The sequence below is a fragment of the Microtus oregoni genome, unplaced genomic scaffold (genome assembly GCF_018167655.1).
Source record: "Microtus oregoni isolate MIOR12 unplaced genomic scaffold, Mior012 000001F_ref0000356, whole genome shotgun sequence".
In the NCBI taxonomy this organism is placed as follows: domain Eukaryota; kingdom Metazoa; phylum Chordata; class Mammalia; order Rodentia; family Cricetidae; genus Microtus; species Microtus oregoni.
The window spans coordinates 36,538,806-36,827,163 of record NW_024543060.1 but is presented as its reverse complement, the minus strand read 5'-3'; the positions used below and the strand labels follow the sequence as shown (position 1 = coordinate 36,827,163).

General features: G+C 37.1%; 1 protein-coding gene and 1 non-coding gene across 14 annotated transcripts; both read left to right on the top strand.

Moving 5' to 3' along the window:
• The first annotated feature begins 58,999 nt into the window (after positions 1 to 58,999).
• Positions 59,000 to 285,394, top strand: Mycbp2 (MYC binding protein 2). Of its 13 annotated transcripts, none has more exons than XM_041674420.1 (86): positions 59,000 to 59,452; positions 77,986 to 78,061; positions 93,255 to 93,470; positions 99,961 to 100,114; positions 104,639 to 104,835; positions 106,944 to 107,186; positions 107,401 to 107,472; positions 109,134 to 109,230; positions 113,108 to 113,181; positions 113,306 to 113,444; positions 114,626 to 114,702; positions 115,537 to 115,741; positions 116,950 to 117,114; positions 119,303 to 119,461; positions 120,643 to 120,847; positions 125,099 to 125,244; positions 125,533 to 125,634; positions 132,188 to 132,295; positions 138,387 to 138,506; positions 141,134 to 141,215; positions 147,712 to 147,829; positions 151,826 to 152,030; positions 152,505 to 152,658; positions 153,280 to 153,452; positions 155,123 to 155,248; positions 155,332 to 155,459; positions 157,878 to 157,969; positions 159,757 to 159,891; positions 161,320 to 161,403; positions 164,015 to 164,111; positions 165,248 to 165,440; positions 165,820 to 166,094; positions 169,712 to 169,933; positions 173,489 to 173,680; positions 175,746 to 175,952; positions 177,415 to 177,546; positions 180,878 to 181,056; positions 182,665 to 182,807; positions 184,272 to 184,372; positions 184,986 to 185,204; positions 187,592 to 187,817; positions 188,773 to 188,891; positions 189,443 to 189,530; positions 191,348 to 191,397; positions 194,338 to 194,510; positions 195,020 to 195,164; positions 197,653 to 197,868; positions 198,417 to 198,472; positions 201,886 to 202,001; positions 205,134 to 205,231; positions 205,904 to 206,020; positions 208,023 to 208,163; positions 213,285 to 213,359; positions 215,540 to 215,656; positions 216,623 to 216,755; positions 217,786 to 217,908; positions 220,526 to 220,705; positions 229,639 to 229,740; positions 234,517 to 236,160; positions 236,999 to 237,168; positions 237,789 to 238,033; positions 240,416 to 240,583; positions 244,018 to 244,175; positions 246,453 to 246,652; positions 247,430 to 247,579; positions 249,069 to 249,229; positions 250,600 to 250,756; positions 250,910 to 251,134; positions 253,511 to 253,576; positions 254,830 to 255,069; positions 255,424 to 255,522; positions 257,310 to 257,390; positions 258,570 to 258,836; positions 259,465 to 259,748; positions 262,330 to 262,426; positions 264,127 to 264,246; positions 267,057 to 267,158; positions 267,834 to 267,962; positions 268,307 to 268,439; positions 270,280 to 270,383; positions 271,507 to 271,695; positions 272,438 to 272,545; positions 273,951 to 274,160; positions 277,310 to 277,417; positions 278,274 to 278,439; positions 282,533 to 285,394. In XM_041674420.1, the coding sequence occupies exons 1-86, from the start codon at positions 59,151 to 59,153 to the stop codon at positions 282,646 to 282,648; spliced, it is 14,286 nt and encodes a 4,761-aa protein (XP_041530354.1). In that variant the 5' UTR covers positions 59,000 to 59,150; the 3' UTR covers positions 282,649 to 285,394. The 13 variants fall into 13 exon arrangements, with proteins under 13 accessions (XP_041530354.1, XP_041530317.1, XP_041530299.1 ...); XM_041674383.1 differs by having other exon boundaries at positions 215,540 to 215,764; positions 220,550 to 220,705; XM_041674365.1 differs by having other exon boundaries at positions 215,540 to 215,764; positions 246,456 to 246,652.
• LOC121464908 lies at positions 106,628 to 106,734 on the top strand. Its single transcript, XR_005976584.1, has one exon. It is a non-coding gene; the product is annotated as a U6 spliceosomal RNA (small nuclear RNA).
• Positions 285,395 to 288,358: the final 2,964 nt, after the last annotated feature.

Sequence of the window (288,358 nt, the reverse complement as noted above, 5' to 3'; positions counted from 1 at the left end):
TTAAGACTGCAAAAATCATGGAAAGCTTCACACACCCACAGCCTCACACCCACACACCCACACACCCACACATACAGTCTTCTGCCATAAAAACATACAAAGGCATCTGAATAAATCTGAAGCCCTTAAAATGTGCTATGTACATGAAAAGTCCCCAGAACTGTTTTTAAACAGCTACTGTGACCTGTAAATCTGAGCGAACAGGCACATTTGCCACTCTGCATCACAGGGAAGAGGAGCAAATTATTCTCTGTTTCTTCCTTTACGAGCTGTGCAACCACAGGGAGCCACCTAACTTCCCAGAACTTCAGTTTCCTCCCCTGGAAAAAAAAATTTATTAAATTAAGAGATTACATAAATTGCTTTCCACTCAGTCAGGAATTTTAATTTTATAGTCTCAATATTCACACAGTAAACCCCTATTATGAGACATTTGAAACAAACCATATAATTTATATTCAAAACAAAATGTTAGGAAGAAGCCAGTGTTAGGATTGATATACTATCCTCTTAAAGCCTAAAGACGAAGCTGCCAAAGAGAGAAATGACATGAAAAGAAAATAAAAGATCCTACTATCGTTAAAGTCTCTCTTCCTACCTGCTCCTGTCTGTATAATTCTCCTGTGGTAGCTTCTCTGAAACTCTGGTTGGATTTTCCAGAAGCTGGTGAAGTCCTAGCAAAATGAGAAGAATAGCAGTTGCCTGACCTCCTTCACAGAAGAATTCAAGAACTGTATACAGGTGTGATCTTATATCAGAATTGTAAAGAACACACAGGCAAGCTTTTTAATGTCTACCATGACAAAGAATTTTTTAAAAGCATTCAGACTAGAGGTACTGCAGAGGATCGTGGACCAACAGGAAGCAGAGGGACAACTCGGTTGCAGCAAGTCCTTTTCTATCAGAATCTCTTGTCAATACATGTTTAACTTTAAAGTATCTCTTTCTTGGTTTGGAACATACCTGGCCTGCTCACCTTTGCTGATTACCCCACCACCAACCAGCTGCACAGGAAGAAAAATCAGGCATGTTTGCAGAGAACAGATAGGTGTATATGTGTGTAGGCAATTTTGTCTTCCCAGAATTACCAGCCTGTTCTAGCAGTCAGGTTTAGGGAATGGAATGATGGAACCACTTTGTTCAGACGAAGCAAAACATCACCATTTCTCTTGCTTGTGCAAGTGGAAGCAAAATGGATGTCCAAGAAGATGTACCAGGGCTGTTGATTACAAACAGTGAAAGACAGTGTCTACGGTTGTCCTGGGACTGCTTAGGACATGTTCCATTAGATTTCATACATGGTAGCGTGGACTGAAGCAAAAGGAAACCTCTAACCTTTCTAAAAAGAAAAAAATTATTTAAATTAAACCAAATTTGTGAAGGGGTGCAACAAAGAGTCTTTTAAAACCAAAATATCATCTAAATGGCTGAAGTTTGACTATCAGGAAGACAATGGTTTTAGAGACAAAACAAAGTTTAAAAGATTCACTAATTATTTTTATCGTAGGTATACTCTGAGCTGCTTAGACCACCAATGGGTTCTTTTTCTTTTTCTTTCAAAATCAAATATAGGAAGTGAAGAATCGCAGTACTTTTCTTTAGAGCATGCTAGGAAGAATGCAGTGTTTCAGAAAAAAATCACGTTCTCCAGTGGAGTTTAAATAAGAAAATGTCTTCTTTCTGTAGCTTGTTATTCTGCATCTCTCCCTAGCCCTTGGAGACAAGCTTGGCATATTTCCATTTCCTAATGGATGGCTACCCTTGAGACCTGGTGTGCCGTTATAAAAGAGTGTGGAGAAGGTGAAACCCAAAATCGTAGAGAATCAGTCCTGAGTTCTCCTCCTCGGTATTGACTTAAGAAGCAGATAGACAGGCAGATACCATGTTGCCCAAACTTTTCAAGCTCTGCAGTATCATAAAGCGTTAGATGTGGGGCTTAGGTAGTCTTTGTAACTCCCGCGCGTGATGCCGTGAGAGCGCATGCGTGGGGCCCAGGATGACGCTCTCCACACTGAAGCTTGCCCCAGTGTAAGGCTGCTGTATTCATACCCATGGATATCAAACATTCATATGCATCACTATTACTCCTTTAGACTTCCTCTGGGAATATTAAATATTCATATTGGTTGAAATTGTTCTTCTGTGTGTGGTTTCTGAAAAATAATTGAATAGCTTTAAGCTTAAGCTTCGGGGCAGGAAAAGCCTGTCTAGACGATGTATGTATCTGTCTAATGACAAATCAGTAAGCTCTGAAATCAACTGTAAGTGATGTTGGCCACTCTAGGCACACTGAAAGGACATGGCCACTGGCTATCTGCACAAAAGAAGCAATAAGGACGCGTGAACATCACCCTTCAAACAACAAGTGAAGCATTGGGTGGTAGTTTCTTTATGACAGATTTAGAAGTCTCTTTGGTTTAATTCTGGTTCTCTATGTGTGTGTGTCTCTCTCTCTGTGTCTCTGCCTCTGTCTCTCTCTCTCTCTCTCTCTCTCTCTCTCTCTCTCTCTCTCTCTCTGTGTGTGTGTGTGTGTGTGTGTGTGTGTGTGTGTGTGTGAGCTTACATGTGCATGTGGCAAGGTAACTGGGCAAACCAAGACCAGAAAAGTTAACAGATTGAACTGATTGTAGTTTCTTCACTCCCAAAGTGCCCTGCAAGATGCATAAGCAACTAAACAATTTAGTTAAAACCCTATCAAGCCACTAACTGAATTCCCATCAGCCCCTGCTAAAAACAAAACAAACTGCCATTTCAATTATGTACAAAGGGACACAAGTCTGAGGCTGCGATTTCAAAATTCCTTCTCCAGATAAGCCATTTGGCCACAGACTCTAGCAATTATTTCCTGCTAAAAGACAGAATTATATTTTCTCCCAAGTGACAATAGACAGAAATCACTCAAACTCTAAATAGGACATGTCTGGGCTGTAACCAGATTATCTTAATTGTATAAGTCAAATGTTTTTATATTATATTATAGAAGCAAGCAGCAGGACTTCAGCTTTTGTGTGTGCATACAGCCATATGCAGTCCCTCAAAAATGTCAATGTGGGCATGTAAAAGCTTTAAAAGCAGGGAGGTTGTCCATTTTTTAAAAATTAGATAAATAGGGGTGAATTTTGATTGTATCTTCTCTACCTCACCAATACAGCTCTCAAATATAGTTATAATTTTTCAGTTAATTTTCATAAAAAAATCTGCTTTATTTTTAGCCTTCTATATCAAAGATCCACACAATAAAAAAGGATTCAAGGTCATAGTATGTAATGAACTTTAAAAATTCAAATAGCCAAAAATATTTCCTATTAAATGTGTTTAAGCTATTGTTGACATTTTATTTTCTGTCTTAGAGACGTTATAAAAAGCAATTTTACAGAACTCCTTTCTCCAAATACAATTTGCCTATACTTTGGTAAATATTGGTTTTCCTGGTAATGTGGCTGGAAGGAAAGATTCAATCTGCTGGGGGAAGATCACAGTACTTAAGCAGATGTTTAAACATCTGTTTCTTAGTAAACAAATAAAACGAGCGGTCCCTCGTGAAATGAGTATCTACTGTGTGACATTGCTTAGCTTGTGTTGAGCAGTTGGTTATACAAATTAGAGGATAAAGCCAGGGACTTGGAAGGAGTCCAGAGATGAAACAATGATGCTCCCAGTGACTGCTTTTGGGCAATGACGACACTGGGTTTAGAGCTGACTTGATGTGTGTGTGTTCAGACTCAAGTTTATATAAATCATAGTGAAAACAGAAACCAAAGATTTCCAGAAGGACCTTGCAGACTGCAGGCAATTGCTTTGCTTAAGCCTGTGAAGGAAGGCATTCTGGCTTCTGTGGAAACAGCCAGAGAGCTGCGTGCCATTCCCCAAGGAGGAGGCTGATGTAATGGTGCCATCGCCTGTAGGTTACCAAGCTGCAGAGAAAAAAAGCCCACGGGGCTGTTAGCAGAGCTGATACTGCTTTTACCGGGTCTCCTGTGGAAACACGTTAAGTGTGGAATCAGAGCTGAAACTGCTGCCTGCAGAGATAGACAGCACGGGCAGAGGCGTTCTGCGGGTGCTCACACCGAATTCCACCCCAGGAGAGTCTCCTTGTGGAGCATGAGATGAGATAAGGATCCCTCATTTTGCCCAGCTCAGGGACCAACCTGCAGAAGAGCGCTGGACTCAAATTCCAGGCTCCAAACTCAAACTGATCATCAGGCTTCTTTCTGAGATCTGCCTCCTGGTCTCCCATCCGTCCCTCCTTCCATCCCTCTGTCTCCTCAGTGGGTTTAGCTGTCAACGCCTTTCTCAAGCACTTAAAGTCCCCTAAATTGCCTCTCTTCAAGTTTCCAGCCCATCCTTCGAGAATAATCTGTTCAAGGTCACATTTGCTCTTCAAATACAAAAGTAATGCATGTCTGCAGGAAAGATGTTAAATAGAAAAAGGCAAAAGGTTTAAACTAGATCGCCTCCTCTTTTTAATGTAGGAAATCCCCTTCTTGTCCTGAGGTCAGCTCCATCTGTAGCCGTCATCAACATACAGGAACATACATTGCTACTATTGTTTCCTCACATGAAAATAGAATCAGGCTATGACTAGGCTTTTACAATCTGCTTCTTGTTTCATTTGCTTCAAATTTCTACATACAAATTTGCTTTCTATCTGCTCTAGAAATGACCTTTAATGAATAGTCTGTATCCGACTCTCCTATTTTCCTGCGGAGAGTTCTCCACCGTTTTTTCTATCCACAGATAGGAAATAACATCTCTGTAACAAGGACACATCATGATCAACGAGATTATCTTGAAGAAATTCTGATTTACTTACTTTGCAATGATGAAACTCACAAGCACACATAGAATCATTTTGATTAATTCTTCTAAATTATTGTAAATATGAAGCATACATTAATGTGCAAAAACAGTAAGAAAGTACTCCTTCTTACAGATCATCCCATAATGTGGTTGATAGAGAAATCTGTCATCTCTGTAAGCCAAGAGGAAACTATAGCTTCCACATTTTTCAGAGCATGTCATGATGCAACTCCAATTAAGAAACAATTTATTTTGTCCAAAGAGACAAAGTAAATGGCTCACAGTAGCAATCATTTTGCAACCATCAGAGTTTTAATCCAACAGAAATATTTTTTTCACAGATGGGTAACTCCCAAGAGACCTAATCTCTGCAATTGGCCCTTAGAAAATCTGCATTTAGAAAATATTTGTTGCAACACAGAAAAATATTTTATATTAAGCCATATTCTAACACCAAAGTATAGAAGCAATCTTTAAAAATACAGATTATTCAACAACCCAGAGTGAGCATAGGGGTGTAACACTGTAGGCATAGCTGCTAATGAAAAGCACTTCTTCCAGCAAATGTTCTCTGCTGCTGAAACTGCAGAAATTCTAGAAAGAGAATACATATATTGAGAGAGGGTGTGAAGGAGATAGTTCAAGATTATAACCCTAACCCAAAACTCATGCCTTCTGAGCCCCTCCAGCCTGCACCATCTGCATGCGGTGCAGACAATTTTGTGGAAGCCATGAATGGGAATGTATACAAATCACTGCATTATTAATGTCCTTCACACTGGGAAGCTAAATGATGAAATGCTTCCCAAATTAGCTTGACATGAAGATGTGGATTTTGTAATCCACTAGGCTGTCATCATAACCGCTGAAGTCCATTCAAGCAGAGGTCCTACATAACTGAAGAGAGTATGAAAGGGGTCTGCCAAGCGATTCGTAATGAAGCTGATGTCAGCAGAAATCAGTGGGCATCACCACGACACACAGATCAAGTGTTCCCAAAGGACTGCCAGCATCTGCCTGCACACCTGAGTCTCTGCTCCTTCTAATGACAAAGGCAATTAAGCCGGGCATATTAAAACTGCCTTCTCGCCCTTTAATGGCTGTACATGTTCCTATGTTCTGTGCTTACATCTATGTACAATTATCATGCTCTCTCCACAGAACCATGCTTTCCTCATTGTCTAACACATCACTGCAGCTTTTACAGTATGTAGTACAGTTTCTTGTACTACGTGTCCAGTAAACATAATATAAACAGTATGCACTCGCGAGTCACAATAGGAAAACTATGTTAAGCATAAAATATTATCTTGAATAATATCACATAGGTAGTTAGAACAAAATATTCTTTAAAATATTCAGTACTCATGTGAAGATGGTATACTTATGGTAAAGTACATCTAAGACGTGGTCATTAGTAATTTTTAAACCACTACACAGAAAAAAACAGCTTGAAGAGTTTGCATAAACTGATAATTGGTCTTCTCACATTCCTTTGCATAATTATAGTTCTTACATTAGATAAAAATTACTGCTGAGAAAAAGGGGGCAGGGCAGAACAATATGCACAAAATAATGAAACTTGTGTAAAATGTGATGTATTTATTTGCATATATTATTATACAGCTATACATGAAGCTTATCTCTGAAAGAATAAGTAAAAAAATCAGTAAGTAGCTATTAAACCATATATGTCCTTGTGAATGTTTTTAATATGTCCTTCAGAGCTAAGCAGAAAATAAAATATGAAACATCCCCCCTGGGGGGGGCAAAGTCCAGATCAGTTGACCTGGTTATGGGTTCCTCAGATGCTCTTACTTAGAATAAGAGTCATATCAATCTCATGGTTCTGAAATGTCCAATTTGTTCGTATTGGGTTTTATAAAGAATTCTCAAAAAAGAAGTTGATAAGATTAAGGCAGAGTATGGGAGCCTTTAAATTTCATTTGCTTATATGTGTATCTTTGCTGTTAAGTCATTGATAAGTAAACTAGAGTCTATATAATCACAGAGGTTAGGTAGAGAGTAAGGGACTAGAGGTTGAGGAATAGCTCTCCCTAGAAAGGGGAAAGAGAATAGACAGTTTTGGATGGTTGAGTGTGAGGTGAAGGACAGAAACAGAAGGATCAAACAGAGAGGGGGAGAAAAGAGGAAGTGATAAAAAGAATACAATGAGGGACAGTTAAACCAAGGGTCATTTGAGGGATTGTATGGATCCCTAGTATAATAGAACCTTCCTGATATATATATATATATATATATTAATATATATATATATATATATAACATATACATATTAAGACAATCAAATTGAAATCACCAAATAACAAGAGAGACAGAGCCCTAACTGGACACCTCTTGTCACCAAATGAAGCTTAGAGTACTAGGGACGGGTTACATCTAATTGTGTTGGTGGCCAAAGGGGTCTAATGGGAATCTCCAAACAATCCAGGCTATTGTCAAGGCTATTGGTAGCTCTCCACAAACTGACAGTGAGGCCACATTGCTGAAAACAGCACCTACACAACTCACTGAACATGGAGAAGTCAAGCTGGTGCCTACATAGATTCTTCACTCGTATTGACTAGCATTCATGGTACAGGAATGCACTCTGCACCCTACCAAAGGAGAAAGGTAAAATGAACCCAGATACAAACCTTCAATCTATAATCCCACCAAGAAACACTGGTGCAATAGTGGCGCAATGCTTATGGGAGCAATCAACCAATATCTGATTTAATTTAAGGCCCATTCTAAGAAATAGAACCCATTCCCAGCATTGCTTGGGTGACCAAGAACCTGAGACTAGACAAGACAAGGACCTAAGGGAAAATCCAATGTTCTGGTAAAAGAATGTAGCAATAAAATGATTCCTAAGGACATTCTGCTATACTCATAGATCAGTGCCTTGCTCAGTCATTATCAGAGAAATTTCCTCCTGCAGCAGATGGGAAAAAATCCAGACACCAACAGCCAGGCAGTATGCAGAGAGTGAGTGACTTCATGGCTTAGGGAACTCTGTGGAAGAGAATGGAGAAAGAATACAAGATCCAAGGGGGATGAAGGACACTAAGAAATCAAGGCATTCTAAACACAACAGTGCAGGCAAACATATGAACTCATGCACAGATCTGCAAGTTCTAGAGCCAAAAGGAAAAGTGGGGTCATGCCCCATCCCTAGCCCTGAATTTATCTCTAATTGATAGTCTCACTGGTGAAGCAAACCATTCTTAAGAGCAAGACCCCTGTCCTCTAGTAAAGGCCAACAAAGAACAAACTCAGCAGCATCTTTGAGAAAAAAGCAATTAGGAATCAAAAAATAGCTTCATGATACAATACTCTAAGCCAAGATCAGTAGCATTGTCCAAGACACTGAGGAAAGCAAAGACAGCAGGGAGCGTATGCAAGACAACCCAGAACAGCAAAACTAGATCCAGGACCCAAATGGAGAAAACATCCACACATGGGTTTAGAATGACCACACCTTCCTTCTCAAAATGCAAAGATACAAGAAAGGCAATGGTCGATGAAGGTTATCTTCAGAAAGATCTAATAACCTAAGTTCATGAAATAGAAAATAGAAAGGCAGTGCAGGGTGACAAATGGCACCCAAAAATCAGATACAGTAGCCTTTTACTAGCCCAAGAAACTTAGTTAAACCTACAACTTAAAAGAATCTACTTCCAAAACATCTTTGAGAACATTTAGAAAGCTCCCCTTAAAACTTGCTGCTTACCACCCTAATCGATAACATACTATCATCTCTAACCAGAACGCACCACACAGACTGTGTCACGTGCCCAGACATGGCTTCTCCCTTCCTCTCCATACACATACCGTTCGCTATGCCCACTGCCAACACTACCCTGTGTTATACTTTCATTTCCCTAAGCATCCTCGATTCAGTAAGACAAATTCAAATTGCACATCTCTCGTCAGGGCCTTTTCAGTCATCCCCACTTAAAATGATTTCCTACTCAACTGAGCTCTCTGCTTTCTCATTTGACCCCCTACACTGACTTGTATTAATTATATTTCATGTTCCTATGATTAGTTGAATTGCTAACTCTTTGAGGAGATAGCGGTTGTACTCAATCACTTTTTATCCCGACTGTTCATTAAACTATTACAGGATTTATTGAATGAACTTAAACTTGGAGTTGTCATCTTATCTCTGTGTCTCCCTAATTTCAGAATATGTCCCACTGTAAATTAGCCATAAAAATGATACTTAGAATCCAGATTCATAAAATATAACCACTTGTGCATTTTTTTAAATTTTGTCAATGTACTTGTCATCCTTTTCAAGGAAGTATTGCATTGCTAGAATTTAAAAGTTCTGTAATGGCTGAGAGTGGTTGGCACACACCCTTAATCCCAACACCTGGGAGGCAGAGGCAGGTGGATCTCTGTGAGTCTGAGAGCAGTCTGGTCTACATAAGAGGTTCCAAGACATCTAGGATTATATAGTGAGACTCTGTATCAAAAGAAAAAAAAGCAATTTTCTAATAAATGTAATTAGATCAAAACTACAAGCTACAGGGGTAAAAGCACAAACAACTTTTTGGTGGTATCATGTTCTGATTTCCAAAATCACATAATTATAGATAAATCAGAAATAAAAAAACACAAATCGTATATCATTTTAAACATTACTTATAAGTTTACCACTCAGAGATAACTACTAATAGTTTTTAGAACATATTATTGCTTCCCTAGAGTTACTCTGTTCCACCTGTTTCCACAGGCCTTTTCTAAATGAAACGAGCCTCCTGGCAGCTTTCTCTTACATGACACTAACTACCCCTCCCCACCACCCCATCTGTAGATACGTCTGCCTAATGGAACTCATCACCAGGATGTCCAGAAGCAAACACAGATCAATAAAATTAACCAAGCAACTACTCTAATAATTTAAACCCGAAAAATAACCCTGCGGTTGACAACCAGCAGGCTAGGAATTGGAAGAGGTGCAGTGTGCCCCCGGCACATCAGACGTCCTCGAGGCTGGAACTCTTGAGCATGCCGGTAAAAAGCGGGACAGAATCTGGAGAGCTCCGAGTTTGGTGGCACATCCTATCGCAGCCAGTAGAAGCTGAAGCAGGAAAACCACAAGTCCCAGACAAACCTGGGCTATGTGGTGGGATTCAGGCCATATCGGGATAAATAGCGAACCGCGGTCGCTGAATGTATAAATCGGATGTAGTGGGGCTACTGAGCCTCACAAATCCGGTGCCCTGGAGGCTCCTGAAAACCAGGAGTACCTCCAGCTCCGGACTTTATGACATCAGAGGCATAATGGTTTCCACTGCCGGGGTTCCCAAGGGATTTTCCCCTTTAAGCATTCTTCTGGGATCCATCAATCCACTACTGAGCTCTTTCCAAACATTTTCTATACAATATATGTATTTCAAAATATCTACCCTATTTAGAATCTTACATCATTTGAGATCAGTATGCCATTATGAGATATTAGGGGTTAATGTGCTTTTTCAGTGAAACAAATTTGAAATATTCTATCAAATCTATTTAATATATCATACTCTCTATTACTGAACATATAGTTGTGTCTAGTTCTATTCTACTTATAAATTATTCCTTAGTTGCTACTTTAGGCATATATTGTCTTTTCCACCTACTTTTTCATGATAAGAATATACTCTTGTCATAGAATTGATTTAATGAGGTCACTGAAATTCTATACTTTAAGTTTTATGCTGAAAATATTGATTAAAATCAGCAAGCTAGAGTTTGGGAGCAAAAGTGCTGTTGATTGTACTCCATAAGCACAACCTAGGTTACTCAGAACACAGATGCCTGATGTGGGCGTCCAAGGGTACACTTCGTAGGACCCATGGACCTCCTAAATTTATATGCAAACATTTGTGTTTATGTATATATTTGCATATTTTCCTATTCAACTCCATAATCCAAAGCGGTTAAATATGTCTGACATGGCAACTTAGTCTATGAACCCAAATCATAATATAGAATGCATATAATGCACTTAGCATTATGCCTAACATGTGAAATTTGAAATAAAGTTAGTTAGCAATAACTGCATACACCAGATTTTTATTGCATTTACTATTAAAGTATACCCGCAGAAATGATAATTTCTTAATGGCGAAATATTTAAAAAAAAACTTGTAGATCGATGTCTAGACTCCTATTGTATAACTGTAGATTTATTTTTTTGGTTACTTATATAAAAAGAGAGTATATTTTCTGCTTGATAAGGTAGGTGATGGTGGGTTAAGAAAACAATTGGTGTGAATAATTCTGATTAGGAAATTAACCACTGTATTATTTTCTCTTTAGCAACTTGCTAAAATTATGCTTAATCTTTATTGGTTTGATTGTGGTCATTTAATCTTTCTTGTGAGACAAGGAATTTTATCAAAAAATCACCTATGAAAACTTACATTTTATATATCCTAAGCTAAAAAACATTTAAAATGTTTACCAATGCATTACACATCATATTTTCAAACTTATCTATTCATTTTCATGTGCCTGAATGTTTCACCTACATGTATATATGTGTACCACGTGTGTATCTGGTGCCTATGAGGGCCAGAAGAGGATATCAGAGTCCTTGGAACTGGAATTTACAGATAGTTGTGAGTTTTTATGTGGGTGCTGGAAATCCAATATGGGTCCACTGAAGAGCCGTGTAGGAAGCAAATGGTTATGGTCCATGTTCAGTATGAGCTGCTCTTATGGTTCATTGGAGTTACAGACAAGCAGGGCTGCTAGGCCACTCTCTCCCCTAGGTGGCTGCTGGAGCCTTATTGAGTTTGTGAATTATAGGTCATCTGTTATGTCACTAAGCCCAGAGTCACAAAAGCAGAGGCCATTGTAAGTCCCAAATTGTTTATTGGTCCTAGGTCAATGAGATGGGGAGTTTGGGAGGTGCAAATCTCAGCCCAGAGAAGAAGAGGACAGAAACTTCTCAGGTTTGAGCAGTTTTTAAAACCACCCTCTGATACTAAATCAGCATGTTGGCTATTGTTTTTCTGTGCTGGTTTCCCTTTCTGCAGAGTTGCACATTAAAAACTGCTTCATTTTCACTAGTGTCGCGAATTTATTATCTTATTTCCAAGAGCAGCAAGTGTTCTTAACTACTGAGTTATCTTTCCAGCTCCATGTACTGTATTTTTAATGATGGGATTGCAGTAACATTTCTTGAAATTGTCTTAGGGTCTCTATTCAAAACACAATTTGATTGTTTTCACCAGAAACATTCTTGACTGTCTTTGTTAATGTGTGGCCCACAATCTGATTCAGTATTATTAACATAGACATAAATAACCAGTTTACATATAAAGCACAATTATTTCTTGAAGCCCTAGGGCTATCTTATTTCCTATACTAATATACTCCTAAGAAATGCTGTGGAAGTGTCTGGAATGTCTATTGATCATGAGGAAGAAGGACCATATATCAACTATGTTCTCTTCTCAATATGTAAATCCTAAGGCTGAGCTCAGCTCCTGCATCTGTAAAATGAAATTAACACCTGTTTCACTGATTTAAGAATGAAACGAAGTGCATACATAAAGTCAGTGTAAGCAGAGACTGCTCATTTGTTTCTCGGCTGCCCAGACCCAAATAATCACACTGAAACTTTATTAATTACAACACTGTTTGGCCAATAGCTTAGGTGTATTCCTAGATAGCTCTTAAATCTTAAATCAACCCATCTCTATTAATCATGTATTACCTCATGTATTACCATGAGGCTGTGACCTACTGGTAAGGTTCCAGCGTCCTTCTCCTATGAAAGCTACATGGTTTTTCCTTAACTCCACCTACTTTCTCCATATATCTCTGTTCAGATTTCCTGCCTGCCTTTCCTATGTTATGCCATTGCCTGAAACAGCTTTATTCATCAACCAATAAAAAGCAATAACACCAATAAAAGCAACACATATGCAGAAGGACATGCCACATCAGCTCAGTATATGACAGCTCAGTATAAATGCTTGATAGGTATGTATTATGTTTGAATATAAATTGGGCATCCTTAGGGAATGTAGTATAGCTCATATACCAGACTAAAGTCTAAAATAACCTCCCAAGAATTTGTGACAGATTTTCTGGAAATAGTTCTATTGGTAAAATCCTCAAAGAAAATATGGAGAGATAGCAAATTCTCAGTATGGGGAGAGATAACAGATTTTACAGAAATAGTTCTGTTTGTAAAATTCTCCCAAAAAGAAAATGGGAGTGGTAACAAAGTCAAATGAGCTGCTTTCTCAATGCCACACACAGACATGAAGATGTTAGACAGAAAGAGGCCCTCAGATTGTTCGATTTGTTTTCTTTATAACGGGCTAAATTTGGACAAAATGTATCAGATTGATCTAAGTAAACCAGATGGCATTAAGAAATAAATAAGTTATAAGAATATATGCAGTCCTTACAAAAGAAGAAAAAGGGGTCTTAAAATGAGTTAGTAGAACATAAGAACTCCGGTACAGAAGGCACTTGGCTTAGAAGATGAGATTGATCCCTGGGCAGGCGGGAGAGTATTAGCAGTGGTTACTGAAGCTGGCTCAGGCTAGACGCAGGTGGAGTAAACCCTAAGATCCATCACAATGCTTTTCTGTTTTTAATTGTTTGTGGGGGCGGGGAAGGGGTCGTAGGACAACTTTCAGGAATCCTTCCACCATGGAAGCAGAGTTTTCCTGCTTCCGTAGTGCAATATACGCTAGGCTTGCTGGCCCACGAGCTTTTAAATGACTCTCTTATCTCATCCTCCGTAGGAGTACTGGGATGTACTGGTGGATACATGGATCCCACCACACCTGCCTTTTTATGTAAGTTCTCCCAGGTTTACACAGCATGCACGTTTACCTGTGTAGCAATTCCTTAACTCCATCACAATTCTTGATAATCTTCTTTTCTGAAAACAACCAAAATCTAAAACTTTAGTATCAATAGTAAAATGAAGAGGGACAAATTTTTTGTACTTTTACCTGCTGAGCCATTTTTCTGATCCTATCACAATTTTTGGATTTTTTTTTCTTAAAAAAAAATAAAAAAGAAAAACAAACTAACATTATTATATAATCTACAATGAAATGAAAGTGTTCATTTTTTAAAATTTACTTTCAACATGGCAACTTTTCCAAAAAGTGATTTTAACTAACATTATTAGTTTATTTAAAAAAATATCCCAACAACAATAACAGAACATTTATTAGTTGCTAAATCATCAGTATATCCTTAAACATTTCCCTGTCTTTCAGAAACTTCAAATGACCTCAATTCCCTTTTGGAATTCAATTCTCTTTTATTTCTTTTCTGTGGCTCAATTATAAGTCTACTGTCAAAAGAGACGTGATAAAGGTGATACAACAAACAGCCTAAAAAGCAAAGGGCTGAGGTCAGTGGTTAAGAATGTTTGCTGCTCTTCCAGAAGATCAGAGTTAGGTTCCCAGCACCTATGTTCAGTGGAACCACTGACCTAGGGCACCCAGTGGGTAGAAAAGCAATGTAGGGAGGGACAAGCTGCAGGACTGCTTCAGGAGAGCAGAGAGTAGGCGCTCAGTGGGAGAGCGAGAGTAGTCAGCCTTGGTTAATTGGGAACTAGCTGTCGTTTGACATCTGGGGGAGAAGAGAAGTAGTTAGTGGCTTTCCTGACAGACAGAAACCCATTGTGATGGCTAGTCTTTGTTGTCAACTTGCCTACATAAATTACCACATTTTAGGAATTACTAAAACCTAAGTAAGGGATTTTTTTTTTCTTAATTAAATCATTAGACTAGGAAGACCCACTTTTAATTTGGATCTTTGAGGTAGGAAGATCCACCTTTAATCTGGGTCACACCTGCTGGGAGCCTATTTGAATGGATGGAAGAAGGAAAGCTTACTCTCTTTGCCTGCTTGCCCTCATTCACTTTCACTTGCTATTTCATTCCTTTACTGACAGTAGAACCTATTTCTTTGGGATTTTTGCAGATACTGAAGAGCAGCTGAGACAGCCAGTCTCCTGGACTGAATAGCTACTGGATTCTTGGACCTTCTGTAGTAGACAATTATTGTTGAACTAGCTGGATTACAGTCTGTAAGTCATTCTAATAAATGTCCTTTACATATACGTGTGTGTGTGTGTGTGTGTGTGTGTGTATTCATTCTATAAGTTCTGTTCTTCTAGAGAACCCCAACTGATAACTAGTAACCCATCCAGTGAGATTTTTGAGGAATTGCTGAGCTTAGATTTCTGTTTTCCTGGTAAGACCTGGAACTGGATTCGCCCAGGTCATCATCTTAGGACATTAACAGCAGCTCTGCCATTTTGGGATCAGTTTTGTGACTTAATAGTTATGTCCCCTCTGTGACCTAACAGTAATGCCAGCTTTGGGACCTGACAGTAATGTCCCTTTGTGACATCATTAGTAATGTCCCTCTGTGACATCACATTCTCCTTTGTGACCTAACAGTAACGGCTTTGTGACATCATAGTAATGTCCACTTTGTGATAGAACAGATATGTCCCTTTGTGACCTAACAGTAATGTCCCTTTGTGACCTAACATTGAGACATAACAGTTATGTCCCTTTGTGACTTAACAGTAATGTCTCATGCATGAAGAGTCTCAGAAAGCTTCACTTCTATACATTTGTTTTTATTATTATTTTGAAATAGTCCGCTATCCATCTGAGGAATATATGTGTTCTCAAAGAAGAAGAAAGGTCATTATATATAGACTGCTGTCATTATGCTGGCCTGCCCTGTCGCCTGGGTACCCTGTACCTTTAAGAAACAAGCTCGGCTCACTCCCAATCACCCCCTTCCCAAGGAGACAAGCTGATATCAGCCTCCTTTGTCCTCCTTTTCTCTCTCTGTCTGGTCTTCTTCTAAAGAGGCAGCTTCTGCCTCCTCCTCCTCTGCCGCCCGCTTTTCTTTTCCCTCTCTTTTTCTGTACCTCTCTCTCTCTTTCTCTCTCCCCTCCCTCCATAACCCCGCTACCCTTACACCCTCCCAATACCCACTAAATAAAACTCTCCATACCCACGCTCTCTCTGCATGACATGTAGGTCACCGGCACCATAAATCATAACAGAGGCGATCCCAACATCTGAAGTTTGTGGACTCCTCACCAACTTGAGGATTTCTCTCTCTCTCTCTCTCTCTCTCTCTCTCTCTCTCTCTCTCACACACACACACACACACACACACACACACACACACACCTTAATTAGGGCAGACTCTAAGCAATAGATAGCACCATGAGAATTGTCACTGGGAAGTATTGGCTGATCTAGATGACACATTCCTGGAGCAAACAGTGTCATTAAGATTTATGTCAATTTAAATCTCACTTACACACAAAGAAATTGATATTACTGGGCGTGAGAACAGATCACAAGATACACAACAAAACCCACTTTAAGAGTTTTATTAACAGAGCAAAGAGTGTGGAAGGGAAAGAGGATAGTGCACAGGCCTGTCTGAAAACAGCATGGTCAGAGAGTGGAGCGGGCATGTCTGCTTTTAAAGGCCGGCTAGCGCATGAGCACAGGGGCTTAGATAGGTCACCCATAGATTATGAGACCACTCTGCCTGTTGATTATGTAGCGTTTAAGGTCTTGGGGTGGTCAGGCAGTTTGCCTGAACACTGATGGTGCATTCGTGGCCCTGGGTCCCGGAAGCACTAAGCCTGGGGTGGTTAAGCATTTTGCTTAAATGCTGACAGCTGGTGGGAGCTCTCTGGTTGTGATGGAAATAATAGTAGAAACAGATACAGCATTTACAAGTCCCTTGCTCCCCATAGGAGACTCTTGTCATTAAAACTCACACCATTAAAGGTGAAACTTCAACTCTGGAGAAACTTCAATGTGCTGAAAGCATGCTGTGCTGTCCAAAAAAAGAGACCGTTCTTCCTTCTTTGCTTTGTGCCTGGAGACCAAAATAGCGATTCTTAGTGTCCCCATATCTTCAAGAGATGAGAAAATCTGTGGACACTTCATCCTCCGCTGTGAGACCTGGGACAGAAGTGAAGAGCTAACAGGGCACTAGGAAAAAAAAATCGATGCTCCCATTCTTGTCTGGAGCATCTGTTAGGCCAAGCTCTCTGGCCTGACTCTCTTCCTAAGTGAGAGTGGCTTCCCAAGAGTCTTCCTTTCGTCATGCCAATTGACCTCTGGCCGCCCAGCCTGCAGCCAGCCAGTCATATTTGCATCTGGGCAGAAGATGCAGCTTTGATTCCAAGAGGGTTCTCAACTATGCTAAAACACACACACAGACACATACACCAACAAACAAAAACAAACAAAAAAAACATACTGTGGAAGCCAGTTATCCTTGAATACAATTACATACTTAGGGGACTAAAAGATTCAAATAAAGAGCAGAAACAAGGGGTATTTTAGACAATAGTCCACAGAGTGATCAGGAGGTGAGGATGAACATATGGATGGATAGTACAGAATAGAGATTCCAAAAGTGAGCACCTGCATAGAGAATACCTGACACTTTTTTTAAAATGTGTCCTAACATATATTTTGGTCATATTCTTTCCCTTCCCCCAGCCTCCCAGATCTTCCTTACCCCCTACTCACCTAATTATTTAGTGAGTGTTCTCCACCCCCCAAAAAACAAAACAAAACAAGAAAGACAACACCAAACATTAAAAAAAAGCACACACACACAAAAACACCATTAAGTCTGTTTTGTGAGACCCGTTCTGAATGTGGATGATATACCCAGTGTCACGACACTGGAGATAACTGATTTTCCATCTCCCAGCAGTTATCTGTCGCAAATATCTTCTTGGCCTCTGTTTTCACTTCCCCTTCTCCTTCTCCATGGGGATGCTTGGCTAGAATCTGTGCAGGTCTTGGGCATACTGTCAGATCTCTGTGACAAATATGTGCTATCTGGAAAATTAGCTTTATGCTGGAAGTGGAAGGTTTATATTAAATGAAGGGATTTTTTTTTTGCATAGGTTTCACTAAATCCCCCAAAACCTCATGATGTATGTCACAATATTAAAAAAAATTAATGCCAAATCCCAAAACATCTGGTCCCAAACATTCAATATAAACTCCATTTGACCTACAAAGAGATTCTAGTACAGGAGTCTGTTATGCCCAATTCCACGCAGTCTCCCCAAAAGCCAACAAGGAGACCGAGTTCCGTATGTAAAAACAAAGAGCTTTTATTTTAATCAAATTTGCAAACTTGGTCTCTCTGCATGTCCAACATATTGGAATAAATGGAGAGCCCCGAGCTCAGTTAGAATTGGGTTTTTATAATAGTAAAGGTGGGGGTGAGGGTTTTTTGAGATTTAAGACCCCTGATTGGCTGACATTTGTCTAGGGGTGTCCTGGTGAGTGTGTATTGGCAGGTGATCCTATCTACAGCAGTTGGAATGTTAGGCATTCCTTTGGATGGTCTGTTTTTGGGTGGTGCTAGGTAATCTCAGTTTGTGATTCTTTCTACAACCAGGTATTGCCTCAGAGTAAACTACTGAGACTTGGGTCTCTTATTAAATTTATCGATGGCCAAGTTTTACTCTGGCAGGTGATAATGGTTGGAAGTGAAGAACTTCCTTCGGGTGACCTGCCCATACTTAGTTTATCATGGCTGGCCCCTACAGAGTGCACTCTGAAATCTTATCAGAAAAGTGTAGAACACAACGTAAAACAGCAGGATGTTCTAGCCATGCCAACTTCTGAAGGCACTAAACAGATGTAAGGTGCCTAGCGCTCTAACCTTTGGCATGTCCAAAGGTCCATTGCCTTTAGGATAAGATGGAACACTTTAATCTCACCAATATGGGTTATTGTCTCTTCCCATGCCAGGCTTTCTAGGTATGCTGGATATTAAAAAGTCATTAAGGTCTCGGGATGTAGCTCATTTGGCAGAATGCTTGCCTAGCATGCATGAAGCCCTTAGGATATAGCCCCAGCATGCCATAAAACCAGTGGCAGAGTGTGCTTGTCAGTGAGGGCAGATCAAGGTCATTCTCGGGTACACAGCAAGTTCAAATTCAGCCTTGAATACATGTTATCCTATCTCACAAACAAAAAATCTGTATGTTCTCTGCCTTGAGAAACTCAGTTTAGTATTATCTTCATGTCAACACGTTGCTAATCATATCGTAGATATGACTCAGCAAGCATTGATGATTATATTTATAATGTAATTGTTTCATGAATGATGTTCAGTTGGAACCTCCAGCCCTGCATGACCCAGGAATCCCCACTTCTGTCTCTCTCTCCAAACCCCATCTAGTCAGAGAGTCTCCGAACAAAGCAAAGGCACCAAGAAGTCCAGTTCCACTATCTTGGCAGCTACTGCAGCTTCCTCCCCTGAAATCTTCAGTCACCCAAGTCCCCATCTAATGTGGTCAGCTTTGACTACACTTGGGCACAAACCCAGCTGTGGTAGACACACCAGCATGTCTTGCCTGCAACCTATAAAGTCTCCCTGCTTTCATTCGTGGGCACGACTTCCCCGGCCTCCATCTCTGGGAGTACAGAACCCTCCCAGGAGTTGCTTTGCTCAAATAAACCTATTGTTAAACTTTTTAAATTAAACTTAATCTGGCTTACTGTATTTGGTGGAGAAACCTAGTGGGGGGAGGGGATGAAAACATATCATCTTGTGCCAAAACCCTGGATTCATGTCATTTGTAAGAGCCAGCGGCTGACTGTTTTGCTTTTCGGACCTTCGGGTTAGACCCCAATTTCTGACCCTGGGCTTTTATTAATCACGCTTCAGGATAGAGCACTATTTACTATTCAGTCACAAACACAAGAATTTAAATTTCCTTTGGTTGTATTCTAAGTATAGCCATTAAGGTGTGTTTCATTGAGTTAAAACCAGGCTCTCTAGATATATAAAAAATATTTATGCTTTTTAACCCAAAGCCATAGCCTTGCTATGACACCAAGGTGTAAATCTATTCCAGCTGTTTTACAGACACCTGCATGTTCCTGGGGAAAGAATGCTGCTGCTGCATCAATGAATCTGGCCTGGTGGAAACTAATATTGAGTCACTCCACAAACTGTCTGAAGAGCTTTGCCAACACAACCAGGACACACCTCTGTTTCGTTCTTTCTGGCAGTCTTGGTTATTCCCACGGCTAGCCCCATTCATAGGGCCAATAGTAATAATCAATAATCTGTCTATTTTTTTCTCCTAACAACTTGTCTTCTCCACTTCCTCCAGGAATACATTCGTGAGGTCTCCAGGATGGCAGTTAATCAAATGCTTCTTCACCCATACCTTGCTCTGAGCCTGAGCCCACTGATGCCCAGTTTCTACTCCTCACATCATCCCATGCCAACATGAAGTAAGCAGATCTGAACTGGCACTCACATACCCCCCAAAAAACATAACTTAGAGGACATTGCTGCAATTCTGTTTTTGCAGAAATAATAATTCTGAACATCATAAGAAGTACTGTGTTATACCCAGGGAAGAAGTTTACTTTGAGACCATGTGGTTTTGATTTGTGGACATTATGGGAATTCTGACCTAAAAGAGATCAAGCATAAAATGTGCACAGTGCAAACTAAGGAGGAAATACAATACCACGTGGCAACTTACCTCACTAGACCTGTATTAGTTAGTTCTTTATAAATCATCTGATACAAGGTGCTTATGAGAAAAAGGCTTATTTATTTAGCCTATGGTTTAAGAATTGGAAATCTAAATAGCTTAGACTCTGGGCCAAGCCTTTGGCTGCAGGTCGGCTGCACTACATGGTGGAAGCATGTGTCAGTCAACAGTTATATCTCTATCCCTAAAGGAGAGGATAAGAGAACGGTCATGCTTGCAAGAACCAAAGGGTTCACATAAGAACTACCTCAATGTTCGCCATGTTCATAGAGTCCGGTTTTATCCCATGCTTTTTCAGTCACAGTCCGGACCTTGGACTTTCCACAGGGCAGGGAACCCTGACTGCTCTTTGGAATGGAGAGGGAGGAGGAGAGGAGTGGGGGGAGGGGGAGGAGGGTGGGAGGAGGGGGAGGGAAATGGGAGGCTGGGAGGAGGTGGATACTTTTTTTTTTCCTTTTCTCAATTAAAAAAAAAAAAGAACTACCTCAAGCCCCCAATGACCTAAGGACTTCTCATTAAATTGACCCCACCTCTTAAAAACCCAATACCTTCCAATACTAAGACCTTGGAATGTAGTCTTTTAGTCATATAAATATTTGAAGGACCACAATTAATGTATACCCCAAACCATGCTAAGGCCCATCCTATTTCTCATTTTAGTTTAATTTTTGCCAAATATGAAGGCTGGATTTACACGTAGACTTTTTTTGTGCCTCTGCAAGCTGGTTTTCAGGTTGACTCATTCCCTTGGTGACAGACTATTTAAAATCCTATTTCTAGGCTGTCTGTGCAAAGCTCAGGACCAAGATGATTTGCTGGTGCATTCATTTCTCAGACAAATGTGTATCACTCACCTAGATGAGCCCTAGATTACGACCAGGGCTTTTAAGTAGACAAAACATCTAATGAGGACCGTCCAAGCGCAGTGAGTGTGCTTCGGGAGGGCCTTCTCTCTAATGATTTTTGATCTTTTACAATAGCCCTCGCTCCTGTTAACATACTGTTATGTTTCTGTACTTAACCCTGTTTGAGATTGTGGTTTAAATCCTAAATGCTTTGTCTGCGTCTGTTCAACACAGAGCAAAATGTACACCTGGGCAAATGAAGCTGGATTCTAAAAATCTACATTATGCAAATATATAATTCTGACCTGTGAAAGCTAAATACCCAGCCCTGAATTTGTCCTCTAGTGAAAGTAAGGAACTTGTTTAGGCTGACGACAGAAACTAAAAATAACTACACGTTATATCCCTGATTCTTATGCTCAGACTCAACTAAGAGGACTCTGGAGAAGGGCATGAGGCATTTTGACTCATTCTACAGCTTCACCTTTTCCACAAAATATGTGAAAATAAAACATAGTAGCAAAATTCACAGGAAGGAGAGCAAACATGAGCAAAGCATGACACACATATGACTCATGTATAAAGACACCATAATGAAATCCATTGCTTTGTATGTCAGCCCTCCAAAAAGTGAAAAACCAAAATTATATTCTGAGCTTAATAAAGGGAGACAACCTATTATTTTGCAAAGCAGTATTGGTTGGACAAGCAATTAGGAGACGATGCTAATAGAGCTTGTTTTTCTCCTTAGTCAAGAGCAATCACAACAAGTCCAGTGATGCTGTAAAGATGTATTTCAGCCATCAAAAATCAGCGTTAAGTTGGCTCCTATTGATTTAGCTTCCATTTAGCATACTTTTAGTATAAACAGATAGCAATGTGTCTACTCTTTTCTGATATTCCCAAAGGCTAGTGAGTGACTGAGAATAATGCCATATTGTTTTTTATGAATGATTGTAATGTCATATAATTTAACAGAACATTTTAATAATGAAGTAACCAGTGAGAATAAGAGAAATATTACCTTTCTTTGGTAATCTGTAGAATGTGTGCTCTAGCATCAGCAAGAGAAATGAAGGTAAAACAGTTTTCATGATTCCATTCTCTTTTTAGGCATTCCTTCACTAAGAATGTTCCTACACATACTAGTTTTTATGTACTCGAAGATAAAATACTATCAACAGGGACTGACATGTGCAGGGTTGTTTAGAGAATTATAAATAATTCTTTCTCCTCCAGTGCTATCTGTCCCATAACTACATACTTGAATTGCACTAACATTATGTCTCTTGGGAATTTCCATTAAGTGATCAATCAGTCCATTAAGATCTTTCCCCTCCCTTCATATTAAGCTCCTACTCTCATTTCTATTTTTTCTTCTATTAGTGCTAACTAGATACCATTGACTCAAGGAGAACAATGCTGTTCTGTCTTGGTGTCACCTCACAGTACTGAACACACGATGCTCAACTTTATCTATTATGCATTGGATACTTATGTTTTGTTCTGAAGAATTCTGTATGACATTGTAACTTTCAGCTTGTCTTTCTTTGAAAATCCTTAAACTATCCTATCTTTCCAAAGCTGAAGAAATGTGTGTATATATATATATATATTACACAAATATGCTGACTTTTTAATTGTTACTGTCTTGAAGCCAGGACATGTGGGTGTCATGTTAAAGGAGCCTTTGGCCTTCTCCCCTCCTTTTTGGTTTGGGGTATATAAGCATATGGAAAATAAATGCGGGTAGACTCAGTATTCAGTATTCATTGGATATCCCTCCAGTTCTATCTATTGTTTCTGTATTTCTTTCATATCTCTGTTCCGCCTACCTAATTTTTCTAATCCACACACCCCTACCCTGGAATGCGTGGACCCTGCAGAGGCAGTACACTGATAGATGTTGCCTGGATGCTTGATGTTATGCTGTATGAACTGTACATGGAGGACCCACAGAAATGACTGCTGAACTTACCTAAAGGTGAGATGGGTCCTTCCTGCTTCTTGGAAGAGTCTGCCAGACATTCTGCGGGACATACCTCCACCTCAGCCCGAAATGGTGATCCTGCCTCCAAGAATCTCAGAATGAGACTCTGTGTAAGAGCTGTCTCTCAATTAAGGGCTATATATAATACTATAGCATTTATTTTCATGCACAAAAAAAGCCACTTGCCAAAACTGATGAAGTATGGATCATAAATCAAGTCTCAATGAATTTCAACCCATTAAGACTGTTAATCTTGGGAAATTAGGCAAGAACTCAATAACAGAAGTAACTAGGATAGGCCCAAATGTTTGGCTGGAAGAAATACACATCTACACAAGCCATTGATCAAAGAATCCCTCCCCAAAAGAATCTGGGCCCCAGAATGACAGCAATGTGACATTTCAGGACATGTGCGATGCAGTTACGTCTGTCCTTAATCAACTGGCTTTCTGAATGGAACGGAAGCAGTCTCTGTAGGAAGGAGTTCATGACAGGTACTAGGGACCTGACCAAATACCCACAGCTGAAAGGTTACAATCACTAGAGTTGAACCTGCTTGCCTTTGGTACTGCTCTATTGCTGTGAAGAAAGGCCATGACCTTTATAAAAGGAAGCCTTTAACTGGGGGCTTGCTTACAGTTTCAGAAGGTTAGCCAGTGATTGCCACGGCCAGGAGCGCTGGGGCAGGCAGGCGCGGGAATGGGTCATGAAACAGAACCGGAAAGTCATGAAAGTGGGATGGGGGCTGGGTAGGAGTCAGGAGGAGAGGACTTAATGGACTCGGGGAAGGATAAAAGAGGAAAAGGGCTGAGTATGACCGAAGTGTACTATATACATATATGAAATTGTCAAAGAATTGTTTTCAACATAGAAATTTTGAAAAGAATAAACATAGGTAGCGCGAAACGTGGAGCCTGGAATGTCAAGACCAGAGAAACGAAATAAAGGGCTGAGATTCAGTGGTAAGTGTCCACCTCAGTAAATGAGCTTACACTTTCAGTTCTCAGTGTTTTCAACTTCTTAAAAAACTAGGAAAACAAGCTCCTCCAGATCCAGTCTCAGGCTCTACAGTACTGCGTGAATCTCCATGTCTCTGAGTGTCCCTCACAAACTGGAGCTAACTTTCACGCTGTCTGAATAGTGCCTTTGCGTTTCTACGCGCACCCTAATCCCCAAGAGGCTTTTGTTGGCGTTTTCTCTGATGTGTTTTTTATCCTATAGTCGGATTATGCTTCTCAGAGCCATTCTGTGACAGAAAGTGACACCCTGGCTGACTCAGACTCACCCTTCCAGAGGCAGGCAGGCACAAGCCTCCAGGCCAACAGACAAAACCAGTCACCCTGCTGGTTTCCAGGTCGCCACACCCAAGCAGCTGGAAATGTCTGTTCGGTCCCTGCACTGCCGCTCTGGCCTCAAGACAGGATTGGTTAAGAACAAAATTACATAAGCAATACCTTTACGAGGTTTTTATAAAACTTGAAGGTTGCACGCTTCAGATCATGGAGCAAGTAGTTCATTGTTGCCATCTACTGTAATAAGCCTTAGTCAGGAGATGAACAGTTTGAGGAAACTGTGCATTCAATATTTAGTTTGAGCGTGTGTATATTAGTATAAAGTATTCAAAGTCCTTCCCCACATGTATTGAATTGAATTATCTGTGAGTACTAGCTAGAAACGATTTATCTGGAAACAGTAGTATCCATATGATAGAAATCCTCAACCACATCAATCATCAAGAGCCTTGAAATTCTCTTGCTTTCTTTTATAACACTTAGCGTGATAGTGGTCCATGTATATGGCTTCATTAAAGGAAATAGAAATTGCTCTACTGAAAACATTAATTCATTTAGAATATCCTACTTACAGAGTATTGAGTACTGAGACCAATACTCTTGAGAATCTAGAAGCCAGATGTCCTCCATCGACGGTAATCAATCAATTTCCTTAAGGACAGCAGAGGAAAGAAACCTTATCCCACGGGGTACCTAGGTTTCTATGGGAGCAGGTAACTTTGATAGCCAATAAAATCAGCTCTCCTCTAGTGAGGAAAGGAAAATCAGAAAACAAAACAAATCAAATAGACAAAAAGAAAAAGAAAACAAACACTAACCATTTTAAGTACTTTTAAAGCTAGGTGGTAGTGCACAGCACAACTCTTTAATCCCAGAGGCAGAGGCAGGTGGATCTCTGAGTTGGAAACCAGCATGGTCTGCAGAGTTCCAGGGCCGTCGGGGCTACAGAGAGAAAGCCTGGCACACATACACATGCACACACACACACGCACATGGAAACATACACACAAACACACAAAAACTAGGTCAGTATAATAAATATTTTATTTACTTAGGATTTTTGAGACAAGGTCTCACTATATACCACTGGCTGGTCTGGAATGCGCCATGCAGACCAGGATGGCCTCAAACTTATAGTAATCCTCCTGCTGCTGCCTCCTGAGTGCTAGAATTATAGGGATTGTATTACCACAACTGACTAGTAAATAACTTTAAGTTACAGAAGAAGTTGTATCTCCCCCTCTTACGAGTTTGCTAACTAGTGAACATTATCATAAAATGATTTTAAAGGGTGCTAAATAGGTTTGGACCAACGGCTGTGTATTCTTTTAATAAACCTGGATGTTTTTCTTTAAAAAAAAAAAGTTTTGGAAGGAAGGCATGTACTCAGCAGAAGTTTGCAACAGCTTGCCAAGCAAGAAGGGTGTCTGCAGAGAAGCTGGAACAGATACAAAGTCCAATTAACTGGGAACTGCCAACTGAACAGAATAGCCATGCGCCTTTTGCAATGTAAGTGTATCAGGCGCCACCCTTTGTTGAAAGCTTGTGAACATCTTCCAGATCGCTCTTCACCCTTATCTGTTTCCCCATTCTCATCTCCCGCACAAACACAACAGTCGCTCTGCTGTTGCTTTATCACTGGTTTTGGCTTGCTATTCTCTATGTAAAATCTTCCTATATTGTGCCAACTGCCACTGGAAATTACTAATACTCTATCCAGATCAAAGCTAAAATATTTAAGGTAATTATCTTTCAAAACAAATATAACTTATTTCGGTTATTTGAATTGTAGAGTCAAATAATTGACATATAACCACAGCCCTTAAGTGCAGAGAAAAAAACCCAAGAGCTTTTCATGTATTAGGGTATTATCTAAAATAGTCTTAAATGACATTTTATCACTTTCCTCATGTACTTGTCATTTTTTATCAAATTCTAGTACCATGGTAACCATTCTCATGAAAAAAATGTATTTCAGAAGGAAAATAAAATACCTTTTTCCACCAAAAGCTAGACAAATAGCAACTCAGATAATATTTAATGTTGGATATCATTCTGGTCCCTCACTATTTTGAGAAGCTGCCTGAATTTCATGTCTCAGATTTTACCTAAGGGTTGCAAGGCATTTCAGCACCAGAACCAGACAAGCCATCAGGCTAATACAGCATTATAGTCCCTTCTCTGTAATTATCTTTTCGGGCATCCACAGACACTCACACACTCCTAGCAACAATTTATCACTATAGATACTATCTGTGAGGTATTAAGAAGCGTATTTCATGTTGGGGACATCTTTAAAACAGAAATAAAGATGTCAAGCATAAATCACCAGAAGGAGAATAGAAACTAAAACCATGTCTCCCCAAGAGATGCACATAGCTTGTTGTAATCATGACCCAGAATCTGCTTTTGGCCTGAACACTCAGACTCTCAGAATATAGGCCTATGTGCAAGGCAGAGTAATTTTGTCTTCCTTCACCCAGAAGGCTTGAACTCTGTTTCCAAGTAACAATACAGGAATTCTAATGAAGCTAAGCTAGCCTAGGGAGGGGCCGAAAGATGACTAAGGGAACCACCCATAGCTAGGTGTGGTAGCACACACCTGTAATCCCAGCACTCAGGAAGCTAAGACAGAAAGATGAGTTTAAGACCAAGCTACATAATAAGAGTTGCTTCATTATTGGAGCTGGTCTACCATAGCAGAGAACTATATGTTTATTTAAGATACTGATAGGTGTGTGTGTGTGTGTGTGTGTGTGTGTGTGCGCGCGTGCGCGCACACACACACACACACACACATTGCTTTTATAAGATGCTTCAATGGCTTTCCAGCAAAATAACGAAATTTTCAAAGGTTACTTATTTATTTACCAATAGAGCTAAATTACAAGAGCAGAGAAGACTCTCTAATATAACCTCCAAATAATATGGAAGGGAGAAGAATGAGAGGGAGGGAGGGGGGAGGGAGAGGGAAGGGAGGAAGGAAGGGGGGAGGGAGAAAGGGAGGGGGAGGGAAGGAGGGAAGAACTTACTCCTGACTCTACCCAAGAATTTCTGGTGCTTTCTGGCACTTCGGTTGTATAATACATTTGAACATTTCTGAATTTCTAAATTTAGCTTTTAGCCTCATTCTTGATTATATTCTTCCTCAGATTGACTCATGAGCTTTTAAAATGCCACTGTCTGGTGGAACCCTACAAGTCAGGGCACTTGTATCCTCCAGCCAAACGGGCAACCTAAATATTATCATTCTTGACTCTAATTGCTGTTAAAGCCATAGTCATTACCAGGCATACATAGTCTTACCCAATCCCATAACAAACTAGATTATAATTTAGGAGTTATTAGTAGCTGCTTCACATCTGCTTTGCTTTGTTCAAATAGGCTGGCCTGCCACTGTTTGGTGCTTTGTTTCTCATGAGTTCTCCTACCTACTCTGTGACTGAATAATATCTCAACCAATATTTGTTTTTCCCTTGTCTCTTTTCCACCAAACTAAACTTTTTCTTGCTTTCTTGGACTTCAAGTCAGGTAGTCCACCCATTAAGAAGCTGTACTTGAAACATAATGTATCTCCAAATGCAACTCTATCTCATTCTGCCTGCTTCTCTTGGATTTTCCTGTAGCTCTATACTTCAGTCTCCATGCCTGTTTCTGAACTTTATTTATAATGGATAACCATGCCCCCTCTTAAGGACCTGTGTTTTGTTGGTGTTCTTTATTTTTGATTTATCCTCACTCTAATTTTCCCCTTTTAATCCAAATTTAACTTTCAGAACTATAGTACTCCCCATTACAGATAAGAAGAAACAAATTAAAGGGCAACCTGTCACATTATACATTTCTAAGATAACCTGTTCCTAAATGTTCTCATTAAAAGTATTGCTTTGAGAATCCTGGCAATAACACTGAATAGAATAGCTGATTTAGAAGGACATAATGAATCCATGAAAAATGAACAGTCAGAAATAACCAGTGAGTGTACTCTACAAACCTTCATATGACCATATCGTGACCACGATGTTTCTTGGTATGTCCATTTTTCTAAGTCTATTTTGTGTATAAAGCAGGAACTACCAATGGTTTGGCTTCCCAGCTTAGATGGAGTGCTGCTATTTAATCACATTCTCTTGAGAAAGCACACAGCCAACACTTTCAAATTCCTAAGGGTCCCATGACTGTTTACACCAAGAAAATACAATGACATTCTTTTGCAAATTCCTGCTATATAAGCCACTGCCAACTTCCGTTTTCCTCATTATGAATTCTTAAGACCCAAAGTATTGTATCTTCTTTACCCCATCCTCATTCCCAAGGGTCACTGGACCAGGAAAAAAAACCTATTCTGTAGTCTAGATAGCCAGACATCAAGAACCAAGAAAATAAAAAAAGGAGTGTCTGGGCTCAGCTAATCCTCCCCATAAGGCAAAGAGGCTCGCTTTCTTAAACCTTGGTTTTTGAAGAGGCTGGTAGCCCATCAAGGACTTGGCACCTTAGTTGTCCTCTTCGCTAAGGGAAGTAGACCAAATTTCCGGGGAGAAAATGGGATCTTGGGGCGGGGGTGGGATGGGGGTAAGGGGAGATGGGGAGAGAAAAGGTAGAAGGGAAGGAGGGGGGACCTGGGAAACGGGAGAATTGGGATAAAGGAAAGGTGGATAGGGGAGCACGGAACCACAATTCTTAGTTAAGGGAGCCACTTTAGGGTGGGCAAGCGACTTGACCCTAGAGGGGCTCCCAAGTGCCCAAGATGAGGTTCCCAGTTAGTTCCTTGGGCAGCTGAGGATTGGGAACCTGAAATGACCCTATCCTAGAGCAATACTGACGAATATCTTGCATATCATCATAGAATCTTCATCTGGTGATGGATAGAGATCGAGACAGTGACCCACACAGGAGCACTGGACTGAGCTCCCAAGGTCCCAAGGAGGAGCAGAAGGAGGGAGAACATGAGCAAAGAATTCGGGACCACGAGGCGTGCATCCACCCACTGAGACAGAGGAGCTGATCTACGGGGAGCTCACCAAGGCCAGCTGGACTGTGACCGAAAAAGCATGGGATAAAACCGGACTCTCTGAACATGGCGAACAATGAGGGCTGATGAGACACCAAGGACAATGGCAGGGGGTTTTGATCCTACTGAATGTGCTGGCTTTGTGGGAGCCTAGCCAGTTTGGATGTTCACCTTCCTAGATATGGACGGAGAGGACCTAGGACTTAACACAGGGCAGGGAACCCGGACGGCTCTGTGGACTGGAGAGGGAGGGGGAGAGGAGTGGGGGGAGGGGGAGAAGGGTGGGAGGAGGAGGAGAAGGGTGGGAGGAGGGGAAGGGAAATGGGAGGCTGGGAGGAGGTGGAAACTTGTTTTTTGTTTATGTTTTTTTTTCTTCTTTTCGCAATAAAAAAAAAAAAAAGGACTTGGCACCTTAATAAAAGTGCCCAGCAATGACCTAAAGGTCAATCTTAAAAGAAAGAAGAAAGTTGGTTTGTATGAGAAGCCACCTAGTAGAGGGAAGAAGTCAAGGATTACTGTCTACACATCTGTTTCTGGGATATGAGCCATCCTGATTACTGATGTCGATCCATTTATTCATAACTGGTTACTTTGAACTTAGCGTGGGTAGCTGATCATAGCAGATCAGCTCTGGGCCCCTGATAATATCTCTTATTTGCCTCAGGCTAGTACTGTCTTTTTCTTCAGTTTCCACCTGGTTCACAAAGGCCATGCAGCAGTGACCCACATTAGAGGTCCTGAGTACAGACAAGCCTGAGAACACTCCAAAGAAACCTTGAAAAACTTGGATATCTTACCTAGGCTTGCAAACCGACAATTTAGCTTGTTATAATGTCTTGGATACTGAAAAATGACGTGCAATTCCTGGGTCAGAGACAAAACTTTTATTACCCACGACACACCCAGCATCCTGAACTGCGTGTGCATGTCAGTTCCGCTGTCCCCTAGAATCCTAGAGGGGTTACATGGAGCAGCTTACTTTGATGCTGCTCATGCAATGGTCTTGAGCTGAGAAGTCCTAAGTTTAGAGCAGCTTAGAAGTTTATTAGAAAAGACTGGACTGCAAAAAAGATCTTGTCAAAACTATGTTCCAGAGAGAAGCATTGCTTTCATTGTATAGACAACAAGGAGCCCTACTCCAGAGTTTCATAGTCAGAGGGAAAAGCTGTCTTCTGTTTAGTATCAAAATTGCTGTAAAAAAATGGTTCAGGAAAAGGAACCTTCATTATTTTTGCTCACAGAAACCTATGGAAATATTCTCTCAACAGTTAGGTTTAAAGAGTGAGTTACAAGAAGAAACGGCGGAATGTATGGGCATCTCAGAACAATTAAGCAATGAGCACTTGGCACAAATAGCCCATCTACTCCCTCTTCCTCTAAAGAACTTGACAAAGTTAATCGATCTGTTTATACTCAAGATGATTCTCATGTACCTATTAATGCAAATACCAAGTATAATTAATTTCTTTCAAACTTTGACTTGTGTCGTTACCAGGAAGAAACTGTACAAAGAACAACTCAGTCTACTAGTCGCTGATATGTATTGGTCTTCTGTTCTAAGCCAAACATAGGTGCTGGAGATACAGCAACAGACAGGATGGGTCTAGTTCCTGCTCTCATAGAGCGTTTACATCTAGTTGTGACTAAAATAATAAAAAGTGAAGTTTTGATTAGTTATCATCTCTGAACTAAAAAAAAAGCATTAGTTACAAAGGGAATAAAAACATACATAGTAAAATGTTTGTTCATTTATCTAAGACATTATATTTTACTGTCTATTTTTGATCTTTCTATTGATTCAAAGCTTCAAAATAAAAGTTGGGGGGAAAGTTTAACAATAAATAAGTTACTTTCTTAAGAAATTCACTGTTGTTCTAAAATCTGATTGTATAAACTGTCTCCACGACACATGACGCTCCATGGAATGGCTACGAGGAAGGATTTTATTGTAGACGTGAGAGAGAAAACAGCCAGAGGCATCTGAAAGAGACCAAAGCAAAAGGAGAAAGTAGACAGAACATGTCCAGTAGACTGGACCTGCTCTGAAGAAAAACAACAGGAGCAGAGCTGAGAGAGGAACCTAAAGGAAGAGCGAGACAAGGAGAAAGCACACCTCTCCAAGGGCGTGGACTTGAAATGCAGAATGTGTACCTGTGTTACTAAGGAGCCCGGAGCCCAGCGTGTGCTGTGGAATGCTGCTGGGCACCACGTCTGTCTGCGATATGGGAAATGACTTCTTTAGGTAGTGGGGAACCAGCTTTACCAATACCTGAGGAATGCTGGCTTTTATCTTATCACCAGAAACTTTCCTAATCCAGAACTGCCTGTTGGAGCCTTTGGACCTGACACTAATGCCCTCTTTCATAATTATGATATTTCCATGATAGTAGCATGGCTTTTGGTTCTATTGTTTTTGTATCCGCACCCCCTAGGCAGAAATCAAATCATTACCATGATGGATAAAAGCAATCATGGACTATATGTTGCCTCCCACAGAATGTCCTGCTGTAAGTGGACACTGTGTCAGCATTTGTTAGGAAGTTCTGTTCAATATTCTATAAATTATATCAGCACATTTAGTTTGTGGCTAAGAACATAAGGAGAAACATGGAAATCTAGATATGGAATTTGTTACCATTCATTCAGCGTTCCTTAAGCCACTCTCCAAGTCAAGAGTATATTTAATGATTTGGTAATAATCTGTAGTTACTAAACTCAGTGGATTTGCTATCTACATGCTAAGACATACAAAGTAGAATCTCTTCACCTTACTAGTGGAGAGACAGAATTAATAGCACCTGAAATGTATCCAAACAATGGGAAGTGAGGAAAAACTGTATTTTTCCAGTATCCTTAGTTTGAAGCTTACCAAATAGAATTCATCATTATTTGCATTTTGCTTTCTTACCATTTTCAAGTTGCCAGACGCATCTGTGTCTCTAATATGTGATGAATCTTCTTGTTCAGGAAGGAATATTGGCAGGAAGAAATACAAGGTTTACGTGATGAAAAGGAAAAGAAAGCAAGGAAGAATTCCATGAGGAAACAGATACGAAACTAAAGGAGCTGCTATACCTCTTTCTCCAAAATGGAAACGCTGGCTAATGACTGTGAGATATCCCCTTCCACTCCCCCGCTCAAAAAGTTCACTGCGTGCCCACCATATGCAAGACATGGAAGGCAGTGATTATAAAAGAATACATCATACCTATAAAAAATTTTTACTAAATTCAAATAAGAATATAGGTGTGAGACTAAAACAGGAACATTATACCTTGTAAGTTAAGGGTTCTGTTTGCAGTTCAGACTGTTAAGTTCCTGTTTGTCCTGTGCAGGTTAAAGTTCCTGTTTGTAGTTAAAGAACAAGTTCCTGTTTGTCCTCTGTTAAATCCTTGCCTAGTTAAAGAATAAGTTCCTGTTGATCTATGTTAAATGCTTGCCATAGCTAAAGACTATGTCCCTGTTTGTCCCGTGCTAAATCCCTGGGAGTTAAAAGTTGCTATTATAATTAAGTTCCTGTTTGTTAGATCTGTTGTGAACTGTAAAACATGTTCTTCACCCTCCACTAGTCTTGCAACCCCTTCCACATGATGGATCTCTTTACCTTGTTCCTTACCTTCCGTTGTGTTTTTCTAACAATGTGTAACAGCTGCCTCTCTTGCCCCTATGGACACCTTATCTCTCCTATGAAAATGACCTCAAGAAGCTGGCAGGTACAGCTCCCTCAAATCCTGACTTAGGGAGAAATAGCTTGCCGGCCAGTCCTGCATACACCCCAAAATTCAGTTTACTTTAGCTGGACAATCATGGATTTGGTCCTTTCTCCTCTCAATTCTCAGGTTTAACAAAGAGTCCAGCACACATAGTAGTAAAGATATGGTAGGAAATAGCAATGTGGATCAGGAAATCAGAGCCAATTAAATCTCTGTCATTTAAAACCATTACATGAACCAATTCAGCACATCTCTTTGCTGGCATTAACTCATCTGCTAGGACTTACATGTTAAATGACACATAGGCCCCCATGTGAGAGCTCTCGGTCCCTAAGCTCTCTGTACTATTTTGGGAAGTCGTAGGTCCCTCAGAGTGGGAGGTATTACTGCCGGGGAGAGTCACAGAGGGTGGCCCTTTCAGGGTCTCATCCTGCCCACCTTCCGGCCTGAACTCCCTGTTTGCTGATCCACCGTGGTGTCAATGACCCACAGTGTATGTTCCCACTTAGATAAAGGGAAAGGCCTTAGTCTGTACTCCTACCGTGATCATGGCTGTACCCTCTAAAGCTATGAAACAAAATAGACCTCTCTCCCTGACATTTCTCTGAGATGTATCACCACAGAGATGTACTATCCATAAAATACTAAATAGACTTTCATATTAGTTGGGAGGTAAGATGAACACACATGAAATAAATAAGAGATTAATATACGACAGGTATGGAACACAGTAAGGAACTGGTGTGAGGTTGGACCAAGTGTCCCTCTCTGACAGCTTATAGAAGGTCTTTGGTTTAAGGCACAGTATTTGAATTTCTTTTTTTTTTCTTTTTTTTTTTTTTTTTTTTTTTGGTTTTTTTCGAGACAGGGTTTCTCTGTAGCTTTGGAGCCTGTCCTGGAACTCCCTTTGTAGACCAGGCTGGCCTCGAACTCACAGAGATCTGCCTGCCTCTGCCTCCCGAGTGCTGGGACCGAGTGAATTTCTTTAGATAATGCCAGGAAAGGAAATGGAGAGACAGGAGCCTTAGAAGCATTCCAGTAGCAGCCTAGAAATCTGAGCAGTCTGGTTTGCGGGTCAACCTACTCGAGGAATGAGGGTAGATGTTCCTTACTCTTTTATTTTTTCTTTACATTTCCACGATGAGCAACAATCAGCCTTCCTAACATCTGCTTTCAACATTGTAAGGCGATCACATAAATCAACTGGCAGAGGATAGCTTCTCTACTTGAAGTGTTTCAGTACTTCCTCAACTCACCGATTTCCATTAGCTTTTCAAGACTCCACTTGAAGAGTGGAAGAGCTGGCCCTGTCCCCCACCAGCTGCAACACTCAGGAGAGTGCACCTCACCTGGACAGAACAATAGAGTCAGTTCCCATTGGTGGAGGTGTGGGTGAGCCAGCTCTGAGGTTGTGAGAATGGGAGGCTGTCCCCTCTACCTGTCTGTCATGTGGAGACAAGGGTGGGGGAAAGATTCCCTCCTCCTCTGCCCATCTGAGGCAGGTGGGAGATCTGACCCTGAGGCCATAAGAGGAAGAGCTGACCCTGCCCCTCATCAGGTGCACCACATCTGGGCCACACGGTAGAGCTGACTCTGAATGTGTAGGTGTATGCAAAGGGACGTGGAAGTGAATGGAATGGAGATGCATGATGTGAAAGATGAGAATAAATAAAAAGAAAACTATTCCACTTATGCACGAGTGGTGTGTTAATGAATATTCCAACTAAACCAGACCTTCCAGTGAGCTCCCAAAAGATTTAAAAGGGTTACTTTACAATTTATATTGGTTCATACATTTACTTTTGAGAAATTTATGGTATTGATTTACTTCTTCATTCCAACATAAAATTTCATTATGTGTGTGTATGAGTGAGTGTGTGTGTGTGTGTGTGTACATGTGTGTGTGTGTATCATTCACTTCATTAAGGATCAAATGAATTGTCTAGTGATACAGCTTCATGCTATGCTAATGAAGTTCTGTACCTTTTGAGACAACAGCTGTACATTTAAACATATGGAAACTCTAAAACCAGCCTTGATAAATAAAAATCCAGATCCTATTATATATCTCATCCTTCGTTGAATAAAAAACTAGTATTCAGCTAGCACTCGTTTATATTTTATGTTTTTTTTCACAAAGCAATAATTAAGGTTGTAATTTTTTATTTCCTAAGCATTCTTATGGGAACTAAATCACTATTGAGCCTGGGTAATTCTGAGTGAATGATCAGAATCACCTGTGGATAGATGCTCGGTAAATTACTGGTTTTTTTTCAAAACATAATAATGATGAAACTGAGGAAAATACATCCATTAAGCAAATACTGTAGGAAGCAAAATTCCTAGCTGGAATCAATAGCTGTATAAAGTAGATGTACAAGTGGAGAAGTTACAATTTTCACCTCAGATATCTAGAAAATATGACCATCTGGGATGCAAGGAAGAGTCCAAGTGAGAAAAGGTGAGACTGCTGCAATCTCATCAAAACTTCCCCTTAACTCGGGCATCTGTCTGGTTTGAGACTCACTTAAATCAAGTAAGCCCATAAACTTCCAAATCAATTTGGAACAAAATCAAAACTACTCATTCACTTATGAAATAAGGTTTTGTGCTGCCGCCTTGCTTGTGTACTTTAAGAGGACATGGAGGACACAAAGCACCATAAATGTCACGTGTAACATGCTAAGAGGCAAAGAGGTGAAATTTACATTGCACAGAGCATCCCATTTGGCCTTCATAGTGACCCTCTCGTCACAGGATTATTCAGTCAGTACTACAAATAGGAATATAGGTAAAAGCACTCAGTGAGACTATGGTTATCCGACTAGTGACTGATGGCACTCCAATATTCATTCTCTTTCTTTCACTACACAAAAAGTTTTTGTACAACAAACAAGCCAAAAACAAACAAACAAAAACCCCAAACCAACCAACCAACCAACCAACCAAACAAACAAACAAACAAAAAACCAATATGGCATTGTTCATCATACAAAAAAGTTTTCCATGAAAATCCTGTTTATTTTCCTGCAGGGAAAAAGAAATATTTTTCACCCATCACTAGGTTCATGGATGAATCGACGACGGTCTTACAACAGAAGACAGGTTAGTGAGTGAAGAGCGCAGACTGACATAATATAAATGTTAAGTGACAGTAGAACCTTCGAACACTAAGGAATCAGAGGAACCTCCATATTTTGTTTAGGTTTGATGAAGAGTCAACAGTTGGGGAGAAATATAGTAAGACAAATGGTATAAAATAACACAGTGAACTGGGGGCTCAAAAGGACTCCAGCTTGTTCTCTACATCCTCACAGACATAAGGAACCCTTACCCCCACGCTGTAGGGAACAGGTGCTTCTGAAATGAGAGCCTCAAGGGAAAGGTGAGGAATCCTATGTGGCCAGCCTTAGGAGAGAGGGTGAGAAGGACTTCCCTGTGTCTGTTGTTTTCTGAAAGACCAGTTTGATGGTAATTCTTGATTGTCAGTCTGATGGGGCTTTTAAAAATAGTATTTAATTAATTGAGAATTTCATACAATATATTTTAATCGTGGTCACAACCTCCCCGAATTCTTCCTATATCCATCCCAATGTTCTTACCACCCAATTACTTTAATGTGTCTCTCTGTGTGTCTCTCTTTCTTCTCTCTCTCTGTCTGTCTGTCTCTAACTTATTGAGTTCTATTTGTGTTGCCCCCAAACCCTTGGGGTACAGATCCTGCCTTGAAGCATAATGGACCGACAAGGGTCCATACTTAAAGAGTATTAAGTATTAAGTAAGGGTCCATACTTAAAGGCTCTTCTTCTCCTGGTAGTTCACAAATGCCAATATCTCTTCAGTTAGGGTTGGGACTTTGTGCCCACCTTTTCCCCTCTGTGCTGGGACTTTGTCTCTCCTGAGTTTGTCTGTCTTTTGTGCATCTCTCACAATTACTGTAAATTCATATGTGCAACCACCCTGCTGTGTTCAGAAAATACTGCTTTCTGACGGTCTCCCGCTTCATCTTGCTCTTATAATCTTTCTGACTCCTTTTCCATGAGCATTCCTGAGCCTAAGAAAGAGGGCCATCATATAGATGCCCACTTAGAGAAGAGCACTCTTGTCTTAGTAACTTTTAAATTGCTAAGATGGCTAATTTGAGCAATGGTGAAAAGACCTATTTCTGTGATGAATGAATACCAAAAAGTGGCAGATAATGTCATAGAGTCACACTAAAATTTGAAGAGGCCTTTTTAGCCATGTTGGCTAGGAACATGGTAGCATGTTATGCATTCAAATTTAGATTTAAAAAGTAATAGGGAAATTACCAAAAATTAAGATTAAAACATGCATATGTCCCATAGACACTTTACTTTAGAGAAAATCCAAATGCTAAGCATTTCTAGGGCCAATAGAGTTGTTATGTAAATTGATGTTTATTTTTCTGTCAAATTGGCTTCTTTCTCAGTGAAAATGGAGAATATTTTTATATTTAAAAACAGAAATTAAACCAATTAAAAATATACAAGGACATGCAACAAAATTGCAAAGTGTGTTTTCCTATAATTAATATTTCTCAATGACCCTTGTCTTCTGTATTGTCAGAATGCACTGTTCCCACAATTTGAATTATTTGCTTTGCCATTCACTAGTATTCAGAAATTTTGTCTTTCAAGAATAGCAAATACCTCATCATTGGTTAAAATGTGTGCAGAAAAAGCAAACAAAAGTCCATATGCAAGATTTGTATGCATTTACTACTTGTGAGAATTCCCGCCAGCAGAATGTAGGACTGAGACTGACATTTATTTCGCAGCTAATTTAAACTTTGGGAATCTCTATGAATGAAAACTTCTTGTTTACTGAAGTTCCTGAAAAGAGGCTGTACCTATACCAAACATTCTACAAAGGTGATCAGCTGATTGAGGAGATGTGGAAGGTTGCAGATCCAGAGCCAAATTCTGTCGGGCTACTTCACCCCTTCAGTAGCCATTCATTGCCTCCTCCTTTGGTGACCCCATATCCTAACTAGTAGGATAAAGCCTTTGGAATGTGTAGAAAAGTGTGCGTGTGAGTTCAGTGCCTGCGGAGGCCAGAGGATCAGATTCCTTGGAGCTGGATTACAGTTGTGAACTTCTTGTCCTGTGTGGGGACAACCAAAGACTAGAACTGTCACCTGATCTCATCTGAGGCCTATAGTAGCCATTTCCTCACTTGGCTGCAACCAAGATAGCTAATGTACTCACCAAGATATTTGAAAAATGTTTTGATTTATAACTTTCTTTGCTCTGTTACTATAAAATTTTATGATACTATTACCTTGCTTGGACATTATCTGGGACAACTTAATGTGTTCCCAGGCAACGATCTCTGCTATTTGGCCCCAGAATAAACCATCTCTCATTCTCTTTGAGGTGAGACCTGTGTTTTTGATTGACATGCTCAACATTATCAGTTTGTTCGGGTGACTGGTCTTCAGTTTTGATTGTAAAACAAAGAGAGACCCTCACAGTGACAAGAGCCCACTGATCTTTATGTATTGAATCCATAACCTGTTACTAACCAAAAACTCTCTTATTCTTTGTCAACAAGCATGGAATGTACCTCTTCCCCATGTCCTTATGTTATCCTAATAGTAAAAACAAAATCCAATCACATACAGGGTGCCATGATGTCTCCAAGGACAAACTGGCCGCCCATCTGTATTTTACATGGAAAATCCTCAAGCCATAAGGAAGACATTTCTTGAAAATGCCATCCTCGTGACTAACAAAACTTGCAGACTTTAGATCACTTCAACAACCAGATAAAATGCCTGTTATTTTCTTTGTCAGGTGGGCAGCCTAAAGGTCTCACCATCAGTGCTGTTCACTTTTCCATTCAATCAAAGTTTTAGTCTGAGAGGTCAGCCAATATCTCTATGACCATGGTGTTGTTTCCTTGTATTCAGTATCAGTGGGACACTGGGATGTCCATTGGGAACCAGGGAACATACAGGCAAACCCTCTCCTGCTAGAGCCAGGGCCTTACCAGTCTTACTCATCCCTCCACATAAGAAACTGAAGTACTTGAAGATTCTGTTGCACACACAGTCTTTAAAACCATTATGATATAACTAGCCAGAATACTTGAATGTCCCAGTGTCAAGATAATACTACCATTATAGGCAAGAACTGGGCTCCAGATGGTGTCTATTGATATTTGCATGTTCTTGTGTTTCATCACAAGGAATTAGTCCACAGATAGGCAAGTAGAGGCAGAAAAAGACAGTTTTTCTTTTAATGGAAGAAAAGTATCTCTGAGGTTGGAAGTTGGCCAGGGCTACAGGAAGATCAGTGGCTGAATGGTGTCTAAGCCAAACAGATTAAGGCGTTCATAGTGTGCTTTTTCCGACATGCTTTGTTGCATGCCAACTTTGGTGGGGGTTCCAGTGTTTCTTCCCACTGGCTCCTTTCATACATAAGTCTTGATACTTCTGTCTTACTTTCTTGCTGCTCTAGTGTTACACTCGGAAGAAAGATTACCTACCCCTCCGTCCTCTCATTTCCTACCACCCTCCATTTGATTTCCTTCTCTCTGTATGGAAGTTGCCCAGAGATTTCAGCAAGTCACATAGATTACTCACTGAGCATCATACCCTTAACAGAAGTTGGAAAATGTAGGGATCTGCTTTATGCTGATAATGTTAGGCAGCTAACACAATGACATAATGTGAGTGCATTTCCTTCACCCCAAAAGCAAACCTACTGTGCTAGATGTTTAATAGTTACTATGCATCACTGTTCTCTCAATCTCTGGCAATCACCAAGACCTCCATCTTTATAGATTTTCTTATTCTAGAAGTTGCATATAAATAGAACCACACCATATGGCCTTTATAGTTAACTTCTTTCACTCAGCATGATGTTTTCAGAGTTTATCCATTTATCACATGAATCAAGTGGTACTTCTTTAATCTTATGAGTGAATTTTATAATGGAGGAGATATCAAACTACTTTGAAATCATTAACTCTATTGGGAGTATTGATTACCTTATAATGAAGAAAAATTCTTGTCTTTACAAGTGGAATATTAACTGTTTAGCAGTTACATTTCAAATGACTTTCAATTATTCCTTCAAAAATGAATACATGCCTGTACATAGAAATATTTTTTTTAATTTGGCAATGGGCTAATAATTGTTGAACTTAGTGGATACAGCAAGGAATGCTACTGTGTCATTCAACTTTACATTTAAAAGAGTAAGTTTTAAAACTGTGAGTTTAAGGGACTGGAGAGATGAATCAGTGGTTAAGAGCATGTATAGGATGAGAAGTTCACAACAGTAATCCAGCTCTAAGGAATCTGACACCTCTGGTCCTGCAGGTACTAAATTCACATGCACACCTTTCCTACAGATACAGATATATACACATATAATTAAGTTTTATCTTAAAATGAATTTAATATTCTCATTTAACTACAAATAAGTCTAAATAATAGAACAAAAATGCTAGTTCCAGACATAGTATAACAAATACCAATGAAACCCAACAAGAACAAGAAAATGACTATATTTACATTTATGCTCTTCACCCTATTCTCCATCTCCTCTTCGTCTTGATACTTTAAAAATTTACTACAGAATTTCTGAGCATGTCAGTGTAGTGATTAGTTTCTTGTCAATTTGACACAGCTAGGTTCATTTAAGAACCTCAATTGAGAAAAAGCATCCATCATACTGGCCTGCAGGCAAGTCTGCAAGGTGAAATATACCCTTCCTCCCCAAGTTGCTTTTGGTCATGAGGTTTATCACAAGCAATAGAAACATCACGAGGACATGCACAGTGCCCTACTCAAAGCTGTGCAGCTCTGTTCTAGAATATCAGAGACTATACATAGAGAATTCTTTGATTTATAAAGTCAGTAAAGCCTCTGGAATACATTTATCAAGAACCCCCTGTAAAAAAAGACTCCCTCAGAGCTATTTAGCCCACCATGACGTCATGTCGGATGTGCAAATCCCAAACACAAATCTTAAACTTTCTGTGGATGCACAGTCCTTTCAGTAAGAGTCAGTTCTAAAAGAGCAGTGTTGTTTTGTACATGTTTCTTTTTACATAAAAGCAAATTGATATTTCATAAAAAACAGAGACTATGGCTTGTAACTGGTACCTCCTGAAAGACTCACTGTGATACCCCATCCAGTTCATCCATGGCTGATGTGAAAATTGTTTGAAACACAGAAGTGAAAGTTACCTTTCTGTCCTAAGAAGCAGTTAAATGGAAAGCAAGTACACCACCAAAATACACAGAGATTCTAGCAGTAATTAGTATGGTAGCAAAGAGCCAAAGATGAAGAAGAATTTCTGGTTAATAAAGAAATAAACTGAAAAGCACAATGAATGATTGAGGAAAATGAACAAGGAAGGAAAAAGGAGAGAAGGGAACGGGGAAGGGGGGAGAGACAGCAGAAGAAGGGAGAGAGGGAGGGGGGAAAAAGAGAAAGAGTGTGTTGAGTCACTGTGTAGAGAGTATGGCTAAAGAGGAAATGAGAAGAGGAAGTGGTTTACAGAATAAGGGGTTTTATATATTAACTCAAGATGATTTTAGCCTATATTGGCAGAAAACATAACGATCACTATAAAAAGAAAAGTAATACGTTATTAGAAGAAACTGTTAAAGCCATAAAATAATTATGTTTTCATGTGGATCACATTTCTGCTATGACTCTATTTGATGTCTTGTGTTTTGGCTATAGAGTAATAGAATAGCATATGTTTAATATGCACTAGAGTTCCTCACTCTTGTTTAGTTTTCACACACACAGATGCACATGCATGCGCGCGCACACACACACAGAGGCATGCACATACATGCAGAGGCATACATGCACATACACATGCAGGCACACATGCACAAGCCCTTTAAGATTAGAATAATCCTCTGTTTTATAGCTGAGTTCATTAGGGCTCAGGGAAGTATGAATACAGATTGCAGAACTAGTAAGGGTTAAAAATGAGCTTGAACTAAAGTGTCTCTAGTTACCATATAAGGCCTTTTATCTCTAGCCTAGAAAACTAATAGCCTAAATAAATTCGGAAGTTGAACTAAACTTCATAAGACATGAGGTCTCTGAGATCTTAAATGCAAGACTAGACAAGTTAAATATGAATATGAATGGCTCCCCAAAACGGTACTTACTAGAATGAGCTTTTAAAACCTGACAGTAAAGAGCCCATGAGAGGAAGATGGAAAGAGGCCTTGAGGAGAGTAGGGGACATCAGGATACATGTGATTTGAAGCTGTGACATGGAATGTCGAAGGAGGAGAGTGTGGAGAGGGTGGTATCCAACATTTTTAAAAACAAGTTTATGGAAATTCATTGCTTCATAAATTAATTTAAAATTATAATTTAAACAAGAGCATTTGCATGGAGGTACCCTGCACGAGTGGATAACACTGTTTTCAAAAAAAACATATTATTAAATAAAAACCTTATGAAAAGAATTAGTAACTCCTTTAAGAGCTGGTTTCTGAGGTCCTAGAGGCCACCCAAACAATACAGCTTATTGCCACTGCTCTTGATTGTCACCAGAAATAGATGGTAAGATGAAGACACCATACATTTTGGTCATAGGGCATGCAGAATTGGAATTGAGCTGGAAGCTTCCTCCCTTCTGGCTACCTTTCACAGTGCTAAGGTTCTATGTATGGTAGACTCTGTGTGCTGCAATACTGACTTTCCAGGCAAGGTGTGTCCACTGGTGTAATAGTGGCATGCTAGTCATGAAGGTTGCTAACCACTTTTTGATAGGATTGATGCCTGTTCCATAGGAGGAAATCCACGCTTGCTACTGTAAATCTTATCAAAAGCCCATGACTAAGAAGGTAGTAGGTCCCTGGTTGCTTTGCTAAATGGATACGTGAAACCATTTTCTAAATATTTATGTTTATACTCATAGACCTTATAGGAGGAAGTGTGTCACGGAGCATGGGGTTTGAGGTTTCAGAAGCTCAAGCCAGGCCCAGTGTCACTCTTTCTTCTTACTGCCTTTGGATTCAGCCATGGAACTCTTCAATGTTATGTCTTCCTGCATGTCAACATGTTGATAATGGACTAAACTTTGAACCGTAAGCCAGCCCCAGCTAAATGTTTTCCTTCGTGAGAGTTGCCATAGTCATGATATCTATTCACAGCAATAAAAATCTAACTAAGAGACCTCACATACATGAAGTCTGCCAAAAAAAGAAATAAAATTTAGAATATGGTTTCTTAGCTAGACAAACACAAACAAACAAAAAACCCTGGGAGTCTTTGGGGATAGGGATGTAACTCAATAGTGAAGTGCATGCCAAACAAGCACTACCTAATATGCATGAGATTCTGGGTTTAATCTGGGGAAGAGGGAACTAGTGCTAGAAAAGGAAAGAGCAGTTGCAACGGCGAGGCACAAACACACATGTGAGTGCATACACATACACACCATATGTGTGTGGGATACACACACACACACACACAGAGAGAGAGAGAGAGAGAGAGAGAGAGAGAGAGAGAGAGAGAGGGGATCCATCTGTTTTGTATTTAACTTTGGCTAATTTATTTTAATAGTGGCGAGAGTACTTTGACACAGATGCTTCCGTAATTATTTTTGAGATTTAAAATAGAAGTCATCTTTCTTGGGCAATGTACAGTATGTTATAGTCTTAAAAAGAAGATTTGTTTACTTAGTATTCCTACTTCCAGGAATGTAGCTCACCACAAATAAAATTGGGGGGCATGACAAGACCTTATGGAGAATAATTTACCTCCTCACACTATTTAGAAGAGTAGAAGATGGGAACAAGTGAGCAACGAAAGAGGAGTTGTTGAATAAAATGTATTTTCATATGTTACTTATTACATTCGCTAACTTTTTCAAATCATTATATAAAATAATATGTTACTTATTACATTCACTAACTTTTTCAAATCATTATATAAAAATTACTACGAAATTACTTTTTGAGTTGGGAAGATACAAATGTTAGTAGACAGTATAATCCTGAAATATCTTTAGAAACATATGCATGCAAAAGAAGGAATAGTAAATAAAAATGGACAGAATATTAACAGGTGTTATTTCTGGGTTGTGGGGCTGCAGATGAGATTTGTATAGTACTTTTCCAAGCTTTTCTATACATGAGCACATAGTGTTTATAATAAAAGGGCTATAAAAATAACTTTAAGTGCCATGGTCTAGTCACCTTTTAGTGATGAAAATGGCATAATGATGATAATAATATTTATGAAAGAGCAGTGTCAATCCTTGAATTCATTTATTTTTCACATTTGTTTGCATCTCTTCTGGTTCTGAATGAGTATCATATTCCTTAAATCCTACTGATGAACAAAATGAACCAACCGTATATTTCACTATGTCCAGGGTCATCATGGGACATGACTATGCTCAGCAGCATCATATGAGATGGCTTGTTTTCTTCAGTCAGCCAGACTGTTGACAGCATGCTCAGTGGGTTCCAGGTTCCAGGTCCACCCACTTTTCCTTTGCTCTTTCTTCCTCCTCCCCTCAGTTTAGCTCTGCTTGGTAAACAGTCTAAGACTGGAAGACACTGCAGTCGCTCTCTCTTCTCTCCTTCCTTTCCCTTCAGGGCTTAATGAACAGCGCTGTTAAGGGAAATTGCATCCAGGCGTTGGTCCTCTCCGTAAGAGATTGGAGTCTCTGGGCACCATAGGCCACAGGCATTTAAAACACCGACTTTCACTTGAGGGTCTGTATGAGTTCTTTCGGTTTCTGAACTACAGAGCCTCTAACCTAGGTAAGCTGGCTCCAGATGACTCTCTTGTACTCTCGCTACTCACATGTTCCCTGCCATCTGTGGAACACCCACAGCCTCCAGCTATGGCAGAATTCTCTTCTGGCAGGAAGTGGTCCTAAGCAGCATCCCATCCTACTCATTGGACCCAGAGAAAATCAGTGCTATTGAAGCACAATTGGAACAGTTGACTGTCCTACTGCATTCCATACCCTAGTGCTTTGTCCTGCTGTATCCATACCCTTTAATATAACTTTGCATAGTTTCACTAAAATCATTATATTTATTTCCTTATTCTCCCAGTTAGGACTTGTCATGGGATTTTTTCCCCTCAAATATATTTATTTCCTTTCTTCAGTGCTATTTTAGGTTGAGAGATTATTTCATATGGTGGATTATTAACAAACACGTCATAGGTAGTAACTTGGAAATAATTTACTTGGACTTGCATTGTCTTGTTCACGCTAATAGGAAGATGCATTTTTTTTTATTAGCTCACTGACTCAGACTCAACCAACGTAACTAAGCTATTCTAGCTGAGAACATATAAGGTAAGAACTTCCAGAAAAAAAAAATAAGTAAATCCATTCTAAATCATACTCTTAGTTTTGAAATGCATGCTCAGAATCTCATTGTTGTTATGTTATATTATTTTGACCAAAGACAACTATGTTCCCAGTCCATTGGTGGTCTGAAAAGTCGGCACTCAAGTTCTTCTTTCTACACACAATCTTTCTGGTTCCCTGTTCGATGCTCAGATAATCACCAAAGAGGAACATTGCATCCACCTCTCAAGCAAATTCTTGGAAACTATAAAGGATGTGAAACTTTACCTTAATTGCAACAAGTTAGCCTGCCATAGTCTCAAGGATATTGGTAGGATGCACACAATTGTTGACTCAGGAAACAGTTTATTCTACCAATAAGCCAGGAGCCAGAGTATTAATTGTGTGCTGGTTCCCACAAGTAGTGGACCAGAGGGCACCTGTATAAAAGTGGGTTGCATATCAAGGCAGAAACTTTGAACCTGGCATGGCAGTTAACATCTGTAATCACAGAACTTGGGAAATAGAAACATAACGTTTTTTTTTTCCAAATTCGAGGCCATCCTGGACTATACAGAGAGTCCTCCATCAGGCTGAACAGGAAGATTATAAGTTGCAAGCAATTTGCCTACATAGTAGACCCTATTTCAAAGCTCAGGTAACTTGAATATTTTAAGATCAGCCCCTGGTGAACTTAATCTTTGCTTCAAAGGGAGATATTTGCATTTTGCTATAATATATCCATTTCTGTTCCCATAACAAAATACTAGAGGCTAGATATTCTACCTTGAAATAAAGAGGCTTATTTAGCTCACAGTTTTGGAGGCTGAAAGTCTAAACAGCCTGTCAGTCCAAACAAGAGTCAGATGTCAGTTCTGTCAATGGCCCTTCCCAGCGGCCTGGAATAACATGGTGGATAGATTGCATCATGACTAAGACATATGTGGGAGGGAGAGATTGCATGGCAAGACAGGAAGCCAGAGAACAAGAAGGGACCAGGATTGTTTACTTCTAACAACCTATTCACAAAACTAACTGAGGTTTCAGAACTACTTGGTTCCTTCCAAGGTTAGTATCCCCAATACCTACCACTGGGTTTACTTCTTAAAGATCCCGCAAACTCTCAACATCACTACACTGGGGATCAGGCTTCTACCACAGGAGCCCTTGCAGTACAAACCACATCCAAACCACAGCAAGACTGGTACTCTTAACTTTCAAGGGCAGGAAGGTTGTAGAACAAAAAATTGTGGATCGCACATCACTTGAAAGACACACGGGTGTGGGAGAGAATGCAGAAAGAATTTTCTCATATTACAGATGTCTCCCAAGAAACAGAATGGCAGCCTTTTCTTCTAGTCAGTTATCTGTAATTTTTAGAAGAAACTGATTCATTCCGTTCCCTTTCCTTCTCCATCCAACAGGTTGACAACTTCTGATTATCTTGTCTTCTCTCGACCCTCAGGCATCTAATGTAAACTGAAAGATGGTGGTAGCATCTCAAAGACACTTCTGTGGTCTCTAAGGAATCTTAGGTCCAGTTTAGGTAATAGGAAAGTTCCTATCCCATCACAAATGGACTGAGGTACTTGATAAGTATGTGATATATTCTCCCCAAAGAAATAATACAACTGTACCACAGAGAAACCTGCACATCCATATTTACTGCCACACTACATATAATAGTCAAGTAGAGACACCCCAGATACCCATCAACAGATCAACAGAAAAAGGAAATCACATACACAATGGACTTCATCTATAAAGAATTAAATTGTGATGCTGCTGGTGGTGCTGCACACCTGTAATCCCAGAACTGGGAGAAACCCTGTCTCAAAGCAAACAAGCAAACTGCCAACAAAAAGAACTAAATTATGTCATATGCAGGAAAATAGACAGAACTGGAAGTAATAATGCTAAGTGAGAGAAGCCAGATTGGGAAAGGCAAATACTTCATGTTTCTCTCATATGAAGAATATACATAAATGCATACATGCACCTATGCTTATATTGGGGCAGAGAGAGGTACAAAAAATGAATGCATAAATGGGACTGTAAAGAGGGAGAGGTCCCTCAAGGGAAGCAGGAGCAGAGAGACAGTAGTGGCGGGGGAGAAAGAAACCCTTACTTAGTTTCATCTGTGGACACTGTTTAAATCTGCACACATATGTCTACATGTGTGTTACATGAAAACAAAGCAGAGCTATTTGTGAGAAGAAAAGGGATATCACACACACACACACAAACACATACTTGAAATATCATCATGAGACTCATATTTTATATGCTGACTCTCATTCTGTTCCTAGTACCCACATCCAGTAGTTCAGAGATATCTGAAGTCCAGCTCCAGGGGATCTAACTTTCTCTGGACTCTGTGTATATATGCACTCATGTGTACATACCTCTCTCCCATGTATGCATATAATTTAAAAAACTAAAAAAATGAATCTTTAAAAAGTAATACAACTAGGAAGCCTAAATTTAGTAACAATGAAGAGACATAGAAATTTCTATGTGTAGCATACATACGTCCTACTAGAAATTGACAGCTAGGTGCCACATAAACAAGTCTTGCAACAATTTCAAATAGGGGTCATTTTAGAACAGAGCACAGTCTGCATAAAGTGTAACTTAAAAGACAACGACAACTCAGAATTGAATTTAGCAAACAAGAGGGACTCTTTGTAAATGACATTGTGATGGTTAGCATTAATTAATGGACAAGTTGACAAACTTTAGAATTCTCTGGAAGAAGGGCTTCTGAGCATGCCCGTGGGGGACTACCCTGACTAAATTACAGTGTGAAGATCCACCCGTTGTGAGCAGTGCCTATTCCTGGTGCTGGGATCCTGAAATTTGGGGAATGGAGACAAGAAACTAGGCTCTAGCAAGCTTACACATATTCATCTTTCTCTGTGTATGGACTGTGGAAGTAGTGTAACGGGCTGCTTCAAGCTCCTGATGCTTTAACTTACCTGCTATGGTGACTGTACTTTGAACTGTGAGTTAAGCTCTTTCTCCTTAAGTTGTGGTGTCAGGTAATTTCATGGAAGCAACAGGAAGAGAGGCCCGGGATGCTCCATTTGCAGGCTTTGCTTTGGCCTTTTCTTTGAGTGATCCAGGTTCTCTTCATTGTCTTCAAGGTCCAATCATTCTCTCTTCTCTACTATTGTTAGGCCTTCCTTGGAGGGTTTTTTCCTTGATTTGTCATTTTATGCTTTCACCTCTTTTTAAAATTCTATTTTTGTATTTTAGATTGCTTATTTATTTCACTTAGCTGAATTTTTGCCATCTTCAGACACTGTTCATATTTTGAATTCTTTATCATATTCATTCTTTTAAAAGCATTGTCTTATAAGTTATCTAAGTCACTTGCTCTGGGAACATTATTATAGCAGTTTTAATTTTTTTGTAGAGATTTATTGTCTTGGTTATTCATGATTACTGATTTATTCATTTTTTTTTTTGATGTGGCTTAAACATCTGGAGTTAGGTCACTGGTGGTGTTTCTCACTATGGGAATCTTGTCCTTCCTTTGTTGTGTGGGTGTTTGAAACTCAGTTGTCTGTTACCCCAACTTGTCATGTGTGGAGCTTAGGGTCAGTCTTGTGGGAGAGAGGTTGATGTTGCAACAGAGTAATCACAAGTAGTCCCAGTTCAGCTCAAGCTAAGTGAATTTCTAAAGTCAGGTAGGGAGGTTCTCAGGACTGCTCAGGCAGCGAGAGTCACTAAGTTGTCCATGCAAGTCTAAGATCCCTACCTAAGGAGATGGGGGCAAAGGGGAAACCACAAGACAGACAGGTTTTCAGGCAGGTTATATGCTAGCACTGATGTGTTCGTGTGTGTGTTTGTGTGTGTGTGTAATTGTTGGTGTGGTCCATACCTAGAGCGGAGTGGTTTGAGTAACAGGTATGGGTGGAGTTAGCAGTGTGAGTCCAGTGTCCCTGCCTAGAAATGGGGGCCAAAGGGCCAAAGGCATGCTGTGGGGATGGTTGGAATTGGCAATCATGTCTGGGAGCCTTGCCTAAAGAAGAGGAATTGGTGGGGTGGAGAGTCACTTGCCAATCACATGGTCTTCAGGTAGATCACTGGGTGAAGTTAGCAGTGTGAACTTAGGCTCTTTATTTCAAGGGAGGAGGCTGGAGTTTGGGAAAAGGGTCCAGTAGGGCTGGCAGCATGAGTCCTACCTGAGGATGGGTGTAGAGAGCAGCTGGAAGGCAAACATGGCACAAATGGTCCTCAGGCCAATCACAGTGGGAGGTGGAGTGGTGGTTTGGGTCTAGGGCCCCTGCCTAGAGACCAGGAACCCAGCCTCTTTTGTTGACTTTATGTGTGAGTAAAGAGAAGTTTTAGGGTGATCTTTGTCTGTGATAAATGACTAGACCATGGATTATTAGGGGGAAATAGCATATGTGCAAAGAACATGCAAACACTTAGAAGCAATGCTTCCATTCAAAAATACTTTCCTTTGTAAAATCTTTTAAAAATTTATTTATTTTTATTTTATGTGAATGGGTGCTTTGTCTTCATGCATATCTGTGTACCATGTGTGTGAAGTGTCTGCAGAGGACAGAAGAGGGGATAGGATCCCCCAGGAGCCTAAGGTGTTACAATGGTTTGTGAGCTACCATGTTGGCGCTAGAAACCAACCAGGGTCCTCTGGAAGAGCAGCTAGTGCTCTTAGCCCCCGGGACATTGCCCCAGCCCTGCAAAATTTTCTCTTGAATTCTACAGGTATCTTTAGGAAATGCCGGTGTTCACTTTTTAGAAGTCTTATGTGGATTTTAAATAAGATCTAAAAAGTTTCCTATATCATAAGTAATATCGATGGGCTGACTTCTAGATTTACTACTATTTCATTTTCTTATTATGTCCTTCTTCATACAAAACAAAAATCCAAACTGTAACAGTCTTCAATATTGTATGCGACCAGAATTTTAAATATTAACAATTGCTTTAGTATTTGCTTCCATACAAAAAACAACTTTTCTTCAGACTTCCTAGAAACGAGGCGGACATAGCTGGCCATACTAAAGCCGTTGGCTTATTTAGGAATTTTTCTCTGTGAATTCCTACAGCGGTGATCAGTTTTATAAATCATCTAGATAAAATCTGATGTAAAAATGGACTCCTTGTGACCTCTGTGAAGTAGGTTAAGAAAGGCACTAGATAGCTAGCATTTACCTGAGTCTACCGTAGCAACAGTAACTAAGTAATTATGGCTTGCATTCTTTCTTTAATACACTTCATGCCTTACACCAGTGGTACCTAGCAGAGAACCATTTACTATCTCCTGAGTTAATGCTGAAGACTGATTTAAAGGGTGGCTTTAGCTTCAGATATTGCCTTCCTATCGCTCCACCAGGGAAGCATCTACCTAACCCCAATGGAAGGGCAGCATCTGTCCATTAGACCAAGAAAATATAATCTATCTAGTGTGCAAAGAGCATAGTGTCTAGTGTGCAAGGAGCTAGTGCCTTCCAAAGCAGGAGGATAGCATATGCTGTCCAGACCGGGAAGACACACCTATCCAAAATAACCAAATGCCAACAACTGTCACCAGCTGGAAGGTAGCTTTCATCTGCTAGAAATGGGGGGTGGGATGGGCTGTAACTTTTTAATGGAGCCTACAATAAAAGACATTAAGTGAATGTATTTTATTTCTGGATTTGTATACTTGCTTTATGGTATTTAATTATCAAAGATCCATTTATGTATAGTGGTATGAAAGATAAATACTTAAAAGAACCTCCTGAATAAATCACACAGAAATAGATTATGAGTAGTTCTAGCTGCGCAGAGCATAAAGCACTGAGGAAAGCGATGAGATAAACATATCTGTATACCAGAATGGTAATGATTAAAAGGGTTAATAGTTGTTTTTTGTAAGAATAACAATATCAGGTGAAACAGTTTGGAATGAGAGAAATCTAAAATAGTAATTCAAATATTAAATAGTGCATATAACAAAATACTCATATTAAGATATACAATCAAAATGTAAGTGTTAATGCCTATATAAATCTTGCTAGTAACTTGTTCAAACTAAAAATAAGAATTTCAGTGGGAGAAAAGATAAATATTATATATCTCATAAAATTATATGTTTTAATAATTAGAAAAACACTGAAGAAGCATCTGTTTGTTTGTTTGCTTGTTTATATTTTTCATGTTGCTGCTCGGAAGCTTGAGTTAATTTGGGCACAGAGGACATATTTTGAGGCAATAAAATATAAACCAATGTAGAAGATTAAAATAAAAAAGAAGACAATAAATTTAGAAACAAAACAGAAGTGCCTGAGTATCAATTGTCACTTTCCAGTCTCCCTGCTACCGGGGGTCCTGTGACAGCTTCCAGCCCTGAATTTGGGGGGAGGTAAAGCATCCAAACTTGGCTCTTAGCATTTCATGCAAACTCTCAGCACACTGTGCTGCTCCTTCATGTTGGAGACTACATATTCCAGACGCTAACATTCCAAGAATAAAGAATGCTGTCTGAACCTGTATCAGACTATAAAATGTGTGAAGAGGAAACCTGCATTAATCACTGAGATATGAGATATTTCAACTAAATTCTGTCAGGAAACAAGTTGTGGCAGACAAACCAAATTAATAGCTTTGAATAAAAGAACTCTCAGCCGTGTTCAGGGAGAGAAGAAGCATGGGGACAGGAAACTGTCACCACCTCTAGAACTAAATGGACAACAAGGAATGAGCTCTGACTTGTGCCCTGGAGGAGATGCCAGGCAGGAACCCTAGTGAGAAACTGACTCAGCCTTTGCGATAGGTGCTGACAAAGCGGGGAATCTGGGACACATACCTTGGCATGCCTCTTCTCCACTATTGTGTCTCCAGAGAAAGCATCCTCATTAGTTAACCCCAGCTTGGGGCCTCAAAGGGGTGCATCTGAGGCAGTGCATAGAAGCCAGCCTCCTGGGGCACAAGGAAGTTCAGCGAAGGGACAGCAAGTAGATCTGGGAGGAACTGCCAGGGTTTATCTGCTGTGGCAACTAGATTTAATCACTCTAATAATAATTTTAAGCAGACTTTTAAAGTAAGTTTCTTCTTTTCAGTGCTGGACTTTAAGCCCAGCATCTCATGCTTACTAAGGAAGTGTTCTGCCCCTGAGCCACACCCGGCTACTCGAGTAACATTTCATCACACGCAGCATGCTTTCAAAAACATCATAAGGGTATACAAAAAAGGCTGAAGTGAGCCAGACTCAGAGGCAGCGGCATGTGTGTAAGTGGAGAAACGACTATACTCTCTGAGGGTATTTTCTTAAGGTCTTTTCAAATAAGGGAACAAGCTAGGGACCATAAACATCAGCCAGTATGAAAATTCCTTAAAAAAAAAAAAAAAACAAATTTTCGGACGATCCAGCAATCCCATTGCAGAGTATATCCAAATGTGAAAAGAAAGGAAAAAAGAAGGAAGGAAGGAAGGAAGGAAGGAAGGAAGGAAGGAAGAAAGCATTAGCTTCTGGACTTTGGGGTGGTTTTTACAGATGTCCCCAAATCAATGTAAGACAGCTAGACCCCTACCACGATTCTCTTCAGCTACCTGGAGTGTACTGCCCTTTGATATCACCATTGGCCAGGCAGCAACCATCAACTATGACTGCCATTAGCCAACACTTCTGTTAGCTGGCAGATAAGAGATTCAGTTCTGAAGAAAGAAGGATCAGGTAAAGCAGGCAGTATCACTGAGTCTGCTCTTAATATTGCTCAGTTCCAGTCTCTCTTATAGAGTGTCTACTACCTAGTCGGGGATTCGTATGAGGTTCTGTTTCCACTGTAGAAGTCGGTCACAGCTGGAACCCCAAATGCTCTTTTCCCCCACCTGCACAGGAATGCCATTACCCTTGATTGTAAAAGCTAGAAGCCTCTTGGTAGCCCCGAGAGCTGAGCCTTTGCTGGCCTCCTTTAGCCATGCAGATCACACTTGATTTAACATTACAACTAAGTCGCAGGCACCAAGAAAATCAACTTGTATGTTACATGTGCTCTCTGCTCCTGTGTGTACCTGCAGAGCCATTTATTTTTGAAAAGACAGGTCAGTTACTTTTGCCAAGAGAGAGATTCCCCTTTTTACTGGTCTCTTGAATTAAGACATGAATTAAATTGAGTATAATTTAATATTCCAGTGGGGCTCTTATGGGTCAGTCGGTGAAAACATGACACTGTTGAGATTCAGGTCCCTGAGCAGGGCATAGTAAACAAATACTTTAAGGGGTCTTGGGGATCTGGGCAACTATTTTTCCACTCTTTTTCTAAACACTTGTTCTATTTGAGAAAAAGCATTTTGGTGCTATACACAAATTCCAGCGGTCCTTTAGCGTGTAAGTATTTACAGTTGAAAGTGTCTAATGTTAGTAATAAAAACCAAAACTAAATATTATTTATAATGATAGTGAAGATTTGGGGTTTTCTTTCTTTTGTGTTGTTGAGGAAAAAAGGTCTCATTCTTATTGGCCAGGCTGTCCTAAAATTCATCGCGTAGTCTAAACTATCTTCAGACTTGTAGCTGTGCTCCGGCCTCAGCTTTCTGAGTGCTGTGACCGCAAGGGTAAGCCCCTACACTTGGCTTCACAGGGAATTGTTCAAAGTTGAAACACTGTGGTTTAAATTCTCTCTCTAGCAGGGTTACACCTCATGTGACTTTCTATGTTGGTCAAGAAAGCATACGCTGGTGGAAATACAGTATAAACATGATTTTTCAAAAAGTTGTGATTTGTATCCACATATATCGTAGAATTCACAGACCTGAAGTAATATTTGAAATTGATTTTTAAGGAACAAAGATGTCCAAATGTAAGTCAGTCCTCTTAGAACCCAAGTGTGTTATCTGTGGGAATATCTGGAATGTTTAAAAACTAATATAGAAACACTAGTTATATACCAAAGCCCCCGAGAGCATTTGCATACCATTTATATTTAACCTGATGTGGTGGCTTCCTATAGTTCCAGCTGCACAGAGGATGGCTGGAGGCCAGGTGTCTGGAGCTAGCTTGGGTAACAGTGAGACACTGTTCAATGAACACTGAAGAATTCCAACTACCTTAGTAATTTGTATCTTCAGCTCGGTGCTAGTAATGCTATCCGAAATACTCTAAATTGAAATGTCATCATAGCTGCTAAGAAGGCAGAATTCTACGACCCTTAAGATTGTGGAGGTCACTGAAGAGGGACACATTGCTTCACTTTCCCTCACCCCCCACTTGTTCTCAGCTACCAAGCTTGCCTTAGAAATGCTTTCAGGTGCCAATCTTGGTTTCAAATGCGTTCGTTTGTTATTGTACACACAGGCTTGTGACCCCACATTTCCAACCTCTTTTGTCTTTGCTAGTATACATGCTTCCTGTGCTGGAAGCTGGTCACTGCTATTTAATTAAAAATATTTTTGTTATTTCAGAGACAGAATCTCGCTGGACTTATGGATATCTTCCTGCCATAACTCAGCCTCCTGGTGCCAGGACTACAGGTGTGCATCAGTATGCTCCGTAGTACATTGATCATTTAAATAGAATTCGGCTTGTTTTCTTATTTTACATACACACGATGGCTCCTGCCTCGTAATTTACTATACTAGCAAAGGTAGCTTTCTTTAAAAAACGTATTTTTTTTAAAGATACAGAAAAGCACACATGTTAATGGGATAAAAATTTTAAAAAAAATTATAGCCCCGATTTACAATGTCAAGTTGAAAAGAATGGCAAAAAAAAAAATGTACTCCTAAAAGTGGAAGATGAAGCCATGGTCTCATTACAGGACGACAGAATAATCTTTTGAGAAATGAGCCTATTAACCACAAAGACAGAAAAATACGCCCACAATAAAACCGTCAAATGCGGATCTGCCTTAGTTGTAACGCTGTTCTTTGAAGGCAAATGCGTCATGCACTGGGGTCGGCTCCAGATGACACCTTGCCATCCCAGGATGGCCCCCTTGCTTGCACCCTGGGGAACACAGTGTACAGGGCGGTAGCACAGCTGCAGCTAAAGCTAAGATGGCAGCGCCCAAAGGACTAGAGCTGCGGTCACACGGGATGAAAAAATAAATTCCAAATCCTCTCTATTCTTTCTTTTTGCATAGTGTGGTGTGGAGCAAAAGATCCCCCTCCCCCCAGTACTCAGACTGCACAGGTCATTTAGGATCTTAGATTCTCCCTTGGCTTCCTTGTTGGAAGCAAAGCAAGCAAGGATCCGCAGGGATGGCTAACGTGGTGGTCATCATGACCTGACTTGGAGACCCCCACCCCCTCCTCTTAGTTCCCTTGTCAGTGGAAGGGTGACTCCAAACACCCTCGCCTTTCTGGTTATGTGCCCTGTTCCCTGCCATCCCAGGGAAGCCTTCCAAGGTAGCTAGAGCTGCCAAGGCAGTAGCTGTGGCAGTTGCAGGAACCAAGAAAAAACAGTGCAGTGCAGAGGAAGGAAGAGGAGGAGGGAACTCCCCCCTACCCCCCCATCACCCGCGCTGCATTGGCTATCAATTTAGAGTAGGGCGGCCGCTGCCGCTGCCGCTGCCGTGGAAGGAAACGCTGCCAACCGCAACAGAACGCCACTCTCAGATACCTCAGTGAGCTTGTGTGGGGCTCTGCGCACGCCTAGTGGTGCAGCCCAGTGGCAGCGGATTTCGGGGGGGAAATCCAGATGCCCCGTTTTGTCAGTACCCCGAAGTACTAGGAAGGGGCTAGTCTAGTACTCTAAAGGACAGTAAAGGCCTTAAGCAAAATTTAGGAAGAGGTGGGTGGAACCGGGAGACCAGAACAGAGTCTGCATCCACCAGAAACTCTAATTGGGTAACGAGGGCTATGCCACCACCTACGTCCTCACTAGAAAAGTTTCTCTGTGAACGAAAAAGAAAGGGGTGGGGGGTGGGGGGGGGGGGGAGAGGACGGACATCATACCTGCTTCTAGGTATGATGGAGGAGAAAGTTTATTATAGATATGAGGAAGAGCATAGCCAGAAGCAGGGACATCTGGGAGAGTCCAGAGTGAACAGAACCATGAGCCAGGCCATATAAGGAGAACAAGGAGGGGAGACCCCAAGAGGCCAGGAAGGTACAGGTATATAGAAAAATGGGAGGGGGGGGCAGGTAACCGAAAATGGCTAGATTATATAGGCAAAGGCAACGGAGGAACGGCAGGCAGCCCAGTCCCTGGGCTGGGGAAGCTTAGGGTAGAGGGCAGGGTGTGCCATCCATACCCTGTAACAGGTAGGGGCTGAGGAATGGTGTGAGAACCTGGCAACCAGGTCCACTTTGACATGTTATATAAGTACAGCAGTTAGCCATTTGCCCTGGGTTTGAGAGCTAACATTCTGAGCAGACATTCATTTGCTTAACCGATATCTGTCTCCCAATGTGCCCTCAGTGGGTTGCTCAGAGACCATTCCCACCCTGAGCAAAAGCCTAGTTGTAGATTTTGTCCAAAGTGTATTGCCGGGCGATGGTGGCGCACGCCTTTAATCCCAGCACTCGGGAGGCAGAGGCAGGAGGATCTCTGTGAGTTCGAGACCAGCCTGGTCTACAGAGCTAGTTCCAGGACAGGCTCCAAAGCCACAGAGAAACCCTGTCTCGAAAAATAAAAATTAAAAAAAAGAAAAAAGTGTATTGATTGCGATTCCAGGAATAAATTGCAATGTGACAAGATGGATATCTTGGATGCTTTAAGGCCCCCTCAGCTTTTCGAGACAAGCATTGTTTTGGCCACTAGTTAAAGAAGGAGCCTTATTCAAAAACATACAAGTATAAAGAAGCCAAGTCAGGATCCCAAACCAAAGTCACCTGACTTCAAATCCGTTTAGGTAGCCTATTCTGACTCCCACAACATAGCACCCCGTTGTAACTCCCACTTGTCCAAATTTTTAGGGGCCTGCAGCCTCTACCTGATTCCAGAGCAATGGTGCGATAGAATGCATCCTGTTCAATACCGAAGTTTGTAATTTTCTACTCGGACACATCAGGATAGGAACCTAACTTAACACCGGCTACAGGCTTCCTATGTGCAAACTTCCAGACTAGCAATTAAGGAAGACACAAAAATAAATAAGAATTTATGAGTGAATTTACAATGTAGGTGAAGAAACAAAATAAACGAGAAGCGTGCTTAATTGGCATTAAAATACCAATTCCTCATATCTTTGTTTCTGTGTTTTCATTATTCCATGTCTAGAGAGTTTTTAAATTTATTACTCTAAATGATATAAGCCCATCATTTAAATTAAAATTCAATCTTATCAGCATCCTTATCCATCCCATTAATGTACTTCCCTAGTCCTTGTTTGTATTTTCAAATACTAAGGTGGAACTTTCATTAAGATAAATTCATTTAAGATATAAGACCAAAGAGTTGCTACATTTTGTAGAGACCAATGGTAAGATCATTGCTAGGCTTGGCACAGATAGTATAATCTTAATCACGCCGGTAGTTTCAAGTCCTATTCAAGACTCATCTTTGGTAATTTAACTCTGGGCAGAAAAAGGTAAGTGGCTATGGTCAATATAAAAATTCAGCTTTAAGTTAAATAAGGAGCTACTAAGAGAATATTTGAGAAAAATAATTGCACGAAGATTTATTTCTGATAGGAATGCCGACAAGAATTTGGGAATAACTCTGGCTTGCTAATAACCTCATTATATTTTCACAGTGGGGGAACTGGGTGTTTGGATTACTACCTTTCCTAGTCAAAGCTGTCTGCGTTTGTATTTTGTTTTTTTAAGATCGGTTCTCACTTCACAGCCCAGGCCAGGAACTGGACAGAACTCACTACATAGTCCAGGGTGACCTCGAACTTGTAGACAATCCTCCTGCCTTGGAGGCTCAAGTGCTGAAATTCCAGGAGCTAGCCACGGTGACTCCTGCTTCTCAAAGCTATTTTTAAGAGACTTAAATATAATGCTTCCCTCCCCCATTTCCAATTAAAATTGCCAAAGGGCTAATGCGTCCTGGCCAGCACTGGGCACAGTTCATCTTCACGTTGGCAGCACGGTCCTGGGAGCAGGCAGCAGGCCCTTAGACCGACTGGCACCTCTTTCAGTCAGGTTCGGGTTCTCTCACCAGGAGCGAACCACATTACCTGAAGAAGAACGCGGCCACTGACAGCTTCCCCGGCACAGCCCAGGCTTTTCCTCGTGCTGTTAGTAAAACCCGGAGCCGCGGATTCGGTGCGGCTTCGGAACCACTCGGCACCCGCAGCGCCGTCGCTGGCGGAGGGGGTGGGGCTGGCTAGGGCGCCAGGCTCGATCACTGAGCATGTGCGAGATGGTGCGCATGCTCTGTGAGGCCGGCCGCCTCCCATTGCGGGCAGCTCCGGCGGTGGCAGCGGCGGCGGCGGCGGCGGCACCGCCTCCTCCTCACACTCCGCGGGTGGCGGGGTTAGATGAGCGGCCCCAACAGCGGCGAGGGCGGCGCGGGGAGGAGGAGGAGAAGGCGGCGGCGGCGGAGGAGGTCGCAGTCTTTGTAGTGTCCCTGCTGCGGGCGCCCGAGGCCGCTGCTCCAGCCGTCGTCGTTGGCGGAGGCTGTGAGGGCGCGCGCCTGCCTGCCCGCCCGCCCGGCCCGCGGGGACGAGGCGGCGGCGGTGGCGAGGATGATGATGTGCGCGGCGACTGCCTCCCCCGCCGCCGCCTCCTCCGGGCCCGGCGGCGACGGATTCTTCGCAGCCGCCACCTTCTCTTCCTCCCCGGCGCCGGGGGCGCTGTTCATGTCGGTTCCCGATGGCTCGGTGGCCACCGCTGCGCTGGGACTGGGGCTGTCCGCCACGGACTCTCGGGGTCACTATCAGCTGCTGCTGTCAGGCCGCGCCTTGGCCGACCGCTACCGGAGGATTTACACCACTGCGCTCAGTGACAGGGACCAGGCCTGCAGCAGCACTGGACACCCGGCCTCCAGGTGAGTCTCGCGGACGCCCTTCCTCGCGCCGCATGCATGTGCATCTCTGTCTCTCTCTCTGTCTCTCTCTCTGTCTCTGTCTCTCTCTCTGTCTCTCTCTCTGTCTCTCTGTCTCTCTCTCTCTCTCTCTCTCGTGTGTGTGTGTGTGTGTGTGTGTGTGTACACGCCCGCGCATGTGTCCACCTACTTAGCACCGGGCTTGCAATCAGCGCTGGATGCTGATGGGAGAAGCACTTTGGTGATAGCAAGAGGGTGTGGTGGTCACAAGTGTGCGTGCGTGTGCGTGTGTGTGTGTGTGTGTGTGTGTCTTTTGGAGGGGAAGGCAGGGAGGATGGGTGCGTGTGGGTAACGCTAGAGAGGGTGATGGTGCAGGTCCGTCATGACACGTGTGTGTATTGTTGAGAAAGGAGGCATGGTAGAGAGGGATGAGACCCTAATGCATCAGGAGAGTTTGCGAGAGTCCTCAGGGGAGGTGCTGACGTTTCTGTCTGAGCTGCGGTGGTATTTGCACGACCTCTCCCCATTGCCTGCCTTCCTATAGCTGCCCTCCATAAAGGCTGCCTTTCAGTACTGGGAGCAATGGTGTAGGTTAAAGACAGTGATGTTTGTAGGGTGTCTTAGATACCGAGCAAGGCGGAGAGTTATGAATAAAGGATATAGATGGAGATTTGTGCAGATGTGAGAAGTGGTCGATCGGGATTTTGAGGAGAGTAGTTTGGTTCTGGGGCCTTTGGCCTTGATTGTGCTCGCAGCTCCTGCCTTGTTCTGAGGTGCCATCCGGCCTTTTCCCTTCATCTGATGTTCTGTTTCCTGTTACTGACAGGTTTGAGAGAGCACAGGGAGTTTTGTAGGGAAAATGGGAAAACATCTGAAGAATTTAAAAATATGACAACTGGTTAGGGTTTACCTGCTGTCTTAGTAGCTTGCTCACCTCTTTCAGTTAGACTGGCTACACTGTCAACTTCCTAGATAGAGATGCCGGATCGCTTTCATTTTCTTTTCCTTAAAATATGGGTACCTTTTTAAGCTAAGGGCTCTCTCCTGCTGTTTCCCTTTCACGCTGTCACTTGTCACATGCCCTGAAGGAGCGTGGTCGTTGGGAATCACCTTTGTTTCTTCCCACAGTCTCTTACAGAACACTCAGAAAAGCACAGTAGGATTTTTAAAAGTGAGTTTGGTGAAGCCGAGTTTTTGTTTTTGTTTTGTTTCCCTTGCCTTTGCCCTAAGTCAGTGTGGCTTATGATGGCCACGTGGCCATCTTTTTCTCCCATTAGGAGAGGTCTAGTCTGTCAGTCTAGCTAGGGTACCCGTCTGTATTAAGGCTGATCTGTTGGAGAATTGTAAAGATGGAACTTCCTCCACACTTTTTTCTGGATAAACCACTTGTATCTATTTGTTGGCAGGATTGTGTGCATCAGTAGTTAAGCCGTGGATTTAAATGTGTGTAGTAACTACACTTTGCTATTTAGAACGAAGGTAAGAATGTCACAAGTGTGTTTCTTGCTAATGGTTTTTGGAAAGCAGCACAAATCACATTAGAGAATTTACCTTGAGAATTAGGTCTAAGCTTGAGCTAGTGTCTCTGAATTATTGCACTGTTCTACACCTGCACAAATCCTTCTTAAAGATTTAAAATTATTTTTTATATTATTTCTAAACTTGTGCAATAATCTATGTTGCATATTCTTGCTTTGACTTTCTACTGTTTTTTTAATAATGTCCTTTTTTTTTTAATCCAGAACTGTACTAGCAGTAGTAGACAAAATTAAATGTAGGTTAACTTACTTAAAATTGGTGATTTTTAGATTGATCATTATCTGCAAGTTATCAATAAAACATGAGGAATTGATTGAATTAGCTCAAGAAATACTCATGGAGACCAACATTACTTTGATAATGCTGTCCGGTGCTTGTTTACAATATGATTGTGTATTATAGTTCACCTGCAACTGTTCTTTATTGTGAATTGGATTAAATTCAGTCACTTGAAAAATTAAGGATGCTAGGGAAGAAGAGTTGGGGTTTAGTGTTCTTTTTATATGGCACTGAGTTGGAGGAGATAGATGAGAACAGGGCTGAAATTCTAGAGAGCATCATGGTTAAAGGTTTGAGAAAAGGGGAACAATAGAAGAAACAGAGAAGAGTTAGAAAACTAAAAAACGGACCAGGCAGTAGCACCTCAGGTTCTAATAAAGAAAAACAAAACAAACAAACAAACAAACAAAAAATGCTTTCAGAAGTGCTAGATATCGAATAAGTGAGAACACCTTCCCAGTCACTGGTACCTTTGGAGCCAAGTAGTCATAACTGGAATAAGTTTAATGTGTGTGTGGGATGGGGTGGGGGATGGAAAGTGTTTACACCACCTGGGAGGAAATGCAGGAAGGTCATTCAAGTATTGGAGGGCAGGTGGGATGGTCAACTATGGGAACTTAAGTAGAGAGGAGGATATTAAAGAATTGAAGGAGGGGATGATTGATAGCAGTCAGTGAAGACGGGTTTATGATGATAGGGTTGATTTTCTTTACTATAGAAAAGGAAGTATTTCTAAATATACAGACCGATAATTTCTTGAAGATGGTATCGTATCTGTGCTTTCTGGTGATCTGAAGAGGAAGCATCATGTTTTGGCATCTATTCTCTAAATAACTGTCCACGGTATATACTGTTGTAGGTACTGAAGGCAGAGTAGTAAGTACAAGACAAAATCCTTAATGTTTTTGAATGTGCACTTGGGTGGTGCTAACAACTGGTCATTTCTTGTGATAAGTAATGATAAAGGAGATGCAGCCATTTTCACCATTGAGCATTGAATATTTATAGTTGAACTACTCTAGGTGATAGGGTCAGCAAAGTTCTCCTTGGAAGTTGGCATTGAAGTTGACATGCCTTGAGGAAGGAGATTTAGAAGTGCATATGAGGAAATTAGAAAGATTTTAAGAGAAGAACAAACTTGTGGTTCAGGGAACAAAAATGTAAGTGAATTATCAGGGTATGTTGAACAAATTCGGTATTTTCGATTGTTTTAGGTATAAGATTCAAACCCAAGGTAGTGTCTAGGATTTTGAAGGTATTTTAACAAAGTGGCTAAGAGTTTGGACTCTGGACACTAGAGTGGCTTTAAGTCCTGATTGTCATCTGTTGTTTGCTAGTTGTGTAACCATGAACGTTACATAGCTTTCATTCCTTAGTTTTCTTATAAATATAGGTGATAACAATGTGGGCTGTTTTGTAGATTAGATGGACAAATATGTGTAAGTACTTGGCACATTATATATTACTAAATATTAGGGGTTTGTTTTCTTTGCTGAAAGAATTTGAGCATATGGATAGAAGCAATAGTCTTGCCTGTTACTATTGGTTTGGGGATCAGTGATTTTGAATGTAGGAATAATAGCTTTTATGTATTCAATGGGTGAATATGTATGCTTTTTTTTATTTTTTTCGTTTTTCAAGACAGGGTTTCTCTTTAGCTTTGGAGCCTATCCTAGCACTAGCTCTTGTGCTAGTTGACCTAGAACTCACAGAAATCTGCCTGCCTCTGCCTCCCAAGTGCTGGGATTAAAGACTTGCACCACCACCGCCCAGCCTATGTGTGCTTTTTGAATTAATGAAACTGATTGAAATTATAACATTTTCTTGGGGAAAGGGACTGGCCAGGCAAGGCAAGAAAAACAGTGTTTAATCAGTTCTCTGAATGGTAGTACAACTTCACATTTGAGAGGTGTCACACTTCTGTGGTGGAATGTTACAGACTGTAGACTGCCTTAGTACACATTCAAATTTTACCTCTTTTTATGTGTTAAGTTGGGCTGTTTGTGTGTGTTTGAAACATGTTCTGCTCTGTAGACTTCACCAGGCCGTGAATCTTGCTTCTTTGACTCCTGGTGATTGGAGTGTAAACAGAGACTGCTTGTTTTTCTCAGCTGCCCAAACCTGAATAATCACACAGAAATTATATTAATTACAAAACTGTTTGGCCAATAGGTTAGGTGTATTCCTAGCTAGTTCTTACATCTTAAATCAACCCATTTCTGTTATCTATGTATCACCATGAGGCTGTGGCCTAAGGCATCTTTCTCTTTCTTCAGCTACCTGGTGTCTCTCTGACTCCACCAATTATCTCTCTATATCTTTGTTTGATTTTCCCGCCTCATTCTTTTCTGCCCTGCCATAGGCTGAAGCAGCTTCTTTATTAACCAATGGTAATAAAACATATTCATAGCATACAGAGGGGAATCCCACATCATTGGAGTTATAGTCTTGTGTCATTAGGCCCAGCCTGAATGTTTTGTTTTATGGTTTTTGGGATCTTATGTAACCCTAACAGAATCACTATGCAGCCCCAAAATAAGAACAATCCTCCTGAGTCAGCCTTCTGATTGCTGGAATTTCTGTTTCTTGTAACTTTTTAGGGTAATCTAAAGGCTTCATGCCCATACATGTTAAATGTCTTTTTAATGTGAGGATACTGGGTTTGCAGTGGTCGAAGAGCACCCCTGCCGTGAATATTAGAGAACATTATGACCAAAATGAGGATTCGTGTTCTTTTCTGGGTAAATTAATTAGTTCCTTTGCTACTTTTTTCCTTTTTAAAAATCCCACTTGACTGGCATGCTAGTGCACTCTTACCGTCCCAATCCGTGGATAGTATAGAGGCAGGGGTTCAGGAGTTGAAGACCAGCCTCTGATACATAACAAGTTCACAGCTAGCCACTGGTAACATGGTATACCATCTCAAAACAGAACAGAAGAATGGTCCATTCCCTCTGTGTATGGAATTTGGGTTATAAGAGGTTAAGAAGTCAACTCCGCAAATGCTGAGGGTTATTACTTAGAACTAACCATTTGTCTTATTAAGATTTAGTGTTGAAGTTTCCAGTTTTGAGTGTATTGTCTGTTTGGGGGGGTGAAAGTTAAAAATACTTAGGGGAAATGTAAAATGAAATCACCAAGAAAACAACTATTATGACGAAGAGATGGCACTCTGGGCCTGCTCAACTTCCTGAGTAGAGGTGGGGAAGGCAGTTTGGATGTCAGTATAATAAAAATGTTAACATTAATGCTAGAATGTAGCTATCAGGAGGGAGAGAGGGCTGGGGATTCATTCTAGGATTGAAGAGATTAGCCAAAAGGACTGTATCTGGAAGAACAAGAAAAATTAAATTTTAATCAGAAGTATTGGGAAAATCCTGATGGTTTTGAGCTAAGAAGAGACATTATTCCAGAAGTGGATTAGGGAACAATGTAGGTTGAATTATATGTGTATCTGTGTTAGTGAATAGGTAATACTTCACACAGCTGTTTTTCTGTGGAATCCTATATGTTCTATAAACACATTAAGGCAAAGATACTACTCTGTTGGCATATTAATTGGTAGAAATGTAAAATGCATTAGTCTCCTAGCACAAGAGAGGTAAAAAATCTTGGCTCTCAAGAAAACTATGTTAATTTAAAAAATAATAATTTAATAGATGAAAATATGTTAACTTAATAGCAATATTTTCATACTAGAAACTATTCTGCATAAAAAAATCAACAAAACCACTTCCTGTTTTTCTCAACAACAGACTAAGTGTGCAGATTTCTTTTTGTGTGGGGTTAGGTTAGTGAAGATTTAATTTACATGCAATAAACTAACCCTCTTTAAATATTCATTTAAAGAGTCTTGGAATCATCATTACAGTCAAGGATAGAATAGTTTCATCATTTCAGAAAATTGCTTTAGGCATCCCCAATCTCCTGGCTACTTATATTAAGCCGAGATCTAGCATTATATTTTTTCTATAATGCTCTATAAATCTAGCTCCTTTTAGGATGGGTCCTTTCCTATTGTTCATGTTTCTGACATTCATTAGATTCTTTGTAGACGTTTTTAGTATAGTATAGTATAGTATAGTATTGAGTACTGTATGCTGCCCTAGTCTAGGTTGCTGGTTTTCCTTACTGCAATGATGCTAACACCAGTACCCATCAGACCTCTCCCCTGTAATTTATGCTTTTCTCTTTGCAATGAGCACATCACTGTGGGAGTAAGGACCTTTCACCTAATGGTTTTAATGTCCTTTGATAGTCTTTGCCTGAGTCAGTAATTATAATAGAAGTTTAAAATGTTTTTTTCCCCTTTTCGATTCTGTTATTTTTTTCTGTATTTATTAGATAGTGCCTTTTGGTATTCTAGTTCAGTGGTGATGCTACAGGGGCTACAGTTAGATTATCCACCCTCTTTCCCAGAGATGTAGGCACATGCTCTTCTAGCTTTGGGGCATATTAAGAGTTATTGAGGTAGCTGAGTTCCCCAGGCATGCCTCTTATTCCCTGCACCTATAGATTGTTCTGTGCTCATGTGTAAGTGCCTGGCCCATTTGTCTCGAGGGAAGACAATTGTAAAGGAGCATTTCTACCTAAGCTTCTCCAAGGTAGTGGCTGAAACCTTTCTCTGGCTGAATTGTAGTTCAGCTTCTGCTCCATACTACTTTGATTACTTCCCCTTAGCACAGAGCACTCCACGGTAAGTTCTGGTGTGTCTGTCACCTTTCTGTTATTCCACTTGCTACCAGGAGCCATCCGAGGAACGTGATTGTGTTCTGGCTGCACTGAAAACCCCATTCTAACAGTGTCAGCTGAGCACTGCTGCTGCTGATCCTCTGCATGCTCAGTTGCCACCTGGGATGTGGCTTCCATGAATGGGCATGTTCTGCTGGGTACGATATCTTGGGCTTTTGAGAGGCTCAGGGAAGTATTTATTATAATGGTAGGATAATGAAGCTGGCGGTTGCTGAGTGACATTAATTGATGGGAATGATGAAGAAAGATATGAAAGGTAAAAGGAGCTTTCTTTTTCATTTTTAGCAACATGTACAGGAACATCCACAGTGGTCATAAGAAACAAAGAATGGGCTTACTTTTAAGGTTCTAGTGTGGGTAGAATCCTCACTTGCCATACCACCGTCAGTGTTCTGACTGGGTTGAAATGGAATCCTGACCCTTAGAATAGGACCTCTGAATTGATGAACTCCTTCACTGTCTACTGACCTTCTCACTCTTGGCCGTAACAGACAAGTAAATAGAGTCAAGTTGTCAAACCTGTTTCAAGGCACTGGACCTGTTACAGGGACTACGCATGTTCCTGTGTGCGTACACACACACACACACACACACACACACACACACACACACACACATTCTTGTTCCTAAATGGAACTGAGATGCTCTAAAGCATCATAATAGATATGTAGATATTTGAATTTTCAAAGGAAATACAACAGTGCCTGACTCAAATTGCTAGCTTGAAGTTGTTAATGGTTTTGACTTTAGCTAATAGAACATTCTTTTGATGGTATCCCATTTTTGCAAAGTTAGGCTTTTGGTGGTTGAGATACAAATCAAGCATTACTTGTTACGGCAGCTTATCCAGTCTGACTCCATGTTTGAGAATTGTTACAGTGCCCAATAGTTTTCCTTCGCACAGGGATGGTTTTAGACTAGAAACCCACTTTATATTAAAGGAGGACCTGCCTATTTGTCTCATTGTACACCACATGCCCAGAAGGCGATGATCTGACAAGGCATACGAAGTCTTTTGGTGGCAATACTGATGACAATACCATGCCTTGAACACGATACTCTGCAATATGAGGGGGCATCCTTTGGTATTCCCAGAAAGGAGAACAGTTGGGAATGGTTCTGTGCAGCATCGTTTTCAGTGATACAGCCGGAGAGTTTGTGTTTCCTCTCTAGTCTGAGCAGTAGGAATTAAGAAATCCTGGTTCTTAAAAGAGAAACATTTTAGAAAGAAAATATAGAAAACTTCTGTTATACTTGAAGCTACAGTTGATGAGGGTCAGAGCTCCAAAGAAGTCTTTCTTTGGTTGGGACTTATGACTGTCTTTGGAAAGTAAGATTGTCAGCACATCAGAGCACAGATGTTTGTCACATAAGTGATCTGCTGGGTGTTTCTCAGACTTTGGTATTGTCCTTATCCTCATAAAATGAGTTAGACAAAATTATCCTAGATTAAAAATTGCATAGGCATGGTGTTCTTAAATATTTGATAGACTCCATCAGAGGCACTTAATGGTATGCTTCCTCTCTTTAGTGGCCTGATAGCATATTTCTTTTAATACTTAATAATATCTGTCATCTGGAGGTGTCATAGTTTGTTCTCTGGAAGGGAATCTTGGCAACTCCTAAGTTTTGACAATTATGAGTTAAACTCCTATAAACATCATGTGCAGGTTTTTGTGTGGATGTAAATTCTCAGCTTCTTTGGGTAAATACATTCCAGAATCTTTAATTGTTGGATATATGGTCAGGGTATGTTTAGTTCTGTAGGAAACTGCCGAATTTCTCCCCTGGCTGTACATTTCATGTGTGTGAAATGAAGCTTTTCGTAGTTGGTGTTCCCCTGTGTCCTTGCTGACATTTAGTGTTGTCAGCATTCTGGATTTTGGACATTCTGATTAATGGATCTCATTGTTGTTTTAATCTGTATTGCCTGATAACACCTGTTTTAGAGCATCTTTTCAGGTGTGTATTTTTATTTTTGTATCTGATTTGAGGAAGTGTCAAGGATGTTTCCTCATTTCCTCCCAAGATGATTGTTTTGGTATTGTTGGATTTGAGAGTTCTTGAATAGCCTGGATAACAGTCTTCTGTCAGATATGGTTTTTGTAGCTATTTTTTTCTAGTCTGTATCTTTTCCTTCTCATTGTGTGTATATATACATACATATATATGTGTACACATACACATATATGGGGAGGAGGCATTTTCTATCAATTATTATTTTCCTGGTTCATGCTTTAGCATTTTATTTTAAAAACTGTTGCCATACTCAGTGCCATGTGGGTTTTCTCCTGTTATATATTCTAAACACTGTATTGTTTTGAGTTTTGCATTCAAGGTCTGTTTTCCGTTTTGAATTAATTTTCGTAAAGGATGTAAGATCTGTATTTAGAGTCCCCTTTACTTGGTGTCTTTACTGGGTTGTTATATCATCCTTTTTTATTGCTTTGCTTTGCTCTTTGCTAAATGCCTTTTGACTATATTGATGTGGGTCTGTTGTGGGTTCCCCTGCTCTTTGTTTTGCTGATGATCTGTCCTTTGTTTCTTCAGCACTACATCAGCTTGATTACTGTAGCCTTATAGCTACTCTTAAAGTGAGATATTTACATTTTTATTTTCACATTGTCTTATCTATTATAGGTGTTGTCTCTCTCATAAACTTTTGAACATTTGCTAGAATCCCAGAAATAACTTACTAGGGTATTTATTGATACATGGATTAATTAAGAGTGAAATCTTGATAATAATGAGTCTTTCTGTCTATCTATGAAATATTAATTATTTTATTTCTTTCATCAGAACTTTGCAGTTTTCCTCAGTTAGGTCTTGCATGTATTTTTATTAGATTTATACCTTCATATTTCATTGTTGAGGATATAATATTTTCATATTCTACTTTGCTTTTGGTATAAAACAAAACAGTTGACTTACCACTACTAATGTTGTATCATGCAACCATGTTATTTATTATTTATTAGGTACAAGAGGGCTTTTGTTTTGTTGTATTTTTTTTTGTTTTTTTTTCTGTTCTTTTGTATTTCTGACATAGGCAGACATATCTGCAAATGAAAATGAAGGCAATTCATTTCTTCTTTTGTAAGCAGCATATCTTTTATTTCCTTTTCTTGTTTTACTGAATTAACTAGAGTTCTCATAATGATATTGATATAGAGTAATCAGACAGCATGCCTTTACATTGTTTTTGATCTTAGTGATAAAACTTACAGTTTTTCACAAAGTAGGATGCCATCTGTAGGATTTTCTGTAGATATTCTTTTTGCATGTTGAGGAAATTGCTCTTGATTTCTAGTTCACTGAGAACTTTTGTTACAAGTTGGGAGTTGAATTTGCCAAGTGCCTTTCCTGCATCTATTGCTATGACCATGTCATAGATTATTTTTAGCCTGTAATTTATCTTCAAATGATACATACATAGCTGGGATACATTTGCTTCGGTTGTTCTGAATGTTTTTTATACATTTCTGGATTCAATTTGATAAAATTTAGAGGTTTTCTTTTGCATATGCCTTCATAAAGATGCTGGTTTGTAGTTCTCTAGAACTTATTTACCACGCCAAGTTTACTGTTAGGGTTATCCTGGCCTCATGAGATGAGCGAGGAAGTATTCCTTCTGCTTTATCCTCTAAAGGGATCAGAATTGCTGTAGTTTTGTTCTTAAAAGCTGATAAAATTCACCAGTGAGCTTTTGAAAGTTTGCTAAGTTATTGATTTACCCTCTTCACATCGTTCCCACAGTTAAAGGATGTCTGTTTTGTTGCATAAATTCTGGCAAGTTGTGTCTGTCAAGGAATGCGTTTTTCACCTCCGTCACCAAGCTTATGCATATAGTTATTAGTATTCCTCTTATTATTATTTTAATGTCTGTAGTGATGATTCCTTTTTCATTTATGATAACATTTATTTATTTTTTTGGATTATTCTAGCCATCCATTTTCCAATTTTGCTTATATGTTCAAAGAACCGGCTTTTGATGGTTTTATTTCTATTACTTTTGTTTTCTTTTATATTTCCCCTCAGAATTGTCATTTACTGCTTTCATTTTGAATTTTACCCTCCCACCCCTCAGTTTTGAATCTTATGTCAGTTACTTTAGATTTTTATTTTCTAGTATGAACATCTTTGAATTTTCATCCAAGTACCACTTGAATTGCATTACAAACATTTTAGTATTCTTGTCATTTAGTTAAAATATTCAAAATTTTTATTTATGGCTTTTATATTTTATATTTGATTAGCATAGTGCCTAGAATTAATTTTAATTTTCAGATATTATTGCCAGTATTTTAAATGCATTCTTTATATTATTTTGGTTTTTAAAATTAATTTATTTGCGTCTTTCATGCATAAGTATTGTACTTACATCATTTCCATTCTCCCTCCCCTGTGGAAGCCCACGTGTGACTCAGTTTCCATTTGGAGTCATTTCTGACTTAACGAAGTCACTTGAGTTTAAGCTTGCCTGCTTCACTTTTTTCCTTTAACCATGAGGGCTGTGAAAAAGTTCTGATTTAGCCCATGAGAAAAGAATACTCTATCTAGTAGACAGTATACTGCTGACAACAAACCTCAGAACCATCAAGATAGAAAGTAAGGATACTTCCGAGCAGCAAGCACGTGTTGGAGAGGAGGCTGCTCACTCAAGGACAGGAATCTTGTGGTTAGAAACTGACTGACTGTGCTGTGTTTCGTTCTGCTTTTGTATATAAACAAACTCTGAATTAAACTCAGGGCTGTTTGGCTGCTCCAGCATGACCAGACAGTCCTTCCGATTCTTGCCTGTCTTCTGTTTCTTTTGACTTTTCTTTTTGGCCTCGAGGATCCCCTATCCAGGAACCCTAGCTGATGGTGTAGGAGCCGGCTCCTACAGGTGGTGCCTAACCTAGCTGACCTTGTAGAAGCTGGCTGCTACACTCCCCCTTCCAACGCTTCCTCTGTTCCCCTTCCTTCACTCTCAAATCCGTCACCTCTTTTAAAAATTTGTATTGTTATGTATATGTACACACGCACGCACACACGCACGCTCGCGTGTGCGCATGCACTCACAGGAGCACGTGGAATCTACTGAATCTGTTTAGTACCACTCAGGAGTATGTGTGTAGTGTGTAGGGCTGACCACTGGGATTGGGTAACCTATCGGGTTTGTCCCTTGAGAATACTGATTTCTCCCTCTTTGGGTGGGGTCTTGTGAAATATCTTCCATCCATATTAGTATGTCAACTGGTATTGTCTTTAAAATTAGTTGAAAGTTTTTTCTTTTGCTCACAATCTGATAATTGTGCCTTTTGCACTTAAAAAGAGTAATGATTTTAGATGTAGAGTTGTAGAAAAGACAGCTTGTAGGTTAGGATGTTGCAGCTGTGATGGACACCTCCACAGAGTAGGCAGGTGAGATTGATTCTGGCTCAGTTTCTGAAGTTTCAGTCATGGTCCCTGGCAAGGCAGAAACACCATGGAGAAGTGTGCTGAGGAGGCCGCTAGTTTGTTCCTGGCTGCTTCACCTTGATATAATAACCCAGAGCGGTATTAATTAAATCACTGCTTGGCCCTGATGGCTCTAGCTTCTTATTGGCTAACTCTTACATATTAATTTAACCCATTTCTATTAATCTGTGTATCACCTTGTGGTTGTGGCTTACCGGCTAGAGTTTCAGCATGTCTGTCTCTGGCGGGCTACATGGCTTCTCTCAGACTCCGCCCTTCTTTCTCCCAACATTCAGTTTAGTTTTCCCCGCCTACCTACGTTCTGCCCTGCTATAGGTCCAAAACAGTTTATTCGTTAATGGTAATCACAGCACAGAGGGGATCCCACACCAGAGAAGGGCATGGCAGAGAAGGGCATGGCAGAGAAGGGCATGGCAGAGAAGGGCAGCAGCCAGGAAGCAAAGAGGAGTAACAGGAAGGACTCAAAGCCCAGATTTATCCCCCCAAGGCACACCCCACAGGGGCCTTCTTCCTATAACTAGGCTTTCTTCCATAGTTCTACCAGATAATCTTCTATTCAAAAACTGAATCTACCAGTGGGTTAAGTCATAAGTTAGGTCAGAGCACCTTGGATCTAATTGTCTCTGGAAATACCTTCCTAGCCATATCCCACAGGTGTTTCATCCTGCTCTTTTAGGTGTATCTTTGAACCTAATGAAGTTGACAGTCAGTATTAGCCACCATAGTCAATTATTTAAATTTGGGTGGAGAGTAGTTTGGATATTTTATACATCTGTGTTCCTTTTTTTTTTTTTCAGTTTCAACACTAACTATAGATAGTATTAACATAGTTTTGGTCCTTTAATTTTATCAATGGTTACCTTACATAATTTAGTTTTTTTTCTATCATCTATCTATCTATCTATCTATCTATCCATCCATCCATTTATTTTTGGTGTTTTTGAGACAGGGTTTCTTTGTAGCTTTGGAGCCATCACAAATTGCCCTTATTTCTGTAGTCACCTGAGCAGATGTTTGAGACAGGATCATGAAGGTAACATTAAAAGGTCATTCTAGGGGCTGGGGAGAGGGCTTATTTGCTACAGTGTCTGTCAAGCAACCCCGAGGACCCACAAGCCTATGAACACTTGATTTTTGATAAAGGAGCTAAAAGTATACAATGGAAGAAAGAGAGCATCTTCAACAAATGGTTCTGGCAGAACTGGTTGTCAACCTGTAGAAGAATGAAAATAGATCCATATCTATCACCATGCACAAAACTCAAGTCCAAATGGATTAAAGACCTCAATATCAGTCTGAACACACTGAACCTGATAAGAAGATCAAGTGGGAAGTACTCTACAACATATGGGCACAGGAGACCACTTCCTACATATAACCCCAGCAGCACAGACATTAAGGGCAACATTGAATAAATGGGACCTCCTTAAACTGAGAAGCTTCTGTAAAGCAAAGGACACTGTCACTAAGACAAAAAGGCAAGTAGGAGCTGCGGGCTGCGTTCCTGCCACCCGGCTCCTGGCCGCCTGGCTAGCTTTTACCCCGAAAAAATTATATGGAAACTGTATTCTTTTAAACACTGCTTGGCCCATTTCTATTAATGTGTGTAGCACCATGAGGTGCGCTTACTGGGAAGATTCTAGCCTACATTCATCCTGAGTTGGAGCTTCATCGTGTCTGCCCCAGACAGGAGCGGCATCAGTTCTGAACTCACTTCCTCTTCTTCCCAGCATTCTGTTCTGTTTACTCCACCCACCTATGTTCTAACCTATCAGGCCAAGCAGTTTCTTTATTAATTAACCATTGAAAGCAACAGATTGATATAACACTCCCACATCAGCAACCCAGTGACTGGGAGAAGATCTTCACCAACCCCGCAACAGACAAAGGTCTGATCTCCAAAATATATAAAGAACTCAAGAAACTAGACTTTAAAATGCTAATTAATCCAATTGAAAAATGGGGCACTGAACTGAACAGAGAATTCTCAACAGAAGAAGTTCAAATGGCCAAAAGACACTTAAGGTCATGCTCAACCTCCTTAGTGATCAGACTTAGAAGGAGGTGGGGGTGGACATACAGAAGTGTTAAGCTTTGCCATGATCCAGGTGCTAGAGGTCATTTATTAGAGTAGCTGAAGTAGAGATTCTGTGTACATAAACAAGAGCTCTTAGGAGATATAATTGTCTAGCTTTTGTGATTATTTTGATGTGAGGAGTGGAATCACAGGCAATTTTTCATATGCTGATTGCCTGTGTCCATCTTATAACCAATCCTTTAGTAACTTGAAAATGGAGCACACCCCCCCCCCCTTTTTGTTTTAGCAGATTAACTCTGTTACCTGACTTTTTAATTTGGAAATAGCCTTCCTGCCTACAAATGACCTAGTTAAAACTTTTTTCTTTTTTCTCTTTCTTTCTTTCTTTCTTTCTTTTTTGCATTTTCGGCTTTAGAAAAAGGCTTTTATTATTATTTTTTGCATAGATCTGGGGGGCAGTCACAATTTCAAGATCAATTGTTATCTCCTCTGTGAGCCCTACTCTCTTACTTTGGTTAATTATTTATTTCTTTTTCATTTAAATTTTTTTGTATAGTATATTTTGATCGTATTTTCTCCTCTTAACTCTTCCAAGTCCAAGATCTACCCCCCACCCAACTTCATCCACTCAACTTTATTTATGTTCTCTCTCTCTCTCAAAACAAACAAAAGCAATAAGATAAAAAAATGACAAAACAAGAAGTACACACGCACATACACACACACACACACACACACACACACACACCCCAAATTGGTTTTGTGTTGGCCAAATATGCCTGGTCTTGGTGCCTGCCTTGGATTGTTAATATACTCAATGACAACTCATTGAAGAAAAGGGACTTTTCCTTTTCCCACCAGGCGTGAATTGCAAATAGATCCTTGGTTAGGAATGGGCATTGTGTCCACTTTTTTTTTTTTTTTGGTTTTCGAGACAGGGTTTCTTTGTAGTTTTTGGTGCCCATCCTGGAACTAGCTCTTGTAGACCAGGCTGGCCTCAAACTCCCAGAGATCTGCCTGCCTCTGCCTCCAGAGTGCTGGGCTTAAAGGCGTGCACCACCACCTCCGGGCTCCACTTCCCCTTTTTTTTAGTGTTGAAATTTTATCAGGTTTGAATCTGCAGGTCTTCTGCTTACTGTCACAACCTTTGTGAGTTCAAGTGTCTGTCAGTCCTGTTATATCTGGACCATACTGTTCCCTGGTGTCATTCACCACCTCTGGCTCTTAAATCTTTTTTCACTTCCCTTTTTACCTAGACACCTGATCCTCAAGGGGAATTGTTTGATAAAGTCATCCCATTAAGGACTAAGTGTTCCAAAGTCTCTCACAGTTTGCACATTGCCAGATGTGGGTCTCTGAGTTAATTGCCTTCTACTGTAAGAGGTTTTTCTGACCAGGGCTGAGTAATGTTCTGATCTATGGGTGTCTTAGTCACTGTTCTATAGCTGTGAAGAGACATCATGACCAATGCAAGTCTTAGAAAAGAAAACATTTATTTGAGGACTTGCTTAAGGTTTCAGTGGCTTAGACCATTATCATCATGGCATGTAGCATAGTGGTATGCATGGCACTGGAGCAGCAACTGAGAGCTGCATACATTCTGATCTACAGGCTGAGAGTGAACCTTAAAACAGCCCAGTGTCACTTTCTCCAACAAGGCCACACCTCCTAATCCTTCTCATCCTTTCAAAGGGTCCCACTCCATTGGTGACTAAGCACTCAAACATATGAGGCTTATTCATACCATATTCAAACACACACACATACACACACACACACACACACACACACACACACACACACACAGTCATTAGGAACTGTTTATTGCTGTGTTCTATAAACAGAGGGCCCAGGGCCCGTCTAGTCTCGGGTTCTTGGCCTCTTTAGCAGTGTCACATACGGGTTCAGTCTCATGGACTGGGACCTTAAATGCAATGAAAATGTGGTTGGTTACTCCCATGGCATTTGTGCCAAAATATTTATGAGCTGATGAATGGATAATGAAAATGTACATTTATAAAATGGAATATTATTCAGCTGTTAAGAAAAATGAAATTACAGGTAAATTGATGTAGCTAGCAGCAGTCACCCTTAATGATGTAACCCAGACCCCAAAAGACAAATATTGCATTTTTTCCCCTTATGTGGATGCATCTTTCAAGCTCTAGATGTGTGTTTCAATCGAATAACCACAAAGGTTAGGTAGCTAAAGGGACCAGGGAATGGAAGGGGTTCCTCCCACCCCTTTGCTACTGCTTCAATCATAGTAGTTAGATTTTTAGAACTTGACCTCAGAATCGATAATCAGTATTGTGATCATCTTTATCCCTGCATTATGTCCCCTCTGCCTTTCTCCCCATTCAGTTCCTCTACCTCCTCCTTTTCTATCTTTAAATTATTTTATTACATTCATCTATTTGTTATTTGTTAATACTCTCCCATTGTCTCTGTTGGTCTCTCTCTCTGTCTCTCTGTAATCAGAGAACAACTTGTGGGAGTTGGTTCTCTCCCTTTACCATATAGAACCCAAGTTTATTGAGCTGTCTCACCACTCTATCCTTTTCTGTATTTGTTTTATTTTTAGACAGTATCTCCCTGTGTAGCATAGGATGTCCACAAATTTCTGATTCTCCTGCTTTAGACTAATGAGAACTATGGATGCTGAAATTATAGGCAGAGAAAAAACTTTTGTTTTTATTAGAGTAGTAGGAATCTCTTACTAGATAGCTAAATTGTGCTTTCCGTTTAAGTATCTGCTCTCCTCCAGAGCAAAAACTGCCTTTTGTGTCTTTGCTGCTTAGGAGTGTATTTCTCAGCATAGCAAGCATTCAGAATATGGAGTTGTATGAAAATGAGATATTTTCCTAGCTTCTTATTTCTCCCTCTTTATTCTTTACTGTTGGAGAAGGGCCGCCTGTTGGTTCCCAGCCACCCAGCTAGCTTATACCTGAAATAATCACAAAGAAACTGTATATTAATTAAGTCACTGCTTGGCCCATTGGTTTTAAATTCTTATTGGCTAACTCTTATATTAATTTAACCCATTTCTATTAATCTGTATATCGCCACCGGGTAAAGTTTCCAGCATATGTCTCCAGAGGCTTCATGGCATCTCTCTGACTCCGCCTTTCTTTCCCTCAGCATTCAGTCCCTTCCTTTCTGCCTAGCTCTGCTCTGCCCCGTCCTGCTCTGCTATAGGCTCAAAGCAGTTGTTTATTCATTAATGGTAATCACCGCATACAGAGGGAAATCCCACATTACTTTACTGCTTTGGGTGAGAGCAGGGATAAAGGGCATCTTTCTCTAAGTTACTCAGAAGGTCCTTTACCTTAATGCAAAGATTAGGCCTGGGACAGATGCACTCAGAAATAGTTGCTAACTATTATGAACTCAGGTTTTCTTTTCTCTTTTTTTCCAAATCTTGATTTTTATTTTATGTGTCTGGGTATTTTCTCTCTCTATATATATCTGTGTACTGTGTGCATGCAGTGCCTGCAGAGATCGGATGAGGGTGTCAAATTCACCTTGACTGGAGTTACCCACCCATGATTGTGAGCTGTCAAGTGAGTGCTGGGAATTGAACCCTAGTCTTCTGGAACAGCAGCCAGTGCTTTGAATCACCGAGCTGTCTCTCCAGCCCCCCAATATTTTCTTTATATTCATAGTAATTTAATAAAAATTTACTTGAACTTTTCTGTATTGCCTCTTTCACTAGCATAAAGAACACGTTTTCTGTTGTTGTTTATTAACATAGCCACTGAGGAAGAAAAAGTTGGTTCTTTTACAATTATATTTACTTTCTATGTGTGTACATATACATGTGTGTGCAAGTGTGCTACCACATACATGTGAATCTCAGAGACAGCTGGCCTGTCACTATGTGCCTTCCATAGATTGAACTCTGGTTGCCAGATTTAGTGTGCTACCACATACATGTGAATCTCAGAGACAGCTGGCCTGCCACTATGTGCCTTCCATAGATTGAACTCTGGTTGCCAGATTTAGTGGCATCCATTTCCATCCACCCCGCCTCCCCATGAGCATTGGTTGGCCCTAAAGAAAGTTTTTTTTAAACTTCATTTTATGCCTTAAATGCTTCACTTTTATGAAAAGGCTTTATACCGTACCGTCCTTTTTGTAATTATTAGTTTAATATGTATTTCCTGTCTTTTCTTTTGATTTGGTTTTTAAAGATAGGGTTTCTGTGTATATTCTGGCTGTCCTGGAACTTGCTCTGCTACCAGGCTTTCCTCAAACCCAGAGATCCACTGCCATTGCTGGGATTAAGTATATGCATCACCACTGCCCGGCTTCTTAAAAGTTACTTAAATACTAGTTTCTATATGCATATTTGGAGTACGTTGCTTTATAGAAGCTCTAAGAAACATGCAAGTGTCTATTATTTGTTTTCACTGGTTTTGTATGCCTTGATGTAAATATTTATAGTTTTCACTTTTGTTTTTAGGAATAAGAAAATTTTAAATAAGAAGAAATTGAAACGAAAACAGAAGAGCAAATCAAAAGTAAAGACAAGAAGCAAGGTAAAGTTGCTAGCAACGTGTTGACATAGTAATTGGGACAAAAATGAAAAACTTAAAAATAGGAGTATAATTAGCAAATGATTATGTTCTGTGTGCTAAAGTAAGTTTTCAAAGCATCTTTTTAAAAGGTATTTTTGAATTCATTCTTTGAAAATTTTATGCCTGTTACTTCCAGGTCCCACCAATCTACCTGCTTCCCAGTGTGATGTCTGTTTAATAAGAAGGGCCACCCACTGGGGTGTGCACTACCTGCCATGTCCACATCTCCATAAATAAGTGATTTATTATTTTTCTTTGTGTGTGTGTTTTATTTAATCTACTTTGAGCTGCTTCTTGGTTAGTATCCTAGATGTTACTATCTGGAGATGAAAATTATTCATTTCTTTTTTCTCACTATATTTGCTCATTACTTGAGGGAAATATATTTGCTACCTTTTGCTTTTTCCATTCTGAGTACTTATACTAGAAACATTAAACTTGAATTGTGCATTAGGATTTGGATTTGGATTCATTATATGCTTTTCTTGATGAATTAAGGAGCCTCTTGATGTATCTGTGCTGCTCAGAACTTCTTTTGATTAGTCATAAATGTACAAAAGAAAAGGCAGTGTATACTGTTTGAGTTGGAGGCCTTAAGAGAACCGGTATTTCATTTCACTGATTGGAGAAGTTGTGACATAAAGCCCCTTCATTTGTCGTTTGCAGTGACCAGAGCCTACGTCTTCCCATTGAACAGCAGTAGTGTGTACCTAGATAGGAGGAATAGTTGTAGCTGTCGTTTCTGAACTGTTCTACTTTGGGCTATAGAAACAGGAGCTTAACCAGATCTTTATATTGTATTTAACTTCCAGAAAGAAGTATTTCTTGCTTTTTTAAAATAATGATTTTGCTGATGTTAACTGAGCAAAGTCTACTTCAAAATAGTAAACCAAAAATAAAATAGTATGGGAGGGATTTGAGTTTATTTGGTAGCTGGATACAGGAATTAAATAATATCATTAAGTTTGTATCTTTATCTCTCATTCTTTTCTTTCTTTGTATGTGGGTGTACTGCCTGTGGCTGAGGACTGATGCTTCTGGCAGTTTCTTTAGTAAAAGGCAGTCACTTACAAGTTCTAGCAGAGTCTTAGGTAGGATATTTTATTGGATTGTAACAATCACCTTGGCCAGGAAAAATGTATGATTTTATTTAAACTGAATTATGTTTAATAATTAAAATTATTTTGTTTGTATTCAGCAATGAGTGGGTGTTCCATGTGGACAAGGTGAGAGTTCCTCTGAGGAAAATATTGTTGGATAGATAGATGAATAATAGGTTTTCTTTCTTTTGTTTATTTCTTTTTTGGTTTTTCAAGGCAGAGTTTCTCTGGTTGTCCTGGAACTCACTCTATAGACCAGATTGGCCTTGAACTCAGACAGATCCTCCTGCCTCTGCTTCCCAAGTGCTGGGATTAAAACCCTGCACCAACACCACCCAGCAAGTAATAGGTTTTCAGTGTTATCACCTGCCATTTCACTTTTGGAATAGAAAAGGGAGGTAGAAAATTTTCTTTTTCTTTTTTTTTTTTCAAATATATAAAACACCGACTGCTGAGGTGGTATATGATATCCACGAAAATTTAGGAAGTCGAGATTGTTTTTTCCTTTCTTTTAGGCTCTAGTTAGTTTTGTGCCACTAATAATTCAAATTTTCTCTTTTCAATTAGGCATTTCTATTTTCAGGAGGTGTTTGTGATAGCAGTAATATTAATAAATTGGTCATTCTGCAAACATGAATTGCAGCCATCATTTTAGGTGACTGGGACACAAAGATGACTAGGAGTACATGCCTCTGAGGAGTATAGAAAACAGTAAGGTGCTGTCTTCGTGCCCTCTGATTTTTCCAGATTAATTTCCATCTACCTGTTTTTAGTTTTTAAAAATCTACCACTTAGTCCTACAACTTTATAGCTCTATGGTGTTGCTGATTTCCTTGTACTCTTTCCTCCTATCAGCCATATTATTTATGTAACTTAGTTGGTTAAATAACATATCTTTTCTTTATAGAAAAACTGTTTGTTGATTACCTATAGATACAAAAGTATTAAACTGGTTGTGTGGTGGTGAAAGCCTGTTGAAAGGAACCGCTTATTTGTCCTGGCCTCCCAGAACCGAAATAATCACACAGATACTATATTAATTACTATATTAATTAAAATACTGCTTGGCCCATTAGCTCTAGCTTCTTATTGACTAACTCTTATATTAATTTAACCCATTTCTATTAATCTATATATTACCACGTGGCTCTGGCTTACAGGGTAAAATTCCCAGCATCTGTCTCCAGCGGCTCCATGGCTTCTCTCTGATTCTGCCTTCCTCCCAGCATACAGTCTACCCTTTCCCGCCTAGTTCTGTTCTTCCCTACTATAGGCTCAAAGCAGTTCTTTATTCCTTAAACAATGAAAGCAACACATAAACAGAAGGACCTCCCACACCAAAAGCCTTTTATCCCATCACTTGCTTTGGAGGCAGAGGCAGGCAGATCTCTATGCGTTCAAGGGGTTTAGGTGCTAGTACTTATGTGGTAGCTAGCAACCATCAATAACTCCAGTTCCAGGAGTTTTGATGTCCTCTTCTGATCTCAGCAGGCGCTAGGCAGTCACATGGTGTAGGTACATACATGCAGCAAAACACTCATACACATAAATAAATCTTACAAAACAAACACTACACAAGATATTTTAGAGTTCTATGATCCAGATCATCTCACTGGGTTAGAATGAAGATGCTAGTGAAGCTACCTTCCTTCTAGCGGCTCTAGAAAGGGCACATATTTACTGTCTTTTCCAAGACGGTGACCCTCAGATACCAGTGCCATCTAACACAAATGCCATCATCACCATTATAGTCCCCAGCAGTGACAAAAGCCTGAAACCTGGTCCCCTAACTAGCCCGAGTCTGCTTTTTCTGGCATGATCTTTAGAACCTCATCCTTTAGGGGTGCACCCAGGAAAAATCCATAATCCCGGATTCCTTAGTGGGCAGGGAGAACAGGTGGATCTTCATGGATTGATCTTCGTGTCCTTAGTCGGGTGGCCCAGCTTGGTGATGGGTATCAACTCCTTGTGTTTGGTTTTACCTTCATGAACCCCAAGGTCTCAACCATTTCAGAGGCCCTTAAGATTACTGCTGAATCCTCTACATAAGCCACCGTGGGCCTCCTAATCCTGGGCTCCTGGGGCCTCTGTACCTTCCCACTGCGCTGCAGTCATACACCATTTGGTATTTTCCCAAAGAATGTTCCTTATTCATTTTTTTTTTTTTTGGTTTTTCAAGACAGGGTTTCTCTGTGGTTTGGAGCCTGTTCTGGAACTAGCTCTTGTAGACCAGGCTGGTCTCAAACTCACAGAGATCCGCCTGCCTCTGCCTCCCGAGTGCTAGGATTAAAGGCATGCGCCACCACTGCCCCGCTTCCCTTATTCATTTTGTTATTGTGATATGTTTGCTCAGAACTTGCTTGCTTCTTTTAACTATTTTCTTATTATTAAGTTGCCAGTATTTGTATATTCTAGATATCTGTATTCCAAGCATTTTATCCTTTTCTGTGATTTGCTTTTTTAAAATTTTCCCACCTTACATAATATATCCCACGGGATCTCCCTCTGCAACCCCCATCCCTACCCACTCCAGTCCTCTCGATAAAATATGTTCTATTTCCTTCTGCCAAGGAGGTCTGCGCTTTCCCCACTAGACCACTCCTCTTTACCTGACCTCTTTGGGTCTATGGGTTGTAGCTTTGTTATTATTTACTTAATGGCTAATATCCACTTAAAAGAGAATACATACCATATTTATCTCTCTGTTGTGGGATATTTGAATACTGTGTGAAGATATATTGTGGTAATTGATTTAATAAAGAGCTAAACAGCCAATAGGTAGGCAAGAGATATAGGTAGAGCCGGGCGGTGGTGGCGCACGCCTGTAATCCCAGCACTTGGGAGGCAGAGACAGGCGGATCTCTGTGAGTTCGAGGCCAGCCTGGTCTACCAAGGGAGTTCCAGGACAGGCTCCAAAGCTACAGAGAAACCCTGTCTCGAAAAACCAAAAAAAAAAAAAAAAAAAAAAAAAAAAAAAAAGAAGAGATACAGGTAGGACTTCTGGGCAGAGGGAGAGGAAGTAGCAGATGAATCTGTAGGCAAGAGAGACACCATGGAAATGGGAAACAAGTTAGACACACAGATTGGGAGAGATTAAGGCCATGTGATAGAACATAAATTGATAACAATATGGATTAATTTAACTCATAATAGGATAAGCCTAAGCTAAGGCCAAGTTTTCATAATTAATAATAAATCTTCATGTAATTATTTGGGAGCTGCCTGGTGGGACCGAGAAGGACTCATTACAGGTTACCTCACTTAGGGTGATTTTTTTTTTCCAGTTCCATCCATTTGTCTGCAGATTTCATTGTGTCAGATAGCTGAGAATATTCCATCATATATGTACCACATTTTCCTTGTTCATATTTTTGTTGAGGGACATCTAGGTTGTTTCCAGTTTCTGGCTGTTATGAATAGACATAATGAACATAGATGAGCAAGTATTTTTGTAGTAGGATGGAGTGTCCTTTGGGTGTATGCTCAGGAATGTTATAAGCTAGGGCTTGAAGTAGATTGATTCCCAATTTTCTGAGGTATTGACATAATGATTTCCATAGTGCCTGTACAAGTTTGCATTCCTAACAGTAATGGGAGTGTTTTTCTAGCTCAACAGCCTCACCAACAGGTACTGTCGCTTGTGTTACTGATTTTTGCTTTTCTGACAGGTGTAAGATGGAATCTCCAAGTAGTTCAAATTTATATTTCCCTGATATGTAAAGATGTTGAACATTTCTTGAAGTGTTTCTTAGCCATTTGAGATTCCTCTATTTGAGAATTCTCTGTGTTTAGAATGTACTTCATTTTTAAAATTGGATTATTTGGGTTTTTTTTATCATCTTCATTTCTTTATATATTTTGGATAGTAGTCTTCTATGGGATATGGAGTTGGTAAAAGTCCCATTCTCTAGGCTTCTTTGTCCAATTGATAGTACCTTTACCTTTCAGAAGCTTCTCCGTTTCATAAAGTCCCATTTATGTTTTCATTTTATTTAATTAATTAATTATTTAATTATTTATTTATTTTTTATTTTCGAGACAGGGTTTCTCCGTAGCTTTTTGGAGCCTGTCCTGGAACTAGCTCTTCTAGACCAGACTGGCCTCGAACTCACAGAGATCCGCCTACCTCTGCCTCCCGAGTGCTGGGATTAAAGGCGTGTGCCACCACCGCCCGGCTAGTCCCATTTATTAACTGTTGGACTTAGTACCTGCATTATCAGGGTTCTGTTCCGAAAGTTGTATCCTGTGTCAATGTGTTTAAGGCGATTCCCTACTTTTTGTTCTATCAGTCTCACTGTGTCTGGTTTTATACTGAGGTCTTTGATCCATTTGGAGTTGAGTTTTGTGCAGGGTGATGGATGTGGATCTCTTTGGATTCTCCTACATGTAGACATCTATTTTGACCTGCACCGTTTGTTGAAAATGCTATCTTTTCATGTGTATTACTGGCTTCTTTATCAAAAATCAGCTGTCCATGTATATGGATTTGTGTCTGGGTTTTCAATTAGATTCCATTGATAATGTGTCTGTTTTTATGCCAATACTATGTGGATTTTATTACTGTAGCTTTGCAGTAAAACTTGAAATCAGGGATGGTGATGCCTCCAGCAGGTCTTTTATTGTTCAAGGTTGTTTTAATTATCCTGAGTTCTCTGTTTTTCCATATGAAGTTGAGAATTGTCATGTTAAGGTTTATAGAGAATTGTGTTGACATTTTGATGGGAATTGCATTGAATCTGAAAGATGGCCATTTTTACTATGTTGATTCTACTGATCCATGAGCATGGGAGATCTTTCTGTCTTCTGATATATTCTTTAATTTTTTTTTCTTCAAAGACTTGAAGGTTTGTTGTTGTTTTGTTTGTTTGTTTGTTTTTTTAAATCATGAAAGTCTTTTACTTGCTTGGTTAGAGTTGCCCCAAGATATACTATTTGAGGCTATTGTGAAAGTATTGTTTACTTGATTTCTTTCTCAGTCCACTTGTCATTTGTATATAGGAGGGCTACTGATTTTTCTTTTTTTAAAAAAAGTTATTCTTGTATTCAGCTACTTTGCTGAAAGTGTTTATTGCTATAGAAGTGCCCTGGTGAATTATTTAGGGTTACTTATGTATAGGATCATATCAATTGCAAATAACTAGACTTTGACTTTTCCAATTTGTATTTTCTTGATCTCATACAGTTGTCTTCTTTTCTCTAGCTAAGATTTCAAGTACTATACCGAATAGATATGAAGAGAGTAGACCACATTTTATTGTTCCTGATTTTAGTGAAATTGATTTGATTTCACTAATTAATTTGATGTTGACTATGGGCTTGCTGTAAATTGCCTTTATTATATTGAGTTATGTCCCTTGTATCCCTAATTTCTCCAGACCCTTTATCTTGAAGGGGTTTTGGATTTTGTCAGAAGTCTGCATCTAATGAGATGATCATTCTTTTAGTTTGTTTATGTGGTAATTACATTTACTGATTGCTTTATGTTAAACCATCCCTGCTTCTCTGGGATAAAGCCTACTTGATCATGGTGGATGATCTTTTTGATGTGCTTTTGGGTTTGGTTTGCAAGTATTTAATTGAGTATTTTTACATCAATGTTCATGAAAGAAATTGGTCGGTAATTCTGTTTTCTTGTTGGGTCTTTACGTGGTTTGGGTTTCAGGGTAACTGGCCTCATAAAATGATTTGATAGTGTTCCTTCTGTTTCTATTTTATGGAAAAATTTGGGAAATATTGGTGTTAACTAATTTTTGAAAGTCTGGTAGAATTCTTCACTAAAATCATTTGGTGCTAGGTGGCTTATTTTGGTTGGAAGACTTTTAATGACTTCTTCTATTTTGCTAGCGAGTATAGGTCTGTTTAAATTTTTTCCTTACCTTGATTTAACTTTGAAGTAATACCTATCCAGAAAATTATCCATTTCTTTTAGATTTTACATTTTGGTGGAGTCTAAGTTTTTAAAGTACATCCTTAGGATTTGGTGGATTTCCCTGGTATCTGTTGTTATATCCCCCTTTTGGTTTTTGCTTTTGTTAGTTTGTATATTCCCTCTGTCTTTTAGTTTGGATAAGAATTTTTCTGTCTAATTTTTTTTCAAAGAGCAACTTTGTTTCATTGATTCTTTGTATTTTTTTTGTTTCTATTTTATTGATTTGAGCCCTCAGTTGATTATTTCTTGACCTCTGCTCTTCTTGAGCATGCTTACTTCTTTTTGTTCTAGAGCATTCAGGTGTGCTATTTAGTTGCTAGCATGAGATTACCAGATTTTTTGGTAGACACTTACTGCTATGAACTTTCCTGTTAGCACCGCTTTCATTGTTTCCCATAAGTTTGGGTATGATGTGTATTCATTTTCATTGAATTCTAGGAAATCTTTAATATTTTTAGTTCTGTCTTGACCCATTTTTCATTCGGTAGAGAGTTTTTCAGTTTTCATGAATTTGTAAGCCTCCTGTTGTTTCTTTTGTTGATATCTACTTTAATCTGTGGTGTCTGATAGGATGCAGGATGTTATTTCAGTTTTTTTTTCTCTGTTGAGACTTGCATTGTGTCCAAGTATGTGGTCAGTTTTGAAGAAAGTTTTATGAGGTGCAGAGAAGAAAGTCTGTTCTTTTGTATTGGGGCAAACTGTTCTGGAAACATCTGTTAGGTTCATTTTTTTTTTTTTGTAATGTCTTTTAGCTCCAGCATTTCTTTATTTAGATGTCCAGATGACTTTGTCTGTTGGGGAGAGTGAGGTATCGAAGTGGTCCCACTATCACTGTGTGATGGTCAGTATGTGATTCAAGCTGTGGTAGTGTTTCTTTTACAAACTTGGGTGCCCTGTGTTTGAGTTGTAGGTGTTAAGAGTTGAAATGCTGTCTTGGTAGATTTTGTTGTTGATGATGATGATGAGTATGCAGTGTCTTTCCCTATCTCTTCTCATTAGTTTTGGTTTGAAGTCTGCAGGCGGAGAAGTCTGCACTTGCTTTGCTGGCTACCCAGAGCCGAATAATCACACAGAAACTATATTAATTACAATACTATTTGGCCTATTAGCTCAGGCTTATTATTAACTAACTCATATCTTAAATTAACCGCTTTCTATTAGTCTGTGTATTGCCACGAGGCTGTGACTTACTTACCTGTAAAGGTTCCTTTGGCAGCTACATGGTGTCTTCCTTGACTCTGCCTACTATCTCTCTATATCTCTGTTCAGATTTTTTTTTTACCTGACTGTACTCTACTAATCCATTAGCTGAAACAGCTTTATTCATTAGCCAATGATAATAAAATATATTCACAGCATACAGAGGGGAATCCTACATCAGAAGTCTATTTCATAAGATAATAAAATTGCTGCACCGGCTTGCTTTTTATGTTCATTTGCTTGGAATATCTTATTCCAACCCTTAATTCTGAGGTACTATCTATACTGTTGAAGTATGTTACTTGTATGCATTAGAAGGATGGGTTCTGTTTTCCCATCCATTCTGTTAGTCTGTGTCTTTTGGGGGGGAATTAAGATTGTATATATTGACCAATGATTGTTGATTTGATTGTTATTTTGTTATTGTTGATAGTGGTGGTAGCGTGTTTCTGTGGTGTTTCTCTTCTTTTGATATTGCTGCTGTGAGACTACTTAATTCCTGCATTTTCATGGATGTGGTTAGCCTCCTTAGTTTTTCATGGATGTGGTTAGCCTCCTTAGTTTTTCATGGATGTGGTTAGCCTCCTTAGTTTTTCATGGATGTGGTTAGCCTCCTTAGTTTTCATGGATGTGGTTAGCCTCCTTAGTTTTTTTCTAGCACTGTCTGTAGGACTGGATTTATAGACAGATACTATTTGAATTTAACTTTGTCATGAAATATTTTATTTTTTTCCATCTATGACAACTGAAAGATTTGCTGGGCATAGTAGTCTGGGCTGGCATCTACAGTCTCTTACTGTCTGTAGTACATCTGTTTAGGCCCTTCTGGCTTTTAAAGTCTCCATTAAGAAGTCAGGTATAATTCCTATAGGTCTGCCTTTATATGTTACTTGGTTTTTGTTCCTCTACAACTTTTAATATTCTTACTTTGTTCTATATGTTTAGTGTCCTGATTATTATGTAGCGAGGGGACTTTTCTTTCCTGGTCAATCTATTTGGTGTTCTGAAAGCTTCTTTCACCTCTAAAGGCATCTCCTTCTTTAGGTTACGAACATTTTCTTCTGTGATTTTGTTGAAAATATTTTCTGGACCTTTGAGCTGGATTCTTCTTCTTCTATTCCTATCATTCTTAGGTTTGGCGTTTTCATAGTATCTCTGATTTTCTGGATGTTTTGTGTCAGAAATTTTCTTTAGATTTAACACTTTCTTTAACCAACATATCCTTTTCTTCTATTGTAGCTGTTAATATCTAGGCACACCCTGGGACTGCACCCTGTGTTATACCTGCCTACAAAGCAGACAGTATCCTGTCCCTTTAAGAGACAAGCTCCGCCCACTCTCTCCTTTTCCGCCATTCTTTCCTCCTCTCTTTCTATCTCTCTTCTGTCCCTCCCCCTAACCTCCTTTCAATACCCTCTTTTCAATAAACTCTATACCCAAACTCTGTTAGCATGGCATATACTGTCACCTGCTGGCGGTCTTAACCCACCCTGGGACCCTCCAGGATCCCAACTCATGCTGTATCATAACAGTAACTTCAATGCCTGAGAGTCTGTCTTCTTCCACATCTTGTGTTCTGTAGGTGAAGCTTGCCTCTGTATTTCCTGTTAAATTTCTAAATTTTTTATTTCCAGAGCTCTCTTAGTTAGTATTTTCTTTATTGTTTCTATTTCCATTTTTAGGTCTTGAACAGTTTTGTCTCTTTCAACTGTTTGTGTTTCCTTGGCTTTCTTTGAGGGATTTATTAATTTTGTCTATTTTTTTTTATTTTTATTCTCCTGGATTTCTTTAAGGGATTTGTTAATTTTCTCTTTTAGGACCTCTATTATACTCATGTAGTTGGTTTTAAGGTCTTTTTCTTGTGCTTCTCCTGTGTTGGAATATTTAGGACCTGCTGTGGTAGAATAGCTAGACTCTGGCCCTGTCTGTTACTGATTGTCCTTTTATGCTTACATCTGGTTTGGGGATGATAATAGGTCAAGGTGCTGATTTCTGAGTTTGGCTTTGTTGGGTGCATGTGTTATGCCCAGTTTGTGGGGATCCCAAAAGACTACCAGAGAGACCGACTTACCAAAATGCAAAAGCAAGGTTTATTAGGTGCATTTAACAAGCTGGCAGGAGCCTCATCAGTGCAGCAGCAAGAGGAGGTATCCTGCCCTTCTAGAGGGCATTATTTAAAGGCCAAACCCAATAGTTACCTTAGCAGGGTGGGGTGTCCTGGTGAAAAGCAATGGGTGTGTGCTGGCAGGTGATTCTATCTACAATGGTTGGAATGCTAGGAATTTCCTTTGGATGGTCTGTTCCTGGGTGGATGCCTTTGTAGTCTCAGTTCGTGGTCTTTCTTGCAACCAGGTATTGCCTTAGGTAAAACTACTGAGACTCTGGCCTCTATTGAGCTTGTCCTGACTGGGTCCTACAGTAGTATGTTTTGTTCCTTAGTTTGTGTTTTTTCACTTGAAGTGTGTTGACTGTCTTGCTGGCCTGCTCTGCTATTGTGTTGACAGGGAATGCCTACTGGTGTTGCAGGCTGGGATGAGTTGGGATAAGGGAGATTTGGGAGAAAGTCTTTGTGATTTCCTGGGGAGAGAAAAGGGAGATGGCAGTGGGTTTCCTACTACACTTGAGGATTGAGATTGGATCTGAGGGAATGGAGAGAAAAGAGGTCTTTTGTCAGCCTGCCTTGTTTTCTGACAGGTGTGGCCTGTTGGTTAGAAAGGAGTGCCTGCTACAGTTGGGGGTTGGGATAAAGTAACTAAGTGGGAGTAGGGAGGTTAGAACGTGATAGACTGTGGGATCCATAGGAGATGTGGGCAAGGGAAAGGAAGGTTGTATCTGGTATTCTGTTGTAGTGCTTGGGACAAGACTGGGGAGTTGGATTTGGAGGGGTGGAGAGATAAGTGAGTTAGCTTATCTGTTTTTTTTATACCTGAAGATGAGACTGTACTTGCTTTATTTTAAATGAAGCTTTAGAAGATTAGTATATTCTTTATATGGTTCGTATATGTTGTTACCTAAAAGTGTTGGTCTACATTAAAGTTGTAGAAATTATATTTTTTAGAGTTTATCCAAAGATTTACAGTTTTATCTGATACCTTTAAGCATATTATCTGTTTCTAGTTAATTTTTAAGTGTTAACATTCATTTTTCTCATTATTATCTAATTGATCTGCCTTCACTTGTTAAAATGGTTTTATTTAGTTAGTTTTCCCATTGAGTTATCTTGTAAAAGAGCCAGTTAACCATATTTATTTTGGGTATAATTTTGGAATCTGTTTTGTTTAGTTGATCTATATGTGTGTCTTTCTGTCAATACCATATCTAGCTTTATTTTCTAAGTCTTAAATTGAGTAGTAGTATGTTTTCTAAGATTTTGTCTTTTTTCTAAAATTTCTGTAGCTATTTCCAGATGTTAAACACCACACCCCCAACCTCAAAGAGACTTGATCCCCAGGTTGACACTCTTAGACAGTGGTAGAACTTTTGAGAAGTGAATATTACTGAGAGGTCCTTAGACCCCTGGAGATCTGCCCATTCAAGTGTATTATGAGGCCTTGGCTTAATTATCTTTATCTTTTTGGCTTCCCAGTCATGGGTGAAGCTGCCATGCACTGCCATGGTACACAGCCTTGCCACCGGTCCAAAAGCAAGGCGAGTAAATGCTCATAGACCAGAACTTGACAACTGTGAATCAAAGTAAACCCCTTCCATTCATAAGTTGATTATGTGGGAGTTTGGCTAAAACAGCTGCTTTTTGTCCTTTATATTTCTGCATAACTATTATGGTGATCCTTGTTAATTTCTTTTATTAAAAATCTTAATAATTTTATTTGTGTTACATTGAGTCTATAGGCTTGGTGAGATTCTCCCGTCATGTTACCATGACTAGGATACAGAACAGTTCCATCCTAGGAGTCCTTTTGCTGTTCCTTAGAGCTGTACGTGTCACCATCTTCTTGGCTTCTGACAGCCACAGATCTGTTCTTCGTTGCAAAGTCTTACTATTTCAAGAATATTACTTTAATGTGCTAGTATATAAACTTACAGAATTGAGTTTTTTTAAAAAAAATGATGTAATTTCTTTGAGTTCATCCAACTTGTCACACATATTAATACTTCATTTCTCTGCCGGGCGGTGGTGACGCATGCCTTTAATCCCAGCACTCGGGAGGCAGAGGCAGGTGGATCTCTGGGAGTCGAGGCCAGCCTGGTCTAGAAGAGCTAGTTCCAGGACAGGCTCCAAAGGTACAGAGAAACCCTGTCTCGAAAAAACCAAAAACAAAACAAACAAACAAAAAAAAACTTCATTTCTTCTATTGCTGATTAGTCATATTCCATTCATGAAAAAGACATCTGGGTTATTTTTAGTTTGGAGCTAATTTTGAATAAATCTATGAAAATTAACTTGCTGGTTTCTGTGTGAACATAAGTTTTTTGTTTGTTTTTATTCTTGTTTGCTGACGAAATGACTGGATTACTTTATGGGTACATGTTCAGTTTTGTAAGAGATGCATTTTTTTTCCAGAGTGTCAATATCATTATTATTTACTGACTAGCATTGTAATTGCATGTGTCTTTTCCCACTTTTCAAGGTTGATGCTATTGGTAATTTTAGAGATTCTTTTATTTTTATTTAAATAACATTTGCTTTTTTCATTTATTTTATATACCAATCAGTTTCTCCCCTCCTCTTCTTCTGTGCCTTTGAGTTGGATTTCTTCTTCTTCTAGACATATTCTTAGGTTTGGTCTTTTCATGTTGTCCCAGATTTCTTAGATGTTTTGTGTTAAGAATTTATTGAATTTACTATTTTTTAATGATGGATCTATTTCCTCTATCATATCCTCAACATGTGAGATTCTCTTACCTCTGGTGGTTATGCTTGCATCTGTAGTTCCTATTTGCTTACTCAGATTTCCCATTTCCAGAATTCCCTTGGTTTTTGATTTCTTTATTACCTCAATTTCAATTTTCAGGCTTTGAACTGTTTCCTTCACCCGTTTGATTGTTTTTCTTGACTTTCTTTAAGGGATTTATTGATTTCTTCCAATTTTTTGTTTGTCTTTTTCTCGATTTCTTTAAAGGAGTTTCTCATTTTCTCTTTAAAGACCTATCATCTTCATCAAGCTATCTTAAAGGTCGTTACTTTCTGCTTCATTTGCATTGGGATGTTCAGTTCTCTTGCTGTTGATGAGCCACTAGGTTCTGGTGGTTGCCATATTGGTCTTGATGTTTTTGAATATATTTTTTACACTGTTGTCTACCCATCTTTTCTTCTAATTGGTGCAGGTGATGCTTGTGTCTCTAGGTACTGCTGCTCTTGCGGGGGATGTTTGGCCATGGGGAGGGTGAAGGGTTCGGTGGGTTTGGGTGACAGAGTGAGTCTGTAGGTTACAGTGTCCAAGGGTTGGAAACAGTGGTGGAGCAGCCAGCCAGCAGGACTCCTACCTGCTAGCTGGCTCGAATTTAGAGATTCCGATAGCTTGTACTATATCTCATTTTCATTTACTTCTTGCTTAAGGTCTAATGACATTGACGCTGTGTTTATTTATTTATAAACTTCTTTTGTGTCTTCAGTGTTATATCTGTTCATCTCCATTCACGATATACTTATTGAACTCTTGTTTTACTGTTGAGTTTTGAGAATACTGTATACATTCTGATACTTACTAGTCTTTTGTAAATAGACTTTTGTAAATAGAGATGTTTTTCTCATCAGAAACTTCATGTATATTCTTTTTAAAATGGCATTAATTTTGTTTAAATTTTGTTTATTATTTTGTGTGGATTAGTGTTTGCCTGCAGGTATGTATGTGGGTGCTGGAAATCAAACCCAGGTCCTCTACAAAAGCAGGAAGTGCTCTTAATCACTGAGCCAACTTACTCACCAGCCCCCAACAGTACTTTTGTTCATTCTTCATATATGGATGTTGCTTATTTTACACTTTGTATTCTGTTATTTTGTTATACCTGACTATTATTTCTAGGAGATATTTTTTGAAAATTGTCTACATGGCTCAGGAAATAAAGACATTGCTAAAAGATTCTTTTCTTCTTAGCCATTTTTATAAGGTTATTGCATTAGGAAATAACAACACTGACTTGAATTCCCGAGAGTGTTTGCCGTGTTTACAATCTTGGGAGCAAGGCAATTAGTCTGTTTCCCTATCTGTCAGAGTATGTCATAGTTACCCTTTGTCTAGTTGAGAATATACCTTTTCCATTACTACTTTGCTGTGCCTTTTTTTAAAATAAAAATGTATATAGGTATTGAGCTTTTGTCAATTTTTTTATCATTTTTATTTATTGTATCTTAAGTTTACTACTTTATTCCATTTTGTTCTTTTGGAGAACTACACTGCATCTCTATCATATCAACACTGTTTCTGGGTTAAATACCAGTCATGTATTACTTTCAATATATTGTTAATATAATTGTTTGATTTTTTAATAGTTTGAAAATGACCTTCCCAAGTTACCATACTGACTTAACTTTAACATATTTCATGTTTAGAGAGATATTTTCTTTTGCCCTTTCCCAATTCTTTGTTTGATTTTTGTTTTTTTTTTTTTTTCTTTTTGGTTTTTCGAGACAGGGTTTCTCTGTAGCCTTGGAACCTGTCTTGGAACTAGCTCTTGTAGACCAGACTGGCCTCGAAGTCACAGAGACCTGCCTGCCTCTGCCTCCCGAGTGCTGGGATTGAAGGTGTATGCCACCACCACCTGTCATTCCAATTCTTTATAGAAGAAGGAAGTCATTTCAGACTACATATTTTGATACTTTAAATATAATTATTTTTATTTAAGAAAATTTGTTTTATTTATGCAGGATATGAAAGTCAGTTTAATCTGTCTATACATTTTTATTTATAATGAAATGATATCTGAAAAAAAATTTTGAGCAGAAATGTTCTCTTTTATATTTCAGTCTGAAAACTTGGAAAATACAGTAATTATACCAGATATCAAACTTCATAGCAATCCCTCTGCCTTCAATATTTACTGTAATGTACGGCATTGCGTTTTGGAATGGCAGAAAAAGGAAACATCATTGGCAGCTGCATCCAAGAACTCTGTACAGAGTGGAGAATCAGACAGTGATGAGGAAGAGGAATCCAAAGAGCCCCCTATCAAGCTGCCAAAGGTAAGCACTGAATTCGATTTAGATCCATTACATACAAGTGTTCTGGTTATTATACATATACATACGTTCCTGAGATCCCTTGCTTTTTCTAAAATTGTATTTATAAAAATAACATGGCTTATGGATAAAAATAGGATTGAGGTAGCCCAGGAAAGCTCTGTGGGACTTGTAAACTAGCTCACAACGTTGGTAACTGGTGACTCAGTGAGATGTCCACGGTAAGCACTCAGTGAGGTCAGTGTGTTGTGGCTTGCTAAGGGCTGTTTAGTGTACAAAAGCAGTAAGTAGCATGGATATACTTGTGTGGAGCATGGACCAGTGGCAGATGGAAGAGGATCACTGAGCTGGTGACCTCCCAATTTGATGAGCATAAAAGGATGGTACAATCTATTGCAAACCAAGAGCTAGAGGTGTACCCCATTGAGAGCAAGCCCTAGAAACAGATATATATTGAAGTTTTTCTTGATATAGAACTGGAAAGGTTCCTTAGCAGCAGCTAAGTTCAAAGCTTTCTTTTCTTAAGTCTGTTAAATCTTGTAACTGTACTCTTGCTATTCTGCTCACCTGACCTAGGGGAAAAATCAGATGAGAAACAGTTCAGTCCATACTGTTCTGTTGTTGTTTCCTATTACCAGAAACATATAGACTATTTCATAGTTTAGCTGAACAAACTATTTGTAATGTACTTTGTACTAAGTATTGGTTTACTTCATGACTAATTTTATCACACATGATGTGTGTTTATATTCAGTATAAAAGATACAGTCTTTCTTTTCTTCCATCCTTCTCTCCCTCTCTTTTGTTTTCTTCTTTTATAATGATGAGGATGAAATCCAGTCGCTTGTAATCCAACACCATTGCTGTCCATGAGTCATGTCATCAGCCTCAGAGTTACGATAGTGTTCCTAACAAAGGGGGAAAATTCAAACATTTTAACATGATACCTCACTGTGTGATTCATGTGTATTGCTTTCTTATAAAGTAACTTAAAAGTGATTATTTTATCAAAAATTATCCATACACTATTATATTTGTGCTTTAAAACTGTCCTGAAAACTTATTTACCTCCCCACACCAGTACATAAGGTATCTTTTTAACTAGTTTTTGCATGGAATGCCTTACATGAGCTATCAGGACAGGTGGAGCTCGTGTCTCGGACTGGCATGGTTTGTGGTGACTTTTCCTAAGTATGCATTGTTCTTGACTGTGCTGTTGGGTTCATCACCCCCTAGTCAGCAGATGACTTGCTTTCTGTTTCATATGAGTGAAGGCTCTGTGACCTTCCTTACTTCTTGACCAACCTTCTTAGAATGTCTTTGTGTCTTTCTTTTTTCCTTTTCCCTGGTGTCTTTAACTGTAACTGCTCTCCCAGCATCTTCTTATAACCGAAAATGAATATGCATTATCTTTGCCCTCATGAAGGCGTAGACCATGGTCTCTTAATTGTGATTTCTTCTGCTTAGTTAGGGAGGCTTTATAAAAAAAAAAGTAGGATAACCCCCAGAGACTTTGTGTTGTATACTTTTTGTAAGAGTGATATGCTATTGGGGGAAGATCACACTGCATCGTGGTAACCATGGTGATTAAATTCCATATTGGGAGTGAAATCAAAAGTCTAGAGAAATCTTTCATATGAGAATACAGATGTTGAATAATATACCAACAGCTAGATTAGAAAATGTTATACAATTAGGAAAAATATATTATTAGGCTGTTTTAAAACATTAGAATAAGTGAGCAATGGAGAAAGACTCAGACATTTTGTACATTTTCATAGCATAATTAACAGGGTTTAAAGGAAATCTTTAAAAAAATCCTGAAGTAATAAATCCACCATATATACTTGTTTTCTGGAAACAGGGAATAATGATTAAAAACCACAGTTATTAAGCCAAATTAATTAAGCTGAAACACTATTAAAATTGCTAGCTATTTAATACTAGGTAACTGGGTGTCTCTGCTTTATTATTTATAAATTGAGAGTATTATGTACCTCATAGGGTTGCAGTTAGGATTAAGTGAGTTAATGATGTTGAGTGCTTAAGAGAACAGTACCCAGTATATATCAAGTCTTCAGTAAATGAGAACTGTAGTTAGAAGTGTCAGGTTTGGGCCAAACTTCCCTATGTATCCCGTAATTTAGCAATAAATACTTAAGATTGCAAGGAAGTAGAACTTCCAGAAACTCAATGTGATCCTATAATGAAAGAGATGTGAAGACAGAGGAAGCAGTAGTTAGATGCCTATTTGTGGTAACCACAGTGCCTCACGGGCGATGCCATGAGTGGGGAGTGAGCATTTCAGGTGATAAGTCTTGGCAGCCTTTGGCATCACCTTGGGACAGACACAATGGAAGACTGGGGCCTGCATGATGAGGATTGAAGGCAGATTTTCTTTCTCCCCCTTTCTTCCTAGATGTTTTGCTGCCTCCTGTTATGAGGCTTGAGGCTTTCTCTTCTCATCTGAGATTTCTTTCTCTCCTACTAACTATTTCTTTCATCTGTTTATGGCAGGTTTTGTATTTATTATTAAGCAGTCTTACAATCATTTGTAATGCTTACATACTTTAAAAAACTCAAACAGAAATGAGATACATATTTATGTCATTACAAAGCAAAGTACATTGTCTGCCTTTTCTGATTGTTTCTATAAAGCAAATAGTAGTAGTATTTACAAATGATAAAAATAATAAACTTAAAAGGGAAGAAGTGGAAGAGGCGCATGAGAGGGAAAAGAGGTGGAGAGGGAGAAAAAGAAGAATTTGCTTATCGGGATATGGATGTCTACACTGCTATTCTGTGTCACATAATGAGCCAGTGGCTCACTATGAACAGTCTTCCTCCCTGCTTTTCACACCCAGAGGGAAAGCATTCTTTCAACTTTTCAAGGATAATTTGTTCATTCAAACTGTGTTCTTGATTTTGCACTCCTCATTTCTCATTAATTGTTTTTGATTTGTGTCTGTGCAGAGAGACTTCTCAAATCTGCATTCTATTTGGTGTCTCTCCTTAGAGTTTTAGCCATGAACCAGATGTCTCCCTTCTGCTTTAAAATCAGGATGAGGGTGGGAGAGGGAAGGAGTGAGGGGAAGTGTGTGTGTATGTGAAAGAAAGAGAGGGGGGGAGGGAGGGAGGGAGGGAGGGAGAGAGAGAGAGAGAGAGAGAGAGATATTGAGCATTAAATTTCATCATCATTCTAGCCAGACAATAAATAAATCTCCCTCTAGTCTTTCCTTTTCCCATAGATTGTTGATATTGCCACCCAAAAACTTTGAGAATATGCTCATTGTCAGCTGATTACTAAATGTTACATTGTGAATATAAAATGTTACCTGAGGCTTACTGTACTATTGGGGAAGGTTCTGCAAACTGTAGAAGGTGGAGTTCACCTGGAGGAAGGGGGTCACTCGAGGCTACCTCCTCTTCATGGGTGAACAGATATGTCCTTTACATTCTTTCAGTACTATATTCTACTCCAGTGCATGGAGCCAACCAATCAGGGACCGAATCTTCTGAAGCCATGAAACAAAATAAATTCCTTCAAGTTTTTCCTGGGGTATTTTTTTTTCACAGCTATGCAACTAATTCTTATCAGTTCTGCTTCTAAAACAATTCTTGTATAAAGGTATTGTCACACAGCATTCCCAGCCATCATCAACACCTCTTAAAAGTGCAACAACTGCCTGCCTCTCTCTTCCTTCACCCCTTCAGTTAATTTGCCTGAGGAACATCTGAGTAACTTATAGTCTGATGGTCGTCTTTTTACTTAAACCCTTGAGTAGGTTTTATTCAGAAGACAACTGAATGAGCTGACACATAAAGCCCTTCCCCCAGTGCTGTGTCTTTACCCATGCAGTCTACTGTATCTAGCACATTCTGTAATTTTCACGGCATTAGAAAACTTATTGATTGATTTGTTTGTTGTCTGTACTAGAGAATACTTTCTTGAGGAAAGGGAGCACATCTCAACCCTTTTTTCTCACAACCTAATGCACAACTGCCTACAAATTCAGAACGAATTTACTTATTCAAGAACTAAATACATTAGTCAACCTAAGAGTATATTTTTAAATAAATATGCAGCTAAACTAGCTTTAAGCATGTTGAGATAGGAAACAGGAATCCCACTAGAAAATTATATGGCTCTAAAACTTCTTTATTTCAATGAGGAAACATCATATAAATGATTCCCATCCCTTAATTTCAACTCCAAAGAATCCTTGAATTATGAAAATTATAAAATGTCTTAACCATAATTGTTAATAGATTAAGTTTATATTATAAGTTAATATAATTAATTGTAATAGAATATTGTAGTCTTCTATTGCTTGAGAAAAGAGATGCACTCTTTGATTTTCTCTAATTATATAGGCACATGGAAATCATCTTTTTGTTTTCTAGTCCATTCCAGGAAAATGAACTAAAACAGATAAAAAAAAATTTATAGAAGTGCTTAATGAGTTGAAATTCTCTGCATAAACTTGGGTAAATTTAACTATAGTCAAGACTAGGATTTTTAGATAACTTCTGTAAAGACAATTCTATTACTTACATTGACTTCTTAGTTGTATTTATTCCCTAAAGAAACCTTACAAATGACAGAACTTTGGGATTTGTCTGCAATTTCATCCTTGTCTGAAAAAAACCCAACTGTTTCTGAATTACAGTAATTTTTTGCACACAGGTGAGTAGTTAGATGAATAATAATTGTATCTCCATATTTGCTCAGCACTGGCCTAAGCACAGATGTTCCTGTCCATAGTTGGATACAGTTTAGTTAGAAAATGAAAATACATGTTGTCAGTTGTACTAAATGTGAAGAAGGACACTACAAAAGAAATCCCACACTAGCTCAGAATTGAATATAATAAAAGGTTATTTATTTAGTGGTAGACTCACAGATCACAATCCTCTGCTGGAACAGGGAACAGCAACTGAATCCAGCAGCTAGGAAAGAGGCCAGGCGTGAGCTTTACATTGGCATATACAGTATAAGAGGCCACGCCCAAGGGGATGGATAATTTAAAGGCTACTGGAGGTAGGAATTCTTACAGCATTGTTGTAATAGGAGCGGCGGGGCTGTGTCCCCAGCACCTGGCCGCCCACATGGCTAGCTTATGCCCCAAAATAATTACACGGAAACTGTAGTCTTTTAAACACTGCCTGGCCCATTAGGTCCAGCCTCTTTTTGGCTAGCTCTTACATATCGATCTAACCCATTTCTAATATCCCTGTAACACCACGAGGTGTCTTACCAGGGAAGATCTTAACCTGTGTCTGTGTCCGGTAGGAGAATCATGGCGACTCCTTGACTCAGCTTCTTTCTCCCAGCATTCTGTTCTGTGTACTCCGCCTACCTAATTTTATGTCCTATTAAAGGGCCAAGGCAGTTTCTTTATTTAACCAATGAAACAACAGATAGAAAGATGACCCTCCTCCATCACAGCATAAATGTATAAATCCTGTAACAGAAGTTGGTGTTGGTCAGGGTTATGTGCATAGCTCACTTTCCCACTTAGATTATAAGCTCTCAGCAAACAGGGCCCAGTCTATCTCCTTAAGTCTTTTAGTGAGCTGCAATAAACAAGGGTTTAGAACGGTGCATCTATGCAATGTATACATTAATGTAAAAGCCCCATCAAAAAGAATATTATCTTATTGTTTTGGGCATAGAATTATTGTTTGAGGTGTTTCTATGACTTTGTTTTATTTTAATTCTTAATGTCCCTTCTGCATGCACATAATTTACCACATCCTGAAGTTATATATGGTTCTCAAAATATGTTGGCTAAGAAATAGGATTTTATTGTTTAGTGTTTTATTAATCTTCCAAAGTTACCATAGCAGCTCATTGTAACTTTTCTCTTAAAATCTATAACTAAAGATTTACACTCCTTTTGCTAAAGAGGGTCAGGGATTTCTTGTCCCATTGAGGACTGTTATCATTAAACTAAAATATCAAGTGATATTTTTGCTGAATAGCCTTCCAGTTCCTTTCATGATCATCATGCCCAAAGGACGGGAATACTGCCTATAAGTAATAATTTTGCAATTATACCATCATGGGAAGGATTGAGGTGAAATTAGTTTTAAAAGTCACCTTTGCTGTGTGTGTTATGTTGTCTTTATATTTGGTTCTAAGTACTGTAACAAAACTAGTTGCATATAACCAAATGTATTTTAAATTAACAGAGCCTATTTCTTCTGTGTGAATACCACCTGTTCCTTAGTTCCAGTTTACAAGGTGTTTCACTATGTCTTGCTATGACTTCACTGTGTCCAAACCAATATTTAAGTAATGTCACTAGTTCTTGCTTTGTATATAGCTACGTGGTTTTCATGTTAAATCTGGAAAAAAGTGCTTTTTTTTTGTTTTTCCATTTAAATATAACTCTTTATTTGGTGTTGAGATAACTTGCAAAAACTAGACTATAGAAAGTATTATTCACTTACATGTTAGGAAGTATAATTTTATTTTCATATTAAACAGATCATTGAGGTTGGGCTTTGTGAAGTCTTTGAACTGATCAAGGAGACTCGATTTTCTCATCCATCCCTGTGTTTGAGGAGCCTCCAAGCCTTGTTGAATGTGCTTCAAGGCCAGCAGCCAGAAGGCCTCCAATCAGAGCCACCAGAGGTCCTAGGTAAGATCTTATGCCTTCAGTGAAACACTTAAATTGAACCACTTCTCTTAGGAAATATGCATAAGAACAAGAAATGCAACATTTGACTGGGTACAGAAAAACAGGAATTTAACTTTGCTGTTCTTTGTTGTGTTTTACTAGAGTTATAGTCTAAAGAGTTTTGGTTTATGCAGAGTCGAATCTTGGTTGTTGTAACAATAGGGGGAAACAAGCCATAAATTCCCCAAGATGACAGAATAACACCAAACCTCTAAAATCCCCATTAACTCAAATCCCAGGGTCCAAATAGCAGATGCTCATCTTTCCTACTCACTTGTTACTCTAGAGGAGTTAAAATCGTAGCCTGTGGGCAGTAAGTGACACAGACCCCAATGGTACAATTAACTTTTAAAGAGAAGATATTTCTTTTGTGTTCTTCAAGCCTCTGACTTAGTAGCAAGTTTCCTTACATAAAGATGTTAGCTTTTCTTATTATATTTAAGTTTTAGCATTACTTGCTTTTCATGTTAAGGGCCTAGGCTCAGCATATAACCACATAAGAAAGACAGGAACTTTATGCACTGATAGAAATGTAGGTGAAGCATATTCTTTAGCTGGCTTATTGTTTTTTTCTGATTCTAAACCATGGATATCCTGTCAGTCTAGAATTTTCTAGATCATTTTACCAATATAGGAAAATACCCCTAAAACCATAGAAATTATGATTCTCAAAAGCAGTATGTATCTAAGTCATCTTTGACCCAGGTGTGGGGTTTTTCATTCAGTATATTTAAGATGGGACCAAACATTGTTAATTTGAATAAGTTTCTGTGTGATACTGTTACTGATGGCCTGGGGACAACATTATTGACTGAATTAGATTTTGATTCCATATCGTCTGTATCTGGCTTTACTCACCCCCCCCCCCCCGCCCATTTAATTCTTTTTTTTTTCCCTGTTTTCCTTTTAAGGCAAAGCCCTTCTGTGTAGCCCGGATTGGCCTTAAACTTCATTCCTCCTTCTCTGGCTTCCCAACCACTAGAATTAATAGATGTCTACAACTATGCCCTACCAAAATATTTGGATTTTATTAGATCCACATTTTAAGAACCTAATTATATGTCAGAGCTTCCTTTGTTTGTCACATATAGTAGTTTAATTTTTGATTTTAACTTTGTTTTATTTTATGGAGGAGGAACGACATCCTGAAAAAACTGAAGACAGCATATACCTCTCTCCCCAGCGTAAGGCACTTAACTGCTGCTACCAAACAAAAGTTATCACAGGTTAAGAACCACTTTACCAGTTCACTGTGCAGTAGCATCAGTAATCCTGTTAATATTGTGTATTTAATGTGATTTGATAAATCCGTCTACAGCCCTTTCACTCCATGCTTCTACCACCACTTTTTTCATCTAAATTTCTGTGCTCTTTTTTCAAAGCCCACTTAGTCCACTTAGTGTTTCCATTATGTGCATGGTTGTAGGGTCATGTAGTGGAGCCCAGACACCTTATTAGAGGCTGCATCCTTAAGAAAACTGACTGTCCCTCCCAGCATCTGTCAGTCATCAATAGCTCCTTATCTAAGGGAGGGATTAAGAGAATTTTCTTCTGTTTTTCTATTTAGTTTAATATTAAATATATATTTTAACTATTTAATAGATTTTTCTTTGCTCGTGCCTTAGTTACTTTTTAGTGCTTTGATAAGACACCATGAGTGGGAAAGTATTTATTTGGGTTAGTCCATAAACATCATGACCTCTCAGAGCATGGCAGCAGGCAGGCAGGTATAGCCCTGGAACAGTATCTGAAAGTTTAAAATCTTGATCCATACAAGATACAGGGCAGAAGAGCTAACTTGGAATGACATTGGCTTTTGAAACCTCAAAGCTTGTCCCCAGTGACACAGCTTCTTCAACAAGGCCATACCTCTTAATCATTCCTAAACAGTTCCAACAACTGGGGACCAGGCATTAAAATATATGAGCCTGTGGAGGCCATTCTCATTCAAAGTACAACAGTACGGTATTAAGAAAGTATTATAATGTTTCTTTTGTTGTTGACATTGGCATCAAGTGATTGTACATATATGTAATTACAAATATAGACAGATAGCATGGAGTGAGTAGAACTCTGAGAGTCACTTCCTTAAAGATACGACATCAGTAAGAATGAATAAGAAGTAATGATGATAAGTGATGATAACATAAGTAAGAAAGAGTAAGGAGTGAACCAGATTATAAGTATCTAAGGCAGAGAGAACAGCGTCCAGTAAGGCTCTGAGATGGGGAAAAAATGACTGAAGCAAGTTTTGTAAGCCTAGAATATAGTGAACAGAAGGAAAGCCTCATAGGAAGGAAGAAGTGAAGAAGAGGGAGGGACTCTGTGAAGCTATATGTACGTGTTTATAAGGTTTGTTACAGTGCTGGGAAATATAGAAAGTTATTCTCTACCTCATTACACATTCTAAAAATATTTTCCTTGGGGATGGAGAGATGACTCAGTGTTTAAGAGTTAATAGTCCTCCTAAAATGGGCCAAAATTTGTTTCCCAGAACCCATACAAGGGAGTCCACAACCTCTTGTAACTCCAGTTCTAGGGGATCCAGTTCTCTCTTGTGGCCTCCACGGGCATCTACAGTCACATATGCATACACACATATATACACACACACAAATTAAAAATAAATAAATCATTAAAAATAATTTATCGTTGGACTGATGCTATGGCTCAGCTGGTAAAGCTCTTGCCACACAAACTTAAAAGCCTGAATTAGATCCCCAGGACACACACAGAAGGAAAGAAATGACTCCTGAAAATTGTCTTGTGACCTCCACATGAGCACCATGGCATGCACACATATGTACACACTCACACACACACACACAGAGTTTAAAATTAAAAAAAAGCAAAAGTAATTTATTGCAAAAATACTTATTTAAATTATTAACAATTTTCTTCATCTTAAATCTAACATTTTAAGGACAACAACATTACTTTGTCTCGTTTGACAGTATACTTTTCCAACTTAGAGTGTGTCCATATGCAGGAAGACTTCTGTATTTGGTGAATGACTGATAGATTGAATACTGAAGCCTAATTTCTAGAGGGAGGATGAGTGGGGAGACAGCTAAAGAAGGTAAAGAAGAAATGATAATATTTTAAAGAAAAGAGAGGGAATAATAGATGGAAAAGACAAGTAAGAAGAAACAGCAAAAAAATCACAAAGGAGAGGAAAGAGGACAGAATTAACAAAAGATTGAGTGCATTTTAAGCAGGAAACTAGATTTTTTTTTATTTGAAAATTCTGTGACTATAAATATATGAAAAGGAATGGTAAAAGTTAATTTATTAACCTTTTTTGTTTTTCTGTTAGCTCAGTTAGCCACTGGTAGTAGATACCATGGATTGGGATGATATGGTAAGATAAAGAAAATTGAAGAATTAATTAAGAAGAAAATACACAGCTTCATTTGGAATTAGGAAGGTGAAGAATTGATGAGAAATGATCACTAGATGTCTTTGAATTATTGAATGAATAACAAAACTCTTCCAGTTTTCAGAGAACTACCTTCTTCCTTCCTGTTCCCCTCTATCCTGCCAGGGGTTTTGCCAGTCTGACTTGTCTTTTCAGTGTCTCTGCTGTTTCACTTTCTAAGAGTTTTCAGTTCCTCTTTTTCTCTCTGCTGAAGAAATGCCCAGGCAGTATTTGATTCTGTCTTAGGTGGTGTTGAGGTGCTTGTTGTGGTAACAGAATAAGCATGTGTTTTCTTTTCAACTCTGTCACTAAATAGCTTTATGAATAAGGGAAAATCTTTTCATCTGCCTTGGTCTCAGTTGTATTACCCATTAAAGGAAGAAGATACTTGTCCTGTGACCTTGGATAGTTCTTTAAGATAAATGAGTTATATACCCCTTTATTACTTTAAGATGTTATTATGTTAATTATAAAGTTTTATATTAAAGTTGTAGCATTTTCTTATTTTTTGTAAATATGCTCTTGTGGTCCAAATAGAAGTGCATACTCTTTGTACTTTGAAATACTGTGAGTAGTCCTCACCTGAAGGACAAGATTGTTGAAAGATAAACTGCGATGTTAAGGGTGAGTTTCTTGTGTAGGCAAGATTGTTTTGTAAGGCCTTAGACCATTTTTACTACTTCAGTTACAAAAGTAAGGGATAGAACTAAATGTTTTCTTTTCTTTTTCTTTTTTTTTTTTTTTTGGTCTTTTGAGACAGGGTTTCTCTGTGGCTTTGGAGCCTGTCCTGGAACTAGCTCTGCAGACCAGGCTGGTCTCGAACTCACAGAGATCCACCTGCCTCTGCCTCCCGAGTGCTGGGATTAAAGGCGTGCGCCACCATCGCCCGGCCCAACTAAATGTTTTCTAATCCCTTGTTATATAAATGCTTTGATTGTGGAGTGGGTTGACCAAACAAAAGCTACTACAAAATAATAGTTCGAGATGCCTTAAATTTTATATATAGTGAAATATATATATTTCTCTGCAACTCAAATGAGTATAACTGAATCTTGTTTTATCCACAGAGTCTCTCTTCCAGCTCCTTTTGGAAATTACTGTTCGGAGTACTGGGATGAACGACAGCACAGGGCAGTCCCTCACAGCACTGTCCTGTGCTTGCCTCTTTAGTCTGGTAGCTTCTTGGGGAGAAACCGGAAGGACACTCCAGGCCATCTCTGCTATACTAACCAACAATGGGAGTCATGCTTGCCAAACTATCCAGGTATTAAGAAATTTAGTAGGTGCCAAATTGCACTTTTCTTCATTCTGTCAGTAGAAATTCTCTAAATTTTTAAGTTATTTAATATTTTGATCTCTCTATGGTTGATGTACAGATAATGCACATCGTTTGATTTAAGCTGCATGCGTGTTTAATTCTGTATCATGAAAATAGCAAATAGATTTTGAAAAAAATTCCAAATATTTAAACTATGATTAATGAATACAATATAAGACATAGTCAGATTAGGATAAAAATGAAATTTAACTCAAGGAGGTAAAAAATCAAATAGCTACAATTAGAAAATTGAAGGGGGGGTTAAATAGTTGTAGTATGGTTGAAGATGCAAATAGTGAGCTAAAGATAAAAGTGAAAGAAATTATATAGAATCCAGCAGAAAAAGAGGAAACAAGAATCATGAATAGAGAATAAGAAAGGGAGTGTATAATAAAACAGTGTGTTACCATATAGAAGAATGAAAATAGACCCATGCACAAAGCTCAAGTCCAAATGGATCAAAGACCTCAACATGTAAGCCAACCACACTGAACCTCATAGAAGAGAAAGTGGGAAGTACACTTGAATGCATTGGCACAGGAGACCACCTCCTAAATAAAACCCCAGTAGCACAGACACCGTGAGAAACAATTAATAAAAGAGACCTCCTGAAACTGCGAAGCTTCTGTAAAGCAAAGGACACGGTCAACAAGACAAAACGGCAGCTTACAGAATTAGAAAAGATCTTTACCAACCCCACATCAGACAGGGGTCTGATCTCTAAAATATACAAAGAACTCAAGAAATTGGTGATCAAAAGAACAAATAATCCAGTAAAAAGTGGAATACAGAGCTAAACATAGAAGTTTCAACAGAGGAATTTAAAATGGCTGAAAGACACTTAAGGAAATGCTTAACATACTTAGTCATCAGAGAAATGCTAATCAAAACAACTCTGAGATTCCATTTTACACCTGTAAGAATGGCCAAGATGAAAAGACTGATGACAGCTTATGCTGGAGAGGTTGTAGGGTAAAGGGAACACTTCTGCATTGCTGGTGGGAGTGCAAGTTGGATATCAGTATGGCTATTTCTCAGACAATTAGGAAACAACCTTCTTCAAGATTCTGCAATACCACTTTTGGGTATATATACAAATGATGCTTAATTGTACCACAACGACATGTGCTCAATTATGTTCATAGCAGCTTTGTTTGTCATAACTAGAACCTGGAAACATCCTAAATACCCCTCGACTAAAGAATGGATAAGGAAAATACGGTACATTTACACAATGGAGTACTACACAGCAGAAAAAAATAATGACATCTTGAAATTTGCAGTCAAATGGATGGATCTAGAAAACATCATTTGAGTCTGGTAACCCAGACCCAGAAAGACAAATATCATATGTACTCACTCATAAGTGGCTTTTAGACATAAAGCAAAGAAATTCAGCCTACAAATCACAACCCTGGAGAACCTAGACAACAATTAGGACCCTAAGAGAGACATACGTGGATCTAATCTACATGAGTAGTAGAAAAAGACAAGATGTCCTGAGTAAATTGGGACATGGTGACCATTGGGAGAGGGTTGAATGTGAGGGGAGAGGCAAGGAGGGGAGCAGAGAAAAATGTATAGCTCAATAAAATCAATAAAACAAACAAAGAATACAGAGTATGTTACCATGGTCTGATTTCCACAAAGTAATGATAGATAGTAAAGACAGAGAACAAGGCATCCTAGCCAAGACTTTATAGAAGGAAGGGATAGAATCCTTAAAGAAGTCCGTCCCGTGCTCGCTTCGGCAGCACATATACTAAAATTGGAACGATACAGAGAAGATTAGCATGGCCCCTGCGCAAGGATGACACAGAAATTCGTGAAGCGTTCCATATTTTTTTAAAAAAAAAATAAAAAAAAAAAAGAAGTCAGTCCCATTTGCTTGAGGGTTACTTCTTATAGATGAACTTTTAGTTTGTACCTTTGCAAGCCTGCCAAACATGCATCAGTCTTTATAACTTGTTTTGTCATAAATAATATCTTTATCGTGCCTGTTTTGGGTTTGAAAGCAATTTAAATTGTCTTTTGATTTCTTCTCTTTTGAATAGGTGCCAACGATACTAAATTCACTTCAGAGAAGTGTACAGGCAGTTTTGGTTGGAAAGATTCAAATCCAGGACTGGTTTAGCAATGGCATTAAGAAAGCAGCTCTAATGCACAAATGGCCATTAAAAGAAGTATCTGTTGATGAAGATGACCAGTGTTTGCTTCAGAATGATGGATTTTTTCTTTACCTCTTATGCAAGGATGGATTATACAAAATAGGCTCTGGATACAGTGGAACAGTTAGGGTAATGTAATTCTGTACAGTTCTTGATTATAACAGTAATAGCCATATCTCAGTAATTGAGTTATATTCTGTTTCTAAACCCTTTAGTACTAATTTTGGTTTTTACTTGAAAATTATAATTGAAATGCATATATTAAATATTATTCACATATTTTATTATTTTATTGTTTTTTAATTATTAATCTGTACTTAGATAAATTTTTGTTATTTTACAGGGCCATATATATAATTCTACATCCCGTATCAGAAACAGAAAAGAGAAAAAATCCTGGTTAGGGTATGCCCAGGTAGGAAAATATCCTTAATAAATGAAATTATCTTCCCGTTTAAAACATATGGTTTGTGCTCGTTGAATGAATTATACAGGAATGGTGTATTTTTATTAATATGGCTAGGTAATGGTGCAGAGCAGGGTAAGGAGTGTAAACTCAGATTCATAGGTGCTACAACTACAATCCTGGTTCTGCTTTAGTAGCTGAGCGACTAAAGAAAAATCAGTTTACTTAGCTCTGTTGTTTACTACCTTCAGAGGGGGAATTGAAAATACCTCCTTTGGAGTTCTCCTTTAAGCAAATCTGGAGCTAAGAATCAAAGACCACCTTTTGCATTAGCAAATCTGAATTGAAAATGAATAAGTGACTTCTGAAACCATATTAGGACTCCTTGCCATCAACTCTTGCATTCTATGTCTAGATCCTGTTCCTTCTAGCAAACACTTTTTAGGGGACAGCACTTGCTAGAGATGCATGCAAAAACTCACCCCATGGTGCTTTCTGAATGCTGTGGTCTCTTCTGCAGTCAGCACCGTCGGTCTGTTCTTACTGTTTTAGCACCGGATACAGTAACTCCTCCTCTCACGAAGAAAAGTAAATGAAAGATGGAGAGAAAGAGTCAGAAATATGTAATTCTGTTGTTTCCCTGTCTGTAAGACAAAGCCCAGAATAAAGAGTAAAGTTTTCCCTATACTTCATGATTTCTTGAGCTAACAGAATCTGCTGTCAGCATAAAATGATAAAAGGACATTTGAAAGTACTTTGAAAATTAAAGTACCTACAACGTGACAACTTTGTCACGTTGCCTTAGTTAATGTTCAGTTGCTGTGAATAGACATCATGACCAAGGCAACTTACCAAGAAAAACATTTAATTAGGGTTTCCTTGCAGTTTCACAGGGCTAGTACATGACAGACATGGTGGGACGGTCCTGAAGCAATTAGCTGAGAGCTCACATCTGATCCTCAAGTTGCAGGCTGACAGAGTGAGAGAAGGGGGGAAATGAGGGAGAAAGGGAGGGAGGAAGGAAGGAAGGAAGGAAGGGAAGGAGGGAGAAAGAGGGAGGGAGGGAAGGAGAGAGAGGTAGAGTAGGCTTCTGAAAACTTGGAGCATACCCCCAATGACACACTTCCTCTAAGAAGGCCATACCTACTAATTTTTACCAAATAGTTCCACTAACTGGAGGCCAAGCATTTAAGCATGAACATTCTCATTCAAACCGCATGTGAAGAATTATTCTGCTATATCAATTATTGAGGCATTTTGAAAATTTATATTAAAGTGATTGTCTTTTAAAACCCAGTGTGCCCAAACATCTGCCTCATTAATTTATACTTATGTTTTATCTAGGAAATAATATGGCCAGTGTATTAGTTTTAAGAGTTAGAATTTATTATGTATGTGTGGTGTGTGTGCTCATGCAAGTGTTTGTGATATATGGGTGTATATGCATATGGCACGTTCTTGTAAAGGCCAGAGGTTGACCTTAAGTTTTTCCTCATTTGCCTTCCATCTAAAATAGAATCCTGTTCTTAAATTTTAATCGTTTCTATCCCTTAGATAGCTTTATTAATTTATTGTGCATCAACAAAATAATAGCCATACAGCTGCTTTTTCTCTTTGTAATGAAGACATATCTTAAAATATATATACATATATAATATTTTTATTTCCAGGGTTATTTATTATATCGAGATGTGAATAACCACAGTATGACAGCCATAAGAATAAGTCCTGAAACACTGGAACAAGATGGTACTGTAATGTTACCAGGTATGTTTTATCTAACCATATTTTTCTTCATAGGTAGTTTTAAAAAACATGCATGCTAGGATATTTAAACATGTAAATGGTAATTAACAAAGAATATTCCTTGCTTAAAAATGAATTCTTAAGTATTGTGACATGTAAAACATTTTACAACCTACAATAAATGAATATATTTGAAGGTACTAGACATCAGAAACAAAGTGAAATGAGGTTTAATATTTATTTCCAAATTCATTCCCATCTACATGCTTTACATCCTACCCTTACCCATCAAGACTTTATTTGCTCACTTAGCAGCGTAGTGTTATTTTGTTGCTTTTACTAGAACCACTACTTTAATGCTCACATTGCCCAATACCAGAGGAATTTTGGTTATTTATCACCTTAACATTGCACTAGGGGTCTCCTCTGTCTTCAAGGACTTGCAGTGATAGTGCTGAAGGTGGTCAGGAAACTGAACATTCCATCGTGCCCACTTCTTACTATGGCTCTGATACACAGACTTGGGCACAGTCCAATTAGTTCATGCAGTTATACTACGTGCTGTCTGGGTTCTGAGACACTAGGTAAATGTACAAATATTCTTTGTTGGAAACTCTTTAAATTTGCTTATACCATTGCTGCTTTCTAAAGTTGGTCACATTAAAATCTTAATATTCAGTGTATTTGTTAACCTCATGGCAAACATTCAAATATTCCTAAGTATTTGATCTCTTAAAAATGTGAGATTTATTTTTTAAAAAAAGAACACATTGAGAGAGCTAACTGATTATTGTCTGTTTGTCAAGTTTTAAGGTATTATTATAGCTTCATTAGAAAATGATTTGAACTTTTATATTATTGCATTTTCCCAAAGTAATATATAAACACCATCGTAGAACAAATGAAACATTTCATGTCTGTATAAGTGGCCTCACAAAATCATCCTGTAATAGCTTTTTTCAGAGTCCACTTTTTGTTTTTTGAATGACTTGGGTTGTGTCATTTGTTTAATAATAACAAATTAAGAAATGTTTGTAAGTATCAGCATATATTTGTTGCACAAAACAATGGTCTCCTTAGGACATTTTTATACATGTATGTCATATACTTTAACTGTATTTCTACCCCCAGTTCCAGTTTCCCTATATCATTCTCCTCTTCTTCTTTCTTTCTTTTTCTTTCTTTCCTTCCTTCCTTCCTTCCTTTTTTCCATCCTTCCTTCCTTTTTTCCTTCCTTCCTTCCTTTTTTCCTTCCTTCCTCTCTCTTTCTCTTCTTTTTCTTCCTTTTTTTTTTTTTTTTAAAAAGGACAAGGTCTCACTATGCAGCTTTGACTGGCCTGGCCTGAAACTTGTGTAGACCAGGAGGCTGGCCTTGAAATCATTGAGATCCACCTGTTTCTGAGTGCTGGCATTAAAGGCATGTATTTTCATGCCCGACTGATCTGAAAAATATTTTTTATAAAAACATATTCCCATAAAATTGATAAGCATATGTATATAGTCATAAAAATCATATTCTACATGTTTTTTTAACTTACCCTTTCACATATTATGGAATTTTTTTTCAGTTCTTAAACTTTTGCAGCATCATTTTATTATTACAAATTATGTTTTATTGATTACTATATATTGAAATGGAAGTCTTCCAATTTTCTTTCTTTGTCTTTCTTTTTGTTTTTTGGGGGGGTTGTTACAAAAATTACAATGGGAAGATCATCTTTTCTTTTCTTTCGTCTCTGTACCATTTATGATGTCATAGAAGAAAAGTTCTTTATTGACAAAACATGTTCTCCTAAGTAGATTGGTACAGTCATTCATAAAGACTGAAACTAAAAGGAAAACTTAAAAATAACTACCTAAAAAGGTGTTTTTCAATTCACCATATTTAAAATTGATTTGTCAATGTCTTTATTCAGTTTAAATTCTGCATCATTTAACATAAATGCAAATTTTAACCATACAAGTGTGGCTTTCTGTGTTTCATAAATATGTGCTGTGCTCACAGTGAAGAACAAATCAAACTTTGGGAGAATAGTCCCAGATTGTGTGTCTTCCAAGCTTGCAGATGTTGCTTGATATATTCCTGAAGATGCTGCCTTAAAATATTACACAGTGGATAAAGAAAGGATCAAGAGAAAATCTTGATATGACCTGACAAGAAGACTCAGCCCTCAAGTCTGAAGAAGCATGTTATCATTTGCTCATTTCTTTGGCATGGAATGCATTTTCTTCAATAAAGCAATTTGCTTTCTCCCTGGGAAGGGACAACTCTTCTCTCTAGCCTTTCATCACGAAGAGCAGTAGTAAACTGGCAGATTTGTAGGTGCTAATGGATGCCATGTTTAGAGTAAACATAAACTGATAATTCATCCAGTTTGTGTTCTAGTTAGTCTTATAGCTATTTCACTGCAGGGTGGATGGACACCCCTTGTTAAATTACATTGTATTCTTTATATTTCAATTTTCTTTCAGATTGTGTTCTTATGTCATTTACTGTCCGTGTCTGGTGACAGGGTGCCTCAGAATATGAGGCTGTTTTGCTACTCTTCTTGTGCCACTTCATTCCCTCACACCTGCGTTTATCTGAAATTATAATGAGTTTTTCTTCTTTGCTTTTTAGTTTAAAATCTTACTGCTTAGAGCTTGAGAAGCATCTTTCTTGCGCCTCTTTGTATTCTGTACAGTGGACTAGGAACTCTTTCTTTCGATTTCTCCTCTCTTTGATTACCAAGTCTCTTGGGCTACCAGTGGGCCTTGTCTCCCAGTTTCTATTTCCAGTTTGTGATCACTGAATTCTCTATTTGGTAAGGGTCTGCCTGTGTTTTGCATATTTATAATAAGGAAGTATGCTAGTATGAAGCTCTTTTGCAAAGATTTAGCTTATTTGGGTGGGCTCCATTGCCATATTCCAAAAACCAGACTTTTATGTTTTGTTGATTCAGGTTGAACTAGAAATGTATTTTCTTTTTTATATTGTGATTAATGGAGAGGTTCATCCTAGTTCTCCATGGTTACTGTAGAAAGTGTGTGTGTGCTTTTAGACTTGCTTGCTGAGTACTTGTTTTCTCATAGGATACAATTTATACAGATGTTGATTTTTGCTTATAGTTTTGTGTTATTTAGCAGCAGTCACTAACACATGTTCCAGTGTCCTTCTGTGATACTGGTATCCCTTGTCACAATTATAATTTGATCAACATGTACAGTGCACTGTTTATTTATAGAGATATGTTCAATGCTGGCAAATATGGGTGTTAGCTGAAGTATTTGGCTGTTTTGAGACAAAAAGTAAGATGAGTATATATTTGTTGGATATGAGAAGGATAAAGTTAGAAAGTCTAGAACATTATAAATACTAAATTTGCTGCAATACTCATTGACTTTCTACATGGGGAATATATAAGTAGTTTTGACATTTATTCTGTAAAGCAAGGGATATCTGCAGCTGGACACCACAGACTTCAAATACAGAAGCTTTAGATCTCTCTGTATTTCTGTGACACTAATGACTGTAATGTAATATATGTCTGATGGTAAGTGTTGCCTACATTGCATGTGATTGTATTGAAATGATCATAACCAACATTATTTGTTTATCAAGATGCATGTTCAGCCCTCAGACTGTACCTGATACTAATACATTTTGAAATTAGGTGGGCTCTCAGATCCTTGATTATGCAAGCTTTATGAATGTAAGCACAACGTGCGACCAGAACTCTTAGTTGAAATATTTTTTTTCTTAATTTGTAATTCTCAGTTTTAAAAGTCTTTTTTTGAGTATAAGTCTATTCTTATCGTGTGAAGAACTCTCATTCTGACTTCAACAGAGGAGTAAAATAATTCCACGAGTTGGCTTATTTGTTGTGTAATATAATTACTTTTTCTTTCATTTGTATAGATTGCCACACTGAAGGTCAAAATATTTTATTTACTGATGGAGAGTATATTAATCAGATAGCTGCTTCAAGAGATGTAAGTTCTTGGGATCATCAGTCGTTGTTGTGAATGAAACCACTTTTTCTTAAATTACTTGGTTTTTATTAACTTTCAGAAGACTGATTTATGCAATGTAATATTCTGGACTTTTTCTTTTAAGGATGGCTTTGTTGTCAGAATTTTTGCCACAAGTACTGAACCTGTACTACAACAAGAATTACAGCTTAAACTGGCCAGGAAATGCTTACATGCCTGTGGAATATCACTGTTTGATTTGGAAAAAGATTTGCATATAATAAGTAAGATGACAAATTAAGTCTGTCTTTTTTATTACTTTTAAAAACTCTTTGTGTATTCATCAGTTCGATTCATAATTTAGTGATTATTGTGCCTATGAAACAAAATTTATGATTAATATATAGAAGTAATCAGGAAATGCAGCCTATAAATAGACAAGTTATTAGAAAGTGTTAAGAAAAGTAACTAGTAATAATACTTCCCACTATCAATTTGAATAGGCAAAAAAATAAATGTTTATTAAGGATTATGGATGGACAATGCTTGGTGTCATTTACTAACCCCACTGGAGATTTATTAGTGAAGTTCTATAACTTAGGGAATCTATACAAGTTCTGCCTTTTACATTTTTCATCTTTGGGAGTTTAATAATCTTGCCATTAGTTTTTTAATCTCACATATTTTCTTTTTGTATATATTCCTTTCCATGGGAAAATTGCCAAGTTGAGCTCAAATTTTCCATTTTTCCATAGAATCGTTGGTTGCTTGTATGATTGGCCAGGCATCATAAAATATACTACAGAGAAAAGTTTAATTTACTGTTTGAAAATATATGCATGTATGTACACATATTATTAAATTTAGGAAATTTTCTTACAAAAAAAAGCACAGGACAAAGAATCTGAATTTATACCCAGATATTTCACATTATAATTCAGTACCATAGAGCTAGAGGTTTTGGATGAACTCCCAAGCTTTATATTTGTTCACTTAAAAAATGGTTAATATAATTATGAAGAGCAAATGAGCTAAAATATATACGTCTTATTATGTTTACTATGTTATGCTTAATGAAAAAATATTTTAATACCTTAATTCACTGACTACTGGTGACATTGAATTATTAATGTTTTGTTATAAAGTGTTATTTGGTAGTTATTTAAAATATATCAAGATTAGAACAACTTTTATTTTTGAAATTGTGGACCTATCATTATATCTTCAAAAACTTTAGCAAGTAATGATATTTACTCTGTTTTGTTTTGTTTAATTTTGTGACAGTCTTTCTAAGTAGCCTAGCATGTTCCCATGCCTCAGCTTAAGTGTGTCACCATATGCAGACTCTTTGTATTTTAACAATACTAATTGAATTGACTGAAATTATTTGATAGAGTATATTGTGGTAATTAGAATTGCTTATGTTAGAAATGTAGTCATATTTAATAGTACTGTCTTATTGAAGGCACAGGATTTGATGAGGAATCAGCAGTACTTGGTGCAGGACGAGAGTTTGCACTGATGAAAACAGCAAATGGAAAGGTAAATTGCTTACTTTGTTTCAAAAATTAAGTTTTTCTCCTTGAGGCAGTACAAATTGTTACTTAATTCACATAGTTCACATATTTAAATATTGTCCTAGTTTTTATATGGTAAATTTTATTCCTGTTGAAACTAATAGTATGCATGAGTAGTGACATATAAGACCCTAAACATTTTAAACTTTAAAAAAGTTATAGTTTTGCTAGTATTTAATTATGGATTCCGTTAATTTTTGAATTAGTATAGGTTTGTATTTTATGTTTATTTTGATATATCAAAAATTTCTAAATGTTTTAATGTCCAAAACAAATACAAGTTATAATTTAGATAACATAGAAGCATGTTTAATTAACTTATGCATTGTATATGTTAACCTATCTAGATTGAAGTGGGGTTTTTTTGTCTAATAAATATGAAGAGGAAAGAATAATAACTAAAGAAATTCTGGAAATATAAATTATCAGGCACATACTTACCTGGAACTTTTTATAAACTTGGAAAATTAGTAACAAATTTTTTGGATTTCCTCCTATGAATATAATTATGGAAATATAATCAAGAAAATTTAAAAATTTTTAACTATTCAGAATACATATAAAAATAAACTTGAGTGCATCAATTTCTGTCTCCCTCAGGTTATGAAATTTGAATACTATAATAATTGTCAAGTTTTTTTTATTTTTCCTTTCAATAAAATATGGAAGCTTTTACTTTTCTTTCTTGTGAAACCTGCGGCACCATTCCAAAGAAAGTCTTATATATATTTTTTTAATTTTCTTTCTTCCTTCCTTTCTTTCTTTCTTTCTTTCTTTCTTTCTTTCTTTAACATACAAGATATATTACACTGGCAAGTACCAGAGTCTTGGAATCAAACAAGGTGGTCCTTCAGCAGGAAAATGGGTTGAGCTACCAATTACCAAATCTCCCAAGATCGTGCACTTCTCTGTTGGACATGATGGCTCACATGCCCTTTTGGTTGCAGAGGATGGAAGTGTGTTCTTTACAGGATCTGCAAGTAAAGGAGAAGATGGGGAGTCAAGTAAGTCCCTGAGAGTGGCCCTTATGCATGTTAGTGTGATCATCTCAGCAGCCTATCTGTGTATGGGGCTTGTTCAGTTAAGCATGCGCTAAGAAAAGGTGGTTGTCTATTTCACTCTGCAGTTCTTGTGAATGAATTTTTATCTTTATGGATACAAGACTGTTCTGAGAATAGGTGGTTGGTGAGTTTTTTTCATTTAATTATTCTAGTAGGTTACTTTAAAAAAAACCTAAAACTTAGCAAGGACCATGTATTTCAAAAGAAGGATAAACTTTATATAGCTTTGTTCATAGGTGATACTTATGGATAACTGTTTGTGGGATTCTTTATCTGTGAGGAAATCATTTGTTCTGCAATGAAAATATAATTTGATCTAATTTTTTTTCTGTTTAGATCCTTCTTCAAAGCATTATTTTTCTCTCAAATAACTCTTCATATTCCTTGGAGTAACATCTTACAGGGATTAGCTCTTTTGAACTCAATACATAATGGAAAATTAAGTGAAAATTAGTTACCCAGAGATAGCGCTTTAAAAAGCCACAGAGTTTATTACCATCTCCTTGGAACCTGGACAATAGAGAGCATCCATGGAAGCTAGTTCCAAGATGTGTGTCAGTGTCAAGCCATATGAAATCCATAGTGGTATTTTAAACTATAGTATAACAACACGGTTTTATTCTGAAAGCATGCAGGAAATTGATTAACCAAATGAACAGGTAGTTGACATTCCATGTTTGATTTATTTTGATGCTAGAATTTTTGAGAATGGTGACTTTTTAATCACTCATGTTTCTATTTATTCTTTTTCATATGTGTATCATCTTTCTTTACAAGCACATTGACTTGTAAAGAAAAAAGGTGATAAAAGTGTATATTGTGGGGGTTAGGGTGGTATGTAAGTTGTGGCAGTTGTATGGATAAAAGTTAATGTAGAGATTCAAACTCCCAGTTTATTGGAAACTGGTGTTTCCTTTTGGGAATTTCACTACACTACAAAGAAAGAGGATCTGTCAGTGATAGCCTAAATATTAACTGACTGCAGGAGACTAACAAGGTCCTCTTTATGATCTGCTTGGTGGTAAGCCCCAGCCTTTCTGAGACTTACTGAAGTGTATCAAAAAGGTAAACAAATTGTTTATTTTGTTTGGTTTCATATCATTGTTATTATTTGCATATAGATACCTTACATTTTATTTGTTCCTTTTTAGCTAAGAGCAGACGGCAGTCAAAACCCTATAAACCTAAAAAGATTATTAAAATGGAAGGAAAAATTGTGGTGTACACAGCCTGCAATAACGGAAGTAGTTCTGTTATTTCTAAAGATGGAGAACTATACATGTTTGGGAAAGATGCTATTTATTCTGATAGTTCAAGTAAGTTAAAAATCTAACAGTTACTTTACTTTCATGCAAAAAAGATTCCAATATGAATCATTGGGCATAACATAGATGTGTCTAGAAAATTAACATTTGTAGTATGCTTTCTCTATATTCTTGGCATTTTCATTCAAATGTGAAACTTTGGGGAATATGTTTTATATAAATATGTTTATTTATATTTGTTGCTAAAGATCTGACATTCATTTCACACAAAGTGTGATGACGCAAACTTTCCCTTAGCCACTTTTTCTGGAAAGCTTTCCCTTCCCACTAAAGTGTTCATGTAACAATACTTCGGGTTAGTGTTAGTCACTATCAGCAGTCAGTTTTTTATAACAGCTTATTAAAAATTATTGAATTCTCTGTTTCTTCACTTAGACAGTGGAGTAGTATTTTTCTTATTTATTAGTCTAATATCTAACATCAATAATATCAAAGTCTCAAGACTTTTTATCAAGTGCCTGACTGCTAAACCTAAAATTAAAGAAGTGGATATGAGAGATAGAAGTAGCTAAATAGTTTTATAAGTTCTTATCTGATAGCCTTATATTACTTGGTTGCTGGATTTTCCCCCTAGTAATTAGCAAAAATATAGTGAATGAGTCATCCCACTTGGGAAGATTTTACATGAGACCCGTGTAAAATGTCTTTGAATTTTGCTGTAAAAAGGAAGCCAGAATAAATGAAGTTTATGACTGGAAAGTTAAGTGATTGTCCCAAGCAAGGATGGAGAAGTCAAGCATGTGGAAAATTTATAGCAGTTAATTATTAGCTGGAACCGCTCCTAGGTAATAGAAGTGCTGACTTAATGTGGTAACATTCAGATTCTCAGTGGGCTGAAATTGCTACAGTGAATCAGACTTTGGGCTAGCACATTAGTGTTTTAAAAATAATGTTCGGTATAACTGTTGCATGCTAAAATACTAATTGAAACCGAGTGTGAATGTGTAAGTGTTTGGATGGACCAGACTTTTTGCCTTTTTGCAGAGAGAGAGTTATTCATGGTAAACTTGTGGGTGCTGGTCAAAGACTGTAGACAGTCAGATTTATTACTAGCTGTTTTTACTTGGATAACCTTTACTTAACTTTCAGTTTTCCTTTTGCCCCCCCCCTTAAAAAGAGGACAAGGATAGTATCCACTTCATAGTTTATTTTTGTAAGTCTATAAGAACATTTAAGAAATGTTCTGCATAAAACCTAGAACATACAAGAGCTCAGTGTATTATCATTTGGTATTAGTACCAAATTTTGTTCCATGAAATACGTATCATACATATTTTTTTCAAGTGTGCTACATACTGAAATTAGGAATTTTTACAACTTAAATAATTGCCTTAAGTTTTGGAAATGTTTTTACTATATCTTAGAAAACTAACTCTTTAGTTGTTACTATTATTACTTTTTAATAAGGCTAAGGATGCTTTTGTAATTTTAAAATTATTGCAAATAAGGGTAGCAAATGGATAGGAAAAGCATACTGAAAGTAACATGAGGGAAGTTGAGGAATTACTGGGGTGGATTGTCAAAGAAAACATTGAGAGTTCAAAAACACTCTTTTTAAGGCTGATGATAACTCAACATGAAAAGGCAGTTGCTGCTAAGCTTAACGACCTAGTTAATCCCCAAGATTCAGGCAATGAAAGGAGAGAACCATCTCCTATAAGTTGTCTTTCAACTACCCATGTGTATCATGGACACACGTATACACTTGAATGCACTTGAATTTATTTACAGGAAGTAAATAAATTAACATATGTGCTTATACAATAAATACTATTACTGTTTTATAAAATCTTACAGGTTTTATAAAAACAATAGTGATTCATTATACTATTATAAATGTTTTACTATTTTTTTCCTGAGACAAGTCTAAACCGGTAAAGGATCATGACTTACTTGCACCTGTAGTAGATATTAGTGAGGGACTGGCCCTTCTGAGTACTGTTCGAAGGTATTGGCACTTGGAACAAGCAGGCAGGAGAAGTTATCTGGAAATAATGTTACAGGAAATATTTGTCCCAACTACATGTAATGTTTTTGATAATTATCTACCAGTAGTTCAGTCATCTGTTTTCCTTGTGGTGTATTATTTTTCCCAAGAAAACAACTTCTGCATTGAAGTTGTTCTTTAGGTACAGAATGATTTTTGTTGTTTTTGTTAATTTTGTATCTTTCTTTCTAGGTTTGGTGTCTGACTTGAAAGGCCATTTTGTAACTCAGGTAGCAATGGGCAAAGCTCACACTTGTGTTTTAATGAAGAATGGAGAGGTTTGGACATTTGGTGTAAATAATAAAGGACAGTGTGGACGAGACACGGGTGCTATGAACCAAGGAGGGAAAGGTAGGAGTTTAATTTTCAGATATTAAGAATCATGTGTCTTTTTATTAGCTTTTTGGAACATAGTGAAGAATCTTACTCTTTGTAAAATGATGACTCAGGCCTTAGAGATGGCTCAGCAGTGCAGAGCATCTGCTGCTCTTCCAGAGGACCCAGGTGCTGTCTCCCCTATCGTGGGGTGACTCACTCCATTTGTAACTCTGTTCCAGGAGTCTGACACCCTGGTACATGTTTATAGATGCAGGCAAAAATCACATAAATAACAATTAAAAACACTTTTAAATGAATGACCCTTTAATTTCTTATAAATTTAAAAACCCTCAATTTTTATTTTGTAATAACTATTGATAAAAGTCTATCTTTGCAAAAATAATATTTTTGGTTTTTGGCAAGTGATGTTCCTAGCTGTTTAATATTTAAAAAAATCTACATAAATAGTAGTAGTACTTCTTTAATTTAACATTTTGATGATGAATTATTCACGGAAAACAGAATTTTCAAATGGTTATCTTCAGTTTTAACTATTCTTTGGCAGTAGGTTATCAACAAATATTATCCTCTTTGTTTAATCATGTATTCTACCTAAAGTAAAATTTCAAATAGCTAAGAAGAACTTAAAGAAATGGTCAACATTCTTAGCTATCAGGGAAATGCAAATCAAAATGACTCCAAGAATCCATCTTACACCTATCAGAATGACTAAGGTCAAAAACACAAGTGACAGCTTGTGCTGGCAAGAATGTGGAACAAGGGGGACTCTCCTCCACTGCAGGTGGGAGTGCAAGCATGTGCAGCCACAGTAGAAATCAGGATAGCAATTTCTTAGAATATTACAAATCAAATCTATCTATAGACCCATTGATTCTACTCCTGGGCATGAGTCCAAAGAATGCTCTACCATACCACAAGGATACTTGCTTGGCTATGTGAGTTTGGCCTTTTAATGACTTAGCCACCTCTGTAGCCCCAAGCTGATTTCTTGATTAGACATAGGTACCTTGTCTGTCTGTGCCTTAGGTTGTATGCTAACATAAGAGATAAATGAATAAGTTTGATGAGGAATAAGATAAAGTAAATCGTAACTTTGATTATAGCAGGTTTCATGTATGTTCTTAAGGTGGGAAATAGTTGTTTTTAGACATGGAAATAATCTACATAAAATGATAAACTGATCTGTCTAACAGGGTTTGGAGTTGAAAATATGGCAACAGCAATGGATGAAGACCTAGAAGAAGAACTAGATGAAAAAGATGAGAAGTCCATGATGTGCCCTCCAGGCATGCATAAGTGGAAGCTGGAGCAGTGCATGGTATGCACAGTGTGTGGAGATTGCACGGGCTACGGAGCCAGCTGTGTTAGCAGCGGCCGTCCTGACAGGGTTCCTGGAGGGTAAGACAAGATTTCCTACTGAAGAGAACAAGCATATTCCCCCTTTGCTTTTGTTTTTGTCTTTTGTTGTTTTTCAAAGTTATCTCAGAGTGTACATACCTACCTTTTATGTGTATGTGCATAGGGTAGTGGTGTCTTGGGTTCAAACCCAGATCTTTCTTGGTACGTAATAGGGAAGTACTCTACCTCTGAACTACTCATTCAGCCCTAAACTTATTACAATTATCTTCTGCTGTATTGAGTTCATCTTTAAGTTTCCTTTCCTTTTATTTGATTTATTGAAGCCATTATTTAAAATTAAATTATAATTCTTCTCAAGTCTTGGGCCTTATTTGTATTTTTTTCTAAACTTTCTAAATGCCAAATGTAATTGATCTTTTCTAAGTAGAATTAACAAATATATGGGTTGCTTGAGTAGAAAGGCATGATGCAACTTTAGAGAGAGAATGTACATATCTATCTACTTATAGACTCTTGTTTTAAGGGTTTGTCCTACTTAGTGCTTTTTTTTTTGTCAACACCATACAGACCTATGCATACCTGGAAAGAGGGCTTCTTAATTGAAAAAATGCTTTTATAAGATTGGTCTGTAGACAAGTCTGTGGGGTATTGTATTGATTATGATTGATATGAAAGGATCCTGTCAAAGACAAGCAGTAAGCAGCTCTCTTCTGTGGGCTCTGCATCAGTTCCTACCTCCAGGTGCTTGTCCTGACTTCCATCCATGACAGACTATAATGTAAAACTATGAAATGTAATAGATCCCTTTTCTCTCCAGTTTGCTTTTGGTTGTGGAATTTATCACTGCAATAGAAACCCTAACATAGGGTTCTATAAGATTGTTAATGCAAAGATCATATGTAGGCAGATTTTCTGTCTTGTGTGCCAGCTCCCAAATAACCACATGGAAACTTACTGTTAATTATTATAGCCTGGCCAATAACTTAGACTTGTTCTAATGAGCTCTGTAATTTAAATTAGCCTATTTCTATTAATTTTCTTTTTACTTCGTGACATTATTACTTTTACTCAGTATGGCCTATGCTGCTTTTGTGATTATTTTGATTAATTTTGATCTAGAATGATTCTATGTTTCTTTGTAAGCAGTGTTAGAATTTATTCCCTCAAACCTTTCCCATCCTTTTTTATTAAAATTCAGTCCCCCAGACTCTGAGCTTGATCCAGAATAAAGGATCCAGAAATATGAACCTATTTCTGAATTTTCTGTGTCCGCCTAAAATTAATTTTCTTTAAATACCCCTTCACAGATACATAGTTTTTATTGACTATACCTATCTTATACATAGTCAAGTATAATAATTTTTGTTAATAAATCAAAATGAATATATGAAGAAATTTAGGGTACTAAGAGCTTTTAAAGATGACTTCAAACATCATAGATCATACTTTATTATTATAGTTACATAATATAATAATTATATAACTTATAGTGCATTTAATGTTAGACACTTTTTGTGGTAAGGCATATATAGCATAAAACCGATCATTGTTATCAGTACAATGTATTGTGTGTACAAATATACACTACATTGGTTTTTAGTATTTCTTACCCTTATGCTATAATCACACACACACACACGTAGTTCATCTTGAAAACCTGTAACTCTACTCATTAAACAGTTATTGCCCATTTCCTCTTCTCTTCTATCCACCATCATACTTTCTGTTTGCTTACTCTAAAGATGTCATACATGTGGAACATATGTTTTTAGGTCTTTTCACTTTCTAATTCACTTAGGAAAATGTCATCAGAATTTATACATATTGTAACACAGTTCAGAATCTCCTTCCTTCAGAAGAAATTGAAATGTATGTTTGTTTCCTTAGGCTTTTGTCCACGGACAGACAAGAGTTGCCTCCATATCTAAGCCATTGTGAATAATACTATCATACGCTTAAGTAGACAGTTTAACTCTTGGGGATTCTGCTTGGCCTTCTTGTTTATACTAAAGTAGTGGAATTGCTAGATCATGGTAATTCTAGTTTTAATCGTTCAGGAAATTTTTACTGTGTTTTCTACTTCAACTACCACTTTGCATTTCCACCAAGAGTGCATAAATCTTCTAGTTTTCTCCATGTTCTCTGTTCCTAGCTTTGTCTTATTTGTTTGACTTTTATGGCCCCTAAGGTGTGTGAAATGGCTCCTGTTTAGTTTTGATTTTAGTTTCCATGATGAGTAGTGATGCTAAGTATCTTCTCATTTGTTTCTTAGCAAGCTGTAGCTCTTTGGAGAACTATCAATTTAAGTCTTTCACCAAGACTTTAATTGGGTTACTCTTTTTTCTTTTTTTTTTTAAACTTACTTTTGTAATTGTCTGTTTACTGTAAATCTTAATCCCTCGTGAAATACATTATTTTAAATGTGTCTATGACCTGGCTTTTAATTCTGTTGATACTAGTTTTTAATACAAAAACATTTTTAAATTTTTGTATAATTTTAATAAACAAGTCCAATTTGTTTATTTTTGTGGTGTTGTTGCCTGTGCCTTTAGTGACTTATCTAAAAACATTACTAAATTCAAGAAATTATTACCATACATACCATACATAGAACATCACTGATACATCATGAATTGTTTTCTAGAAAAAAGTTTAACACATTTATTGTATATATTGTTGTTGTGTGCATGCCATCATGCACATGTGGAAGTCAGTGCTTGATTCAGAGGAGTCACTCACTTCTCTCTTCTTATATGCAGGGATCAAAGTCAGGTCATCAGACTTGGTGCCTAGTTCCTTTACCTGTTTCCCCTAGAAAAGCTTCTTTATAGTTTTAGGCCTTCCATTTATTCCTTTGAGTTAATGTTTGTCTATGGCATATGACAGTAGATAAAGACCTAATAGTATTGTGTCATATGTGGATATCTAGTCTTCCAACACCATTTTTTGCTTAGGCAGAGCTCTGCTATGTTGTGTTGAATAGAATTAATCAAATGGGAGTCCTTGCTTTGTTTCCAGTCTGAAAGGAAAAGCTTTCCATCTTCATTGAGTGTAGTGTTCATTGTATGTTTTCATATGCGGCTTTGAAGGTGTTGAAGTAGTTTTCTGCCATTTTAGTTTGTTGAATTTCTTAAATAATAAAATTATGTTGAATTTTGTTAAATGTTTTTTGTGTAGATTAAGAAAATTATGCATTTTCCCCTTTGATACTGTTATACTGGTATAGTATATGATTTTCCAATATTACATTTCCGGAGTCCCACTCTCGTGGTATATTATCTTCGAAGTATGGTGTTTAGTTTGGTTCTCTAGTATTTAGTTAGATATTTTTGCCCCGATTTTTCTGAAGGCTATTGATCTATAGGGTGTTTTAATTTCTTTATTCATTTTAATGTCTTTAGTTAAATATCAATGTAATTCAGAATGAGTAAGAAATCTCTGTTCTTCAATCTAGAGAAATTCAAAGACCAGTTTTATAAATGATACTTTAAAATAATTTCAATTGAAAAATCAATAGGGAATCTTATAGCATACTCATTACTGTAAAGTACATGATCTTCCAAATTGTTATTGATGCCTGTTCTTCAAATCTCCCAGTTTTGTAGGATACATTAACAGTTCATTTGAACTGCTGCCATACAGATCTTGCTCTTGTACCTTTACAAATCTGTGTTACTATGCATGTGACAGGGCTATTAAGTTTTAAAAGACCAACTAGTAAATCAGTAAAGCTATGATTTCTGCATCTGCATATAATATCCAAGATATTAGTTCTTCAGTGTCATCCTAGCCAACTTCAGGGAATAATTTTCTCTTTATTTTGTAATAAACACATTATATGGTTTTCAATTTGTATTAAAGTGAAAAAGAAGCAGCAGTGAATTAAGTAGCTTCAGTGAAAAGAGAAAAATGGGACATGGTAGTATGCCAAGAATGAGCAGGAAGAGACAAATGTAATGCTGATAAGCTGACTGATTGCTGAAGTCTGACAGCACCCCCTTAGCTTCTCTGAAAACAGAGTTAACTTGTATTTGCTAGCCACCAGTCCATCCTGACTCTTAGTGCTAAAACTGTTGCTACTTACTGAGAAAACTTGTAGAAGAATGTACAGTAATAGGTAACTGGATGGAAATAGCATCTGTTTGGATTTTATGTAAAAATATATTAGTTGTACTCATTATTCGCATTATTTTTTGAAAAATTCCTACTTTCCTTTATAATCATTGGAAAGGTGGTTATAGAATACTTTCAACTAAGTCTGTTTTTGTTTGTTTGTTTGCTTCTACATAGGATTTGTGGTTGTGGTTCAGGAGAATCTGGCTGTGCTGTGTGTGGATGTTGCAAGGCTTGTGCAAGAGAGCTGGATGGTCAGGAGGCACGACAAAGAGGGATTCTTGATGCAGTGAAAGAAATGATACCTTTAGACCTCCTTTTAGGTAATTTATTTATTATGTTGACTATCTTGCCCTCAATAGCAATTATTATAGTTTAAATATTTTCTATCATATACATGTTAAAATCATGGTGATTACCCTAATACTTTTGATAATTAAAATAGCCATGCAAGATACTCTTTTTGTTTTCTTTTTATGAAAAGAATTCTTAAAATAAAACATTGAGTATTAAGTTGTTTTTTGCTAGCTTTTACTCTACTGAATTTTGCATAGGTATAACTATTATATGCTATATAACGTGCTCTTTTATTATCTTGGCCAATTATCTAGCTGTCCCTGTACCTGGGGTTAATATTGAAGAACATCTTCAGTTACGGCAAGAAGAAAAACGGCAGCGTGTCATTCGAAGGCACAGATTAGAAGATGGAAGAGGTAAGATGTAGCGACATAGAAAAGGTGCAGGGAAACTTTCATGTTCTCTCTGAGACCATTGAAACGTTGACAGAATACCCTCATTTTGTAAGAAGTCAACAAAGCTTGTAACATTCCAGTACCATGTGAAAGCTACAGGAACGTATTTGTGACATTTCTAATTATGCTAGTAAAAATCCATTTATTTCAGTAGCATGCTAATCACCTCACAGTAAAATGTGTGTGATGTAACAGCAAGATGGCTCATGCCCAATAATCTCAGTACTCCAGTGTTACGACAGGAGGATTGCTACAAATTCCAAGCCTGTCTGCAGTTAAACTGTTCAAAAAGAAAAAATTGTGCCATTGCAAAATATAAATACCATTAGTAATGAGAATTACAAATATAAAGATCAATGTTTTACTCAGACTTTTGTCTCATCTATATTTGACCATGGGCCAAAACTTAGTTTAACCTAGACTTTTTATTTTACAAAAAAAAAAAAAAAAAAAAAAAGAGAGTTAAAAGTCTTATCTGCAAAGACAGGTGTATTGCTCTTATTATTTATTATTTCCTTATTGTTTGGGACACTTTCTTGGCCTGAAAATATTTTTAATATTTGTTGTATATAAATGAGATTTCAATATGTATCCAGTAGGCAGAAATTAATATTATGTTACTAAAATTGTTCTCCCACAGAATTGTTTCTATCTACAATTAAGACAAATCTTAAAAAAAAAGTCTGTACTCTTATTGTGTTAAGCAAATTCTTAATCAGCAAACTGTATTGACATCACATATCTTGAATATTTCTTAGAAAGTACAGGATATTTGGTGCAGAAATAAGCTTATTACTGCTTTTACATGTTTTTAATCAACTCATGGTAGCTATTACCGTCATTGTCCATTTTTTTCTTAGTTATTCTTTATGAAATACAATAAGTAATAAAATGGTGTACCTAAAAAAAAATCTAAGAAACTTTTGGAGTGTAGGGGGTTATTGTTATAGGAACTTAGAATCAGTGTTGACTGTTGACTTCATGCACATAAAGTTATGGGTTTTAAAATATTTTGATGAGATTAATGCATATACTGTTCTTATTTACATTTCATAAATGTTTTGGAAACATTCTGTTGTATATTTCTTTTATTAGTATTTTTGTTTAAGGTTATTTTCTCCTTACTATGCATTTTTTTTATTCTTTGGTCTGTTAGATTGGGTCATATGAATTGACTTACAATCTCAGTAATTTATAGATTTTATCCAAAGTAGAGCTTTTACGTATTTCAGTGTGTCTCAAATGGAGCATCATTACATGGGCACTTACCACAAGTACCAGTTCTCAGGCCCTACCCCTGTCCTGCTGAATCTGGGACTTTGATATTAGGGCCTAACAAGATGATCTTTAGGAAGATTTTCGGGGGTTCTGGTAATACCACACTGGTAAGCCAATATTTTAGGTCAGTGTGGTTCAGAGTATTTTTCCATCATTGTTTTCTGTGTGAGTCACTGCTGGGTGAGTGGTCAGTGTTCAGTGCTGGAGAAGACTGCTTGTCTGTCTCTTCCTATATAAGAACAGTGATGATAGCTCCCACTCTTACGTATTCATTAGTGAGGAACTTATTCCCATGTGTGTATGGCGAGGGTTTAGTTATGTTACTCACTTGTTTTCTTCATCATATTTTCAATCTGTTTTAGTTGTTTCAAAGTTGATTAACATTTCAGCCCTTAGCTATGTATCAAAGCCTATTTAATCAATTAACCTATTAAGGTTTATTGGTGCAATTTCAATACTGTTTATATGACACAAGCTGTTGTCTAATGCTGTCACTCTCAGTGGCGCCTCAGCTGGATAATTTACAGTGATAGCCTAGCTATACTACTGTAAGGATAAACCTTGGGCACTTAACCTCCCTGACCTCAGTTCCTCCCCTTCAGTGAGCAACCGCTGTGCCTGCCTACCTGTGTTGGTGAAGTGCTCAGTGGTGATGGCTGCTGAGTCATGGTGGAAGTAGTCCATTTTCTTTCCCGCTTTAGCTTTGACGTGGTTGCTTTTCTTACAACATTTTGATTCTGATGAAGAAAAGTCCCCCTCTGCTTGTCTAGAATAACACAGATTCCATTTTGATACGTAAAAATTTCTTTAGTCACAAATTAGAATATAAAAATAAATTTATTGCAGTCTATAATTCTAAAGTAGCCATATTGATATTTCTATTGCTAGGACTCTAAAAGTGTTATTTGATTGATTTGATAAATGAAATACAGTATTAGTTCAAATTTCTATGCCACATGAAAGTCTTTTAAAACTAAAATATATGGACAATTTAGGAAGTATCAGTTAAAAAAATCTGTATATCAGTTAAAAAAGATTTTCATGCAAATCTATAAACAGAATTTTGGTATTTCTTTTAAAATTTTATATATAATTTTGCTTATAGTTATTATAGGTGATTTTCTCCTATAATACATATTTGTATCTGTTTTTTAATAATGCTTTCTAATTTTTTAAAACTCTTTATTGCATATAAAATAAATAAAATAATACAAGAATTTAGGTCCTTTTCTTTGATTCAGTTACAAATTTTACTTATTTCATTGTCATCTTCTAATCAACGTTTTATATATTTCTGTTTATATGCTGAATTTTGTCTTATAGATTTGTTATAAACTTTTTTATATTTTGATAGATCATTTTCTTTGTTCTACAGTGTTCCCATTATGTTAATAATGTTATTGGTCTATTTTAGATGTTTTCATATTTCTCTCAATTGAGATACAATTTCTGGAGATATCTATGCATTTAAAACATATGGGCATATATATTTAGGGAAGTGGCCTATTATATATATATATATATATATATATATATATATATATATGGAAGTGCCCTGTTGTTATATATACATTTATATATGTTATATATACATTTGCAACATTTTATTTTTATTTTTGATTAATTCTTAATTTAGAAAAGCATCAACCGTTTCTTTCATAAAAATGCTTCATAAGTTTCAATTTAATATTTAAAATCTCTTCTATTGAAGGGATACCATAGTATATAAATGTAATTTTTGTATGGGTTGATTTTGGATTCTTGCCTCAATTAATAAGATACAATTTTAATAATCACCTTTGTGCTGAAATTTCTTTATAATTTTTAAAGAATTTTGCCAAGGATAAATGGGAAGAAGTAGAGTTTCTAAGTCAAAAGAGAGAAAGAAAGAGACAGACGCAGACAGGAATAGGAACAGGGAGTGAGGGAGGGAGAGAGAGAGAGAAAGAGAGGGAGAAGGAGAGGAATACATGTGTAGTATGTGTGTCTGTGCATGTGTGTGTGAGCAGGAACATCTATCCATGTAAACATTTTTGGAGGCCCTGGGTGGATGTTGGAAATGTCTTCCTCAGTAACTCTTCACCTTCACCTTAAATTCCCCACCTTTAAGGGTCTCTTCCTTATATCTAGAATTTCCTTTTCAGCTGAACTGCCTAGCCGGAGAGTTCTGGCTGTCCACTTCTCTCTGCCTTACTCTTCTGGGGTTACAGATGTCCTTGCTCATGCCTGCCTTTTAGTGTAGGTTCTGAGAATTTTCTTTCAGGTCCTCATGCTTCTATATCAAACACTTTACCAGTCCCAAGAATAATTTTTACATTATTGGTTTATATCATTAATAGTTATCTGAAAATTTTGTCTTATTTAATGCTCCCATTGATTCTCCATTCTTTTTACCTGCCTGTGAATTGGCCCAAAATAAGTATACTTTATATATATATATATATATATATCAAATTTTGTAGTATTTCAGGCTTGTTTTAGTCACTGTCTTCCTACTGAAATACACCAGTAAGTTGTACTCATTCAGACTTTTTAAAACCTTCGTAGCTTTTTTTTTAAACTTTTGAGAACCCTACTGTTTCCATCTTAGTTTAGACCACCTCTTCTTTTCAGTGTTGCCGCAAAAGTCTTGTTCAGATGTTCGTCACCCCATTATTATCCCTTTGCAAGCCAATATTCACTGTTATCCAAACTAGTTCTTATGCAGTGTTCTAATTAGTAGCACTTCTGTATTTACAATCAAAAGAATCTTGACTGTCTTCATGTTCAGTTCTCATTCTTTTCCCTGCAGGCTTGAATCTGTTTGTATTCCTATTTCCAGCACACACACACCCTTTTATTCATCAGTGAACCTTTGTAGTATTCCATTTATTTTATTAGATATGTTTAGGTGGTGTTTCTAGTATTCTTTCAATCCTTGCTTTCCCAACATTTGTTTTTCTCACTGTCCCTTTAGTGTGTTTCTTTTTAATATACGCTGCTCATAACTTCTCAATAGGTTGTGTGTGTCCCACACTAGACTGTATTCTGGTCATATTTACTAGTTGTTACCTCATTTGGAGCTTAAATTGGAATATCTTTATTGAGTGACTGAAAACAATTTTGGAACTTCTGATTACCTGCAGAATGGAAGTTTATTCTATTAACATTACAGGTTTGTTTTGAGCCTGGGTCACACTACGTAGATCAGATTGGACGGAAGTCAGGATCCTCCCAAGTGCTGGAATTATAGAGAAGTACCATCATGCCAGGCTCACAAACTGATTTCCCATGACTCTATAACCTTTTTGTACTTTGGTTTCAGGGTTTTTCAGACTGAACAATATTGCTTAACATTCTCAAGTTATTCTAAATCTTTTAACTGCAATATCTTCCTTTCCATTTCTCTAGTTAACTCCACATTGTTTTAAAACCTGAGTCAATTAAATTGAACATAGGTCTTTTCTTCATAAATGACACACAAATGTCTTTTTTTTTGTACTTGTTATATAATACCATACAGTTGTTTTCATTTCTGTGTTCCTATTGTGGTCCCATGTCTTTATAATTATATCTGTGGTAGCTAGTATCTACTACTTACTCAGTAGCCAAAGTTTTGTGAATAAGTGAATGATCGCGTTCTGTACCTGAAAAACAATTTCAGTATACAAGATACAATGCTGTTTTATAGCTTTAGGTTTCTAGCCAATGTACTGTATGTGTTTATACATCAGAAGATTCCTAAAAGATTAAATTTAGTGAGAGACTAATTAATAAATCAATAGCTGTATTTTTCTAGGTAAAAATATTTTCATTAGACTCCAAAGTCAGAAAGGGGTAATATAACTTATTATATTATAAGTTGTGATTCCTTCAGTATTATTCTTTAATGGAAAGTAATTAAGAGTAATGTATGCTAATTTCTTTAATAAGTCACCTCATAGTCAATACATAATGAGTAAAAAAGACATTTTGTTCTTATTGAAAGAACTTTGCTTCCTTTAGAAATAGAGCTCAGTTTATATAAATTTACAGCATTATAAGGAAATAATACTTAATTCTTCTAACATTAAATTTTCATGTTTGTATTATAATTAATCATTTAAAATATTTTTCTTGCCTTTTCAAAGTATTGGTGCTACTCATCTTTTTGTTGAATCTAGGAACATAATCTAGACGTTTCTTTATTCACTTGTTTTATGTTTGCTAAAGAATACCATATAATTAAACTGTAAAATTTAAAATTTATTATGACTGTAGTTTCAATTTTTCCATTATTAGCGTAATTAATTAAATTGAAGACCAGTAGAGAGTCATGAAAAATTTTCAGCATTTATATATCTTCATAATTATCTTTTCAAATGCTAATGGGTTAACTCTCAAACTTAGAGTAAATTTTGAAGACTTTGTTGATTATTCTACTTATGTTCTTAAAGTGTAGTCCAACTTACTTTTTCTTTTCAAGCTAAATGTTCACAGGAAAAAATGATCTTTTAAAATTTTTATCAAAGCTATTTTGACTGTAAATATTTTCCTTAAGAAGTAAAAAAGGGAAGTAACAAATGTGTATGATTATATTTTATATAATGATGCTTCAGAAATAAATGGCTTAATGAATGTTAACTAACGTTCCTAAAATGTTAACTGAAGTAGATAGTCCTATCTACTGTCTATATGAGACTCAATCTCGGTTATTCTTGTTTCTACACATAGATATTTATTTATGTATGTGCTCACTCGTAAGTGTTTAGGGTTTGCTTCTGAACATCTAGTCTGATAATACTTTTACAACATGTAGAAATGTCAGTAACAATTTCACCTTGGTTTTATAGAAAAGCTGATAAAGATCTGGAATTATCTGGAATATCTTATTGATTAACTTAAAAATTAGTTGTGTTCTGTTATTTCAAAAGGAAACAAAGTTGTTTTTATTCAGTATATGTTTACTAATCTTTAATATATGTTATTGAAAAATACTTTTAAGATTATTTTAGTAGAAGGTATAGATTATCTGTTTGAGACTATTAGGAAATGTCCAGTTCCTTTAAAAATATAAGGTTGGATTTTTCACTTTATATACCATACTTGAGACAGTAATGTCTTAGATGGTGAATAGGTCATGGGATGGGAAATTGGAAAAAAGTAGAGTCCAAAACAGTTAAAATAATTTTCTCATGCGTGTTTGCTTTATTTTTATTCATTATAGTGTTTTCATTTTGTGAGCTTTTCTATGCACATACAAAATGTTTCTCCTCAGGCCCCCTTGTATTTGCTGGTCCTATTTTTATGAACCACCGAGAACAGGCTCTAGCCAGACTCAGATCCCATCCTGCTCAGCTAAAGCATAAACGGGACAAGCACAAAGGTATTTGGTCTTCCTTATCACCTAGGTGGGATGCTCTCCCAGCCTCTTCCACTCATTGGGATTTTGTTTCTGGGAAAATGCATAAACTGACTCTGCTGCTTTGCTTCTGTGGGTGGATAGCCTGAGGAGAAAGAGCACACTGAGAGTGCTGCTGTGTGTGGATGTGTGCTTCTCTCTTTGTTGTTGGGAGTGTGTTCACAGTGTGTCTCTTTCGTTTATTTCCCTGTATCCTAATTTAAAAAGGTAAAAAGTATCATTCCTTTCTCTTTTGATTCTTTATCCTTGGATTTTTGATGATCATAGTGTAGAGTTTTAGTCCTTCTCAATGTTTTTAATATGGTTTAGCATTAACAAAATTATTAAATACAGTATGTAAAATATGTTAATACTGCCAATGTATTTTCCTGTTATTTTAAGGCTAACAGCGTACAGGAATATAGAAATAAATTCACTTGCTATCTGATTGCCATATAGAAAGAGATATAAGTAGAGGATAAAAATATATAAATGTTGTAGTTTTCAAGAGAGGTCAGAGTTCTTACTAAAGAGAGAGACTGAGAGTCTCCTTCTGCATCATTTATTTCATAAGCAGAGGTCTGGATTATAAGAATAATCCCAAGATGTGCTTATAACTAGTTTTGAACTGCTAATTGCAGCTAAGCTAATATCAGGAAATAATTAGTGAAGAAAAAATTTTATTTTTTAAATAAATTATATCTTGATTTCTAACATGGGAAACAGATACTCTTCATTAGCAAGTCCAAATTATATCTGATGTTTCCTAAAATGTCTAAAGTTGGCCTGGATATAGTTGAAAATTTTGAAAGTATATTCTGTATGGACAGGTTAATCTAACTGTGTATATCTTACTTTTTTTTCTTTGGCCGAAAGACTTTAACCCATCTTTTAAAAATTACTTTCATGGACTGGAGAGATGGCTCAAAGGTTAAGAACACTGGCTACTCTTCTAGAGTCCCTGAGTTCATTACCCAACAACCTCATGGTGCCTCACAACCATCTGTTGTAAGATCTGCTGCCCTCTTCTGGCCTGCAGGCTACTGCCAGCCAGAACACCATATAATATAAATATAAACACCCTATAAATAAAAATTTTAAAAAACTAACTTTTAAAAGTGACTGATAGTGCCAGCTTTCTTACTTGCCTTTCTCAGATTGTCAGTTTGCTACTCAAAGCAGACAAAACATGGAGTTCAAACTTAAGTGTTTTAAATGTAATATCACTTGTTAATATAGGATTTGTGTTTGCTTTATTTACTGGGTAATCAAACAATTCATGTATATGAAAATCTGTAGAATAGTTTTTAAATTATGTAAATTAATTTTTTATTTGCCAGAATCTGTGATATCATACTCATCTTTTAGTGCAGATGTTCTTAATTTCTTTTATCAATAGATGTATGACTAGGATTCTAAGATTTTCCCTAAAGTAGAATAATATATTCCCATTTCATGATACAGATTAAAATCTTAGTTTCTTATGGATGAATCATACCTTTAAAAATTGTTTTGGGTATAGTATTAAATGTAGACTGGTGTTACAAATTTAAATAGTACTTCCCTTAATGCTATAGACTGGAAACTCTTAAACAAAAGCTAGTCTTAAATCACTTTTGTGTGCCATTGGATTATTCTTTCTAATACTGTAACAGTCTTCGAGATGGATGTGGGCATTCCAGTGAAGAGCCAGGTTTGTTTGTTCATTTATGTATTTTTCCTGGTTTTATAGAGTAAGTCAGTTTCATCTCTTTACTCCCGAATAAATGTAGTGTTAACTTATGAGATAGTGTCCTATTTCTGTAAATGATAATTTACCACTCACTACTTCTTGCTTGCTTATTATATTAATTGGCCAGCTATTATTCACTGTCCCGTCTTTTATTCCTCTCTTTCTATTGACTGCTCTTATTACATTTCACTATCTTTTAATATTTTTCCTTTATACACTTTTTCTTTTATTACTTTGGCCTATAGTTTATCCACTTAGAAGTTCACTGTGCTAATTGTTGTCTTCTGACCTAAGTTTAATTATAAAATATGTTGTGGTTACAAGTGTAGGATGATAAGAGTTATTTTTCTGCCCTGTAGATTTTTAAGGGTTAAAAACTAGCTTTATTAGCAGCACTACTTCCTAAGATGGGAAGCTGAAGAGCGTTTGGTCAACTGCACGGAGCTCAGAGATACTTAGAGCATGGCAGACTTTGATTAAAAACTCGACTGTGTAAGACTGAAACGCTGAGTAGAATTCTTCGTAACATATATAGGTTGTTTGAAAATGGGATCATAAGCTAGATTTCTAAAATAATTCCTAGATTAACTTTATCTCCAGCTACTTCTCAACATCAAGGAAGTTTTTTGATATGTCATATCTAGTTAGGAACATCTGAATTATTATAGGAATAGTCTTTGAATCTATTTTAGAGTGACTGCTTGTGACATTTTGAAGACATTCTGCTAAGCACCTGGGAATATTTTCTGCTCTTTCTGTTTGGGAATGCTATAGAATATATTGGATATATTATGACCTTGATTATGGTTCAGTTTTCATCCTAAATCTTTTATACAACTGTACACCAGTTCATAAATTTGTTAGTCTCTTTAGCTTCCATGTCTTTATTTTATTAGCATAAGTAACTTGCAACCTGTATTAGTATAAAGACTATCTTAAATATGACATGCATGTATTATATTTGCACATGAAAATCCACCATGAATGCTAGCCTCAACTCTTTTAACTGCACTATTAGCTTCTGATTTAGAATTCTCTTGAATGTACAGAATCTGCAATTTTATTAAGTGTGTAAAGAATTTATAGTTTATTTTTTTAACTAGAGATTTAATGTGTCAGTGATTTGATGATAAGAAAAAACACACATGACCCTTATTTATGTTCAAATTCTAAATTAGTTCTACCATTTGTGACATTGGACTGGTTGCATAACCCTTTGAATATTAATAAATGGTAAAATAATACCTATGTCATTGGACTGTTATGCTGATTAAGCAAATAACAATGAACAATCATAGTAAATATTGATTGAATACTTTCTATATATTGCTTGATCCTCAAAAGAATATTATGAGGTGTGCACCATTATTGCTGTTTGATAAGTGGGAAAGCTAATTTAAAAGGTCCAATATCTAGTTGTTACACCATTAGCTAGGATTCTAGTCTAACCACTTAGCCACTGTGGCACCGAAAGTTTTATAATGTTTAGCACAAATAAAGTACTTAGGATATTGCAGGTACTGCTGCTCTTTGTGTTTTATTTAATGATTTTTCTCAAAGCACTCACTGTGTTCCATGATCAGTTTTAGGTTTGTATGACCAAGGTTAGCTCAAAAATGCATGGCTTGAAGTAAAAATTTATATGGTATCCAGTCCTTTAGATGTTATTTTATCTTCTACACAAATATGTCACAGAAGATAAATGCAACATTTTAAACACGTATCTGCCAAGATTTCATAGATTTAATATCATATGCTAGATACATTTGAACATCGATTAAAAAAGACAATTATGCACATGCCAACGGTCTATTGAGACTTATATTATTTTCTAACACAAGATGAAGTTCTTTCGCTGCTCATTAATCTTTTTGTAGTAATGAGTTTGAACATATTTGACCTTACTCAAGTGTACTTACTGATTCTTGATTTGGACTACATTTTCCAAACTTTAAAAAAACCTAAATTATTATAATTAAATTATATTTTTATATCAAATCCCAGTGTGTGTGCGTGTTTAAAAGTCTGCCATTGACTGAGACTCATTTTTTTTTTTTACTAAGACTTTCACAATCTGTGATATTAAGGTATGGTTTTATATATAGGATGCATTTTACATGAACACTTAACAAAAAGTTTCTAAATGGAATTTTGATTTCTCCAATAAAATCTTTCTTTTAATAATATGAATTTATTTACTAAATTATTAGGCCTTTAATATTTTCTCTTCTCTGATGCTATAGTCTTTTGTGGGATTTGTATCTAAATTAGCCTCTCATTCATAGGAGGAGAAAAAGCTTAAAGTCAAGGTAAAAGTTTCTAAGTGGAAAATACATTCATATAAAGTGGACTAATATTTAAAGTGTTTCTTTAAGTCTGGTAAAATGTGAAAATAACTAATGTGATTTTTAAATCACTCTTGCTTTTAATAATTTTATATATTTACCAGTTATGAGGAAGTTATAGAAATTCTTCCCATCTAGTGTCTGATTAAGTAAACTTTGGAAAACATAGTCTTGTTTTTTTTCCTGAGGTCATGAATGTATTCCATTATCTTCCCAGATGAGAGAGAAGCCTTTAAATGGGGGATACATTTCATCCGGACTGAAAGTGTTAGGACTTTTTATTTAATTTGTTTTTTTCTATGGTTTAATAGACAAACCCACATTAGAAAACTTAGCAAAAGAGGTATTATTTTTTTATCCCGTTATAGTAAAACCTCTCACTAATTCCAGTGTAGTTTTGTGATATTTTTTAATAAAAAATTCAAAGTAATTTCTTCCTCTGAATTTCCAGGGTCATACTTTTAAGGGGAAACCTGTCTAAAATCACTAGCTTTTCAAACCAAGGGCTCAAGAAATGAAGGATTCCTTCAACGTGCCTTCAACCTCTGGGTCCAGCAGTTAATTCTTGTATGTTAAAGGACTTTCATGTTTATGCTACATTTTAATGTAACGTTGACCTATTTTGAAGTCTGATGTAGGGGAGCATATTTTCTTCATTGTAGTATTTAATCTGTAATCTGTATTGCTTGAAGATAACAAAACTGAGCTTTAACTTAAATATCCTGATATTAATACTTCTTCAGTAAGTCACATGGGCCTACCCATTTTATGCTATTCCGAATTAGTGAGGTTTTACTCCCTAGTGTTAGTAAGTATTTAAAGGTTGTTAGAAAGTATTCAAAGTTTTAAGATGAAGGCCATTGTCTTACAAAGGTTACACTTTAGATAAAGTTTGTGTTAACTAAATAGTAATGAAAGTAACAGAGTGAATGAAATGAAAACTAAATAATTGGATGTTCTCATATTTAGTATTTAAAATGTGTGTCTGCATGTTGTATACATTTCTTTATCGTTCCCATGCTACCATGGAGTGCTTTAGCCCAGGTGCCCTGTGGAAATTCCTTCCAGATGTTCATTAGTACTGTGTGAAAGGAATTTGAGTATTGATATAAAGGTCATATTTGTTTCAAAAAGCAAGCTGTCAGTCTGATTAACACATTACCAACTTCAAATTTTAATATTTTAGAGTGTGAATGCTATGGTTAGAATATCATACATTTCTAAATCATATGTAGAGAACAGTGGTTGAAAGAAGCCTAAAGCAAGTTGAGAGGCAAATATGAGGAAAAGAATAAAGATAGAGAGAAGATTTGGTGGGCTACAGCGAGTGGGGACAGAAGAAAGCCACAGACTAGAATATGGAGGGAAGGAAAGAGAGGGAGATGAATGGGAATAGGCCATTGACCTACAGCATCTTCAGTAAAAATCTTTGGTCTTTATGCAGTTTTTAAGTTTAGTTGAGTTCTGCCGTCCTGGTAGGCAGAAAGGCAAGAGACTTTCTGAAAGCTGGATAAGAAACCTGTCATTTGTGAGTCTACTAGAATTTTGTAAATAGTGAGTACTAACAGTATCACTAAGTGAAATTACTGTTAAATGACTTTGCATGTTGTTATTTTTCCATATCAAATTTAAATTTCACATTCAAATTTTATTTCTGTTACTTAATTATGCACTTTCATTACACAGCTAATTAGCTGACTAGGTTTTATTTATACCTTAATCCTATTTTTATTTTTATTTGTTTAATAGTGTTTATAACTGAAATACACACACACATATATACATTTATGTGTATATATATTGTATATGCATAGATGTATATATATTTGCTCAGACTGTCTTCTTTGCAGGTAGCTTCTTGATCTATCACTTCTAACAATGACAGGGTCTTTTTGCTTATTCCTTTTAACATTTTTTCTTTTTTTCTTCCATTGTAAAGTATTTAAAAAATTATTATGAATCTGAATAATGGTTTAATCATTAATTATAACGTTTTCAGATGGAAGTGGAGATAGAGGGGAAAAGGATGCAAGCAAAATCACCACCTATCCTCCAGGCTCCGTGAGGTTTGACTGTGAGCTCCGAGCAGTGCAAGTCAGCTGTGGATTTCACCATTCAGGTAGCAGCTGAAACTTTGGGGTATACCTTCATTTTTACAATTGTGCATACCTTGCTTCTAATTGATGAATTCTAAGTTGTTGCCTGCATGTCAAGGCACAGTATTGTCAAGTTAATAAGTTTTTTATAATTGCAGAATCTCTTAAAAACTATAGCATGATGAAAGAGTACTGTACTTGTCCCCAGATCTAGCTTCTAATTTGTCTGCTGATAAACTCTCTAATTCAGTTCAAGAAGTTACTGGAGATGAAATAATTCCTGAATGCCATTCAATTCTAAAATCCCTGTCTCTTATAATATTACCCCATGTTTTATTAGTGCTAAAGTAGAAATATATATATCATTAAAATAAAATATATTTTAGTAAATTATTGGCATTCCATTTAAATAGCTTAAGTTACACTATTAAAAATGAATCTATGTTTTCTCCCTTGATAAGACATTTACAAATCTTTTTTTTTATTGAGAAAAAGAAAAAAAAAGTTTCCGCCTCCTCCCAGCTTCCCATTTCCCTCCCCCACCTCCCACCCTTCTCTCCCTCCCCCCACTTCTCTCCCCCTCTCTCTCCAGTCCAAAGAACAGACAGGGTTCCCTGCCCTGTGGAAAGTCCAAGGTCCTCCCCGCTCCGTCCATGTCTAGGAAGGTGAACATCCAAACTGGCTAGGCTCCCACATATCCTAATTTCTGTTGTTTTGTGGCTGTTTATAGTTGTTTAGAGACTAACCTACCTGCTTGCCTCTAACATTCTAGATATTAGAGAACAGAATTTTATATGTGCTTACCCATTATGAAGATAAACCAACATGTATCAATAAATGCTAATGTTATCTAATGGTATTTGTCAGAGTTTTAAAGTGTATAATGAGAAGCATGAATTTTATGACTTATAAAATAGTCTTCAGAAATAAAATTTTATTATTTTTTAATAAATGTAGAATTATGCAAGCTACTCTTGCCTAATTTTTATATTGTATATTTTTTGATACAAGATCTTATTGTGTACTCCTGGCTGGCCTAGAATTTACTGTATAGATGCAGCTGGACTCAGATTCACAGAGATCCCTTTGCCTTTGCTTTCCAAAGACTGGGAGTCAAGGTGTGCACTGCCACACCTTTCTTACCTATTTTTAAATTAATATTTTTCTTTTTTGAGAATTTTATACAATGTATTTTGATCACATTTCACTTTCCCCATCCCCCAAATCTTCCCAGATCTCTGCTTACCTCCATACCCACCCAGCCTTTTTTGACTCCCTTTCTCTTTTTTAACCCATTAAGTCAAGTTTGTATTGCCCAAAGACCTGCCCTGAAGTGTAGTTAACCTACCAGGCTTTACATCCTTAAATAAAATGCTATCAAATTCCAGAAGCTCATGTGCTTGTGATGGGACTTCATACCCACCTCCCCTGCTCCATGTTGAGATTTTGTCTGTCGTGGCCTTGTATGGATCTTGGTCATACTGTCACAATCACTGAAAGTCCTTAAATACACCTGCCCTTTTGTGTCTAGGAAATGCTGTTTCTTTGTAGTCATCTATCATTTCTGGCTTTTACAATCTTTCTACCCTTGTTCCATGAAGATTCCTTAGCCTTGTATGGAAGGGTAGTGTATTGATGTCCTATTTAGGATTGAGAACTCTGAAGTCTTTTATTCTCTGCAGGTTGGCCAGTTGTCCTTTTTGCTAACTGCCATCTACTACCAAAAGAAGCTTCTCTGGTGGGAGTTGAGAGATGCCCTTATCCATGAGTATATTCATAAGTCATTCGGATTTATTTTTGCTAAATAAATTATGTCCATTTAGCACAGTAACAATAGTAGAGTCTCCCCTGTGGTCTATAATCTGTCTAGCTACAGGTTGGCCCTGTTAAGGGTGTCAGGTGTGGTTTCTATTTAATGAAGTGAGTCTTAAATATAATCCAAAATAATAATCATGCCATTATTGTTCCAGGAGGATTATTTTGCCAAGATCGTCATTGTTGTGGCTCAAATGGTTCTAAATTAGGTAACAGTGATGATTACTTTCTCTGTGGGTAGTGTGTATATATCACTGTTAAAGCTAGCCAAGAGGGTGAATCCTCAAGAACCATTCTTGCTTGGCTTTTCAATTTTTTATGGTTCAGGTATGTAGTATGTGCAAGTATGCAGTAGGGTTTTGCCATCCATTTTTAGAGATAAACTAAGAGAATTTTCAATAGCTTAAAATGTTTAGAGGGACTCTATGAGACCACAGTGGACAAGAGCTAAAAAAGAAATGACCCATTCCTGGCATTGGATTGTTTCTATTTGTTGTTGTTGTTGTTATTATTATTATTATTATTGCCAGCGTGTGTTGTCTAGTTGTGGTATTGTCCCTCCACCGTAAGGTAACTTGATTTAAACTCTTGTTATATGTGTATATTTTAAGGAGCTTCTACTTTAATAGGTTCCCACGTGGCTTTTTCAAAGCTTGTCATGTAAGTTATCCCTCCCTATATTCTTTGCTGCCTTTCCATCACTCATTCATCTAATTTTTTTAATTATCTATTTTTAATGACTACACATTTAATAGTGAAAATTATATTGCTTTTATTATTGCAATAATAAAAATATAAAATGCTTATAATAAAACCATTAAACTGTTGGTTTCAGTGGTTTTGATGGAAAATGGAGACGTCTATACATTTGGATATGGGCAGCATGGCCAACTGGGACATGGGGATGTCAATTCCAGGTACTGACTAGCTTTATTTTTCTATAGTGTAATCTTTTTTCTCATATCCATTTCTTTTCCCCTTTTTGTTTGTGCGCGCATGTGTGTGTGTGTGTGTGTGTGTGTGTGTGTATGCAAGTGTGTGTACACTGAAATAATGCACTACTGCTTTTGCAAACATGCCCAAGAATTATTGGTGGTTTTTGATTGTGTGGTTGAGTTTTATGGAAGGTAGTTTATTTTGTAGTTTAATGAGAATAGTTGATAGTATTTTAGGTACAAGAGTGACTAGAACTACTACAAAATTCTTTTCAGTTACATTTTATTCACAAGTTCCTCCTGGAGATAGAAAAGGTACTGAATACACCAAGTTATCCAAAGATAACATTTAGTACTGCAAATCAGCTCTGTATGTCTGAAGTAGGTTATTGTGAAGAAAATCCATGTTGTTTAGGTCTACAGAGAGCAGACTTGTTTATCTAGTCAGCCTTGACTCAGAAGCTGAGTTTGTATAAGAGCCTACTTTCCATTCTGCCTCACTTCTCATTCTATAGTCAGTATGTGAAGTTGAGTCATTGCCAGAATCAAAGGGACATCTACGATTTCTTATTTATATTCCTTGAAAGAAAGGACATATTTTTCTTGTAGATATTAAGTAAACCCCACAATTTTCATTGTGTTAACTCACCAAACTTCTGTGCCATCATATAATAGTGGCCAATGATTCTGTAAGGTGTGTTGAGAATAAGTCAGCACTGTTCTGTTTCTCACTGAAGACTTATGGCATTGAAAGGTTTATCACAGTTACAATGGTTAATGTTGATATTTAACTGGTAATCGCACTGAAGTCTTGTGAAAGAAAGGATTTTGCAGTTAGACATGATAAAACCTGCGTTGTATGTCGTGAAAAGACCCTTTGTAAAGTCAGACTTGGTACATTAATATCATTCTACAAATAAATACTTGCCAATCAACATATTAGAATATGAAATGCTGTGTTGGGAGTGCTGGCACATACCTTTAATCCCAAGATTTAGGAAGCAGAGGCAGGTGGATCTCTATGAGTTCAAGGCCAGCATAGTCTACTGAGAGAGTGAGTTACAGGACAGCCAGGAGTGCACAGAGAAACCCTGTCTCAGAAACAAAACCAAACAAGTGTGTGTGTGTGTGTGTGTGTGTGTGTGTGTGTGTGAGAGAGAGAGAGAGAGAGAGAGAGAGAGAGAGAGAGAGAGAGAGAGAATGAAAATATTGATAATCATAACTATACTCAGATTACATCCCTCTGGTTATTTTAATTTCTGTGCAATATGAAAATTGAGCAGTATAAAAAAAGATCCCTGTCCTACTTTGGTGAAAGAAAGGTTATTTATATCAGCTTCTAAAATCAAGAAGTTACCTGAAAATCTCATCTGTTTTTCTGATTGTTCTAGTCACAGCACCATCATCAATTTGTAGTAAGTTTCTGAGGTAGCAAAATCACAGTGATATGCCCAGTTCTTTGGGTAACTCAAATTTATCATCTTTTGAAGTTGGAACAGAATTATGGTTTCTTAAAATTAAATATTTTAAAATTTTATTTATTTATTTAATAAGTACGAGTATTTCGTCTGCATGTGTGTCCGTGTATCACATGCATGTCTGGTGCTTCTAGAGGGAAAGAAAAGGAGTCAGATCCCACAGAGCTGGACTTATATCTGCTTGTAAGCCGCCGTCTGAGTGCTGGGGACAGAAATCTCCTGTCTTCTGCAAGAGCAAACAATGTTTTCAGCTGAACCATCTCCAGCCCCATGAGATGTGTTTTAATTTCCCAAAACTTTACTTTTCCAACATGAAAAATTTTACTCATGCTTTCATTTTAATGTGTAACTGAAAGACTCAGTACATGCTGTAGGGCAAAAAACCTGAACTGAATTCAGGGACTTGAAATTCCACCAATCCCTGAGCTCACCCCAAGCTCAGAACTTGAAATTCCACCAATTTCTATCCTGGATACCGCTACTCTGGAAAACTCTGCCCCCATGATGTAAGCTTGCTTCCCACTATGTTCTCCGTTTCTTGTATCTTGGGCAGAGACAGTCACCTCCGTGTTTTTCCCAATAAATTTCTTGTGTGAGGTTTGCTGAGCAATGTGACTGTGTGGTGTTCCTTGGATCCCAGCTGCCAGCTTACACTTACACGTGTGACTTTGGCAGAGCTAATTTGGGTGACACAGCATAGTCTGCCTTTATCATACCCTAGTGGATTCGAAATTCCTCCAGACCACTTCTGTCTTTACCAGCCTTCTTGGGACCTAGAGCAATCTGTGATTTATAAGATGTTAATTAAATTTGGAAGAGTTCATCACTTATTTGGAGGTATAATCCCACAAGTAACAAAGCCTCTACAGAACATGTATTGATTACCACAAAAGCAAAGCATGTATAGATGTTTGGCTTATATGGTTGGATGTATTTTTAAATGTTTCTATTAACCAAGTGAACATTATTCATAGCACATGTTAAAATATATTGACTAATATAAGGAAACTATTATAGTGTATATAATGATAAAATATAGAGGAGATATTACTGATATTCTCTTAACTGTCATTTTGTCAGCTTCCAGCTTGGGTCTTGATTTTTTTTTTTTTAAAGCATGTGGTAACTATTTTTAGTCAAGTTTCTTAGCCTTGTGTTTTGGGTTTTTCCTTTATTAAGTAGTATAAAATGTATCGTCCTCAGATGTATGTATGAGAATTCAGAGATGATGTAGGTCATATACTTATCATGGAACATAGCCTGCAACAAGTATTCAATAAATGCTAAACATTGCTATTAGTGCCTTTTAATATTTTAACTCTTTTAAGCAATAGCCCATGCTAGAGTCAAAGCTGATGCTGTTGCCTCAATTGTCTTTCACTGTACTAACCCCACTCTTGGTGCTTTTGGACAATGGATGTCCAAAGGTTTATAAGGCTTTTACTCATTTATTCCTGAAATTGGTCTAATAAGATTTAAAAATTTTAAATTTGTTTGTTTTGTTCATTGTGCTTCTAAGTTTCTGAATTCCAAAGTAATTTACCATTTGCTGTAAACTTAAAGACAGATCTTCAGAACTATATAGTTCTGGTACATTGAAAATAAGGTAATATTTCTGAGTTTTATCTTTTTTTGCTTGTCCTTCTACCCAAATACACTGTTTGATCATAGTGTCTGAAAGTATATAGAAAGGGTTCACATCCTTGCCTCATCACTTCCTGCAAATGATGTGATTGTAATGTATTTGAGCTTTAGTCTTAAGTTCCTGTCTAAGGTTGCAGAATCTATGTTACATGTAAAGGCATGGAATGCACACACACACACACACACACACACACACGTGAAATTTTTATTTTCTGTTCTTCCCCTGTTTTCCAATAATTTAGTAAATGAACCCATGAGTATCATGGGAAAAATTCAAAGAATGTTTCAGAGGCCTGCAGTTAACCTTTGGAGACATCTTGAAAGATGTCAGATCTGACAGAGCACTTACTTTAGAACTCAGTGCTAGCATTTTGTAAATAGTATCTATAAACTGTAACAGTGCTAGGACCTTTCCCTTTAGGCTTTGTTTGATTTGAACTGATGTGTCCATGAGGACATTAATTCACAGTGCATACCTCTGAAGTGGCAATAATTTATTACCCGTTTGCTGTCCTCAGAATTGAGAATCCCTTACCCTTTGACTGATATTCCCATCCATATTACTGAATTCTCTAGTTGAAAAACAAACAAAATAACTGCTTCATTTATTTATTCTACTTTATCTTTTATTTATTTATTTATTTATTTTGAGACATGACTTTTCTGTACTCTACTTTTATTGCCTACTATGTATAATAATAGTAATAATTTTCATTTATTGAAAATTTAGTATAACTCACATTGTTTTTTAATACCCAGTTTTATCATTATAATAAGCAACTTCAATATAGTGTAATGGTCCTATATGTTAATTCTATCTTGACACTCATAAAGTAGTAAAATATATATATATATATATATTTCTACAAATATATTTCTCTCTATGTTTTTCTTTATATATGAAAAATGTTTTTTATAAAAATTCCATTTTTAATTTTTTAAAAATATTTCACTACTTTGTGAGTGAATATACTATACATAAATACATATATTCCATTACATATGTGTATGCATACACATACATACAGAGGACTTGAGTTTATTAGTGCTGTATTTCCTACAGCTCCTACTCTTAGTCTTTTTTCCTTTTCACTTTATTTCTTTCACAGTTTAGAAATTATTTCATCTTTTCACTCTTACCAGTGTGCTACGTATATGTACGAATCTGCCTATATTTTTCATAGCTGTGTTTAAGGACCCATAAAGAATTAAATCACCATGTTCATATAGATGGACATCATTTCAGATTCAGCTTGTGTCTCTCTACAGTGAGCATAATTCTGCTTTTGCATGACGTTATTATTATTTGTTTTTTAAAACATTTTGAGAACTTGCTGATAGACATTCCTGTCAGGAAAAGAAATTATAAAATTTCTGCAGTGTATTTCAGGTAAACTGAAAGCTTTTTTACAAGCTAAAGTTTTTTTCAAGTCTCCTGAAGGTCAGTTGTGGTCTTCCTAGAAATCCTATTGGTTTATTTCAAAAATCAGTTCTTTTAATTTTAATCTAGGCATTTATCTGTTCCCATAACCACCAACTGAGCAAATGATCTGATTTTGAATTGTTCTGTTCACCAGACCTTTTCCCAGCACAGGATCTGGGAAACATCACAACAAAATAAAATTGTAAGATGGGCAATTCTTCCTCCCACAAGCCTCATAACTCTGCTTTCTACTCTCATCGTCCCCCACTCATTTCCTTATGCTATAAGTGAGAGAGAGGTGTACTTTCATCATTCCTTGGAGCCTTTTGCCTAGGTATTTTTTTTTTTTTAGAATCTGTGCAATTCTGTTTCCTATCTCCCTTCTGACCTCTTAAGTCTGTTTATCTATACTAATGCTTTCACACTTCTTCAGATCTTTTATTTTAAATGGAATAAACCTGCTCTTCAACTGCCTTTTTGTATTTAGCCATGATTCTTCTTGGTTTTGTTCTTTTGCTACTGGCATGCTTGAACTGCATGTCTGTTGCAGTGCTTTGCTTGCTCCTGCCTGCCCTGGCGGCTCCCTGCCTTCCTAGAGCATTGGCATGCACGTTATTGGTATCATTTCCCAAGATTTCTTTCTTCAGTTCCTCTTCATATCCAGAATAGCAAAAACCTCTTCATCCTGCTCTGTAACAAGCTACACAGATTCATTCCTTTTCTAAATAGAAGTGAATGCTTCTACCATCTACTCTGTTGTTTCCTTTCCCCATACTTGATCATTTCCCAAGACTGAAGATTAGAAAATCAGTTACTACATCTAGTTGCTTTATTGAATTCCTGCTAAAATGTCACATGCCATTGAATTCACAAGGTCAGCACATTTCTTCTGTTAAAGGACACAGCTGAATATCTGAAAAATTAAAATTTTATCTCAAAAATTAAAATCATGTGTAACTGTCAGATATAAGCATCTTTTCATACCTCATTGTTCCTAGTTTATATTTTATTATTACTTACTCTAACTTCTATCGCTAGTTGACAGTCTTGCTCTTTTCCAAGTCATTTTCAGTTGTATTCTATCGAATTTTAGTGGAAAAATTTTACATAATTTTGAAGTATAATTTGCTCTCAAAAAAGCTTTCTTTTTGTGTTTTTCTTCATAATATATTTCCAATTACAGATGACAGTTACTAAAAATGGTTAATTTCATAGTTTATAAAAATAGGTAAGGATACTAGGCTATCATTTTCCTAAAACATCATTTATCATGTGTTTACCATGTGCCAGGCATGGATCCAGACCCTTCTTGATTATTTCCAGGGATCACATGGGACAGACACAGTTTCCTACTCTTCTCTATATTGTAAGGAGAAAACTGAAACACTGAATGAGTTTATCTATCCTGGTCTCCCATCATGAATGGAGTAGGACAATCCTGGGCTGTCTAGCCCTAGATACTGAACTGGTAGCTACATACTGGCGGCTCAGTGTGCATGTTCTGAGTGCTTAACTATTGCACTGACATCAAGAATATATCATCTATTAAAAATTATAACAGAGATTATAAAATTATTTTATCTAGTTCCTTGATTGAATTTCTGTTGTGGAACCACATGCTTAGGTGCTAAGCCAGTGCATAGTCTTAGCAGATTTCTCCTGTTAAAGTCAGCATTAATATATAAAAAGTTTTAATGATGTGTTCATGATTAGGGCAGTACATTTCAAGAATCTTTTTGTTTATCTCCTTAAAGTCATTGTCCATTTACCTGGTATCTAGCATGGAGGCAGGTGTATAACACCTAAACAAGTGATTACTGAATGCTCCTAGTAGTGCCTTGACAATTTCAATTCCTTATTTTACTGTTTATTCATTGTTTTATATTTCAGTTGAATCTTATAAGAAATTGACTTATTCTTTTTTTAAACCTAGGGGATGCCCCACACTTGTTCAAGCCTTGCCAGGCCCTAGCACACAAGTCACTGCCGGCAGCAACCACACGGCAGTCCTTTTAATGGATGGACAGGTCTTCACATTTGGAAGTTTTTCTGTAAGGAATCTTTCGAGCATTAATAATATTGTATTATACAATTGCCTTATAATTTGCTACGTTAGCTATTTTTTTCTGGTTCCAGTAAAATTCTCGTATTAAGATAATTGCATATGCATATTTCTTGCCTATCCAACACATACAAAGCCTGAATGACATACTTTCACATAATTTTCATCTCTAGTTCAGCATTAGAATTTATTGAATTTAGCAACTGTGTTAGAATTGGACATGTTTATTGCAAATCAAAAGCTTTTAAACAATCAGTGGAGCTGATATCTGTCATTTGAAAGGACATTTCTCATCTAATTTGTAACACAATAATTTTCTTTAACATGAAGAACTGTTTCTATTTTAGAATATTTTGAAAGCTTAGATTTTAAATTATTTTAAAACTATACTTTCTTATGGCTGCTTGTCCTTTTACCTAAGATCAAGTGCAAAATTACTTTTCTTTGTCTTCTCTGTTTTTGTTTGTCTGTTTCCCTCTTTGCCTCTGCCAAAACTTGAAAAAAAATGAGAATGCTGTGAGGGTTTTTTAATAGTTTGATGTAGTGGATATCAAGAAAATCTTTCTAAGACTATTAGTAAGTGTATACTGTATGATGTGGGTGACTCTTCTGACCTAAACAGTTTACATCTTTTTAATTGTGCCTGTGTTCTTTTATGCCTGTGCGGGGACATGTATATGTGAGGTGTACATGCCAGGACACATGTAGAGGTTAAAGGACAACTTTGAATATTGTTCCTCAGAAGCCATCCACCTTGTTTTTTGAGGAATAATTAAAGCGTAAAAGGTTTGCTGTCTATTTTCCACAGGGTAGGTGTGGCAGAGGTTTGGTGCTGTGAGCTGTCAGGTCCTGACCCATTTACTGCTTTGCTATTAAGGGTGTGGTTTTTCTGTTAAAGGAGGCCATGGTCATATAGTGTTTGCCTTCATCTTATTTTTTGCTCTCTTTCCTCCTCTTCTTCCTCTTCCTCATCTTTTTCCTCCTCTTTTTCTTCTTTATTTTGATATAGGATATTACAGTAAAGCCCTTACTAGCCTGAGCTCTCTATGTTGACTTGTCTCAGTCTCCACTTGCTGGGTGCTGAGAGTGAAGGCACATGCCACTATGCCTGGCTTTCACTTTGACTTTTCACTCCTATGTAATTTCAGCTCATGGAATGTTGCTACTCCAAATAGGAAGGGTCTTCACATCTCAACTGACCCAGTGCAGAAACTGTGCTCACAGAAGTGCCCATGGTTTGTCTTCTAATTGATTCTAGATCCTGTCAAATTGATAATATTAACCATCTCACTGTCAGTTCATGCAGGTCTTACCTGTCCTTTTTTATAGCCTTTGTAATGATTAAAAAAAAAATCTTTGGCAGGAATTTAAATTATCTCAGGACATTTATTGTGTATTCTAACCATGGTTGCTTGTTGCTTTAATGGTATGTGTAGAAAGTAAGACATAAAAAAACGTAACATTCCATTATTGTGAGCATATTTTGGCACATACATTCTTAAATATATCCTTTTTCGGTGTTTCTGAAATAATGTCTTGGAATCTCAATCCTTCTGGCTCAACCTCCATAATCGTAGGATTACAGACATGCTCTACTGTACCTGGCTACGGTTTTGCTTTATATTTTCTTACAGAAGGACAGATATTATTCTTCATCATCTATGCCTCTTATGTAATCACCTTTGAACATTAATTATAAAACTTTCTGATTTACTTGTCTTTATGGAAATAATGTTTTTTTGAGATTATAATCATACCATATCCCCCTTCTCTTTTCTTCCTCTAAGTTTTTAAAATGGGGAATGAGATGAAGGTGAGCATCAGGTAAATATGCACTAGGCAAGCCTTTGTTATGGAATTAAGATCAATTTTGCCATATTCGTTTTATCTGTGTGGATTTGGATCTGCTTGTGTCCTAGGATTTTGCATATCTCTGTCTGTGCCTTGTCTATTGACATAGTGTAGCATTCCTCAAAGACACCTGTCATGCAGCGTATTCTTACATCATGGTGTGTCTATACTCTAGTTTTTCAGTGTTTTGTGCTTATACACGTAAGTGATTTACATTTTAATTCCTTAATAATATTATTAGATGTGTGTCGTTTAGATAAATTCTAAGAAATGAGGATTCTGAGTCAAAAGTTAATGTCCTGGTAGGCTTGTGCATGCTAACAGTCTATTTTCTCACAAGCTGTGTATGAAAGCGGCTTTTTCCAGAGCTCTGACAACAGAAGGTGCTGTTGATTCTTTTAAGCAGCACTGATCTGATAGCTGAGGAAGGATCTGCTCAGTTTCAAGTCCCTACCTGTGGTTGGTACTATGAACTGTCAAGTTCTGACCTATTGCCAGTTTGCTATGAAAGGTTTGGCTTTATTTGGAGAAATTTTCTGTGTCCTCTCTGTTCATTTCTCCTTTTAGGCCTCCTCTTTTGTGCCTCCCATACCTTTAGGCTTGCTAGACATGTGGAAGAGAACTCTGGGTATTTGGTTTCTTCCTCTGGTTACATGTAATGACTTCTACAGAATCTTAACGTGGTTAAAGGTTTAAGTCATGTACTTATTTGCTTGCTTTGTGTGCTGGTTTTGTGTCTTCTGGTGGGAAATGTGAAATCAGTTATGGCTTTCTAGACTAAGAAATTCTAGTTGCAGACTTGACTTCAAGGATGGCTGACCTTTCAATCCCTATGGAATTGTTTAAGCATCTATATTTTTTACTTTATTCAGATGTTTTGGGTGGTGGTAAGGGAATACATGGTTATTTTAATATTCTGTGTGACTTTCTTTTCTTCACAGATCTGAATATATTTGAATATTGTGTGCTTTTTCCATTGTTCATCTTTTTTATACTCTTTTTTTCCTTGTAAAAAATAGACATTTGAACAAGAATAAACACGAGCTATTTGGCTACTTGCTTCTTTATTGTGTAACTAACTTCTCCTTCTCCTTCCCTAGGTTCTCTTACTTCTTTTATTGTGCAACTTTGTCTTGTCCCTCGCTAGGTGCTCTTCTAGGGATTGAGGCTTAGTTGCTTCTATAGTTAGTCTGTGTGTTGTTTTCTGGTTGTGATGTTGAAGGAGTAGAAGTATTCCTAGGAACCTGATCATTGAGTGAGTGTTCGCAGCAGTCTGTGTTCCCTCATTCCTAAGGTGTTGGCTTTCTCTCCATGGCTTGTTGCTTCTTCTCATTGGTGAGGTTGCATTAAATATTTCTAGGACCATGAGCTAGTATTTCTTCTCTTCAGGGGTTTATGAAAGGAGAGTTATGTGAGAGATGGCTCCTGAGCCATATGGATTGATTATCTGCTGTCAGTGGACTTTTGTTTTTTCAGGTACTGTCTTAGTAGTGAGAAACTCCCTACTTTTGAAATACATTTCTTTAGCTAACCAACTACTTATTGGCAGCGATACTTTTGAAGTTAGCTATCTTGTTTTAATCACACACCTTATTGTATATTCCTATTGTTTAAAACATAAATAAAATGACTAACTAGAACTTTATATAAGAATTATATGGAAGTTTTCTAAATTTACTCTCAGTTCCTTTATTTAAGCTTTTATCTTATTGCAAAATATCCTCTCAGTGTGAGCTTGAGTGACTTTCTTTTATACTGTTACCTTCAAATGCCAAAGTGATTGTTTTAAGTGAATCATTTGTAACAGTACTTTTTAGACATTGTATATATAAGATACCTTTCCTTTAAATGTAGGTAAATACAGAGCATTTTAAGAACATTGCTTATATAGAAAATATTTCAACTTATTACAAACATATACATTATGCATTGTTAAAGATCATCTAGGAATAAAAGAAATTACTCTATTACTTTGAAAATGTTAAGTCCAAATTTCGCATTTATTTATTAAAAAAATAAAAGTCTATAAAAATAAGATTTCATAAAGCTACTTTTATACAAGTTATTTTAACTTTAAAGAACCTGCATACCACTTCTTCAACAATTTGTATGATATGATTTATTTACTTTTTAGAAAGGACAACTGGGACGACCCATTTTGGATGTACCATATTGGAATGCAAAGCCAGCTCCTATGCCTAATATTGGATCAAAATATGGACGGAAGGCCACTTGGATAGGTGCAAGTGGAGACCAGACTTTCTTACGAATTGATGAAGCACTTATAAATTCTCATGTACTTGCAACATCAGAAATTTTTGCTAGCAAACACATAATAGGTAAATAGCTTGTCTTTGTAATGAGATATTTCTGTACCTTTTTATATTTCTGGTAATAGAAAAATGAGGTAATTGGGAAATTTAAAAAGCAGCATTTTGATAAGCTGCTCAACAGCAGAAATATGAGCCTTGTTATAAAGGGGTCAAACTTATATTGTCCTGAGTGGTTTTCTACATTAATTCTTTTTCTGTATTTATTGAAATTAATTTTATGGGCGATCATGGTTATCACAGTTAAACCTATGCCCATGACACAACAAGTAATTACACAGTAGAGGCTTAGAGGATAATACTTACTATCATTAATTGTAGAGGTGTTGTCCTAATTCTACCATTTAAAAAAAGATTCCACTTAAACCATTTAGGTATATATCAGCTTCTGCGTGTTAAACTATAATAGTGCTTCCCTTGTGGGCTTGGGGGAATATATAAAGGTAATTCTAAGTAAAATATATTAAAATGTGTTTTTATAAGGTTTGGTACCTGCTTCTATATCAGAACCTCCACCATTTAAGTGTCTTCTGATCAATAAAGTGGATGGAAGTTGTAAAACTTTCAATGACTCTGAACAAGAAGATCTGCAAGGATTCGGTGTGTGTCTTGATCCTGTGTATGATGTGCTTTGGAGGTAAGCATATGACTTTATAAAATACAGCATCCAGAAAATGGTACAGAATTGGTTTCAAGATTTTTTTCACTAAAAAAAAAATACGTTTAACAGTTCTGGGAGTAAAAATTTGTTTGGACTAGTTTACGTTTTCAGGTGTGTAAACAGAGCTCTGCTTTGTAACATAACTGGTTGTACCTTCCGCTTTTTATATTTGATGGTAGCAGTGAATAAGAGAGAAAAAATCCCAAGTACTTTGTGCTAGTTTCTTCATCATTTTCATTGTTCCAAAAGAGATTTAAGAGACAGTCTTCTCCTGTGTTGTTACTGTGAAGCTGAGAGGTGTTCCTCTTTAAGTTGGGTTCAGAATTTCTTTCCACTGTCTGGACCCTGGCTACTCTGTGCCTTGGGATTTCCCACACAGTCCTTGGATGCAGATTCCTCAGCTAAGTTTCACTTTGCCTCCGCTTCATGTCTGCGCCCTCTCAAATTTCTTAGGAGCTCACTTCTCATGAATAATCAGAAATTTAACATTTTCCTGTGTATATTAATGTATTACTTATTTTATAGTCAAGTATAATTTAGAAAATTTTCAAAGTTAACTACGTGTTGAAGTGCTGTAATTATTATCTTTCTTGATAGGTTTCGACCAAGTACCCGAGAGCTCTGGTGTTACAATGCAGTGGTTGCTGATGCCAGACTTCCCTCTGCAACAGACATGCAGTCCAGATGTAGTATTCTAAGTCCTGAACTTGCTCTGCCAACAGGATCAAGGGCTCTGACAACCCGGTCTCATGCAGCGCTGCACATTCTGGGTAAGGTTGCCTTTTGATGTAGAGCAGAATGACATTCATGCATGCTATGCTGATGGTCAGAATTTTTCTTAAATGGTTAAATTTGTATGCTATTCTACCATATTTGTTATATAATAATGGGTGCTAATCACACAATAAATTAAATCCTAAGAAGTTTGTCTTCCATGAAATGATACGAAGATCTCAATATCATAAAATAGCAATGGGTGCCTAAGTGTAAGGCATCCCTGAATATACTTTTCTCAATGTAAAGATAATGAAGGATTCTCTTTAACTTGAACACATAAACTTTTAGAACTGTAATCCAAATACGTTTCTATAGTGTCTAATTTATGTATATACTTATTAACTACTTTGGGATTCAGAACTTTTGTAATAAATAGTTGCTAGAATTTTGGGGGGGTTGTTTGCTTGCTTGCTTGCTTGTTTTTAAGTCAGTTCACACACCTGTGTATTGTTTTGCTTTTAGAAATGTTTATTCAGAAAGATTCATTAGGAGCTAGCACGACTCAGTGGGTAAAGTTTGCCTTCCAAGTGTCAGGACTAGAATTCAGATTTCCAGAACCTTTGTCAATGCTGGGATGGTTTGGTTGACTTCCCATAATTCCGGTCCTTAGGAGACAAAGACAAAGGCCCTGGAGCAAGCAGACGAGCTAAAATGTCTATGTTGGTGGTTCTGAGTTCAATTGAGAGGTCTTACATTAATAAATACAGTAGAAGACAACATAGGAAGGCTCCCGATGTGATGTTAGCCTTAGGCCTGCACGTACATGCACACACATGAATGTTTATCCTAATAAACACAAACACTTTCACATATGTAACCATATGTGTAAGAATTGTGTATGCATGCAGATACACAAAAGGACATACTTATGCTTATATAGCATCTACACTATAAGTTCATATTTGTTGTAGGTTGGTTCCCAGCTGCTTAGCCCCAAAATAATCACGCAGAAACTGTACTGATTAAATCATTGTTTGGCGCATTAGCTTTAGCTAACTCTTACATATTAATTTAACCCATTTCTATTAATCTGTGTATCACCACGATGCTGTGGCTTACTGGGAAAAGTTCCTGTATCCATCTCTGGCAGGGCTACATGGCTTCTTTTTGACTCTGCCTTCTTCCTCTGAGCATTCAGTTTAGTTTTCCCTTCCTACCTAAGTTCTGCCCTGCTATAGGTCCAAAGCAGTTTCTTTATTCATTAATGGTAATCACAGCATACAAGGAGTATCCCACATCACATATTTCTAAGCATAGTTAGTAGATTATAAATTTATTTCTTCCTTTTTTCTAAGATTTTATTTTAATCTTTGCAGCCATCCAAAACACACATCAAAGTTATTTAAGACTATGTCTTCCTTTAAGAGTACTATGAAAATTGAATTGGTTTAAGAAGTTCTGTAATGAACCAAAAGTAAAGTGGTTCTGACTTTTCAGAGGTTTAGTTTTGTGGAAGATGTCATATAACTTATGTTTTAAGTGTGATAATTACTATGCAGGGAAAAATTTATTGTATGTATTCTTCTATGAAGTGCTTAATGCTGGGAATAGATCATGTCTATTGAGCACATTCATAACTTATTTGCCCTATAGCATTAAATAACATCAGTACTACTGAAAGTTTTTGTTTCAAAGTTTGAAGTTGACTTATTTATCGTTTTAGGTTGTCTTGATACTTTGGCTGCTATGCAGGACTTAAAGATGGGCATTGCAAGTACAGAAGAGGAGACTCAAGCAGTAATGAAAGTCTATTCCAAGGAAGACTACAGTGTAGTAAACAGGTTTGAAAGTATGTATGCTTAGACTTAGGAAATGTTATCTAGTAGCAGTAATAGACACATGTTTAAAACCATCTTTATTTACATCTTTCAGGTCATGGAGGAGGCTGGGGTTACTCTGCTCATTCAGTTGAAGCCATACGTTTTAGTGCCGACACTGATATTTTACTTGGTGGTCTTGGTCTGTTTGGAGGCAGAGGAGAATATACTGCTAAAATAAAGGTAGAGTTTATGATACTGTAACTCTCTTTCACCTGAAGACATTTGTTTTTACTTTGTCGCCTTATGTTTCCTTTTTACTTTGGTTTGTGGTTAATGGTTCCTTTAGAGAACGGAAACATTGCTAAACTCTTCCTCAAAACTATGAGATCACTGACCAGTAAAAAAATCTAATCCAAAATGGATTTAACGCCAGTCTCATTGCTTTGTGTTGAAGTTCAGGTAGCTGATTAGCTGCACCCTGTTATGTGGTTGCTACCCTACAGCTGTCTAGGATATATATGTAGTTGTTAACATTTATGTATGTATATTTGATAATATCCAGCAAGCTCTTCAAGATTGTATGTATTTCTCCCTTCTAGTTTTAGAATTTTTTGAGAAGTGGAATATTACGCATCATGGTGAACTTCTTCCTATTTTAGAGGAAGGCCTTTAAGGCGCTGGTTCTCAACCATCCTAATGCTGACACCCTTAATATAGCTCTTCATATTGTGATAATCCCCAAACTTAAGATTATTGCTATTTCATAACTGTATTTATGCAGGATGTCTGATACTAGACCCATAAGTGGGTTGTGACATACAGGTTGATAACCAATGCCTTTAAGGATCAAAGAGTATCAGACTTCACTGGAACATCTGTCTGACTATGTTATACTTGCTGTTTCACTGTCCTTTGTATACTATGCCTTGCTGATTCTTCCTCGGGATCTTTGCTCTCCTTGTTCTCGTTAGCTGCAACTCTTACCAAGACCTGCATATCTCATTTCCTCATCCCCTTTGACCTTACCTCCCTGCTGAGTCTATTTAAAATATAAATTCTATTCACTGCTACAAATTTATACCAATAGCTGTGTTTTTGTTTTGTTTTGTTTTTTCTGGTCTGCATTTTTTACTCTTATGTATTCCTAGAACTGTGACTAGCACATTGATAAGTTTGAAAGTATTTGTGGAGTACCAGTGAAGAAGCAGATTATGGTCATATCATTATATTATGACTAAGAGAGGCAACTAAGGACTTTTACCATGAAGTATTGTAATCAGATATTCTTTTTAGAGAAATTACTAAGTGCCAAAGACTTGGCTAGCATGTAAGGACCAGAGTTCAATCACCACCAGCATAATAGATAGATAGATAGATAGATAGATAGATAGATAGATCTGAGAAATATAAACTGGATTAGAGGGAAAGGCAGCTAAAACTAGTTTATGAAATCCCATCTTTTTGTGCTGCTGAAAGAGTAGACACACTGATGACTGAGAAGTGTGGGCACAGGCATTTTTAAGACACTGCCACTGTACAGAGCAGGGACAGTAAGAAGAGGAAGATAGGTAATTTACTTTAGAACAAAGAATATTGGAGTCTGTGGGTATGCCAGTAAAGTCTGAGATAGAAATAGGTTTACAGGCCCTTGGAAATGATTGAAAATTTGGCGCTATAGGCATGGTACTGTTCAATAATTTTAAATTCATTTTAACATCTTTGCTGCAGTTTACCTGCTATAACTCTCCAGAAAAGAATGAAGATTTTACAAATATTAGTTTCCTTTTATTAAAAAATTTTTAATTAAATTATAATTGTATCACTCCCCTAACCTTCCTGGTCCTCCCTCCAATCCCTTCCATGTCTCCTCCTACCCCCTCAACTTAATAGCCTCTTTGATTATTATTGTCACATTTATAAATATATAACTATGTAAATACAGTCCTCTGAGTCTGTTTAGTATGGCTTGCGTGTGACTGATTTTAGGGCTGAACACTCAGTAGAGGATACCATTTAGGGTCTTCATTCCTGGGAAAAGCCATTTCTTATATTAATCCATTTTTTAAAAGATCTCTCTTCTCATAATCTCTTTTTCCTTACCTAAACTCCTTATTTCAAGTTCTTCATCGCGTCCTTTCCTTTGCTAGTTACTGAACTATCTTTTACTACCTGTATTTTTTTTATTGTGAATCCTCAACTCCTCTATAGTAATATCTTCATAATCTTTTGAACAACGGTTTTCTCTCAGGGTTCCATAAATATTTTTCATTCAATTTGCATAATTACTATGAGGGGAACCCTGTTAATGTCCACCCATTTTTATGGAAGAGGACACTAGACCCTAGATCTAGTAATTAAGTAATAAAGCAAGAGTCTGCCTCATTTTAAAAATCTCAGTTAAAATGCTTTCTTTGAGAACTTGCAGTAGGGAGCTAGAATTAATGTAACTATAAAACACTGCATGATTTATATTTTAAACACACATATATTTATATTTAGTTAGTTATTAAGTTTAATATTTAGCTTAGTAATTAAATTTTAAATAGCAGATAACAATTTTTATATCATTTATAGTTTAGTTCTATTGGACATGGACAAAATTGTAAACATATGTGCAAAACTGAATGATTGGAGTCAATTTGTTTCTCTTTACTCCAGCTGTTTGAGTTGGGTCCTGATGGAGGAGATCATGAAACCGATGGCGACCTTCTTGCAGAGACTGACGTGTTAGCTTATGACTGTGCTGCTAGGTAAATGTTCTGCTCATTATTCAGTAGTTTTTATATACGTGAAATTAAAATTTTATTTTAATTTAACAAATGCTTTTTTTTTCTTTTGGTTTTTTTGAGACAGGGTTTCTCTGTAGCTTTGGGGCCGTTCCCAGAAGTAGCACTTGTAGACCAGGCTATGCTCAAACTCACAGAGACCCGCCTGCCTCTGCCTCCCGAGTGCTGTGATTAAAGATGTGTGCCACCATCGCCTGGCAGCATATGCATTTTTAAAAGGAAGTTTTGACTAATCTATTTATAAATTGGGAAATTTAACTATATAAAGTTATGTTTCACTTAGTGATGGAGATACATTCTGAGAATTTCATTGTTAAAAAGTTTCATCCACTTATGAATATCACAAAGTTTTTCCACAGACCTCGATGATATGACCCTGTATACCCAGTGTACACCTTGGTCAGATAGTTTAGCTACCATCCATTGTATGTGATTTGTTGTCTGAAATCTTGTTATGAAGTGTATGAAGTGTTGTTATTACTTGTAATAATGTTATATTAAAACTATTAATCTTAATTTTTATGTAGTTAGATGACTAATTCAAAACTGGAACTATTTATTGCCCACGTAGTTTCCTTAAATTCTTAGAGAACACAAGTGTGCTAGTGCTCTAGTATTTAAAACAATCATTTGTTACATGTCACATTATATATACATATTAATATTCAAGTAGTCGTAGTAGGCCATATTTCAGATACCCCCTGTTCTCTGACTAACATTGAACTCCCAGAGATCCTCCTGTCTCTACCTCCCAAGTTCTGGATTAAAGGCCTGCGCCACCACTGCCTGGCTCCTGTTCCTTACCTTAAGCATTAGACCAGTGATTTTCAACCTGTGGTTCATGAGGCCTTAGGAAAACTTCTGTCTCCAAAAATTTTTACACTATGATTCATATCAGTTGCAGATTTATAGCTATGAAGTAGTAACAAAAATTATTTTATGATTGGGGGCCACAGCAACACGAGATACTATAATAAAGGGTTGAAGCACTAGGAAGGTTGAGAACTACTGCATTAGACTGTATCATATTGTTGTTACTTTGTAATCTTTACTGCTTATACAAATCCACTTAAAGGAGACATTTCAAAAAAGATAATTTTCATTAAAATTTAATATACATTATAATTTGCTGTATATTTTTAGCAAATGATTATGATTCTAAGATATAAATTGTGATGTCTTTGGTAGAGAATCACCTAGATTTTCTTCATTAGCTTACTCACCAGGCCCCAACTTTTATGGGGAGCAGTTGTATCTCTTTAGCAATAATTGTAGTAACTTGCCCCAGTCTTCAAAATAGCAAGTCATTGTCCAGGATACTTGCCCCAGACAGTCATTTTCTTAATATGCTACCCCTCAGAACACTTAGCTGAATAAATAACCCACAAACTAAGGGCAAAATTTTTTGTCTGGGTAATTTCTAATGTTTTTATAACAATTTAAAAATACTTTTCTTGTTTTAACTTGAACATTTTAAAATATTTAAACATATTATTGAATCCACAAAGAAAATAAAGAAATATAATTTGATTTTCTAAATATAAAGAACTGAAATTTGTTTTAGTGTCCAAACTTTAAAATAAGATTTTTTTAAATCTTATTTTTTTTTAAATCTTATTTTTTTTTAAATAAAGTTCTTGTCAGATAAGAATCTTTAAAATAGCAGTATCATGGGTTTTGGTATAAGGTATTTGAAGGTAAATGCATGTACTAGACAATTGCCAAGGTATTTGACTTCTTAATTCCTGTAGAGAAAAATACGCAATGATGTTTGACGAGCCAGTTCTCCTACAAGCTGGATGGTGGTATGTAGCTTGGGCTCGAGTGTCAGGTCCCAGCAGTGACTGTGGTTCTCATGGACAAGCGTCTATTACCACAGATGATGGGTAAGCACAATGTTGAATTTGGACTTATGCAACTCTTACTTTGGTTTGTGGGATCCTGTTCTGAAATCTCAAAGAGTATTAATATAATTGCTAAAAGTTAAATTTATGTAACCTGTATGTTATATAACCAAATATACTAAATTAAAATCTAGACAAAAGGGAGAAGACTGCATATTCTTGTCAGATGGCATATGTGTCTTTCTGAGTATTAAATTGTTTAAAAACTTTATAACCAAGTTAAAGGTAACATAGAGGAAGGGTGCAGGATACTGATGAATTTATATATATATATGTTCACATTAGGTTGATATTGCATATGCAGAAGTTTGGAAGACACAAAGTTTCTGTCATATGAAATGATATTATCTTACTGAAATTTAGACAAAAATTTACCACTTTCAGATTAGGAAGAAAGCTTGGCAGTAAAGGGTTTGCCATTGGAGACATTACTATCTGAATCCAATGTAAAAAATGTGATGTTGATACCATTCCCCTGTAATTCTAGCACTGGCCAGGCATGTGCATCCCTGGAGCTTGCTGATCACCCACTCTAGCCCACTTGGAAAATTCCAAGCCAGTGAGAGACCCTTTCTTAAAAACCAAACCACACAAAAGAAGCAAAATAAAACAGTGATTGACTCTTCAGAAGTGATACTCATATAGACCTCTGGCCTCCGTGTATACACATGCCCAAGGGCACAGGCACCCACAGCAACATGCACATTCACACATACACCTGCACAAAATAACTACACACTTCCAGATACATTATTTCATTTGGTTTTCTCAGTACGTTTTGAAGCAAGTATTAGTCTCATTCAAACTCAGGAAATTAGAGAAATAAAATGGGAAAATGATGTGTTTAGAATAATTAGGTGGTTACCATATACAGAACCCAACCTTCTTTCTGCTCTACTTATTTCATCCTAATGTTTGAAAATATTATGATTTGCAAGAGAAATTACATTTGTTTTTGTTCATCATGAACACAGTAGTACAAAAGGTACATGCTAATTTTTGAGTAAATTCTATGCTGATGAGTATTTAAGTTGAATCTGCCATGGGATGTTTCTCTTTCTGCTCACTGTTAGATTTTTGCTAGAACTGCTAATGTCACAACACTCAGAGGTTGAAGTCCCTAAATGTGTCTGTTTAAGCTGCTTTCATGCTCTCAGATGGAGATCTTTAGTTCAAAGCTGAAGTGAAGGATGGGAGGCACAAGGGTCCTCATCTAGGAGTTCCCATCAAGTTCAAGCGCCTCATTTTGTTGATAATTCAGCAGCTGTAAATCAGTGACTGTTTCATATGTCAGTCTTTAACAAATGAATAATTTTCATTACCATAAAATTTGAAAACATTATTATTAAATTCCGTATTAATTTTAATGAACCTTAAAGCTTCTCTCTTTCTATCTCTCTCTTCTTTTAGGGTTGTTTTCCAGTTCAAGAGTTCAAAGAAGTCAAATAATGGTACCGATGTAAATGCTGGTCAGATACCTCAACTGTTGTACAGGTATTTAAACATTTTATAGTTATTCTTTTCTTGTGCAGGAATAAAATCACTATAAAATATGCAGTATAATAATGGAGAAATTATTGAAGCATTGAACAAATTAATGTTACACTTGTGAAATATAGCTAATTAAAAATATTTAGATAGTATTTAGTAAACTTTTTGAGAACTTTCTGTATCAAACCTAATTTAACGTTTTGTATAACTCATGGTATCAATATAATAACAATCCTATGCCAATAACTGTTTGTTTAATTTGCTTATTGATTGTAATACCAATTTCAAAATGTTATAAACTAGTAAAGGATATACTGAGGAATGCAAGGTAGGATGGGAGGATGTTTTAGATGTGGATCTAGTCAATTTATTGTAATCTTTCTTTTCTTTGTGCTCGAGATTAAACCTAGGGCCTGACACATGCTTCGCAAGCTCCCCAGTACTCTGCTATATCTCCAGGCCGATAGTCTTAGTAGGACACATTGGAAAATCCGTTACCATTAATTTCTACTTTTACTTAAAATAGCAAATTATTCGTGTTTATTATATTTTAGCAGTAAAAATTTTAATTAATTTGCAGTAATTGAAACATGTATTGACATATGTCATGCCAATGTATTTGTCTGTTTTTAGATTACTTATAAAACCCTATTAAATATGCATTTTTCTTGCTAAACATAGTCCCCAAAAGTAGAAGAAATAACTGTCTTCCATGACTTCTCTTCTAGTAATCACTAAAAGAATTTGAATATTAGGAGCCTCATATTTCTCCAGGAAGGAATTTTGATGATTTTTACATTATCTATTGTAGCCATTATTTTTGATATTGGTAGTATTTTGTATGTTTGTGAGCCTTTGCCTTTAACACCTGAGCCATCTCTCCAGTCCAAAAGTTCTTTCTGAACATAGCAAATTGTACTGGACTGTCTTTATGGACTACTGTACTATATGTACATTACTAGTAAATATGACTTTTATATGTTTTAGTGGTAAAATATTAATACAGAGTATTTTATTATGGCAAAATATATATTTTTATATGTTATTTTTATTCTTTGAGAATTTTACAATATATTTTGATAATATGTACCCCATTCTTCTTCCCCTAACTCATTCCAGATCTACACTAGCCTTACTTCATGCCCCTATTTTGCCTTTCCATTTTTTCCTGATTACTTAAGATATGTATTTTTGAAGGTGAATTTTCATTCTTTCTAATAATATATATTCTCAAATCTGAAGTTTTGCCTTTAATTGATTGAATTTTATAGTATTTGATACATACTGATTTTAATATTTTTTCCTGATTACTTAAGATACGTATTTTTGAAGGTGAATTTTCATTCTTTCTAATAATATATATTCTTAAATCTGAAGTTTTGTCTTTAATTGATTGAATTTTATAGTATTTGATACATACTGATTTTAATATTTAGTTATTAAATTTTTATATTTCATAATATATATTCATATATGAATACTATGTTTATATAATTTTTAATCCTTCTTCCTTTTCTTCTTCTACCGTGACCATCACTCCCTCTTAAATTCATTAAGTATTATCTTCTTTAAGTATTATTGTTATACACCCCACACACACAGATACATGTACATATGTATGTGTGTATATATGTGGATAGGTTTGTAAGTAAATAGGTAGGTAGGTGAGTAGGTAGGTATGTAGGTAGGTGGGTGGGTGAATAGATGATATATCGTACTGTGTCTTGCTCTTATGATTTAGTGCTGACTACTTGGATTTGGATAACCTATCAGGAGCTATTCCTTGGAGAAAACTGGTTTCTGTTCTCTCATAGCAATTGATTGTCTGTAGCTTTTCATCTGTGGGTGGAATTATGGACGGCTTCTCCCATCTACATTGACATGTCAACCGGTGTCATTATGCAAGTCTTGCTTGGACAACCATATTGTTGAGAATTTTGTGGATGTCGTTTCCCTGTTATATCTAGAGGACACTCTAGATTCAACCTTCCTGGTCCCTCCATCTTAAAATCTTTCTACCCACTCTTGCATGATTCCCTGAGCTTTAGATATAGGGTTGCACTGTAGAGATGTCAATTGTGACTCCGTAGCCCACAACCATTTGTTTTCTGCTTTATGACCTACTGTGGATCTCTGTAGTACTTTGCATCTGTTGTGAAAGACTACTGAGTTCCGTTTGTACTTTCATATGCTCCTGGACGTGGGGCCATACTGGAGCACGCTTGGCCTGCCAAGGGCTACCTCCTAAAGAAAAGTGGCCACTCTTTTCTCAGGAGTCATTGCCTGTCCATAGCTTCTCCCCTTTCCTTCCTTAATGGAAAACTGACTGGCTTGATCTCGTGATGGGTTTGTGCAGGCAGCCACAGCTGCTCTCCATGCAGGGGTGCAGCATTCCTATCGGGACCAGAAGATGCTGTTTTGACCTGTTTACCCAAACGTCTACATCTGGAAATCTTTCTGTTCCCTCTTTGATAATGCTCCTCGAGCCTTGGGGTAGTGGGAGGTAATGTAGATTCGTAGCTGAGCACTTCACTGATCTTAAAAAAATGTACGTTAAAAAGTTATCATTGGTCATTAATTTGAACATAATATATTGTTTGTCTTCTACCACCAGACTACCAACCAGTGATGGCAGTGCTTCCAAAGGCAAACAGCAGACTAGTGAGCCTGTACACATTTTAAAGAGATCTTTTGCAAGAACTGTCTCAGTGGTAAGCCGTTTTAAAAAAATGTCAGCTTTGCTACTTGTTGCAGTATTTTAATTCTAAGACTGTCTTAATTTAGTTTTATGAATTCAGATTTGCTTTTTTTAGGTGTATATTTTATGCAAAGATAATGTATACTTTAAATAGTAAAAAAGTAAAGATGTTGCCTATGTCAACTCAGCTGAATTGGCTTTTGTATGTCTGAAATAACTTGTGACTTTTCTAACTTGACATTTGCCCTAATAAACAATAAATTTGGTATTTTTTTATTAAGATAAGTATTATTTTGTTTTTATCCTTTTTAATATATAAAAACCATGTGATCATTAGGTTATTGAAATTGTTCATACAAAAATCTATTCAGTAATTTATTTTAAAGCTTTCTTTTATTATATTATACCAGCAGTCATCTGGGCCTTGGTGAGGAATGGGGAGCAAAGTGCTCCACTCTGAGATGCTTTAATGTTTGCTGTTATGTAAGTGTGATGGTCTTCAGACCGTCTAGAACTGCAGAGAAGCCAAACCTAAACACATGCGTGAGAATTTTTAAAAATCTAAATAGTGATTTTTGTTAGTAATTTCAAATCAACTTTTCAAGAATTGGTTATAGTTGTTACTATACTTTTTTTGTTTTATTTTGTTTTGTTTTTTTTTTTTTTTTTTTTTTTTTTTTTTTTGCGAGACAGGGTTTCTATGTTAAGGCCCTGGTTGTCCTGGAACTATTTTTTGTAGACTGGACTGGCCTCAAACTCACAGAAATCTACCTGCCTCTGCTTACCAAATGCTGGAATTAAAGGCATGTGCCACTACTGCCTGCCTATAGCTTAATATATAAGTAATTTATATATAGTGATATAGGTATTACTGGTTTATAATACTTTAACACTACTTTAAATTGTTATACTATATTAGCATAATTTCAAAGAAACATGTAAATTATAACTTTTTTCTATATATTTTTAAGATAAATTAACTAGGCTGGCAAAAGGTAAGTGTAAAAATGTGCACACGTATTTTACTTCAACTATCAAAACTCAGTAAAAAGTTCAGGATATTTTTGAAGTTACATGCCATTATTGTTCTCTTTATTCAAACTATGATATGTTTTAATAACTCGTGTGTTTTTTCATATTGTGGATTAGGAATGTTTCGAATCATTGCTAAGTATTCTTCACTGGAGCTGGACCACCTTAGTCTTAGGAGTTGAAGAACTTCGAGGGTTAAAAGGGTTCCAGTTCACAGCCACACTTCTTGATTTAGAGAGACTACGCTTTGTGGGGACCTGTTGTTTGCGGTTGTTGCGAGTCTATACCTGTGAAATATACCCAGTATCAGGTATGGTAAATTTTAAAAAACTTTGGAAAGAAATCATTTCAGAGATTAAGAAAATTAATGTAGAGATACCCTAGTATTTTAAGATCCCAAGATACCTTTTAGTTGCTACTAAAATTAAGAGAGAAAAATATGTTACTTTTAAACTATATTTATCAAATAGAAAAAAATTCAATTACAAATTTAGACTTAAATAATGATGCTAGTTCTTTTATCCTATGTAGATTTTTTTTTTTAAATTATTTTGGAGCCCACTTAGTCTCTAAGCAGTTTCATTTCTGAGTTTTGGTGTTTGATTTTAATTTATACAGTAAATGATTGAATTATTATTGTCGTGTACATGCTTTGGTTTATTAGCACTTTTTCTTTTTATTTCTCAAAGCTACAGGAAAAGCAGTTGTAGAAGAAACTAGCAAATTAGCAGAGTGTATTGGAAAAACAAGAACTTTGTTAAGAAAAATTTTATCGGAGGGAGTTGATCATTGCATGGTGAAGTTAGATAATGACCCTCAAGGGTACCTGAGCCAGCCCTTGAGTCTTCTGGAGGCTGTTCTTCAGGAGTGCCATAACACCTTCACTGCCTGCTTTCACTCCTTCTACCCGACTCCTGCGCTACAGTGGGCTTGTCTCTGTGATCTGTTGAATTGTTTGGATCAGGTAATTTAAATTTATAAAATGTTGATTGAAAATAAAATATATTGCTTAATACTGTGCCAGAAAATTAATTTAAATTTTCATCCTTTGTTAATTACTCAAGGTCAGTTAGGAAATCTACCTGGTGTGTGTCACGTATATAGCTAAAATTTAAAAGTTTGTTTCATTCTCTGGTGTCATCTATTTGTTATAAAATTACCAGTCATGTTTCTATAACTGCCGACTTTCTCTTTCAGTCTGTAGGGGAGGTTATTTGAGAGTGTGTGTGTATGTGTGGAAACAAGTGGCCCTCAGCGTCTCCACAGATAGGTGAGAGGGGAATGAGTGAAGGACAGGGTAACATCATTTATTCACTAATGAAGACTCCAAATCCCAAATGCTTTGCAGAGCTATAGCGCAGAAAGCAGAAAGAGACATTGCCACTGGCAGTACTGCAGTACTCATGTTGCAGTAATTACCAATGCAGCTAGACAAAAAGAGGAGGGAAAAGATTTGAATAATGATATAAACTATCTTGATCTATATGATTTTACTTTTATTTTTAATTGTATGTGTGGTAATATTTTGTTTGTGCTCTAACAAATAAACCTTGCCTGGAGATCAGAGTGCAGAACTAGCTACCATTTAGGCAAAGAGGCCAGGCAGTGATAGCACACGCCTTTAATCCCAGCACTAGCAAGACAGGGGAAACAGAGGCTACACTAGATTGATCCAGTCTCAAAGAGAAACAGAGCCAGGCTGTGGTGGGGTGTTGGCTCACACCTCTAATCCCAGTATTTGGGAGTCACACATCTTTAATCCCAACACTAGGGAGGTGGTAACAGGAAGGAATGTGGCTGGGCAGAGAGAGGAGTGTAAGGCGGGAGGAGACAAAAGCTCAAGGCATTCAATCTGAGGACCTATAGACACAGAATACTCGGCCTGAGGATTTCGTAGAAGAAAGAACTAGTGGATAGCTGCTCTGCTTCTCAGATCTTTCAGCTTTCACCCCCTAATATCTGACTCTGGGTTTTTATTATTAAGACCAATTAGAATTCACATGACACCATGTGCATATGTCTTTTGTATATGTGCAGGTGAGTAGAGCTTGAGAGGGCTGTTGGAGCTGGCATTACAGACAGTTGTGTTCCATTGAATATGGGTGCTGATACTTGAATGTGGATCCTCTGGAAAAACTGTTATTTTTTAATTATTATTATTAAAAATTTCCACCTCCTTCCCTCCTCCCATTTCCCTCCCCCTCCCCCCCACTTACCCTCCCTCTCCTTCTCCAGTCCAAAGAGCAGTCAGGGTTCCCTGCCCTGTGGGAAGTCCAAGGCCCTCCCCCCTCCATCCAGGTCTAGGAAGGTGAGCATCCAAACAGACTAGGCTCCCACAAAGCCAGTACATGCAGTAGGATCAAATTCTGGTGTCATTATCCTTGGCTTCTCAGTCAGCCCTCCTTGTCAGCCACATTCAGAGAGTCTGGTTTGATCACATGCTCGTCCAGTCCTAGTCCAGCTGGCCTTGGTGAGCTCCCATTAGATCAGTCTTTCTGGGTGGACACACCCCTCGCGGTCCTGACCTTGTTCATGTTCTACCTCCTTCTGCTCTTCATCTGAACCTTGGGAGCTCAGTCCAGTGCTAACTGCTGAGCTGAATCATCTTTCCAGCCCCACCTTAATCTCAGAGACATTTATAAAATACAATATGCAACTACAGGATGTATATTTTTTTAGTACACATTAATAAATGTGTTTTCAGTTTAACAAAATCAATCATATACTTACATACATTAATCTAGTAAAATTTAAATGACTAAAATTTTAAAATCAGGACTGGAGAAATGATAGCTCAGCAGTTAAGATCACTAGCTAGCTACACATATAGAAGACCCAGGTCTTATTCTCAGGAACCACATGGGGCTCACAACAATCTGTAACTCCAGTTCCAGGGCCTCAGACATCACTTCTGGCTTCTTGAAGCTCCAGGCTCACATGTGGTACATAGTCTTACATGCAAGCAAAATGCTCATACATATTAAAAAGAAAAACAAAAAAAGACTTGAAAGAGTCTAATCTACATAGCAAGTTTCAGGCCAGGCAGGTCTACCTTTTCTCAAAAATAAGGACAAAAGGAGGATCATAATTGTCTTGTGCCTATTAAGAAATAGAATTCCTTATTTAAAACTTTCACCCAAAATTCCTAACTCAGATATTGTTATTTGTAGAGTCTTTAAACATTTATAAAGAAATAACACCTCTAACAAATTCCTTCAGAGAACATAGAAGGTTCATAGATGGCATGTCTGATATCAAAACCCAACATAGTATGAGAATAAGAAATGGACAAATATCACTGAGACACAGTTATTCTGATAATCCTGTTGAGTTAAAAATCATAAGTTACTGTATCACTCACTACCAAGTGATATTTATCTTGAAATGCAGGATTAACACCTAGAAATCAATTCAATTAATTTGGCTGGGGCATGATTCAGTGGTAAAGTACTTTCTAGCACAAATGAGAGTTCCCTGTACTGAGTGTAAAGAAAAAGAGTTCATTGTAGTAACTCTTTTAGTAATTTGAAATAGAGAGACCATATACTTTCAATACACTTTAAATTTCAGTCAGTTAAAATACATTTGACAGAATTAGCAGTTAGTCACTGGTGAAAACATTGCAAACAACGATGTAACAAAACTTCCCTACCTGATAAAACATCCCTAAGAAGAATCTGTCACTAATATCTTAATTAATGGTAAAATATTATTGACAGATATATTAACTTAATTCTAAAAGAGCAATCTGTAGCTAACATCCTAGATACCAATGAATTAGTGGATGTTTCTCCTTGGAACTGCCTGTTCTTGCCACTTTGGCTACTATTGTAATGGAAATGATAGCATCATGTCTTTACCCTGCTATCTCTAATTCATTATCTTCCCAGTGGTACCCCAGTGAACTCTGATCCTAGTAAGGAGGGCAGTGTATTTCTTTCCTAGAAGGAGAGTATTCCCTGGACTAGCGATGGATTAAGTCCTCTCACCATAGCAGTCTCCATGTGCTAGGCTAGCTTTGCAGCATAGGATCTCAATGACATGTTGCTTTGATTTTATGTCTGACTGGTAGCACAGATGTGTGAAGAACTAAGTAGTGTGTGCATGATTTTTGTGAAGTAGAATTTCTAATGTTGATAAGTTTAAAAAGTTTGAAAAATTGTCCAGCTGTGCTGAGATTTCTCCATAAACTTGAGAATGATAGTATAATTCTGTAACCTTAGTAAAATGGTATCACAGAAGTGTGATTTGTATTATTTATTTTTTTTGTCAAAAGTATTTGCAGTGCTTGCAGAATGAGTGTGTGTGATAGATTCTAATGGGAATTGATAATGATGCTAGGAAGATCTGGTGATTGTAAAGATATACACATGTATAAACATTGGTTTGCTATAGGACTTTTCTTGCCTCTACTTCCCCCATCATTACTAGATGATAATTTAATTATGTTTTAATGTATCTATGTGGTATTATCCTGTAATAAAGCCCCTTACATAATTGAGTGGTAGAAAATATTGGCGTATTTGTAAAAACTTGGTTTATATTGATGCAGTATCTGAGGGTTCTTATTGTTCTTACAAGGATATCCAGGAAGCAAACTTTAAGACATCCAGTAGCCGACTCCTTGCAGCTGTTATGTCCGCGCTGTGTCACACTTCTGTTAAGCTGACGTCTATCTTCCCTATTGCATATGATGGAGAAGTATTATTGCGATCAATTGTTAAGCAAGTCAGCACTGAGAATGACTCAACACTAGTTCATCGATTCCCACTTCTGGTGGGACATATGGAAAAGCTAAGCCAGGTACGTGTCTTCAGAAATCTCTAACAATGGAAAAGTAAAACAATAGGAAGTGGAGATATGCATAGGTTGGTGCCTCATCTTCCTTACTGATAATTATGTATGACAAATAATTGACAAATGATTATCTGTTTTGTAAGAGCTATTCTCCAGTTCTCATGTTCACCTGAAAGATAAGTATCTTAGTTACTATTTTGTTTTTTGAAACAGAGTTTCTCTTTATAGGTCTGACTATCCTGGAACTTTCTCTCTAGTCCAGGCTGGCCTTGAACTCACAGAGATCTGACTGCCTCTAACTTCTGAGTGCTGGGATTAAAGGCATTACCACCACGCCCAGCTAGTTTAGTTATTGCCATGATAAAACACCATGCCCAAGGCAACTTATAGAAAAAGCGCTTATTTGGGGGGTTGTTTACAGTTTAGAAGGTTGGTCAGTTGTCATCATGATGGGTGTGTGGGAACAAGCAGGCACAGCACTGGAGCAGTAGCCTCTTGCATCTTGATCTACTAGCAGCAAGCAGAGAGAGATTGGGCTTGGTATGCACTTTGAAGCCTCAAAGACCTCCAGTGACACCTCCTTTCCAGATATTCCACTGACTAGGAACCTATAGGAACCATTTTTATTTAGACCACCACAATAAGCAATCTTATTTTAAATGACAACTCACTTTTAAAAAGGTGAATATAAAGTAAACACCTATGTAATTTTTTATTGCTGTATCATAAAAAAGTAAGTTACGGATAGTAAAGGAATCTTTACTGTTCTAAAGTATAATTACCAAAATGTCACAGCCCATAAAAGTGCACAACAACTTAAATTTGATCCACAACCTACATGGTGGAAGGGGAGCCTACACTCACACATTCTCTGACTACCACATGTGTGCTGGACACACACCCATGCACACACCCACAGTATATAAATGTATAAAATATAGAAAGGAATAACTTTTATGAAAATGGGTTCTATAAAATATTCTAGCACATTAAAATAAATTTAAAAACAAAAGACATAAGAAACATTGTTTAATAACTGATTTTGCATTGTTAAAAAGAACTCTAGAAAAAAATTAAAAACCTATTTCTATAGGATCCTTATAGAAATTTAAAATATTACAAGGGCCAGCATCAAAAAACCTCAGACTTACTAGTAATTAATAATGAATGTCAGGGAGATAGCAAATTGTTTCTAGAAAATTAGAAAAAGTTAAACTTTTTTCTTATAAATTTCTATGCTGTGAGATTATGAAAAAATATAGTAACCTTATAGATGGATTTTTACAATTTAAATTAGTTTGAATATCTCCTTCAACCTTTTAGGTTTATTTGCTGTAATTTTGATTATGTTGTAGTTGAAGTGGATAAAAAAACAAACACAACCTTTGATTGACTGCTACAAACTACCAGATATTTTTAGATGGTAAATTGTCGTTTCACTACTTCATGTTGTCAGTGTTTTCACAGGGAACTGTTAGAGTAATTGGAAAACTAAAAGTTGCATGTTTATTTGCTCAAGAGAAAGTTTAGAAACCTCACTCTCATCCTTAAATGTTCAGTACTAAGTGAAATAGCTGAATTTGGTTTACTAACTTAATAGACCTTTATTCAGCCATTTAAATGGTATATTTACATTTGATATCAAGGCAAATATTTAAAAATCAAAAGTGTATATAAAGAGTGGTGACTATGTAAAATATCTATACAAAAGACTACTTAAGAGAATACTGAGATAAAGTAACATGGGAGATGAACTTAGGGGAATTTTCTCCTGTTTTATTTAGGAATTACTATTAGAGTTTTATATTTTAATACTAATGTATAGTGAGTAATAACTAGTTATGTGTTTAAAGTTTTTGAAAATATAGCAATAATTAATATTATTTAACTGCCTTTTTTAACTCAAATTTTTATACATTCTTAATTAAATATAATTTCTCATGCTCCCCCTTTCTTGCCTGCTGGACATTGTACCTTTTAACATTTTGTCATAAAATGATCAGCCATTCTCATACATACATATATTTAGAACATTTCAAATATTTAAGTATTTTTTATTTTTTTTAAGTATTTTAAACAGTGTATCTTTGCTTAGCTTTTCATTTAAGGTCATGATTATTTTCCCAGTATAATATTTTTAAGTATTAAATTCTCCTTTTCCTGTTGTAACCTAAGCTAGCTGGAGCTTTCATCCTTCTGCCTTAGTGTCTCAAATACTGGGAAATTTTCTAAAGTCGAAGGAAATTATATTAAAGATTTGTTAAAGATTGTCAGAAATCAGTTAGAAAGCTAGTATCACCTTGCGTTTGACATGTTTCTCTCTACCATGTCATATTGGCAGACTATTATTGGAGCAGCTTTTTAAATTATTCTTGACAACTACTGATTAGAAACAAAACAAGCATAGACTTTTTTCCTGCAGACAATTTTCTGAAGGAAGCACCGCAAGATTCTTGGTGAAGTACAATTAGTGATTGAGTTTTTTTCAAAGCAGACTTTCTGTGAAGGTGAAGTTTCTAGAGAATGAAAAGATAGAAGGGATACAATACAACTTGAGTTTTAGTAAATAAAAAAAATGGATTATTTTAATTGCAAAAAATTATTAGGTTAGAAATGAACCAACATATTATAGTAATTATACTCATGATAGTAGACTAAAATATAAAAATATCTTTAAAATGCTTTTTTGTCTGGCATTAAAACTATACTGTAAGAAGGAAATTGATAGTCCTGCTAGTGGTTGCTTTAACTGAAAATTATGTAATTTCTAAATGAATTTATTCATTTACATATTTGATTTGAGAAGAAAGTAACTTAGTTTCTAGGCCTCTCTTCACCCAGACTGTGTACACTTTCATGAATATTACTGTGTGTAAGGCAGTTAAGGAATATAATTATTATGAAAGAACTTATCCAGGGACTAAGAATGTGGTTTTGAAAATTAAGCCACACCCATGATTTAGGAAAGCCAAAGTTTGATGAAAGAATTACAACTAGATACCAAATTGTCTGGTTCTCCAGTCCTTGGTAAAACTGAAAGATTGATTGGTCACTGTGACCACCTCACAGTGAGTCAGAACACATGAGAGTGTAATAAACGATAGAACTTGGTCATGTAGCCGCTGAATTACAATCTTAACAGTATTTTCTGAAAAATATTTTTGGAGTTTGGATTTTAATTAAATTCTAATTTCTTATCCTGTAATTTTCTACTGGTAGAGTATGGGATTTTGTTTTCTTTGAGAAATTAAATCAAGTAGTAATTATAAAAGGAGTAGCTGTGATTGATTTTTATAGACTCAAGTTCTACTGAAATCTTACCTTGTAGGATAAGAGTTTCTAAAAGAATGAATAATTGTCTGTCTGCCATGGAGATAGACACAGTTTATAGACTGCTATGTAGTTCAAATAAGAAAATACGTGAAGACGTCACTAAGCTAATAAACACATGTCATGTAAATTATGAGTTAAAATAGAAATAATTCAGGCCTAGAACTTTAGGTTATCAAGTGGAGGTTAAGTAAGTCAGTGTGTTGTCCTCTCTCTTCCTGTGCATCACAGAGTGAAGAGAACATCTCGGGAATGACAAGCTTCCGTGAAGTCCTAGAGAAGATGCTCGTCATTGTTGTGCTTCCAGTGAGAAACAGCCTTCGGAGAGAAAATGAGCTCTTCTCCTCACACTTGGTCTCCAACACCTGTGGCTTATTGGCCAGTATTGTCAGCGAACTGACAGCATCGGCCCTGGGATCTGAGGTAAGGAGCTCTAGTTCACAGCGGGATAAATAAGCACATATTCCTGTAGAACGGTTATCCTGTCTCTTTAAGTCACAATATAAAAGTAAGGCATTCTCCTTTGTTCAGGAGATTCCTCAGAGATTTTCCTCTGGACCTGCCACCCCATCTACCCCCATCGCCTAAATCACCTGTCTATAGTAACTTTTTCGTTTACTTAGCAGTTTTAACAAATCTCCTCTCCAGATGTTAAAGCCCCATCATATTGTCTCTCACATGATCCACTGTCTTCCTAATCCTTACCTATTTGAAGAGCTGATCATGGCTGCCATGTACGAAGAAAGCTCATTTCTGATGGTCATTTCATGTCAGTTTCATTCCCAAGCCAGCCTTACCTTCTTACTTTTAACAGCATCATTCGATGTAGTACATGCCTAGAGTCTCAGCACTCAAGAAGCAGAAGCAAGGCGAGGCTGGCCTGGGTCATATAGGAAAAACAGTAACAACAGATATATTTAACTTTCTATGTCATTTCTTTATTCATACATTTTTAGATTTTTAGAAAACTAATTTCCAGATAGTTCAGCAATATGTATTAGAAACAAGAAAGTTCTTGTTTAAAATAAAAAAAAAAATCCAGGACTGAGAAGATGACCCAGCAGGTAGTAGTGCTTACCCATGTACAAATTCAAGTATGTCCATGGGCCTGCACCTGTAAGCCCACCACTGGGTGACAGAAGGGTCTTTGGCTCTTTGTGCTGCCCATCTAACTCCATTTTCAATGAGAACACCCAGTCTCAAATGAGTAAGTTAGAGAGTGATGGAATAAAACACTGAATGTCCTTTGGCTTTTGTGTGTGTTCATGCATAGCATATACATACACACAAAATAATAAAAATCATTTTCCTTCCTGTTCTATGAGCTACTCATTCTATTTTTACTTTTTAAGATTCTCTTTCTCCTTCTCTCCCTCTTTCTGTGTGTATGTGTGCATACACATGTGCACTTATGTGGTATTATGCATATATATATATATTCAGGTATACCTAATTAAGTGTGTGTGTGTGTGTGTGTGTGTGTGTGTGTGTGTGTAGGTGCCAGAGTTGATGTTAGGTGCCATCCTCTGTCCTTATTGAGCATATTATTGAGACACAATCTCAAAATGAATGTGGGAATCAACAATTGGCTAGACTGTTTGGCCAGAGTCCCAGGTTATCATCTATCCATCTAATCTACTGCTGGGTTTACAAATTTGCTGTCATTCCAGCTTTTAAATGGGTACTGGGGATCTTCCCACAGGTCTCTATGTTCATAGTACAGATACTACTAACAGAGCCATTTCCCCACGTCAGTCCCATCTTTTAACTGCTTCCTTATTAACATACCCAAGTTATTAAAGTATGTTAAGATATGCATTATCTTCTTAGACTAGGTTTTATCTGCCACATCATACAAGTCCATGAACTTGCACCAGTTGTTCCATTGTTAACTGATAAGTAATATTCGGAAGTCAGGCTAGTAATAATAAATGCATGGTACTTAAGAACAAAGGGTGCCATAGCTTTGTTCTGTCTCCAGGTACGTACAAATGCATAGTAAAAACTGGGCAGAATCATAGTCTCATCAATAATATACCATAGTTCTTGTAATTGTGGTAAGATATTCATAAATTAAACTTTATTATTGTAACAGTTCTTGTGTGTATAGGTCAGTGGTAGCAAGTATGCGTTTGTTCTGTAGCTATTGTAACAAAATTTAAGAAGTATCAAATATTAAGGATTTGGTACAATCACCTTGAAACACTGATAGGTACCTTACATGTTGTGAAGTATAATTATTTCTCTCTGCCCATTGCCTTTCTTAATTGTTCTTAACTTGAACATGTTAACTGATTTGGTGCTTCTGGTTTTTGTTTTTCCCCAAAACAGATTATGGCTTGATTTTGAAAATCCTGTCTTAATATGGAATATTTCATTCAGATAAATGTTTAATATCCAACATGAATCCATAAGATACTTTGTTTCAGATATTGCTAGTAATACACAGATTATCAGCTGCTGATAGACTTGTATGTGTTATTCATAGGTTGATGGACTTAATTCTCTTCACTCTGTAAAAGCCAGTGCTAACCGATTCACAAAAACAAGTCAGGGAAGAAGTTGGAACACTGGAAATGGATCCCCCGATGCAATCTGTTTTGCAGTAGACAAACCTGGCATCGTTGTGGTTGGTTTCTCTGTCTATGGAGGAGGTGGCATACACGAGTATGAACTAGAGGTCTTGGTTGATGATGTGAGTATCAGTCCTGCAGCATGGTCATCAGAGTTGACCATTATCAAATCACAGTGGCTTCAAACCTCCAGAATCTAACAGGTCACATATACATGGACATTAATCAAAATCAAAAGGTTTACTTTATTTACATGATTGCTTAGGAACATCTTGGCACACTTTTCCTTATTTCATTTTTTTTTTTTTTTTTTTTTAGTTTTTGGAATTTCAGAAAGGGAGAGATTTTAAATGGAATTGATAACTGGGAAGTAGATAGCTAAGCTTTTTATTCCATGTCTTGTGTAATATTTTTTCTACTATTGTCATTTTTCATGATTCTAGAACAGGGTTTAGGTTTAGTTGGATACTATTTGTAATGGATTTTTAAAGATTGTTGCATATCCCCAGTTGCTTGCTGCGGGATCCCCTGCAGGTAGGGGGCAGCGGGTCCTGAGAGCAGCCAGTCCCACATGGTAGGTCTCCAAAGGTGGCTGGTCCCTGGTGGCTAGCCATATGGGCGGCAGGCAGGCAAGAGAGACTGATAGGCACACCATGTAAGGTGAATTGGATATTTATTTAGTGGTTATAGAAGGAAGGGGAGAAGGGGAGAAGATGAGAGAGACTGAGACAGATAAGAGGGGAAGGGGAGAAGTGGAAAAAGGCAGAAGCTGCCTCTTCCTGAGAAAGATGGAGAAAAGAGAGAGACTAAGGCTTTAAGCAGGAAGGGAGTGGGCGTGGCTTTTCTCTTAAAGTGACAGAACGGATAATTATACTTTTTCCTCTTTCAAAGGCTAAACAATTTTGTTAAAATGCTAATGGAAATTCTTACTAACTAAAGATAGTGTTTATTGATTGTGGCTGCATTTTTCTCTATGATCAAAATTATTTTAAGTGCTTGAGTTTTTTTTACAAAGTTTAATAATGAGACAAAAACATGAAAATGAGTTTCTTGTAAATAGTATCTGTTTAACTGATTCTTTCGAACAATTAATTTTAATTAACATCTACTTGATAAGACTGTGTGTGTAGTGTCCCATGAAGATACTCAAACACTTGCAAGAGAATACTAGTCAATTTATGTTTTAATCTCTTCAGCAAATAAAATTCAATAGGTTAGAGTAGCAAAATCTTTCTTTAGGACATATAAAGAAATGCTAATAACTAATTTCAGTTTTTTATACATTTATTTGTGTATGTGAGTGTGTGGGCACACATGCATCCATATACTAAGGTGCATATGTACAAACCAGAGATCAACTTGTTGAAGCCAGTTCTCCCCACCTTGGGATTATCAGAGATCAAACTCAGGTTGTCAGACTTGGGGTCAAGTTGTTTAACTACTGAGCCATCTTCCACAGTCCATGACTAATTTTATATACAAGCCAATAAACTAACTACCTAGAGACAATAATGGATTATAATAAGAATTGTTCCTGCAATAAAGTTAAACATCTTGTCCATTTTGTTTTTATGTATTCATTAGAGTGAACATGCAGGAGATTCAACTCATTCTCACAGATGGACATCTCTAGAATTAGTTAAAGGAACTTATACAACAGATGATTCACCCAGTGACATAGCTGAAATCAGGCTGGACAAAGTTGTTCCTTTAAAGGTAATTTCAACCAGATGCTTCTTTTTAGCTAAGAGGTAATAATATGCAGTTAAAACTAGTGAAAAGTGGACTGGAGAGATGGCTCAGTGATGAGGTGTGTGGACTGCTCTTCCAGAGGATGTGCGTTTGAATCCCGTGTTTGTAGCTCACAGTTACTGCTAAATTCAGTTCCAAGGCACCCAGCGTCTCCTTCTGACCTCTTCAAGCATCTGCACTCATGTGCATGTACTGCCACATATTTCACATGTTAACTATGTCTTCTGCTAAGTTATCTGTTATGTACTACTTCAACTACTTATGTATTTGCCTACTACAATGTAATATTTGTGATATTGTACTGTGTTATACTCTGGTTTTGCACATATCCAACTCCTGGTATACTAGGAAGAATCACTAGGTTTTATTGTCAGACAGCTTTAGAGTTAGGGTAAGAAATACTTAACTTTTTTTTTTATTCATGTTACATACTAACCACAGTTCTCCCTCCCTCCCATCTTCTTGCTCCCCACACATGCCCCCCAAATCCACCCCCACCAAGTCCTCAGAAAGGGTAAGGCTTCCCAGTTGAGGCAGAATCTAGCCTCTCCCTGCCCCTGTATCAAGGCTGAGCAAGGCATTCTACTATAGGGAATAGACTCCAAAAAACTAGCTCATGCACCAGGGATAGATCCTGGTCCAACAGCCAGGGGCCCCTCAACTAAAAAAAGTGTATGTAACTGTTACTCACATGGAGAGGACCTAGTTCAGTCCTATGCAGGCTTCACAGTTCTCAGTCTAGAGTCCATGAATTACACAAGTTCAGATCAGCTGTCTCTGGATTTCCCTGTCATGATGTTGAACCCCTCCCCCTGCTCATATAATTCTTCAGACTTAACTCTTTTAGAGGATAAATACAGTATAAGTAGGAAAGATGCAGAGTAGTATTTATTCATTTTCAATACATTCATTCTCTGCTGTCAAATTTCTTAAATCTGGCATATTATCATTTTAGTACTTTTGGTGAGTAAGCAGCATATATACTGCAGTGTTATACTGACTAAATAATGACAGCAGAGAATGTGCTTTCGTGTATGGCATAGTATTAAAACTGATTAGGTATTAGCCTTCGTCTTTCCAATTTGTAGTGCACCAGAAATGCTTCAAAGAAAAGATGTGATCTTAAGAGTTAATATTAATGGGGCCATAAAGGTAGCTCAGCAGTTAACAGCATAGCGGATTCAGGTTCTGTCCCCAGCATCCATGTGATGGCTCAGAATCATCTGTTACTCTAGTTCAGGGTTTCTGATGAACTCTTTGAACTATACAAGTGCCAGGGATGCACATGGTACACATACATGCATATATGTTGATAAAACACATATACACATAACATGAAATAAATAAATATACAGAAAAGAGTATTAAGATTTTGCCCTTATTAATTTTATAAATGCAAGAATTTACAAAATTAGATAAAAAGTAGGAAAAGTAGATAAATTATATTAAAGAAATATTAATGTTAAAGTAATATTAAGTTATGCCTGATTTAAGTGAATAAATATCATTTTAGAATAGAATTTAAAATATAAAGGAGACTCATCAGAGACTTTATCAAAAACAGCTTTGATGGCTGGTGCACTAAATCAGTGGTTAAGAACATAAAATATTCTTGTAGAGATCTAGAGTTTAGTTCCCAACACCCACATCAGGGGGCTTATTTATCATCTGTAACTGCAATACCAAAAGATCTTATTTGATCTTCTGTCTGCCACAGCATTACATTCACACACACACATGCACGTATGCACGCACATAAAATAGATTTTTTTTTTTGAGGACAGGTTTCTCTATGTATCTCTGGCTCTCCTGAAATTCACTCTGTAGACCAGACTATCTTCCAACTTACAGAGATCCTCCTACCTCTGCCTCCATGAGTGCTGGAATTAAATAAAGGTGTGCCCCACCATTGCCTGGCCCACAAAATGGGTCTTTAAAAAAAAAAAAACAGCTTTCATCTTAGTCCAGGTTTTTATTGCTGTGATAAACACCATGGTGAAAGCAGCTGGGGGAGGAATGGGTTTATTTGACTTACACTCCCACATTGTTGTCCTTCACTGAAGGAAGTCAGGACAGGAACTCAAGCAAGGCAGGGACCTGGAGGCAGAAGCTGATGTAGAGACCATGAAGTAGTACTTTCTGGCTTGCTCTCATGACTTGCTCAGCCTGCTCTCTTATAGAACCAAGGACCACCAGCCCAGGGCTAGCTCCTCCCACATCAGTCTGTAAGAAAATGCCCTACAGGCATGCCTGCAGCCTAATCTTATGGAAGCATATTCTCAAGCAAGGTTCCCTCTCAGGTGACTACAGCTTGTGTACAGTTAGAATAAAACTTCCAGTGCAAATATGGAAAAAAAACCTTCATAAAGCATGAGTATCTGTAACTCGGTTTTCCTACATACCATACTCTGAACAGTTTTGCATGATTTTTTTTTCCTATGTTTGTGTGCATATTTTTGTCTCTGAGTAAATTTCTCCCCAGATAAAAATGCAAAAGACTCAAAATTATTTTTTGCATACTTAGAATTATTTTAAGAACTTAAAGTCATGGAGAAAGTATTATCTTATAGTAGTATTTATGACTATCTTAGTCGGTGTTCTGTTGCTGTAAAAACACCATGACCAAGACAGCTCTTATAAAGGAAAGCATTGGGCCTAGCTTACAGTTTCAGAGGTTTAGTCCCTTACCATTATAGCAGGAAGCATGGTGGAGTAGAGGCAGACATGGTACTGGAGAAGGAGCTGAGAGTTCTCCATTTGATCTGTAGGCAACAGGAAGTGAACTGTGTCACTGAGTATAGCTTGAGCATAGAAGACCTACTTTCACTGTGACAAGGCCACTCCTACTCCAACAAAGCCACACCTCCTAATAGTGCCACTCCCCATGGGGGCTATTTTCTTTCAAACCGTGACATTGACTAATATTTGATGTTTGTAATTAAGCACAGGAACAACCCGTATTTGATGATCATCTGCTAGTCTCACTGCTTACTAGTTATGTTACTTTGTGCAAGTTGTTTTACAATTGGACCTCAAATTCTTCTTTGGCAAGTACCTACTGAGGACACTGGAGATAATTCAGTTAGATCATATAAAATATTTAGGGTAGCTTCTATTACTCAAAATGTATTCAGTAAGAATTAGCTATTAGTTTCATTAAAAATTCATTTAATGAAATTATTTATAATGACCACAAAGTTTCAGTATATTTGAGTAGTTTACTGCTAGAGTTCTTTCTGTATCCTCTCCTTATATTATGAGCAGATATATTATTCCTTATATTTCCGTCATGAAGGAAAACGTTAAGTATGCTGTGCGCTTGAGGAACTATGGCAGTCGTACAGCCAATGGAGATGGAGGAATGACCACCGTGCAGTGCCCGGATGGAGTGACTTTTACCTTCAGCACATGTAGTTTGAGCAGTAATGGCACAAACCAAACCAGAGGGCAGATCCCACAGATACTGTACTATAGGTAGGTGTACTTATAGTTAGAAATGAAATGTGCTAAAGTGGTGTGTGACATTTGCTGTTGTATAAAACATGCCAAGTTGATAATGAAACTAAATTACATAGTTTATCTTCCTAGCATATACTTAGTCAAATTCCTGTGAAGAATCTTCATTTAAAAATGTAAATTCGGTGTTAACTATAAAGGTGAATGCTTCTAAATGTTCGTTATTCTTTTAATATCATTGAAGCTTTGGGCTTTTTTGCTTTTATACTGGCATAAATGTTGTTCCTGTTATATTTTAATTTGATTGTGCTTTAAAATGCAAGTAGAATTTACTCATTTCTTTTCATGAATATTTAACCTAAGTCGAGGTAGTAGCATTGCCTTCGTTCTTTTATCCAGTCTGAAGAAATAGTTTTATATTTAAAGATCTTTTACCTGCTCAGGTTAGCCTGTGGGACTCACACAATACAATAGTATGGTTTTCTTATATTATTTTAGCAAACTACTTAGTAGATAAATGGTGGAAAACAGAAAACTATAATCCTTGGGTAAAAAAATACACATAACTCATTATGTCTGTTTTTTTTTTTTGTATAATACCATACCTATAGTCCTAGTGCCATTAACCACCTTTGTCCTCAACCTAACTTTGATTCAGTTCACTCATGCTGCATATCTACTGCTTCCTGTGGTTGCCTTGGCTAGCCACACAGTAGGCACTTTTCCTGTCTCTGTTTCACAGAAGAGGGAACTGAGCCATTGAGTGGTAAACATCTTTCTCAAGTCACATTTGTAGTGACTTATGGTAAAGGGATTTTTACATAGAAAGTTGGACTCCATTTAAGACACCTTTAAGTCACCATACCAATTATCCTCCTTAAAGATGCTTTCTGTGGTTGGCTAATAGATGTTGTAGGTTTAATGTGTTCTTAGTAGTCACACAGTTATAGCCAAACTCCTGGTCATTCTAGATGCCTTTCTTTTGCATCTAGTTTGATAGTTCCTGACAGCCGAATGCTCTGCATCTGACTTTTTCTATCATTCCTGTGTTGAGACTGCTGATCACCGACCCCTTTACTTGTAAAATACTAGTTTCACAGCTTCTCCCTGTTGTTCTAAACAGTACCATCTGTTATCTGATAAAAACAAAAAATATACCCACTATACCCTGCTCAATTCTCTCTTGATTCTTCTTTTTTGATGAAATATGAATTTGTTACTGTGGCCACTTCACTCTATATGATCTGACCCACATCTACCATTCCTTCAGATTTTACTCTTTCCCCTCCATTGTAATGATACTTGTCTGCATTGTCTTCTTTAAATCCAGTACCTGGTTCCCTTTATCCTGATACTTTCATATCTTTTGTGGTCCCTTCAGAATTTATCTTTAAACTTAACTCTGGCCTTTGTAAATATTAGTTCACCAAAGGTTTATTTAATCTAACAGCCTTTACTGTATACTCTTCTGTTTTGTTTTTGTTCAAAGTCTTTATAATTTCATAAATGAGCATATATGTCTTAACTGTAATTGGTTTTTACTTCAAGTTTATTGAGAAGCTCTGACATGAATATAATTCCTAAAATTACCAGTGCAAATTATTTTCATGTTTATTCATGTCACAGGAGTGAATTTGACGGAGATTTACAATCCCAGCTTCTAAGTAAAGCCAATGAGGAAGATAAAAACTGTAGCAGAGCTCTCTCTGTGGTAAGCACTGTTGTTCGAGCTGCTAAGGATCTGTTGCACAGAGCCCTTGCTGTGGATGGTAAGACTGTCCTTTTCCTTTCTTCATAGTCATGGGTTAGAGCCTGTAGTTCTTCCCTTGTTCATAGTTAGTTAAGGAGAGCCACCTTGTAGAATCCCATCTATACAAGTATTGATTTTGGATCATTCACACCCTTCATACTTAGAGGAAGGTTTTGTTTTGTTTTGTTTTGTTTACAGTGATCTAAAGAAATTACCTGATGCTTTTAGTTTTTTAGTTTATATAATAAGAGAAAATCCCATCTAATTAAATTGGGTTTCTTGGCTTTTTTCCTGGTTAGTAGTGTATTTTTTTTTTCTTTCTGTGTATCCGGTTACTGTTAAGTATCACCGTTCCCTGAAATGTCTGGATAACCCTGCCCATCTCCTCAGACCCACTTCTCTAAATTAAGCGCTGGGTCTGTTTCTTCACCAGAAACTCCAGTTGGCATTTTCCTCTTTCTCTGTTCTCCAGTACCTAGTTCAGGCTGCCATAGTGCAACCTCACGTGCACTTTGTCTTGGATGGAAATGTCCACATAATCTCATTGCTGCCTTTCTCCTTTTACCTACCTCTTGGTATCTGGGTCTCCTCTGTCATGTCAAAAGAATTGTTAGTGCCAAATATTCAGTGTTATCCTTTCCCCTAAAAATTTGGTCAATCCCATATGTTTAGGTTGTGTTAAAGTATTTTCTGAATATGTCATTTATTCTTATGCAGCAGATGTAGAAGGCCAAATAGTGGAGGATAGTTGTCCTGTAATGTCAATGTCTAGGTTTATGGGAGGATAGTTGTCCTGTAATGCCAGTGTCTAAGCTTATGGGAGGATAGTTGTACTGTAATGTCAATGTCTAGGCTTATGGGAGGATAGTTGTCCTGTAATGTCAATGTCTAGGTTTATGGGAGGATAGTTGTCCTGTAATGTCAGTGTCTAGGCTAGCCCATCTTTTAAGCCTCATGTTCATGGAAAAATGGCTATCAGCAAAGTTCTTTATGAAAAAATAGAAGTCATAATAGCTCAGTCACAACAAATGCTTCCTGGAATGTTTATATGTGCAGACATTGTTTTAAGTATTTTATGTATGTGTTGACTCATTTAACCCTAACAGCACTCAGGGAAGAAATGTTGTTATCTTGCTTTTCAGATTAAATAATTTGCCTAGTGTCACTCATATAGCTGTGTTTAAAACCACTGCCTGGGGTTCTACTCCTTGCTCTAGCATTTTATTTATATATATATAGAATTTATTATAAGATATACAACCACTGTGTGCCTTGGTTTTATCCTCTAAAATGTGGGAAGTATCTATTGTAAGATTGAGATAACACATGGTAGTAAATCCTTTACAATAAATTGAACCAGTCCTTTATAAACATGTAGTTAATGTCAACCATAACTTTCTAAACTAACAGGATATAGGTTAGTTTAGTATGTGTACAGTATAACAAAACCACCTTCTAACTATAGTTTTAATGCTTTTTTTAGCTGATGACATTCCAGAACTGCTTAGCTCTTCCAGTCTGTTTTCCATGCTGCTTCCCCTTATTATAGCCTACATAGGACCAGTAGCTGCTGCTATTCCCAAGGTGTGTAATTAAATTCTATGACTTTGATCTCTTACCATTTATATCTTTTCACAGATTTTATATCTTCCCTTTAAAGATATAGTAAGCATTAAGGCACTAGGGTTATAGAAAACAGATAAAATACCTCACGTGATAGAAGTTGTTAGTTAAGCCTCTTGTTCCCAGCATTGCTTATTAGTGTACTGACATACTGATTTCACACTTGAAGATCCATTTTATAAATATGATATATAAAGAAACATTAACTTATCTGCTTATTTTAAAGTTTCTGAGTTTGATTCCAATTCTTCACCTTAAATAAAAATAACAAAAGAAAAGGAGTGTTTTACAGTAGTAAGATAAGACATGAAGAAAGTTATAAACTATTGAGTCTCTGACATATTTAAATATTGAGGAAAGCTATTTATTTTAGACTACAAAAACTTTTAAGATATGGATTATTTTACTATAATAACTAAGATAAAATTCTTACCCATTAAAAATATTTTTTTTAAAAAATATAGAAACTCTATATGGAAGTTGTTACTGATAAGGGTTACCAGCAATTAGAATAGTTCATTAGTAAAATGAACTTCACATATATTTAATCATGTTTTTTTTTTATGTCTACTAGGTTGCTGTAGAAGTTTTTGGCCTTGTCCAGCAATTGCTTCCTTCAGTTGCCATTTTGAATCAGAAGTATGCACCCCCTGCATTCAACCCCAATCAGTCAACTGATAGCACGACTGGAAACCAGCCTGAACAAGGCCTCTCGGCTTGTACCACCTCTAATCACTATGCTGTCGTTGAGAGTGAGCATCCATACAAGCCTGCCTGTGTGACGCACTACAAGGTGAGCACCATTCTCAGCAAAGTTCAAACCCAACCTTGAGCTGAGATTCTCTAATGATATCAGAAAGAGTATTTTGCATATGTTTACAAATGTCATTTCTTTTATAGTACTTAAGTATAAAGAATCCACAGATAATTAGGAACTGTTAGACTAAAGAATGCCTGAAGACAGAACTTCTCTCCCTTTTATTTAACATATATTCTTTTCTCATACATTATATCCTGTTTATAGTTTCCCCTCCCTCTATTCCTTCCAGTTCTTCCCCACCTACCCTCCCTAAGGATCCACTCCCTTTCTGTCTGTCATTAGAAAGAACTGGCTTCTTGGAGACAACAACCATACATGACAAAATAAAATATAATAAGATGAAGCAAAAACTATAACATCAAAAGTTGGGCCAGGCAACCCAACAGAAGGAAAAGAACCCCAGGAGAAGGCACAGGAGTCAGAGACTTACATTTGTAACAGTATTAACCTGAAAGCTATGGTGTATATGCAGAGGGCCCCATTGCTGTTTCAGTCTCTGGGCTGATATGCTCTTTGCTCAGTTTATTTGGAGGACCTTGTTCTGGTGTCTTCCGTCCCTGCTGGCTCTTAGACTGTTTCCACCTCCTCTTCCACAGAGTTCCCTTAGCCCTCAGGGAGGGATTTGATGAAGACATCCCATTTAGAGCTATGTGTTCCAATGTCTCTCTCTCTCTCTGTATGATGTCTGGCTGTGGGTCTCTGTATTCCTTTCTGGTGTGAAAGGAAGCTTCTCTGATGATGAATGAATATTGCACAGGTCTACGAGTATAGCAGAATGTCATCAGGAGTCATTTTATTGTTATTTTCTTTTTTAAGATCAGTAGTTTGATCTTAGGTCTGTGGGCTTTCTAGGAAGACAGAACTTTACCTTACAGATTTTATACTTTGATAGGTTTTTGAGAGTTGTTTACAAAATAACAGCATTGCAGTATATAATGCTAAACTCTGTGCTTTATATTATAATTATAGTGAATATAAATCTTAAAATTTGTAAATAGTATTTTTATATGTGTTCCTGTGGGCATGTTTGTTCATGGATAAAGAGACCAGAAGGCAGCCTCCCAAGTTATTTCTTAAGCACTACTACATTGTTTTTGAAACAAGATCTCTCACAGAAATAGAACTTGCTAAGTGCACTAGCCTGCCTGTTCAGCAAGCCCCAATGATCTTCTTTTCTTCACCTCCCAAACCCTGGAATTAAAGCTTGTACCACCATGCTCAGCATTTGTTTATGTTTTTTGACATAGGTCCTGGAGACCACACTCTAGTCCTCAAACTCTTTATAGACAGAACTATCTCCCTAGCCTCTAAATTATACTTTGTAAAACTTGCATTATTTGTACTACAATATAAACTCTGAAAATTGAAAATAGTCTACTTAGAATATTATATAAAAAATAAAAGTGAAATATTTTAAAATTTAAAGTTATTTTATTCAAGCCCTTTTAGTAAATGAGAGCAAATCATGTTTTTTTCAATTGATTTTGTTCTTGCAAAACATTCAACTTGGTGTAGAAATAGGAGATACCCAGTAGTAGACAAGATAATGCAGTAGCCTACTTACTCATCTCCTGGTTCAAGTCTTAAGCCCTTAATCAAACCGTTTCATTTGTTTTCTACTTCATTCCTTTCCTTTTATATTATCGTAAAACAATTCATGTTATTTTCTTCTGTATTTCTTTAATGTAAGAATCCTCTAAAATAGCTATAGTGATATAACGCTGAAAATGAGCAATTCCTTAATATTATAAAATATGCATATTTTATGTGTTTGAATTTGAATTCACATAAATGAATATATTTGGGATTGTTTATTTCTCTAGTATCTCCCCCCCAACTTTTTTTTGTTTTATGAGACATGTTAAATCCCTGTAAATATATTCATCCCCTTCCATCTCTGTCGTTTGGTTTCCTCAACTTTCGCTTATTGAGGAACTGACCCCATATTTCAGCTGGATGTGAGTTTTCACTTTACCATACTAAGACTTTAGATTCTCCCTGGTGGTTTTTCTTACATCTTTGTTCCCTGGAACAAGCAAATATTTAGACTTAACATTTCCTGCTTAAGCTCTGGAATGAGCCAGTTAAAAGAGAAACAGGCTCTGGTTCTTGTTATGCAATATAGAATTGTTGTATGAATTCGTTTTAAATTGGATTTTGTTTTATAATATGTAAATAATCGCATACTCCAAAACTGAAGTATGAGACAATCTGTCTTGTTTTCTTCCCTTCGTTTCTCTGTTTCTGTGGTGTGTCGTTCTCCCATTTCATTTACCACAGGCATACGTACACATGTATTTATACATACAACAGCAGATATAGTTGTGTGCATATAAATTTATATCTTCTTGTACTGCTAGGTGACATTCCCAGAATGTGTTAGGTGGATGACAATCGAATTTGACCCTCAATGTGGTACTGCCCAGTCAGAAGACGTTCTCCGCTTGCTTATTCCTGTCAGAACTATTCAGAACTCAGGATATGGACCAAAACTGACAACTGTTCATGAAAATCTTAATTCATGGATAGAATTAAAGAAATATTCAGGATCCTCTGGATGGCCTACTATGGTTTTAGTGTTACCAGGTGAATCATCTCTTCTATGTTTTGTTAATATAATACATGTATTATACTAAAGATGCATTATTGAAAGTGTTTAACGGCAGAGAAAATTATTAAAGACTTCTGGGTCTTGGTTTCAATCAAGAAAAATAACGTATGTGAATGAAGGGCATAGTGGGCTCTAAATTTCTGGAGTGGTTATTTGAAGATTTTGAGGGGAGAAAAGTTAATACTGAATCTTCTGTATAGTTGGGAACAAATTCCAAAAAGAAAAAAATAAGTGGATTTGATTTTCTATTTTCCCAGGAAATGCTGTCTCTCAGAAGTAGGATTTGAGCCCTTCCTCTGAAGATTTATGTGTGTGTCTGTGTACATGTGCATGCACTTATTTCTGGTGTTTATGCCTTCCTTTTAAAGAAGGTGAAGTTTTTAAAGTCTTTAGTCTCTGTGGTAGTCTAATTTTAAACAGCTAACAATAATTTTTCAAACACTTAAAACCATACAAGGAAGTTTTGTCATTTTTCCTATAATCTAGTCTTAATGAGTTTAGAGTTTTACTTTTGACTCCAACCCATTTTGTTGAATGGTTAATTTGCTAAGAGATCAGAAAATGTCACTTACCACAGAGGAAGATTACTTAACTCAAAACAGAGTATATTAGCCTAGGTACTCAGTAACTGATAGATCATTGAAGAAAATGCTGATATAACTTAAGGATAGGATTAAGGAAATGGATTTGATTATAATGGAAATTAGCATCCGTTCATTAGGGATAGTTCTATTGTTGATAGTATTGCTTTTAATATGATTTGTGTAAGTGAATAAAGAATTCACCATCAAAAAGTCTTCTTTACTTTTTAATAACTGATTTGAAGAATTGTTTATATTTTAAATTTTATCAAGTTCTTTCATATTTTGACTTACTAACAGAGACTAGTGCTTGCTCACACAGACACACACACTTTTTGCTTTTTTAAAGGAAATGAAGCCCTTTTTTCACTGGAAACTGCTTCAGATTATGTGAAAGATGATAAAGCCTCCTTCTATGGTTTCAAGTGTTTTGCAATTGGATATGAATTTAGCCCTGGGCCTGATGAGGTAAGAAGTATCTTCCCAGTCTGTTAATAACAGTTGCTTTTTTCAAGGTTTCTCTGATTTAAGTTGCCTTGCAAACTAGAGGTTTCTGTTTAAAATGTTGTATAGTTTAATTGTCTGTTAACGTTTTGTTACTCATCACACGTGGGCGGGCTGAGTTTGCGCAGCATGGCCTCGTGTGAGTGAAGCAGACTTTGAAGAATAACTCTGTGCCCCGTGCTAGGGATTTACCTTTCGTAATGACAGAACCTAGCTTTACTAAGTGGCTTAACTTATCCTAGAAGTCCTATGTTAAAACATGGAACTATTCTTACATGTTTTAAATCAAACACTAAAAAAAAATGCCAAGGTCATAATCTTTTTAAATATGAATGAGAATGATTTCAACAGTGAAGGTATAAAGCCAAACAGCATGTAATATTCAATCTTTTTCTCTCTCAGATGCCAGCTAAGCATCTTTCTTCCCAGTTTTATCTGCAGAGCTTGACTTTGATTTACAGTGTTTTCAGAACCCACGTTCAAACATTTCTTAAGTAGTGAATTTAATTCTACAGGGAGTTATTCAGCTGGAAAAAGAATTAGCCAATCTCGGTGGGGTCTGTGCAGCAGCTTTGATGAAGAAGGATCTAGCACTTCCTATCGGTGAGTCTAGTTAAGTAAGGTGTTGCTAAGGATTCAGAAGAAAATTTAAAAGCAAGACATACTTATCACAGAACATTTGAAGATAAACTTTCAGCACAAATTCTGTGACTAAATGTACATATGAGTAATAACTATTTGGTACACTGATGTTGTTTAAATGGACTTAAGGGTATCCTAAACCTTTTTACTCAGATTAATATATATGTATATCCTCCACATATAATACATATATATATACATTTATGTATACCCTCCATATATATACATACACACATTTATATATACACATATTTATTTTTCACTTGGAAAGTCCATATAAATTCTCATTCCATCTTTTACTTCTTTAAAATACTTGTCTTTCTCATTTCTTCTTATATTCCTTTCTTGCTTCTTTTCAGTTTCAGTTTCTTCAGTTCTGCTTTTTATTAGGTCCTTTGTGCTGTTCTCTTAATTTATTAATATTTTTATATATGAAGAGAATTATTAGCAACATTATTGGAAAAACTTTGTCAATAGCTGTTAACATTTTACTATTTGATGTGACTGGGATTTTGTTTGTTTGTGTGTTTTTCTCCTGGTTTTTCAAGACAGGATTTCTCTGTGTAGCAGCCCTGACTGTCCTGAAACTCACTCACTGTGTAGACCAGAGTGGCCTCAAACTCACAGAGATCCACCAGCCTCTGCCTCCCAAGGCTTAAAGGCATGCACCACGACCACCTGTCTTGATGTGGCTGTTTTTTGTTGCCTACTTACAGAAACAATCAAAATATATATATTGAGTTAAGGATGAAGATAGCAGTGCCTTTGTTACCAAACCTAACTGGAACCAAATCTGTGTTTTGGAGCCTTGTTAGATAGCTAATTGGAGTTTGTGCAGTTGATAAAGTGTAACTATATGGCTTGAGAAAGTTTTCTATATTACATTAAATAAAAAAAATAAGCTCTCACAAAAGGTCACATTCTTGGTGGCAGCATCATATCTATGTATGAGTTTATGCATCTTAACCTTTATGTACATTGACATACACACATGCAGTTAAGATTTGCATGTAAAATTTCTAGAATAATACGTAAGAACTGTTGACAGTGGATAGCTTTAGGGAAACTGTTATGATTAGAATATATTTATTCCACACTTTCTTCTAGTCAGTTGGACTGTTTCCCCTGAGCCATATTACTGTTTTATAGCTGTCAGAGAAAACACAATAAATAAAACGTTCTGTATTACACGATCAAAGAGAAAATGCTGAAGGACATAGGTAAGTAATACCTTAGGATGTTATCAGTCGTCATTGTTGCCTGAATTGTAGCTATATTGTTAATCAGTGAGAAAAGTTAGCTTAAGTTTTTGCAAAAAAATATACTAAATATAAAACTTCACACATAAATATATTCATATGTCACTGTCTCAGACTTACACAACCTTTTTACATTGAAATATGACATCATCTACAAAATTCACACTCAAGAACCATGCTATTGACTTACACACACACAAATTATATACAAAACTATTTTCATAGTGTTGTAGCTATGATTTTGTGTTAGACCACATTCATAGTCATGTCAGGCCACTTGCCACATCTGCACCTTGAGTTAAACATGCCAATTTATTTACATTGTTTGGAGAATGATACTCAATTACTAACCTAACTGTTATAGCTTATATTCATACCAAAATTGCTGTACATTTACTACAGTATGTAGAATTGTAAATCTTTTCAATTGATAATAACATGATTACAAAAACAAATAGGGAATACAAAGGATTGGAAAGGTTAGTATATTTTAGTAAATCTTTTTAATTTGCATAACAGGTAACGAGTTGGAGGAAGATCTTGAAATTCTTGAAGAGGCTGCATTGCAGGTATTTTCCTAAACATTTTAACTTTTGTTCATCAGTTTAAAACTATTTCAACAAGATGATTGTTTTCTTTAACATAAGACTCAGTGATTAAGCACTCCATTCTGTTTATTGGTATTCTAGAAACGTGTACGTTTCCTCATGATGAGAGGGCCCATATGAACACTTAGTGCCATGTGCTTGGGGAGAATGAAGGGCTAGGATTCAGAGATGTTCCTCAGAGCTGTGTACATTTTATTTATATCTGGAAAGTCTTTCTACCAACAAACAAAAAAAAGCATTTGTCAAAGGACGTCACTTTCATAACATCATAGAACCATTTGGCTCTCACAGTTAGGAAGCATCAGTTTGTTGCCTTGTTATTTACTAATGTATTTATTTGTAGAAACATTAATTAAGTAGAACATTTGACAATATAATGGAGATAAATATATATTTTCATTGAAGTACTGGACTTCTTTATTAATTTATTTTATATTACTAAGATCGTTATATTCTTTTAGCTTAAGTACTCTTAATTTAAATAGCTAGCAGTCACTGAAGGCTAGGAGGAGCCTAGTAAGCAGTATTTTCAAATTATAATGCCTGCTTATCCTAGGCTAGATATTGGGCGTAGTAATTGAGAATTTATGTAGACTGTACACTGAGACTATCAGTGACGGGTTAATGCTGTGTAGTGAAACAGCATGAGGGTAAAACATAGGTTGATTCCATTGTATCCAGACCATAAAATTTCATGAATTTGCAAAATTGTCCACACTTTTTCCCACAAATATTAATTTTATTAAGGAAAAATACTCCTTAAAAATATGCTGTTTTATCGGCAGTAACTCATAATGATCACTTAATAGCCCAAAATAGAAAGGTTGTATTTGTAAAATAAAAGATTCATTTTACTAGACCTAATTTTCCCAATTTTACCATATATCAGGGAATATTGAGTTCGCATAAGGGTAGCAGTGATTTAGATGGGGCCTATATCCTGTACTAGGTATATGTAGTTAGCAGTGTGCTTATTTACATAATAATTTGTACACTTGTAGTTTATTGTACCTTTAATATTATTTCTCTATTATTTTGGCAGTTACTCCTTGGAGTTAGTATTGATTCTTTTCTTCATCTTACAGAATCTAAAGTTCACAGAATTTACATGATTTATCTAAGAATCTGGATTTGAGACATAAAAGCTTTTGTCTTATTCCACTGATTCTAAGTTATTCTTTTACATTTATTTCCTGAAATTAATTGATCAAAGGGAATTAAACACTGATTTGTGTTAATTTGTCAAGCGATATTTATAAATTTTCCGATTTACTTTAGTTCATTTAGTCGTCACACAGCTCTATAAACCAGATACTTTTGTCTCCATTACAGAAAAGTGAAGCAAAGCACTTAGATAACTTGCCTAGAAAAGACAACTGGAAAGGGATTTTACCCCTGATAGCTTGCTGACAAAATCCGTTACTTTGACCACTTTGCTATAGTCATAGGGAGCTCTGACTTGCTCTGTAATTTAAAAGACTCTTGAGATTTTAAAAAGCTACCAGGTGTGTGTATGTATGTGTATAGATACATGTTTAATATTAACTCTTTGTACTTTAGGGAACAAAAATAATAATTTAACAAACATTTAACAAATGGTATATGTCATGTCTCATTCACATCTAAAATAGTTTTCAAGCCTGGAGGTAGTGGCACAAACCTTAATCCCAGCACTTGGGAGGCAGAGACAGGCAGATCTTTTTTGAGTTCGAGACCAGCTGGTCTACAGAGTGAATTCCGGGACAGGATCCAAAACTACAGGGAAACCCTGTCTCGAAAAATCAAAAAAATAAGGGGTGGGTTTTTAAGAAATTCATACATTATTATTTCCTCGAATATGGTCTATATAAAATAACACTTAGACTCGATACTATTTAAAGAAAGAATAGACTTGTTATGTAGTTGGTGTGATATAACATATATAAACAATGTTCCATTTCTCAAACACTGTAGTAGGTATTTTGTCCATATTATTTAACTTAAATTTAATAGCTATGACTTAAGAGATGTATGGTTTGAACACCAGCTGATATGGTAATTTGTTTATTCAAGAGTATATAACATATGTATAACCAGGGTTTTCACTAAAAGTCCATTTGACCCAAAACAAAAATTAATAAAACTGTTTAGAGTTGTATGGTTGGTGGGATGAAAAGTTACTTTTAAATGAATAAATATCCCTGGAAAGGGTAACATTTTTCTATTATTTTTTTTTTAATTTGTTATAATTTTTCTGGAGTCTCAGCATTCCTGGCAGATCTTCAAAAGAAAGAAAGGGTTTTAGTTATCAGATCGGTGAAAACTAAAATTTCACTTTTTTCTTCCTATTTTCCTTAACTATCATAAGACTTATATTCCAGAGTTATATGTGCAACCCAATCTTTAAAGACCTAGGTCCTAAGGTCACCTCCCCAAGACAGTAACCACAGCTTACCTATGATTGGCAATGGGAACTGAAAATTAAGGAGATTCCCACAGCTGCCTACAGGAGCTCTGGCCCTGCCAGATGTGCATGTAATGTAGGAGCTGTGCCATGTCATCTAGCATGGAGAGTTTGCAGTGATGAATTTTGAGGAAGACAGGCAACTGGTACTATTCCTGAGAACAGTATTTCCCTCCTATAATTTGTACTTTATAGACTAAAGACAGTAAGACTGAAGCATAGGAGGAAATTATTTTCTCCAAAAAGACATACCAAAAAAGGTGTGCTTGTTGAAAAGCTCATGGAAATGTTTATAATTTAATATATTGCTGTGTGTAATGTCATAGATCTGTAAGCCCTGCAGTCAGAAGGTCGAGACAAGAGAATCCTACATTCAAGGCCAGCCTAAACTACATAGTGAAACCTTTTTATAAATAAATAATAAATAAGTAAGATACATATTCTTTTATTCCCAATAGGTGTGCAAAACTCACTCAGGTATCCTTGGAAAGGGTTTGGCTCTTTCTCATTCACCAACCATCTTAGAGGCGCTTGAAGGAAACTTACCGCTTCAAATCCAAAGCAACGAGCAGTCCTTTCTGGATGATTTCATCGCTTGTGTCCCAGGATCAAGTGGTGGAAGGCTTGCAAGGTACTTTTAATATGAAAATTGATTTTATTTAAGTATTCATCTCTGAGAAAGAGTTAAAGGAGGAAATAGTCATTTTGATGTTAAAATAATCCCGTCAATAATCCAGATTATGTGTTTTGAATGTGAAGTAGTAAAAGTTGATATTTTAAAATATATAACAGTTAATGATTTACTAGTTTTTTCCATTTGCAGTTTTTAGATGAAAAGAAAAATATGCTAGCTGGTGATAGCTTATTAATAAAAAAATAAAATGAAAATTTAACCTGTTTCTGGTTTTAATTTTTAAATTAAATTAATAGAGATTAAACTTAATTGAGATTACACTTTAGTGTTTAAAACCACTTCATGCATTTTTTGTGAATGTCTAGTGGACTTACATTAATTGCTTCCCAGGAAGACACTTGTAATTGTCACTAATCAGTAATCATAACACTGGCTTAGCACTTTGTTAAATACAGGTTTAGTTTGTTTGGCTTAATTTCATGCTCTCTTGTTTTTAACTCTTTTAGATGGCTTCAGCCGGATTCCTATGCTGATCCTCAGAAGACATCCTTGATCCTGAATAAGGATGATGTTCGTTGTGGCTGGCCCACCACCATAACTGTTCAAACGAAAGACCAGTATGGAGAGGTGGTCCATGTTCCTAACATGAAGGTAATTGTGTGTGAATGTCCACACCTGGACTGCTGTGTCTGATAAGGTTTGAATGGTAAGTCTGCAGAGCTCACCTGCCCTTCTCTTTGCCTTTGTATAATGGAGGACACGGAAGAATTGCTTAGGTGATGAGGACTAGGTGTATGCTATGACGGCTGCAAAGAAGACAGCTCAAATTGTCTATCGGAAGAGCTGTATTGAGGGAGGGTCTGTAGTAAAGAGGGATTGAATGCATTGTTTAGTTTTTTTCTATTTATTAAAAGACTCATACTTCCTGCTCTTAACTGAATTCCCATTTTAAAGATAATATTGATAACTCAAACTTAATAGACAAATTATAAATATATAAATTGAAATTATAAAATAATGACTAATACAAATATACTAATAAATAAAACATATACTTTAAACATAAGATATTAGTTGATACAGATATTTATATTAAATGAAATTAGTGATACAAACTATCGATACAAATATTTCATTTAAACCTTTTATGTGTTTCCAAATAATTTAAACCAAATATAAATTTGTGTAGGTGGTCTCCAGTCCTTTTCCCTTCCAAAGCTGAATTAAGATACATAATCTTCTCTCTCTCTTTTGTTTTTTTGTTTTTTATTTTTATTTTTCGAGACAGGGTTTCTCTGTAGCTTTGGAGCCTGTCTTGGAACTAGCTCTTGTAGACCAGGCTGGCCTCGAACTCACAAAGATCTGCCTGTCTCTGCCTCCTGAGTGCTGGAATTAAAGGCGTGCGCCACCACCGCCCGGCACATAATTTTCTTATGTTTGAGAGCACTAATTTTTTTTAATCACTTGAATAAAACTATTTCAGCTGCTTTATACCTTTTTTAATATGTAGCATGAACAAAACACAATAGCAATGTAGTCTTTTATCTGTCTCAGTAAAAAATGATTGACTGACTCATTGTTCATACCTGTTAAGATCAGAAAAACTAAACTTATATAAAAACATCTGACTCTGATACTAAGCATATGTCAGCATTTAACAGCGCCTTTAAACACTCTGATCCCAACTCACAGAAACAGTCTGTGTCGTGACCCAAACACGGGAGCAAAAATAGAATGGCATGTGCTCTGGAGCACCTACAGTATGGTAGGTGACATGCATATACACTCAGCATGATATCCTATGTATTGTCTCGTCTTTGTTGTTTGAGACAAAACATTTGAATCTTACCACTATTTAAAGTTCAAAGTGTAACAGAAAACAAATGCTTTCAAACTTTAAGACATTTGATTACAAATATACTTCTATATGTATACCTGTGCTTCCCTGGCCAGCCAGCCTGGTATACTTGAGAGTCCCAGGATACTAAGAAATACCCCCCCAACCTCCTCCCATGCACACTGGGTGGGGTGATCCATATTCTTGGATTAACTAGTTTTGGTAATCTCAAAAGTAGTACCCATGATATGATATGCTTGTTGTATGTGTTATAAACATGGGGCTACTTATAATTCAAGTGTTCTTTTTTAGCAGTATACAAATAAGCAAGCAAAAGCAGAATAGAACTTTTTGTTAATAGTTCTTGGCAAGTGTTGCCTTTTTCTTTGGCTCATGCATACTAAACATACTATGCCACCACACTACACTCCCAGACTCTCCAAAATATTTATGAAAAGTTGTTAGCAACAATCAATATTTTCAGTATTTTAATAAGCCTTTGAAAATTCCTGTGTATAAAGTAGGTAGATGAAGGATATTCACATTTTATCATTGTAGAAACTAAGTTGCAAAGTTTAGATTGTTAAAATCAGTAGCATAAATTATGAAGTATGCTGTCTAATTATGCTTTTCTTGCCCAAAGTAAACAGACATCCTTAGATTTCTGGTATATTTTAAACCATCAATTCTAAAGATTTCTATTAATGAGAATATTTTTCTTTGTAGACTAATTTTTCTAAGATTTCTTTATTTTTATATGGATTGGTATTTTGCCTACATGTCTGTCTGTCTGAGTGTGCCAGATCTCCTAGAACTGGAATCACAGTAGTGAGATGCCATGTGGGTGCTGGGAACTGAAGCCAGGTCTTCAGAGAGATCAGCCGGTGCTCTTAACCGCTGAGCCATCTCTTCAGCCCCCTTTGTGGACTATTAACATCAAATAATTCAGACAAATTTTTACAAATAAGATGTGATTATGAGATATTTGAATTATCTGATAAAATAATATTACTTCCTGAAAGAATTCAGTATACATTCTTTCTGTTTTCTTTCCCAATATCATACTAATGGTAGATTTAATATTTATGTTTTAAAACCCTGATTATTTGTTCTAAAGTAGTGGCACCTCTGTTTTACACCGTTTGAGTATAAGAAAGAGGTGAGGTCTTCCTGGAAATGGAAATAACCGTGGTGAACCAGTGTTAATAAAGCTTGTATCATTGACTTTGTAATTGTAAATGGCTTCTTTTTGATGTGTCAAGGATAATTATATGTATTTGATTTTTATATTATTGTGAATAGGTGGAAGTGAAAGCTGTACCTGTTTCTCAGAAGAAAACATCTTTGCAACAAGAGCAAGTAAAGAAGTCTCAGCGGATTCCTGGCAGTCCTGCAGTAGCAGCAGCACCTTCTAACACCGACATGACTTTCGGTGGGTTGGCGTCACCAAAGCTGGATGTTTCCTATGAGCCAATGATAGTAAAGGAGGCGCGATACATTGCCATAACAATGATGAAGGTAATTTATTTTTACTTATCAGAAATATTAATCTTTGACCATTGATTTATTTATTGTTGCTGTGACAAAATTCCTGATGAGCAATTCAAGGAAAGAAGTGTTTATTCTGCTTACAACATCCGCCATGGTGGGGCGGCATGGTTGCAGTCACAGGAGGCAAACTGCACAAATTTGATCCTCATTCAAAAAGCAGAGCGATAAATACTGCTACTTATCTTATTTTTTCCTTTTTATTATGATCAACATTTGGAAATCCTTTCCCTGTCTCAGTTAACCCAATCTAGAAAATTCTTCACAGATATAGCCAGCCACACATTTGTCTCTTTAGTGACTCTAGGCCTTGTCAAGTAGACAGTATTAACAATCATATCATAAAGTTTTTGATTTGGTTTTGGTTTTGGTTTTCATTTGGATCTCTATCAAATATGGAATTCATTTTTCAAGTGGTCTTGCCATTTTCTTTTTTTCCTGTTAGATGGATAGTGTTCTCAGCTCCTTTACTGGCTATTGTAGCCTTGCACACAGTGTTCCTTGTCTCTTTCTTACAGGTCTATGAAAACTACTCATTTGAAGAGCTGCGTTTTGCATCACCAACTCCTAAAAGGTAAAAATTTCTTTCTCAAAGTGTTGCTAAAACTAAAACCTAATAATCCAAACTGAAATCATCAAAAATTCCATTCTTACTTTGTTTTGTTTTAAAATATTTTTTGCTAATTCTTTAAGTTCATATGTACAACTGCCCTGTTTTGTGTCTTGTGTTGGAAAAGAGGTTCCTGGAAGTCATACACCACCTCGAGCCCTTACCATTCCATCCCCTTCTTCCCTGAAGATCCCTGAGCCTAGTGAGAGGTGTTTAAAATAAAATAAAATAAAATAAAAATAAAAGGCTCATTTTAGGTTGATCGCTCCAAAGTCCTTCAGTCTGCATGTTTGCCAGTTGTGAGTCTCTGTTAATTGCTGTCTACTGTAAGAAGCTTTTTGGATGAGGGTTGAGATCTATGAGTATATCAATATTTAATCAGTAGTCATTTCAATACCATGTCCATTTAACAGAATAATAGTAATTAGTTCTCCCATATGACTTATGACCTCCCTAGCCACAGATTCTTGGCCCCATTAATGGTACCAGTTCTGGTTTTCACATTGTGGAACAGGACTTAAATCCAATCAGAAATGGGTTGTCCCATGATATTTGTGTCACTATTGACCAATGGGCATATCTTTGTCTTTACGTTATCTCTCAGGATTCTCAGCTGGATGAGATTGATGATTATGCTTTCCACTTCCAGATCAGCCACTGTCTTCATTTCTCTGTGTTTTATAACTCAAATATGTAATGCCTTCAAAATAGGGTGATAAAACCTAATAAGTTTCAGAGAGTGACCAAGAGCAGTGGCAGTGACTTGTAATGTTTATCAGTCTGTGATTTTCTATTGGTCAATAGCTCAAAGAGAGATAGTGGTTAGAAACTAGTAAGGGCTCATGGAGGTGTCAGCGTGGTCAGGTTCACTCTAGAGAAGGGGCATAGAATACACTAACATAAAGCTGAAAGGAAATAAGGGAACCGAAGGATTAAAAGGATTAGAGAATGGGAGGGCAGTGTAGAAGATGTAACATGAGGAGGAATAGCAAACATTAAAGACCTTTTGAAAAAACATGTGAAAACTACTATCATAGAAGCTTCCTGTATATGTATGTGTATGCATGTGCATACATATATGGGCTTCATCTAAGGAGCTTCTTGCAGTAGATTGCAATTAACACAGAGACTCACAGCTGGAAAACATGTGGAGAACAAGAGAGTATGCAGCAGTCAGCCTAAAATGAACTGGGCTTTTGTTTTGTTTTTTATCACATCCCTCACAAGGCTCAGGGATCTTCACTGAAGAGGGGGATAGAATGATAAGGGTGAGAGGTGTTGGTGACTTCCAGGAGCCTCTTTTCCATACAAAATACAAGCAGGGCAGTTACATATATGGATTCAAAGAATTAGAAAAATGTACACATACACACACTCACTCACACACATACACACACACATGAGTTTATATGGAGTCATCTTGTACCAGGGAGGATAGTACCTCAACAAGATAACACATGCTAACAAATAAAATGCCCATACCAGGAATGGATACCTAACCTTCTTTTCTTAAGTGACTTTTTACTTGAAATCTGTAATAAAGTGTACCTTTATATGATGTAGACTTTCTAGTGTCATTTATTTTTAGTCAGCTATAATATTACTAATGCACAACATAAAACGAAGATACCAGAGAAAGAATATTAAGTTCCCAAACTATATACATGGGGTGGTCTAGATGGGTTAGAGTGGGATTCCTGGGTCCTGGGGTAGGTTGACTGTAGACATGGGGTGGTCTAGATGGGTTAGAGTGGAATTCCTGGGTCCTTTGGGAGGTTGACTCCCAGTTTCCTGAGAAACCACCACACTGATTTCCAAAGTGGTTGCACAGTTTGCATTCCCACCAACAATGGATGTCCTTTGCCTTTTGGAACAGCATAGAACAGATTCCAGCCAATTTTTGTTCCCAGACCAAATCTGACCTGCTGCATGTTCTCATAAATGTTACTATAACACAAATTTGCTCATTCGGTAGCTACTTTTACAGTGCAATGATCAAAGGAAGTAGTTACCACAAAGACTTTTTTGCCTAAGAAACAAATTTTTACATAAAGTGTTTACTGACTCCTGATATTTATTATAATTTTTATGACAATCAGCAATTCCTAATAATAAGCAGGTATTTATATTTTTCCTGTGTTGTATTGGTCTATAAAGTGTATGTTTGATTAGTGAGAAATAGGAGCTTTTTGTTATATATATTAAAATTGAGATTCCATATTACTTCTCAGATATTTAATATTTAAGTGGAGATACAACTGAAATTGCAAATAGTTGAAGGTCAAGGGAAAAGTAAATTTCACAGTCATATATAGAAATGATATTTAACATTAATGAATAGGTCATTAACCAACTAAAAAGATGATTCAAGAAAAAGAAAATCTAGACTCAATCCCTGGGTGTTTTCTAAATTAAAGTACAGTCAGAAGAATGACTAATGAGGTGAAAGGAATGTCAGAAGGAAGTCACAGAAGCCAGGGGACAGGGCTTCAGAAAAGTTAGAGTTACCAACCAATAAGTGCTACCAAGAGACTGCTGAGGAAGAGAAATGGCCTTCAGGTCAAGCATGGGATGACACCAGTGGCTGATGTCAGCAGCTGCCATGACCAGATGTCCTTTTAAATGTGTCGTCTTTCGTAAGCATGAGTTCAGAGTGATCTTTAAAATTGATCATGGACTTAACCGACAAACCTCACCTTTTTGTTTTTTTGTTTTGTTTTGTTTCCATTGATTGATTGATTGAAAGTGTTAGGATCAGAGTTCTAGAAATAGTCAGGTGTAGAAGAGTAGACAGAAAAGGAGGGAGTCTTAGGTGAGTGTCCATGTGTAGGGGAAGAGACAAAAAAGACTTCTTTAGAAAGGAGAGTATTCTTAGAGAGGAGCAAGGGTTAAGATTGAAAATTCTAATCATTTTACGATAATAAAAAGGGCCTAGTAGAGTAGGAAAAATAAATGATGAGCGAGAGAAAGTAAGGTGACTGAGGAGACCAGACTCACAGTTCAAATGGAAAAACTAGCATTGGATAAAGAGCCACACTTTTCCATCAATTGGAACAGGAGAAAAAAAAAATAAGGCAAAATAGATTTAACAATCTGATTCCTTCATGGAGATTATAGCCAATTGCTTCTATTTTCTCAGAAGGGAAAAGTGAAATCATTTTCAGCTGAGAGAAGGAAAGCGGAAGTATTGGGGCTTTAAGGTGAAAAAAAAGTGACATTCACTTGTTTGTAAGTTTGGGAGCATACTATGATGGCTCTGGCATTGCCAGGCAGTATGATAATACAGACAGATATTTGCTGAAACACTAAATGATCCTAACTGCATAATCAAAAGTAAATTTTTTGATATCCACCTGTATTTTGTTTTGTTTTTTCAGGCCCAGTGAAAATATGCTAATTCGTGTCAATAATGATGGGACTTACTGTGCAAACTGGACTCCAGGGGCTATTGGCCTCTACACTATTCATGTTACCATTGATGGCATTGAAATAGGTAAAAATCATTTTAAATAATAGTTGCTGCAAAGAACTAGAATTGAGATCATCCCTGTGTTGTTTGCTCTTTGTGTTATACATATAAAAAGGTTTCATAACTTCTTTGTGTCTTCATTTTCTTCTTTCAAAATCAACATTTAATTAGTACTTTGCAAAGATCATATCATTTGAGGATAATTCCCAGTGTTGAATCACTCATTGTAGCTATCATCAGTCTTTGCCCCATTTTCTAGGGTGTCAGTGAGGTATGATGTCCTCCTTATCCCTGCACTATCCTATACATGCCTCATCTCCCCCTCTTCAGTCACTCTCTCCTGGTAGAGCTGATACCATATAGTCCACCTCTGATCTCCCAGTTTTGATACAGTGCCTTCATAGAGTATCTACTTAGTAGATGTTGTTATTTAAGATTTTATTCCCACTAAATTTAAAAAAAAACTTGATTTCTTTTATGTGTTAATGCTTCATTGTGTAACAGGATAATAGTAGAATAAAAATATCATATATTGATGTCATCAAAGAATAACTGTAATAGTAAAATAGCATTGTAATATCCTTTGGGAAGCTGTACTGTAAGCTGTTTATTTTCATATTGGAGACAGAGGTTCTTTATGTTTTGGCATATAAAATTTGTAACTGTATGCCATCAGATATGTAAATTATACAAGTCTTTGTCACAATCTCTTCTATTTCACCACATTGCTAAAACCTTTTATGAGAGAAAATATTCCCAAGCATTAAAAATTTGTGTTGCTGAGATTAAATAGACAAGTAAAAGTTACTTTAAGTATAATAGAAGTCCAGACATACAGATTTCAGCAGGAGTTTAAAGGCACTAGTTAGTAAAAAGAGACACTTACACTTTCATGTTGATTTCTGCACCATTCACAATAACAAGGAAATGGAATCAGTTTAACTCTTCACTGACAGAAGAATAGAAAATGAAAATGTGCATATATACACAATAGGACTTCACTCAACAGGAAAAATGATGGATCCGTAAAGCATTACATTAAGTGAGGTCATCCAAATTTTCACAGAAAACAATTGTATGTGCTCTCTCTGTACAGATTCCAAGGAGGAATAGGCTGTGAACTAGGTAGGGGATAAGAAAGGGAGGAAAAGCAAAAGGTGAGGAATGGAGAGAAGGCTCCTGAGATAGAGGTTCTTCACATTAGGTATATAGAATATGTACAGAATATGTTAGGAACTGTAACAGCAGACAGATTTTAGTTCATAGTCTTTGCCACGGTCTCCTTTATTATCAAAAGGGACAGCCAAGTGGAAAGGGAAAAAGAGAAACAACCTTTTTTTTGAAAAATGATATGGCTGTTAGCTTGTTGCTTTTATGGGACTCCTCTTAGTGGGGAGCTGTTGTAAGAAGGCTGCTTGTTTTTCCCAGCTGCTCAGCTCTGAAATAACCACACAGAAACTGTATTAATTACAACACTGCTTGGCTTATTAGCTTATGCATATTTCTAGCTCACTCTTAAAACTAGAATTAACCCATTTCCATTATTTTATATTTTGCCATGAGGCTCATGACCTACCAGCAAGGTTCCAGCTGGCAGCTTGTGTCTTTCCCCTCTGGCGGTTCCATGGTGTCTCTCTGACTCTGCCTTCTTTCTCCCAGCATTCAGTTTAGTTTTCCCCACCTAGCTCTATACCACCTTGCACAGGCCGAAACAGCTTCTTTATTAACCAATGGTATTCACAGCATACAGAGGGGAATCCCACATCAGGGAGCAGGTGTGTCTCTGACCATTTTTGCCTATTCTTGGGACTCTTTTCCTCCTGTTGGGTTGCCTTGTCCAGTCTGTTTATATGAGAGCTTTTGCCTTCTTTTATTGTATCTTATTTTGTCCTTTTTAGCTGTTGTGTCTTCTTTTCTGAAGAAGAATGGAGCATGAGTGGATCTGGGGAAAGGAGAGTGGAGGGAAGAGAAACTGGCTGGGATATAATGTATGAGAGAAGAATCCATTTTCCATTAAAAGGAAAATTATAATGGAACATAATTCTTGTTAAAAAAAATATTTAAAGCACTGACTGTTAGGAATGGCTTTAATAGATAAAGTCTTCAATCTCAGGCAGTAGTGGAATAAAGATAATGGGTGTATGCTTTATGTTGAAACTGAAGTAAAGGTACACATTTACTTAGAAGTAAAGATAATGGGTGTATGCTTTATATTGAAACTGAAGTGAAGGTACACATTTACTTAGAAGTAAAGATAATGGGTGTATGCTTTATGTTGAAACTGAAGTAAAGGTACACATTTACTTAGAAGTAAAGATAATGGGTGTATGCTTTGTATTGAAACTGAAGTAAAGGTACACATTTACTTAGAAGCATCCTACTAGACTCTTGCTCCTTTTGTCCTAACTCAGCCTTTTTCTAAGCTCTCTTTAATCTAGCACCTTTCTTGGCCACAGACAAGGGTAGATAATAATAATAATAATAATAATAATAACAACAACAACAACAACTAGCATTATTGAACATTTAATACATGTACATTGTTGGGTAGATATTTTTTAATTCTTATAATGTGATGTAGATAGTATTGTCATTCCTGTCTCACACATGAACACATAAGTTAGATGGTGCTTATGTAAGAACTCAGATGGAACAGCACCAGAGTCTCATATCTCCTACCACGTTTTATCAGCCTGTCATCTGCCATCATGCTATCTGTTAGTCACAGAGCTTACCACTGTGGGTAGTGAATAGTGTTGTGACCTCTTGCTGTTGGATAGAACTTGGCACAAAGGGGCTTCTCCTTATCATTCTGAACTTGTGTAGGAGCATTCCATATGTTCCAGCTAAATAGTCTATGATATGGGGCTGGAGAGATGACTTAAGAGTTAAAGGTGCGGAATGCTCTTCCAGAGGACTCAATTGCACTTCTCGGCACCACGTGGTGGCTCACAACCAACTGTAACTCCAGTCCCAGAGGGTGTGATGCTTTTTTGTGGCCTCGGCAGCCACCAGGCATGAATGTGGTGAACAGACAATCACGGCAGCAAAACGTTCACATAACATAAAAAATAAAATAGTCTATGATATGGTTAGATTTCACAATTCCCCTACCTTTTGTAGTCAAATACTATAATTACACTACTTTTCTTACAGATGCTGGCCTAGAAGTAAAAGTAAAAGATCCACCAAAGGGAATGATCCCACCAGGAACTCAGCTGGTCAAGCCAAAGGCTGACCCTCAACCAAATAAGGTAAGGGAGGGTAAAATCAAAAGGGGAATTGTCAAAATTTTACATTTTTCATTGATGCCTCAAAGTAGCCCTCAAGTGGCTAATATTTCACTTGATTTATTTTAGTATTTGAATTCTCAGTGTCCTTAAATCTAAGAGTCATTCATAATAGTTAATCATTTCAAATTGTAGAATTTTACTTTTTGGTTTCTTTGTGTATTCTTTAATAGTTTTATGTACTTTCTGATATTAAAAGTGTAGTATTGACAGAAAGTTTACTCCAAGGTTAAAATGTTCAGTACCATTAAAAGAAACATTAATTTCCTTACATCTAAAAACTAGATAAAGGAATTAGTGTAAACTATTAAAAACAAAACAATGATAATGGAATTTATATCATGTCCTTCTAAAAAGTCACCTTTTATATTTTTGTTATATGTCATCAATACTTAAAATTGGAAATCATAAATATATTAATAACTTTGGTATCCAATATTCTTCAGTGCTTAGAATATACTTTTATTGCTGTTATAGTAACTGATAATTGCTTGCAGAAGGAAACTAACTACAGATGATTGTGAGGAAACTTTTGGGGATTGTAGTTCTTTCAGGCCTGTTGATTTTATGACGTACTACTTAGCAAATAGACAGTCTGTGTTTTCTCTATCACTACCGTATCTTTTCTGTTGTCAGATTCGAAAATTTGTGGCCAAGGATAGTGCTGGTCTTCGTATCCGGAGCCACCCTTCCCTTCAGAGTGAGCAGATTGGCATAGTGAAAGTCAATGGAACTATTACTTTTATTGATGAGGTAATTTATAAATATGTATCAGTAATTTATTTTGGACACTATTTTTAACATTTACATAATAAGAAGGAAACTATGTTTTAATATTACTGGGTTCTAAACCATTTGGGGAACCTTTTTATCTCATTTTTTATCAATTCTTTGAAAATTTTCTTTACAGTATTTTGATCATTTATTACCTCCCTAACTCCTCCCAGATCCATTTCCCCAACCTACCCAATTTTGTGTCTTGTATTTTTTATTATTATTTTATCGTTTTATGTATATAGGTGTTTTGCCTGGATGTATGACTGTGTACCACATGTGTGTCTGGTACCAGTAGAGGCATCAGGTCCCCTGGAACCAAAGTTGCAGATGCTTGTGCAACACAAGTGGGTGCTGGGAATCAAACCAGAGTCCTCTGTAAGAACATCCAGTGCTTTCAACCAGTGAGCCATCTCTCCAGTCCTTATTTTTGTTTGTTTGTTTGTTTTGTTATGTTACGTTTTTTCAACCCATCAAGTCCTCATTGTGCTGGCCATAAACTCTTGGATGGTGGTCACCACTGAAAAGTTGAGCCTACCAGGCAGGGGGCATGGTCCCCTTTTTCATGCAGGGATTTTGGCTGGACCTTGTGCCGATCTTGTGGATGCTTTCTCAACTACTACAAGTTCATGTGTGCAGCTGCACTTCTATGGCCAGTGGTTTTTTTTGTCATAATTGATCACTTGTAGCTCTTCCATCTTTCCTCCCTCTCTTCTTAAATGATTCCTGAGACTTGGGAGGAGTGGACGTGATAAGCCTTAGCAGTCTCTTTTTCACTTCATCTTGAATAGTTGTGTGTTGCTGTTAATCACCTTCTACTACAAAGGAAAAAGAAAATAAAAGAGGTTACTGAGGGTTGATAGATGTGCTCAGGTCTGTAGTTACTTAGGTGCCAGTTTACTGCAATGTCCATCTAGTACAGAAGCAGTATACACTCTCCTCTAAGGCCTGTGCCCTGGAGTAGATGATGGTGAGTAGGATTGGTGATTGTGTGCATAGCACCTTCAAACATTATGAACGTTAGGCAATAGGGAGGAAGACTCAGGTGAGTGCCAGCTTGATATCTCTGTGCTCTGAGCCACATGTGTGATGTCCTCAGCAATAGTTTTACCATCAATTCTGGAGCGTCACCAAGAGCATTGGAACATTTGGGGGTCTTTGGGACCTCACTTGCCAGTAACTCCAGAAGAAATAACCTGTTTCTGACACTGGACTTCATAGAATTGCTATGAATAGTGTGTTATCTAAAATTCCACTCATGATATTGACAATAGTAACCTATAATAAAATAGATATAACCAGAACTATATATGCAGACAAATCAGAGGATTTAGTGGAAATAGAAAGATGTAGCAGGTGGCAGGGAAAGTTTCTCTGCATAATTGGTAGTTGGGTGCAATTACCACCCATTTTGAAAGGCACTTGTTTCAAACAGTTTGGGAAATCTTTTGAAATTTTTTATAGGATATTTTCATTGAAGTTTATATGTTTAATTTATTTTCCTTTTTCAGTAAAAACTGAAAAAATTGCCCTTTGAGCATGAAAAACCTCAATTGAACACTGTAATCAGAACCCATAGAAATACCATTTTCTAAAGATAGATGTATTTTAAATGAATTTTAGAATGGTTTTAAAACCTATTTCTTTTATTGCTTTAACTTTAGAAAGTCCATTTTCCTACAGTGCAACCACATATCCTGCATAAAAGACACATTTGTTTGGCAAATGACTGATTTTGCTATTAAATTATTTAACTGCATGTGGTTTCTTTTTGCTTTTAACTCCTGGGAGAAGTTGCTTTCACAATCTAACCATGATCTTACTGTTTTGGTATTCCTTGCTGGAAGTTCTCACACATTTATCTTCTTCTAAAACTAGATGTACGATCTCCACTTCTGCCCTTCTTTGCCTGCTTTGCTTATTCGTAGTCCTCATTAGCTTCTTACAGGAAAGCAAACTTGTTTGGTTTTTCTTCCTCTAGATCCACAATGATGATGGCGTGTGGCTGAGACTGAATGATGAGACGATAAAGAAGTATGTTCCTAACATGAATGGTTATACTGAAGCCTGGTGCCTCTCTTTTAATCAGCATCTTGGCAAGAGCCTTCTGGTCCCTGTTGACGTAAGTGAAAGATGGTTTTTGAAAGCATCATAGTTACACTCTGTCCTCATTATAGATCTTTCTTTAATTAAGGCTTTTCAGTTCTGAGGTAATAATTCATACCTATAGCATTTTTACTTCAAAAGTGCTTGAATACTCAAGGGCTTCAGTGTAATGAAAGTGGAATTTGTGGAATTTGGCAGGGGTAAGGCTCCTCATGCTTATTTTGATCTCTCACTAACAGTAAGTAATAAATTAAAACTAAACTTAATGAATTACTTTCAAAGAGGTAGGAAGTTAAAATGGTTGTCCTTTTTTTATTATTTACAATGAATTCCAACCCAGTAGTTAAGAAAATAGAATTACTATGCATTCAGAAATGGGTATAACTGTTGGTGCGTTCTGTTGATCGTTGGCAGTTCTTTCCGTGTCATGTTTATCTCTGGATCCCTTACGTCTGGATTTACAGTGCTGTGGGTTAATGTAAGATGTTACTTTTAGACTGTATTCCATATAATCTTAGATTGAGAGAACCATTACTGTTCCTTAATATTGCAGTATTTGATTAAGTCGATGTATGCTAGAGTGCTATATCATGAAATTGGTAATAAGCACACTACTTTATTGGTTTAACTACAAAGTATGAATTTTCTACTTCACTATGTATTCCATATGACATCACTCGTAGTAGCACTGGTGTGGTAGACCTGGGAATCGATAACTAGTATGGTAGCAAGCAGATAGGTACTGTGTACATTAAGCTTCCCTCTTATTTCAAGTTGTACGTCGTCTGTAAGAGTGGAAAGGGCTTTCTTCTTTCTCTCACTACCACTATTTATTGAATTTAGGTTTCTTTATCTTCAAACCATTTATGGTGTGTGTACCTGTGTGAATGCTTGCACATGTGCACACATGGGTCTTATTTTAATTTTAAGATCCTTACTGGTAAGAACTAAAAAATATCCTTACTAATGTTTCTTGTGTCTATAGTGTTACTCATAGTAGTCTGTCAGTATTACTTGATAACTAATTTGAGTGCTTTTGTCTGGTATAATCATTCTGCTTAAAATAATTCCTGACATGTATGTGCTTCTTACCTGTTTGTTTCATGTCATTTTTACTGTGACGCTGTCTTGTTTAATTTATTCTAATTTTTCCAAGATTTTAAATATTAGTGGAACAGGTGCTATAGCTTGGTGTGGTTCCAAAGGGTCTGTTTTTATTTTTATTTTTCTTTGATATAAGGAAGAGATAAGTATAGCTATAAAATGATAAATAGCTGCATAATCAGTCATTTTGTTTTGTGATAAGCTATGGAATGTCTTAACTTAGGAGGTAACATCTAACGCAGTTGTGAAGGAAAAGTTACCAATGAAAAAGGCGGAAATGAATATTGTGTAATTTAAAGTAATAGAACCTATTACAAAAATCACTATTAGTTGGAATAAACTGCAAATTTAAGTATGAATATTTGTAACCCTAGTGATTACATGAAGATAATAATTATTATAACATGCACTGATGGTAAATATGTCAATGAAAGTTTTAAAAATGAAGTTCTATGAGGGGTTGGCTCAACCTGTAAAGTTTCTTGTCTGGTGGCAGGTCCTGAGTTCAGTCTCCAGAGCTCACATAAAACTTCAGGGCAAACTGATAAAAGCTCTTATAATCCTAACTCTGGGGACACAGAGACAGACCTATCCCTAGGACTCATTGTTCTGATTGGTGAACCCCAGGCCAGTGAGAGATCTCAAAGGAGGTAGACAGTCTTCAGGATGACACCTGAGGTCATACACATACACACGTTGACGACATACACATATGAACATAAAAATCAGTTAATAAACTAATTCTGTAATTTGAAAACTATAAAGCATAATGTGACCCTTTAATTCAATTCCTTATGCTCTGGTGACCCCTAACTGTAAAATTGTTACTTCATGGCTGTATTTTTGCTGCTGTTATTAAGTGTAATGTAAACATCTAATATGCAGGATATCTGATATACTACCCTCAAAGAGGTCGCAATACACAGGTCAAGAACCGCTGCCATAAAATATTAGTTGCAATAAAATTTTATACCTCTTAAAAAATATAACTAAAGAGAAATACATATGGCATAGGAGACATTTGCCGACCTAGAATGAAAAGCTTAAGTTTTTAAAATGAGTTTATTTTTATAATTGGATGTTTTCATGACTTCAGACTTAAATTCCCAATTTTTTATGTACTTTATCAAAATGTCAAATATACATTGTAAGGAATATTGAGGAGAAAAGAGAATAAATATCAAGGAAAGCTAGTGAGTGTATTCTGAGTTCTTGCAGAAGCAATGAGGGTGTCTGAACATTTGCATGCACATGTGCAGATCACTTCCTATCCAGACTAGTTGTTGCTCACCTAGAGAAAGTACAGTGATATTAAAAAACTAGGAGTACTAAAGATTTGGAGAAGAATTAAAGGAAACATTGCCAGCTTGTGATTCTCTTGTAGCATCATGAAGTTGGTAGTTAGCAAATATTTCTTGTGTTTTATAGACATTCTTTTGAAATCCTTAATGCCTGGCAGTTCAGGTTTGACATACTTGAGGTTTCCTTCTTTCTATCTGTGAGTCAGTTTGTGTTTCTGTGTTAGGCTGTTTTAATACTAATAATATTATTTATTAATAATAAATAACCATCAAATAATTAATAATAAATATTAGAGATGATTAATAAATATTAAATAGTAATTATTTAATGCAGAATAAGTGTGCTGTTATTAGATTATTTTAATCTGTACTATTTCATTCATTCATTATTTTTTTAATGAGAATGAGGTCAAGACAGTTAAAGTAATACTGTAATATTTTATACATGTACAGTTTTTATTTTCTTGTATTTTTCTGCATTAAAATTAGCAGCCATTAGCTCTGCTTTTCTCGTAGAGTGATTTTTTATGGACTTTTGATGCATTGAATAATACATTTTCATGGCAATAATTATTAGTTTATAAAAAGTCTTCTTTGACTTAAGAAATTGTTATTTTAGAACTGCATGTTACTGCTGGTTAATTTACTTGGGTTTCTAATATGCGTTAATATGCTCATTCTAATGAAAAAATCTGTCTTTAAAATAGAATTTAAGAATGAATTAATTTAAATTATTGTGTTTGTGCATCTTTGGGGTGCCATATTAAGCTTTGAAGGTATATAGTATGAAAACTATCTTTTGTAATAATCAGGAATTGAGACTTTAAATAAATTGCTATTTTGGTAAACATTCATATCATTAGCTAAAATATTCCTAAGTCTTCAAAAGAAAACTCTTCAGTTCTTTCATTTTTAATCTCCTAATTTCAATTATTAAATATCTTAATACTTGATAAATAATTTAAATTTACGTTAAATTTTCATAGTCTAAGAATTTTCTTCAACTGTAGGAACTAAAGAAAAATGTGCAAAATTACAATTTATGTATAATTTTAATATACAAAATTTATTTCATTGGCAATCTGTTGCCAAAGCTAGTAGCTTTATCACTTTAAATATCATTGTACATGTTACTGACTTAGCAGACACAAGTTTGCACTATGAAATTAAAAGATTATAAGCTTAAAGAATCACTACATTTAGTCTGTAATGCTGAATCGATATGCATTGTTTTAGCACTTGCTTTTCGTGTTGCTTTTAGTACTGAAGTAATGTATAATAAGCGTGAGATACTTTGAAAATCTTGATTTTGTGTTATGTCAAGCTGTCTGCATCACTATTTTCTGGGGGGGAGAACAGCCATGGAAGTTCTTGTTTACATTGATCAACCAATATGGATATCATTTTTCTCAGAATAGCATTTTGGAATGCTTTATGAAGTTTTTGTTTTACCTAATGAGAGAGGACCTATTGACCATGTGTTCTAAAATTAAGGGAATGACAACTTTGGTTTCTGTTTTGTTTTAAATTTGTAGGCACATTACTAGAAACTTGTTTTTATGTATCTGATATAATTTGTACTTATACATGTGTGTTGTGTGTGTATATATATGTTACTGTATTCACCCACACATACTTTAAGGAAATAGAGATAGAAAGCCAATATCTTCTCATTGTCTAAAATGACTTAAGTGATTAGGAATTTTTATTTTTTCCTTCCATGTTAAAAGTCTTCAGTGATGGATACTTCAGTTAACACTTGAGTGCCCTCCTTTTTTGTCCAAACGAAATAAGCTGTGAACAGTCTTTACATAAGCAATATACTTGTGGGGTTGCTGCACATTGAATAATAATTAGTTTCAGGTAAAATTAAGTATAGGTTAATAATATGATGTATCTGTGTAAAACATGTGTCATGTAATTGTCATTAGAGTGTTTGTAAAAATACTTTTATTTTTAGGACCATATTGTAATGAATAAATTGTCCTTTAACAGACTGCTTTTAGAATTCAGCATAGTCCTGAGTGCATTCGACTTCCTAAATTCTAAGATGAACCAGTTACTTGTCTTTTTATAAGATTCAGCTGACATTTCCTTATGCTTTTCTTAAAATATTTGCTAATAATTTTTGGAAAATTTTCCAAAGGTTCGTTTTTCTTTCTTGCTTGCTTTCTTCCTTCCTTTCTATCTTTTTTCCTTCCTTTCTATCTTTTTCTTTTACTTTTTCTTTTTTTTTTCTTCCACTTAATAGAAGGAAGAAAAAGTACTTTAATGACTTGTTTTTCTTTTGGGTTGATTTTGTTTTTTAATTTTAATATTAAAAGTGATGGCCACACATGCCATTATTTGTAAAAGGTACATTTTCTATGTAGTTTCTACTGTTGACATCTGTATAAAACAACAGATTGTACTCTGTTATGAAACAAATCTGGCTTGTACTTGAACAAGTAATGTTCTCATTTAAGGGAATTCAAGGTTTCCTTCGTGACTAACTCTTAAGCCTTCCAGCCAAGTCTGGCTCTTGATGTTAGTAAATGGCATGACACACTATATCTACGGAGAGCTTTTGACAAAACCTCGTGGTTTACTCAGGCGGCTTCAGTTTCACTTCAGGAAAATACTATTTCATGCTGTGTTGGAGTTCAGAAATGTGACTGTGTGCGTGTCTTCTGCGGATGATACTCTGATCCCTTTCCCTTTGATATTTTTCTTTCTTAAACTTTGTCACTCAGAATATCTTTAATGCTAGCCAAGGAGTCAGGGATTTGGACGTATTTTCATGGACTTCCAAAGCTTTTTTCCCCCAGGTGAGTTTACTGTAAGGAACAATTGTACATTGTCCAGGTGTTTCCGCATGTACAACAGGTTTTACATTGTGTCTGTGAGGCTTTGCTTAGGACTAGTAACTGAAATTTACCAGGGGGAGGAGTCTGCAAATTTCTGCAGTTTCCCCTCTCATTTTGCTCAGACATATCTTACCATTCTAAATGAAGTGTTTCATGGCTTCATGGGTACAGTGGTTTTCTGATGAGCTTCTCCAACAGTTTTCTGCAAGTTACTTTGTTCAGAAAGAACTTACGTAGGCGGTGGTGTTGTGACCTTATAACACTTCTTTTTACCCCAGCCTACTCTTTCGAATTGACCTTTTGGATATTTATTTTAGATTCGGGGTTGGGAATTTAATGAGAAATCAATATACATATACGTATATATGGTTGAAATTCACCAATTTTATATTTTGGTATACAGTCTCACATATCTGTATTGAAAAAAATGTATACTTTAAGATTGCTGTACAATGGCAAGCACAGTCATGATTTTATGTCCATCAATTATTTTCATACAGTTTACTACAAAAGAACTACTTTTATCTTTTACGAAAATGTCTTGTTTTCCATTCATTTTATATAGCTTCATTAATAGATAAAATATTGTCTTAATAAGTCTCTCATATATTCCATTTGATGACTAGGTTACGATTATCATTAGCTTTGCCATGACTTGCTCTCCACTGTTACCCTTGAAGTTGCAGTTACTGTGAAATCTTGTAAATGTTGCCAGAAGATCACTAAATAACACTGAAATCTTTTCAGCCCCAATCCTGCTCTTGCTGTTATTTTTAATGTCAACGTGCAACTTTAAAAGGCATTTGTAAATAGGGCTACAAGTTGCCTCCTTTAATTATGACATAATGTATTTACTAATATTTACCATTGACAAGTAAGAATTTTTAGATGTTTACTCAAACCTCTTGTAATTCCATTAGGACTGTTTTATCCTATTATACTTTTTATTTTTAATGTACTCTTCATATTTATAAGAGTATATATATAGATTTACAGGAACCAAAAAAAAAAAACTACGGAGAAACCCTGTCTCGAAAAAAATTAAAAAAAGTATATATATAGATTTTTTTACAAAATATATACATGGTAATATGAATGCCTAATTTAAGTTTAATTTACTTACAAATCTAGTATTCTTCCCAAGTCATTAAAGGTCTTATTTCCAATTAGTTGTCAATATGTAAAGGCTATTGATATATGCAGTGTAATTATAATAAATGCAAATAAATTATTTCCATAGTATTTGTTTGAGTAAATCTTTAGGGTCTTTCATTGCCACCATGTGATTTACAAAGTTTCTTGTGAGGAGCCTAGATTATAGGTACATACCTGGGATCCCATGACTCAGGAGACTAAATAAGGAGAGTTATTAATTACTGCCCAGTCAGGATTACATAGCAAGACTTAGGCTCAGAACAACAATAAACAAGCTAGTCATTATTTTTATAGCGTTAACAAGGTATATAAAAGTTTCTGAATCTATATATATTTTAGTACTTATTTTATAGCCTATTGCCTTAGTTGAATACACATGCATCTGCTAATACAAAAATGCTTGTATAGAAAGGTGTTATAAAAGTTTGTCATGTGTAATTCTAGTTTTATCATTATTTAAATAACTTTATTTTTGGTTTATCCTATTTTTATATGCATCAGATGGTTATTTCTTCTCAATACAAATCATAGAGTACTTACTACTATATATAAAGGTTTGTTTTTTTTTTAAGAAGTGATTATTGTAGGTGGAGTTGTAGCTCCCTACTTTTCTTTTTCTACACCAGTGTTGATATGTAGTAGTGGTAGTCTAGCAAATCCAGAAAAATATTTTATTTGTACTGGGTTTGCTAAAATGTTATAAGCATTATTTCATGTACTATAGTATCGTGTTTCTCAAATTTGGGGGTACAAAAGACAGAAATTCATTTAATTTCCTGTTCTTGTCAGGTTTTTTTCTCCTCAAATTTATTTTGAATATCAGTGTTCAAAATTGAAAGATTTCTTACTACTAGTATTTGCTAATATTTTAATTATGTATTCTTAGTTGGAAATATTGTGGACTTGTTCAAAGGTTCTCAATAGGATTATGAAAATAGTAATAGATTATATTTTGTTCATTTTTCTTTTCCTATTCAAATTTTCAGGAACCTAAAACTAATACTGATGACTTTTTCAAAGACATAAACTCCTGCTGCCCACAGGAAGCAACAATGCAAGAACAAGATAATCCATTCTTGAGAGGCGGACCAGGCATGTACAAGGTAGTGAAGACAGGACCTTCAGGTCACAACATCAGAAGCTGCCCTAACCTTAGAGGTATCCCAATTGGAATGTTAGTTCTGGGAAACAGAGTCAAAGCAGTGGGAGAGGTATGGATTCTTGTAGCTTCATGACTTTTATGATACTCTTGTTTAATGTAATATAATCAAGTATCACTTTCTTCCAGATTGTCATTTCCACCTCAGGTTCTTAAGTGTTCATATTGTTGACTTTTACTTGTATTGGAAATAGTAACATAACTTTCTGTGCTTTTTAAAAAAAGTTATTCTCGTAATTATCTCATGAAAGCTATTGTATTGTTATATTAACAAATAAGTTGTATTGTGTATGTAAGTGTTCGTATTTGAATATATCTTTTCACTATTATGAATGCACTGTTACGGCTTGTCAGCAATGAAAAGATTTTCTATGAATTGGAATGGAGATGTGACCTTCCAAAATTTTTCATTTTTTGTTCCCATTCACAGGTCTCACTGAAGTCCTGAGCAAATAAAATTATTCTTTAGACCACTGTGGCATTTGCCTCCGCAGATAAGCTTGAAGATGTAGTGTGTCATGCTATTTCTTAGGGTTAGGGTCATTTTCACATTACACTGTAGGCACCAATAACTTAGGAATAATAAGGAAGTTTTGTCAGGACATTTTAGACTAAAAGATGAGGTTTGGGTTTTAAGCATATTAAAATTATTCAGACATGATCTGAATTAAATCATGTCTGGTTAAAGATAATGTTTTAATTAATGGCTTAAATAAAAAATATTTTACAGAAGTTTTTAATTCTGTCTTACCTCAGGCTGTGGTCTTAATTTCAGAAACTAATTTCACAGTAGAAAAGTATTGGAGTCATTCATTATGTTGTTAAGAATCACTTGAGCTTTTTACTGGTTTTCATTCTGGGTGCCCTGAAAGAATCAAGCCAATCAATCATGCTTTCTGTTATGTACCAGGTAACCAATTCTGAAGGGACATGGGTGCAGCTGGATAAGAACAGCATGGTAGAGTTCTGTGAGAGTGATGAAGGAGAGGCATGGTCCTTAGCTAGAGACAGAGGCGGAAACCAGTACCTACGGCATGAAGATGGCAAGTTGGCTTAAATTTGTGATTTATTTTGATAAAATTTTAACATACGTATGTTTTATGTTTATTGCATTATCTCTTCCTCAAAGAGGTTTTTCAATGTTTATTTTTTAAATAAAAGAAAACCCAAAGGTTTAAACATTTTACAGCTTACAAAATTGACTTGTAAAATATATAAGCACTATATGGCCACAAAGGAGAAAATTACAAGAACTCTGAGAACATAATTATCTATCTTCTCTAATACTAGGAAAAACTTTGTTTTGTTTCACTAACATACACTTGTATGCCTTATTCTTGAGTACAACTATGGACCTGAATTTTCCTCCTACCATGAGCTGCAAGTTCAGTTTTCAACCAGTTGCAGAATTGTGTGAGGAAACCTCTTAGCTGAGTTTTCTCTCAAGAAAGGAATGTTGAATAAATGCTCAGCATTTCTAGTGCAGAGTCCTATTTGTTGTTGTTAGAGTTAGCTTATTCTGATGGTGACAAAATAGCTTTCAATGTCTTACCAAGATGCAGTCTCTTGTGACAGATACAAGGCTGCAATCCTTATATTCCCAGTGTGTCGTTACAAAGTTCAATAATTGTGAACTAATTGGTAAACACTATAATTAGCGTATCAAAGTAAGTAGACTTGTTGAAGGCATAGATAGATAGATAGATAGATAGATAGATAGATAGATAGATAATCTTTATTCCTGGTATAGTATCCACCTTATTTTTAAAATGCCCTTGTATAAATTGTTTGCAATAAGATTTACTTACCCAGAAATATACTCAGTAATATACCATGCCACTTAAGAGCAAGATCCAGTTTTTAAATTTCTGTCTTTATTTGATTAACAAAAGCAAAATTTGTTATACTGTTTGAACTGCTAGCTGATCTGATTCAGAGCTAGACTTAGCTCTGCCTGTGGGGGGTCACATTAAATTTAACCATAATAAAAACTCTTTATTGGAATTTTCTCTGACATATGAATAGGGAATAACATATACAAAATTAACTTGGTAGCTGTGACTTTTATTGTAGAACAAGTTCTTCTGGATCAGAATTCTCAAACTCCTCCTCCAAGCCCTTTCTCAGTACAAGCTTTTAATAAAGGGGCAACTTGCAGTGCCCAAGGATTTGATTATGGCCTCGGAAATAATAAAGGTAGGCGTCTGAGTGAGTCTTTTCCTTATGTCTTCAGTAAGTTTTCGTTACTTTTTCTCATTTTTTTCTTCCCACATAGCCTCATTAAATTAAAGTGTATACATACAAAGCTAACACTCAAAATGTTTAAAAGGTGTTCTTTTTCACAATAGTTGTTTTATGCCACTTTCAGCTTATGTTTACTTGAGATCTTCTATTGTTTCTGTTTCAAAGGCACTCATTCTGAAGTTCTGAATCACTACATCTAGTAAATAATGTGGCCTGTTATTGGAGAGAAATGTAAATGAGCAACAAAGAATTTTCCTAATCTTAGCAATGTTATATGTGGGCTTTATAAATATATGTGGTTTTAAATCTCTAACCTGGATATGTTAATTAAATTGCAGTTATATAAAATAATGCATTTGAACATGGTCTGTATAATGAACTAGAAAGCAGCAAAACAGGAAAGACTAAAGCATTTGAATATAAAATGTGTTTATAACAGGTGTTTTATATGCATTAATGAATCGGTCAACATCATAGAAACTCTAAACAGTTCTGCTGGGATAATTTGCTTTTGAAATTTATCCAAAATTGCTTTTCTGGGTAAATTCAGATAGGTTCTTTCTAATGCACCTAATCTGAATTCCTTGAAAATGTTTAGTATTGTGAGACGGTAGCAAAGCACTGAATGATGTATAGCACAGTGAAGGTTCTTGACACGGAGTTAGTTTGACTTTTAAAGTTTATTCAAGCCAGATGTAATGTCTTAGTCCAGTAGTCTCAGCATAGACAGGGGGCAGGAGGCCAGCCTAGACTTTAGAGTTGATTTGAGATCCAGGAAGTTACATAAATAACAAGACCCTCTCCAAAAAAAAATCATTTCAAAAAAAAAAAAACAGTATTTTTTCCTAGGGGTTCATTTCTAGGAACACATACAATGTGAATGTACCTGACTTGGAGTTATTGAAAAATGCAAAATTGTTTTGATATATGAGAAATGATTAATTTAAAATAAAGCCACTTTTGTAATTAGCCCATCCATGTCGACAGGCTTCCTTTGCTCACTCAATTTAGTGACTCTTACAGCACAGGTCTCACCTGCTGCATGCTCCCCTTCCTCTGATGTCTGTTACCCTAGGCTCATTCTCCATATCACAGAGAAGGTGTGGGTAGTGTGTGCTTTATGTTCCCTTTCTCTATCAGCTTCAGTTCTTAAATGAAGACGCAAGTGTTTCCTTGCTGCCACTGGTCATATAGAATAAAGCGTGCTAAAGCCATGTTTTGTTGAAATGTATGCTTTCACCCTGAAGGTGTTACTGTCACTCTACTGACTGCTGCTACTCTAAGTCAGTCTTTAAAATGGAATTTAGTAAAGCATCGGAAAATAAAGTTAATTTTTAAGAAATACAGGCATTTCTGTAAGCATTTATTAAATGGAAATCAAAAGTACTTTTAAAGTGCTTTTGTAAATATTGTTTAAAAATAGCACATATTTAGGACTTGTTATTTATATTGAGAAAAAGCATTTAGAAAGTTAAATTTGATGAACTACGTCTAACTACTGTTTAACTTAACAAATGTTCTCATTTTCTCTTGGCTTCTACACTACCCAAGATTAAGAAATTATTTACAAAAAGTATTTTTATTTAGAACGACAATTTATATAGTGCTTATAAACTATAAAATATTTTCTGAAATCTAAAGTGTTTATTTAAAAGAAATCAGTACTTGTGTAACTTAAATACATAATTCCATATAAATTTGTGCCACTTGGCAGCTCAGGTGAGATTTTCCACTTATATTTAGTAATATGTAGCTCGTAATATACTGTCAGATTCTGCTTTGACCTGTCTGAATAGGAGGCTTCTCCCCTTCAGCATCATGTAAACTACAGCATATATTGTCACAAATTGTTTTTTGTCTAATTGCATTATTTTGTCTTAAGCTATTTTATTAATAGCCTTCAAATTTAATTATAAGGATAATATCAATCAAATTAGGTAACTCATTCATATTTTGTATTATAGGAATTACAGAATTATCTCTCTAAGCAAAATAATTCCTGCTTTTACAAAAATACAATTTTCTTAGCAGTAATCATTTTTAAATGAAAGTATTAACTTATTACTATGATATAGTTGTATTGCTGAGTGGAAAATATACTTTGTCCCTATTAAGAATACATGGTATATATGGAAATGAAGTTATGCAGTACTTATTTCTGCATGTAGTACAAGTTAGGCAGGGTGGCATTAGTCCTTCCTGAGCACCATGGAATAAATACCTTTTTACCATACCTAGCATCTTCATTTCCTTGCTCCCCAGCAACACAATGTTGAATGAACTTACATACATCCCTCAGATCCTTTATTCTGTCATAAATAATGGGGAAAGTTCTATATAGATTTTAGGTGGATTTGTTTCTGTGGACTACTGTATAAGACTGGTGGAGTATGTCCAGTGAAAACCTCAGAAGCAGCCAGCGTGTGAATCAGACCCCTTCTCTAGGACAGTGATCACCAGCTTTCCATTTTCTGAACTGGCGTAGCCTTCTCCACTGTTCAGTGTGCCTGACTGTCATAAAGCACCATTTACTTTGCCATTTTGGATGTTAATGAGTAACAAGTTGTAGTTTTGACTGTTTTGCCCACTGCAGGTGATCAACTGAGTGCCATATTGAATTCCATTCAGTCACGGCCCAATCTCCCAGCTCCTTCCATCTTTGATCAAGCTGCAAAACCTCCCTCTTCCCTAGTCCACAGCCCATTTGTGTTCGGACAGCCCCTTTCCTTCCAGCAGCCTCAGCTTCAGAGTAAGTCTGTCAGCCTTACTTGCCTCATCAAGCATTTCTGAAGCTTTTTTCTGAGTTATGATCAGTCTATTCGTTATTAACTCTCCTGACTGGTTTTACTTAATTAGATATTATCCCTCCCTTATTTTTGAAATATTTAAACTATCCAGAGCTAAGACATTTGTTTTCAATTATTTTTAAATTACATGGAGTTATTAAATCTGACCATTGTTCTTTATATTCTAACTATAGCAAATTCATACTATAAAACATGATAAGAAAGAATTTTTTATTTCACGTTTTATTTTTTAATGTGCTTGGCTTTGGTAAGCATTAGTTATAGTGATAACGTTCATTGAATTTTTGTTATTTGGTACATACCCAAAAATAATAAAACTATTTCGCTGTGGCATTTGGGTAGAAAGGGGAGATGCATGTCTGTTTCTTCTACATGAATTGGGTATTCATAAACTGTATAGCAATTTGGATTTCCAAGTTTTCTTTGTCATTTCCTCACCTCTTTTATATTTTGTTCCTCATCCATTATATTGATTATTTGATTACAGTTTTACTGTCTAGGGTTGCGCTAGCCCTTTACCTATAATAGTAGCCTACATTGGTTTAGAAGATAAATTCAAATAAATCACACTTAAGTGAGTTTTCATTTCTCTTAAAAGTTTTCTGAGCCTTCCCACCATAAATAAACTGCTCTGTGACAATAGGTTCTTTTGTCATTCAGATGCTCTTGTGTTCAGATAAACACACTGACTAAAATACTTTATGCAAGCCTCACTTCCTAGCCCTTTTTTTTTTCTTTTCCTTATTTGCCTGAAATTCAACTTTATTGCTTGTGCCTCAATTTACAGATCCATTGTATGGTTTTAAATGCCTGACCTCTTCGCTTACAGTACATTAACATTTAAGACTAAAGTACTATTTTACAACAAGATTTTGGTAACTGTTGTTAGGGTTGCTGAAGAGAATACTGGGGATTCTATGTAGCAAATTATATTGTTTGTTGTTGTAGTATTATCAACGTGAGTTAAACAATATACAAGAATGTGAACCTTAATGGGTTTATATTATGTGATAGGCATGTTTAATACAGGTAGTTTGTACATGTGGTTGATATCACTCTCTACCGTATTGACGTGTCTATTCCCATGCATTATCTCTTAAGACTCTCAAGGAAACAGACTAGTGTGAGATGCCCTTTTCCATTGATGATAAGCAGTTTTTCAGAAGAATGAAAAAAAAGTGAAGACTCAATCTTAACTTACTAATTTTATGAAGCAATGGATGTTTTAGAATTAGATATGCTCTAGTTGCAGGATGTTCTAAAAGGGAAAAGGAAGACAAACAATACACTCAGACCAACAATTCTTATTAAACAAATTTAAATTCATTAAAATTTGATTTTAGTAGTTTGAGGGTTGAGTTTGTCTTGATGATAGAGCACTTGCCTTTTATGTGCCTCCCCATGCAATAGAAAGATCACAATGAATTGATCTTTCTAGCTATATTACGTTCCCAGTGTTTTATGACATTATATTTTTACTCACATTGTGTTTGTGTGTACCACCAGTTCCTGACCTCTGCCTTACAGCGCATCTGTGGCCTAGGCCTGTCTTCTGACCTATTCTGAATCATTACTTGGCTTTACCCCAGCAGTGCGAGGAGGTTCTTAGATCATTTTCAAATCCTCGATCTCAGCAGAATATCCCTGAACTCTGTCTTCCAAATTACAGAAAACATAAGTCTCTGTATCATAACATTAAAGAAATATGGGACTGAAATATAGTCTTACCATTTTGAAAACAGGGCTGGAGAGATTGCTCAGTGGTTAAGGGCATTGGCTACTCTTCCAGAAGTCCTGAGTTCAATTCCCAGCATCCACATGGTGACTCACAACCATCTATAAAGGGTTTTGATGCTCTCTTCTGTCTGATACCCTCCTCCATAATACATTCATACATCCAATTAGAACACTCATGTACCTAAAATACATAAATAAATCTTAAAAATTATTTCAAAAACAATTTAAACAGTTTACTCATTACAGGCGAAAAACAAGTTGTCCCAAGAACCCAAATACATTCTTACCCAATCAACTTGTTATTGATTTAACAGAGTGTAAGTAAGCAAGACATTTTTCTCAGCAAGTTCTTTTGCTGGCAAGCTGCATTTTACGGTTACAAAGAAAGAATCAATCACTTTACTATTTATCTCAAAAGGTAATCTTATAAGAAATCTTAAAGGAATCACAACTCTGGACTTTTATACATGAAAAACAATTAGTCAGCTACTTTAAATCCTCAGGATGCATATCCATTCATCAACATTTCTGAGGGCAGAAATGGATACAAGGAATTCATCATCACCCTTGATCACAAGCACATCCTAGCAAGAAAGGCTCGTCATCCAGTAATAGCCAGGCTGCCACTGTTTTTGTTCCCTGACTTCAGTGAGTCCCTTGCTCAGCCATTATGCCTTTTATAATTATTTTTCAATATTTCCTACCTTAAAGCCATTAGCAAAAACATCTTTACCTAACCTTAAGTCATTATTTAAAGCTATGATGCACACCGAAAGCAGTGAACACATCTTTCAACATTAACATTAAAAGAACTTGAACTAGTTGAGCTTCTGGGACTCAGTTGCTTTTCTTAATCATTAACCTAAGCCAGAGTCTACAAGGCTCCTCAAGAGAAACTAACTGTGTGATATTTCTTTGTTCTTATTTTCTGTCCTCTGCAGCCCCTGCTGTATCAGGGCAGTGACAACATCACATCTTGCTTTTACCTATATCAGTTATCCCACTAAGCCAGCCTCTATGATAATCCCTTACTATATATATTAAAGGCCCTCAGTCATCAAAAATCCTATTTAAGCTAACATTATTATTGTATGAAATCATTGCTCCAGTTCAATAGTGCAGCTTAAGAGAAAATCATCTTCATAATAATCCAAAGGTAAAAATGCCCAGTAGAACAGGGTATTTCTTTGAGACAGTCATATTGCATGATTCACACCATGTCAGATACTAGAGAAAAATGTCAACATGCAAAGCCAAGAGACATTCTAGCGGGGAGGGTCTTGGGGCCTTGCCTGTCCAAGATCCACCCATTAGAGCCTTACTTACTGGTGGGCCAACCTCCTAGACTGCATTTGCCTCCTGCTGCTCCTCTGGCATAATTTAATAATTTTTGTAGGTGTGTGGTATTTATGTATGAGTCTGTATGTGCATGTGTTTGTGCGTGCGTGCTTGTGTGTGTGTATTTGTAGGCTAGACGACAACTTTTAGGTGGCTCTACTTGCTTTTTGAGACAGGGTCTCTCACTGAGCCAGGATCTGACTCACTGATTGGGCTGGGCTCTGCCCAGCATGCTCGAGGCTTTCTCAGAGCTAGGTCTGAGATATGTGCCACAGCTGGGGATCTAAACCCCAGATCATAGATAGAGTTTGGAAAAATAATAAGTGCTTTAGGAATATGATTCCAGTGGGCTAATCTGAAGAAGGACAACTGTGAATAATAATATTACATTCCTAAAATAGTAACTGTCATTTCTGGAATTATGAACTGTATAGTTTAGACCTGACCATTTGCTGCTTGTTATAGGAGCCTGTGATGTTAAAAATATCCAAAGTTCTATTCACAAAGTAGAAATATACAGTCAGTAGGAATTAAATTGAATGAAGAAACTCAGCAACGGTATCTTTATTGACCCACGTTGTTATCACTGTGAAGGCTTTGAAGAATTAATTGGTTCCTGTCCTACATTTTAAACAACTGTGCATACATGAATATAAGATGCCAGGCCAACACCACAATTTGAGCATTATTGTAAGATCATTTTTAAAACATTTTAAAGTTTTTTAAAATGCATCTTCTAGAATTATGTCTACTAATTTTAATAAGACAGAAAATATTATGTTTCATAGAATTGAGAGGTAGACATCATTGAAAGCAAAAGCATTATCTCTTGTTATTTGTAGTATCTTATGGAATATTCCTCAAGAACCCTATCACTGTTTTTTTCTTCCTTTCTTGGCATTGCTAGTAATCATGTATGTACTGTGATTAGATAACCTACCCTCCTGAACTCATTCAGTTTCATTTCAATCATATTGTCCTTCCTAATATTTTTCAGTTCTTAGTATTATCTAACAGTACCCTTTGAATTTCATTGATAATGTAACAGTTTAATGATGGCAAATAATAGAAAATTTGAAAATTGAATGCAAAAATGAATTTCATAATACATTTATCTTTTTCTAAAGTAAGTGCTCAACCTGATTTTACTTCATATGTATGACACTGTTGAGCTATGACTCTTCCAGGATTTTCTGTAAGAATCCGTGAAGAGTCATTATGTTATCATAGTTCTCTCATGGACTACTTATTTCTGATAGTGAACATTCTGGATGTAAAGTCTGGCATATCACTTTGAGGCAAGACCAGGCCTCCCCGCCACCTGTGTCTATGCTGAGCAAGATATCCCTCCTTAAAAAATGGGCTCCAAATACCAGTTCAAGCACTCGGGATAAGTTCTTTTCCCACTGTCAGTGGCCCCACAGACTGCCCCAGCCATACAACTATCACCCACATTTAGAAGGCTTAGTTTGGTCCTCTGCAGACTCCCCAACTGTCAGTCCAGTCATTGAGCTCCCACTAGCTCAGGTGGGGTGTTTCTGTGAGTGTCCCCATCATGGTCTTAACCGCTTTGCTCATATTATCACAACTTTCTCCAACTGGATTCTGGGATCTCGGCCCAGGGCTTAGCTGTGGATTTCTGCATCTGCTTCCTTCAGTTGCTGGATGAAGGTTCTATGGTGACAATTAAGGTAGTCATCAATCTGATCACAGGAGAAGGCCAATTCAGGCACCCTTTCCACTATTGCTTAGGGTCTTAGCTGGAGTCATCCTTGTAGATTCCTGGGAATTTTCTTAGTGCCAGGTTTCTCTCTAGCCCCATAATGGCTCCCTCAATCAAGATATCTCTTTCTTTTCTCACCCTCTTGTCCTTTTCCCATCTCTACCATCCCATTCCCTCATGTTCTCCTCCCCCTCATCTTCTGCCCTCCCTTCTCCTGCCCCCTCACCCAGCTCCCAATTTTCTCCTTTCAAACAATAGTTTATGACATCTGTTCTGAGAATATGCAGTTTGTGCGCTTGCCACAAGAGGGCGACAGATATCTTGATTCTTTGAGTTTATAGTCTTCAGCAATGCCCCAGGGGCCATACCTTCATAGTAAAACCACAAGTTTTTAGAATGCTTTACTTACTAAAATATGAAGGTTTTACTATTTGCTTATCCTAAATACCCAATAATAATTTTAAAGCTTGGTTTTTGTGACAATAAGTAAAATGATCAGGAAACTTGATCCTTGGAATTCAAAGCAAAGAAAGAACTAATGACATGTTAGTGAAAATAGTGTTGTTTTAAGGGTAAATTTTATATTAAAGTGAGTATGATTCTCAGGATTAAAAACAAAGTGACACCCACAGAGGCATGGTTTTTGAGGGGACTTTTACATGGAACAGATAGCATTAGCTTCAGGTGGGCACTGGAGAAAACCTTTGATTTTTTAAAAAATATTTATTTACTTATTATGCATACAATAGTCTGTCTGTGTGTATGTCTGCAGACCAGAAGAGGGCACCAGACCTCATCACAGATGGTTGTGAGCCACCATGTGGTTGCCGGGAATTGAACTCTGGACCTTTGGAAGAGCAGGCAATGCTCTTAACCACTGAGCCATCTCTCCAGCCCCATGATTTTTTTTTTTATTGACTTTTTGTTACTGTCACTGGTTAAGTATTTGGTGTTAAAAAAGGAAATAATGTTAAGAAATAAATCAGGTAATTGGTTGTTTCACCCATAGAGTTAAATTTTTTTTTAATCCTTATAATATATTTTATACTCATCAAGTGTCTTTTTTTTTCCCATTTAACCTGTGGCGCACGCCTTTAATCCCAGCACTCGGGTGGCAGAGGCAGGCGGATCTCTGTGATCCTGATCTACAGAGTGAGTTCCAGGACAGGCTCTAAAACTACAGGGAAACTCTGTCTCGAAAAACCAAAAAGAAAAAAAAAAAAGCAACTTTTTTCCCATTAAACTTGTCCTTCGTGGACAGAAACGGCCTTGCTCTCGTCACAGTCTAATGTCTTCAGTCATTAACAGTATTCTTCAGACTTCTTATTTCCTCTGAATGACACGTGGTTGGAGGCAGACTCTAAAAAGAAATCCCACACTAGCTCAGAATTGAGTATAATAAAGGGTTATTTAGGGGCGGCCTCACAGATCACAGTCCTCTGATTGAACGGGAAATAGCAACCAAATCCCTACAGAAGAAAGAGAGGCCTACATCAGCATTTATAGTATAAGAGGCCACGCCCAAGTAGGCGGGCAACTTAAAGGCTACTGGCTGTAGGAATTCCTACCACACCTTCTGATCAAGATACTTATAAATTGTTTACATTTTGAGGTCATTGTCCTCATTTGTTGGACATTTTGGAAGTTGCTTAATTGCACTTCCTGCTTACTCAAGTTAATATTATTTCCCTTCTCTGGTCTTCAATGGGGCTGAAGACTAGATAGTTGTAGTTACTTTGTTCTCATGACTTTGCCTTGTTATTTATAATACAGTACTTAAACTCCTTAGGATAATTATTGAAGCATTTATCACATGTTTCTTGCTTGATATTGTTTGTGCTGGTTGTAATTCTAATTTTTATACCTGATTTATTTTGTTCTTATTGTATATAATTTTGAATTAGGCTTAGAACTTTCTTATTTAAACAAAAGGAGGGGGTTCTGTAGGAATTCCTACAGCCGGTAGCCTTTAAGTTACCGCCCACTTGGGCGTGGCCTCTTAAACTATATAGGCCCATATAAGTGCCCTCTCTTCCATCTCCGGGATTTGGTTGCTGTTTCTAGTTTGAGCAGAGGACTGTGATCTGTGAGTCTACCCCTAAATAAATAACCCTTTATTATACTCAATATTGAGTGTTTCTTTTTAGTGTCCGTCTTCACATGGTCATCAGGCAGAGGATGTCACACACTTGAAATGACTTTAAGAAAGTTTTACAGAACAGGGCGGTGGTGGCGCCTGCCTTCAGTCCCAGGATTAGGGAGGCAGAGGCAGGTGGATCTCTGTGAATTCAAGGCCAACCTGGTCTACAAGAGCTAGTTTGGACAGGCACCAAAGCTACAGAGAAAACTTGTCTCTCCTCCGCCCCCCAAAAAGGAAGTTTTACAGGCGTTTTACAAGGAAATTTCTGGTAAATAGATATTCTTTGGCTTTCTCACCCTGCCCCTTCTTCCTGATAAGACTGTTTCCTCCTGAACTACTTGGGAGTTCTCTGGTTTGTGTGAGCTTTGGCAGTCCTTGAACTTTGCACTCCTCCTAGAAGCATATTCATTTGCCTGTTGGATATGTTCTCTTGCTGACTACTCTTTTCTAGTCTTCTTCTTGTACCCTTCCCACAAGTATCCATGGCTTTACACCTGTGGGTCCAGCTCCCTAGGTGGTCTTATCTAGTGCTGGACTGATAGCAGCATTATATGCTAATGACTCCCAAGTTTCTTGATTCCTAGCTTTATGTTTTCTTCTGTTTCAGCTTTCATGCAACACAAGTGCCATAAGAGTGAGGACTTTTTTTCATCATTGTCTTTTCCATGCCTAGACTAGTCACTGATACATAATACTCAGTATCTTTCACTGAGTTGTTTTGTTTTAATTTGTAAGTCATGCATTTTTAAAATCAGCTATACGAATAAATCAGTCAAAAATAACACTCATATTGTTATAGGATAGGTTATATGTAGCTTATTTTCTTTATATAGGCATGTGTGTATATGTCTGTTGTTTGTATGTGCATATGTGTGTGCAGCAGCCAATTGTAGAGGCCAGAAGTCTGCGTGTGTGTCTTCTTCTGTGGCTTTGTTCCAGACAGGGTCTCTCACTGGATGGTTAGCTCGCTGTTTCGTCTAGGCCAGCTGTTCAGTGATGCCCGGGGTCTTCCAGCCTCCATCTTCTCAGCGCTGGCCTTAAGGTGCTTGTTCCCACATCCAGCTTTTGCGCTGGTGCTGGGGATGCAAAGTCAGGGTCCCGTGCCTGCATATCAGCACACCCACTGGACCATTTCCCTAGACCCTCGAGATTTTTATTTTCAAAAATGTTTTTAAAAGTTGTCAAAGTTTATTTCAGAGCTACTGATTAATTTTAATTGTCATGATTGAAATGTGTTGGGGGGGTGGGCAGGAATTCAGATTCTGTTTAGCTTCTGCTTTAAAGTTTATATGATTTAATATTACATACACATTCAGTTTTGCATGAAAAATCAGTAAAATGTCTAACATTTCCCAATGAGTTTTAAATTGCTTTATTTGTGTTGTGAGATTTGCCAACAATATTTAAGATCTTAGATAAAAGATTTATACAACAAATGCTACGTACTAGGGTTGGCCTTCAGAAAAGTAGCAAATGCAGACTTCAGAATGGGGCCATTTTGAGATCTATACTTGGGAAATCATCAAAATGAATCTGTTCAGAAACCCAGAAGGCAACAGTTAAACTACAAATAACATTTCCTTCTCTACCACCATTTTTTCTATGTATAAACCCTTATTTACAGGTAAACAAGCACAGAAACTTAAGAAACTAAAGCATTACTAGTCTAAATAGTAATACTCAAATTTGATCTCAGAGATCTATAAGACTTACTAATAACACATTTGGATATACTATACATACAGTTCATCTAAACACATTAATTTGACCTCTGTTTGAAATCTAAGCTTTTTATAAACCTTTTGAAAATCTTAGGATAGTTTTAAGTAAGTATATAATTGCAGACCGTTTGAAATGCTTTGTTTTTGCTTGTGTTCTCTGTAAGCTTTTTTTCCATTGAATCTGTGCTGCTTCTTTGCCAATGTTTTCCACTGTAGAATCTCCATCTCGCAACCTTGCTTCTCGTGAGCGCATTTACAAAACTTTTGGTGTAGCTGGGCCTGCCTCTGCTCTCTCATCTCTGTCTCACAAACTGAAGGGTGGGTATGCATGCATCTGTGAGTGGGCCATTTCTAGGAAGTTTCATCTCAGCTCAGTCATCTTCATCCCATTCCATTTTTTAAATTAAGGTTTATCATTTTATTTAGAATCTTATGTGTTTGAAGTTATTTATGATGTACCTATTCATATTATATTATAAGCTATCCTATTATGCATGTTTATCATATTTGTGGTTACAGATATCATTCTTGTTAGCCTTTAAAGACTAGCCTTTTATAAGGTCTTGTTAAATAGAAATATGAAAAGAATTGCCACAAGCTGGTATGTGCAAATTAGAAAGCACGTGGGTAAATAAAGTATCATATATGCAAAGCTTAATCTTAAACTTGTGTTACTGTATGTGGCCTGAATACATTATACCATTCTAGTTTTTATAGAAATATTTTGAAAATTAAGTTATAACCTTTTTTAAAATTTGATTATTAAAGAGTAACATATATGCACATGTGTGTGTATGCACTAACCCCTTTATACCATGAATTTTTCTTACAGTATTCTTATAGTGACTTACTTTTAATAGTTTAAATTTAGAAATGTTAAATGACTAATAGATACATTTTCTAAATATTTGAAAATGTCCATTTGGTTCCTTAGAGTACTGCAAATGTTTACTCAAATATGTTTACCATAAAGTGATCTTTAATTAAAAGTAAGGCCACTTACTGCCAAGTGTGGTACCCTGTGTTCCATCCCTGGATCCCTCAAAATGGAAGGACAGAACCAAGTCCCACAAACTGTCTTTTGACATCCAAACACACACAGACACACACACACACAAACAGATGAATAAGTGTGAAACAAAAATTTTAAGAAAAAAGTAAACATATAAATAGTAAATATAAAGTACAGTTAATAGGATTATAAAACAGATTCATAGATGCGATATTATTTATCTTATTAGGTTATATAACCAAATATATGCAACATGTTGTGACATATCATATTACAATATTATTCTTTGTGTTTTATTCGTGTATGGTATCATATGCCCTGACAAATTTGTCTAAGAAAAATCATGTTAATGATTTAGTGAATAAATCCTTTCTATTTAACATGTTCAGTAATATTTAATTTATTTGACTCCACATTTTATAGCCCATTCTTCTTAATGATTCCTTAGAGGTTAGAAAATTTTGCTTACTGCTTAAATTTACATATTGTAAATATAATTATTAAGCCAAATTATGTCCTGCATTTGAAAGTATGTGTTCAACAATTTTAATAAAATATTTATTTTTATTGTTATTTGGGGACATCCACATGATAATTTTTAGTAACGCTTAATACATGCTACAAAATTATTTGAAAGTTCCATGAGAACTGTAAACAAAAATTAGGTTACACATTTACTGCTCTTAACATTCTTCTGAAAATAATATTTTTAAATGTTTTGAAGACATATGTCCTTCAAAAGGATTTAGTTATGATTTGATAAATACATCTTAGAAAGAAATTCCCTGTCATTACTTATACACTTGAATTCCATCAGTTTCTTAGCTGTTGTTACTTACAGATCTTAAGAAAATGTAACCTCTACTAGAGACACAAAAGTAGAACATATAGATGTTTTTGGTTTCTTTTTTTTAATTTATTTATTTATTAAAGATTTCTGTCTCTTCCCCGCCACCGCCTCCCAATTCCCTCCCCCTCCCCAATTAAGTCCCCCCCCCTCAGCCCGAAAAGCAATCAGGGTTCCCTGTCCTGTGGGAAGTCCAAGGAACCCCCACCTCCATCCAGGTCTAGTAAGTTGAGCATCCAAACTGCCTAGGCTCCCACAAAGCTCACTACAGCATATGCACATCCAGGGCAAATGATGTTCCCAACACTTGACAGATTGTATTGTTAGAACGCACTATAGTGTGTGTGTGCATTGTAGAACAGTCCCAGCACTGTGCATGCCTGTGCTCCTGGATAGATGTACTCACCATACCATGTAAGTCAGCCCTTAGGACACACCCAGAGCTTCTGTGATTAAGGTTGCCAGAGCCCTTCTAATTAAATAGGAATCCTAAAATAAGTTGGTATTTTCTCTTAATTAGAAAATTCAAATAAATGTAATTTTTGAAATAAGGTTTTGAAATATAAGATATAGTACTTTTTTAAAAAAGATTTGTTTATTTATTTATTATGTATACAGTGTTCTGTCTGCATGTGTGCCTATGGACCAGAAGAGGGCACCAGATCTCATTATAGAGGGTTGTGAGCCACCATGTGGTTGCTGGGAATTGAACTCAGGATCTCTGGAAGAATAGTCAGTGCTCTTAACCTCTAAGCCAACTCTCCAGTCCAATATAGTACTTATTTATCTTGATTCCTTAAATTAAGTGCAATGTGGGTGATCTTAAAACTTCCAACTCTTATTTGAAAAATAACAACAACAACAAAGTCCCAATAACCCAAACATAGCAAACTTGAAATTGGATAGGAGTAGGCTGATGTTAATTCTACCAAACACAATATATTTGTTTGTAAAACTCGCTTTGCACTATTGTTAGGTCAGGAAGGAACAGCAGCCCTTGGAGCACCTTGGAAGACTGTGGGAGCACTTGCTTGTCAAACATTCACCTGGTTTCTTGTTCTCCCAGTTAGCATTGATACGTTCTGTTTTTCTGATTTCTATTTACAAAGGTATTCTAATCTCAAAATGTAGTTTGAAAACATAATAAAATTAACACAAAGGGCCAATACCAAAATAAAGGAGGGAGGAAGCAAGAGAGAGACCAACCTCCATGTTTAAGAAAGAAAATTCACAATGGAATAGTAAAGCATTACAATAGTGTTCACAAAACCTGTATTCTTTCACAGAGCCAGAACTGTTTGCTGAATAGTGGATGTTGCAGCTGAAACAAACGTGCAGTGCAGTGCAGTGCTGTGCACTCCACAGTGCCGTGCTGTGCACTCCACAGTGCGGTGCTGTGCACTCCACAGTCCGGTGCTGTGCACTCCACAGTCCGGTGCTGTGCACTCCATGGGTGTTACACCCACTCATTTCACTACAGGAATGTGACTCCTGTCACCTCTCCATAATATAAGGGTAGATCCTCACAGAGTCAGAATGTGTTGGAATAGTAGAAGGAAAAAAAATCAAGAAAATGAGTATATATTGTTTATCCAACCAACCATATTCTAAGACCTTAGTCCTTTATCACTGAAGGATAAAAGACACAGACCTGCCCTGGATGACTTTCCAGGAGGAAGACAAATTCTCTAACAGGTCCTGCTCTGACATGCAGATGGCTCCCATGTGACTACATTTTCCTACATTACTCACACTCACATCCCTTTTCTGGGTAAAGGAGAAGAGGCTGCATTTAGTCCCAGGTAGCAAACTCAGTTTCCTAGAACCTCTTTTCCAAAAGAATGTTGATTGTCTAGCCATTTTTGTTTCTCATAACATTTGAATCACTTGGATCATATTGTTTTTCTTCCACAGCAGTTTTTGCACTATAAACAACAGTGGTTTTGCTGTGAGGAAAAGTAATATTAAGCCAAACCAGCAGCTAGGGCCAAAGCCTGACTGTTGCTTCAAAGGGAAGCATAGTTTGCAGGAAAGAAGAGTTGAGGGAAGCCCAGACTACCCAAACCAGATGGTGTCCGTGTACATTTATCTAGTAATTTGCCTTAGAACAAGATTTGTCTTTCTGTTTTCTCTAGATGTGAATAGCCCAGTTGAGACTTGTAGTAATCACTGTGAAGATCCTATGGTTTCTTTTATGTGCAGGGTTTTCAGCTCCAGCTAAGCTCACTGAGATAGTAAAATGGAACTGTTTATAAGTAACAAAGCACTGAGATTCCATGGCAACACACAAATAGCTTTAGGGTTTAGTTCTTTACTGTGCCATTTTAATCAAAACATGAAATGAAGATGTCTCCTCTACAAGCTCTTTACTAGCCTAACTGTATTTGTTTTACAATTGAATATTATAATTAAAGAAATGAAGTTTCTTTGTTCAATGAGACCTGTGTATAGATAGAAACTTCTATCCTGCCTGGTCCTGCAGCCATTCTGTCCGAACAAAACACACAGAGGTTTATATTAATTATAAGCTGGTTAGCCTATTAGCTCAGGCTTGTTATTAACTAGCTCTTACAACTTAAATAACCCATAATTCTTATCTGTGCTTTGCCATGTGGCTTGGCACCTTACTCAGTGGGGCATTCTCATCTTGCTTCCTCTGCATCTGGCTGGTGATTGCAGACTGAGCCTTTCCTCTTCCCAGAATTCTCCTAGTCTAGTTGCCCCACATATACTTCCTGCCTACCTACTGACCAATCAGCATTTTATTAAACCAATACAAGAGACAAATATTTACAGTGTACAAGAGCATCATCCCACACCTACACATACCATTAGAGTAGGCCAAGTTTCACTCTCCTGAATATCTGAACTTGATTATTTCATATGGAGATTTTTTTTTTTAGTTTTTAAAGTGGTTTTTCTCTTCATTTCTTGATGAATTTAAATTATAACTAGTTATAAATGGACTGTGGATTGTATATATCACTAATAGTTCATCTGGGGGATAGGTCCTCCTTATTCAATCTATTTTGCATCTATAAACATACATGTATTGTGTGTGTTATGATATTATATAAATTTTATTATGAAATACATTTCTTATTTTATTCTTAACATGTTTTGTATATGATAAGTAATGTAGATTTTGTAGTTGTTTTTATTTTAGTGTTTAGTGATTAAATTATCATTAAGTTGCATTTTATTAACAAGTTTCACTGTGAAATGGATCATACAGGTGATAGAGGAACTGTCTCAACATCTTCAAGACCAGCCTCTACATCAGGAAAATCAGAGCTGCCCTCTAAACACAGCAGATCAATTAAACCTGATGGGCGCATGAGCCGGACTGCTGCTGATCAGAAGAAGCCGAGGGGGACAGAAAGTTTATCTGCTAGTGAATCCCTTATGTTAAAATCTGATGCTGCGAAGCTGAGGTCAGATTCCCATAGTAGGTCACTGTCCCCTAACCATAACACCTTGCAGACATTGAAGTCTGATGGGAGGATGTCTTCTAGCTTCAGATCTGAATCCCCAGGACCAGGGTCTAGGTCCTCATCTCCTAAGCCAAAGACTATCCCAGCTAACAGGTCTAGCCCATCTGGTGCTGGTTCTCCACGCTCCTCTTCACCGCAGGATAAAAATCTACCTCAGAAAAGCACAGCTCCTGCTAAGACAAAGCTGGACCCTCCTCGGGAACGTTCCAAGTCAGACTCCTACACGCTTGATCCAGATACCCTCCGGAAGAAGAAAATGCCCCTCACAGAACCATTAAGAGGGCGATCCACATCACCAAAACCAAAACCAGTACCAAAGGATCCAAAAGACTCCCCTGGATCTGAAAACAGAGCCCCTTCTCCCCATGTGGTACAGGAAAACCTCCACAGTGAGGTAGTTGAAGTCTGTACTTCAAGTACTTTAAAAACAAACAGCGTCACCGACAGCAGTTGTGATGAAAGCAGTGAATTTAAGAGTGTGGATGAAAGTTCAAATAAAGTGCACTTCAGCATAGGAAAAGCACCCCTGAAAGATGAGCAGGAAATGAGAGCATCCCCCAAGGTCAGTCGGAAATGTGCTAATAGACACACCAGGCCCAAAAAAGAAAAATCTAATTTCCTTTTCAAAGGTGATGGGGCCAAATCTCTAGAGCCAGCCAAGCAAGCCATGTCTCCATCTGTGGCTGAGTGTGCCAGAGCCGTCTTCGCCTCTTTTCTGTGGCATGAAGGCATAGTACATGATGCAATGGCATGCTCTTCCTTCCTGAAATTTAATCCTGAACTTTCCAAAGAACATGCTCCTATAAGAAGCAGTTTGAGTAGCCAACCACCCACAGAGGAAAAGGAAATAAAGTTAAAAAATAGACATTCTTTGGAAATATCATCTGCTCTAAATATGTTTAACATTGCACCTCATGGACCAGATATATCTAAGATGGGTAGTATCAACAAAAATAAAGTCTTATCCATGCTTAAGGAACCACCTCTACATGAAAAATGTGAGGATGGAAAATCCGAAGCCACTTTTGACATGTCCATGCACCATACAATGAAGTCGAAGTCTCCACTTCCCTTAACGTTACAGCATTTAGTGGCTTTCTGGGAAGATATCTCTTTGGCTACAATCAAAGCTGCTTCCCAGAATATGATTTTTCCAAGTCCAGGTTCCTGTGCAGTCCTCAAAAAGAAAGAGTGTGAGAAAGAGAATAAGAAAACAAAAAAGGAAAAAAAGAAAAAAGAAAAGACAGAAATTCGGCCAAGGGGCAATTTGTTTGGCGAAATGGCCCAGCTGGCAGTAGGAGGACCAGAAAAAGATACTATCTGTGAGCTGTGTGGAGAGTCACACCCGTACCCCGTGACCTATCACATGAGACAAGCGCACCCAGGTAAGAAATGTAGTTGTGTATGGATGTGCTCTAGTTGAGTAATCTAGACCCCTTTCATTTGAATTATATCAAAGTATAGGGAAAGAGTTGCCCAAAATTATAGCATCTTACATCATAAACTGCCATGAATAGTTTATTTAAGGAGATAGAGAAATTGTCATAATACTATGATCAAAAAATTAATATTATTTCATTGAAGTATAACAAATTTTGAAATTTAAGAATTTTATGTGTTACCCAAAGTATGACATGATGGTTTTACACAATGACATGTCTAAATAAGAGAGCACACTTCCATCCCTTCTAAATCAGAAGGTCTAATTTAGAACCCTGTTTTAAAGTTATCAGTTAAACGGATTATACAGAATGTAATGGGAGATTTTCCTATATAGGTATTATTAGTTTTATCGGAGGACTAGATGTTAGGTAAATATTTTCAAATATTAATATCCTGTCTCAAAAAACCAAAAAAAAAATTACTTCAAGTATCAATATTTTCTTTCCTTTTCACATATGGTATTGCAGATATTTGATTTCCGAAACATTCAGTCTTTTATATGTGTATATTTTATTGACATCCTTAAAGGTACTCATATTCCCTGTTTCTTTAATGTGCTCTCCAAAAATAGAATATCTTAAACATTTTGAGCATCTTTTAATTGATAGACTTTTTTTAAAAAAATCAAGCATGCTGCTTTTTCTAAAGTACTAGCTTTTTAAAAAATTACAAAGTTGCTTCAGGGATTTGCTTACTTTGGAAAGATGCATCTATTGTTGGTATATAAGTAATAAGGACTACATTCAGAATGTTAAATATATGTCTTATGTTTGTTTCAAGGTTGTGGCCGATACGCTGGCGGACAAGGGTACAATAGCATTGGGCATTTTTGTGGAGGCTGGGCTGGTAACTGTGGTGATGGGGGAATGGGAGGAAGCACTTGGTACCTCGTATGTGATCGCTGTAGAGAAAAATACCTCCGTGAAAAGCAGGCTGCTGCAAGGGAGAAGGTATTTTTTATTCCATTCAAGTTATATATGCCATGATATGGATGTAACTTATAGGAATATATAATCATCATTACATTAGTTAATTTCATGCATTGATATTAAAATTCAGCTTGTATAACAAAAAAATACAAATTCAGTATTCGTTAAGAAAACTGGTTTTGATTTAAAAATAAGTTATAACTTGTTACAAATGCTTTGTTGACAAATGCTGACAAATGTTTGTGATGTCATTCTTTATTATTGCCTCCTGCACTACACATGTAGAAAAGTTTCACTCTTCTTTCTTATCTCTTTTGCCTTGCTACTCTTTCTCTCTTGTCTTTTCCTTATACCCAGCCACACCATAGGACTCTTGGAAATTTGAGATCATTCGTACTAATGACAAACCAAGGCAGAGACTTCTGCTAAAGCTTCCTCATACAAGTTCCCCATTGCTGGTTTTTATTGTTTGTTTCAGCAATCACTATCACTGTTTAAAAATGTCTTTTCATTTCTTTTTTTCCCCTAGAAACAGCAAAAGTTAAGAAATTATGTCTTTAAATATAAGCAGGAAACAGTTGTAGTAATAAGGGCGGCAGGGCTGCGTCCCCAACACCCCACTTCAATTCTTTCTTTGCCAGGTCAAACAGTCTAGAAGAAAACCAATGCAAGTAAAGACTCCTCGTGCCTTGCCCACCATGGAAGCACACCAGGTGATCAAAGCCAATGCCCTCTTCCTGCTGTCCCTGAGCAGTGCAGCAGAACCAAGTATCCTGTGTTACCATCCTGCAAAGCCATTCCAGTCTCAGCTGCCCATTGTGAAAGAAGGAGTTTCTGAGGACCTTCCCGTAAAAATGCCTTGTCTCTACTTGCAGACATTAGCTAGGTAATAAGACTGTTTTTATTTGTAATTGCCTTTGGATTTACAGTTTCTGATGATTACTATCATACTATAAAATGGTCCAGACTTGCTCTGCACATCCACAGAGCTGCAGACAGTGTACAGGAAACAAACATTCAGAACTTGCTTTCTCTGTTGCCCTGGCGGACACGACTGGGAGTGGAGTGCACTTGTATGCCAGTGGGCACTTTGTCAGTTTGTTCTGTTACTGTTAATACAAACCATATCCTAGGGAGTAAGACTTGCATTTTTCAGTCTCAGTCTGTTAGGCAGAAATGCTGAAGAGGAAAGAAACTGATGTTTCCTGTACAAGTCTTTTCTTTATTCATTCTATTTACATTTAAACAAGTGCCAGCTGAGTACCAAGGACACTGAAATGAATACATAAAGTCCTGACTATACTCAACAGTGGTGGGCAGATAGACATGTCATTCAAACCTTCACAGTGTCGTGTTAGGTGTATTCAAACTGAAGTATTATAGGATGCTGGGAGAACTGATAAGAGTACTTGAGTCTTCCTAAGCAACTTATGAAACACTTACCCTAGCAAGGGTCAGAGGTAACTGGAGGTTACTCTCCCACCCACCAGTTACCAAGTAACCACTCTGAGGCTTAATATTAATTTTAAATGTTTGCCCAGTAGCTCAGGATTATTACTAGCTAGCGCTTACATTTAAATTAGCCCATTTGTGTTCATCTGTCTATCACCACATGGCTTACCAGTGATGTTCTCGCATGTTGTTCCTGGGGGCTGGGTGGTATCTACCAAACTCCACCCTTCTCCTGTATCTCTGCTTGGATTTCCCGCCTGGCTCTATTTTTTCTGGCTATAGGCCAAATCAGCTTCTTTATTATCCAGTGGTAATAAAGTACATGCACAGCATACAGAGGGGCACCCTACATCAGTCAGATGCTTACCTGAGTCTTGCAGGATTGATAAGTAGAAATCCGTAGGGCAAGTGAGGAAGGGAAACAATTTCTAGCAGAGTAGACTGCAGTGAGAGCTCATTCTATTTTACTGCTCGAAATGGTTATCTGGGTAACGTGGGACTCTGTAGCTCGTGCTGATTCCCCTGTAACCAGAGGCAAAGAAGGAAGAATTTTAAATGGGGAAATAGTCAATGGTTTGGAATGTGAAAACTAATACAGAAATTGCACAAAGGATTTCATTCAAGATGGAAAAATGCTTGTTGATGGTGTACTCTTCTGTTCCACTGGACTTGGACTGTGCAGCATGCACTTTCTTGGTTGCATACTAACCCTACAAAATAGTCTTTTAGATTCCAAAGTTAGATTTTTTTCCCCACTCACTGATAAATGAAGTTCTAGATATTGCCGGCTTTTGTGGCTTACCAGTCATTCTATTAAAAAGTGTCTTTTTATGGCAAAGTTATGTGGCTTTAAAATTGTTCATACTCATTAAAATAGGACAAATTGAAAAGGAAAGGCAAATGTGAAACATTCAAGATGTGGAAGAAAGCATCAGACATGCCACATACAAACTTATCTTGAGCTATCTTAGGTTAACAATATTTTGTTCTGGTTTGAAAAAGAATGAATCAAGGTGGGATGATGAGATAAAGTTGCTTGCTACCAAGCCTAACAAGAGCGGAGTTCAAAGTCTTAGACCCACATGGTAGAAGGAGTAAAGCAACTCTGACTACCACATATGTTGTCTTCACACATGCACCTTAGCATGCATTCATACCCTCCACACACACGTACAATAAATAAAGAAATGTAATGTCAAATGGGAATCAAATTGTAAAACATGGGAAGAAAAAAAAAGTACCAGCATGGCATATCTAAGGAGGTTTCATTCTTAGCTCTCTGGGGAATGGATACACACACCCTTACCCAAGGAATATCTTACAGTTATGTTTTTTTTCAAATTTGACATATGTATATTCCTACCAAGAAAGCAGATGTTTCAACAATCCACCAAAAAAATGATACCAGCCTGGACTATGACAATGATGATATAAAATGAGAGGAGAGAATGGTGTAAAAGGAGGCTTGTTATCATAGCCCTGCATGACTAGTGATGTTTGAGACCTAAGTCTGATCTGACACAGATATTCTCACCTAAGCACCTAGATAGTCTGTGGGATCATTCACCAAGAACTGAAAGGTGGAAATGTTCTCAAAAGAAAAGAAAATGAGTTCCATTTGAGTTTGGGATGTATGTGGTACAGAGAAAGTAATATTAGACTTTCATTTCTACTAGTCTGTTTCTGTGGTTATTTAATATTTCCCCCTACTTGTAGATCTGCATGTACTGCTTTGCCGTTTTTAAAGGAGATTCAAAATGCAGAGGATCTATATTACCATTATACTCTTAAGATTCTTGGGTTTAATTTAATGCAGGCACCATCATGAAAATTTTGTTGGCTATCAAGATGACAACCTATTCCAGGATGAAATGAGATATCTGCGTTCAACATCTGTCCCTGCCCCATACATATCAGTAACTCCTGATGCAAGTCCCAATGTATTTGAAGAACCAGAGAGCAATATGAAGTCTATGCCACCAAGGTACTTTAGTTCTGTCTTTCTGAGTGACAAGTGGTAAAGAAAGGCTGAACTATAAAAGAATATTCTTGTAGTTCTTTTGAACAGCTTTCTGTCTCAGGAGGAACATTGAATCAGCTGTGCTAACTATTAGAGAGATATGAACAAGTGTGTATATATGAACAGAATTCTTGATGGGAGGCAGACAACTGGGAGAGAAAAGATCAACCAATGATACAATGAAAAGATTGTATTGAAGCCTATAATTTTGAGTGATGCATTAAGTCAGGGGAGGGAAAGTTGACTTTGAGGCAGCACTTAGACCCATGGTAGAAATGGCCCAGAGCATGAATCACAAATCTTAAGCCTCTTGGATCACTGTTTACTGTACCTTCTCATTTAACTCTGTCGTTAGCACCAGACAGACAGCTTCCTGGAAAATGAAGGATTCAGGTTAACATTGCACAGAGAAACTTGACTACCTCTGGAACTTTGAGAGGAAAAGCCTGACAGAAATGCCAGAGTAGCACAGTGTCATTTAAGAAGCTGATAATGTATTGATAAATTGAAGCTAGGTGTGTAGAATTGGAGTGTACTGACAGCAGCGTGAAGAAAATCGCTGAAGGAGCTATTTTGTGTGAAACAAATCAGTGTGACTTGACTGAATGGACAGAGGTGAGCGTAGATGGCACCTGACCTTCAGGAACTGTGGACATGTGAACCTGTGTCATTGGAAAGGAAGAGCGAGAACATGCTTACTCGGATATGTCATTGTTCTGTACTGTATAGTCATAGCAGTAAACTAAACTGATAGGTACATTGTTAGTTATACTAGGGCATACAAAGCCCAGTATGTGCCATCTCTACGGCCACAGCTGCGTGCAGCTAAGATCTCAGAGACTGCTTCCACACAGCTATCTCTGCCTTACCATGTAAAGTAAAGCCTTGTGTTTTCTCTGGGAGGAATATCATGTGTATCAAGTATGGCTGGGAAAGAAAATCCACACTACTTTATCAGAGGAAGCTGGGAAACAAAACAGTTTACTCGCTGAAATGAAGTTACTGGTTTATCATATAAGAAATAAAACAATCTGGAATAAAATTCACCTGAAGGAAGAGAAGAAAATTCTTCTAAGTAACTTATAATAGAAAAAGATAATTATGACATAAATTTAATAAAAACAAAAGCTCAAATGTGGAAATCAGAAAGAACCCAGATGAAGTGAAAAGATAAATTGTGGAGCTACAATGACAGACCAGATGTCAAACAAACACTATCCTAAAACTAAGAAATTAGTTAGAAATGTATAGAACCACTACATTATGAACAAAGGAAAAACTTGTGACAGTTACAGTGAGGTGTATAAATAAAGATATTAGTTACTAAAACTCAGAACAACCAAACAACAAAAGTAGAAACATTTCAAGTATTTGAGCAAGAAAAACAAATCATCTTTAAAAAGAAAAGTTAGGTAGAAATCAAGCTGTTTATAATAATTTTTGGATCAGAAAAAAAAACATTAAATGTCTTCTGAAGTATTAAAACAAATAAAATGTTACCCAAGAAGGGTATCTAATGTCACATATTTGAAGCAGACATCCTTGAAAACAAAAAACTGATAACATTAATACATATGTGGCCGTAGTCTGTTGTTTTTAAATCTGGTTCTATTACAAACCCAAGATGATTAATAAACTAAGATCAAATAATTAATGAAAACCTTGTTTAAAAGACTCTCTCTCCCTGTCTGTTTCCTCCACTGCCCCCTACTCCCTCTCAAATTCATCAACCCTTCTTTAATTATTATTGTTTATCATTTTTATATATGTATGTACATGTATATGTATACATACATGCATACATACACATCCCACCTGAGTCCATTTAATGTTATTTATATGTGTATATATTTAAGGATTATCATTTAGGATTAATTTAAATTTCATCCCCGTGAAAGTTAAATCTTGAAAAGATCAAACTTTGAAAAGACTATTTCTTCCTCTCCCAGCAGCCACTGATAGCCTACAGCTGTTCATTACCTTGGCGGTAGCCCACAGCTGTCCAGTTGTCTCAAAGCCTGCTTGGTAGGAGGGTATTCATGCTGGTACTGTAAAACTACCCAACTCCCTGTGACTTAAGAGATCATGGTTCCTACAGGAGAACCACCTTTTGTAAACCAGTATATTTTCTAACTGTATTCTAAAGACTTATTCTTAAGTATAACTCTCACCTTTTATTACACTCTGGTATAGCCATATGGACTTTGGACAGCACACCTTCCCAAGAGTGTAAAACCTAACAGAATATTCAAGTATCCAAATAACGAATGAAGGTTCATTTTATTTATGTTTACTTTATATATCATTTCTCTGTATTTTCTGTATTTAGTATTATTCCTGCCTGTTTTTTTCCCCTTGAATATCTTCAAACATTGAATTTTAAGTTAGGAGGCTGGGGAGGTGGCTCAACTGTTAAGAGCACTGGCTGCTCTTGCAGAGAACCAGATCCAGTTCCCAGCACCCACAGTGTAGCCACAGCTGTCTGTAGCTCCAGTGCTAGTAGATCTCCCATTCTCTTCTGGCCTCTATAGACACAAAGCATACACATGATGTATATACAGGCAGGCAAAATATTCATATACATAAGAAAAATAATCTTTTAAAAGCAAAGAAGTCAGGACCTCTGATACCTTTTCTTTTTTACTTGAAATGCAAAGGATTTAAGAAAAATAAGTTTTAAGATACAGTTCTGGCATCAGTCAAAATGTCACATTGTTAGAAAAGATTACATTCCTTCTTTTGAGATTTTATTCTATGTGTGAGTGTTTGCCTGGATGTATGTCTGTGTACCACATGTATTCTCTGTGTGAGTGTTTGCCTGGATGTATGTCTGTGTACCACATGTATTCTCTGTGTGAGTGTTTGCCTGGATGTATGTCTGTGTACCACATGTATTCTCTGTGTGAGTGTTTGCCTGGATGTATGTCTGTGTACCACATGTATTCTATGTGTGAGTGTTTGCCTGGATGTATGTCTGTGTACCACATGTATTCTCTGTGTGAGTGTTTGCCTGGATGTATGTCTGTGTACCACATGTATTCCATGTGTGAGTGTTTGCCTGGATGTATGTCTGTGTACCACATGTATTCTCTGTGTGAGTGTTTGCCTGGATGTATGTCTGTGTACCACATGTATTCTCTGTGTGAGTGTTTGCCTGGATGTATGTCTGTGTACCACATGTATTCCATGTGTGAGTGTTTGCCTGGATGTATGTCTGTGTACCACATGTATTCCATGTGTGAGTGTTTGCCTGGATGTATGTCTGTGTACCACATGTATTCTATGCTTGTGGAGCCCACATGGACTTTCAGTGTCTGACCACTGTTACAAAGTAAGCATAATCGCGCTTCACTTGCTCCATTCTTGTGAATGTTTACTGTGTTCTTTTGTGTCTGCAGTTTGGAGACCAGCCCCATAACCGATACTGACTTGGCTAAGAGGACTGTCTTCCAGCGGTCATACTCGGTTGTCGCTTCTGAATATGACAAGCAGCATTCCATTTTACCTGCACGAGTTAAAGCCATCCCTAGAAGAAGAGTTAACAGTGGAGACACTGGTAGATATAAAAATAGAAAAGAGCTTGACAGATCAGGCTGTCAAAAAATTTTTCTCTGCAGATAATTTGTAAAACGTAATACCTGACAGGAAAGCAGTGTATTGGTTGACTTTTATCTGACCAGTCATAAACACACCTACATTCTGTATCTAAGTGAGAATAAATATTTAGATCAGTCAATTTTTATTCACTATATTGAATTTTAAAATCGGCACTAATCCCCACACACATATCGCTGTTATCATCCCATCCACCAGCCCTTGTAACAAGCAGATCCAAATGTGCTTCAGCATTTGGTTATTTCTCACCATCCATAGAAGCACATGACGCTTCCAGGCACCATTACCTTGAATAGATAGAAAACCTCAGCAATATGAATAACTCTTTACAGGTTTCTTACTTTATGTAATCTGGAGTAATTGCAGTTTATAAGAATTTTTTCATTTTATTTTTAGATACTTACTGTATTGCAGAGGCTTGCTTTAAACTTGCAACTCTCTTGTCTCAGCTTTTCAAGTGCATGGATTGAAGGAGCATGTTACCATACTGGTTTATGTATTTTAATATTAAAGGTCACCAGAAAAAAAATATTACTGAACACAGTGAAACAATTTGTAGGCTTATTCAATAAATATCTTCGAGTTGGTATTGAGATGCTGCTTTAGTTTTAGTTCCTGTTTCTGTGATAAAATAGCTTGACAGGGAGAAAGGTGCTTTTTATTTATTGGTTGATCAGGCTAGTCACATTATTTCCACAGTCATGAACAGAGAGTGGATTAATCCGTGAATGCTAGTGCTCAGCTTTCTCTCTTGCCTTTTCCTTCAGACCTGGGCCTGGCCAGTAAATGGTTCTGCTCACGTTCAGTGTAGGCCTTTCCATGGAAATTAAGTCACTTAAGGAAATTTCTTTTTTTATTTTATTTTTTAAAAAAGAAAACAAACTTTTTTCATTATACATACTAATCCAAGTTCCCACTCCCTTCCCTCCTCCCATTCCTTCCACATATTTCCCCATTTCACCCCCATCCAATCCTCATATAGGGTAAGGCACATTGCTTTGTGGAAGGTCCAAGGCCCTCCCTACTATATCTAGGCTGAGCAAAGTATCCTTCCAAAAAGAATAGGATCCCAAAAAGACAGTACAAGCAGTAGGGATAAATCCTGGTGCCACTGCCCATGTAACTGTCAGCCACATTCAAAGGAACTAGTTTGGACCTATGCTTGTTCCTTTCCAGTCCAACTGGTGTTGGTGAGCTCCCATTAGCTCAGGTACACTGTTTTTAGTGGGTGAACCCATCATGGTCTTGACCTCTTTGTTCGTATTCTCACTCCTTCTGCTCTTCATCTGGATTTGGGAGCTCAGTCCAGTTCTCCAATGGGGGTCTCTGCCTCTATTTCCATCACTTGCTGGATGAAGGTTTTATGATGACATTTAAGATATTCATCAGTCTGATTACAGGGCAAGGCCAGTTTGGGACCCTCTCCTCTATTGCTTAGGGTCTTAGGAATTTCCCTAGAGCTAGGTTTCTTGCTAATCCCATAATGGCTCCCTCCATCAAGATATCTCTTTCCTTGCTCTCATCTCTGTCCTTCCTCCATCTCCACTCAAGTTCTATGTCCTTAAGTTCTCCTCCTTTTCTCCCCTTTTCCCATCTCTTCCCCTTCTAACCTCCCTTCTCCCTCAACCCCCATGCTCCCAATTTTGTCAGGCCATCTTGTCTATTTCGACTTTTCAGAAGGATCTATATATGTTTTTCTTAGGGTTCACCTTATTACTAGCTTCTCTAGGATCATGAACTATAGGCTTAATATCCTTTGTTTATAGCTAGTATCCGCTTATGAGTGAGTACATACCATATGGGAATACCCTCATGGAAACCTAATCCAGACCGTTCCCCATTGAGAGTCCCTTCCCAGGCGTTCTTGGATTGGATCAGTTGACAGTTAACACTAAACACTTTTGCTCAGTCTTTTGGGAAATGATGAACGTGGGGTGTAGATTTCATGCAGAATACAGCTAGTTTGCTATTACAGTGCTGTAGGAAGCATGAAATTTATTCAAGCCCTGGTTCAAAACCTACCTGTTTAACATAATTCTGAGAGAAATTAGGAATTACATAGTTGAGAGTTTCTTCCTTACCACTAATAGAAGTTGTTAGGATTTGGGTCGTGTGCGGAAACAAAGGATTATCATGCGAATAAGCTAGATATTTTCAATATTTAATACATCCATTATATACTAGCTATGAAAATTACTAATTTTCTTTTCCGTTTTAGAAGTTGGGTCTTCCCTCTTGAGACATCCATCACCTGAACTTTCCCGGCTAATCTCAGCCCACAGCTCTCTTTCCAAAGGAGAGCGAAATTTCCAGTGGCCAGTTTTGGCTTTCGTTATACAGCATCATGATCTAGAAGGGCTTGAAATAGCAATGAAGCAGGCCTTGCGGAAGTCTGCTTGCCGAGTGTTTGCTATGGAGGTACAGTACAATAATAGAGTAATTTTATTTCTTGCACAAGTACATAGCATTCTTATTTAACATTGCCACTATTTTAATCAATAAACACATTGGTCAGATTCAAGCCATGGGCCTAATTTAAAAAACGTGTCCAATAAAATAAAATTTTTAGGTTCATGAATAAATTAATTTAGAAATTTATATTTAATATGCTAAATCTTTATTTCTATACAACATTATTACTTGAATCTGAGGTTATCTTTTAAACCTTTTTATATTTAGGACCTTTCACTAGAATGAAATGACATAATAATCATGTAAAGAAAATGAATGGGACTTTTGAGTTAAAAATTTACCAATAATAGCTTATCAGGCTTCCATTTTATGGAATAATAGTGATGCAGAGTCCCAAGACCTATATATAAAATAAATGTTTCTTCTTTTTAACATGAATGTAAGAGTAATTTGTCACACTCACATTTATTATTAGAAATGATATATTTAAGGAAATAGCTGCTTGTGTAAAACTTGTAAAATATTCTATAGTAGTTTTAAATGTGGGTTAGGAAAACATGCCTTGAACAAAATAAATTGATATTATAAAGAATTTTCATTATATTTTGTAAATAGTATTTTCTTGTTGCTTTTTTGTTAATAAGACCAGAAATGACTGTTTCAAATTTAGTGTGTTTTCAGAAAAGAGAACCAAGTTTTCTAGCATGTTTATCTCAATAATAATGATAATAAACCTGCATTTTATCTCACATTTCCCTCTATCTGGTCCATCGGTTTACTCAGGCATTCAACTGGCTCCTCTGTAACGTCATCCAGACAACTTCTCTGCATGATATTCTCTGGCACTTTGTGGCAGCACTGACTCCTTCTCCAGTGGAATCGGAGGAAGATGAGGATGAAGAAAGTAAAACAAACAAAGAAAACGCGGAGCAAGTGAGTCTTTGTTCTTTTTCATTCCATATTTTCCTTTTTTAATTACATATTTTATTCTTTGGAAGTTTTATACATTTATATAATGTATATTGACCTTACCAATCTCCCTCCAACTACCTCCAGTGCCACCCCTCCACCTCCCTTCCTGCTTTATGCCCTCTTTGTTGTTATTGTTATTGTTAATAACAACCAGAGTCCAATTAGCGCCTACCATATGTACATGGGTCTGTGACCATAACTCCTTGTTTTTATAGAGCCAAGTAGTATGTGTTCTGGTGGAATAGTATAATGTTTTACATGAAATCATTGACATTATTTGGCCTGAAAAAAAAAAACAGCAATACAATGATAGTATGAGCAAAGTGTTCATCATACTTGGTGAAAGTTTTCTGTCTGGCAAAGATGCCCACTAAGCTGGTTTCTCATTGACTGTCATTATCACAAAACAATCAAGAAGATGTATATTACTGCAGTATTACAAACAGCATCACTTTAGGTTTATAGGAACCTAAAGCTGGAAAGATTCCCAATCTAGCCTAGCAGTAAGTAGGATGAGTGTGGTGCCCCAAAAATAGGGAACACACTTTAGCAGCACAGTCGGTGTCTAAATGTAAAGCAAAAATGAAAACAACCCGCAAACTAGATTGAATGCCTCGCCTTGACTGAGTCTAGATGGGCTGTTAGAGAATAAAACATAGTATGTTTCAGAAGAAGATGATGTAACCTAGAACTTGTATGATGTTCTTACTTAAATAGACATACAAAGTAGCAAAAGCATGTCTGTATTTTACTTGGCTCGTTGACATAGTTCAAAAAATTTGATAAGTACTCATTAGCAACAGAATGAAGAAACAAGTGAATTCATGTTCACTGTGTGGTAACCGCCTCGTGGAGAAAAATTTGGCAAAACTTGTATAAAAAATAGTAATTATACTTCTGTGAGCTTTCCTATGTGAATATGTGACTCACTATAGAGATTGTTTCAAAGGAAGGAAGGAAGCAAGCAAGCAAGAAAGCAAGCGAAATGATTATTCTGATGTAGACGGATGAGTAAACTGTGCTATTTTCATTCACGAGAATACAATCGACCAGAATACTGTATGTTGTGTACATAGATAATAAGTCATGATACCTGTTACAGATTGTCTGTTAGTGTGTAGTGCACATAAAAAGTTCTGTGAACTAGGAGTACCCAAACTTCTAGACATGTATTATTTTTACTAGAAAAACATATACACAAAATACATGTGTGTACAAATACATACATATACACATACAGATACATGCATACACACATGGATTAAATCTTCTAATGATAATGCAAAGATACTATAGTTGATGTGTATATGGAATGTTCATTTGTTTGAACATTCTTGTAACTTACTTTATCAATTTTCTCTTATAGAACTTATGTTTATTTACCTTTCTTTATAAAAATTGTTCTTTCCAGCATACAAGCTGATAAGCTCACTTTCCATTTATAATTTAGGAGAAGGATACGAGAGTGTGTGAACATCCACTCTCAGATATAGTAATTGCAGGCGAAGCTGCACACCCTTTGCCACATACATTTCACCGTTTACTTCAGACCATCTCTGATCTCATGATGTCCCTCCCCAGTGGCAGTTCATTGCAGCAGATGGCCTTAAGGTAATTTTGCACCAAAATATATTAATACAAAAAAGATTTTATGGAATATGCAAAGTAGTAAATACTTGAAAGAGATTTTTAAATGGTATGATGCAAAGAATGGAAATAGCAGTTCTCCTTGGCTTATCTCAAGTTAAAACCTTTTTTCTTTTTAGCTAGTATCTGTTTGCACTTCTTAGTAACCCCAAATGATGCTGTAACCATCCTGTTCTCTTTTCTTTTTTTTTATTTTACTGGGACCAAAAGGGAAAATTATAAATGAAATCTCAGAAACCAAAACAAAACAGGGGCCATGGGGCTTGAAAGTAGATTCTAGATTCTAGTATGTGAGGCCAGTTAAAATCACCTTAAGTAATATCACATAATTTTAATATGAAATTTGTTGAGAATTTGGCATTAAATTGTTGTTTTATATTGATTCAGTTGACTGTAGACATAAATAAATGCTCCATGATATATATATAGCAAACAAGCTGATGGAAAGATTGGGTTTCTCATATCCCTAATAATAAGGCCATTTGAAAACAGGTTTGAATTTTGGTTTTGTTTGTTTGTTTGTTTTTGTTTTTTGGTCATCCTCATAAATGTAAGAAGTGTTATACCCAGTAATTGTTACAGAATTACCACCCAGATAACATTGCAAAATCTGCTAGAGTGGCATAGTGCTGATCTTCACAGGAGACTCATTTCTGTTTGTGTGGCATTGACCTCCATAGCCCCCTTTTGATGCAGGAAGGTCATTGGCTAATAAAGGAACTGCCTTGGCCCATTTTATTGGTTAGAGGATAGGTGGGGAGGAGTAGGCAGAACAGGACGCTGGGAGGAAGAGGAAGTGAGGTCAGTCTCGACCGCTCTCCTCTCGGGAGCAGATGCCTGAGAGAGACGCCATGCCCTGCTCCCGGGATGAAGCTCCAACCCAGGATGGACATGGGCTAGAATCTTCCTGGTAAGCGCACCTTGGGGTGCCATACACAGATGATTAGAAATGGGCTAAATTAATATGTGAGAATTAGCTTAGAAGAGAATGGGCCAAGCAGTGTTTAAAAGAATACAGTGTCCGTGTAATTATTTCGGGGCATAAGCTAGCCGGGCAGGCGGCTGGGGTGTTGGGGACGCAGCCCCGCCACCACCCTTATTACTTCACCCTTTTTTAATATTTAAAATAGATTTTCTTTAGAACTTACCTTTATTTCTCAAAACAAACAGAAAATGTTTCTATGATTTTATTTTCTGAAAATTGTCAGTGTTATTTTTTTACTAAAGCATGTACATTTTTCTTGATATATTTAATGCAAAATAAAGTAGCCTCTTTGAGAACTTTTAGATATGCCTAGAAAATAATTATTTTGTATATTATTCATACGTTTTAGATGCTGGAGCCTCAAGTTCAAGCAGTCCGATCATCAGTTCCTCCACCAGAGCAATGTCTTCCATCACATTAACAATATTCTGTCTAAGTCCGACGATGGGGACAGTGAGGAGAGTTTCAGTATCAGCATACAGTCTGGCTTTGAAGCCATGAGCCAGGTCAGTCACTCATGTGTCTCTTCTAATAGTTAACAGTGGGGAATGTAGGAAGTGATTCATACACCATTTGATTACATTATTTACTATTGAATGCTTGTTTTTAAATCATGAAAGATTTTTAATACTATGAATGCTTACATTTCTTTCTGTTAGGAGTCATGTGTAGTTATGTGCTTAAAGGACTTGACCAGCATTGTTGACATAAAAACATCAAGCCGACCTGCCATGATTGGCAGTTTGACAGATGGCTCCACAGAAACCTTTTGGGAATCAGGAGATGAAGATAAAAACAAAACTAAGAACATCACTATCAACTGTGTAAAAGGAATTAATGCCCGTTATGTATCTGTTCATGTGGACAATTCCCGGGATCTTGGGGTAAGAGAGGGAATTTAATTTTTGATTTATTTGTTCTTTTATACTACGTACATACACATCCTCATTTCTGAGTTTACAAAAGAAGTGTATCTTTTGGGACTTCTCCAATCAAACATTTTTATATTCCTCAAATGTTTCTTAAACCTAAGAACAGATTTATATGGCTGGAAACACTGGGCTCTAAATTCTAAAAGGAGATCTGATCACAAATATACCATGGCTACAACTGAACAAGAATAAGGTCTACCTTTGACTTTTCCACCTCTGTGTGCTTGTTTAAGAAATTTCATTGGCCTAGAATTTCCTTTATAATGTGTTCCCCAGATCCTAAGAGTCAGTAGAGAAATCCTCTTTAGATGATAACTCTGACATAAAAATTACTCCCTTTTTTCCACTGGGTTTTTGGTTATTTTTGTTTTATTCTGTCTGTTTGCAGTACCGTAATGATCTGCTTTGACCCACAGTATACATAGTTACAGGCTTCTTCCTCACGCCCTCAGTCATCAGGGCTAGAGGTGGATGATCTCTACACTAATGTTAATAGCCATGATCTACACTCTTCCTAGCCTAGTCTCTCTAACAGAGCATTCCAGCAGATTAAAGCATTCTTCCATAAAAGTCACTGGACAATAGAAAATAATCTTATTTACTTGAGCCAGAAAACAGCATCAGCTGCTAGACTTCCTCTTTTGTCCTCGGTCTTGGGGAAGGAGACTTCTTCGAATTTTTACTTCAAAGTAGATGGTTTTAGTGGATTTCTGTGAACTGTTGCTGATCTGCACCCATCCATTTGCATATTGATTTATTGAAAACATGAAAATAGTGGGGTTTATCTCAACTAACCTGCGTGTAAAGCCAACCACATTAGTTCCCTCTACAAGCCACTTACAGTAACCTACCATCCACACCAAGTGCCAGCTCCTTAGTCTATGCTTCCCTAGTGACAAATAAGAAAAGAGGCCCAAGCTAACATAACATAAGCTTATTTCCTCTTTAGAAGCAGGATTTTCCAATGGGTATAAGTAATTTATCTTACAAGAAAAAGTCAAGACGTTTCTGACTGGCTTTTGCTGCTCAGTACAAATTTATCTTTGACTCATAGTACATCTTACACCAGGACATACTTCCCCTCACAGTGATTATTACAATCAAATTGAATTTCTGTTTTTATTAAATAGAGAGAGTTTAACAATAATCATTGTGGAAAAAAAAAACAAAAATCTAGTATGTCAGGTAAGGTCTGCTTTCCTTTTAAAAGACAGCTATGTTAGAAATATGTTCCTTGAGAAAATACATTGCTTTGTCTCCCAAACTACCCACCAGTGAGCCTTTGTTTTGAGTTACATTGACATAAATAATCCATAATAAGCAACTCAGGAGGAGTTACTGTTAGCCTATTTTTTGATGTACTTTATATCAACTACTTAACTCTAGTGCCAGGGTCACTGGTCCCCAGAACTGAAACACAGCACATGTACTGTTGAATATTTACATCCTGTGTGAATGTGGCCTTCTCTCACTTGACAAGTATTTTAAAGGAATAGAATACCACTTACTAGGATGACCTATCGAAAGTCATCGTTAACAAATACCTGTTAGCTAAGTGACCTTTCTTTTTCATGTGCTTCCAAAACAGGGAATATAGCAAGCAGGATTGTTAAAAATACTACATGAAGATACAGAATTGAATGATTAGAACCTGATTAAAGGGAGAAAGGTCAAATTGAGAAAGCACATATGTTGGAGCCTGCTCCAACAAAGTCGGGTTGGATATCTGGAAGCAATCACGAAGTTGTAAGAAACTGAGACAGAAAACACATAATAGATCTGGAAGGTCTATTGGTGAATACCAACCATCCGTGAGTTTATTTCAGAGCCTGCGTATATATAAAAACAGAACCAAGCACAGCATAGACAGTCAGTCAGTAACTAACCACAGTCAGTATCTAATCCCTGTCCTTGAGCAAGCAGTTTTTACTTCTATCTGTGTGCCCTCGGCTGGCATTCACCAAGTTTGTGTCTTAGTAGATAATATGGTCTTTTCTCATGGACCAATTGCTCTTTCCCGTGTGCTCACAGCCATCAAGGATGCAGGCAGAGCAGGCAAGCTTGAACTCAAATGACTTTTTCAAGTCAGAATTGACTCCAGATGGAAACTGAGTCACATGTGAGCTCCCACACATATTAAAATCTAAGTGTCTGTAAGAAAGAGATAGCTGGAATTGTAGGTACTGTGGTTAGTTCGATAATTGGTATGGAGTCAATTAGGACTGACAACACAGCAGAGCAATAATGTGGCATTTGTGGGTTGTAAGGCATTATTATAGATCTTCTGAGCAGGGGCATACTATAACTATTTTGAATTGTCTGTTATAGAATAAAGTTACCTCAATGACCTTCTTAACTGGTAAAGCAGTAGAAGATTTGTGCAGAATAAAGCAGGTAATTGAAATTTTGTCTTTTTTTCTTCATCTCTGCTTTTACCATTGAGTTTCCGTATTGGCATGCTACCAGGAGAACATGAAAAATCATTTATTTACAAAGTAATAAATTGACAAATAGTCTGTGGACCAAGAACTACCATACCAGTGCTAGATGTCTTAGGAGTATTTCCTCAAGTGTCTTTGATAATGAGCCTATAATGTTACATTATAACTACAGTCTCCAGTCTGTCATTGCTTTACAAAGACTTGAATGCCTTTAAATTCATCTGATTCACAGTCACCAACTTCATGCACCTATATCTTAAGTTAAAATTGGTTGTTAGCCTTAACAAAATTGAAAAAAAAAAACTGGGTTTTGGCTAAGCAGCTATATCTAGGTTGCATGACTGTTTACAAAACAATTCTAGAAACAAGTAAAGCCATATCTGGGCACAGGTCTGAGGTTACGCACAAACTCAAAACTGAGATAACCAAACCCTTTCCAGAGCTGTTCTTCTAGGGGCACTTTGTTACACAAAATTTAATGAGTTTCTTTGATTTCTTTTCTTTTCTCAAATCATATTGAGATTTAGGATGAGAAATATTCCAATGCTAAAGAATCTGGGGAAATTATCCAAAAAGTAGGGTGCTTTTCCTGCTTCGTCTCTCTAATTTAGAAGTGTTGACGTCACAAATTTAATAGCAAATGTTTAAATAAATCATCTTGAGGTCTCCTGTTCCCTTATTAGTTATCAAATACAATGAGAGTAATTTTAATTTCATTGAAAGAGTAGTGTCAAAACCCATTTTTCTCTGTATAGGCATTCAATCCTTGATAAAAGACACATATACATCTGAAGTACCAGCACAATGAAAGTACCTGTTTGTTAGTGGTGTTTAACATAAGGATGCATAAAGCAGGGCCTCATTGTTTATCTTCTATTGAGAAGCAGTGTAGGTGAATCATGTAAAGTATATAGTTCTGCTCTCATAATTCGTTAGGGGAAACCATATGGTAGTCAGGCCTGTATTAATTCTGAACTCCTTCACCTCCTGAGACTTTCAACCTCTGTTAACTTCACTTTCTTCTTTATTCTATCTGCTGTAAATAATACTACTTGACCTCACAAAACTTAAATAAGATAATGGGACTAACCTGATAATATCTTTGCAGTTGTTTGTTATTCGAGCTTGCCATTACTGATGCTAAGCCCTGGACAGTGATAAGTGATTCTGCTGTATCAGGTTCCTGTCCTGTTTCTGCTCAACCAGGTCGATTTGGATTCCAGGCATATTGGCTGGGTAACAAGTGAACTCCCAGGAGGCGATAACCACATCATCAAAATTGAATTAAAGGGCCCAGAAAATACATTAAGAGTTCGACAAGTAAAAGTCCTGGGTTGGAAAGATGGTGAAAGCACAAAAATCGCAGGTCAGATCTCAGCCAGTGTTGCTCAGCAAAGGAACTGTGAAGCTGAGACTCTCCGAGTATTCAGACTTATTACATCTCAAGTGAGTGTCCTTACACTATAAATTGACATATATTTTGAGAGTACAACAAATATTGTATTAGAATTTTCTGTCTTCAGATTCAGCCCATTTTCATTTCTGCGTTTGTAGTTTGAGAAAGGTGGTGATAGTTCTGTGTGAAGGAGCGTTCTTAGAGGGGCTCCTCAGAGTCGAGGTTGAGCGTGGCAGCCAACACCTGCAGAACTAGCATCAGGACTTAAAGACAGCCTGGGCTAGAATTCTACCCTGTCTCAAAATCATTAATTAACTAAAACTTTTCAGAATTAGAAAGCTGGCCAGCTTTCCAAGGGTAATCACTCTGTTAGCTCTTTCTCATGCGGCTGCTTTCTTTGTCAGGTGTTTGGAAAACTCATCTCTGGCGATGCTGAACCTACACCAGAGCAAGAGGAAAAAGCACTTTTGTCATCACCTGAAGGAGAGGAAAAAGTACACAATGTATTTATTTGTAGCCTAAAATTTTATGTCTCATTTTCATTTTCTTACTTTTGGTAAGACAACTAACTCTTTGGTTACTGTACATTTTAATGAGTATGTGGCAACAGTTTATATGTAGCTTATATTTTTATTTGCATTAGAAAGAACAGGAATTATCTGAAAGCAACTCACCTTTCCATATCTGAGCTAGCTGGAGTTTTACATCTACTTTATATAGAAGCTGCTAAGTACTGGTGCTTGCTGGTTGCCGTTGGAGTCTTTAAAATCACTAAACTGTACCCATTGGTTATCTTCTCCCTCCTCCATTGTATTTGTCCTCTTTGGTCCTAGCTCAAAAATAGGAGGGAACGTCTCTACAATTTACTCACATGGAAAACAGTTTTTTTGTCTGCTAAAGTTCATAATACTCTATCTTGCTTCTGTGTCTTCTTGGTTTCTTTCATGTTGTTTGTCTACACATGCGTCTTATCTCTTCCACTGAATCATACCTTATAGATCACATACATATCTAATTTGTGTTTGACCCATGTGGTATTGTTAAACATGTGTGCAGTAAATTTTCACTGAAATAACTACTTTTTAATGCTTTATGACTTTATTTTAAAGAGTTCCTTTGCCGCTTCTGAAATAAAACATTGCACCTAAGGGGAAAGCCTCAACCTTGGGTTACAGTATTGTGTAAAACTCAGCACAGCATGCAGAACAGATAGCTACCTTGTTCTGGATCTTAAAGGAAAGTGTGGTGTTATCTGAAGATTTTTTTGTGTATGTGTGTAGATACTATTAATTAGATCAAGGACATTTTCTTCTCTTCCTAGTTTGCAAAGCAATTACATCAAAATAGGGAGTCTTGTACATTTCTCTTTTTTATTTTCTTAACTGTCATTCAGTAGAATAATCAATGCTATGATCTATAGTTAATGAGTAGCTTGTTTTCAATAATAATAAAGATGCTAGAGGATGATAGATACATAGTATAGTATCTCTTTGGGGGTGATGACAATGATCTCCAGTTAACTCAGGAGATAGGTACACATATCTGTGAATATGCCAAAAACAACTGAAACTGCTTAGTTTAAAGAGATAAATGGCATATATGCTTTGTTTTGTTTTTAAATATTTTGTTTAAAAATAAATAAATGAGGAAAGATGTAGACACAACTAAGATGGAAACAACTGTCTGCATAGAGTTATGTCTGCTCTAGCTCATGTACGATAAAAAGCTGCCTTCTAGAAATTTGCTTTCTGTACTAAGTACAGGGCTCTTTTAACTACCCATTTCTCCTTGAGAAAGCTTTAATAGTTTTGTTAGTCTGTTTGGGTTACTGACTTGTAAGCATAAATCACGTACAATACAGTGTTACTATCTTTTTAGTATCTGTAGTGAAGCTTGTTTATTCCTTGTGTTGACTGTTTGTGTCTTCATTCTCTCTTGGGTAGTGTAGAGTGCATTCAGTGTTTTTGAGGAAATAGCTTTTAGTTTTATTGTCACTTTTATTTGTAGAAATCATCTCCTTTACCATTTATTTCCATGTATTTGCTTTGATTTTTATATCTTCCTCTTTTTCTGATTTTTAAGGGAGTTTGAGACCTTTTCTTTCTCAAATTTTGTTTATTTTGTATTCACTTTGTCAAAATTATTTCCTTTGTCTTAGTGCAATACACCTCAACTTAAAATAAATGCACCTCAGAGCACCTGCTTAGTTATTTCTCATGGCACTCTAGAAGGTCAAATATACAAATTTTTTTCTAAGGAGTCTTTCTTGTTTCTATTTTCCTATATAAAGGCAACATCCGATGCTGATCTGAAAGAACACATGGTTGGAATCATATTCAGCAGGAGTAAACTGACTAACTTACAAAAGCAGGTTAGTTAGCATCTGTTCAGTGATCTTTGTCTGTTAGGTTGTCTGGGGATTTTCAGTCTAAAATATCATCGAAATTCATTAAGGCTTTTTAATGCTCCTTTTTCATTGTGGAATATACATTGTAGAATGTGTGTCTGCCTTTTCCTAGAAAGGGTGACTGCATTGCCATATCTGCATCATGTTGAAGAGCCTGTGACCCCAGCACTTAGAAGGTGGAGGAAGGAAATTTGAGTCTAGTCCAGGCTATGTTGTGAAACAAAATAAAACAAAAACAGAAGAGGGGAGAGCGTTGGTTACAGACGTTAACTCTCTTCTCTCACTATTATTTGCTGCCTCACTTTGTTGGTCCTCTGTTTTCCTTAGCTAGGTAGCTGCCAAGTACCCTGGGTAAATACATTGATTGGCTGATTGATTGATTGGAAACAACTATACTATGGTAGCCAGGCCTGCCTTAAACTCACAATCCTCCTCTCTCAGCACCCCAAATGCTGGGAGTGTAGATGGGAGTTTCTACACCTACCTGGGTACATTATTTTATTTTAGTTGTAAATACCCAACTGTAACAGATGACATTTTCTTCCCATCTTTTTCAATTAGGAAGGATAGGTCTGAGCAGTTAATAATGCTAACTGTACCATTATTAATATTTTTATAAGTAGGTAGTGGAGTAAGTCTAGATTTGTACAGGAATGCTAGGTACCTAAAATCTGCACTTGAGAAGACAGACAGAAACTAAGCACAAAGGCACATCTGTGATCTCTCCTTGGATGGCAGAGGAAGGAGGGCTTGAATTTAATCCTAGTCTAGGTAGCATAGGGAGATTCATCAAAAACTGGAGAGATAAAATACTGATTACTTTTTACCCTATTATTTTTTCATAACATTAAATCTTCTTAAAGAGAAAAAAGCAGCATAAATTTAATTTATATTTTATTTTTTGCTTCATTAATTTGGCTATTTATATCAAATGATTTAATTATTGAGATTTTGTAATAGTTTCCCCTAGTTTTGTTCCATTGTTTTTAAGATGAGTTAAGAGGATAATATTGAGACTATACTGACAAAAGAGTATTAAGTCAAGCATTAACTTGCATTCCTTGCATTTCTTGCTTATTCTAGTAATAGTAATAAAAAGACTTACAAATAAAATTTTATATTCTTTATGCTGCCTTCGCATAGGTTTGTGCTCACATTGTCCAGGCTATTCGCATGGAAGCCACACGAGTTCGTGAAGAGTGGGAACATGCCATATCCAGCAAGGAAAATGCCAACTCCCAGCCCAACGACGAAGATGCCTCCTCAGATGCTTACTGCTTCGAGCTGCTCTCCATGGTCCTAGCATTAAGCGGCTCCAATGTTGGCAGGCAGTACCTGGCTCAGCAGCTGACTTTACTTCAAGACCTTTTTTCTCTGCTTCACACAGCTTCTCCTAGGGTCCAGAGACAGGTGACCCATCCTTCCACATCCTTCTGTTTCTTCTCTGTTGCTTGACAACTTAAAAACCAGAAGACCTTAAACATGAGCTTTTATTACTTTGTTTTCTTTGGGATCAGACTTTAACTCTGTGGTTTGTTTTTGTTTTGTTCTGAGACAGAGTTTATCTGTGTATCCCTTGTTGTCCTGGAACTCACTTTATATACCAGACTGGCCTCAAACTCACAGAGATCCGCCTGCCTCTGCTTGGGTGCTGGGATTAAAAATGTGTGCCACCATGCCCTGCAACTCCGTGTTTTTTATTGCTGAAAATTCTGTTCCAGTTTACCGCTGTAGTGTGTAAATAGTATTCTGTATATTGATTAACTTCTTGCCGAGAGACATATTATTTCATTTAATCCAGAACAAAGGTAAAAGACTTATTTTTTCAAGCTTTCTTAGGTGGTCACTACCACACTGATAATTCAAAAATGTTTAAGTCATACTCTTTCCTTCTCAACATTAAAAGTATAACTTATTAAAAGTATTAAATTGTGTTTCTGTTCTTTCCATAGATTTCAAAGCTACAGAATAGGAATGAGGCATATTTTAAATAACTGTAAAGCATTGTTTAAATGTATTCTTTCAATCTCCTTATCAGGTGACCTCCTTACTAAGACGAGTTTTGCCTGAAGTGACCCCCAGTCGTCTGGCCAGCATCATAGGAGTGAAATCTCTGCCCCCAGCAGACATCAGTGATATCATTCACTCAACTGAGAAAGGAGACTGGAATAAGCTGGGTATCTTGGACATGTTTCTGGGATGCATTGCCAAAGCACTCACTGTCCAGCTCAAAGCCAAGGGGACCACCATCACTGGGACAGCTGGCACCACGGTGGGCAAAGGTGTTACAACAGTCACCCTGCCAATGATTTTCAACTCCAGGTTTGTCATTCCCTCTATTTTAATGGCAAAAAGTTAAAACATAACCAATTTCACCTGTAGGTAGACTTTCTTTGTACTGCCTGCTCCCAAATAATGACACAGAGACTTCTTATTAATTACGGAAGCTTGGCTTTAGCTTAGGCTTGTTCCTAACTAGCTCTTAAACCTTTAAATTAACCAGCTTATATTAATCTGTGTTCTACCTCGTGGCTTTTTACCTCTGCTTAGTACCATGTGTCCCATAAATGCAAGGAGACTTACTCTTCCTGGTCTTAGCTTGGCTTGTTTCTAGCCAGCTTTTCTTTCTTTCTTTTTTTTTTTTTTTTTTTCCGGGTTTTTTGAAACAGGGCTTCTCTGTAGCTTTGGAACCTCTCCTGGAACTTGAATTGTAGACCATGCGCTGGCTTCTAACTCATAGAGATCTAACTGCTTCTGCCTCCTGAGTGCTGGGATTAAAGGCGTGCGCCACCACCACCCAGCTAGCCATCTTTTCTTAATTTAAATTAACCTGTCTACCTTTGCCTCTGGGCTTTTACCTTTCCCTGTTCTTTATACCTCTCTTTCCTTCTTCCTCTGTGGCTGGCTATGTGACAAGCTGGCCCCTGCTGTCCTCCTCTCCTTATCCTTTCTCTCTCCTCCCTCTTTTTCTCTTCTATTTATTCTCCCTGCCTGGCAGCAAGGCCTATCCCTCTGCTGCCTCCTTATTGGCCCAGTCAGCTCTCTACTAAATCAGTCAGGTGTTTTAGGCAGGCAAAGTAGCATAACTTCACAGAATTAAACAAATGTAACATAAAAGAATGCAGCACATCTTTGCATCATTAAAGAGATGTTCCACAGCATAAGCCAATGTGACACATGTTAAAATAATATTCCACAACAGGCTGTAAGATTAAAATAATGTTTATTAAAGAGCAAAAAAAAAAACAGTAGATAAATATCAGTAACAGTTCACAGAAAAAGTTACAGATGTCAGTGAACAGAGGACAAGAGGCCAGGGAAATAGAAAGGAAACAACTAGGGGCCGGGGAGATTGCTCTGCCTGGAAAGGACTTGCAGCATAAGCCTGAGACCCAGTGTTCAAATCCCAAAACTTATGGAAAAGCCAGCTGGGTGTGGACCCTGCCTATTTTCCCAGGGGTAGGAAACAGAGACAAAGACTTCCCTAAACAAGCTGGAGGACCAGACTAGTAAACAAAACAGTGAGCTCCGGATCAGTAAGAAACCCTGTCTTGATAGAAGGTGAGACATGAAGACCCCAGTGTGTCTTGGGCCTACATATGTACCCACATCCACAAGCAAACATATGCATGCACACATACCTCACACATATATATAAATATAATTATTTAAATAACAAAATACATAGAGTGCTTAAGAACATTATGAAAGAATAAACGTTTTCTTTTTTATTTGTCTTTATTTGATGTACATGAATGTTTTGCTTGCAAGCATGTGCATGCACTGCATCCCTGCAGTGCTCTTGATGGTCAGAGGAGAGCACTGGCTGTCCTGGAACTGGACTGCAGCGGAGAGCTACCGTCCTGCTGCTGGAATCCAGCCCCACGCATTTTCATCTAATACGAATTCTGGGTGCCAGTTACTAATGCCTCGTATTTTAAATAGGCTTATTTTCTGCCACCAGTTCTTCTTAAAAGTGTCTATACATGCACAAAGGTGCATGTGCCAGGATGTTCTGTACTTTTATGCAATAGTAGAAAATTAGAGAGATGATAGAATAATGTAAATTATGTAGCCAACCTGTGACAATAAGCTGCTGAAACCAGAACATTATAAATGTCACTTCCTCCATGTAGACAGTGTGCTTACAGGAACACAAAGTCAGTTAAGCAGTGGTTTGCTTACTGGTGTAAAGTTGCCTTATATCCAGCCACACATTCTGTTGTATTTCCATGTGCACTGGAAATCATTTGTGACCATGGAAGGTACACTGAAATAGTGGTGATATAGCAGGTTGTTTTCTTAATATTTAATAAAAAGACTTATGGTAGGTAATATTTTAACTTAAAAAGTATATTTCAATTGCAGGCTGAAGAGATGACTTAGTGATTAAGAGCAATTTTCTGCTTTTGCAAAAGACCAGGGTTCTCTTCACAACACACATGGTAGTTATAAGTCCAGTTCCAAGGTATTAACACACCCTCTTCTGACTTCTGAGGGCTTCTGCATGCCTGTGTGCACATACATGTATGCTAGCACACACACATACACATGAAAATAATAAATAAACATGTGATTAACAAAATAAGATGTCATAATTAGATAACACCTGTAATGCTAGCACCCATGTAAACAAGGAAGGAGATTAGTAACTTAAAGGCTAACATAGGCTTCATAGCAAGACTCCAGTGAGATGGCCCGTGTAGAAGCACCTGCCACCAAGCCTCATAACCTGGCCTGATTCTCATCCCCCACACAGTTGTTCTCCGACCTCCTCGTGTATACTGTGGCATACTTATACATACAACAAAATACATGAATAAAAATGTAACAGAATTAAAAACATTCAATTAATTAAGTCAAAGAATTAAAATGCTCTGCTGAAATAATGTTTCCTTTGTAGTTACCTCCGACGTGGTGAAAGCCACTGGTGGATGAAAGGCTCAACTCCTACTCAGATCTCAGAGATCATCATTAAACTTATCAAGGATATGGCTGCAGTAAGTTCCTTTGCTTCTGATGACAGCAGCAGTGAGCTAAGTAGGGGTCTGATTGACACAGAAAACAGCTTGCTCTGCTAAATTAACAAAAGTACATTATTAGTATTTAAAGCTTTATTTAAAGACTATATTTAGAATGCTCACTACTGTACATTGTTCTTGTCAGTGGATGGTAAATTTGTCATTAGAGTGTGTTCATTTCATACTCCCAATTAATTTGCCTGAGAATTTAGCTAAGTTTTCCAGGACCTTAAAACATAAAATAAAATACTTTCTTCCTAACGTAAGAAAGAATCTATGTTGAAAATCCAAAAACAAATAAAAAAGACCGAGAAGTAGACATTTTTCATCCTTCTCAGTTCTAAGTTTGAACTTTTATATTCTTTACTGATGTCCTGCACCACTGTCTGAAGGTACTGGCTTAGGGAAATCTGGGTTGTAGGAACAGGGACGTACTCCCCCGAGTGCTAGCTCCATAAGGTCACTGCTCACATTTCACTGTCAATAGGAGACAGCCGAGGAGGAGACCAAGGGAACAAAGGTAATTTAAAGGAGAATGACCAGTTGCCCACTAACAGACTGCCTGCACGTGGTGTGGGAGAGCTGATGTTCTATTATTTTTCTTTACTGTGGGCATTTTCTTAAGCTTCATGGCAAATAGGCCTTCTCTGGGATGTCTGTTGATAGAAAATGCTTAAGAATGTTTTGATCACCTGAATTCTTTAATAAAGTGTTAGTGCTCATTAAAAATCTATATTACAGTGGTGAAAAAATAAATAAATAAATATATTACTAGGGCTGGAAGGATGACTTAACAGTTGAACAAACTGACTGCTCTTGCAGGAGGACCTTTATTCAGGTCCTAGTGCCCATGTGATGGCTCACAACTGTCTGTCATTCCAACTTCAGGAGAGTCAACATCCTCTGCTGGCCTCCACACACACAGTACACATACATATATGCAAGCAATGGCAAACATTCATTCATATAAAATAAAAATAATTTTAGTTATGTGTATATGGTGGTAGGGGGATTGTACACAGAAATACAGCTCCCTGGAGAGACTGGAAGAAGGTGTGAGATCTCCTGGAGCTACAGTTACAGACTATGAGCTGCCTGCCATGGGCTATTGGGATTCAAACTCGAGTCCTCTGGAAGTACAGCACTCAGACCATAACCACCAAGACATCGTGCCTGCCCCTCAAAATGAATAAACCTTTTTAACACTGAAAAAAATCTGCATAGCTGTTCACAGGGTCCTGGGTGGGATCTCCAGCACTGAGGAGAAAGAAATATACTTGTAGATTGAACCTATGTATACACTTAGGTTCTAGAACTAGCATCTAAAGCAATTAATTTAGTAATTAATAGGGATATATGTTTCACATTAGATATTGAGGTTCTATCACCAAAACTTAAAACTGTAGAAGCTTTATTTGTACCTTTTATTTTTATCCAAATAGGAAATAAAATGTTTTGAGCACTACATGTAAACAATGTTCAGACTTTAAATTTTTTGTTTACTTTAAAATCATCAAAATAGAAATTAGCAATTGCATTTTCATAAGACTGTAAAGGATTTGTAGTTTGTGCCCCTTTCCAAAAGCTCATGGTCTTACTATAAGTGAATACTCTCTGTGCTGTGGGGTGTCGATTTAGAGAAGAGAGTTTGCTGGGTTGACACTGTGTCCTGCCGATAGGGTCACCTGTCCGAAGCTTGGTCTCGAGTGACAAAAAATGCTATTGCGGAGACCATTATTGCCTTGACCAAGATGGAAGAAGAATTTAGGTCTCCAGTGAGGTGTATCGCAACAACTAGAGTAAGTTTTTATTATTTTGTATTTACTCTGTGTCATTATGTGTGATCCATAAGTCAGCTTTGTCCACATTTGTAGTTAAATAGGTATTCATCAAAATGACTGTTATGAGTTAAATGTGGTAGTAATCACTGCTCACTATGGTGCTTTTATCAACTTCTGTTATTACTTATGAAGCTGAGGCTATACTGGTTAGGAAAGGGTAAGTTATGCTGTGTATATCATCTTCCTGCTGACCTATTTACCGTAACTTACCTCAGTGAATTGAGTAGTTGCACTATGCTGTGACAGACTGGTGACCCTTAAAAGATAAGACTCCCTCCTACACGGTCTTTCTGATGACAAACAGTAACACAACTACTAGGGTTGTATGCTTTGTTTTTACAAAACAATCCTTGGGCTTGGAGAGAAAACTCAGCAGTTAGAGTACTTGTTACCCTTGCAGAGGATCAAGTTCTGCTCCCATCATCTGTCATGGTGGCTCACAACTATTATAACTCCATTTCCAGGGGATCTGACACCCAGTCCTGACCTTCACAGTCATCCAAATGGTGTACATGTATATACATTGCAGGCAAAATACTCAGCACATAAAATAAAATAAATGACCATAAAAATTCTTTAACATAATACTTACCAGTTTTAGGTGGGGTTGAACTTTTGAGGAAATAGGGTTACATTCTTTAAATGAGATATCTAATTTTTAACATACCAGGTTTTATGAGCCTTATAATTCCAAAGATAATTTAAAGTATTAGAGGGCAGTGTGACATCATTAGGAACAGTTTTCACTAAAGAAATATTTTAGATTAATTCGCTAGTCTGTAGAAGATAAGTTATATCTTGTTACAACAGAAAAAGCTAGTTTATGTTACCATAATAATAAATTTGACACTTAAACAATTTTTGCAGTTAGCTTCTTTCTACTACTCATGAATTCTTTCATTCTTCATTTCCTTTTCACTTATATAAAATTTTTTTTTAATTTTTCATTAATCACTGAATATATCATTCTGTGTAAAACTAAAGTTCACTCTTTATATGCCTCAAAAATGTTAAAATGTTTTGTATGCTTGTGTCTGTGTATCGCATACATGCATATTTGAGTGATATGTCTGTGCATGTTTGTGTATATGTTCGTCTGTGTGAGCACAGATGCTTATGTGCCTACAGCACATGTGGAGGTCAGAACAGCTCAGGTGTTGGTCTTCACCTTCCACCGGGTTTGAGACAGTCACTTTACTGCTGCAAACAGCAGGCCAGCCCACCAGCAAGCCTCCTAGTTGCAGCGAACTTCTCGACCAGCGAGAAAGAACGACCACCACACGAGGATTCTTCTCAGATCATGCTTTAATGGAGTGCTCTTGGTTGAGGGAGAGCAGGAAGCGAGGGGCCCCGAGAGCACTAAAGCAGCTGCTTATATAGGGAGTAGGCACACGGGTCGCCCTGTGATTGGTTGCCACCATCAGCTGACATTAGACTGCGTCAGGATAGGCCCAAGGACTCTAAACCACCACGCATGCGGGAAGCAGGGGACGCGCAGCTCCCAAAGGCATACCCAAATATGGAGTTGTTTATTTCCAACAAGACTGGATGTCGGCTGGCGATCCTGTCCGGCTCCCTGCACTAGTAATCCCTAGTCTCTGCTTCTTATCTTGCACAGGAGCTCTGAGACTACAGACATGCACTCTCTCATCCCCAGCTTTTCATGAGTCCTAACAGCTTAAACTTAAACTTGGGGTCTCACATTTGCATAGCCATCTGTCCCAGTGTAGCACGAATTCTAGTTGGTCTTAATAATAAAAACCAGAGTCAGATATAGGGGCGAATGCTGAAGATCAAAGAATCTGAAAACCAGCCACTAGAAAGTTCTTACCTCGACTACCAATGCTCAGACAGAAGGGGTGATTCTATCCTCAGAGTGCATATCCGAGACTCCATCTGTCTCCATCAAACCTCAGACTGCACTGAGCTCCTATCTCCTCCTGCCTTATATTCCTCTCTCCAGCCAGCCATATCACTCCTGTCTCCACCTCCCTAGTGCTGGGATTAAAGTCGTAGGATCCTAAGTACAGGGATCACCTTTGTGTGAGCTCTGTTTCTTTTTAAACAGATTCAATTTTATGTAACCCAGGGTGACTTTGAACTGAGATCCCTTTGCCACATCTCCCAAGTCCTGGGATTAAAGGTGTGTGTCACCACTCCCTGGCCTCTAGCCACGTAGCTCTGCACTCTGATCTTCAGACAAGTTTTATTTGTTAAAACACAAACAAAATATCACTACATCCCATATCCTCCAATTTTTTAGGTGACTTTTCTAAAGTTTTTTAGATATTAATTTATGGCAAGTGTACAAAGTAGGTCATTTGAGACAATAGAAATGTCTGAAGAATTATTATGTAGGATAACTTATTATGTGTACAAATACTTATGGAACTCAAAACTAACTACTTACCATCTCATTGGGAATATAGAGCTTTGGATAGATATGCTAGCTGGAAAAATACACAGTAGACATGTAAAGTAAATATTATTCCTGTAAATGACTGATTTTTGTACATCTTTGATAAAGGACACTTTCATGTCCGGTAGAAAATGGTGGTTCTGTATAGAAATAATCCTCTGCTCAGTTGGTGTCCACTGGGTGCATGTCACATATGCAGTGACGTCAGGAAGATGCAGGTACTCCTGCGTGTCTGTGCATTCCCTAACTGAGCCAGCGGTTATTTGGCTATTATCTGTGTCAGGCAGTGAGTATTTGGTAAATGTGCTCCCAACATAATCAGTAATGCAGCAGCCTTTCTCCTCAACAGCTCTGGCTTGCTCTCGCATCACTGTGTGTTCTTGACCAGGACCACGTGGATCGCCTCTCATCAGGAAGGTGGATGGGGAAAGATGGGCAACAGAAACAAATGGTAAAGTCAGATTGTTTCCTAAGTACTTTTTCTTTGTAGTTAGTCATAGTTTGTAGGGAGAGCTCAAATCAAACTCTTGAAAACATGTCCAGTTTGCCCACGTTCATTTCATAAATGTACTTCATGCTTTAGAAATAGGGGCTTATATTTGACTATATAGAAAACTTTCTCATTCTCTGATTCATGTTTCTATCAACAAAATTTGTAACCTGACTGATTTGTGCTAAAATGTGATTATTCTTGGGGCTAAACGGAAGAAAAACAGTAAGAAGAACAATGTGATATACCCTCTTTGAAGGGGTAGCTAGAGGAGGCTCATGACAGCTTCAGTCATTTCAGAGAGGATATGTCATTGGCCTTCTCAACTTTTTCTGATAAATGTTTAAGTTTTGTTATAAAAGTTTTTATCGTTCATAACATTTGAGTATATAACTGGGAGAATGTTAAGTCACTAAAGAAAGTGCTGCATCTTCCTTTCAACACCACATGCACATTAATCTTATTAGATAGTTTCGAGAGATTTTGATAACGGAATATACCTGCAATAACTAGTTCTGTTTAACATTCAAATTCTAAAATTCTTACAGATTTTATAATGAAGTCTGTCAGTATCATAAACATTTGTCTGAGGTCTCTTGTAAGTCTAATGTAGCGTGTAAAAATATCTTATTCCAGCCTATGTGTGATAACCATGATGATGGTGAAACTGCAGCCATCATCCTCTGCAACATCTGTGGAAATCTGTGTACTGACTGTGACAGATTCCTTCATCTGCACCGACGAACTAAAACTCATCAAAGACAGGTGGGATTTCTGTCTTCATGCCCAGATAAGTGTCTGGGGCATGAAAAGAACCCTGTAGTAATATGGAAGTAAAGTAGGGGAAATGCTCGTTGGAATTTATGGCCTTATTTGAACTCTCAGTTGTCTTGCTTATTAACTATTACCTGAGCAAATGCTTATCTTTTCCAAGACTTAGTTGGGACCCTAATTATAACCATGGAGCTGTTGTAAAGACTGAAGAGAACACTGGAGATGTCTGGAACTTCTTATAGTGCTTTATAAAGAAAACTGTTGCTGAGTGTTTAGTTTATGCTTCTACCCAGAAACACAAACACATTTGTCCCTTTTCTGTAATGGAACAACAGGTCTTCAAAGAAGAAGAGGAAGCCATAAAGGTTGACCTTCATGAAGGCTGTGGTAGAACGAAGCTGTTTTGGTTGATGGCACTAGCAGATTCTAAAACAATGAAGGCAATGGTGGAATTCCGAGAACACACAGGTAAAGAATTAACTTAAAAAGGGAAGGATGAACCATGTCCACCATGTATAATAAATTATATGTTACTTAATCTAATGTAAATAGATGCTTACTGATGGCATATGCTTTGGTAGACACAGCCCTCTATGTTAGAAAGAGCATCAGACTAAAAGTCATGAAACCCCATAAGTCACTAACACCATGACAAAGCAATCTTATCAAAGAAAACATTTAATTGGGGTGTTGCTTATAGTTTCAGAGGTTAGTTCATTATCATCATGTGGAGAGCATGTTGGCACATGGTGCTGGAGAAGTTGCTGAGAGCTTTATGCCCTGACCCTCAAGCAGGCAGGCAGAGAAAGGGACTGGACCTGGCATGGGCTTTTGAAACTTCAAAGCCTGTCCCCAGTGATATACTCCCTCCAACAAGGCCACTCCTCCTAATCCTTCTAATACAGTTCTGCTCCTTGCAAAGCATTGAAATACATGAGCCTATGGTCCCATTCATATTCAAACCACCACAGAGACTTTGGGCAGTCCACTAACCTCTGTACTTCCATTGTGTTATGTCACCTACATCTTTGTCAGTGAGCCTCCCACTTTAATGAAGACCGCAAAAGTGAATGTGCTACTGTGGGTACCACATCTGTGTTGCTGTCCTCTGCTCGACTGTAAAGTCCTATAACTTTGTGACACTTCTTAGAGTCTCTTGTACATTTAGTGCTTTGGGGGGCTTTACAAATAGTTCTGTGGTACTAATTAATAAAGATGACTAGGCAATGCCCTAAACAATCTTTTATTTATGTCTAGTACACTTGAATTTCAAACAGTTTTGATTCTATTTTTTTTTTTTTGTTTTGTCTTGTTTTGATTTGGTTTGGTTTGGTTTTTTGAAAGAGAGTTTTCTCTGTACAACCACCCTAGCTGTCCTGGAACTCTCTCTGCAGACTAGTCTGGCCTAGCATTCACAGAGATCCCCCTGCCTTTCCCTCCTGAGTGCTGGGATTAAAGGTGTGCACCACTACCTGGCTTCATCCTATTTTTTTATAAAATAAAATTTTACAAACTTAAAGTTACAACAAAGCATGAAAATCTGTGGATTTTAGCACAGCTACCTTCTGCCAGTTGTCCCACTGACACAAATTTCTCTTCTTGGCCTTGGACATGGATCTGAATAAATGCACTCTGTATGAAGGTGACATTCATGTTACAACATAAGCCTCTCCTATAATCTGTCAGTTCTCTACATTAGTAAATGGAATGTCAAACCACCCTTGTCTGATGGTTTAGGTGCTCTGCAGTCAATTCTGGAATCAGTGATTGATCCTAAATCTTGTGTGCCTGTCTGGGAGAATGCACAATACCTTTGTTTTAAGGAATCCTTATCCTTCTTTAAATATTTCAGCATATTTAAATTCTTTTTGAAATTGCAGAGTTTCTTGGGTAGATTTTTTTATATTTTTCAGGTTTATAATCTAATCATATTTTATACTGTCTTGTAATTTTGTTATATAAAATACCAAAAATTGACCCTTTACTCTATGTACTTTGAGATTTTACTAAAATCTTTATCTAGTGTTGTATATTTTGAGTAAGGGCTCCCAGATCTGCTCAGTCTACTAACTTTGAGTAGTTATATAGTCTGTTTCTTCTGCTAAAAAGGTCAAGTTTCTACTGAAAACCTCTCCAAGTTTATTTCAGATATATCTTTAGTTTCTTAGCTCTTTGGTGATTATTTATATTTAAGGTGGCTTACAGCCTTTAGTAACTGAAAGAAATCTAGTTTGCTATTTCAAAATTAGCTATATTGTATTATAAATAGCATGCCTCCATGGAAGATTTTTTTTCTGCTTGAACCTAGGCAAACCCACCACAAGTAGTTCAGAAGCTTGCCGCTTCTGTGGGTCCAGGAGTGGAACGGAGTTATCTGCTGTGGGCAGTGTTTGTTCTGACGCAGACTGCCAGGTAGGTATTAGTTAGAGGTTATGTCATCCTAGAAAGAAAGAGCCTATGGTCCTCACAAAGCATCTTCACTTATTGTAATTAGGAGTTGGAGTTCTGCCTTAGTGCAGTTTCTCTTTGTTCCAGCCCAAAGGTGACCCTTTGTGTTGCTTATTCATTTCTATCATAAGTATTTTTTTAATTTTGTTCTGGAACCAATTAAAGTATCTAGCCACATGGGGCAGAAGAGATGGCTCGGTGGCTGCTCTTGCAGAGAACCCAGGCTTGATTCCCAGCATAGGCCTCCATGGGCAAACACACACTCAGAACACACATGCACAGACATCGGGCATACACATGCACAGACAATAGGCACACACACATGCACAGACAGCAGACACACACACACATACACACATGCACAGACAACAGGCACACACACATGCACAGACAGCAGACACACACACATACACACATGCACAGACAGCAGGCACACACACATACACATATATACAGACAACAGGCACACACAGAGAAAGACAGCAGACACAAACACATACATATATACACAAACAATGGGTATACACACACATGCACAGACAACGGGTACATACACATACATGCACAGACAGCAGAAACATGCACATACACACATGCACAGACAGTGGGCACACGTATATACACACATAAGAAGTTATTATATATCTGACCAGAGTTTCTTGCTAATTTATTTGCCTAAAGCAAACTTGTAGTATCTGAGTAAATATCCTGAATAACATGAATCCTGAATAAATGTGCTCTGGATTGAATGGTATTCAGATTGTGAGATAAGTAAGGTGTGATTTTATTGTTTTGGCTTTTCAACCTCTTTTTTGGCAAAAGAGGCTCGTGACTAGGAGGAGATTTTTACATCAGAACCTTATGGTTAATGCCTGTGTATATGACATCAAATCATAAAGTCGTAGTTCACTTTTGATCAGTGCCTTTTATGTGAAATCAAATCCTTTAATTATATTAAAAGTAAAAACTCTGTCAATCCTAGTTTATACTCAAAGCCCAGAGTAGTTATTTTCTAATAGGTATTTCATGTAAAGTAGTGCATGCCCCTTGTATCTGTTGTAAAGCCATTGCAATTCATCTCCACTAGGAATATGCTAAGATAGCCTGTAGTAAGACTCATCCTTGTGGACATCCGTGCGGAGGTGTTAAGAACGAAGAGCACTGTCTGCCCTGTCTGCATGGCTGTGATAAAAGCGCGACCACTCTCAAGCAGGACGCCGATGACATGTGCATGATCTGCTTCACTGAGGCGCTCTCTGCAGCCCCGGCCATTCAGGTTATCTCAGCTTTTAAATGGGCCTGGATTTCAGCAGGAGGATGTAGAAACATGTTTCTGAAATATAAAGATAATCAGAACTTTCTTTGGGTTTGCCAAGGAAAAGTGTCCTGTAAATATATATCACTAATTTATGTTGAGAAGACATTCTGTTATGTCATGTTCTGCTTCCATCTGCGGGTCCACCTATCACTTGATGATTTTTGTGAGCCTGTGTATGAAATGATATGAAAGGAAAAATGACTGGAGTTTCAAATAGCTAAGCTCGTCTTAATTTCAGACAATATTAGTATGTACCTAGTCTGTATTTAGTGATATGTAATTCAGTACATAATAGAAGTTAGCACTGTATTTGCTAAATAAGAGCTTTAACTTTTGACTTTTATGTGTATATTCTATTTCTATAATTAATTCTTAGATAATATTCTCAACAAAATTTTAACTCATTAAATGAGTAGTTTCTTTAATCTATATGATAGCTATATGATACATAGTTTCACATTTTCCTGACCTAACCTACTTTACATATGTAGTTCTCACATTAGTGGAATTAATGCATTATTAAAAATTATAAGTTGAAATCCTAGTCAATAGTTCCTCGTAAAGTCCTAAGATCTCGGTACTAAAATGCTTGATTTTTCTCTGCCGCCTTCGCACAGCTCTCTCACATTGGAGAGTCTCCCTGCTACTTGAGTGTTGTCATAACTGCATTTGCTTACGTCCTTCTGGTTCTTTCTTTAAGCTGGACTGCAGTCACGTATTCCACTTACAGTGCTGTCGGCGAGTTTTGGAAAACAGATGGCTTGGTCCAAGGATAACATTTGGATTCATATCGTGTCCCATTTGCAAGGTGTGGAAGTAACCTGAACGTACTTACTTATATTTTATTTCTTCTCATATTTGCTTTCATCTCAGATAGCTACCAGGTGTTTTTTCCTATTCCTGTTTTCTGCCCCCCCCCAGGCTCTATTATTTTCTGTCTGCATCCAAGTAGAACCTGAAATAAAAATATAAGATCTCCCTAGAGTAGTTATGGGTTACTACAGATATACTTCAGTGCCAAACTGTTTTCTTATCATTTAGACCTTAGGGAGGTGGCAGTTATTGTCATCGAATTGTCAGGTAAAAGCTGCCTAAATTTAATATAATATAATATAATATAATTACATAATATATGGCAGGAGAAATGTTACTTTAAGCATCATTGTGTATTATTGGTGAATACATCACTGTTCAGACCTACTGAGAGTTACATCATGTGACATGGTTGTCAGTGACTAACAGGAAAAGGACCTTCTGGTGCTTGCAAGACTTGAAATTTGCTATTAAAAAGTGAACTATTGGCATTTAGTACCTTTAGAACAGATGCTCTTAGAACTAGTTAAAATAAGAACATTTCCCTGGCATTACAACACTTTTCTTTTTTTTTTTTTTAAATATTTATTTATTTATTATGTATACAATATTCTGTTGTGTGTATGCCTGCAGGCCAGAAGAGGGCACCAGACTTCATTACAGATGGTTGTGAGCCACCATGTGGTTGCTGGGGATTGAACTCAGGACCTTTGGAAGAGCAGGCAGTGCTCTTAACCTCTGAGCCATCTCTCCAGCCCTACAACACTTTTCTATAAAGCAGTAAAGTAGGGAATTGCTTAGGCAACCTAATAATGATTAATAAAACACTTCTGTTAAAGAATGTAACAGTGTCTTTTCTATCTTTCTTGTTTTGTTAAGTACAGGCTGTTGTAATGGGCTTAGTATGAAAGAATCTTAGCCTAATCGTCACTTAGTTGGACTAGGGGATAATCCAAAATTACAGTATTTTTTCTTCCTTTTCATGGCGCCGCAGAACACAATCATGTTCAGGAGTACGGAAAAGACAGAGAAGATGGTATAGAGAAAATTAGTCATCTCTGACCTGACACTCTACCCCATCTCTCGGGATCCAGGACACACTTAAAACCCACACATGAGGTCATGAGTCATATCTGTGGCAGCAAGATACCCTTTTTTCTCAGAACAGCTAAGACTAAGGGAGATATCTTTCAATCAGGAAATACAAAGCCAAAAAATGGAAAATTTTAAGCAGAGCTCTGATTCTCCCATATTCCTTGCTATTAGCAAAATAGAACTTTTAAAAGTACTTTTCAGAATTATTTTTAAACCTGGCTCAATGGTTGGTACTTGAATATACACTAAATGTTTATTGAACTGTTCCATAAATGCTTCTGTTAAAAATATTATTTGTATTTCAGAACAAAATTAATCACATAGTATTAAAAGACCTGCTTGATCCAATAAAAGAACTCTATGAAGATGTCAGAAGAAAAGCCTTAATGAGATTGGAGTATGAAGGTCTACATAAGAGTGAAGCAATCACGACTCCTGGTGTCAGGTTTTACAATGACCCAGCTGGCTATGCCATGAATCGATATGCATACTATGTTTGCTACAAATGCAGAAAGGTGAGCTCCCAATAGATCAGCCCCACTGTCTCCGTGGGTGGGTGCACCCCTCTTGGTCCTGACTTCCTTGCTCGTCTTCTCCCTCCTTCTGTTCCTCATTGGGACTTTGGGAGCTCAGTCCAGTACTCCAGTGTGGGTCTCTGTCTCTATCTCCATCCATCACCAGATGAAGGTTCTATGGGACAGTGGGGCTGATCTATTGGGAGCTCACCAAGGCCAGCTGGACTGTGACTGAAAAAGCAGGGGATAAAACCGGACTCTCTGAATATGGCGGACAATGAGGGCTGCTGAGAAGCTAAGGGCAATGGCACTGGGTTTTGATCCTACTTCATGTTCTGGCTGTGAGGGAGCCTAGCTAGTTTGGATGTTCACCTTTTTAGACCAGGATGGGGGGGGGGGGGGACTTTGGACTTTCCACAGGGCAAGGAACCCTGACTGCTCTTCAGATTTGAGAGGGAGGGGGAGAGGAGTGGGGGGAGAGGGAGGGGAGTGGGGGGACGGGGAGAGGAGTGGGGGGGAGGAGTGGGAGGCTGGGAGGAGGCGGAAATTGTTTTTTTCTCAATAAAACAAAAAGAAAATTAAAAAAAAAATGCAGAAAGGTATGCTACAAAGTATCCTGAAGAGCCAAGCACTGGAGATTGCCCATATAATTAAGTTAAATTATATAGTGACATACAGTTGTTCTTAAACCTTAGAGCTAGAAATTAAAAATTAGAATGTTTGATGCAGTATTTCAAATTCAAGTAATTTAGTTAACTGGGGAGAAGGAAATCCTTTTTACCTAAGCAAACTTTTTCTAAAGTTTATATTATTTCTATACAAAGGATATTTCTCACCATGACTAATCTGCTTTGGCCTGTACAACTGATTCTCAAATAAACCTCTCTATTGCTGCTCTGTGGATCTCTCTTTTACCAGCTTTCCTACTTACTAAACTGTATCTCCTTATTTTGGGTGATCTCTGGTACATTCATGACTTTTCCTGCCCCTTGCATCATTAGGACATCCCAAATTCTTTGAGGTTTATTTACCAGACATTTGAATTTCTCACAGATTCTTCAGTGTTGCCATCTGATATAATATACTTCAACCTTCACTTCCCCAGTGTATACTCCACTGATTCTGCCCACAGATTTCTGAGTCCGTGTTCTCTGTTATTATCTTCGCAAGTCTGTCTTCTTTTGTAACTGTAGTATCTTCCTGAGTTTTTCTCTGCCATCCTTAAACTCTATTCTTTCTCTATGGTGCTGCTAGTAGATTACTGTTTCTAAACTCAGCTCTTTCTGGGTCATTCTTCTTTTCTAATCTTGTAGTGCTGTCTACCACTGCAGTCTCACCTCCAATAATACACTGAACAACACACGTTCTCCCAATGTCAGCCTTGACTGCTCCACCACCAATGGTCCCTGTGCTAGTACACAGTTGGCTTCTATTTCTGGAATGTTCTTCTCTACCCCTGCTGGACATTTACTTCTACCATACTAAATACACAGTTGCACTCCATCTGACTACTTCGGAACTCAGCTCTGGTTTCTCCTCCTCTGTAATGTGCTCACACTTCCCAGCATCATCACCTCTGCCTACAATTCTCTTGTCTTGCATACATCCATTGAAACACTTAACATACACTATTTTTGTTGGTTTACTTGTCTCTATGTCCCATTTTATAAGCTCTATAAAGACAAAAATGTATTGTTTTCATTTCTCTATATCCAGTACTTGATGCCTAGTAATACTATGAATACTAGATTAATTAAAGAATGAATAAATGAGTGAAAGATGATAGGGAGGCCTTCACTGTAATAAAGAAAATGAAAGTAATGAATGGGAGGCTAAATAAATGATTGATAGGCACATAAATATACAGATAGATATAAAAGGAAAGACCAAGGGTATATATTTGTAAGAACTGAGAACTGTATTATTACACATAATAAAATGTCCTTTATGTGTGATCACTGTGCAGACATCATAAATGAATAGTGTGCTACAACTGGGGTAGCAATCTCAAGTTTAAGAAGCCAAGCCAAGTAGAGGATACAGAAAACTGAAGCAGCTGGAGTAAGCAAACTGGCCTGGGATAAACGACATACTAGAAAAGCCAGATTTCGCTGACAAATGGCCATTTGTAAGCTCTGCGTCAATGGAGCCTGTCTTTTTGACCTGCTTTTCTAGGACAGATAATAGATTTATATTGACTCACCTTATTTGTTTTCAGTTGGATCTAGCTTTTTGACTACAGACATAATGTACATGTAAATTGTCCCAATTTCTTGGCCTCATTTATTTTGTACCCAAAGCAAGTAAAAATAAATTGGCCATCATGCTAATTTCATTCATTCTAGTTTTCATATTGGATATTGTTAAGATTCTGAATATAATTATGATTTATAAGTATGAATAGTATTCTGAATAGAATTCATTAAATTTCTGTTCATTTCAAAATTATATGATCAGAAGATATTTAAATTGACTTTTTGCTTTCTTATTAAGCTTAGAATTTTAATTCTATCCTAATTTATGTCAGGCACACTTTCTTATGTCTTACTGTGACTTAGGAATTGATAAGCATGTTTTAAACACTACGTTTAAAGAAAGAAATATGTTGTTTAAGATTTCAAACTGAGAAAAACTCCAGACTTTGCCCTGAAAAAACATCATTTGTATTTACTTTATAACTTACTCAATATATTTGTTTGGAATATGTATATTCTCTCATCTTTTTCCTTTAACAGAACAGTTTTTTAGGCTCCCTCCTTCTGAAAATGTGTCTGCATTCCAAATTGGAATAGGTTTTTTTTAAAAAAAAAAAAAAAAAGGAAACAGACATGGTGGCACACGCCCTTAATCCCAGCACTAGAGAGAGAGACAAGCAGATCTCTGTGAGTTTCAGGCCAACCTGTTGTATAGAGCAAGTTTTAGTACAGTCAGGGCTGCACAAAGAAAGCCTGTCTCGAAAAAACAAAACAAACGAATAAATAAGTAAGCTAGCTTCATTTCTGACCCTGATTCTGCCTGCAGTTGTCAGTATAGATGTGTTCGCATGGCATTGTGAGGGAGTGGCTAACAGACAAGTCTTGATCGGACATCCACTGCAGCCACATTGTGTCTCTGTGCTTGAGCTTCATGTGAACATGGTTTTTCCACAGGCATATTTCGGTGGTGAAGCTCGCTGTGATGCTGAGGCTGGACAAGGAGACGATTATGACCCCAGAGAGCTCATCTGTGGTGCCTGTTCTGATGTGTCTAGGGCTCAGGTATGCAGAACATTTTATTAGACACTATCAAAAGTCAGAGTTGGGCCTGGAGAAATGGCTCGGCAGTTAAGAGCACTTGCTGCTCTTCCAGAGGACCTACCTAAGTTTAGTTCTTAGCACCCTCGTCAGACAGTTCACACCTTCATTAATGCCAGCTCTGAGATATCAACACCCCAGCCTCCAGCGGCGCCTGTGCTCATATTCACAAACACACATGGAGACATGCACGCATCTACAAAGAATTAAACATAATAAAAATAAATAGTTTCTTAGTCAAAAATCTGTCTTTAAAATCAGGCCAATTACCCATGCCTCACTCTACCCTTGCACATAGTGTATTCCAGTATGTATCAGGATCATACATGATTTTCCAAATGTTCATGTATATTATTTCTTTTTACTGTTTTCATTTTTAGTTGTCTTCCATGAAGTGATCACTATATTAAACAAGGAAATAAATTTACTTATTTCATGTCATAAACCTGCCCTAAAACTTTCAGGCTTTTCCATCTCTAATGCAACTTTCATAGTAGACCTATGAGATTGGTAGGTAGTAAAATACCACTGTGCAACTTGCTAGCTCACTCGTGAAGAAAGTAGTTTGCTCATTAGTCAGATAGATTGTGTGGGAGATTAAACTTGAATTTAAGGCTTTAATCAGATATTTTGGGCCACATATTTACTCATTAATTTTTTTAACCTATACCATTGGTTTTTCAATCAGCTTTTGGAGCTACATATGCTCTCAAAATAATAATAAGTTATGTACTTATTAAGTCTACTATGCATGTATTCAACTACCGTAAGTGTAGTTGAAATGGCTCACTATAATCTTGTTTCTCATCTTTGGTCATAGATGTGTCCCAAACATGGGACTGACTTCTTGGAATACAAGTGTCGCTACTGCTGTTCAGTGGCTGTCTTTTTCTGTTTTGGAACAACACATTTCTGCAATGCTTGTCATGATGATTTCCAAAGAATGACCAGCATTCCTAAAGAAGAGCTCCCACACTGTCCTGCGGGTATGTGTTCAATATTGTCAGCTCACAGTTATGGTCTCTATGGTATTGAGTTGTAAACTGTTTCCAATGATGGAAGACGGTTCCTGATGGCTTTCTGAATGTGATAAAAAGCAGAGGTCATGTGAAGGATTAAGAACCTCGATTGAAGCATCTCCCGAGGAAGGAGAGGAATGTCTGCTGAGAATAAGAGAGGCCTGCTGCCGGGGAAGGAAACACAAGTCATATGAATTTTAATGTCTTAAAGTGATGGCAGAACAACATGTTTGTTTTAATTGATTTTCAGGGTGGGGAGATTAACTGTGGTGCTTTGAATATACTAGCAAATGCCATACCATTGAACAGAGTCATTGTAGTTTTTAATTTGGTGACAAGGTCCCAGTAAGTTTCCCAGGCTAGCCTAAACTCACTGTGTAGCCCAGGTAGAACCCCCAGCCTGCAGTCCTCCTGCCCTTGCCTCCTGGTTGGTTGGGATAATAGGCCTGGCCACTTGGCCCAGCTTGTATTGTTGTGGGGCTTGTGGATTTTTGGAGGTTTTTCTTTGTTCATTTCCTTAAGGAGTTTTCCGTAAAGGGGACAGATGATTTGATGTCGAATACCTGGGAGGTGACAACACAGTGAGCACCAGAAAGCAGGGAAATTAAAGAATCCACCAGGAATCAAGAAGAAAGATTATCTATGGAGATCAGGCTAAGGAAAAAAGAACACAAAACCCAAGAGTCTGAAAAAAATTGTAAGATGTCAGGAACCTCATGGTCACAGAGAAGAGAATACCAGACGTGAGAGTTAGTAGGTAGGGAGAAGTAAATAAGAATGAGAGGAGAATTCCATATGAGCTGTGTCTGTAGTTAGTATTAATACAAGTTTACAAGTGACAATGTATAGTTTTGTTCAAGCTTGGAATCATACCTCCCACCTAGGGCTTGTACAAATGGAGGGTCCCCTAGAAAGTGGTGCAGTAGCTTCACCTCTCATATTCACCACCCTGCAGTCCTAACTGGGATATACTATATGGGGAAAGACAAGTGGGCAATAGACAGGGCTCATTGCAACACTTGATGTCCAACAAGGGAGTCAGCTGATGACATTAAACACTGTCAGTTACCATTTAAAAACAGGAGAAAGAGGAGACAAAGAATGAATGAGTCTCTGTACTGATGTGCATGGATCTCTAACACAGAGCACAGGTCAGAAAAGCACTGATCAGTGTTTGCACTGTGCTGCCTTTGAGACGAAAGGGGAAAGTGGATATACACGCACTATGTGCATAAGTAAATATTGCAAAATAAACGGGAAACAAGAAAACTGTAATTGATTAATTGTTGAGGAGAACTGGGATAAAACTGTAGAGATGGGAGGATAAATAGGTGATTTAAAAGAATCCTTTAATAACATTTTGACTTTTAAGTCATATGAAATATATTGCCATTTGATTGTGTCAAATTGTTTTACTGATCTCCATCAAAACCTTGTTTAACTGGTAGCAGACTTAGAATTGAGAATGAGAATGATTAGAGAGACCAGAGTATTAAGGGTGACTGCCAGTAGACAAAGATGGGAGCCATGAAAAAGGAAGAGGATTGAACTAAAGTCAGCAAATGGAGTGAAGAGCAGGGAGTATCAGAGATGATTTTAGCTCTGAACAAAAAAACAAAAAACCAGCATTCAATAGAGGTTGCAGGTCTGGAAATAAACAGGAACCAGGAGAAAGTCCATTGTGCTACCTGCCCTTCTGACACGGGAGGCGCCTGAGCAACAACCAGTTTTGAGTTGAGAAGATTTGAAGATGTGCAGTCATCTGGGAAAATCCAAATTTTACTAATAAAGGGAATTGTATTTTCTTAAAACAAAAATGCTAAAAATTATGACATTTGCAAAGAAATAAGTTCAGTGGTAGGGTAGTAGTGTGGATGAGAGGTCAGGCCAAGGCAGGGCTTCCATGTGCATGCAGATGTCCAAGTCAGATTACAGAGGGACTTTGTCCTTTAACAAGTGTGAGTCACAGGAGTGAGACAGCTCAAGAGTGAAGGCACTAAGTAATATTCATCCCCTGGGCATTTTCATGCTTTTTTCTTTTTTCTAATTTTTGCAAGCCTCCAAGGTAGAGATACTATCTCCATGTTCACAAATTGAAAGTTGAGCCTAAAGAAGTTGGTGAACTGGAATAAGCTGATACATTTTGCCTAAAATTTGCCTTCCCAGCCTCACATTCCCCTTTGTCAACCAGTCAGAGAACTGGAGTAGAAGTTAGCAGAGTGTACAGTGATACCGGTAGAGGAGCTGGCCACATACAGTGTGCTTGAGGGATGGTGGAGCCCTTCTCTAACCACCCTCCCCCCCTCTGTTCAGGAGGAGAGGCGAGGAGCTGAAGTAGACTGTCAGTCTTTTTAGAGTCCGTGACAGAATGACAGGAATTCGCAGGTGTACTAATAAGTTTAACTAATCCATTCTGGAGTTGGGCAAGTCTGGCATCAAGATTCTGGCAGCTTAGTGTCCCGAGGGAGCACTCCCTTGTTCCTGGGCAGTGCCTTTTTGCTGTGCTCTCACATATCAGAAGGCCTCCCAGGTCCACTCACTCACAATGATCCCCTTCCTCTTGACTCAGGCCCGTCCCAAGGCCCCACCTCCTAATGCCATCACTTTTGGGATTATGTTTCAGGCTGTGAATTTGCGGGCCATCCAAATGTTCAGGCTATACTATAATTCCCATATGTTCATTCCTATTTAATGTTTATACTGCCATGTAAGTAAAATATTGTTTTGTCCATCTAGCAGGTGACAGATCTAGGAATCAGGGCAGTTAAGTTAATTGTACCTTATAATTAATAGTGTGAGGGTTGGATTTATACAAAAACTAGTGGTTATAGGGTTGGATTGCTATGATGCTTACAGGTGCTTACTTCATGTCGTCTGATTTTACTTTACTGTTGCTGTTTCTCACCACAGTGTCAGGTAATGTTTGAGCTCCTTGGAAATACAAGTCACTCTGTTCACTGTCAGTCCCTAGTACCTGGCAACACTATTCACACTCTTAGGTCGTGAATGATTGTGAAGTGAATGTCCCCATATCTTTTCCTTGTGGAAATCCAGTCACTGCAGTATGCAGAAGCTGCCGCATATGGTATCATTGCCTGCACTGGATCTGCAGTGTTGTTTGAGATGGGAGGTCTGCTCCAGTTTATAATATATGACAAGCAGAATCGACTCATCACCCAGCATCTGGTGACCTCCCTTGTTGATCCATCCTATTTGTTTAAAGCAATATAGCTGCCCTGTCAGCTCAGACCACTGCCCAAACCAGCAACTGGTGTTTCCTCTGAGATGAGCTGTCTTCACTTCCCCACACCCATGCCTTGCCCTCTTCTGTCCATGTTCAGGATGGTAATGGTGGCTAACATTCATCACAGGCTTTCACCATGCTATTTATTTATAATATATCTTAAATTTTTAGTAGGAAGGGTCAGGTTTTGTTTTTACATTTGTATAAGCCTACTTGGTTTCAGACTGGTGTCTTTCCCACGGTGTTTTTTCTGTGGTTACTACAGTCTATTACTGTAATGTTCATATTTTAAACGCATCTTGACTCTGCTACCAATCTCCTTTCAAACACTTTTAACAAATGACACTCATTAACAGTCTTCCCATTTGCCAGTGTACAAATTTTTCTTCAGTGATTGTAGATATGAATATGGTTTATTTGTATTTAAGTTTGATCATACTTGTAAAAAAATATTCCCCCACAAAAATCTCCTGTTTTTCTGTGCAGAATAATTTTCTGCTAAGCTAAGGTGGGAGATTTTTGTGACCACTTTTGCTTCTTTCTTGAAAATGAATTATCCATCTCATCTACCAATAGAAAAAGCTTTGAGGCTCAGTGGTTCTCTGGGTAGGACATTATAGGTCAAGGACCATTTCACTTTATTACCTGATATAGATTCCTGTATTTGTCATGCCCAAGTTTTCATGGTGAGCATATTTATGGTTTATTTATCCACAGTAATATTATTTCTTTGTATAACTTGATTTTTATTCATATGACATTTATTTGTATGTGTTTTAAAATTGCATTCCTTTACCTCTTTCAAAATGTGTGCAGGTCCCAAAGGCAAACAGCTAGAAGGAACTGAATGTCCACTCCACGTTGTTCATCCACCCACTGGGGAAGAGTTTGCTTTGGGGTGTGGAGTATGCAGAAATGCTCACACGTTTTAGAGCATTCAGATCCTTTGTCTGCAGAGAGAATACTTGCCTTCATGCGATGGGAGGATGCAGTGAAGCTTAAACTCCACTCAGGATAAGAACGGGACCACTTTACATCCGTGAAAACGAACCATTCACAGTGCAAGAATGATGCCAAATACATGTACATAATTCTTGCTACGGAACGTTTCCCTGTTATTTTGGTTTATCTTCTTTTGAACCAAGATATCAAACTTGTGAGGTGTTTGCATGTGGCCATTTCCGTCATTGGCCTGTGAAGCATTGAACATTTATAGATAATTGGTATAAAAGGATCACCATACTCATGAACTAAGAATGATGCTGGCTTTCAAGCAGAAAAGAAAAATAATCACTGTTTATTGTATACTGCCTTTTGTAATCCTGTACAATTGCATCACGGGTGGGGATAAAAAGAGGAATATTCTGGTTTATTTCCTAGACTGTTATTTAAAAAAATTGTGTTAGTAAGACCTATAAATGTAATAAGTATCACACTGTATATAAAGCTATCAATGTTTGTCCTGTATAAGAATTACCAAATTACAAAAGCAATTTCATTTAAACTTCTAGGTTAAGTTTGAGCCTGAAATTTTAATGAAGTGCAATACTGAGTGTGCCTCATTATCTTGCAGCTGTAAACATATTGGAATGTACATGTCAATAAAAACCACTGTACATTTTTATACAGTGATAAAGTCTAATATCTGTGTAAAGAATTTTTTGAAAAACAATTTAAACAGCTTATAAAGCCTAAAACCCACCTATAACACACTCATAATTTTCCTGTTCAAGAAAATAAAAGTATCAATAAAGCACACTGATGGTATCTTAAACACTGGGTAGAAAATCATGAAAATAAATACCTAAAGATATGTCTTCTCATAGACACATGTGCCAAAGACAGACAGAGGCACATAGGAGAGGAGTCTGCGTCTTTCTTCTTAGCCAGAAGCCTTTCTCACCTTTTACAAAACAGTTGTCTCTTCTACATACTCTAATGGGCACAGCTTTCTGCATACTTAATTATTGGTTACCTATTTGTTTTGCTGGTGTTTGGATTTTCTTTCCATTTGAGTTATTGGAAATGTTAAATTTTAGATTTATAATTAATCATAAGTCAGATTTTATGTATTTCTGGTTATGTCTTGTCAGGTCTTTTACTGGCAGGCTGCGTTTTGCAGTTACAAAGAAAGGGCCAATTACTCCATTACTTATCTTGAAAGGTAATCTTATAAGGAGTCTTAAAGGAACCATAAACCTGAACTTTTACATATGAAAAAGAATCAGTCAGCTCTACTTTAAATCTTTAGGGTATATATCCACTCATCAATAGTTTCTAATATCAGGAGATTGAGGCCAAAAATGTATATAAGGAATTAATCATCACAGACCTAGCAAGAGGAGCTAGCAACAATCAGGTCTTTTTGTAATTTTGACCATAGCCTAATGAGTTAGGCAGCTCCGCTATGTATCCTTGTGAGCTTTAGCTTGTTTTCTGGGGTCATTTATCTTAGAATTCTTAGCAAAGCATCTGGTCCAACCTAAAGTTATTTTAAAGTTTTGTATTAATTAATGGTGCATGGCCGCCTTTTTCAGCAGTAGAATTAGAGCCAGCCTGGCTCCTGGACTCAGGTGCTGTCTTTTCATCATTAACCTGAGCATCTCCTAAGGTGAAGCTCATAGACCTTGGCGGTGACACACATTCCTGTATTCATTTTCATTCATCAAAACTCTGTATAGGCTATCATTATTATCAGATTAGACAGCTTAGAGAGAGGTCATCTTCTTGACAATCCACAGGTAAAAATGCCCAGTAGGACAGGATGTTTCCAAAAGATAAACAACGGCAGACATAATACAGGCGTATTACAGGAGATCTCCCTGCCTCTACGCACACCCTGCTAGACACCAGAGAAAGAGAGCTGCAGCAAACATGTAAAGGCACAGCAGAAGCAAAAGCCATTCTGGGGTCTGCAGTCCTGTGTCCTCGCCAAAATGAGAGTGGCCCATCTGGTGGGCTGACACCTGGAACTTTTGCTGCTCGCTGCCCCTCTGGCATGCAGCAGCATACAGTGTGTGCTCAAAGTGACTTCTCCATGTTTACGAAGAAGCCATTCTTAATCCTACAGTCCCCAAGCTTTAGGAATAAATTACGACAAAGTACATGAAGAAGACGGTTGTGGCCACCCCCTAGTTCACACATCCCTGTTAGACCAGCCTGCTAATACTTTGTATAATGCGCTAGGCAAAAAAGAACAGAGGCACAATAGTCGGACTTAGTGATTCTTTCTGTAAATAAACGTTTCCTATTTCCAACATTTCTTCTTAACCATCTGGTCCAACTCATTGTGCCCAAGATCTCCCTCATTCTGCCAATAATGCTATTTGATAAAACATTTGCAGTACCCTGTTCACTTGGACTCAGTGTTTACTAGTTTGCTTGTTTTCCCAGATCCTTTTCATCCTCTGCCTCTCTTCCCATCCACTTTTGTCATTGTGTTTTACCTGCATGAAGTCACACGTTCCTGGTGGTGACGATACATCGGACATTTCAGCTCAATTTCCTAAAAACTGCCAATAGCACACAGTGCGGGCTGGATGGGACAAGACTTGAGTGCCAATCCTAACGTTGCTAAGCTACTCATTCTGTGTCCTGTATACCTGTATACCTTCACTGAGCCATTTGTTTTAACTAATTTTTAATTTTTTTCATAATATGAAATCAAGCCAAATAAGAAAGTATGTACAAGAGTGATTTAATTCCACAATAAAATATTTGGGAGATGTGTGCAGAGGTGAGAACTTTCACTTCACTTAGTATATTTTAACATTTTTTTTTGTGGAGTCAAAAGTTCTTTTATTTTTTTTTAACATTTTATTTATTTATTTATTTATTAGAGATTTCTGCCTCCTCCCCTCCACCGCCTCCCATATCCTTTCCCCTCCCCCAATCAAGTCCCCCTCCCTTATCAGCCCGAAGACAGTCCGGGTTCCTGCAAATGGACGGAAATAGAAAACACTATCCTGAGTGAGGTAAGCCAGACCCAAAAAGAGGAACATGGGATGTACTCATATTTGGTTTCTAGCCATAAATAAAAGACATTGAGCCTATAATTCGTGATCCTAGAGAAGCTAAATAAGAAGGTGAACCCAAAGAAAGACATATAGTCATCCTCCTGGAGATTAACTTTCATCGGGCTATGAAAGCAGACAGAGACAGAGACCCAAATTGGAACACCGGACTGAAATCCCAAGGTCCAAATCAGGAGCAGAAGGAGAGAGAGCAAGAGCAAGGAACTCAGGACCGCGAGGGGTGCACCCACATACTGAGACATTGGGGATGATCTATCGGGAACTCAACAAGGCCAGTTGGACTGGGTCTGAAAAAGCATGGGATATTTTAACATTTTATTTAATCTATCAACTGCTGATGTGGGATTGCCCTCTGTATACTGTGAATACCGCCGGTTAATAAAGAAGTTCCTTGGGCTTATGACAGGGTAGAACAGAGAAAGGCGGGAATTCCAAGCAGAGGTAGGAGAGAAAGTAGGTGAAGTCGGGGAGATGCCATGTAGCCACCGGAGGAGAGAGATGCTGGAACCTTGCTGGTAGGCCATAACCTTGTGGTGATGCACAGATTAATAGGAATTGGTTAATTTAAGAGGTAAAGGTAGCTAGAAATATGAACAATCTAATAGACCAAGCAGTGTTGTAATTAAGATAGTTTCTGAGTGATTATTTCAGGTATGGGGCAGCTGGGAAACGAACGAGCAGCCTCCGCCTACACATTGGCACCCAACTGGCATGTCAACGTGTGCCAGCTAAATCCACATAAAACCTGAAAAATCTTGGAAAGGAATTATAATTATAGAATTATAGACAGAGTTAAGCATGACTTCTTGGCAGCTGGCTTTTTTTTTCCAGATGGGCTGTGTTTGCTGGCAGTAGGCATTGGTGCACGCCTTTAATCCCAGCACGCGAGGCGGGGAGTGGGGGGGGGGGGTGGCGGGGGGCAGAGGCAGGTGGATCTCTGTGAGTTTGAGACCAGCCTAGAGCCTGGTCTACAAGAGCTAGTTCCAGGACAGGCTCCAAAGCTACAAACAAACAAAAAAAAAAAAAACAAAAAACCTGCACTGTTTCTAAACAGTGGCTTCCTGGTTTGTCCTGCCAGCATGAACTCTGGCTCTTTCAGGAGACCAAGCACTTAAATGGGGTCTTTGAGCAGTGTGTTACAAATTGTTGAGCCATCGGAGTTCTACAGAGAAAAACAGAAAATAGCTTAATGATATTTTTATATTGATTACACATAGAAATAATATCCTGGACGTAGATTAGGTAGAGTAAATGAAACTGATTTTATCCATGTGGGTCTTTGCATGTGTGAGCAGGTGCCGTCAAGTCCCCTGGAGCTGGAGTTATAGGCAGTTGTGAGTGGCCTGTTTGGGTGATGGGTACTGAACTTGTGTCCTCTTAACTACTGCGCCATCTCTCCAGTCCTCCTCCACCTTATTGTGTGTGTGTGTCCCTGAGGGAGTCAGTTCCCTACCTCCACCTCGGTTTCCAGGGATAAAGCTCAGGTCAAGATCCTCATCAGCAAGTGCCTATGCTAGCTGAGCCACCTCGCCAACGACGTTGAACTTTTTAATGTGGCTTCACAAGCTCTTAAATTCACGTGTACCTTGCATATACTTCTAAAAACAGTGCTGTCCTAGACTCTCATCTCAGCGGTTTGAGTTTCTCATTTGATTTTTTTAAAAAAGAAATCCATTAACTAATGCATAAAAATATACATGCTAATAGTGTGGTGTGATATTTCAATTAATATATTCACTTAAAAATTTTAATATTGAAGTTTATGCATAGGATCGTTTACCTGCATGTTATGTCTGCCCGCCACTTTCATCGGGCATCCGATCTCCTGGGACAGGAGTTACAAATGGCTGTGAGCCACGGTGTGGGTGCTGGGAACTGAACTTGCGTCCTCTGCAAGGGCAACAGGGACTCTTAAGGGCTGAGCATCTCTCTATCGGCATCAAGTCATGTCTACAATGTTTAATGTTTAGATTAGGTCATCGTTCTGACCCCTCAAACATTTTTTTTCTGACAGAAACATTAAAACTCCTTTCTTCTAGTTTGTTTAACTGCACGATATATTATCATTATCTATAGTGACATTACCATGCTTATGGTCTTACGCTGTCTGTGACAGAACTTTTTTTTGAAGCTACAATTTTTTTTTCCTATAAGAAGAATATGCTTTTGGCTGGAAAGACAGCTTAGCAGTGAAAAGTGCTTGCTGTTCTTCCAGCTGGCCTGAATTCAGTTCCCAGCCCCCAGGACTAGTGGCTCAAACCTACTCGAAACTCCAGCTCCAGAGAATCCAAAATCCCTTCTGGACTCCATAGGCACAGGCACACACACACACACACACACACACACACACACACACACACACCACATAGCTACAACTAAATGAAAATAAAGTTTATAAAATGACAAAAAACAAATGCATAAAAGCATCTTAAAATTCAGCATATTTTTACTGGGCATGGTGGCACATTCCTTCAGCCTCAGCACTGGGTGCATAGAAGCTGGCAGATCTCTGCGAGTTCCAAGCTAGCCAGGCTAAGGAAAGGAGAGTTGGGTGGTGATGGTGGTGCACACACCTTTAATCCCAGCACTTGGGAGGCAGAGGCAGGTG

Excerpts from the sequence above, each read along its gene's own strand:
- Mycbp2 (XM_041674356.1), top strand. The coding sequence starts at position 59,151 with ATGATGATGTGCGCGGCGACTGCCTCCCCCGCCGCCGCCTCCTCCGGG. Across the intron at positions 197,869-198,416 it reads TTGCCATAACAATGATGAAG|GTCTATGAAAACTACTCATT; the intron begins GTAATTTATTTT and ends TCTTTCTTACAG. Across the intron at positions 255,523-257,309 it reads GAGAGGAAAAAGTACACAAT|GCAACATCCGATGCTGATCT; the intron begins GTATTTATTTGT and ends TCCTATATAAAG.